The 288,358-nt window shown below is 38.3% G+C and overlaps 9 protein-coding genes and 3 long non-coding RNA genes across 18 annotated transcripts in view; 5 read left to right on the forward strand and 7 right to left on the reverse strand.

Moving 5' to 3' along the window:
• Positions 1 to 8,987: 8,987 nt before the first annotated feature.
• LOC131102802 (protein kinase C beta type) lies at positions 8,988 to 105,339 on the reverse strand. Of its 2 annotated transcripts, none has more exons than XM_058048359.1 (17): positions 104,872 to 105,339; positions 102,546 to 102,577; positions 75,530 to 75,612; positions 67,538 to 67,649; positions 65,934 to 66,062; positions 61,345 to 61,501; positions 59,814 to 59,948; positions 57,582 to 57,678; positions 50,716 to 50,856; positions 43,957 to 44,130; positions 41,911 to 42,002; positions 39,851 to 39,913; positions 39,593 to 39,731; positions 39,427 to 39,507; positions 38,406 to 38,513; positions 30,103 to 30,243; positions 8,988 to 12,678 (listed from the first exon to the last, which is right to left on the reverse strand). In XM_058048359.1, the coding sequence occupies exons 1-17, from the start codon at positions 105,048 to 105,050 to the stop codon at positions 12,523 to 12,525; spliced, it is 2,019 nt and encodes a 672-aa protein (XP_057904342.1). In that variant the 5' UTR covers positions 105,051 to 105,339; the 3' UTR covers positions 8,988 to 12,522. The 2 variants fall into 2 exon arrangements, with proteins under 2 accessions (XP_057904342.1, XP_057904341.1); XM_058048358.1 differs by lacking the exon at positions 8,988 to 12,678 and adding an exon at positions 20,417 to 25,904.
• A 4,336-nt stretch (positions 105,340 to 109,675) lies between these two features.
• On the reverse strand, positions 109,676 to 118,574 carry LOC131103580 (uncharacterized). The gene is made up of 3 exons (XR_009119629.1): positions 118,496 to 118,574; positions 114,249 to 114,358; positions 109,676 to 114,117 (listed from the first exon to the last, which is right to left on the reverse strand). It is a non-coding gene; the product is annotated as an uncharacterized LOC131103580 (long non-coding RNA).
• A 3,997-nt stretch (positions 118,575 to 122,571) lies between these two features.
• On the forward strand, positions 122,572 to 125,893 carry socs1a (suppressor of cytokine signaling 1a). The gene is made up of 2 exons (XM_058049965.1): positions 122,572 to 122,854; positions 124,923 to 125,893. Exon 2 carries the CDS (start codon positions 124,974 to 124,976, stop codon positions 125,589 to 125,591), a length of 618 nt encoding a protein of 205 aa, XP_057905948.1. The 5' UTR covers positions 122,572 to 122,854; positions 124,923 to 124,973; the 3' UTR covers positions 125,592 to 125,893.
• Positions 125,894 to 132,226: 6,333 nt separating this feature from the next.
• On the reverse strand, positions 132,227 to 173,230 carry clec16a (C-type lectin domain containing 16A). Of its 2 annotated transcripts, XM_058048363.1 has the most exons (24): positions 172,501 to 173,230; positions 169,783 to 171,101; positions 169,319 to 169,447; positions 168,981 to 169,114; positions 168,030 to 168,178; positions 167,017 to 167,122; positions 160,872 to 160,995; positions 159,681 to 159,855; positions 159,557 to 159,607; positions 158,627 to 158,743; positions 149,712 to 150,045; positions 147,490 to 147,601; positions 147,308 to 147,408; positions 147,108 to 147,227; positions 145,984 to 146,093; positions 144,413 to 144,457; positions 142,473 to 142,523; positions 142,274 to 142,402; positions 142,055 to 142,175; positions 137,162 to 137,313; positions 134,817 to 135,021; positions 134,497 to 134,667; positions 134,259 to 134,396; positions 132,227 to 132,899 (listed from the first exon to the last, which is right to left on the reverse strand). In XM_058048363.1, exons 2-24 carry the CDS (start codon positions 169,854 to 169,856, stop codon positions 132,409 to 132,411), a joined length of 3,339 nt encoding a protein of 1,112 aa, XP_057904346.1. In that variant the 5' UTR covers positions 169,857 to 171,101; positions 172,501 to 173,230; the 3' UTR covers positions 132,227 to 132,408. The 2 variants fall into 2 exon arrangements, with proteins under 2 accessions (XP_057904346.1, XP_057904347.1); XM_058048364.1 differs by lacking the exons at positions 167,017 to 167,122; positions 168,030 to 168,178; positions 168,981 to 169,114; ... (1 more) ...; positions 169,783 to 171,101; positions 172,501 to 173,230 and adding an exon at positions 165,178 to 166,153 and having other exon boundaries at positions 160,872 to 161,958.
• On the forward strand, positions 170,200 to 173,626 carry dexi (Dexi homolog (mouse)). Its single transcript, XM_058048366.1, has 2 exons — positions 170,200 to 171,080; positions 172,469 to 173,626. The coding sequence occupies exon 1, from the start codon at positions 170,735 to 170,737 to the stop codon at positions 171,002 to 171,004; it is 270 nt and encodes an 89-aa protein (XP_057904349.1). The 5' UTR covers positions 170,200 to 170,734; the 3' UTR covers positions 171,005 to 171,080; positions 172,469 to 173,626.
• On the reverse strand, positions 171,112 to 191,703 carry ciita (class II, major histocompatibility complex, transactivator). The gene is made up of 20 exons (XM_058048362.1): positions 189,800 to 191,703; positions 189,157 to 189,219; positions 187,581 to 187,628; positions 186,943 to 187,005; positions 185,890 to 185,991; positions 185,415 to 185,573; positions 184,026 to 184,076; positions 183,870 to 183,923; positions 183,576 to 183,802; positions 181,222 to 182,462; positions 179,416 to 179,892; positions 179,168 to 179,347; positions 179,018 to 179,089; positions 178,861 to 178,941; positions 178,484 to 178,567; positions 176,601 to 176,684; positions 176,432 to 176,515; positions 176,272 to 176,355; positions 173,299 to 175,361; positions 171,112 to 172,586 (listed from the first exon to the last, which is right to left on the reverse strand). Exons 1-19 carry the CDS (start codon positions 189,909 to 189,911, stop codon positions 175,286 to 175,288), a joined length of 3,342 nt encoding a protein of 1,113 aa, XP_057904345.1. The 5' UTR covers positions 189,912 to 191,703; the 3' UTR covers positions 171,112 to 172,586; positions 173,299 to 175,285.
• A 202-nt stretch (positions 191,704 to 191,905) lies between these two features.
• On the reverse strand, positions 191,906 to 202,133 carry nubp1 (nucleotide binding protein 1 (MinD homolog, E. coli)). Its single transcript, XM_058048365.1, has 11 exons — positions 201,973 to 202,133; positions 198,827 to 198,932; positions 198,065 to 198,169; positions 197,856 to 197,989; positions 197,683 to 197,751; positions 197,513 to 197,545; positions 197,213 to 197,303; positions 196,309 to 196,463; positions 194,133 to 194,243; positions 193,722 to 193,908; positions 191,906 to 192,251 (listed from the first exon to the last, which is right to left on the reverse strand). Exons 2-11 carry the CDS (start codon positions 198,855 to 198,857, stop codon positions 192,199 to 192,201), a joined length of 969 nt encoding a protein of 322 aa, XP_057904348.1. The 5' UTR covers positions 198,858 to 198,932; positions 201,973 to 202,133; the 3' UTR covers positions 191,906 to 192,198.
• A 12,646-nt stretch (positions 202,134 to 214,779) lies between these two features.
• On the forward strand, positions 214,780 to 227,055 carry emp2 (epithelial membrane protein 2). Its single transcript, XM_058049489.1, has 5 exons — positions 214,780 to 214,924; positions 223,077 to 223,261; positions 223,350 to 223,458; positions 223,536 to 223,676; positions 224,781 to 227,055. Exons 2-5 carry the CDS (start codon positions 223,184 to 223,186, stop codon positions 224,948 to 224,950), a joined length of 498 nt encoding a protein of 165 aa, XP_057905472.1. The 5' UTR covers positions 214,780 to 214,924; positions 223,077 to 223,183; the 3' UTR covers positions 224,951 to 227,055.
• On the reverse strand, positions 223,196 to 267,668 carry LOC131103328 (uncharacterized). 2 transcript variants are annotated; one of them, XR_009119591.1, is made up of 4 exons: positions 267,567 to 267,668; positions 230,644 to 230,693; positions 230,355 to 230,564; positions 223,196 to 223,674 (listed from the first exon to the last, which is right to left on the reverse strand). It is a non-coding gene; the product is annotated as an uncharacterized LOC131103328 (long non-coding RNA). The 2 variants fall into 2 exon arrangements; XR_009119590.1 differs by lacking the exon at positions 267,567 to 267,668 and having other exon boundaries at positions 230,644 to 230,920.
• atf7ip2 (activating transcription factor 7 interacting protein 2) lies at positions 227,450 to 231,168 on the forward strand. Its single transcript, XM_058049488.1, has 12 exons — positions 227,450 to 227,566; positions 228,151 to 228,232; positions 228,308 to 228,439; positions 228,594 to 228,659; positions 228,736 to 228,767; positions 228,867 to 228,898; positions 228,977 to 229,023; positions 229,996 to 230,041; positions 230,115 to 230,164; positions 230,241 to 230,306; positions 230,383 to 230,570; positions 230,690 to 231,168. The coding sequence occupies exons 2-12, from the start codon at positions 228,167 to 228,169 to the stop codon at positions 230,898 to 230,900; spliced, it is 936 nt and encodes a 311-aa protein (XP_057905471.1). The 5' UTR covers positions 227,450 to 227,566; positions 228,151 to 228,166; the 3' UTR covers positions 230,901 to 231,168.
• On the forward strand, positions 231,338 to 239,287 carry LOC131103325 (zinc finger protein 664-like). Of its 3 annotated transcripts, XM_058049486.1 has the most exons (4): positions 231,338 to 231,618; positions 231,737 to 231,901; positions 233,067 to 233,375; positions 233,633 to 239,287. In XM_058049486.1, the coding sequence occupies exons 2-4, from the start codon at positions 231,799 to 231,801 to the stop codon at positions 234,595 to 234,597; spliced, it is 1,377 nt and encodes a 458-aa protein (XP_057905469.1). In that variant the 5' UTR covers positions 231,338 to 231,618; positions 231,737 to 231,798; the 3' UTR covers positions 234,598 to 239,287. The 3 variants fall into 3 exon arrangements, with proteins under 3 accessions (XP_057905469.1, XP_057905470.1, XP_057905468.1); XM_058049487.1 differs by lacking the exon at positions 231,737 to 231,901 and having other exon boundaries at positions 231,339 to 231,618; XM_058049485.1 differs by lacking the exon at positions 231,338 to 231,618 and having other exon boundaries at positions 231,759 to 232,113.
• A 15,574-nt stretch (positions 267,669 to 283,242) lies between the features above and the next one.
• LOC131103700 (uncharacterized) overlaps positions 283,243 to 288,358 on the reverse strand; it is an 80,179-nt gene continuing 75,063 nt past the window's right edge. Inside the window, exons 3-4 of one of the 2 annotated variants that reach the window (XR_009119649.1) lie at positions 284,070 to 284,211; positions 283,243 to 283,320 (exon numbers count right to left, since the gene is read on the reverse strand). This is a non-coding gene — a long non-coding RNA (uncharacterized LOC131103700). The remainder of the gene's footprint in view (positions 283,321 to 284,069; positions 284,212 to 288,358) is intronic. The other variant, XR_009119650.1, reaches the window with a different exon arrangement.

Raw genomic sequence — 288,358 nt, forward strand, 5'->3', positions numbered from 1 at the left:
ATATTTAAAAAAATCTTAAATATATACAATATAAATATAAATAAAATATAAAAGAAAATGGCACTGTATAAAGTGCCATTATGCATAACTTTACTTCAGTATAAGTCATTTTTACCTAATTGTCTAAGGCATCATTTCATAACAGCTTTTTGTCTGTACATCTTAATCAATACAAATAATGTAAATGTAAATTTCCTATCAAAACAAATCATTATTACCACGGTATTTATGTTAAAAACTACTAATACGCACTTTGGACACCCCCTGCCTGATCGATATTGGACATGATTGGACGCTGCCGTGAAATACAAACTGAAAAATCGGACGTTTCAACAGGTACCCCTCAAAAGAGTGACCTTGCGGCATCAATACCCACCCGGGACCGCGTCCCCCTTTTTCCCATTACAAACATACAAATATGCTTAGCTGTCAATTTGACTCAGCGTTTCAGAGCTTTGAGTAAGGGACTTCCTGAAACACAGACTTCCAAGACTGCACTGATTGACAGCGGCTGTCACGCGGTGGAGGAAACGGGGGGGGGAATTTAAAGGATCAGAAAACACAGAGGAAGGAGGGAAAGTGAAAAGAGAGGGATTACAGATACATAAATGCAGGAGCAGATCAACAGAGGAGGAGCACTGACAGGTCCTATCACCCTTGTAATGTGTGTGTGTGTGTGTGTGTGTGCATGTGTGTGTGCGTGTGCGTGTTTGAGGTCCTAGCTGCCCGCCTTATCTCACAAGAACACTCATTAACATAGAAATGACTTCAGGAAGAAAAGCATGGCTTCCCACCTCGAGTGAGAGACAGGCGGGTGGGAAGCTGAAGGAGTGACAGTGAAGGTAGAGAGACAGGAAGGAGGATATGAGGAATGGGGGGGGGGGGGGGGGCTTGGGGGGTAACCAAGGAGCTGAAAGACCGGCACCGTGTATTTTCAAGAGCACCTCCAGTCCATTTTATGTGTCCGTCACTTTATCAATAAGGGGACACACCCGACCCTAATCGCATGTAAGACCGTGGGAATGCATTTTATAAAGGGATGAATCAAATATAAGACGACAAAAATGTTTGGAGTCATGCAAATTTGTGCATTTTTTGTAAAAAAAATTATTATTATTTTTTTCCCGCACATCTCATTAACCTGAAGTGGCAAATAATGGCTAAATACAAGCTAATGTAATCCTAATGTAATAATAGCTAAAAACAAGCTAATGCGATAACGGCTAAAAACAAGCTAATGCGATAACGGCTAAAAACAAGCTAATGCGATAACGGCTAAAACAAGCTAATGCGATAAGGGCTAAATACAAGCTAATGCGATAAAGGCTAAAAACAAGCTAATGCGATAACGGCTAAAAACAAGCTAATGCGATAACGGCTAAAAACAAGCTAATGCGATAACGGCTAAAAACAAGCTAATGCGATAACGGCTAAATACAAGCTAATGCGATAACAGCTAAATACAAGCTAATGCGATAACGGCTAAAAACAAGCTAATGCGATAACGGATAAACGCAAGCTAATGCGATAACGGCTAAAAACAAGCTAATGCGATAACGGCTAAAAACAAGCTAATGCGATAACGGATAAACACAAGCTAATGCGATAACGGATAAACACAAGCTAATGCGATAACGGCTAGAAACAAGCTAATGCGATAACGGATAAACACAAGCTAATGTGATAACGGCTAAATACAAGCTAATGCGATAAAGGCTAAATACCAGCTAATGCGATAAAGGCTAAACACAAGCTAATGCGATAACGGATAAACACAAGCTAATGCGATAACGGATAAACACAAGGTAATGCGATAAAGGCTAAATACAAGCTAATGCGATAACTGCTAAATACAAGCTAATGCGATAAAGGCTAAATACAAGCTAATGCGATAAAGGCTAAATACAAGCTAATGTGATAAGGGCTAAATACAAGCTAATGTGATAAAGGCTAAATACAAGCTAATGTGATAAAGGCTAAATACAAGCTAATGTGATAAAGGCTAAATACAAGCTAATGTGATAAGGGCTAAATACAAGCTACTGCAATAATGGTTGAATGCAAGCTAATGCAATAATGGCTAAATGCAAGCTAATGTAATAATGGCTAAATACAAGCTAACATAATAATGGCTAAATACAAGCTAACGCAATAACGGCTAAATACAAGTAACGTAATAATGGCTAAATACAAGCTAATGCAAGAAGGGCTAAATGCAATAACGGCTAAATACAAGCTAATGCAATAACGGCTAACTACAAGCTAATATAATAACGGCTAAATACAAGCTAATGTAATAACGGCTAAATACAAGCTAATGTACAGCATACATGTATGACTGTTTACTATTTTTACATATTCATGTCTTCATGCGTCACTGATTCCTTTTTTTGTCATCAAACATTGAAATTTCCCACTTTGCTCGGCGGTCCTTGAATGCACCATGTATGTCTGTCTGTTCATAATCTTCCATTCATTAGTGTTGAGTACCAACGCGTATGTGAGATGGAGGTTGTGGATCTATCCGAATCTAATCTAATCTAATAATCATAACAGCCACTCTTATTGCAAATGCTGATCCAAAATCGAGGGAGGAGCGAGCCTTGTATGGAAAAACAGACATATTTACGGTCATATCAATGATATGATTACCTTAGCCGCCGTCGATGGAAGCATTACCATCTAAACCAACATTGACACAGCCTCCCTTCCTTCCTTCTTCGTTCTTCCTCGCCTGGTTCTTGAAGAGAGGAGGACTGCAGGCTTGATGCTCAGTGAGCTGGAACCTTCTCACGCCTCGGGCCAGCGCTCTGAGACCATGATGATGAGGAGGAGGAGGAGGAAGAGGAAGAAGAAGAAGTACTGTAGTAAACCACAGAGAGAGCAGACATTGAAAGATAAACTGCTAGCAGGAAGATGACTGACATCACAAATATACGCCAACGACTGATCTACGGGAGGTCAATTGCTTCTGTGCATTGGCGGCGGTGTGATGCATAATGTGTGCGTGTGTGTTAATTGTGTGTGTGTGTATGTGTGTGTGTGTTTTACCAGATGGGTATGACTCCGGGGCAGAGAGAGGACATATGGTGATGTGGCATGATTCTGGCGTGATGCTAATATGTCAAAGCTGTGATTTATGGCTTTCATGGAAAGAGACATGGCCCCCCCGGGGACACAATGTGTACATATTTGTGTGTATAGACCAGGGGTGGGCAAACTACGGCCCGGGGGCCACATCCGGCCCGCCAAGTGCTTGAATACGGCCCCAAAGTATTTCATTTCAACTCAGCATACAACCTGGCATCATGGCTTGAGCCGACATTTTGATGGTTGAAGTAGCTGGTTTAGCAATTTTGTTATTTGATGTGGTCTGTTGTTTACAAAATGCTCCTAAAAAAAGGGACACAAGCACATAATAATAATAATAATAATAAATATAAAAAATATATATTTTCCAATAATATTAAATAAATAATAATTATATTAATAATACAATCAATAAAATATTATTAATTATTAATTATCATTATTAATAATAATTAATATTAAATTAAAAATAATTATTAATATTAATGATATTAATTAATAATAGTACTAAATAAAAATAATTATTAACTAACAATAATAATCATTATTATTATTATTATTATACATTTAATTTCTAACACACTTTATATCAAATAAATAATTTCAAAGTGCACATATAGCAGATTGCATGACACTTTTACATGTAAAACGTGTGTGAAATATACGTGTAAAAATTGACCGTTACGTGGAAAAATTTATAGTCTGCCCCCCCCCGTCAATGTTGTTAAATCAATGCGGCCCACAAGTCAAAAAGTTTGCCCACCCCTGGTATAGACAGTATACTGAGCATTATTACTTTTGTAAGATTTTGATATAGTTTTTGTACTGGAAGTAGTGGTGTGCATAGTAAACATAAAGTATGCTAGCCAGGACTTACTTGTTAGCCAGTATATTCCAAAGATGCATGTCAATAATTGTATGACACAGCAGATTTATATGATTGTATTTATTTTTGGAAGAATGCTATAAAGCAGGGAGGAGTTCTCAGCTGGTCTCAACCTGGGACCCACTTTTATAGTTAAGTTTTTTTTTACACTTTAATTTATTAAGTAATTTCATTGTATTTAATTATAATATTTTTTACACTTAAGTCATTTTATTTATTTTTATTAATTTTACTTTACTTTTATTTAAGTTATTTAATTCTTGTTTTTATTTATTTATTGACTTTGAAGTCATTTTATTTTGACTTGTTTTTTTTAATTAATTTATACACTATTATTTAAGTAATTTTAATTTTTGTTTTCATTGATATTTACATTTTTTTGTCACTTAAAAATGTTTTCAATACTTAGAATTTTGTTATTTGTATTTATTTTTTAATATTTAACACTTTTGTCATTTGGAAAATATAAATATAATTATATTATTAATATGAATCTAATATTAATATTATATTATTAATGCTTGCATTCATGTATTTTTATTATTTCTAGTTATTTTTACATTATTGCTGAATTTTATATTTGTATATTAAATATTTTAATGTCATAGTTAGTTCTTATTTCTTTTATATGGATTTTTTTTGGACACTTTTAAGTCATATTTTAAATAATCTTTTAAAGCATATATATTATTCATGCATTCATATCTGCATTCTGTATGAGTATGTGGGAATAACAATTAAAGAAAAACTGTAAAAATACAGAATGGTAGTGAAGAAATGGTGCGTTCATGGACTATCAAACAAAATGGCACTCACAACAAAAAAACGTAAACATACAAAAACTGTGGGATTTCTATTTTATATTATTTTTGGATAAAATAATGGTCAATTTTCCTCAAATTTATACACAATTCTACGTAGGTTTTTACAAGTTATTAAAAAAATAGTTTTGATATCATAAGTTCAAGGTGCAACAGGTTCGATTTGTTGAATTTTATATTCTTTTTGGATAAAATAATGGCCCATTTTCCTAAAATTTATACACAATTCTATGTATTTTTTAACAATTAATAAAAAAAAATAGTTTTGGATATCATAGCAAGTGGAAGCTGCAACAGGTACGGTTTTGTTGAAGTGCATACGGGCACTAATTAAGACACGGAGGTGACTAATTGAGCATATACTACAGTGGAGGAGATAAAAGATCATGTGACGCGGAAATTAAAAAGTGTGTATAACTGCACGAGTGTGCGATTAGACAAAAGACTGACATATTGATTAAGAGAAGAAGTGGCGAGTGAATTAAGGGTGAAGGCGTTGGTGTGATAGAGTGAAACTGTGTGTGTTTGTGTGTTGCGGCTAATGAAAGTGTCCACTGGGCTCTGTGTGGGTGAGAGAGAGAGAGTCAGAGTGCGAAATAAATCCAATAAGCTTCTCCGTCATGCTCTTGAGCATTTTCTAGATCCGCTGAATGAAATAAATACTGTTTTTTTTTTGTGTTGCTTTTGTCGCTTTCGCTCTTTCTATCTTTCCTCCAGTTTGCTGCAGTGCAACAGTCACTCCCGGAGGTCAGTGAACGCTCCATGACGTCACTATGTGGACATTATTACCTTTTTTTCCCCCCCCGCTCAATACTGCAAAAAATACGGCTTCATTAGGACCCACAAACACGTCACACTCCAAGGATCGATCACGTCGGAAGTGACTGCATAAGTGGACCTGGTGTCCCGATACTTCTGCCCATGTCAGAGTGTGTTTACAGTCGGTAATTGTGTCATGTGACTTACCCGCCATCTTTCACCAACATCTTTCCAATAATAAGTGGGTCCAGCCTTCAAAGCAACAATCCACTCAAGGTCACGTTGCGCTGTTGAGATGATGTTAAAACACAATTTCAACAAATTATGTAAAAATACTTATATATATTTATATACGTAATATACTTTACCTTTGGGCATAATTCATAAAATAAACATAAAGCTCTAAAATAGCTCTATTCATACTTAAATGTTAACATAAGCAAGGGCAGACTCACATGCCCAGACACCATCAGGTGGTGAGCTTGTGGAGGACTTGTTTTTTTTTCCATAATCATGGTATTATCATTATTAATAATCATTTATTTTCTACCGCTTATCCTCACCAAGGTCGTGAAAGGGTGCTGGAGCCTATCCCAGCTGTCTTCAGGCGAGAGGCGGGGTACACCCTGGACTGGTCGCCAGCCAATCACAGAGCACATATATTATTAGACGTAAAATCAAATGTAATTCATTCATTTTCTACCGCTTATCCTCACGAGGGTCGTGAAGGGTGCTGGAGCCTATCCCAGCTGTCTTCAGACGAGAAGCGTTTGTACACCCTGGACTGGTTGCCAGCCAATCACAGAGCACATATATTAATAGTTGTAAAAAGAACAATACAAAGAGTATATAACATGTAATGATAATGAACTATGGGGAAAAGACAGCATAAAGGTTGTTTAGGGACTCCATGAAATGTTCAGAATGCGATCACGTGGGATGTTTAAGATTCTTCCAGTGTGTGCAGTGAAAAGAAGAAAAGGGCAAAAAAGGACAAGAAAGCTTTCATTCATTCATTCATTCATTTTCTACCGCTTTTTCCTCACGAGGGTCGCGGGGGGTGCTGGAGCCTATCCCAGCTGTTTTCAGGCGAGAGGCAAGGGGTACACCCTGGACTGGTTGCCAGCCAATCACAGATCACATATATTAATAGACGTAAAATCTAATGTAATATTGGGCAAAAAAAAATATTTGAGAACAATACAATACTATGGGGAAAAGACAGCATAAAGGTTGTTTAGGGACTCCATGAAATGTTCAGAATGCGATCATGTGGGATCTTTAAGATTCTTCCAGTGTGTGCAGTGAAGAGAAGAAAAGAGGAAAGAAAAGGACAAGAAAGCTTTCATTCATTCATTCATTCATTTTCTACCGCTTTTTCCTCACGAGGGTCGCGGGGGTGCGGGGTACATCCTGGACTGGTCGCCAGCCAATCACAGAGCACATATATTAATAGTCGTAAAATTAAATGTAATAATGGGCACAAAATATTTGAGAACAATACAAAGAGTATAACATGTAATGATAATGAACTATGGGGAAAAGACAGCATAAAGGTTGTTTAGGGACTCCATGAAATGTTCAGAATGCGATCATGTGGGATGTTTAAGATTCTTCCAGTGTGTACAGTGAAGAGAAGAAAAGAGGAAAGAAAAGGACAAGAAAGCTTTCATTCATTCATTCATTTTCTACCGCTTTTTCCTCACGAGGGTAGCGGGGGGTGCTGGAGCCTATCCCAGCTGTCTTCAGGCGAGAGGCAAGGGGTACATCCTGGACTGGTTGCCAGCCAATCACAGATCACATATATTAATAGACGTAAAATCAAATGTAGTATTGGGCAAAAAAAATATTTGAGAACAATACAATACTATGGGGAAAAGACAGCATAAAGGTTGTTTAGGGACTCCATGAAATGTTCAGAATGCGATCATGTGGGATCTTTAAGATTCTTCCAGTGTGTGCAGTGAAAAGAAGAAAGGGGAAAAAAAGAAAAAGAAAGCTTTCATTCATTCATTCATTCATTCATTCATTCATTTTCTACCGCTTTTTCCTCACGAGGGTAGCGGGGGGTGCTGGAGCCTATCCCAGCTGTCTTCAGGCGAGAGGCAAGGGGTACACCCTGGACTGGTCGCCAGCCAATCACAGAGCACATATATTAAAAAATATTTGAGAACAATACAAAGAATATAACATGTAACGATAACCAACAATGGGGAAAAGACAGCATAAAGGTTGTTTAGGGACTCCATGAAATGTTCAGAATGCGATCACGTGGCATGTTTAAGATTCTTCCAGTGTGTGCAGTGAAGAGAAGAAAAGAGGAAAGAAAAGGACAAGAAAGCTTTCAACATAATTTATTATTCTACGATCATAAACATCACGGTACACACGTTCTTATCGGTGAACTATCGCACAAAAAACGCAATCCTACTCTTCTTTTTAAGCAAGAACGCCCGGCCCCAATTTAAACCCCGACATGTGAAAAGATGGCGGTCGTTTGGCGGCGAAAGAACGCAAAGTGGAGAGGAAGAGGCGGAGAACAGGACAACAGGAAGTAGGGGAAGACATTCCAAGATAATCATAGTGGTACTTAATATTTGGAACTAATTATCGTTATAATACATGGACAGCAATATTATATATAGTATTGCAGTGTATTTTACCCCTAAACATACAAAAAAAAACACATGTGTGTAGATTCTCCTATCATAATGGAAGACTCTTACCCTGTAGTACACTATATGTACACACACATATATTGTACTGTATAATATTTATATAGTTATATATATATATATGTACAACATACGCACAACATTGCCCTTTTTGTAATAGTTACTAATGTGTGAACGATTTTTTTTAAATCAATATAAACAGATACTTCATATATAATAAATCAGATCATATAGCACAAAATATGAACAAGAGAAAGTACATGCATGCATAGTATACCTCCTAGATTTAATACTAAAGTGTACTTAGATGCGGAATTATAACGTCTGATGATGTAAAAACACAAAAAAAAACGTGGACGGAACATATTTGTATATATATATATATATATATACACACAATATATATTGTACATTGTTTTGCACGTTTTGTCGGAGAGGTTCCCGCTAAACGGATGTACGCACGTTCTGTGTACTTCACCAGTACTTCACGTGGACCGTCTACAAGACTCAGTGGTGATTGACAGGACATCGTGACTAAGAAAATGAGGCGGCCATAATAGTACTTTTGTACACGGAATACCACTTATGGCTAATTCTTTTTGTGTACTTATCTTCAATGACTTACTATATACTGTATATATATAGTACGTGATGAACTGTACATGTATCTAAAAATATCATATTGACTCGGATATAAGACAACGTTTCCTAAGAAAAATATTTTTGAAGACAAAATGTATGAAAAGAATCTGACTCATTATTATTTAGCGTTAGCGATGGCAATAGAAATTGCGCGTGAATGCTAAAATATCATAAAAATGTATTTGCCAACAAAGGATCGAACCATCGAAACGTCCTGCTAGCCTACACGTCCTAAATAAGCTTTGATTTCGAATGGTTTTAAGTGGTTAGCATAGCAGTTAGCAAACAAAAAAATGGAGGTCACAGGGGGGTGCTGGAGCCTATCCCAGCTGTCTTTTTGTAGTCATAGCATAGAAAAACCTGTTTACAACCTTCTAAATTTGTGTTTTTAATATTGTTAGAGACCTCTATGCATGAAATAACACCCCTATAGTCACCTTTGAACTCCTATTACCCAATTCATTCATTCATTTTCTACCGCTTATATTCACAAAGATCGCAGGGGGTGCTGGAGCCTATCCCAGCTGTAGTTAGTAGTTGTGACCTGAGTTCATTTCTTATGTCTTCTTTATTTTGGGGATAAAATAAAATAAAATAAGCTAAGTCATGGAAAACATGTTCCACCAGTAGGGGGTGCCAAATAAGTTGCCCATTCATTTTCAATGGGAAAAAAATACACAAATGACAGTAAATGTGGGAATTTTGGAAAAGTCCTGGTATACAGTGTCTCCGGGTTATAATGATTAATAGATGTGAAAAGTGTGATTAATCTGATTAAAATTTTTATTAAATATAGAAAAAATATAGACATTTTGGAAAAGTCCTAGTATATAGTGAAGGTATGGTGGTCTCAGTGTCTCCAGGTTATAATGATTAATTAATGTGAAAAGTGTGATTAATCTGATTAAAATTTTTTATAAATATCGAAAAAATATAGAAATTATGGAAAAGTCCTAGTATATAGTGAAGGTATGGTGGTCTCAGTGTCTCCAGGTTATAATGATTAATTAATGTGAAAAGTGTGATTAATCTGATTAAAATTTTTAATAAATATCAAAAAAATATAGAAATTATGGAAAAGTCCTAGTATATAGTGAAGGTATGGTGGTCTCAGTGTCTCCAGGTTATAATGATTAATTAATGTGAAAAGTGTGATTAATCTGATTAAAAAGTTTAATAAATATAGAAGAAATATAGAAATTTTGTAAAAGTCCTAGTATATAGTGAAGGTATGGTGGTCTCAGTGTCTCCAGGTTATAATGATTAATTAATGTGAAAAGTGTGATTAATCCGATTAAAATTTTTAATAAATATAGAAATTTTGGAAAAGTCCTAGTATATAGTGAAGATATGGTGGTCTCAGTGTCTCCAGGTTATAATGATTAATTAATGTGAAAAGTGTGATTAATCTGATTAAAAATTTTAATAAATAGAAAAAAATATAGAAATTTTGGAAAAGTCCGAGTATATAGTGAAGGTGTGGTGGTCTCAGTGTCTCCAGGTTATAATGATGAATTAATGTGAAAAGTGTGATTAATCTGATTAAATTTTTTAATAAATATAGAAAAAATATATAAATTTTGGAAAAGTCCGAGTATATAGTGAAGGTGTGGTGGTATCAGTGTCTCCAGGTTATAATGATGAATTAATGTGAAAAGACACAAACATATTGTGTGTGACACTAATGTACATATTGTTTGAATGCCTCATCAAAAATGACTTATTCCTTTTCCTGTGTGTATATATATATGTATATATATATATATATATATATATATATATGTGTGTGTGTGCGGTACGTGTGAAAGTGTGCGTTGTGTGCCTCCAGGAGATCGCGTTGTCATTGTGCGGCGTGTTACGCTTCACCTAATAATTGCTAGTCTCACTGATGGCTAGTGCGGTATGTACGGCAGTGTATAAACAACAGCAGAGTGGATTGGGGGGGTGGTTGGGGAATGTGGGGGGGTGGGTTGCTGGCATTATAATGTGGTTGGAAGCTGCGGGGGCATATCTGCTGAATTTGAAATAATGCACTTTATCCAAGGCGGGCCTTGATTTGTGCATCTTCCAAACGCCACTTAGTTAGTCGATATGCGCATATGTTTATGTATGCACTTAGAAACGTGTTCAAGGGGGGGTTTGGGGTGGGGGGGTGGGGGGGGGACTCAGCAGCCTTGCTGATGTTATTGCTGTTTGCAAAACGGCTCATTTGGGGGTTGTCAAAGCGTCTCCTCAGCCGCCCAATTGGCGACCGCCGCAACCTTTTGACATCACATCATTTGCGGCTCCCCAGCGGGGCCTCGACGGAGGCGAGGATTACAGAGCAAATGGAAATAATTAAAAGAGGAGGTGATGGGGGGGGGGGGGGGGGGGGGGGGCAGGTTCCATAGAAGTTTGCTCATTAGGCATTTTCCTCAACGACGTGTCAGCACTTCCACGCGGGGCCGTGGATGACTGCTGAGTGGCGAAGGAGCGCAGTCACGGTTCGGAGGGACGGGGAATAGGGCGGCCACTTAAGAGCGGATGACATATGACCGCCATCACCATAACCATAACGCCACCCTTGCTAATTTGCGCTAGCATTCCCACTCTGAAATTGTACCGTTATTATTCCAAAACCGGGCTAATTGGGCTAATACGGTGGAACCTCTGAAGCCGTATCATTTAAAATTAAAGCTACATTTTTGGGGGCTAGCTAGCTAAGAGCAGCTAGCATGTCAGATCGTTACTGTTTCGCTTCTTATTTTGGACATTTTGAGATACTGTTTGAAAAAAGTTCTCGTTAAGACAGTCATCACTCGTTTATCACGCTCAATTGGCAGTGAATTTCTGCAAAATATGAATAGAAAACCTTCAAAATTTGTGTTTTTAACATTATTAGAGACCTCTAGGCATGAAATAACACCCCTATAGTGACCTTTGAACTCCTATTACCCAATTTATTCATTCATTCATTTCCTACCGCTTTTCCTCACGAGAGTCGCAAAGGGTGCTGGAGCCTATCCCAGCTGTCTTCGGGCCAGAGGCGGGGTACATCCTGGACTCGTCACCAGCCAATCACAGGGCACATATAGACAAATTAATGTTGACATGTCACAGTAAAATTGTAATAAGTTGACATTCTAAAAAAAAATGTCTTATGATGGTGACAGTTTGACCCTGGAACGGATGATTCCATTATTTCCTATGGGAGTGTCCGATATGGTGGTGTTTGTTGTGATTGGTTCCACTGTATTTGGTCATATATTTTCATTCATTATACATTAAAAATTATTAATATTGACATGTCACAGTAAATTAACACTAAATGTAAGACGCTATTCAAAGATTGAAATTTGTAGCACAACTACAAAAAAAAAAAAAAAAAAAGCATAGAAGCTGAGCAATGCCATAAACGTCTACTCTTATTATAATAAAGTCAGGATATAAAATTGGGAATCATGAGCCAATTAATCAGTAATAACTTAATTAATTATGACAGTACATTCAATAATTGGACATTTTTGAACACAATACTTTGCAAGTCTTTGGTATCCGATGTATTGTGCAAGTCGTTTTTTTAACGATACCATTTTCTTGTGCTGAATGGACCGGCCTTAACACGAAGCGTCCCCCCACAGTCCGCCTCTGCTGGTCTCTGCTGGTCTCCTCAGTTAGCAGGAGCCACGTATTCAGGATTGGTGTAGGAGAAGCCCAGGAAGTCATCCTGGTCCAGGTTCATGATGACCAGCTTGTCTGTCGGCGTCAGGTCCACCGCCATCTTGGTGAACTCTTTGTCAAAGTTGCACGTGTCCCGACGGCTCTTCTGCACGTGTCGGATGGGGGGGGGGGGGTTGGAGATAATGGGATGGACGGCGTGGTTGAGAACACGATTACAAGCGGAATGGGATGAGTGGGAATGGAGAAGAAGAAGAAGAAGAAGAGAAGGTACCGGGTTTAGACATTGAGCGTGTAAACCAAGGGTCTCAAACATGTGGCCCGCAGGACATCCTCCCTATCCGTGTGGAAGTTTTTTGGGTTTGATATGGATGCTGTATGGTATCATGTACCCAGAAAAAATTATTATTACGTTTGATTAATGTTCCTGTTAAAGGTTAAATAACTGTTAATAGTTATCCTCCCTATCCGTGTGGAAGTGGTAAGTTTTTTGGGTTTGATATGGATGCTGTATGGTATCATGTACCTAGAAAAAAATTATGTTTGATTAATGTTCCTGTTAAAGGTTAAATAACTGTTAATAGTTATCCTCACTATCCGTGTGGAAGTGGTAAGTTTTTGGGTTTGATATGGATGCTGTATGGTATCATGTACCCAGAAAAAAATTATTATGTTTGATTAATGTTCCTGTTAAAGGTTAAATAACTGTTAATAGTTATCCTCACTATCCGTGTGGAAGTGGTAAGTTTTTGGGTTTGATATGGATGCTGTATGGTATCATGTACCCAGAAAAAAATTATTACGTTTGATTAATGTTCATGTTAAAGGTTAAATAACTGTTAATAGTTATCCTCCCTATCCGTGTGGAAGTGGTAAATTTCTGGGTTTGATATGGATGCTGTATGGTATCATGTACCCAGAAAAAATTATTATTACGTTTGATTAATGTTCATGTTAAAAGGTTAAATAACTGTTAATAGTTATCCTCCCTATCCGTGTGGAAGTGGTAAGTTTTTGGGTTTGATATGGATGCTGTATGGTATCATGTACCCAGAAAAAAATTATTATGTTTGATTAATGTTCATGTTAAAGGTTAAATAACTGTTAATAGTTATCCTCCCTATCCGTGTGGAAGTGGTACGTTTTTTGGCTATTTATTTTAAAGGAAATAACTTGAAGGCTACCGTAGAGCTTTTATTGTAGAAAATTGGAACCAAAGCGAAGTTTTTTTTAAAAACTAGCTCCAGTGGGCCCCAAGTAAATTGAGTTTGAGACCCCTTGTGTATACGTACGAGAACATAAAAACACCTCAGACGTGTTCGAGTCCCCGGACAGAAGCACGGACAGAAAAAAAAAAAAAAAAAAAAAAGAGCACATCAATATTCACGGCACAGTGGCCACAAAGGAAGAAGCGACCTGAGAAAATCCACAACCATTAATATTTGATGTCAGAAGACAGCAAAGGAAGCTTGTGATTTAACAAACACCAGCACCAGCAAGTCGAGGGTTCAAACACCATGTACAGATTTGCAACACAAAAAGTCACGGCCGTCAGGAAGGAGAGAAGCAAACAGAGAAATGCAAGAAAAGGAGGAAGTGTCCATTATCCCTCTTCCTCTGCCACCTTCTGTGAACGCTCCGGCGCACCTATTTCGGTTGTCGCTGCTTAGACAGAGCGGGGGGCAAGAGAGCAGAGGAACAGGAGGGGCGGGACAAAAAAAAAAAAAAAAATCACAAGAACATCTCCTACCTGCTATACAGTCATGGTTCAAGAAGACCACCTCGGATCCATCCAGAGGAACACTGGCCTGCACTTTGGGCTAGCACCTCTTTGGGCTAGCTCTCGTTAAGACAGTCATCCCTCGTTTATCACGCTCAATCGCTACCAGACCCGACCGTGATAAGTGAATTCCTGTAAAATCGTCTCGCTTATTCATAAATGGAAAATTTTTGTAGTCATAACATAATAAAACCTGTTTACAACCTTCTAAATTAGTGTTTTTTTAATATTATTAGAGACCTCTAGGCATGAAATAACACCCCTATAGTCACATTTGCACTCCTATTACCCAATTCATTCATTCATTCATTTTCTACCGCTTATCCTCACATAGAAAACCTGTTTACAACCTACTAAATATGTTTTTTAAACATCATTAGAGACCTCTAGGCATTAAATAACACCCCTATAGTCACATTTGCACTCCTATTACCCAATTCATTCATTCATTCATTTTCTACCGCTTATCCTCACATAGAAAACCTGTTTACAACCTTCTAAATATGCTTTTTTTAAACATTATTAGAGACCTCTAGGCATTAAATAACACCCCTATAGTCAGATTTGCACTCCTATTACCCAATTCATTCATTCATTCATTTTCTACCGCTTATCCTCACATAGAAAACCTGTTTACAACCTTCTAAATATATATATATTTTTAACATTATTAGAGACCTCTAGGCATGAAATAACACCCCTATAGTCACCATTACACTCCTATTACCCAATACTGTAGACAAAAATAACAAAATATTAATTCATATTCTACCGCTTATCCTGATGAGGGTCGCTGGAGCCTATCCCAGCTGTCTTGGTGCTCTCGTTAAGACAGTCATCCCTCGTTTATCACGCTCAATCGCTACCAGACCCGACTGTGATAAGTGAATTTCTGCAAAAAAGTGTTTTTTTAACATTATTAGAGACCTCTAGGCATTAAATAACACCCCTATAGTCACATTTGCACTCCTATTACCCAATTCATTCATTCATTTTCTACCGCTTATCTGCACAAGGGTCACGGGGGGTGCTGGAGCCTATCACAGCTGTCTTCTTCGGGGCGAGAGGCGGGGTACACCCTGGACTGGTGGCCAGCCAATCACAGGGCACATATAGACAAACAACCATTCACACTCACATTCATCTAAATGTCTTAGTATTTCTGACCTGAGTTCAATTCTTATGTCTTCTTTATTTTTGGGATACATAAAATATAAAAATAAAAAATAAAATGAAATAAAATGAAATAAAATGAAATAAAATGAAATAAAATAAAATAAAATAAAATAAAATAAAATAAAATAAAATAAAATAAAATAAAATAAAATGAAATAAAATAAAATAAAGCGACCACCGTCTCAAGTGCCAACCTGTCGAATAAGTAGAATTTTATAAACTAAAATAAAATAAACTAAAATAAACTGAACTAAAATAAAGTAAAATAAACTAAACTAAAATAATCTAAAATAAACTAAAGTAAACTAAAATAAAATAAAATAAATACAGGGCTTGGAACTTGCTCCAAATTAAAACATAAAAACGCCACCCCTGGCTAGCATATGTTACCATAAGCATAAAAATAAAAAATAAATAAAATAAAATAAAATAACCCTAACCCTAATAAAATAAAAATAACCCTAATCCTAATAAAATAAAATAAAATAAAATAAAATAACCCTAACCCTAATAAAATAAAAATAACCCTAATCCTAATAAAATAAAATAAAATAAAATAAAATAAAATAAAATAAAATAAAATAAAATAAAATAAAATAAAATAAAATAAAATAAAATAAAATAAAATAAATGCAGTGCTTGCAACTTGCAAGCATTTTTTTTTCAAAGTATACTTTGCATAAAATAAATGCTTTTTTCGCCGAATCAAAACGCAAAGCAATTATAATGGGTGCTATCTGTCTGAAAAGGTAAAAATCTTACATTATATATATACGTATATATTTTTTTTTTACATCATATCCTGCTGGGTTATTGTATATAATGTGCCAGCTCATCAATTTACTGTCATTCAGTTTATAAAAGACTTCACAGTTACACACACACACACGCACGTGCACGCACACACACACACACACAGCTGGCAGCCATGTAGGCCAGCTCCTAATGTGTTCCGTCTCAGCACGCTTCAATTGCGGTTAACGCTGTGAGGCAGAAAGATGGAGATATGAGAGGAAGACGAGAAAGAAGAAGAAGAAGAAGAAGAGGCGAGAGGATAAACATCGCCGGCCTTGGGTGTCCAAGTCCAGATATCGAGCGACGTGGCGTCACCAGCAAAGGTTCGCTTTGACGACATCGGGGAGTCGTGCGTGCGCCTCGCCTACTTCCTGCCACGCACCCTCCCTCAACCCCATCACTTTTCAGGAAGCGGAGGATTAGCGAGAGAGACGAGCGCATGTCAGCTGAGGATGCGGCGTGTGTGTGTGTGTGTGTGTGTGTGTGTGGGAGGGGTGAATGAAAGGCGGGTATCGAATGCTGACCTGTTTTGGGCTGATAAGCGCCGGCTGCTTTGTGCCGAAGCCACTGGCTTTAATTTTTAGGGCCGCAACATTTGGAATTAATTATCACGCGCGTGCCAGCGTTGCATTCGCTCCAATGCAAACTTTACACAGCTTATGTGGCGGGGAACTTCCTGTTCCGCAGTGTTTCTCTTCGGAATCATTTGCATAAAAGCGACGGCCGTAGAAAGAGAATGACGGAGCTTCAAGGTCAAAAGTGCAACATAAAACTGGTTCAAATCATGGCGTCCTTCTTTTACACTCGTATGAAGATACAATGATTGTGTGCACATCGTATTCTAATGAGCGTGTGCAAAAATTCAACAAAAAATCAGACAAAACGGTAAGCAAAATTTAAGAACCTTGGTTAGCATTTTTTTGCTTAACATCCAAAATTTTGCCTTGTGTGTCATTAATCCAAAACTGGATTAAACTGTGTTCTTAATGTATTCTTAAAATACGGTAGGCCACCATACTCTAATGAGCGTGTGCAAAAATTCTACCAAAAATCAGACAAAACGGTAAGCAAAATTTAAGAACCTTGGTTAGCATTTTTTTGCTTAACATCCAAAATTTTGCCTCTTGTGTGTCGTTATTAATCCAAAACTGGATTAAACTGTTTTCTTAAAATACGGTAGGCCACCAGACTCTAATGAGCGCGTGCAAAAATTCTACCAAAAAAATCTGACAAAACAGTAAGCAAAATTAAAGAACCTTGGTTAGCATTTTTTTGCTTGGCATCCAAAATTTTGCCTCTCATTAATCAAAAAGGGATTAAACTGTGTTTTTAATGTGTTCTTAAAATACGGTAGGCCACCAGACTCTAATGAGCGTGTGCAAAAATTCTACCAAAAAAATAAGACAAAACGGTAAGCAAAATTAAAGAACCTTGGTTAGCATTTTTTTTGCTTAACATCCAAAATTTTGCCTCTTGTGTGTCGTTATTAATGCAAAACTGGATTAAACTGTGTTCTTAAAATACGGTAGGCCACCAGACTCTAATGAGCGCGTGCAAAAATTCAACAAAAAATCAGACAAAACGGTAAGCAAAATTAAAGAACCTTGGTTAGCATTTTTTTGTTTAACATCCAAAATTTTGCCTCTTGTGTGTCGTTATTAATCCAAAACTGGATTAAACTGTTTTCTTAAAATACGGTAGGCCACCATACTCTAATGAGCGCGTGCAAAAATTCTACCAAAAAATCAGACAAAACGGTAAGCAAAATTAAAGAACCTTGGTTAGCATTTTTTTGCTTGGCATCCAAAATTTTGCCTCTTGTGTGTCGTTATTAATCCAAAACTGGATTAAACTGTGTTCTTAATGTATTCTTAAAATACGGTAGGCCACCATACTCTAATGAGCGCGTGCAAAAATTCAACCAAAAAGCAAAAAATCTGACAAAACGGTAAGCAAAATTAAAGAACCTTGGTTAGCATTTTTTTGTTTAACATCCAACATTTTGCCTCTTGTGTGTCATTAATCCAAAACGGGATTAAACTGTGTTCTTAATGTATTCTTAAAATACGGTAGGCCACCAGACTCTAATGAGCGCGTGCAAAAATTCTACCAAAAATCAGACAAAATGGTAAGCAAAATTAAAGAACCTTGGTTAGCATTTTTTTGCTTAACATCCAAAATTTTGCCTCGGTTTGCGCCTCTTGTGGCGTTATTAATCCACCACGTGATTCCAACTGTTTTCTTAATGTATTCGTAAAATAAAATGTCCTTGTTAGCAGCCTATTAGCATGCTAAGTCAGCTCGGTCTCCCATCTATGATGTCATCAACGTTCTTTGCTAACTCAAGTAAGAATTACCACTACAAACTGTTAGCATTTTTGAGACTTGCACTGTAACTTCGTTAGCAAAGAACTACAAAGTCAAATGCTGATGACATCATAAACAGACTTCCACTTCCTGTTTCCGCATATTAGCAAGCTGCTAATAAGGATGTTTTGCGATGAAAAACACATTTGGACTCACGCAGTGTATTCATAACACGACAATACGCGCTCCATAATGTTTGTCTTAACCAAAAAACATGCTAACCGAGGCGTACGCTAACCGAGGTTCTACTGTGTAGTCTTGTAATTTATCATTACATTTATAAAATACAACAAAAAATGGGCATATTTCAGACCGGTAATGATTAATTCATGTGAAAAGTGTGATTAATCTGATTAAAAATATTAATAATTTGACAGCGCTATTAAGAAGCAGATCACGGATTTCAGTAAGTATTACTTAAGATAAGCACATTAGTTTGTAGTAAATATCTTCTTAGTATTTGTGACCCGAGTTCGTATTTTATGTCTTCTTCTTAGGTATAAAAAATAAAAAATATTAATAAAAAAAAAAAAAAAAATAAAAAATAAAATAAATAAAAATAAAAAATACATTAAATAAATAAAAAAAAAATAAAAAATAAAAAATAAAAAATAAAAAATAAAAAATAAAAAATAAAAAATAAAAAATAAAAAATAAAAAAATAAAAAAATAAAAAAAAATAAAAAAAAAATAAAAAAATAAAAATAAATAAATACATGGAGGGCTTGCAACTTGCTCCAAATTAAATCTTTTAAACCAGAAAATATTAGAACGCCACCCCTGACGAGCATGTTACCATAAGTGTTTTTTTTTTTTTAAGTATACTTTTCAGTGCATAAAATAAAAGCTTTTTTCCCCCGCCAACAGGAAGGTGATACTATGTTTCATTGTATTCTTACTTTCGCTTAAAAAGCGGGTGACTTCCTGTACCAAAACGGAAATAAGATGGCGGCACAACGATCAAATCATGGTTGGTTTTATGTGACCGACTGACACCGTTTAAAATTTGCTGTGCAGTTCAAAGTCTGCTCTTTTGACCCGAATCGAAACGGAGACGTAGACGGCGGGTGTTCAACAAGTAGAGCTCGAATCCAGAGCGCCTCTGCTGGTTGCAAAAAATATTGCACTACATTTTGTCTCAAGACGTCCTTCTTTACCCACTCCCGTACGTTGTGAGCCTCATGCCCTACGATATACACGACACTCCAAATCGTCCGATGCGGAAAAGACTGGAGAAGGTGAGCGAAACCCGGCATCAAACGTGCGGCTTCGGCGGCTCAGCAGGCCCGCGCGTATGTAGGCCGTGTTGTGCATGTTATTTCCTTGAAGTCATCAAACCTGCGCTTCCCCCCCCCCCCCCCCCATCAAGGAAAGGCTCTTATGATAAGTGGCAGCCATGAAATATGCACAGCCTGTCGTAGCCGCCTGCCTCGCTTGGTTTGGCGCTGCCTCCCCCCCCACCCCCCCCGTGCCCTCCTCGCCTCCTTCATTGTTGGCTTCTTCCTCTCTCCTCTTCGTCTGTTTTCCTTCTCTCTCTCTCTCTCTCTCTCTATCCAATCTAGTGAGAAACCTCCCCATCTGTCAGCCTCCATCACTCTAATCTTCCCTCTCCTCACTGTCCCTCTCCCCCGTTGCAGCAGCTCTCGGGGGTTGCACCACTTTGCTAAATGCACATGCAGCAGCGTGAACGCCGCACCCGCCGTGGTTCGTTTTTTTGGGGCGTTTTGGAAGATAGCGCTGAAATCACCGAGACCAGCAGCCCTGCACACACGTCTAACCTGTTTATTATTTTCAAGCACGGTTTTGTGAAACATAGAAATTTGGCACATGGAACAAAAAAAAACAAAACAAAAAAAAAACATTATAAAAAGCCTTTTCTCACCCCCGCCGCCATGTCCATGTGGCGTTATTTGCACACAAAACAGCAGTTGAGTGACATGTTGGAAGCGTCGCAGACACAAAAACAAACACTCTTATAGGTTAAATGTAAATACTGAAAAGCCTTCATGATAATAACATTTTTCATGCAGAATTATTCTTATTTTGCTTGCACCTCTTCCCCGCTCCTTTACAGTACGGACCGTTTTCACGTATTTATCAACATTACACACACTTTCGCTCTCTCCTAAGTAGCAACAACGGAGGTTGCGTCATCAACTTATCAGCGTTTAGCAACACAATCGCTCAGAAAATTTGTTACAAAGTTTTCCACCACAGACTTATTGAAATGTGAATTAGAATCGAATGAAATGTAATATTAGCTCAGAATATGTTGTTACCGTACACAAACCGGCCACAGCATTGCACAATTCATTTTTTGGTATGGCTCATATTCATATTCATATTCGAAGAAGTGCAGAGTTAAGTCCCTTTTTCTGATAACGCAAGAAAGTGGCTAATGATTAATCAGTTGTATTACAGGCAGGCCCATTCAAAAATGCTTTATTTAACTCTTTTTTTGGTTTTATTTACATTGTGATAACGATTGAATGCTCTTGAATGCAACTTGTATCTTTTGCCTGAGCTCAGCAACAGACAGGCAAGTTCAAAAATGCTTTATTTATCTCTTTTTCTTGGTTTGATTAGTTTTGTTTACATTTTGAAAACGATTGAAAGCTCTTGAATGCAACTTGTATGGTTTGCCTGAGCTAAACAACAGGCAGGTCTATTCAAAAATGCTTTATTTATCTCTTTTTTAAAGTTTGATTTGTTTTGTTTACATTGTGAAAACCGTTGAATGCTCTTGAATGCAACTTGTATCTTTTTCCTGAGCTAAGCAACAGGCAGGCCTATTCAAAAATGCTTTATTTAGCTCTTTTTTGGGGTTTGATTTGTTTACATTGTGAAAACGATTGAATGCTCTTGAATGCAACTTGTATCTTTTACCTGAGCTCAGCAACAGGCAGGCAAGTTCAAAAATGCTTTATTTATCTCTTTTTCTTGGTTTGATTTGTTTTGTTTACATTTTGAAAACGATTGAAAGCTCTTGAATGCAACTTGTATGGTTTGCCTGAGCCAAACAACAGGCAGGTCTAGCCAAAAATGCTTTATTTATCTCTTTTTTTAAAGTTTGATTTGTTTTGTTTACATTGTGATAACGATTGAATGCTCTTGAATGCAACTTGTATCTTTTTCCTGAGCTAAGCAACAGGCAGGTCTATTCAAAAATGCTTTATTTATCTCTTTTTTAAAGTTTGATTTGTTTTGTTTACATTGTGAAAACCATTGAATGCTCTTGAATGCAACTTGTATCTTTTTCCTGAGCTAAGCAACAGGCAGGCCTATTCAAAAATGCTTTATTTAGCTCTTTTTTGGGTTTGATTTGTTTTGTTTACATTATGAAAACGATTTAATGCTCTTGAATGCAACTTGTATCTTTTTCCTGAGCTAAGCAACAGGCAGGCAAGTTCAAAAATGCTTTATTTATCTCTTTTTCTTGGTTTAATTTGTTTTGTTTACATTATGAAAACAATTGAATGCTCTTGAATGCAACTTGTATCTTTTTCCTGAGCTAAGCAACAGGCAGGCAAGTTCAAAAATGCTTTATTTAGCACTTTTTTAAAAAAGTTTGATTTGTTTTGTTTACATTTTGAAAACGATTGAATGCTCTTGAATGCAACTTGTATGGTTTTCCTGAGCCAACCAACAGGCAGGTCTAGTCAAAAATGCTTTATTTATCTCTTTTTTTAAAGTTTGATTTGTTTTGTTTACATTGTGAAAAACGATTGAATGCTCTTGAATGCAACTTGTATCTTTTTCCTGTGCCAAGCAACAGGAAGGCCTATTCAAAAATGCTTTATTTATCTCTTTTTTAAAAGTTTGATTTGTTTTGTTTACATTGTGAAAACCATTGAATGCTCTTGAATGCAACTTGTATCTTTTTCCTGAGCTAAGCAACAGACAGGCCAATTCAAAAATGCTTTATTTATCTCTTTTTTGGGTTTGATTTGTTCTGTTTACATTTTGAAAACGATTGAATGCTCTTGAATGCAACTTGTATCGTTTTCCTGAGCTAAACAACAGGCAAGGCCATTCAAAAATGCTTTATTTATCTCTTTTTTTGGGGTTTGATTTGTTTTATTTACATTGTGAAAACCATTGAATGCTCTTGAATGCAACTTGTATCTTTTGCCTGAACTAAGCAACAGGCAGTCCCATTCAAAAATGCTTTATTTATCTCTTTTTTTTTTGTTTAATTTGTTTTGTTTACATTATGAAAACGATTTAATGCTCTTGAATGCAACTTGTATCATTTGCCTGAGCTATGCAACAGGTAGTCACATTCAAGTTTTTCTAGTTTATAATTAGAATTCTTATTATTTTCACAATTTGATTGTTTTTTTTATTGTGAAAACTATTCATATTCTATTCTATATTCATATTCTATTGACGTTACTGAACACAACTCGCCTCTTTTGTAATTAATCTAGAATTAATCTGGAGAATAGGTGGAAATATATATATATATATATGCATTTCATCGGCTCGTGCATGTGTACCTAATGTTGTGGCCTGTCAGTGTATGGTTATGTAACCTGGCCAATGGTGAATGATGCAGGTATGGACAGCAATCTGCTGTGTGATATGGGTTTTTGCTCATCACCACATTAGCTGCCGGGGGGGTTAAGATGCAGACACAACCTCGGGGGAAGGTCGCCGGTGCCAAAATATGACTTCCTGTCAAAGAAAAGATTATTGCTATCTAAGTCGAAATAAACATAAACAAAAACACAAGAGACGGAGTTTCTTCGTCAGAGTTCAGCGTGGACACTTTCATTGCAACATGCAGAAAGATACTCGACAAAAAAAACATCACGCCTTTTCTCAAGTCAGCATATAGTAGTTGCCCCCGGCAACGCAGCAAAAAAAAAAACCATCACAAAACGTCATCCAAAATTCCTACGAGGAAAAACGGGCAGCGCCGCCTCAGCGCAACCCACGTGCAACATTCGCTTGGGTTTAAAAAGTCAAAGAGCGCTCGCTGTGAAGCAAGACGGAGCCGATGGCCAAACCAAAAAAAAAAACGGACACAAGCACACGGCGGGGCCAGGCAGGCGCAGCGCGGCGCGGCGCGGCGACATCGGGCATGCGCTCAGCGAAGTGCATTTCACCCCATTCACGCACACACATATACATGTATATATTATGTAAACAAACACGCAGGTATCGCAGCCATGCTTTTGTAAAACACACAAAAAGTCTCGTTTGTTGCTTACTAAAAGGATCTAAAATGAGAAGAATCCTTGTCTCTCCAACGGGACTCGTACGTCTTCTGTATTTTACCATCATGACCCCAAACAACACACACAAGCATCCCGCATGACGGTAAAATACAGCGAGTAGTCCATTATCCATATATTACCCATGTAATAAACTCATGCACGAGAATTGTCAGGCATTCCGAGTATACTAGAGAAGAATAAACATACAAAAAAAAAAACACTAAAGGTTACCATCCACGGTTTTAAAAGAGCACACCGGAATTGCAAGCCAAACTCGGAGCGTGCTGGAAGAGCCAAGGAATGGATTGGGAAAAAAAATAAAATAAATTTAAAAAAATAAAAAGGAAAGGGAATGCTGCCTTGTTGTTATTGTCGGATTTTGTTGTGTTTGTGTGTGTGTGGATGTGTGTAGTATTTTTTGCTCACACTGCACAACCAACCTCTTCTGGTTTGAGTCAAAAATGGAAAAATTATGTCAGAAAAATATGGTTTGTTATTGCACTGGTATTACTAGTATTGACTATTATTATTTATCACATGACTACTAATGTTACTTAGAGTTATGCACGAACATATATGTATGTATATATAGTATTTTGTTATGATTATCTCCAAAACAAGTCACCCCCATGCTTATCACCTGATTCCAATCTGGTGTCCGGGCATGTGAGTCTGCCCTTTCAGCACAGGTTGTGTTATATTGGGGGTTTAGAAATGTAAAGGTGCAAACCAACAACTTGAGTTGTAGCTTTTCTTCCCGTCACTCACACATCGACACGTCGAGTGATGCAACCAGGACGTAAAAAATATTTTCAATGCAATCTTCTATTGCTATATGCTAATTTACTGATTAAAACATGATTTAAAAAAGATTGTATTAATTTTTAAATTTTTAAATAATTAAAAAAAATACCATAAAATACAGAAAAAAAAGAATTAATTTTAAACTTTTTTTCTACATTGAATTTAATTGAATGACACTCTTGTGTCTTCCTCACCAGGAAGTATCCTTATATTGGGGATTTAGAAATGTAAAGGTGCAAACCAACAGTTTGAGTTGTAGCTTTTCTTCCCGTCACTCACATATCGACATGTCGAGTGATGCAACTAGGACGTAAAAAATATTTTCAATGGAATCTTCTATTGTTATATGCTAATTTACTGATTAAAACATGATTTCAAAAAGATTGTATTAATTTTTAAATTTTAAAATATATATTTTTTAAAAAATCATAAAAATACAGAAAAAAAGAATTTATTTTTAACTTTTTTTCACATTGAATTTAATTGAATTACACTCTTGTTTTCCTCACCAGGAAGTACCCTTTTATTATGTTGGTGCAAACTAACAACTTGAGTGGTAGCTTTTCTTCCCGTCACTCACACATCGACATGTCGAGCGATGCAACCAGGATGTAGAAAAATATTCTCAATGCAAATTCCCTTTTGCTATTTTACCGATTAAAACATGATTTCAAAAAGATTGTATTAATTTTTAAATTTTAAAATAATTTTTAAAAAATACCATAAAAATACAGAAAAAAACAATTTATTTTAAACTTTTTTTCATATTGAATTTAATTGAATTAGACTCATTTATCTTCCTCACCAGGAAGTACCCTTCTCATTATATGGTTTTATATTTTTGTTAAAGGGCCGGTACTTTATTGAGCATGGTTTTATGTATTTAATATTTAAAATGCTTATTTTTTATGGCATGCAAAAATGCACCAAAGTGAGTATTTCGGACTTGAGAAGAGGCGGGTTGCAGCAGTGTGAACAAGAAACGCTATCGTGAGTGCACGGTTTGATGTTTGAGGTGCGTGTCCGTGTGTCATGTCCGTGCCAGAGCTTCAATCAAGCCTGCTCGGCGGCAGGGGCGGTCGCAGCGCTTCCGGGGAACTCCGGGTTGATAAAAGAGAATCCTTGGAACTCGTCCTGGTCCAGGTTCTGAATCACTTCCTCGTCGGGAGGGGTCAGCACCGGCGGGTGGCGTGTGAAAAAACGATCAAAGTTCTCAGCATCCCGTCCACACTGTTGAGGAGGGTGGGACGAAGGGAGGGCGGATATGGGGGGGGGAGGCAGGGAATGGACAAGAACGGATGGATAAAGGAGAGGGACACAAAAGAAAGGGGAGGAGGGGGGGGGGGGGTGGCGGGTTGAGGCAGGGAGTGAGATGACATCACTTGAACATGGTTTCATATCAGCTCCGTGTTACACTCCCGGCTGTGGATTGGGATCATTCCGTGGATGGCATTCATAAAGTCAGATTCCGAGATCGCTCGGAATAATCCCAGCACACCTGAAGAAGGTGGCTGCATTTTTCCACAAACATCCGAAACATACAAAAACACGACAAGGCCGCAGACCTCAAACACACCGTGGTCGTGCACTTGGAATTTTTTAAAAAAAATTTCCCGTATTTTCCTTATACATCAATTCCCTAAGTGCATGAAACAAGTTATTAACGGAAAAAGGATACTTCTCCGACATGCCCCCCCTCCCCCCCACGGGGGATTTTAAGACAAGCTGTTTCTTGTTTTGCATCTCCATCAGGGCGCTGAGCTTTAATGAAGAAAACAAGAATACGCCATTCTCTGACAACGTCACCCTGAGGAACGCCATAAACTCATTAAATCTGCGTTTCTCTCAAAAAAGCCACTGTTTATAGTTTGGGGAAATATGGGAAATACAACCTGGTCAAAATGTTTTTTCCAGCTAATTGCTGGTCTTTTAACCTCTTTTAGGGAACCCCAATGGGACAATGTTGCCATATTGGGAGAAGCAATAAAGTGTCTTTGTTAAAGGGCCGGTACTTTATTGAGTATGGTTTTACGTATTAAATATTTAAAATGCTTATTTTTTGTGGCATGCAAAAATGCACCAAAATGCAGGATGGATGGAAAATGGCGGACGAAACCGCCATTAAGACACGATCACGGATGTATTTGAAGCATCAAAAAGTGAGCCGGTCACTTCACCAATGCTATTTTACTGATTAAAACATGATTTCAAAATTTTTTATTATTTTTTACATTTTTAAATAATTTTTAAAAAATACCATAAAAATACAGAAAAAATAATTTATTTTAAACTTTTTTTCATATTGAATTTAATTGAATTACTCATTTGTCTTCCTCACCAGGAAGTACCCTTCTAATTCTATGGTTTTATATTTTTGTTAAAGGGCCGGTAACCTTATTGAGTATGGTTTTAAGTATTAAATATTTAAAATGCTTATCTTTTGTGGCATGCAAAAATGCACCAAAATGCAGGATGGATGGAAAATGGCGGGCGAAACCGCCATTAAGACACGATCACGGATGTATTTGAAGCATCGAAAAAGTGAGCCGGTCACTTCACCAATGCTATTTTACTGATTAAAACATGATTTCAATTTTTTTAAATTAATTTTTAAATTTTAAAATAATTTTTAAAAAATACCATAAAAATACAGAAAAAGATCATTTATTTTATACTTTTTTTCGTATTGAATTTAATTGAATTACTCATTTGTCTTCCGCACCAGGAAGTACCCTTCTAATTTTATGGTTTTATATTTTTCTTAAAGGGCCGGTACTTTATTGAGTATGGTTTTAAGTATTAAATATTTAAAATGCTTATCTTTTGTGGCATGCAAAAATGCACCAAAATGCAGGATGGATGGAAAATGGTGGACGAAACCGCCATTAAGACACGATCACGGACGTATTTGAAGCATCAAAAAGTGAGCCGGTCACTTCACCAATGCTATTTTACTGATTAAAACATGATTTCAAAATTTTTTATTATTTTTTACATTTTTAAATAATTTTTAAAAAATACCATAAAAATACAGAAAAAATAATTTATTTTAAACTTTTTTTCATATTGAATTTAATTGAATTACTCATTTGTCTTCCTCACCAGGAAGTACCCTTCTAATTCTATGGTTTTATATTTTTGTTAAAGGGCCGGTAACCTTATTGAGTATGGTTTTAAGTATTAAATATTTAAAATGCTTATCTTTTGTGGCATGCAAAAATGCACCAAAATGCAGGATGGATGGAAAATGGCGGGCGAAACCGCCATTAAGACACGATCACGGATGTATTTGAAGCATCGAAAAAGTGAGCCGGTCACTTCACCAATGCTATTTTACTGATTAAAACATGATTTCAATTTTTTTAAATTAATTTTTAAATTTTAAAATAATTTTTAAAAAATACCATAAAAATACAGAAAAAGATCATTTATTTTATACTTTTTTTCGTATTGAATTTAATTGAATTACTCATTTGTCTTCCGCACCAGGAAGTACCCTTCTAATTTTATGGTTTTATATTTTTCTTAAAGGGCCGGTACTTTATTGAGTATGGTTTTAAGTATTAAATATTTAAAATGCTTATCTTTTGTGGCATGCAAAAATGCACCAAAATGCAGGATGGATGGAAAATGGTGGACGAAACCGCCATTAAGACACGATCACGGACGTATTTGAAGCATCAAAAAGTGAGCCGGTCACTTCACCAATGCTATTTTACTGATTAAAACATGATTTCAAAATTTGTTATTAATTTTTACATTTTTAAATAATTTTTAAAAAATACCATAAAAATACAGAAAAAAGAATCTATTTTAAACTTTTTTTCATATTGAATTTAATTGAATTACTTATTTGTCTTCCTCACCAGGAAGTACCCTTCTAATTCTATGGTTTTATATTTTTCTTAAAGGGCCGGTAACTTTATTGAGTATGGTTTTACGTATTAAATATTAAAAATACGTATCTTTTGTGGTATGCAAAAATGCACCAAAATGCAGGATGGATGGAAAATGGCGGACAAAACCGCCATTAAGACACGATCACGGACGTATTTGAAGCATCAAAAAGTGAGCCGGTCACTTCACCAATGCTATTTTACTGATTAAAACATGATTTCAAAATTTGTTATTAATTTTTAAATTTTTAAATAATTTTTAAAAAATACCATAAAAATACAGAAAAAAGAATCTATTTTAAACTTTTTTTCATATTGAATTTAATTGAATTACTTATTTGTCTTCCTCACCAGGAAGTACCCTTCTAATTCTATGGTTTTATATTTTTCTTAAAGGGCCGGTAACCTTATTGAGCATGGTTTTACGTATTAAATATTAAAAATACTTATCTTTTGTGGCATGCAAAAATGCACCAAAATGCAGGATGGATGGAAAATGGTGGACGAAACCACCATTAAGACACGATCACGGACGTATTTGAAGCATCGAAAAGTGAGCCGGTCACTTCACCAATGCTATTTTACTGATTAAAACATGATTTCAATTTTTTTTAATTAATTTTTAAATTTTAAAATAATTTTTAAAAAATACCATAAAAATACAGAAAAAAATAATTTATTTTAAACTTTTTTTCATATTGAATTTAATTGAATTTATTCATTTGTCTTCCTCACCAGGAAGTACCCTTCTAATTCTATGGTTTTATATTTTTCTTAAAGGGCCGGTAACCTTATTGAGCATGGTTTTACGTATTTAATATTTAAAATTATTTTCTTTTGTGGCATGCAAAAATGCACCAAAATGCATATTTTCGACTTGAGAAAAGGAAGGATGGATGGAACGTGGAGCAGAAAGAACAACAACACATTTCAGGGTGGCTAAGTACGAACAGGAAGTGACAGCCCAATCCAACAATCCAACCGTTGTGGCTGGCAAAAAAACCCCATAAAAAACAAAAAAAATAAACAAAAAAAAGTCAACCAGCCAGTCCGAAACCGCCAATGGAAATAATCCTGTGATGACATCACAATACTTTTTCTTCTCACCCAACTACAACAGTTCGAGTCCGATACACACACACAAACAAAACACAAGGTCGTTTTAGGCGGTTTTGCCCGACTGCTACCCGCTCACCGATTCCCTGGAGGACCAACTCTTAAACTCTCGCCGACCTCAAGCAAACACTAAAAAAAAAAAACTCATTCAGTCCGCACACGTCTCCAAAAACACCAGAAAACCTGCAAGGTCACGACCTTCTCAACATCATAAAACAGCTCATTCCCTTCCATCATCATCATCATCATCATATCCTGACTTACCTGCGATTGTCCCATCCAGGAAAGGAAACGGACAGAAAGTCAGGGACAAAGTCAACAATAACGTATTGAACATTACAAACGACAAGTTCGACCCCAATTGCGCTTTTTTTTTTTTTTTTTTTAAACCGAGGATGCAATGGCGGGAAACTTACAGCTCTGGGTTTGAACGGCGGCTGCACTTCCTTGTTTTCCAGCTTCTCCCAATCCATGTAGCGGAAGAAGCTGTGATCCCGGATGTCTCGCTCCCCTTCCGGACCACAGCCCAGACGCTTAGCCGGGTGTTTGGTCATCAACTGGACAGACGGAGACAAGAAAAGGGGGGATTATTTGATTTTTGGGGAGGCGTCTGGCAACCCGTGAAGGATTTGTTTCTGGTATTATTTGCTGTTACGCTTAACTTTTTTGTTGCTTTCAAGGACCTCTGAGTATTGCAATAATACCGATCCATTAAACTATTCTGTGCTAGCCAAGTACTGCTAACATTTCTGTACTTACTTCAATATGTATACTAATGGGCGGCACGGTGGTCGAGTGGTTAGCGCGCAGATACGTTGATATGTAGTATTCTACACTGACCAGTAGGTGTCGGTAATGTTACTATATTTGGTTATAGGAGTGTAAAGGTGACTATAGGGGTGCTATTTCATGTCAAGAGGGCTCTAATGTTAAAAAGTCTATTTGGAAGGTCATAAACGCGAGGAGACCAGGGTTCAATTCCACCCTCGGCCATCTCTGTGTGGAGTTTGCATGTTCTCCCCGTGTATCCGTGGGTTTTCTCCGGGTACTCCGGTTTCCACTCCCACATTCCAAAAACATGCTAGGTTAATTAGCGACTCCAAATTGTCCATAGGTATGAATGTGAGTGTGAATGGTTGTTTGTCTATATGTGCCCTGTGATTGGCTGGCCACCAGTCCAGGGTGTACCCCGCCTCTCGCCCTAAGAAGACAGCTGGGATAGGCTCCAGCACCCCTCCGCCGTGACCCTCGTGAGGATAAGCGGTAGAAAATGAATGAATGAATGAGTTCGCCTCCTATTTTGTGTGGAAGTGGTTTGTCTATATGTGCCCTGTGATTGGCTGGCCACCAGTCCAGGCGACCTGAAGACAGCTGGGATAGGCTCCAGTATACCCATGAGGATAAGCGGTAGAAAATGAATGAATGTGCACTTGGGTGGGGGAGGGGGGGGGGCGTACAGCAATGAATTTCGCACACAATAAAACTAAAATAAAGTAAAATTATTCTAACAACATGCATGCTAGGTTAATTAGCGACTCCAAATTGTCCATAGGTATGAATGTGAGTGTGAATGGTTGTTTGTCTATATGTGCCCTGTGATTGGCTGGCCACCAGTCCAGGGTGTACCCCGCCTCTCGCCCTAAGAAGACAGCTGGGATAGGCTCCAGCACCCCCCCGTGACCCTTGTGAGGATAAGCGGTAGAAAATGAATGAATGAATGTCTACTATATTGGGTGATAGTAGTGTAAAGATGACTATAGGGGTGTTATGTCATGTCTAGAGGGCTTTAATACTGTTAATACCGTATTTATAAGGTTGCGAGGCCTGGGATGATTTAATGATGAATTAATCACACAATACACAAAAATTAACTCAATGTGTACGCATGTATGTTTTCCTGGTAGAATGAGGGTTCACTCTGTGCATTGTTACAAAGAACAACAGCATGAACAGAGTGAGACTTATGGTCAGTCATACAGTTTTTGGGTGGAGGCGGGGCTGTTAGCAGAAATTAAATCAGAATATTGCAATATTTTTTTGTGTACTTTTCTTAAAAGTAGTGTCATGTGACAGCCCTAATTGTTGCCTTGCATGGCAGGACACACACCGACAGGTATCTTATGGCAAAAACGTTAACGTGCAGTCTTTGACTGGCAGAAACAAGATCATTTATTTTCAATGGAGTCTTTAAATCAGCAAGGATTCACACTCGCGCCTCTTCTGTCGTCTTTCACCACATTTGTATCCCCACAGGCAAAATGAAAGAGCATTTATAATGCCTGTCCACGCAAAAACCTTAAGAAAGGCACCAAGGCCAGTGACGTCAGTGTGTGTGTGTGTGTGTGTGTGTGTGTAGGTGGGGCGTGCCTCCCTCGGGAGCAGCAGTCATAGCTCATTACATTAGAAGTAAAATAACATTTTCCACGGGTCACTCGACTTTATGTGCCGCACACACACACACACACACACACACAGACGGATATGTGAGTGCACGTACACCGACACACGCTCTCCTAGATAAACACAAAAATATAGAAATTGATTTTTTTACTAGTGGTATTACACACTCTGCTTCTCTGGTGCTGCTTTTTAGGCACCTGACAGACAAAATAGTGGGATGCATTTAATACCACACCTGTGCTGGTTGCAACACATTTATCATATTATATATGCTGAACCCATCACATACTGATGCAGTTCCTTAAAAAAAAATATATATATATATATATATATATATACAGTACTACCTTGACAATATTTTTTATAATATAATATAATAGTTTAATAATAATAATATAATAATATAATAATAGTTTGGATGGTCTTGCAACTTATTATTGATAAAAATATGTCATAATGCTGCCTTTAAGTTAAAGTGGGGAGGTCCATGTTTTTTGGCGACACCTAGTGGCCGCAATAACTCATTGTGTTGAGATTGTGACAAAGTTAGGCACACAAATTGAATAATAATAATAAATTTAATTTATAACGAGAATGAGACAAAAGCATACCGGGCTTACAGACTATGTGTCTGTAAGTAATGTGCAAATATAATGACATGATATGATACATGCGGTATTTTAGACAGCAGTCTTGATTAATTAGGACACTAATTAGGACGGATGTCTTAGTGTAGTATTACTCGATTTATAGGAGTCTGATTCACTCATTCACCTTGATTCATTTGTGAATTAAAATTTTTTTGGGATGTTTGTTGCATTTAAATAAAAATAAAAATAAAAATAAAAATAAAAATAAAAATAAAAATAAAAATAAAAATAAAAATAAAAATAAATAAAAAATAAAAATAAAAATAAAAATAAAAATAAAAATAAAAATAAAAATAAAAATAAAAATAAAATAAAAATAAAAAAAAATAAAAAAAAAAATAAAAAAATAAAAAAAAATAATTTTTTTTTTTAGAAATTTCCCCTGCAATTGGCTGGCGCCCAGTACAGGGTGTGACCCGCCTCTCCCCCCAAAGCCAGCTGGGATAAGCTCCACCATAATATTGCATATTCCTATTTTGTGTGGAAGTGGTAACTTTTTGGCTTCTTATTTTTTGGAGTTTGCATGTTCCATGCACGTTCCAAAAACATGCTAGGTTAATTAGCAACTCCAAATTGTCCATAGGTATGAATGTGAGTGTGAATGGTTGTTTGTCTATATGTGCCCTGTGATTGGCTGGCTCAAAGACAGCTGGGATAGGCTCCAGCACACCTCCCACGACCCTTGTTAGGATAAGCGGTAGAAAACGACTGAAATATTGCAGTAAAACGACAAAGTACATTACAAAAAAAGCCGCACTACTGTAGTGTTTTTCCATTAAAAAAAAAAAAACATCAAGTCATCATTTTATTTTGTTACCGTCAGTATCATTTATGACGGGAATAATTCAGTTTAAAACCCTTGATAAAAGCCGTCTATGAAGACTAACCGCAGTCTGCAATTTGAGGCACGCGTCTTGTGCAATTACGCCGTCAAATGGAGTCGACGGCTCGGCGTTGATGGTGAGATAAGCTTTAGAAAATAACATTTTTTTTTTTTTTGCTGGCGTCAGGGCATCAGATCAGAACAAAAAATGATCACTTTCTATTTTCGGTGTAGATAATCCTATCATTTGGCCGATTATATCAACATATTTTGATCTACACGCGCGTTTGTTTCTCACATTTGTGCTGCTCCAATTCATGGAAAGTGGACTTGGGTCTTGTGTTTGTGTGTGTGTGTGTGTGTGTGTGTGTGTGGAGGAACAAATGCCTTCAATTAGTCGTTGCTGTAAAGTCATGTGAAGTTGAAGACCTTGTGTACCTTACAATGTGTCTCTGTAGAATATAGCAGTAGTGTGTGTTAGAATACATTTATGTGTAGCCCATTGCTAGCTATGAAATATAGATGCTGGCTAGGATAGAATCAGGGGAGTGGAAACATCTCTGATCACTCCCTTTACACACACACACACACTGTACTGTACACACACACACACACAGGTTCCATATTTTACCAGGAATTCCATTCAAGAATGAATGTTTTCACCTACAAGCCACCGAGAGGGGAAAACTACAGACACAATCACTAACAATGATACAATCTTTGAAATGATGTCTCACACGGAGCAGAAACCCTCAAAACACCTCAAAAGCGGCGAATTGGTACAAACAAAGTAAAAACATGACAGGCTTTTTTTTTTTGCAAGCAAAAGACCATCGCCATCGCATTCGCACGTTGTCGTCACGTCTGTGGAATACAATTCCACACCCGAGCATTCCCCCCCCGCAAATGGAAATATCATGTCGGGGCTTCGAGTAGTCTCCACGTGCTTTGAGTTAACCCAGGAGGTGCTGGAGGGGGCGCTGTGGGAGCTGTGGGGGGTGGACGGAGGCGGGCTTTCATGCTTCAATGAAGATCCGCTACAACCCAGTAATCATCACTAATACATAACACGGCCTGCATACAGTGTGTGTGTGTGTGTGTGTGTGTGTGTGTCTTCACATCCTAAAGAGGCAACATCTTTGTCATCAATTTGCCAGTGAATGCACGGCGAATGTCTACAACGGCCGTGTGTGGCGGTTCGAGCTATGTGCCGCATGGTCAACTGCCCAGGGCAGCAGTGGTTGTCATCTGGTTCGGCTGCAGGAAATCACACACACAGTATTTATATGACTTAGTTTGTAGTGTTGATATGAGTCAGTTACTTGAATTGAATATATTTTTTCCGCTTTGAGTCTATGCTTTTCTTTTGATCGCGTCAGCAAAGTTACCCAAAACAAAACCAAAGAAAGCTATGAAGAAGGTGAGAAACACAAATTCAAGAAACTCATGGCAAAACAAGAAGGTGGTGTTGATATGAGTTAATTACTTAAATTGAATATTTTTCACTTTGCTGCCGCGATCAAAAGAAAAGCAGAGACTCAAAGTAACCCAAAACAAAACTATAGAAAGCTACAAAGAAGGTGAGAAACACAATCAAATTCAAGAAACTCATGGCAAAACCGGAAGGTGGTGTTGATATGAGTCAGTTACTTGAATTGAATATTTTTTTTCACTTTGAGTCCGTGCTTTTATTTTGATCATGGCAGCAAAGTAACCCAAAACGAAACCAAAGAAAGCTACAAAGAAGGTGAGAAACACAATCAAATTCAAGAAACTCATGGCAAAACCGGAAGGTGGCGATGATATGAATCAGTTACTTGAATTGAATAGTTGTTTGCACCTCGAGTCTCTGCTTTTCTTTTGATCATGGCAGCAAAGTAACCCAAAACGGAACCAAAGAAAACTACCAGTGCCAGCATTTTGACAAAGAAGGGCAGAAACACAAATTGAATAAACTCATGGCAAAACAGGAAGGTGGTGTTGACATGAATCAGTTACTTGAATTGAATATTTGTTTGCACCTCGAGTCTCTGCTTTTATTTTGATCACGACAGCAAAGTAACCCAAAACGGAACCAAAGAAAGGCACACACAATGAAATTCAAGAAACTGATGGCAAAACAGGAAGGTGGTGTAGAAATGAGTCAGTTACTTAAATTGAATATTTTTCACTTTGAGTCTCTGTTTTCATTTTGATCACGACAGCAAGGTAACCCAAAACGGAACCAAAGAAAGGCACACACAATCAAATTCAAGAAACTTATGGCAAAACAGGAAGGCTGCGTAGAAATGAGTCAGTTACTTAAATTGAATATTTTTCACTTCAAGTCTCTGGTTTTATTTTGATCGCGACAGCAAAGTAACCCAAAACGGAACCAAAGAAAGGCACACACAATCAAATTCAAGAAACTCATGGCAAAACAGGAAGGTGGTGTAGATATGAGTCAGTTACTTAAATTGAATATTTTTCACCTCGAGTCTCTGCTTTTCTTTTGATCACAACAGCAAAGTAACCCAAAACGGAACCCAAGAAAGGCACACACAATCAAATTCAAGAAACTCATGGCAAAACAGGAAGGTGGTGTCCGTGTTGATTGCCATATTGTGTCTTTTTCATGTTTTCAATGGAGGTGAAAGTAACCTATCATGTTTATTTATCCCTATTTCTATGCATTTAGAATAGTTTTTATACATATCAAACTATCACGGTTAGAACTTGGGACCGACCTTCAAAAAGTGTCAACAACGTTGATGGACGTATTGATGGAGAAGACCCGCTTCCACACACAATGGAGAAGCAACCCAGCCCAGTTAGGCGGCTTCATTTGAGACTTTTCCAGTCCATTCAGAAGCGTTCCCACAACCAACTGAGCACACGGCTCAGGCTATTTCATTAGTGCAGCGTGTGTGTGTGTGTGTGTGTGTGTGTGTGAGATAGAGGATGTAGAATGAAAGCGGCAAAACAATGAGCAGAGAGAGAGAGAGAGAGAGAGAGAAGGACGGCGAAGGAGAGCGCTTATGACAGCGAGATGGAAGCCGGGCAGATAGCGAGAGCGAACAATGTTGTTTCACTCGGCATAAATGTTCCCTCACAATGGTTTTAATTATGCAGATAATTTTGATGTCCCTCTCGCTCACTCCATCCTCTCCATACGCTCACCTCCTCCCTTCTTTGCTTCCTCCGAACTAATGGCAGTCCTGCATGTGTGTTACTTGTAGTACTGTAGTACTCTAGAGTACACAAAAAACACTCCTTCCTATGTGACATTGCAAAGCAATATTCTTCAATGGTGGACGGCCATGTTTTTTTTCAAACAATTGTACTCGAATTTGACACACATGTACTCGTCAGTCCGCTAATGGTACGTTCCAAATGTAGTGGTGACTCAGCTAAACACTGTAAAAAAGTGACGGTGCGTCTTAAGTACAACTCACTAAGCTGTGTGAGAACTTTTAATAACAGCGCCATCATGTGGTGTGTTTGCCAGATAAACAATAGCACAGGCGACGCAGCAGGAGGGAGGGTGTGTTTTGCCAAATGTTCATCCTTTTGTGTCGCCGATACAAACATACAGCATGCGCATGGGAAGTTTCCACTTCATTCCACAGCAGAAAACTGCAATTTAAAAAAGTTGGAAAAAAAAGTTGAAAAAAAATAAAAACACATTTTTTTTCCAAACATCAACACCTCAAAAAATCATCTTTTTCTGCATTTCTGGGTCCTTTCAAGACCCCCGATGAGGGTGTGGGGGGTTTCCACTTCATTCCACAGCAGAAAACTGCAATTTAAAAAAGTTGAAAAAAAAGTTGAAAAAAAAACAAAAACAATTTTTTTTCAAAAAAATTAACACCTAAAAAAAAATCATCTTTTTCTGCATTTCTGGGTCCTTTCGGGACCCCCGATGAGGGTGTGGGAAGTTTCCACTTCATTCCACAGCAGAAAACTCCAATTTAAAAAAGTTGGAAAAAAAGTTGAAAAAAAACAAAAACGAAGGCTAACCTGTTACCATTTTTTTCCAAAAATCAACACCTCTAAAAATGTGTCTTTTTCTGCATTTCTGGGTCCTTCCAGGACCCCTGATGAGGGTGTGGGAGGTTTCCACTTCATTCCACAGCAAAAAACTGTAATTTAAAAAAAGTTGAAAAAAAACAAAAACAAAAAAAAATTTTTTTTCAAAAAATCAACACCTCAAAAAAAAATTTCTTTTTCTGTATTTATGGGTCCGTCCGGGACCCCCGATGAGGGTGTGGGAGGTTTCCACTTCATTCCACAGCAGAAAACTGCAATTTAAAAAAGTTAAAAAAAAAGTTGGAAAAAAAACCCCGGAAAAAAACCCTTACCATTTTTTCCCAAAAATCAACACCTCAAAAAAATCTTCTTTTTCTGCATTTCTGGGTCCTTGGCCCGGGGACCGTTTATTGGCCTTTGGCACTCATAGCATTCTAAAAACACTGTTAAACAGCAGTAAAATTGAAAGAAAAGACAGTATACATCCACCTTCTGTGCCATTTATCCTCACTAGGGTCACATGGGTATGCTGGAGCTGACCCACATGACTTTGGTCGAGAGGCGGGGTCCACCCTGAACTGGTCGCCAGCCAATCAACAAACAACCAATCACACTCACATTTAGAGTGACCAGTTAACCTAACAAGCACTAACAGGACTACCCGAAGAAAAGCCACGCACAGAGAACCAACTCCACACAGACTTGCCCAACAGAGATTCGAACCCAAGTCTTTCCGATCGCATAACTGTGACAGTAAAGTCATGGTATGAATACAAATAAAACTAATTAGTCGTGTATGTATTAGCGCCCCCATTGGGGTGTTTTGGTGCAAACTCACCCCTTTGCAGATAGCCACAGCCTCTTTAGACATGGACTTAGGATACGAGACATGGTGCTCCATGATGGACTGAAATAACTCATCTTCATCCTCACCGTCAAATGGAGGCTGGGGGGACAAATCGGATGCGGAGTAAATAATAGATATCAATAATAATTATGCAATTTCATATTTAAAATGTCCATTGGGTGTCAAACAACTTTAAACCACAAATGACTGAATGATGTTTTTTGTTCTTTTTTTTTTTTTTGGTCTTTGAATGCATCGTTCCATGATGGATAGAAATAACTCATCCTGGTCCTCACCGTCAAATGGAGGCTGGCGGACAAATCGGATGCAGACTAAATAATAAATAAAAAGATAATAATAAATAATATAATAAATTAAAAAAATGAAAAAATAGATAATAATAAATAGAAATAATGCAATTTCATATTTAAAATGTCCATTGGGTGTCAAACAAACAACTTTTAACCACAAATGACTGATTGAATGATAGATGTTTTTTGTTTACAATGTTTTTGTTTACAATCCATAGTTTCCTGGTCTTTGAATGCATCGTTCCATGATGGATTGAAATAACTCATCCTGGTCCTCACCGTCAAAAGGAGGCTCGGGGACAAATCGCATGCGGACTAAATAATAAATAAAAAGATAAATAATAAAATAAAAATATATAAATAATAAAAAATAAATAATAATAAATACATAGATAATAACACAAGATAATAATAAATAATATAATAAATTAAAAAATAAAAAGATAATAATAAATAATATAATAAATAAAAAAAGAAAATAATAAATAATATATTACATAAAAAAAATAAAAATAGATAATAAAAATTATGCAATTTCATATTTAAAATGTCCATTGGGGGTCAAACAAACAACTTTTAACCACAAATGACTGAATGATAGATGTTTTTGTTTACAATGTTTTTGTTTACAATACATTACATAGTCTTATAAAACAGTTTCCTTGTCATTGAATGCATCATTTCTCATGCCAAACACTCACCTGCCCAGCCAGCATTTCATAGAGCAGTACTCCAAAGGCCCACCAGTCCACGGACTTCCCGTAAGGCTGGTAGGCGATAATCTGAAAAAACGAGTTCCAAGAAATAATACATGGAATGCCTTTATCCGTGACTTCCATGAAATATCCGAAACAGGAAGTACTCTACCTCTGGAGCGATGTAGTCAGGTGTTCCACAGAAGGTCTTGGTGGTGACTCCGTCGTTCATGTTTTCTTTACACATTCCAAAGTCGGCTATCTTAATGTGTCCCTCGCAGTCCAGCATCACGTTGTCCAGCTTAAGGTCTCTATGTTAAAAAAGTAAAAAAAAAAAAAAACTTTATTCGCACAGCTGAGCTTAACAAGGTACTTCATAGCATGTATGGATGGCTGTAAATATTATGGATTTCACGTCTGTGAATGTTACCTGTAAATGATGCCCTTTTGATGCAGGAAGAACAACCCGATGGCGATCTCGGCGGCGTAGAAGCTACACACAAACGCACGGACGAGAGGAAACGGCGTAATTAGAAAGATGCTGACGTCTGGGGAAAGGTCAACGCTGTCTCTTCAAGGCCCCGCTGATAAGATCAACAGTCTGGACACACTGACCACGTATGAGTGGGTAGTATCTCCCAGGCCGTGTTCTCGCTAGTCGGGGAGCCATTTTGAGCGCGTGCAAAGCGGTGACGAATACGCACAGCCTGTTTAGTGCTTAATCTGTGAACAGAATGATGACCGCAGGGCGATGGCTGTCGCACAAAACTAACATGACCTTATCCTTTGGATGAAAACACGCCAGGGTTTAAAAAGGGAGGGTGGCGCCGACGACGCTAACAGCCAAGGCCTTTCCTCGCCGCAAAGAATTCCCAACACGGCACATGAAGGGCAAACTCCGCCGAGGCTCTTCACTTCCCTGACAAGCCGGCTTGTTAAATATGGCCGCCTGTTGGCTGTAACGTGACATCACGGACCGAGCCAGTAACAATAAATTACAAGCTGCCGTTTTTGGAGCTTGTTAGCGTTAGCTACATATCGGCCTCTCTTGGTAAAAGACTCGTTTCACTTGGACTTGGCTTTCCGTATCGCAGCCTTTACACTCAGTATCAACCGGCCCCCACCAGCTAAGACCACTGGGTCACAGTAATTGGCTGACCGCTAACCGCTAACCGCTAACCGCTAACCGCTAACCGCACTGGGAACCTTTACCCCTTTGTGGCGCCAGTATTGTGTTCATGTTGTGTAAAAAAATGTGTTTACTTGTGCAAATGTATAATTTTAATTTATTTTAATCTATTTTTAATCTATTTTTAATCTATTTTAATCTTCTTTTTTTTAAATTGACTTCATTTTTTACTTCATTTTTTACTTCATTTTTTACTTCATTTTATTAATTTTATTAAATTTTTTATTTAATTTTAATGTAGTTTTAATGTACTCCGGTTTCCTCCCACATTCCAAAAACATGCTAGGTTAATTAGCGACTCCAAATTGTCCATATGTATGAATGAGAGTGTGAATGGTTGTTTGTCTATATGTGCCCTGTGATTGGCTGGCCACCAGTCCAGGGTGTACACCCCGCCTCTCGCCCGAAGAAGACAGCTGGGATAGGCTCCAGCACCCCCCGCGACCCTCATGAGGATAAGCGGTAGAAAATGAATGAATGAATGAACCTTCTAAATGTGTTTTTTTAACATTATTAGAGCTCTCTAGACATGAGGTAGCACCCCTATAGTCACTTATACACTCCTATAATTCATTATTTATGACATTACACAACTCTTTTGCTGGAGACATAGGGGTTCAATTCCACCCTCGGCCATCTCTGTGTGGAGTTTGCATGTTCTCCCCGTGCATGCGTGGGTTTTTGTCCGGGTACTCCGGTTTCCTCCCACATTCCAAAAACATGCTAGGTTAATGTTAACCAAATGTGTTTTTGCAACGTTATTAGAGCTCTCTAGACATGAGGTAGCACCCCTATAGTCACTTATACACTCCTATCTCTATGTGGAGTTTGCATGTTCTCCCCGTGCATGCGTGGGTTTTTGTCCAGGTACTCCGGTTTCCTCCCACATTCCAAAAACATGCTAGGTTAATTAGCGACTCCAAATTGTCCATAGGTATGAATGTGAGTGTGAATGGTTGTTTGTCTATATGTGCCCTGTGATTGGCTGGCCACCAGTCCAGGGTGTACCCCGCCTCTCACCCGAAGAAGACAGCTGGGATAGGCTCCAGCACCCCCCGCGACCCTCATGAGGATCAGCGCTAGAAAATGAATGAATGAATGAATGAGCCTTCTAAATGTGTTTTTTTTAACATTATTAGAGCTCTCTGGACATGAGATAGCACCCCTATAGTAAAAATAAATAGTTTTCCAATGTTTTGTGTTTATATTTTTAATGTTTAATGACAGATTGATTGACAAAAGTAATTCCCGACGCTAACCAACCCGGCTCCGACTGTATTTGCATGAACGTGTCTACTCACACTGCATGAGGCTCCTTGAACTTGCCGACCTGCTGGATCTGATACATGAGATCTCCGCCGTTGATGTACTCCATGACGAAATACAAGCGGTCCTGTGGTGACAAACAAAGCAGGGAAGATGCACACAGGAAGGTTAAAAAAAAAAAAAAACAGAAAAAAAAGGTCAATTGTGAACAAAGGGTGAAAATGTGAAAATGGCAGCTATGAGGGGAAAAAAAAAAAAAAAAAAAGATGGACGGATAAACCATGGAGAAAGACTCACTCCACATCAATTTAGGACTCCATACTCCTCCATTATGAACAGAAATTGCCAATAAAGGTTCCGTATGTGTGTGGGGATTTAGTGTGTGTGTGTGTGTGTGTGTTAGTTGTCCAGGCTGCACAATAAATCTCAGAAGCAGTCGTTTGTGTCCTTTTTGTGTGTGTGTGTGTGTAGTGCTAGGATGAATAAAATGTACGACTACACATTACAGTCGACAATAAATATGAATGTGTTAGAAGTGCATAAGTACCATATGTAGGGGAGCAGTGTGCTGGGCGGAGAATTAGTACTGCAGAGGATTAACGCACTCACACACTTCCGTATATGTGTGTGTGTGTGTGTGTGTGTGTCAACTTGATTTGCCTTGAACAACAACCGCAAGTGCACTCACAAGCATATTATTCTCTCTAATCAATAGAAATATGAAAATCTGCGCACATATATTAAACACACGGACTTTTTAGATACAGATACAGGGCACATATAGACAAACAACCATTCACACTCACATTCATACCGATGGACAATTTGGAGTCGCTAATTAACCTAGCATGTTTTTGGAATGTGGGAGGAAACCGGAGTACCCGGAGAAAACCATGCAAACGCCACACAGAGGGTGGAATCGAACTCGGGTCTCCTAGTTGTGAGGCCTAACCACTCGCCCACCGTGCTGCCCGCAATACTTTTATATCCAGTATATTTATTCTAGACCCCGTTCACTGTGCAATATATTAATTTATAAGTGCAATATTCTTAATGCTCATATTTCATATTTAATTCATATATCTATTTTCATATTTCATATCATCTTGTAAACTGTATTGTATATTACTTTTAGGTTGTTTGTATTATTTATTTCTTACATAGGGATGCTATTTCATGTCTAGAGGGCTCTAATGTTAAAAAGTCTATTTAGAAGGTCATAAACGTTAGTGTGCAGACCTCACAGCTAGGAGACCAGGGTTCAATTCCACCCTCGGCCATCTCTGTGTGGAGTTTGCGTGTTCTCCCCGTGCATGCGTGGGTTTTCTCCAGGTACTCCGGTTTCCTCCCACATTCCAAAAACATGCTAGGTTAATTAGCAACTTTGACCAAATTGTCCATAGGTATGAATGTGAGTGTGAATGGTTGTTTGTCTATATGTGCCCTGTGATTGGCTGGCCACCAGTCCAGGGTGTACCCCGCCTCTCGCCCCGAAGAAGACAGCTGGGATAGGCTCCAGCACCCCCGCGACCCTCGTGAGGTTAAGTGGTCAAAAATGAATGAATGAATGAATGAATGAGTTCTCCTATTTTGTGTGGAAGTGGTAACTTTTTGGCTTCTTATTTTGTCTTTCCCCACCCTCGGTCATCTCTGTGTGGAGTTTACACGTTCTCCCTGTGCATGCGTGGGTTTTCTCCGGGTATTCCGGTTTCTTCCCACATTCCAAAAACATGCTAGGTTAATTAGCGACTTTGACCAAATTGTCCATAGGTATGAATGTGAGTGTGAATGGTTGTTTGTCTATATGTGCCCTGTGATTGGCTGACCACCAGTCCAGGGTGTACCCCGCCTCTCGCCCCGAAGAAGACAGCTGGGATAGGCTCCAGCACCCTCGCGACCCTCGTGAGGTTAAGTGGTCGAAAATGAATGAATGAATGAATGAGTTCTCCTATTTTGTGTGGAAGTGGTAACTTCTTATTTTGTCTTTCCCCAGGAAAGGAGGCACCCATGACACCAACAAGAAGAATACAGAAAAATAATGTAACATTTCCACCTAATAATAAATAATAAACTATACTTACCATAGTCTGGAAGGTGGAGTGCAGCTGTGTTAGGAAAGGAGGCTTCCCAGATAGCGCCAACACCCTTTTCTCCACCATGGTGCATTCCACGTCGTCATCCTGGATCACTACATCCTTCTTCAGGATCTTGATGGCGTAGAGGTCATCTGTTCCTTTACGTTCTGCCAGCATCACCTAAAAACAGAAGAGGGTACGGCGATGGGGTGAAACAGGAAGTTCTTCTATCAACCTCTATTAACAAATACCATGATGGATGGATGTTATCTCTGATTAGAGTACACGCTAAACGTGCTAAGAAAAGAAGCTGAAAGAACTCCAATTCTACTTCTACCGATCTTAATAAGAAAAGAAAGAAAGACAATGAGTAGCAAGTAGAAGAGTTAAAACTACATTATCAGCATTTCCAGTGTCTTCCACTAAAACTTCTTCCTCTTATCAAGCAAACCAATACAAGCATGAACGTGTTTTATCTTAAAACAGGCAATAAAAACAAGCATATTTAAGACACTGCTGAGTTTCCATTAACATGGATATCATGGTTGGTGTGTGTGTGTGTGTGTGTGTGTTTTTCCCCAAAAGGCTAATTGAGTTTTGAGACCTCAGTAGGGACTATTTAATTAAATTGTTTTAATTTATATATATATATATATATATATATATATATATATATATATATATTTAAATATAAACCTTTGAATATATTTGTTTAGTATTAAAAGAAAAATGTGCATATTTGCTTAAGTAAAGCAGTAAACCTCAGTTTTTATGACTAAAATATTCCAAAAGGTTGTACAGAAAGCAAAAGCAAAAAGAAAAAGGTGGCTGTGGTAGGCTCCAGCATACCCCCACGACCCTAATGAGGATATGCGGCATAGAAAATGAATGAATCTCTACTACTATATTGAGTAATGCAAGTGTAAAAGTGACTATAGGGGTGTTATTTCAAGTCTACAAGGCTCTAATAATGTTACCAATCGTATTAAGGAGATTGCAAATGGGTTTTTTATGCTCCGAGTGTGGAAATATTGGATTTATAGATAAGGAATTCTACTCACCTACCCACTCACTTGCTAAATGTACTGCAAAAAAAGCCAGTAAGGATAATTCATAATGCCGCCTACAGAGAACAAACAAATACGATGTGCTATACTATATTGACACTTACTATGGTACACATTATGTCATTGTATGGTCACATCACCTCGTCAAAAATTTAAAAAAAAAATTTAAAAAAAATATTTTTTTTAAATTAAGAAAAATTAATAAAATTAAGTAAAATAAAATTAAAATTTAATGAAATTTAAATAAAATTAAAATAAAATTAAAATTATATTAGGAAAGCAGGAAGTGAACAAATGTAACAATTACTGATTGTAAAAGTACCAGATGGAGGGGTAGGATTTAATAAGCTTTGCTTCTTCCTACTCCTTTTGGACATGTGGAACTGGGAACTGATTATGGGATGGCACTCAATTGTAATCTGATGCATGTTCAAATGAAATTAAACCATTACCATTACTTCACAGATTTTCACTGCTGGATCTGATTTTCAACAAAAACCGAATCCTATGAAAAATAAATAGGGGGGTACAAAAAAAAACGATGTTTGACTGTACTTAAGTTTCTTAACTTACTTACTGACCGACTTTACACCCACTCCCACTTCATAATACCTATGAGATCAGAAAATTAGCAAATGTGCTGTTTATGCCTTATAAATATTCAGGTATGATAATATAGAGGGGTTATTAGGTTTGGGATCCAACTGGGAGTGCTGCACAGATGGACACACTTGGAGTGTGTGTGAGTTTCATAGTGTGTGTGTGTGTGTGTGTGTGTGTGGAGGGCAGCCACAGTTCAAGAATATGCAGCATATGATCTTTAGCATTAAAAGTTTAGTTGACTTCGGATGTACGCAGGTGACAAAAGCAAAGTCTGTTGCTGTTGTCAGCGGGACCGTCTTCACCAAAAACGCCATCTGGCCCCGAAGCTCTTTTGATGCCGCCACAAGGACGAGGACGAAATCACGGCAGAAAAAAAAAATGATAAAATAATGTTTCATCAAGTATTACAACGTTGAGGGCGACAATCTGACTTATGCACTTCACCCTAAGACAGGGGTCTCAAACTCAATTTACTTGGGGGGGCCACATCAGGTTTTCCCCCCCAAAAAACAAAAAAAACCACGCATTTATTAAAAACAGAAAAACTGTTCTCAAATATCTTACTTTTTATTTTTTCTACACAAAATAAGATGAAAAATAAATAAACAAATCAAGAATAAAGAAAACATATACAACATATTGCGCAACTGCAGGGTCTTGAGACACATGCTAACTCGCAAACTAGAGCGCTAGTGACCGAAACGGTAGCCTTCGAGTTATTTCCTTTCAACTTAAATAGCCAAAAACTTACCACTTCCACACGGATAGGGAGGATAACTATTAACAGTTATTTAACCTTTAACATGAACATTAATCAAACGTAATATTTTTTTCTGGGTACATGATACCATACAGCATCCATATGAAACCCAGAAACTTACCACTTCCACACGGATAGGGAGGATAACTATTAACAGTTATTTAACCTTTAACATGAACATTAATCAACGTAATAATTTTTTTTCTGGGTACATGATACCATACAGCATCCATATCAAACCCAAAAACTTACCACTTCCACACGGATAGGGAGGATAACTATTAACAGTTATTTAACCTTTAACATGAACATTAATCAAACGTAATAATTTTCTTTCTGGGTACATACTGAGTACATTCTGAGTACATACTAACAAACGTTTCATATCAAGGCGGGGGCCTCAAACTAGTGTCCTGCGGGCAACATTTGGCCCGCGGGCCACGTGTTTGAGACCCCTGGTATAGATAATTGACAACAGAATGCACTCTGTATACACAAAATACTGCTTGAGCGTATGTTAGGATAGATTTGATGACGCGTGATTACTCATTTGGCCCGCGGGCCGCATGTTTGAGACCCCTGCCCTAAGCCGTGGATTGTGCCTGGGAGGGGGGGCTTCGCATTTCATGTCCCGACTGCCGCTTAGCTTCTTAAACCAAGGTCACCCGTGGTTAGCGTATCAATCACAAACCCAACAATGAACGAAGGCGTGTCACGAGCGACAAGCAGCCGTTTTATTCCAGAAAGTTCTTCTGGGTCATTTGACACAAAAGGCGGTCCCCGGGCACGCAAACTGTCATGCGTCGTAAATGATGCCACGGTCGGTGTTCCCTATGCTGACCTTGCAACGGCTGAATCCACCCAGGGAAAAGCACAATCTACTGCGCCACGCGGCGGTGCATGATAGCGCAATATGTTATAACACACATTGCCGTGTTGCATTAGTCCGAACTGTCAGGTCTGATCAAAGCTGCGGAAGCGGTGTGTGCCCGAGTCACACAGGGACCGCCTGATCGCCTGATAGCGGTCTCGTCTTCAAATTATTTCATTACAGCCTTGTCCCATTAATTCATTACACTCCTTCCACTGATTAATACTGAGCTGTATTTCTAAGTGCACTCTTAAAAACATTACTAAGCTAACTTCCTCTTCACGTGCACGGATACACTCGTGCACAGTCTCACAGACCTCACAGCTAGGAGACCAGGGTTCAATTCCACCCTCGGCCATCTCTGTGTGGAGTTTGCATGTTCTCCCTCGTGCATGCGTGGGTTTTCTCCGGGTACTCCGGTTTCCTCCCACATTCCAAAAACATGCTAGGTTAATTAGCGACTCCAAATTGTCCATAGGTATGAATGTGAGTGTGAATGGTTGTTTGTCTATATGTGCCCTGTGATTGGCTGGTCACTAGTCCAGGTATGATGCAGAGAGGTTCTAATTATTATTATTATTGTATGATGCAGAGAGGTTCTAATTATTATTATTGTATGATGCAGAGAGGTTCTAATTATTGTTATTGCATGATGCAGAGAGGTTCTAATTATTATTATAGGATGTAGAGAGGTATTGTATGATGCAGAGAGGTTCTAATTATCATTATTGTATGATGCAGAGAGGTTCTAATTATTATTATTATTGTATGATGCAGAGAGGTTCTAATTATTATTATTATTATTGTATGATGCAGAGAGGTTCTAATTATTATTATTATTATTATTGTATGATGCAGAAAGGTTCTAACTATTATTATTATTACATGATGCAGAGAGGTTCTAATTATTATTATTGCATGATGCAGAAAGGTTCTAATTATTATTGTTATTGTATGATGCAGAGAGGTTCTAATTATTATTGTTATTGTATGATGCAGAGAGGTTCTAATTATTATTATTGTATGATGCAGAGAGGTTCTAATTATTATTATTATTGCATGATGCAGAGAGGTTCTAATTATTATTATTATTGCATGATGCAGAGAGGTTCTAATTATTATTATTATTGCATGATGCAGAGAGGTTCTAATTATTATTATTGCATGATGCAGAGAGGTTCTAATTATTATTATTATTATTATTGTATGATGCAGAGAGGTTCTAATTATTATTATTATTGCATGATGCAGAGAAGTTCTAATTATTATTATTGTATGAAGCAGGGAGGTTCTAATTATTATTATTATTGTATGATGCAGAGAGGTTCTAATTATTATTATTATTGTATGATGCAGAGAGGTTCTAATTATTATTATATGATGCAGAGAGGTTCTAATTATTATTATTATTGTATGATGCAGAGAGGTTCTACACCAACGCCAACTAATAAGCATATTGTTCATCATTTTTGAACATTAATATTTGTATGGGCAGATTCCCGTACCGGTATCATGGAGCAGATGGACCTAAGGCTGCACATTTGATACAAGTTGTGTTTGATTCCCGAATCCGTGTAAGTGTTTGATGCATTCCAGCGATGCTAGACCCTCCACTCGGCTTCCAGCGCCGACACGCCACTTTGGTGCCTGTTGCCATGGAAACAGGCATCCAGCACACCCAAGGTCTAAAACACAGTCAATGGCCGTCCCTCTCCCCCCTGTCATTTAGCCCACGTTTGTTTTCGTTCCCCTCCTCGCTCGTTCCGTGTCTCGGTTTTGCTTTCTTGCCTTGATTGTCATTCCCTCACCCGCCATCTTGCCAATGCGTCCCCTCTGTTTGCTCATTCATGTCAACTTCATTCAGTCTGATGTTTTGTTTTTTTTTCCCCCTCCCACACCCTCCTTTCAATTCATTCACGTCAACCGCTCGCCATTTGTCTTTCCCCTTTCACGGCCCTGCACTTGTCACATCATCCTCTTCGTCTTTTTTCCCTTCATTCATCTTTGTCTACCTGCGCGTCATCTCTTTTGATTCTTTGGATCTCTATCTCAGCCCTTCTGTTCACCTCCTCTTTGCTCTTCGCTTTTAAAAAAAACACCTTGTGTGGCGTGCTTTGATGGTAGACGTCTAACATATGGACAAAATCACAACTTGGTTTCTTAGTGGTCTTCATTCTTTACCCCACCGAGGCGGTTTGGACAAAGATATACGTACTTCCAGAGGGGTCCTGACCTCAAAGCCATCATTTACCTGCTAGATAGAGCCACACCAAGACACAAGAAGAGTCTAGCTTAGACTTTTGTTTTTGATTACTAGCATGTTGGACTGGTCATTTAGCTAATTCAGCCTCCCAGGTATGGGCTTTATGCTATTATGTTGCTTCAAGGGTTCTAAAATGGTGTCAACATGGGACCCATATTTTGTAATATTCATTAAAGGGGACCTATTATGCTCATTTTTGGACCCTTTGTAAAGAGCGTGGTGTCCTGTAGAGCAGCTACCCACAATAACCTGCACATAAAACTTTTAGATTTTCCAGAATCTGCACCTATTCCAGGTGAATTTTCCTTTCCTTCCTGCTAAAACGATCTGTTTTCATTTATTCCACCAACAGCGACTTATTGTATATTCCGGAAAATATATATCACTATATTGACGGTTACTATGGTACCCATTATGTCATTGTATGGTCATATCACCTCGTACTTTGGTACATGACAAAAAAAAGTAAAAAAAAATAATAAAAAAATTAAATAAAATGAAAATAAATTAAAATTGTATTGGCACGGCGGTCGAGTGGGTATGATGTCATGATGTGCTATATATATCGCTATATTGACTGATACTATGGTACCCATTATGTCATTGTATGATCATATCCCCTCATACTTCGGTATGTGTAAATAAAAATAAAAATAAAAATAAAAATAAAAATAAAAATAAAAATAAAAATAAAAATAAAAATAAAAATAAAAATAAAAATAAAAATAAAAATAAAAATAAAAATAAAAATAAAAATAAAAATAAAAATAAAAATAAAAATAAAAATAAAAATAAAAATAAAAATAAAAATAAAAATAAAAATAAATTAAAATACATAATTACAATAAAAAATATATTTGGGCTATATTAGGAAAGCAGGAAGTGAACAAATGTTACTGATTGTAAAAGTACCAGATGGAGGGGTAGGATTTAATAAGCTTTGCTTCTTCCTACTCCTTTTGGACATGTGGAACTGTGAACTGATTATGGGATGCATTCAATTGTAATCTGTTGCATGTTCAAATGAAATTCAACCATTACCATTTGTGTAGAAAATACCCTCTGGGTCTCAATTTGTATTTATTAGCGGGACTAACTTAAGCCAAATGCAACTTGAAGGATTGTGCGTCTGTCCAATGTTCAAGCAGATGAATAAACATATTGTTATGTTAAGACAAATATCAAATATGAACAGTCTGACCTTCCCGAAGCTGCCCTTTCCCAGCACCATCAGGAAGTTGAAGTCCGACAGCTTCATGCGGTCTTGGTTGCCATTGGAGTCGAAGCGGGCGGCGTTGGCCGATTTGCCTTCAGTGTTCTTGCTGGGCCCGATCTTAGCCCGCTGGATCAGGATGAGAGAGACAAATGTGTGAATGTGATTAGCCGGAACGTCCCAACATTTAAATACCCTTGCTTTTTTTTTTTTTATTAAGAGGATAAACATAACTCATTAAAAGATTATTTGGATGGGGCAGTCACTAATGAGAGCTATTTGACAATATTTGCTGGAGGAGAAAATACTTTTCTTTCTGAGTAAAGATGTAATTAATGGAGGACAACTCTTAAAACTCCACTTGCAAAAAAAAGTTGAAATATGAAACATATGTACTGTACAGTATTAGTAAAAATATGCATATTTTACTCATTTGTTTGCCTAAATTGAGCATTTTCAAGCATAAAAAGAGATACATGAATACAAAGCATTCAGAAGATGCATTCAAAGACCTTGTAAGGATATGTAGTAGTATACTACACTGGTCGTCAGGTGTCAGTAAGGTTACTGTATTTTTATTGATGCCACGCTAAAACTCACTTCCTGTCCACATGCCAGTCAGCTCCCAGAGAGAACACATTCATAGCAACGCACACAACATCTTTTGCTTATTATGTTGGGTAAAAGTGACTATAGGGGTGTTATTTCAAATCTGGAGGGCTCTAATAATGTTAAAACCTATACTTAAAGTTGTAAACAAGTTTCCTATGCTCTAAAAACAAAAATATTGTATTTATGAACAACAGGCCTTTATTGAATGCTATGCTAAAACTCACTTCCTGTCCACCTGCCAGTCAGCTCCCCTAGAGAACACATTCATAGCAACACACATAATATATTTTGCTTATTATGTCTTCTATGTTGAGTAAAAGTGACTATAGGGGTGTTATTTCAAATCTGGAGGGCTCTAATAATGTTAAAACCTATACTTATGAAGTTGTAAACAAGTTTTATATGCTATAAAAACAAAAATATTGTATTTATGAACAACAGGCTTTTATTGATTGCTATGCTAAAACTCACTTCCTGTCCACCTGCCAGTCAGCTCCCCTAGAGAACACATTCATAGCAACACACATAATATATTTTGCTTATTATGTCTCCTATGTTGAGTAAAAGTGACTATAGGGGTGTTATTTCAAATCTGGAGGGCTCTAATAATGTTAAAATCTATACTTATAAAGTTGTAAAGAAGTTTTCTATGCTATAAAAACAAAAATATTGTATTTATGAACAACAGGAACAACACAAATGCCACGCTAAAACTCACTTCCTGTCCACATGCCAGTCAGCTCCCCTAGAGAACACATTCATAGCAACACACACAACATCTGTTGCCTCTTATGTCTTCTATGTTGGGTAAAAGTGACTATAGGGGTGTTATTTCAAATCTGGAGGGCTCTAATAATGTTAAAACCTATACTTATAAAGTTGTAAACAGGTTTTATATGCTATAAAAACTAAAATATTGTATTTATGAACAACAGGAACAACATGAATGCCACGCTAAAACTCACTTCCTGTCCACCTGCCAGCCCGCTCCCACACACACAATGTATTTTTTGTTTATGTCTTCCATGTTGGGTAAAAGTGACTATAGGGGTGTTATTTCAAATCTGGAGGGCTCTAATAATGTTAAAACCTATACTTATAAAGTTGTAAACAAGTTTCCTATGCTCTAAAAACTAAAATATTGTATTTATGAACAACAGGAACACCACCAATGCCTCGCTAAAACTCACTTCCTGTCCACATGCCAGTCAGCTCCCCTAGAGAACACATTCATAGCAACACACACACAATATATTTTGCTTATTATGTCTTCAATGTTGGGTAAAAGTGACTATAGGGGTGTTATTTCAAATCTAGAGGGCTCTAATAATGTTAATTCTATTCTCTAACAACAAAAATATTGTATTTATGAGTAAGGAATCCTACTTGGCGTTAATTCACTTATCAGGGTCAGGTCTGGAATTGATTAACCACAATAAACGAGGGATTACTGTAAATGACAAGTTAATATTATTAATATTTGCTCCCACTCTCTTACACTTCCACGCTCCATCCCCTGACAATTCTTCATTTTTATACATTCAGTGTGCATGTTTGACTGCCCACTTCATTACCGCTTTCCTTTTTCGAGCTTTCTCTACCAGCCTTGACCTTGTCACGCTGTCTCATAATGGCTTCAGATATTATTTTGCTTTTTTTTTTTTTTTATAAAACCACGCTTCAATTTTAACAAGGTCTGGGGACTTGAAGAAAAAAAAAAAAAAAACGCCTGCACACACAGAAATAAAAATGCAGGACGAGCACACCTCACCTCTATCTTATCCCAAACTGCTGATACACACTCATTTCCTCACTTCTTCTCACCTGGGCTCTTCACTCTCTTATTTGCTACTCTGTCTGTGACAGCATATGTGTGTGTGTGTGTGTGTGTGTGTGTGTGTGTGTTTCACACTCTTCCCAACTCATCAATGGATAAAAGGCTCTATCAGTCTCCATCTGTTCTGACACACACACACACACACACACACATACACAGGCAGCAGGAGAGAATGTTGAATGGATGACTCCCAAAGCTTTTAGAGATGACTTCCTCTCTCTGTTGTGTCACTTAGTCTACAATGGCGGTGTCAACTATTACTGTTGTCTTTATTACCCGACATCAGAGTTTCCAATGCTTTTTCGCCTCAAGACTCAAATCAGAAATGCTTTTTTTATTTCTGACATACACGTAACAAATGTAAAGGTAGTAGAATGTGATTTTTTTTTTTGTGTATTTCACATGGACAAATGTACATGCTGGAGCCTATCCCAGCTGTCTTCTTCGGGCGAGAGGCGGGGTACACAGTGGACTGGTGGCCAGCCAATCACAGGGCACATATAGACAAACAAGCATTCACACTCACATTTATACCTATGGACAATTTGGAGTCGCTAATTAACCTAGCATGTTTTTGGAATGTGGGAGGAAACCGGAGTACCCGGAGAAAACCCACGCATGCACGGGGAGAACATGCAAACTCCACACAGAGATGACCGAGGGTGGGGAAAGACAAAATAAGAAGCCAAAAAGTTACCACTTCCACACAAAATAGGAGGAGAACTCAATTCATTTTCTACCGCTTTTCCTCACAAGGGTCGCGGGGGTGCTGGAGCCTATCCCAGCTGTCTTCTTCGGGCAAGAGGCGTGGTACACCCTGGACTGGTGGCCAGCCAATCACAGGGCACATATAGACAAACAACCATTCACACTCACATTCATACCTATGGACAATTTGGAGTCGCTAATTAACCTAGCATGTTTTTGGAATGTGGGAGGAAACCGGAGTACCCGGAGAAAACCCACGCATGCACGAGGAGAACATGCAAACTCCACACAGAGATAGCCGAATGTGGAATTGAACTCATGTCTCCTTGCTGTGAGGCCTGCACGCTAACTTTTATGACCTTCCAATTAGACTTTTTAACATTAGAGCCCTCTAGACACGAAATAGCATCCCTATAGTCACCTTTACACGCCTATGAGCAAATATAGTAACCCACCCTGTCTGGTCCACCCTTCAGAGGGACTGTGTGTGTGTGTGTGTGTGTTTGAGATATCCCCCATTCTGGGAATGCCTCTCCTAGAACGTCTGAGGACCATGACCTTCAGGAGACTGAGTGAAAGAGAAGCAGATAAAGAGACAGAGGCTCGCAGGAGGGCAGCAGCGATAAGCAAAAAGAGTGGGAAGGAAAACATAATGAGGAGAGAGAAGAGCAGCACGGACATATTCAGGGGCGATATAGAAGGGGGGGGGGGGGGCAGGAAGCTAGGATATCACACAAGTACAAAAAAAATATATATGATGATTTGCTGTACTTTTGCAGAACAAACACATGCATGGAACATATTATGTATGGACTGTGATCATAACGGACTGTAAACCGATTATGATGGATTATGGTCATATCACCTTGTACTTTGGTATGTGACAAAAATAAAAATAAAAATAAAAATAAAAATAAAAATAAAAATAAAAATAAAAATAAAAATAAAAATAAAAATAAAAATAAAAATAAAAATAAAAATAAAAATAAATTAAATAATTATAAATTAATAAATTAAAATTATATTGGGAAAGCAGGAAGTGAACAAATGTAATAGTTACTGATTGTAAAACTACCAGATGCAGGGGTAGGATTTGATTTAATTTTGCTTCTTCCTACTCCTTTTTGGAGTAAAAATATTTATAGTAAAAATATTTAAAAAAAAAATTAAAAACATAAAAAAAACAAAACTTAAACTATGGAATGGATTGAGTAAGGACCTCAACAATGCAGTTGATGTTTGCTAAATACAAGGATGAAGAGTCTTGAACCAGTCATGATGTGCTATATATATCACTATATTGACATTTACTATAGTACCCATTATGTTATTGTATGGTCATATCACCTCGTACTTTGGTACGTGACAAAAAATAAAAATTAATAAAAATTAAGTAAAAATAACATTTAAAAAAATAAAATTTAATAAAATTTAATAACATTTAATAACATTTAATAACATTTAATAAAATTTAATAAAATTAAAATAAATTACAATTACATTAGGAAAGCAGGAAGTGAACAAATATAACAGTTCCTGATTGTAAAAGTACCAGATGGAGGGGTAGGATTTAATAAGCTTTGCTTCTTCCTACTCCTTTTGGACATGTGGAACTGGGAACTGATTATGGGATGGCACTCAATTGTAATCTGATGCATGTTCAAATGAAATTAAACCATTACCATAAAAAGTCAACCGTAGAGGAGAAAGACTATCCGATCCATAATTAAAGAGGCTGATTGGAGTAGTCTTTAGGGGTTTCCACATACAGCACTGTGGCCCCCCCACTTGGGTGGCCCTCCCTACTTAGACTAAGAATATCCCCTGGTAAATAACATCCAAATGCATCATTTATGATGATTTTAGAGTGGACCACTGTGTGGCATGCAAAGAGCGGGTTCAGTAATGAAGCAGTCAGATAAAGTTATTAGACGAGCTGGCATGCTGGATAATTCTGTAATAACAAGTCAGAGAAAGTGTGTGTGTGTGTGTGTGTGTGTGTGTGTGTGTGTGTGTGTGCAGAAGCACGAGTGAAGAAGACGGGCCAGTGTGGAGCTTAAACCGTTTCACTGGAGATGTTAGAAGTGCCGTAACGTGTTTGGCTAACACAAGATGGCAAGTGAAATTCTAATACACAAGACATTTTGTGTAGCCTTAGGCGCTACACGCACACTACATTACTCAACTTCAAACAACAACAACAACAACAAACACGAGGTACGCTTGGCTATTTCATGGGAACCGCATCAAAAACCATGTGACTACGGATGCATTGAAGTATTATATTCTCTGTCAATTCATCTCTAGTTTGTTGTTTGGGATCATTGAGTAATCTACCCTAGACAAGGGGTGCCCAATGTGTGGTGCTGGAGCCTATCCCAGCTGTCTTCAAGGCGGGGTACACCCTGGACTGGTGGCCAGCCAATCACAGGGCACATATAGACAAACAACCATTCACACTCACATTCATACCTATGGACAATTTGGAGTCGCTAATTAACCTAGCATGCATGTTTTTTGAATAATTTTACTTTATTTTAGTTTTATTGTGTGCGAGATTCATTGTTGTACTTTGTATAGAAAATGTTGGAATAGAATATTCCTGTTTTGTCCCCCCTCCTTTTATCCCATATAATAATAATAATAATAATAATAATGCCGGCTGCACGGTGGTTGAGTGGTTAGCGCGCAGAAATGATGATATGTAGTATTCTACACTGACCAGCAGGTGTGGGTAATGTTACTATATTTGGTCATAGGAGTGTAAAGTTGACTATAGGGATGTTATTTCATGTCTAGAGGGCTCTAATGTTAAAAAGTCTATTTAGAAGGTCATAAACGTTAGCGTGCAGGCCTCACAGCTAGGAGACACAAGTTCAATTCCACATTCGGCTACCTCTGTGTGGAGTTTGCATGTTCTCCCCGTGCATGCGTGGGTTTTCTCCGGGTACTCCGGTTTCCTCCCACATTCCAAAAACATGCTAGGTTAATTAGCGACTCCAAATTGTTCATAGGTATGAATGTGAGTGTGAATGGTTGTTTGTCTATATGTGCCCTGTGATTGGCTGGCGACCAGTCCAGGGTGGACCCCGCCTCTCGCCCCAAGAAGACAGCTGGGATAGGCTCCAGCACCTCCCCCCCTGACCCTTGTGAGGATAAGCGGTAGAAAATGAATGAATGTTCGAGAATATATTCTTCTTTGAAAAAAAACAACAAAAATTAGCTTCCTGTTTACCATGAAAAGGCAGAATTATATTTAAAATACTTTCCCGAAAATTTGTACTGTTTTACGGTAGCTTCAGATTGCGTTCCCCGTGCATACGCCGTATGAAATGAAACTAGTTTATGCGCTCATCTTTTCATTTGTGCAAAACAATAACCGTTGGATGGATGTCAAAAATGCGAGATGGACACACTTCACAGGGATCATGTGACATTTAGCAGTCGGCGTCAGGCAAAGGCAAAGAGGAAGACGAAACAATGGCCGTTTCTGCCAAATGTGTTAATAAGAGGGCCGTGTGATTCCACTCACACACACACACACACACACACACACACACACCCCTGCAGTGTGCCAAGCGGGATGGCAAGTGTATGCCTGCCAACTGCTAACAGCTCTTTGAGAGAGAGTCTCACACACACACACACACCTACACACACACACACACACACACACAGCTCGGGTAAACAAGCCCACCTCAAATTTCTGCCGTAGCTCCTCGTTGCCCTCCTCCCCCTCCGGCGGAACGGGAACATTGAAGTACTCGCCTTCTTCCTGGGAGAGCATCTTAAACCTGAGGACGGAGCATATTCCCACTTAAATCAATTCCCAATTAGTCGATACAATTTAGACATTAAGCGCCGCCATTAAGGCCCGCCGGGCCTGACGACAGTTAGCGCGCCAATTTAAAAGTCTGAAAGAATGATCGGCTCATTATTTAGCAATTCGCTCTCCTTCATGGCGATCCGGACAAAGCCTGACAGACGAGCGGCGGCGATGCTTCGCAATCGATAGGAGACAATTTCACATTTGGCCCATTACCGACTTTCCACGTCGCTTCGAAAAAGACGCAATGATATCGTGGAGGACTTTAAAGCTGTGACCTTAGAATTTTAATGTAGGCTTTGAATTATTTACACACTGTTTTACTTTTCTCCCCCCCCCTTTCATCTTCTGGTAGAATGTGGCGCTTTAAATTCAGTATGGGGGGGGGGGGAAGCAAAACAATGAGCTGAAAGATGATAAAAAGATAGCAAAACTAAAATGATTGACATTTTCAGCCATAAACAGGTCATAGTCACTGGAAAATAGGACTGGAAGAAACGTGAAAACGTGAAATGATTAAGATTAAGAATAAGAATGATTAAGATTAAAAATAAGATTAAGATTAAAAATGAGAATGAGAATGAAAATAAGAATAAGATTAAGAATGAGAATGAGAATGAGAATGAGAATGAGAATGAGAATGAGAATGAGAATGAGAATGAAAATAAGAATGAGAATGAAAATAAGAATAAGAATAAGAATAAGAATAAGAATAAGAATAAGAATAAGAATAAGAATAAGAATAAGAATAAGAATAAGAATAAGAATAAGAATAAGAATAAGAATAAGAATAGAATAGAATAGAATAGAATAGAATAGAATAGAATAGAATAGAATAGAATAGAATAGAATAGAATTAAATAAATAAATAAATAAATAAATAAATAAATAAATAAATAAATAAATAAATAAATAAATATAAAAATAAAAATAAAAATAAAAATAAAAATAAAAATAAAAATAAAAATAAAAATAAAAAATGCTGGTGGAAATTTTTTTTCCATTTTCTACAAGGTGAGGTGGTTGTTTCCCAACCCGGCGGTTGCTGGGAAATTTATTCATTTCCACCTTCAATCTATATTTTTACTTTCCGACATTTCTGCTAAAAGTACTTTCTGAAAAAAAAATCATAATTAAAAAAAATATATACAGTTACTATGGTACCCATTATGTGATTATATGGTCATATCACCTCGTATTTCGGTATGTGACAAAAAATAAAAAAAAACAAATTGAATAAAATTAAGTAAAAAAAAAAAAATAATAATAAAATAAATTAAAATTATATTAGGAAAGCAGGAAGTGACCAAATGTAACAGTTACTAAAAGAAACTAAAAATTTGTTTTTAACTACATTAAAAATTAAATAAAAATTAATAAAATAAAATAAAAATAAGCTTTGCTTCTTCCTACTCCTTTTGGACATGTGGAACTGTGAACTGATTATGGGATGGCACTCAATTGTAATATGATGCATGTTCAAATGAAATTAAACCATTATCATAATGAGATGTATATTCCCGACTATAAGTCAACCACTTCATAGTTTTGGCTGCAGAAGTTTTCCATGTGCGTTATTGTGTGTAGCTGCTCTATAGGAGACCACAACTCAATACAAAGGCTTGAAAATCCTTTCATTTGTCAATATTTGGCCCTTGGACATTCCTACTTTAAGTGATACTAAGGTCTCTTGATAATAATAATAATATTCTACACATAAATAAGAATACTTATAATAATAATAATAAGCTCCTTAACCTGTACTTTCCATTAAGGACAATAACAATAACAGACACGATGCTCATGTCATTGGAAGCTGCCTCCAGCATCTCTCCACCGCCATTTTCCCTCCAATGCTGGCATCTCATTAAAAGCCCTGACAGGAACGTGTCAGCGGAAAGACAGGATGAAAGTCGGATAGAAAGATGCTAAAATAAGTGAGCGTGAAACCGGGAGGAAAACAAGCCGTAGAGGGAAGACGCTCCGACACCACAAGAAGGAGAACCTGAAACCCCAAAGTATTTCTCCACTAATGAACAAGGTCACCTTCACACTCCGACGACCCTCCTCTACTTCCTCTACCTCCTCCCCCTCCGAACTCACCATCCATCCACTCCTTGTTTTTGCAGCTCCGAGATGCCAAAGGACAGCGACCCCATGAAGTCGTTGCGGCTGGTCAGATCCCAGTCCCACGCCTCCACGGAAAGACGGCGGTCCTTATCGCACTCCTTCAGGTGGCTGGAAGAGAAACAATGAGGGAACTTCACACCGGATCAAAGTTCTTTTCCACTCATGAAGTTTGCTTGTGTGGAGACGAGGTTCAAGATCTTAAAGAAGGTGAAGTTGGAGGAGAGGAACATCCACTTTTAGGTTTTTTTTGCAGCAAAAATGTCTTCCACTGTTATTACTGTTTATTAGGGATCGACCGATTTTTCGGGCCGATGCCGTTTTTTTTTTTTTTGCCGATTTTGCTGCTTTTGCTCCCTTAATTTACTATTGCAGGGTGGGAGGAGTACTGCGACTGCGTGTGTTGCAGGGTCTTCCGGCAACACAAAGCTGCCCGGCGCATGCCTGTCTGTAAATCTCAACCGATATTGTTTTTTTCGGGCCGATGCCGATTTTTTTTTTAGCCGATATTTGTGGCCGATACTGCTTTTGCTCCCTTAATTTACTCTTGAAGTGTTATAGGGTCTTCCGGCAACACAAAGCTGCCCGGTGCATGCCTGTCTGTAAATCTCAACTCAAAAAACGACCGATATGGTTTTTTTTCGGGCCGATGCCGATTTTTTTTTTTAGCCGATTTTGCTTGGGCCGATATTGCTTTTGCGCCCTTAATTTACTCTTGCAGTGTGGGAGGGGTACTGCGACTGCGTGTGTTTCAGGGTCTTCCGGCAACACAAAGCTGCCCGGCGCATGCCTGTCTGTAAAACTCAACTAAAAAAATCGACCGATATGGTTTTTTTTGGGCCGATGCCGATTTTTTTTTAGCTGATTTTCCTTGGGCCGATATTTGTGGCCAATACTGCTTTTGCTCTCTTAATTTACTCTTGCAGTGTGGGAGGGGTACTGCGACTGCGTGTGTTGCAGGGTTGCCCGGCGCATGCCTGTCTGTAAATCTCAAATCAAAAATCGACTGATATGTTTTTTTTTCAGGCCGATGCAGATTTTCTTTTAGCCGATTTTGCTTGGGCCGATACTGCTTTTGCTACCTTAATTTACTCTTGCAGTGTTGCAGGGTCTGCAGGGTGAAATCTTTCTTTCTAATTCATACAAAAAAAAAACAACGCCCCAAAATGCATCATAATTCCCGCTTCTTCCAATGCGTGCCGCGATGATGCTTTATTAAGTACGTCACTGGACCCCAGAAGCCAGCTTTTATGAATATAAGACGCCAGATGTTGTTATCTGAGCGCCAGCGGTTACATACACATGGAAAGCGGAGCGTGATGCCATGCTTTTAAAAGCCAGCGAGAAACTAAATGAGGAACACAAGATGAAAGAGGAGGGAACCCATCGTGTTGGGAGAAAGTGATGGAAGCAGATGACAAGAAAGAGAGCTCTAATTAATAGATAAAGTAAGAAATGATCAAAAGTGGGATATTTAAAAAAAAAAATTAAAAAAAAAAAGCCTTACAATTTAAAGGTCTCATTCCAGACCGGGTTGAGACAGCATTTAATGGTCTTGGTCTTCTGTTTGCTTTCGCTGCGAGGATCTGGGATCAGTTTCAGCTTCACATATGGGTCCGACAAACCATTGGGGTCCATTGGGACCAGATTCCTGGCCTCTTTGACTGCAGGGAAAATGGGAAGAGACAATAGTGATGCATAGATAACGAGATAGGAGGATTATGAGATTAAGAGACAGAAATACAGTGGAACCTTGGTTAACATACACCCCGTATTTTATGAGATTAAGAGACAGAAATACAGTGGAACCTTGGTTAACATACACCCTGTATTTTATGAGATTAAGAGACAGAAATACAGTGGAACCTTGGTTAACATACACCCCGTATTTTATGAGATTTACAGACAGAAATACAGTGGAACCTTGGTTAACATACAACCCGTATTTTATGCGATTAAGGGACAGAAATACAGTGGAACCTTGGTTAACATATACCCCGTAATTTTATGAGATTAAGAGACAGAAATATAGTGGAACCTTGGTTAACATACACTCCGTAATTTTATGAGATTTAGAGACAGAAATACAGTGGAACCTTGGTTAACATACACCCTATATTTTATGAGATTAAGACACAGAAATACAGTGGAACCTTGGTTAACATACACCCCGTAATTTATGAGATTAAGAGACAGAAATACAGTGGAACCTTGGTTAACATAAACCCCGTATTTTATGTGATTAAGAGACAGAAATACAGTAGAACCTTGGTTAACATACACCCCGTAATTTTATGAGATTAAGAGACAGAAATACAGTGGAACCTTGGTTAACATACGGCCCGTATTTTTCGGCTTTCATTAAAAAAAATTGTCTCGGTTGGCGTTTCCCGTTTACCATCCAAAATGGTGTTATCGATACACTGAGTGAGTTTTGTCGCTCAACATTGTTGTCTATGCCTCGGTTAACATACAAAGTTGTGCCCCAGTTTGCATACATTGTAGTACATGTCTTGTTACATTCATTTTACATGGATAAAACAGTTCATGACAAATAGAAGAGATAAATAAACATGAAGAATGAACAAAGACACGGTTATCAATGATCAAGACCAATGTGGACACCACCTTCCTGTTTTGCCATGAGTTATTTCTTGAATTCATGAGTGTTTTTCCTCACTATTTTCATCAAAATGCGTTCAATTGTAACTTTTGGTTCCATTTTAGGTTATTTTGCAGCCGTGATCCAAAGAAAAGCAGAAAACTGAGGTGAGCAACAGTATTGAATTCAAAAAATAACTCATGGCAAGACAAGAAGGTGGTGTCCGTATTGATCTTAGGTAAAAGAAACGTTAAATGCTCATCTTTGTAAAACGATAAAAACATGTTTTGTGTTAACAGTTTTGGATTCCCACCGTTTCTTATTCAGTTAGAGTACATTTTGGTTAAAGTCAGACCTTTAGGAATGGATTCATGACGCTAACCAAGGTTCCATTGTATTGTATGTAGTTTCTGTTTGAAAAATGGACTTTGTGAAAGCAGATAAATGAAAAGATTTACACATCGAAGCTTTGGTCACAGTATCCAAACGTAATCGCATGCGACATGAAAGATCTTTAGCAGTCTGCTTTGCGGGGAAAAGCCCCGTACAGTATAGTGGGACTGTTGCCATGGATACTGATGTTGACCTTGGGGAGCAGTCGTTTTTCTTGCCCACTTTCTTTGCCTCATTCCGAGCCATTTATTGCCAAGCGGACCTCAGCTTTTGAGGGCAAAAGTATTAAGACACCCCCTTAATTCAATAGTGAAGCGATTAGGGGGGGGTCGCTAAAGACGCAAGGTCACATTCCGGTTAGCAGAAGCACAGCTGGTAGTGATGGGTCTTTGGCACGACTCAGTTCCAGTACACACACACAATCTCAGTGTGTGTAGTGTTGCCCCATAGGAATATACACTATACATAAAGTACGTATAGTTGTTAACTGGGGGCATTAATGAAGCCATTTCTAGCATTTCGAGCTCCCAAAACGTGACCACATAAAACCAAAACAGGGTTCCATGCGGGCAAAGAAGCATGTTAGACTAAAGTCTGAGAGGTTAACCACAGCCCCGCATGAAACCCTCAGCGGAGCGGGCCAATAAATATTAGATGATGCCTGTTAAAGTGACCAGCAAATGCTAGCTATAAAGAGGGTAGCATGCCAAAGAGTCTCAAAGGACTCTTAAAACTAAATACAACACCGTGTGTGTGTGTGTGTGTGTGTGTGTGTGAATGTGATTATCCATACAGTATAGCGACATAACACGTTTATTTGACTTCTACTGTCTTGCAAATAGAATCCCGGAAGTACAATTCCTTATTTATAAATGGAATACAAAGAAAACCTAATCATTATTAGAGCCCTCAAATAAAAATAACACCCCTATAGTCACCTACAAGCACATATTAGCCAATATAGTTGACCTCATGTGTGTGTTTGTGGTTGTAAATGTGTTCCCGTGCTAAAGGGGCTGAGTGGAGACGCGGACAGGAAGTGACATCAGGTGAGTTTTTGCTAGGCGTGGGTCACAGCCCATAACAGCAATCCGTGTCAGGGATTATCGTGCCTGTAGTGAGATCAATCAAACATAGTCTGGTGCTTGTGTGTCTCAGATACGAATCGCGTTATATTTATATTTGACTTCATTTAGCCATTTTTATGTTTAGAATGTGATTTATTAATTCATATATTTTAGAACAACTGTGACATATGTATATATTTATATTATATTTATATTTTAAAAATTATATTTATGTATTTATATTTTAAATAATTTAGCCATTTTTATGCTTAGAATATGATTCATTAATTCATATATTTTAGAACTGTGACATATATATATATATATTATATTTATATAATTTTTTTATTATATTTATATATATATATATTATATTTATATTTTTTTATCATATTTATATATTTATATTTTCAATAATTTAGCCATTTTTATGCTTAGAATATTATTTATTATTTCATATATTTAGGAACAACTGTGACGGGGTAAAGCTCTGGAGCAAAAATATTTCCTTTAATATGAAAATGTTTATATGAAAATATGTATATCATTTTTTTTAAATATGAGTGAAATCACAAGTAAGTAGAAATAAAGCTAGCATATTTCTCAACTGTCTAATTTGTCCAATCTTTTAGACGCTGTCTCCAGGTCACAGATGTGTGTGAGTGACAGGAAGAAAAGCTCGATTTAATTTTTTAGGAGAGGGGAAAAAAATTGTTTTCCCATAATTTTAGTCCTTACAGTATGTATTATATACTGTAAAAACATCATAGTGACTAATGTATGTGTTTAGTCATCGTGCCATCAAGCTAGTAAGCATCCTCATCTACAGGCGCGTCATGGCCGCCGTACAAAAAAAAAAACGGGCAACATCCAAAGCTCACAAACTTAAGATTTTCCCTCCCGGTGTGTCCTTGAGCCAAACGCCGGACTGCCCTCTGTGGGGCTCCAAACACTCGGCTCTGATCTCCCAGCGAGGCGTAGGAGTGACCTAAAAGTGATCAATAAAGCGGTACTTTGCACCCGTGTCTGCTTGCCTTGATTCGAGCGCCACGGCACGAATGCATTCCCGGCTGTAGCAGCCATCTCCAGCTGAGATGCGGAGCCATTTCCCCCCCCCCCCCCCCACACACACACTTTTAACGGCCCCATTCTCAGCCCCTCTCTACTCTGTCACACTGCAATGAAAAGGTGGGTGGTATAGCGCTGGTGTGGATACACTGACCCCTGTGGACGAATGTAAGTACTGCAGGCAAATACCCCACTCATTTACTGTTACAATCACACACTATTTCATCTCATTTCCTGCGCCGCACCATTTCATATTGCTACATATTGAATGCATTACTTGTCTACCACCAGAGGAGGCGCTGTTGAGTCGGTGTCCAACAGTTGGCAGTCTGAATCCATTGATTCTGGTGTATAGGTATATAATAGGTATATCAGGTATATAATAGAATAATTGTACAAATACTACTATTATTTATTACTACAGAGGGATAAAATCGCTCAAAAAAACACTTTAATCCGTTTTCTGACACTGCTAATAGCTACACATTTCTTTTAGCTGAGCTACGGAACAGAATCAGGCTTTAAACTAACATTTGCTGCCACCTGGCGGTAATAAGAATACACTACAGATTACGTTTCATTTATCTGTTATCAGTTTTTATCTGTTATTTCATTATTTATTTTTCAAATGTTTTGAGCAGAGCTAACATAAAATTACGATGGATGCTAACAGTATACAAGCTAGGTCACACACTTGTGTGTAGCATGTATGTTTGTTGTCAGCAAATGATGCCGATTTAGCTAAATTTAGCTACTAATATAAGCTAGCATTGAATCTATAGCCATGCACGCAAACACCTACACTATTTTCTATTCAATTTATTTAAAATTGTTAAAAAATATATTTGACTTACAGCGGGTTGAATACTGTCCCTTTAAGGACTGTTTAAGGCAGTGTAGTCGTTTCACCGAAAGAGGGCGACAAAGGACGCTTTTGCGCATGTATGGATGTGAAGCAATACTTACTAGTAACAGTGAGCACATTAGTCTTGATCTCAGCAGTGATGTAGATTCGACCTCTCCTCTCAGTGTGGTCTGTCCCGCACAGGCTGGGCACGTTGGCCACACAGCGTTTATGTATGTTCATCATACAGTCTGAAATACACAATGCATATTTTATTAGATATGTAAAAACACATACAAACAATAAAAAATTACAGGTATTTTTTGTATAAGGTAAATGTATGATGAAAATAATAACATGGTATAGATCAGGGGTCTCAAATTTAATTTACTTGGGGGGCCACTGGAGCTCGGGTCTGGGTGAGACTGGGCCGCATCAGGTTTTAAAAAAAAAACAAAAAAAAACGCATTTATTAAAAACAAAAAAAATTAAAAAAAACTATGCTTTGGTTCCAATTTTCTCCAAGAAAAGCTCTGATAAAACATTCCACTGTTCTCAAATATCTTACTTTTTATTTTTCTACACAAAATAAGATGAAAAATAAATCAAGAATAAAGAAAATCAATCAGTAATGAATACATAAATAAATAATAATAATAAAACGGCAAATAATAAAAACTTAAGAAACCACATATAGTTGGTGGGTAGACAAATTATTTTTTTTTCAGATTAAAATGAACAAAGCATTATTAGAGCCCTGTAGACATGACAAAACATGAAACTTTTTTTTTATTTACAACATATTGCGCAACTGCAGGGTCTTGAGACACATGCTAACTCGCAAACTAGAGAGCTAGCGACCTAAACGGTAGCCTTCAAGTTATTTTCTTTCAACTTAAATAGCCAAAAACTTACCACTTCCACACGGATAGGGAGGAACATTAATCAAACGTAATAATTTTTTTCTGGGTACATGATACCATACAGCATCCATATCAAACCCAAAAACTTACCACTTCCACACGGATAGGGAGGATAACTATTAACAGTTATTTAACCTTTTAACATGAACATTAATCAAACGTAATATTTTTTTTCTGGGTACATGATACCATACAGCATCCATATCAAACCCAAAAACGTACCACTTCCACACGGATAGGGAGGATAACTATTAACAGTTATTTAACCTTTAACATGAACATTAATCAAACGTAATAATTTTTTTCTGGGTACATGGTACCATACAGCATCCATATCAAACCCAAAAACTTACCACTTCCACACGAATAGGGAGGATAACTATTAACAGTTATTTAACCTTTAACATGAACATTAATAAAACATAATAATTTTTTCTGGGTACATGATACCATACAGCATCCATATCAAACCCAAAAACTTACCACTTCCACACGGATAGGGAGGATAAGTATTAACAGTTATTTAACCTTTAACATGAACATTAATCAAACGTAATAATTTTTTCTGGGTACATGATACCATACAGCATCCATATATCAAACTTGCTCGGGCCGCACTAACATTAAACTTTCATATCAAGGCGGGGGGCCTCAAACTAGTGTCCTGCGGGCCACATTTGGCCCGCGGGCCACGTGTTTGAGACCCCTGGTATAGATAATTGACAACAGAATGCACTCTGTATACACAAAATACGGATTATTGTTGTATGCTAGGATAGATTTGATGACGCGTGATTACTTACGGTCGCATCTCATGCCCTGGTGTATGAGTCCGTAGAGCAGAGACCCGCAGTGATCACAGAAGGTGGGACTGGAGTAGGTGTGGATCTTGAACTTGTGCTTTGACCTCGGATCCTGAAGATAGAGAGACATTGAAAATTATTCGATGACATTCGATGTCAAATATTCCACTACACTGACACAATAAGACACACGATAAGTAAACTTGGGTATCATTTCCTCTTTTAAAAAGAAGATGTGGAACCAAGGTGGAACCGTGGAGACACCTGCACTCCCCACTGACATCCACACCTGCAGCTAATGTGGCATTCAGGGTCACAGATGAACCCTGGACGTGTTGCTAATGGCAACCGTCCCATGAGTTAATAAACACATATCTGATGATGAATACCATGTGATAGATATACAGTACATCTATATAGTAGATATAGCATCACTGGTAGCTTCCAAGTCCCTCGTTTATCACGGTTAATTGGTTCCGGACTTGACAGTGATAAGTGAATTTCGGATAAGTAAAAATTTCAGATTTCTCTATAAAATATTTTCATAGTTACAGCATTGAAAATATATTTATGACCTTCGAAATGTGATGTTTATCATTATTAGAGCCCTCTAGAGATTAACTAACAACCCTATAGTGTAATATTTTCACTTAATTCTTGTAAAAAAAAAATTCTTGTAATTATGGCTTTATTCCCATAATATTTTTCATATTTTTTTAATTCTTTATTGTTTCTGATATTATTAAAACATCTTTAAAAAACTTTTTTTTCCATCTCTATGGTACAAAATTGACCTTTTTGAGTTTATGGTAATAAAATTGTTAAAACTTTTTTCTCTTAATATTTTGAATTTTTTCTTTTACGATTTCTGCTGTTGTGTTTCTTCAACAAAATGTTAAAAATATTTATTATTATAATTATTTATTATTATTATTACTATAACATTTGTCCCTACCTAATTTCCAAAAATTAAAACTTCATTCTTTGTGTCGTCAATTTCTCATTCCACATTGTCATTAAAAAAAATGTAAAAAAAATTCCATACTAAAACTGACTTTATTTCACTTATATGACTTATAATATTCTTTAATTATGCAGATTTTTCAGTTTTTTGCTTTGGGTTTTCTTGTTAAATTGTGTTTTTAGAATGTGTATAATAATATAATAATAATAATAATAATAATAAAAGCAGCCACGGTTTGGACACCCCTTATATACAAGTTAACACTGTCGCCATTCTTTTTGTACTTCCTGTTCTGTACAGTACTTCCTGTATTGGCTATTGTCTCATCAATGTCACATTACTGACACCTAGTGACCAGTGTATAATACTACATATCATTGCAGTGTCTTTGAATGCCTTATATTGACATTTTACTTCATTTATGCTTGAAAATAATTCATTTAGTTGAAAAGTAGCATGAAAAAGCAATGACTTATCAATTGATATATGATATATATTGATATATTATATAAAAGACGTAAAGTGAAGAATATTTTGGTGTTTGTGGCCTCCTTCTCCTCCACCTGTCCTGGAATAATGTATTTAAATTAGACGGCTGCTGGCTGAATTATGTACAGCCCCCCCCACACGTTTTTGTCCCCAGAAGAAGAAGCGTGTGTGTGTGTGTGTGTGTGTGTGATTCTTGTTAAGGCTAAATGATTGTGCGGGTGCCTGTGATTTCCTCTGCGTGGGCGAACGGGTGACGGCGTGCACATCTGTGCGTATTTTGGTGTCTGTGTTGATTCTCGTCTCCTCTCAAGGACGACGACGACGCCGCCGCCACCTCCTGCTCGTTGTGTGTTCCTCTGCAACGCGGTTGAGAGCTAGCCTTGACGAAGAACCAGCACCAGAGATGAAGTATGACATATCATGACATCCATCATCGACGCCATCGTGTGCGGACGGCCGACACTTCCACTTCCAATGGCGTTGTCCAAATCCACATCTGTGGATTGAATTTAACGTGTGTGCGAATAAAGTTGCGTGTAAGACTGCAACGCGCGGCAAGAGGATGGCGGTAATAAATAAAAATAAAATAAAATAAAATAAAATAAAATAAAATAAAATAAAATAAAATAAAATAAAATAAAATTAAATTAAATAAAATTAAATTAAATTAAATAAAATTAAATTAAATTAAATTAAAAATAAAAATTAAAAATAAATACAAATAAAAAAATAAATGAAACTAAATAAAAAAATAATAAATAAAAATAATTAAATAAATGAATAAATAAATAAATAAAAATAAAAATTAGACTTTATTAGGAAAGCAGGAAGTGAACAAATGTAACAGTTACTGATTGTAAAAGTACCAGATGGAGGGGTAGGATTTAATAAGCTTTGCTTCTTCCTACTCCTTTTGGACGCCATCTCCCAATGTGTGAGTCTATATTGTGTACTGTATTAGGTCATATGAACGTTAACGCTGATTATAGGGGTGTTATTTCATGTCTAGAGGGCTCTAATGATGTTAAAACTAATGTTTTTTTTAAGGTAGTAAACAGGTTTTCTATACTCAAAGTATCCTACTAGCCCCAAATACAGTATATTATTTTTTATTTTTATATTATGTTATATTATCCTTATTTAAATGAGCTACTAGTCCGTGAGAAGCAAAGCTCATAACATGAGCACACAATGCAGCAGTCACTATTCACTAACGAGCGCTACACTACCACCCCCACACGCGCTTGGCTGGGTTCCCATTGTGCACCCTAGCTTTTTATTACTACACTTCCGTCACTCATTACCTCCATCCATCCAATGCTTTGCCGGACATGCTAAAATAATAATAATAATAATAACAGTAATAATAATATTAATAGTAATAATAATATTAACAAAATAGTAATAAGAATAGTAATAATAAAATAATAATCTTGATAGTAATACTAATAATATTAACAATAGTAATATTAATAGTTGTAATAGTAATAATAAAAATATTAAGTAATAATGATGAAATAAAATAGTAATAATAATATTAATAATAGTAATAATAATAATAATAGTACTAATAAAAATAATAATAGTACTAATATTAGTAGTAATAATGGTAATAATAATATTAATAGTAATAATAATAGTCATAATAGTAATAGTAATAATAATAATAATAGTACTAATGAAAATAATAATGTAATAATAGTAATAATAATAGTAGTAATAATGGCAATAATAATATTAATAGTAATAGTAATAATATTAATAACAGTAAAATAATTGTAATAATAATAAGAATAATAGTAATAACAATAATAGTAATAATAATAATAATAATAATAATAATAATAATAATAATAATAATAATAATAATAATAATAATAATAATAATAATAATAATAATAACAACAACAATAATAATAATTACAGATATCCTTAATCACTAAATAATGTCTTATGTATAGAATACTTGCTAAGTCCCTAGCCCATGCAGACACATTTTGCAGGATGGCGGCCATCTTTTTCAACCAATCGCGCTCAAATTTGACACACAAATGTTTATCCATCCCAAAAAGGTGCGTACCAAATTTGGTGTTGATTTGTCTCATTAATACGTGTGAAACTAATGTTTAATAACGATACAACCATGTGTGTATTTGTCCGAATGGGTGCATGTTTGGGCAGATTTTCAACCATTTTATGTGCCATAATTTAGGAATGGAAGTTTTTTTTTCAATATTATGGACCGTGAGGAACGATGTAACTTGGCTGGAAGTAAGATTTTACTTTTATATTACAAAAATAGAGAATAGAGCAGAATTATTTCTTGGCATGTGGTTGTGCATTAGCAATAAAGTTGCTTACAAACCTCTGCCAAGGCAACACAATCCTAATACGGCACTATGATGCATTTAAAAAAAAACGTAATATTGCCTGAATTTTAGCATCATTCTTTGTCATGCACAGAGTCTCCACATCCACATCTTGAGTACCACCATCAGCTGACTTGAGGACCTGGAATGTAGGTTTCATTAGAGCATCTCATCCCTCGACTTCTCCCCAAGGGCGACCATTCTATTAACCCAGATCTATAATTGACTTCTCCTTTTAAACATACATCGTTATCGGGAGACGGAGGAGAGAAACGAGAGGAGGGGAGCGGCTTAGCGGCGTCCAGAGGGTGACAACGTTACTGACGATGCACAATAAATCTTCTCCCCCCCACGGCCGCACCGAGCTATTGTCCTTGACAAACATGCGGCCTCGGCGGTCGTGACCCACATAAACGACCTCGGCGTCATCCGCTCAGAAAAGGGGAGGAGTCATGCACTCCATGGGAGAAGGAAGTAAAGATGTCCATGAGCAGGAGGTGACGTCTTATAGCGTATAAAATCTAAACAAGTCATCATAACATCCATATAATATAACAATATAAGACGTTAGCTTTGCCAACAACATTGCTAGCAACTAGCTTTAAATGACCTCACAACAGCAACATATTAAAATTTTATAATATTAAAATTAAATAATGTAATGTAAACCCATAACAATGTCACTTCCTGTACACTATAATGGGTAATAGTGACTATAGGGCTGTTATACTATGCCTCGAGGGCTCTAATAAAGTTCATTCATTCATTCATTTTCTACCGCTTATCCTCACAAGGGTCGCAAACGGTGCTGGAGCCTATCCCAGCTGTCTTCTTCAGGACGAGAGGCGGGGTACACCCTGGACTGGTGGCCAGCCAATCACAGGGCACATATAGACAAACAACCATTCACACTCACATTTATACCTATGGACAATTTGGAGTCGCTAATTAACCTAGCATGTTTTTTTTGGAATGTGGGAGGAAACCGGAGTACCCGGAGAAAACCCACGCATGCACGGGGAGAACATGCAAACTCCACACAGAGATGACCGAGGGTGGAATTGAACCCTGGTCTCCTAGCTGTGAGGTCTGCGCGCTAACCACACGACCGCCGTGCCACAAATATTAAAATTAAAACCCACGACAAGCTAAAACTCAACTCTGAACCCCTGACACTGTCACTTCCTGTACACTATAATGGGTAATAATGACTATAGGGCTGTTATACTATGCCTAGAGGGCTCTAATAAAGTTCATTCATTCATTCATTTTCTACCGCTTATCCTCACAAGGGTCGCAAAGGGGTGCTGGAGCCTATCCCAGCTGTCTTCTTCAGGACGAGAGGCGGGGTACACCCTGGACTGGTGGCCAGCCAATCACAGGGCACATATAGACAAACAACCATTCACACTCACATTCATACCTATGGACAATTTGGAGTCGCTAATTAACCTAGCATGTTTTTGGAATGTGGGAGGAAACCGGAGTACCCGGAGAAAACCCACGCATGCACGGGGGGAACATGCAAACTCCACACAGAGATGAATCAGGGTGGGGAAAGACAAAATAAGAAGCCAAAAAGTTACCACTTCCACACAAAATAGGAGGAGAACTCATTCATGAATGAATGAACAGCGTTTCTATATGCGAACTATGAAAATACTCCAATGATAAATACAAGGAAATTCACTCGGGTCTGGAACCAACCAACCAACCAACCGCGATAAAGGTTTGATTCCTGTCGTCCCAAATGAAGCCTGACCACCAGCAGGGAAAATATTGCTATGTTCAATGTCATTCAATGTCAAAAAACCAATAAGAAGACTTAAAGCAGCAAGTATTTAACGGAGCTGAGGTCCAGTTATCTCGACCTTGGTGGTCGTTGCAGTCCTGCGCGGTGGCTTGCGTGATGGATGCAGTTTGCATCACCTCTATTAACCCCCTCGTCTTCTACAGCAGTTCATCACCATAAAGAACCTTCTTCGGGATGAAATTTGACAAAGAGCTTTGCGATGGCTTGTCGCTCTACGCCGCTAACATCGACTGTGGTGGTGGCGGCCATCTTGGCTCGTTTCGTTACAAAATGACGCTAATAAACCAAACCGACTGATGAAAGCGTCTCATTGTTTCAACTTGTCCGAGTCTTTGCAGGTGTGCGTGGGCGCCATGGCTTCATCAAGCTGCACAAAATCTGTCAGTCCGGGAAATACAAGAAAGCGTCATATTCCCCACGACTCCATGTGTCCTTAACAGCACCGCCGCTAACACATAAACGTGGTTCTTCTGTTGCGTAATGCTACATTTAAAGGCGCAGGAACTCGGGTCATAAGGCCACAAACTCATTAAGAAAATGACACAGCGGGGGGGGGGGGGGGGGGGTGCTGAGGCCCCGTAATTAAGAGCACCCCCCCACCCCCCCTGGGGTGGAGTGGCATTTAAATAGAGGAGGAAGCGAGGGAATGGAGGAGTGGGTGACAGTAGGGGAGTATAATTCCGAGAGTGCCTGGCGTACGTAGAATACAAAGACGACGTATGAATAAACAGATGATTGACACTTCTATTGCAGGTGAAACACGTATGACGACAGCAAAGGCAAGGAGACGAGCACTTCCTCGAGTGAAGGCGTCCTCAAGAAGCGGCAGAGTCAAAACACGTAGCGTATAAAATCTAAACAAGTCCTCATAACATCCATATAGTAATATAACAATACAAGACGTTAGCGTTGCCAACAACATTGCTAGCAACAAGGTTTAAATTACCTCACAACAGCAATATACTAAAATTTTATAATATTAAAATTAAATAATATAATAACATAATATAATAATATAAAATAATAATATAATAATAATATACAATAATATAACAATAACATAATATAATATAGTAACATAATAATGCCAACAACATTGCTAGCAACAAGGTTTAAATTACCTCACAACAGCAACATACTAAAATTTAATAATATTAAAATTTAATAATATATAATAACAATGATATAATATAATAATAACATATAATATAATATTAAAATAAAATAAAATAAAATAATGCCAACAACATTGCTAGCAACAAAATTACCTCACAACAGCAACATACAATTTTTTTTTCAATATTAAAATTAAATAATATAATATAATAATATAATATAGTAATAATAAAATAAAATATAATATAATATAACATAATTTAATATAACATAATATAACATAATATAATATAATAATGCCAACAACATTGCTAGCAACAAGGTTTAAATGACCTCACAACAGCAACATACTAAAATTTTATAATATTAAAATGTAATAATATATAATAACAATAATATAATAACAATATAATATAATATAATATTAAAATAAAATATAATATAATATTAAAATAAAATAAAATAAAGCCAACAACATTGCTAGCAACAAAATTACCTCACAACAGCAACATACTATTTTTTTTCAATATTAAAATTAAATAATATAATATAATAATAATATAATATAGTAATAATAAAATAAAATATAATTATATAATATAACATAATTTAATATAACATAATATATTATAACATAATATAATATAATAATGCCAACAACATTGCTAGCAACAAGGTTTAAATTACCTCACTACAGCAACATACTAAAATTTTATAATATTAAAATTTAATAATAGAATATAATAATATAATAATATAATATAATATATATAAAATATAATATTAAAATTAAAACCCACAATAAGCTAAAACTCAACTCTGAAACCCTGACACTGTCACTTCCTGTACACTATAATGGGTAATAAGATGACACGATGAAAGGAAGGGGAAGGAAGCTCGAAGACAGCTAGGATAGGCTCCAGCACCCCCGCGACCCTCGTGAGGAAAAGCGGTAGAAAATGAATGAATGAATGAATATATTATTCCTCTGCTTCCTCTTATTATTATTATTATTATTACGCTAACTCCTCCCACATTTAAAGTGGTAGGAATACTAAATTAAATGAAGGAACCTACATCAAAACTTGACTAGTGAGCTGATGAAGGGGTCTGTGTCACTACAGTGTGCATTTAGCACCATCATCACCAGTCATCATGTAGCATTTCCACATCCCCGGGTGTCAACTCTCACGCATGCTAATTTGTACTCTCTGGTACATGAAAGTATGCGTAGTACTCACATCCGAAGCCGGTCCTTTGTCAGCTCCTGGGCAGGAGAAAGTGACAAACTCATGGCAGCGTTTGTGCACCACAAAACAGCACACTGTGGAGGGAAAGGAGGAAGAACGTTAGTCAAATAAATAAGTATAAGACATTTTCAATGGCCACCCTGGAGATCAGTCACAAACAGCATTCCGTGTTTCTAAGGAACCTCGGTTTGCGTACGCTCTGGTTAGCATGTTTTTTTGTTTAATGCAAAAAAAACTTGTCATGTTATTAATACATCGTGTGTACTTTATGTATTTTTTTTTTTAATCACAAACCATATTTGCTAGCAGCATATTAGCTTGGTAACGTCGCCGGTCTGCGACATCATCAGCAGTTGAACGTAGCTTCTTGCTAACTAACACAAATATTGACACAAAAAACTTTTTAAAATAGTTTTACATGCATAAAACATTTCTAAATGTATATCAAATTAACATTTTTTTACGAAGGCCATGGCAGCAAAATCAACACCAACACCACCTTCTTGTTTTGCCATGAGTTTTTTTTTTTTTTTTTTAATTTAATAGTATTTCTCACTTTCTTTATCAAGATGCTGACAGTTGCAACTTCCTTTGACTCCATTTTGTGTTATTTTGCAGCCGCGATCAAAAGAAAAGACTTATGAAGAAATAACTCATGGCAAAACAAGAAGGTGGTGTCGATGTTGATGTTAATGTCCATGCGACATTGTGTCTATTTCACATCTTTAAAGGAAGGTAAAAGTAACCTTAAATGTACTTATATGTATTTATATGCATTTTAAATTGTTCTGCATGCAAAATTAGAATTTTTTTTAGTGTAAACATTTTTGGCTTTCTGGAACGGATGAATTGTATTTACATTATTTCTTATGGGAGAAATTGATTGAATGGTTAGGGTACGTTTCAGGGAAGGATTAATGCAGTTACAATATGTAATGGTAATGGTTTAATTTCATTTGAACATGCATCAGATTACAATTGAGTGCCATCCCATAATCAGTTCACAGTTCCACATGTCCAAAAAGGAGTAGGAAGAAGCAAAGCTTATTAAATCCTACCCCTCCATCTGGTACTTTTACAATCACTAACTGTTACATTTGTTCACTTCCTGTTTTCCTAATATAATTTAAATTTATTTTAATTAATTTTTTTAACTTAATTTTAATTGTTTTTATTTATTTTTTGTTCACTTCCTGCTTTCCTAATATAAATTTAATTTATTTTAATTCTATTTAATTAATACATTTCTTTTTACTGTTTTATTTTAATTTATTTAAATTTTATTGAATTGTAAAATCCTACCCCTCCATCTGGTACTTTTACAATCAGTAACTGTTACATTTGTTCACTTCCTGCTTTCCATAATACAGTTTAAGGTTGTTTTTTTTTTTTAATAATGCACCTCGTACCAAAGTACAAGGTGACCATCCAATGACATAATGGGTACCATAGTAACTGTCAATATAGTGATATATATAGCACATCATATGTGACTTATTTTACACTGAAACAAAAGAAAGAGAAATGCAAAGTATGTTATATAGGGGCGCTCGACAATGGCCGTGTTATTTTTGGGTCTGAAAGCTGTGAAATGTGCGATGTACCTTACAGTGGTAAATGTACAGAGGGTTCTGTCTTATTAACGCCCACACACACACACACACACACACACTCTTATTGTCAGACCTGCACCAGTGAGCCTTTGTCAGCCACTCTGGATAAGTGCTCCTTACACACGGCGGCAACGAAAGGGGGAAAAAAAAGTCACTTCCTTTTATGCTGCAAAATTTCATATTTGGTATTAGTATTAGTAAAAATCTCCATGAGCAATTACTCCAAAATATATTACATATAAAATAATAATTCTTCAAAATGTGTGCCGATGTTGACAACAGTCGGCGGTGCGGAAAGAGGTGAAAGCCTGGATGCACACTCAGCCAGCGTCAGCCATCCCACCCTGATCAATGTCAGTCCTACCGACAGGCATGACGAGTGGAGTTGACTAAAAATAAACCTGACAATCACACGTGCACCCAAACGGTCCTAATGACTGCACCTGAAATAAACTGTCCAAGGTGCTATCCCTAACCCCGCATTAAAAAATAATATCATTATATGTGGTAAAATATGCAGACAAAAATAACAACAGTGTATTCAGTAATGCATTCCGCATTACTGAATAGATCGAGAACTCGGTGAAGCTAAGTGTTACTTTAACAAAGCGGACGCCTATTCAGCGTTGTTGTTCCTATATGTGCTATATTCTCAAGCGTCGAGATTAAATGCCTGTTCTTGGTATTGAATTTGAAATAAATTAATCCAAGAAGCTAAGATTAATCAATTATTTGACAGTGTTTTTGCTATTTGATTTTTTAATGTTTTTATTTCCATAGTCATGCATGAAAGTAGATCGATTTTTAGGCATAACGGGATATTCTCACATATCAGCTAATATGGTGCGGACCATTCCACTAACTGTTTATGTTTGCTACACTGCCCCCCCCCGACTATAAGTCGCTCCGGAGTATAAGTCGCACAAAGCCAAAAATAATAAATATAATAATTAAAAAAATAAGAATAAATAATATAAATAAAAAGAAGAATAAATAATAATAATAAAAAATATAAAAATAATATAAATAATATAAACAATAATAAATAATATTAATACATTATAATAAATAAATAATAAATAATAAAATAATTAGGTAGAAAAAAAAACATACATAAGTTGCATTTTCTGGGTAATTTATTTCACAAACTACTTGACATTACGTCCTCTTGGAAAGCAAGTTTTAACAATAAAAAAATAATTTAGAACATGCTAATAGGTGTAAGATATGCTAACACAATGCTTATTCAGCTACACAAAAAATAAACAAACAGAAAAGGTGTCCAGTGTTTATGTAACATAAATATTTTTTTCCATTTATAAGTCGCTCTGGAGTATAAGTCGCAGGAACGGCCAACCTATGAAAAAAAAGTGTGACTTATAGTCCGGAAAATACAGTACTCGATTAATTGAAACAATTTCAGCACTAAAATAAAAATAAAAATAAAAATAAAAATAAAAATAAAAATAAAAATAAAAATAAAAATAAAAATAAAAATAAAAATAAAAATAAAAATAAAAATAAAAATAAAAATAAAAATAAAAATAAAAATAAAAATAAAAATAAAAATAAAAATAAATGAATACTTAAACTCCGGAGCGACTTGGAAAATATGCTCACTGTGTATCCCAGTTGTTCCATAATAAGACAAAGACTTTCCATTATCGTAATTCCAAAGCACACACACTAATTAGAAGGATGACAATTAATACAAAGTCTTTTTCCTTCATCTCGCGCACGCACATACGCGGTCATGTGCACACCTCAATGGTACTTGACTCCCACGCAATATCCTCCTCTTTGGTCACACCGCCCCCTGACTGATATGATACAACACACGTACAGCCCACCCACTCATCCCAGTCATACCACAGATTGAATACACAAAGCGAGGGTGGAGGGTGGAGGGTGGAGGGAGGCATGGAGGTAGAGATGGAAATGTGTGCACATATTGCTTCAAGGCAACTGCTCTTTTGGAGTATAGCTGCTGCCAAATCCTTTACCAAAACACAAACAGATTGTTTTTGCAAAAATAGACGCGCAAATAGACGCGCGCACCATGCAATCAAATGACCCTTGGGCCAAAACAAACAACATCGCTTGATGTAAATATGCCATAACAGAAATATGATATGTGCTGTTATTGCTTCATCAAAAAACGCCGCAATCGATTTGACGCAGCAAAGGTGAGGCGGTACTGTAGTAGTGCAATGAAAGATGTGTACAATGTACTTCAAATATGCATGAAACTCAATGACTAAAATGGTAATGGTTGAATTTCATTTGAACATGCATCAGATTACAATTGAGTGCCATCCCATAATCAGTTCCCAGTTCCACATGTCCAAAAGGAGTAGGAAGAAGCAAAGCTTATTAAATCCTACCCCTCCATCTGGTACTTTTACAATCAGTAACTGTTACATTTGTTCACTTCCTGCTTTCCTAATATAATTTTAATTTATTTTAATTTTATTTAATTTAAATAAATAAATGATAATTAATGTGGAATATTTTATGTAATTATTAATGGCAATGGTTTAATTTCATTTGAACATGCATCAGATTACAATTGAGTGCCATCCCATAATCAGTTCACAGTTCCACATGTCCAAAAGGAGTAGGAAGAAGCAAAGCTTATTAAATCCTACCCCTCCATCCGGTACTTTTATAATGAGTAACTGTTACATTTGTTCACTTCCTGCTTTCCTAAAATAATTTTCATTTATTTTGGATTAATTTTAATTTTATTTAATTTTTTTTTAACTTCATTTTAATTTCATTAAATTTATTGATTATTTTTACTTCATTTTAATTTTATATTTTTTTAACTTAATTTTAATTTCATTAAATTTATTGATTATTTTTACTTCATTTTAATTTCAATTAATTTTTTAATTATTTTTACTTAATTTTAATTTTATATAATTTTATTTTTTTTTAACTTAATTTTATAAATGTTTATTTATTTATTATTTTTTTAATTAAATTTATTTAATAATTTATTTTATTTATGTATTTATTTATTAAAATTTTAGTACGTACCAAAGTACAAGGTGATATGACCATACAATAACATAATCATAAATCATAAATGACATAAATGCAAATGCAAACATAAATGCAAACATGGCTTCCGAACTTCCGGGTGCCGGAAACATCTGACTCAGTAACATGTAACATTTGTTACATTCAAGCTAATTTCGAGGTTAGCATGGTTTCTCTGTCTTTTTGTAGGAATGGAATATTTTCCAATTGTTTTTTTTTTTTTTTGGGATAAGTACCGCAACTGCATCTTATTTTTACTTCCTGTAGGTGAAGTGACCATGTGGCCCAATACTTTTGTCGATGTGGTGTACCCGCAGCTAGCGCCATCATTGTGGATTGTTTCTCAACCAGCAGGGAAGGCTTCTTGCTTGCTTCTTTTTTCACTTTTAATTGCAGAAAGTGACGCTAGGCGTGACCTATCTTCTTTGTTGTTGTTTGTTGTTGTCGTCTCGTCCCCTCTTCCGGACCCCCAAACAGACAAACATTGTTTTCTTGTTCCTATTCTATCGTCTCCTCACTAGTCCCCGCCTCCCTCGTATATTCTCTTTATGTAATGTTGGCACAACACCAACGTTGCACAGCTTTTTCCACTAATGAGCTGCCAGTGTGTGTGTGTGTGTGTGTGTGTGTGTGTGTGTGTGATGTCCCAGATTTAGATGCTGCCAGATACGGCGGGTGATGTCAATGCAGCACACACTTGCGACCTTTCTGAATCTGCAGCTTCGCTTCGCCAAACAAAACAACCACAGTCGGATTGTCAGTCCAGTGTTACCTCGACATACACTTATTAAGAAGATGTAGCAAGAGGGATCAGTGTCGCTACATTTAGCAAAGCATTGAAAGTGACTCGGTGGAATGGGGTCCATTAAAGCCATAAAACTAGGAAACGTTTAACAATAAATATTACTGTATTGAATAGATTTACAATCTATCTTGGGCTGCACGGCGGTCGAGTGGAGACCCGAGTTCAATTCCACCCTCGGCCATCTCTGTGTGGAATTTGCACGTTCTCCCCGTGCATGCGTGGGTTTTCTCGGTAATGTAAAGGTGTCGGTAATGTTACTATATTTGGTCATAGGAGTGTAAATGTGACTATAGGGATGCTATTTCATGTCTAGAGGGCTCTAATGTTAAAAAGTCTATTTGGAAGGTCATAAACGTTAACGTGCAGGCCTCACAGCTAGGAGACCCGAGTTCAATTCCACCCTCGGCCATCTCTGTGTGGAGTTTGCATGCGTGGGTTTTCTCCGGGTACTCCGGTTTCCTTCCCACATTCCAAAAACATGCTAGGTTAATTAGCAACTCCAAATTGTCCATAGGTATGAATGTGAGTGTGAATGGTTGTTTGTCTATATGTGCCCTGTGATTGGCTGGCCACCAGTCCAGGGTGTACCCTTCCTCTCGGCCGAAGAAGACAGCTGGGATAGGCTCCAGCACCCCCACGACCCTTGTGAGGATAAGCGGTAGAAAATGAATGAATTAATGAGTTCTCCTCCTATTTTGTGTGGAAGTGGTAACTTTTTGGCTTCTTATTTTGTCTTTCCCCACCCTCGGTCATCTCTGTGTGGAGTTTGCATGTTCTCCTTGTGCATGTGTGGGTTTTCTCCGGGTACTCCGGTTTCCTTCCCACATTCCAAAAACATGCTAGGTTAATTAGCGACTCCAAATTGTCCATAGGTATGAATGTGAGTGTGAATGGTTGTTTGTCTATATGTGCCCTGTGATTGGCTGGCCACCAGTCCAGAGTGTACCCCGCCTCTCGCCCAAAGAAGACAGCTGGGATAGGCTCCAGCACCCCCCGCGACCCTTGTGAGGATAAGCAGTAGAAAATGAATGAATGAATGAGTTCTCCTCCTATTTTGTGTGGAAGTGGTAACTTTTTAGCTTCTTATTTTGTCTTTCCCCACCCTCGGTCATGTCTGTGTGGAGTTTGCATGTTCTCCCCGTGCATGCGTGGGTTTTCTCCGGGTACTCCGGTTTCCTTCCCACATTCCAAAAACATGCTAGGTTAATTAGCGACTCCAAATTGTCCATAGGTATGAAGAATGTGAGTGTGAATGGTTGTTTGTCTATATGTGCCCTGTGATTGGCTGGCCACCAGTCCAGGGTGTACCCCGCTTCTCACCCGAAGAAGACAGCTGGGATAGGCTCCAGCACCCCCAACGTGAGGATAAGTGGTAGAAAATGAATGAATTAATGATTTTTAGTGTATATATTTGTGTTTTAGCCCAAAACAAAGATACTGACATAAATATCGGAGGCAATATTTGGCTTCATGCACGCCCTAAACTACTTCCTGTAACCAACTTCCTGAACTTCTGGCTGGCTGGCAGCCGGACTTGGGAGCTTCTCCATGACTACAGCCTCGGCAGAGCTGGCAGCCTGTTGTAAGAACGCGAGCAAAGAGGCGAGACAGACTGCTCTTCTTATTTCATGCTCTTCTGACTGTCTCGCTGAAGTCGAGGAGGGGGGGAGAAGAAGAAGAAGAAAAAAAAAAAATACGAGGAGGTGGGAAGATGCTGATCCAAGAGGACGAGGATCAGGGTGCTAAATAGGTGGTGGAAAGAAGTCAATAGTCCAAAACAAAAGCCGGCGTTCACCCTGGGTCGGTGTAAGGACTTACATAAGGGGGTTGAACATCCTACGCCAATAGTATAAATACCCACAATGCTGCTTGTGAAGACGGGGGGGAGGGGTCAGAGTGAGTCAGTTCGACCCCCTATCGCTCGAATCCATCGCTCCTTCCTCGAAACGCTCGAACACTTTAAAAGCCTCGTCACGGGGAAAATCACAAAGGATTCCGCTTGGCACCGACAACCGCGACCTCGGTTACGGAACGCAAAAATAAGAGTAAACAAAAGCGAAACCGAAAGCACAATTTCAAAAGCGAGAACTGTCACACTTTGACAAAGGCGTTTTTTCGATTGTGTTCGCGTTCGCCATCTGCTCTTTAAGCGGACTTACTGTGTGTGTTTTTTTTTTTTTTTTTTAAATCTGTGAAATTTCCCACAGCACGAAATCGGTTCATTTCTCCGCCTTCTGCAAGTGTTGCTGAGTCATGATGCGTTTACTGTCATCTCGGAAGCGTCTAATTGATGGAGAAACGCATTTCAACTTGGCTTTGTTGACGCAACTTTGACCGAACTTCCGTTGCTCGTATTTCCTGACTGTTAAGGAATCAGACGCTTCCAAGCTGTGAGGCCTTTTATTGGAGCCGAGTGCAAGACAGGAAAGAATGTTGGCACAAGACGGCTCGACGTGGTCCAGCCAACACCTCCACCCTCATCCTCATCCTCCCTCTCATTCACTTCCTCCTCCGTCTTCCTTTCTTATTCTGTAACTTCCATTGACTCTTTCTACTCTTGTCGTCTGGGATGATTTACCTACACAATTCCTACAACGGGAATAAATCCATCCCAAGTGCACATTCATTATTCCATCCATGGAAAAACACTGAAGGAATACATTAACACACACTGTGCTAGCACACTCGTTTATCATATCATCACAATGTCTGTGAATGCATCTTCCTAATGCCTTATATATGCTGGAGCCTATCCCAGCTGTCTGGAGTGGCCAGCCAATCACAGGGCACATATAGACAAACAACCATTCACACTCACATTCATACCTATGGACAATTTGGAGTCGCTAATTAACCTAGCATGTTTTTGGAATGTGGGAGGAAACCGGAGTACCCGGAGAAAACCCACGCATGCACGGGGAGAACATGCAAACTCCACACAGAGATGGCCGAGGGTGGAATCGAACTCCTAGCTCCTAGCTGTGAGGTCTGCGCGCTAACCACTCATCCATTGTGCAGCCGCCTTATATTTTATTTTTTTTATTAAATTTTTGTGCTTAAAATGTTTCATTTAGGCAAAAAAAACTTTAATTTTGCTGAAAAATGTCAATTTTCAAGCATAAATTACAGTATAAGATATAAATATAATATAAGATATAATATAAAAAAATACAAATATAAGGCATTCAGAAGATTAGTGAGTATTTTACACGGGTTACTAGGGGTCTGTAAGACACACAAGCACCAGACTTATTTGCCGGGAGAACAGGCTTGTATTGCAGGTTGGAATGATCTCACAACAAGTATGGTCGAAAAGAAAAGGAAAAAGAAAAGGAAAAGGAAAAATAAAAATAAAATAAAATAAAATAAAAATGGGAGTGTGAATGGTTGTTTGTCTATATGTGCCCTGTGATTGGCTGGCCACCAGTCCAGGGTGTACCCCGCCTCTTGCCCTAAGACAGCTGGGATAGGCTCCAGCACCCCCGCGACCCTCATGAGGACAAGCAGTAGAAAATAAAATAAAATAAAATAAAATAAATGGTTGTTTGTCTATATGTACCCTGTGATTGGCTGGCCACCAATCCAGGGTGTACCCCGCCTCTCGCCCTAAGACAGCAGGGATAGGCTCCAGCACCCCCGCGACCCTCATGAGGACAAGCAGTAGAAAATGAATGAATGAAAATAAAATAAAATAGAATAAAATAGAATAAAATAAAATAAAATAAAATAAAATAAAATAAAATAAAATAAAATAAAATAAAATAAAATAAAATAAAATAAAATAAAATAAAATAAAATAAAATAAAATAAAATAAAATAAAATAAAATACTTCCTGTCCACTCCTCACTCGGGTCAAACTATTCCATGAATAAATTAGGAATCATATTTTGCTGACATTCATCTATCACGGTTGGGTCTGGAATCAACCAACCGTGATAAACGAGGGATTACTGTATTGACCCCCCCCCCACACACACACACATTGCCTTATGCTAACTATTATATAACAATTACAGTGGAAGCATAGCTAAATTAGACACTTCTGTGTAACTGAATTGTATGTAAATGTTCTCACACACACACACACACACACACCTTGAGAGGAGGCCCCCCCATGAAGGCCTGTGCATCAGCACGGCTCTCCTCTCTCCTCTCCTCTCTCCTCGTGTTTGTGCGATTGTGGAGGGCTCTTAGTTTCCTCTTGCAGCAACACTACTCCCGCCTCCACAGTGTGACCTCAACAGGCGGCTACCGAACATGTCCAGCCTGGCCCGCATACACACACACACACACGTGCACACACACACACACACACACACCTCCTGTACTGTATATTAACTCTGGACCACTTGCCTGCCCTCCTCCCTCACACTTGGCCCTTAACTGCCACTTTGTCTTTTCTTTCTCTTGACTCCCCCGCTAAATTCAACCTGTTGTTTTGAGCCGCGAGTCCAAAAAAAAAAAAAAACGAACAAGCGACTTCCTCCAATATGTCTTTGTCATATTGTTTGTTTGTCATTTGCTAAAAGAGAAGCGACATAATCCCCTCTAATGCACTTTTATCTAATTTACCTAAGCCCTCATTAATCCCCACAGTGAAGTGGTATGGAGAGGAATGATGGATGGAGAGAGAGAGAGAGAGAGAGAGAGAGAGAGAGAGAAGGAGTGGGAGGACGAGAGTTTGGCGCTGATGAAACGGGTTCCGATCATGAACCAAATGGCGTTTGCTAAACTGCGAGCATGCGTTCAAAACTCAAAACAACCGAGTCAAAGTTTCAGCCAAGACCTTTCCGGCGTGATCGTATACTCTTTGTATATATACTTTGTACTTGTACTCTCTTATGTTGCAGTATTTCACCATATATGTGTAACAGAAGCAATGATTGGTGTTTCCCAGCATGCTTTGTTGCCATTAAATTCTTGTTACTTTTGGTCTGAATGGAACACCCCGAGTAAGAATGGTTGTGCAATCAGTAGTATATATAATACAGTAGTACACTGCTGTGAATAAGCTAAATAGCTAAGTCATCTCGGTGGTTTTCAATGGGCGACTTGTCACCTAAATAAGGAAGTGATACTGCAATTTGTTGAGGACTTCAATGTTACTTTCACTTTTGATTTAGCCTACCAGGTATGGTCTTTATGCTAGCACTGTTAATGTGCTAAATATTAAAATACCACACACCTAGTCAGCCGGTGTACTATTGTACTTTCTAGATTAAATTCAACATTTTAATTATAATAAATTAATTATAAATTATATTATAAATTATAATATATTAATTAATTATAAATTATAATTAATAATAAATTTAAAAATTCTGGTCTGGAATTTTGTGAACATATTTCTAAATAAATACAACTTATAGTCCAGTATGACTTATTTAGTTGTTGTTTTTTTTCCTTTTCCTGATGTATTTTTGACTCATGAAACTTTGACGGATGATTGATAATGGATGATTAATCGATTAATGTGATTAATCAGTTTGTTTCGTCTTGATTTGGTTCAAACCGATGACTCAATCCGTCGAACCAACAAGCTTCCGATTAATCAAGTAAGAACTGCTACCCTGCTTTGAAGTTAAGAGTATGGATTAATTAATGGATTAATTGATTATTAATCGATTATACAATTAATTAGCTGCTATTTTGGTAATCGCCAAATCTTTTTTCATTCCTTCATTCATTCATTTTCTACCGCTTATCCTCATGAGGGTTGGGAGGGTGGACAATTTGGAGTCGCTAATTAACCTAGCATGTTTTTGGAATGTTTTGAAACCCATGCATGCACGGGGAGAACATGCAAACTCCACACAGAGATGGCCGAGCGTGGAATTGAACTTGGGTCTCCAGCAAAAGAGTTGTGTAATGTCATAAATAATGAATTATAGGAGTGTATAAGTGACTATAGGGGTGCTACTTCATGTCTAGAGAGCTCTAATAATGTAAAAAAAAAACAAATTTAGAAGGTTTATTCATTCATTCATTTTCTATCCGCTTATCCTCACGAGGGTGGCGAGGGGTGCTGGAGCCTATCCCAGCTGTCTTTGGGCGAGAGGCAGGGTACACCCTGGACTGGTGGCCAGCCAATCACAGGGCACATATAGACAAACAACCATTCACACTCACATTCATACCTATGGACAATTTGGAGTCGCTAATTAACCTAGCATGTTTTTGGAATGTGGGAGGAAACCGGAGTACCCGGGGAAATCCCACGCATGCACGGGAGAACGTACAAACTCCACACAGAGATGACCGTGGGTGGGGAAAGACAAAATAAGAAGCCAAAAAGTTACCACTTCCACACAAAATAGGAGGAGAACTCATTTATTCATTCATTCATTTTCTACCGCTTATCCTCACGAGGGTTGCAGGGGGGTGCTGGAGCCTATCCCAGCTGTCTTCTTCGGGCGAGAAGCGGGGTACACCCTGGACTGGTGGCCAGCCAATCACAGGGCACATATAGACAAACAACCATTCACACTCACATTCATACCTATGGACAATTTGGAGTCGCTAATTAACCTAGCATGTTTTTGGAATGTGGGAGGAAACCCGGAGAAAACCGACGCATGCACGGGGAGATCGTGCAAACTCCACACAGAGATGGCCGAGGGTGGAATTGAACCCTAGTCTCCTAGCTGTGAGGTCTGCGCGCTAACCACTTGACCGCCGTGCCGCCCAGGAGACCAATTATCTTAAACAAGTTTGGGAAAACAGCGGTGGACATTTTGCCGTTTGGGTCATACTGATTCGGTCTGTCTGTGTCCTAACCGATGACTTGATTAATCGAAAAAAGAAGCTTCAGATTAATCGACTTAATCTGCAGCCCAACTCCGGAGCAACTGATGTCAAGCGAGAGTGTCTAGCTATGCCAGCTATGCTAACTTTGTCCTAATGCGGCTGTGAATGGGATTTCACAGGTCAAACTAAAGACTCCAAACGGAAAAAAAAAAACTCCGGCGAGTGAGCGCTCCTGTTTTTTTTTTTTTTTTTTGTGTGTCTACTGTATACTGTAAATGCGTGCCGCGGCTTGGCAAAGCAGCTCGTCTACAACAAATCGCTCAATGCTTGGCAACGGACCAATGTGCTGTCTGTGTCTGCATGTTGCCGCTGCACTCTCATAAATGGCACATCATATCGCTGCATGATGTTTGGGGGGGGGGGGGGGGGGGGGGGGTAGCGCTGGAAGTGACAGCCATTGATTCTTACATTCGGTGACATAGAAAAAAAGCAGCGTGCCAAAAACCAGAACGTCGGGTTTTTGAGTTTTCCCACCAAAGTCAGGTCATGACCCAAAAGTCCGCCTAATATATGAATATATTAAAAAAAAAAAAAAAAAAAGGCAGCGAAGGGAAAAAGTGACTACTCTCTGCCCCTTGTTGCTAGGTTACCATCCGTCTACGAAAGGGTTAAAAGCATCTCAGTAGCAACAGTGACATAGTTAGCTGGTCTCCTACAGATAGCACACACACACACACACACAAACAAACACACAAAACTTCTACACACTAATGGCACCGCATCTGAAGTATCACACGGAGAGACGCCTCGGGAACACGAATCCGAGAATTCCGAGAACCCACCAGCGAAAAATCAGGGAAAACACTATTACGCAATTCACGTTAAAAGAAACACACGCTTTATAGGAACCGACAGGATGTCTCGTTTCCTACCAGGAAATTAATTATTTTACCGAATCTCGTTTTAGCTCGTCCTCGGTGTGATGATTCACTAACTTATATAACGCAGCCATACTTTACGACCGGCCTTTTTAATGAAGTGCGATAAAGTGTGTTTGTATAGCGTGATACTCGCTTGACCCCGCACGGCTTGTCTAAGACATCACGGACGGCGATGACTTGTCGCCGTAGCAACCGGTCTACAATTGCCAACAAATGTCAGCAGCAAAGAACGAGTGAGGACAGTCAACTTGTGTCAAACCAGATTCGGGGTAAATAATCGACATAATTCTTATAAGACATCAACACTCCATTTATGTGCATTTTGTAAAGATACACAAACAGATAAAAAAAGACAACTCCAAAAATCTAGTACATTCATGACATGAACATATTCTTATAGTATTTTAGTCCTTGTAAGCATGACAGGTACTTCCTTCCTGTATGTATTGATTTTCACATAGCAACACAAAAACCGACGCCTACACCGAGAGTCAACTTTTCCACACTCGGAAAAATAAAAACACAGCAGCAACGGCGGTGGTGATGGTGGTGGTGATGGTGGCTCCAATATGGAGCTTTCCCCTTCCGTAGCGGCCTGAGGCGTGCTGTGGGCGAGTGTGCGTTGAAGCTAGTAGCTAACCGTTGTGATGTGTCGATATCGGCCAGTCATGTCATTAATCACCATGACGATATTAATGATAATAATGTTGCTGTGGCTTAGTTAATATTCATTCACTCATTTTCTACCGCTTATCCTCACAAGGGTGCTGGAGCCTATCCCAGCTGTCTTCTTTGGGCGAGAGGCGGGGTATATACCCTGGACTGGTGGCCAGCCAATCACAGGGCACATATAGACAAACAACCATTCACACTCACATTCATAGCTATGGACAATTTGGAGTCGCTAATTAACCTAGCATGTTTTTTGGAATGTGGGCGGAAACCCGGAGTACCTGGAGAAAACCCACGCATGCACGGGGAGATCGTGCAAACTCCACACAGAGATGACCGAGGGTGGGAAAAGACAAAATAAGAAGCCAAAAAGTTACCACTTCCACACAATAGGAGGAGAACTCATTCATTCATTTTCTACCGCTTGAGGGTCGCAAGGGGGATACTGGAGCCTATCCCAGCTGTCTTTGGGCAAGAGGCGGGGTATATACCCTGGACTGGTCGCCAGCCAATGACAGGGCACATATAGACAAACAACCATTCACACTCACATTCATACCTATGGACAATTTGGAGTCGCTAATTAACCTAGCATGTTTTTTGGAATGTGGGAGGAAACCCGGAGTACCCGGAGAAAACCCACGCATGCACGGGGAGATCGTGCAAACTCCACACAGAGATGGCCGAGGGTGGAATTGAACCCTGGGGTCTCCGCGCTAACCACTCGCCCGCCGTGCCGCGGTTAATATTTATAAAATATGTTTTTTCCCCGGACGGCTTTATTAGTGGAATAAGTATTTCCCGTGCTTAGCACCATTTTTTTTATACAATATGTGTTTATTCATTCATTCATTTTCTACCACGGGGTTGCTAGAGCCTATCCCAGCTGTGGCCAGCCAATCACAGGGCACATATAGACAACCATTCACACTCACCATTCATACCTATGGACAATTTGGAGTCGCCCCGGAGAAAACCCACGCATGCACGGGGAGAACGTGCAAACTCCACACAGAGATAACCGAGGGTGGAATTGAACCCTGGGGTCTCCGCGCTAACCACTCGCCCGCCGTGCAGCCTATATGTGTTCATGTCTCACATAAAGATTCCAGATGATGGCAAGGTTTGCTTTTAAAGGCTGTGATCTTTATGTGTTCATGTCTTACATAAAGATTCCAGATGATGGGCAAGGTTTGCTTTAAAAGTCTGATGTTAAATCCCCCCAAAAATGTAAATTCTTGCAATTTGCGTGCACTTGTGTGTCAACTAAAAGAGTCGGAAGACAAAACCTTGCAATCCTCCGAGTGTGTGTGCCGAGTGGCGTTCAAGCGCTAATGCCTAGCATACTTCAGCTTGTTAGAGCCACGGTGAGTCAGGCTGTTAATGCACCGCAAGTGACCGCCAGTGTCAGTGCGATGTCCAGGGTAGAAAGCAATTTGCAGATGTGGATTGCAAAGAGCAAAAAAAAAAACAAAAAAACGAAGAAACACTTTGGTCAAACTGTTTCGACGAAGAGAAAGTGCGGCTGCGCGGTTCCAGAATCAAACCCCAGTAGTCATGTCACATGATCATGTATAAATACTGTACATAGTCCAAGTTTTATTTAGGATGTCAGGTCGTTTTGGGTGAAAAGCACCAGAGCAACGATGGAAAAGTCGATGTATTATGATGGCGCCATGTTGGTTGCTATGGATATATTGACCAGGGCTCATGCTCCGCATGCAGGCCGCTATCCCGACATGAACTTGTCAACATGCTAACAATGGACTTCATTATGGATGACGGTGCAATTTTGGGGGCATTTCAGCACTCCCATCAAAAGGGACACCATCATCAGTATGGAGGACATTATGGAGGACATAAGTGGAACGCTGGGGTAGCAACGGAAAATCCAATGAAACGTTCTTCCGGATTGAAAATGAGGTCCAGCTCATAAAATATTCCTTCCTAATATTAGAATAATAAATTATTATTATTATTAGTAGTAGTAGTGGTGGTGATAGTGGTAGCCCTAGCGGTAGTGGTAGCAGTAGTAGTATTAGTAGCAGTAGTACTAGTAGTAGTATTTGTAATAGTAGTAGTAGTAGTAGTAGTAGTGTTAGTAGTAGTAGTAGTAGTGTTAGTAGTAGTAGTAGTAGTGTTAGTAGTAGTAGTAGTAGTGTTAGTAGTAGTAGTAGTAGTAGTAGTGTTATTCGTAGTAGTAGTAGTAGTAGTAGTAGTGTTATTCGTAGTAGTAGTAGTAGTAGTAGTAGTGTTAGTAGTAGTAGTAGTAGTAGTAGTAGTAGTAGTAGTAGTAGTAGTGTTAGTAGTAGTAGTAGTAGTGTTAGTAGTAGTAGTAGTAGTAGTAGTGTTAGTAGTAGTAGTAGTAGTGTTAGTAGTAGTGTTAGTAGTAGTAGTAGTAGTAGTGTTAGTAGTAGTGTTAGTAGTAGTGTTAGTAGTAGTGTTAGTAGTAGTAGTAGTAGTAGTGTTAGTAGTAGTAGTAGTAGTGTTAGTAGTAGTAGTAGTAGTGTTAGTAGTAGTAGTAGTAGTGGTAGTGTTAGTAGTAGTAGTAGTAGTAGTGTTAGTAGTAGTAGTAGTAGTAGTGTTAGTAGTAGTAGTAGTAGTAGTGTTAGTAGTAGTAGTAGTAGTGTTAGTAGTAGTAGTGTTAATAGTAGTAGTAGTATTGTTAATAGTAGTAGTAGTAGTAGTGTTAGTAGTAGTAGTAGTAGCGTTAGTAGTAGTGTTAGTAGTAGTAGTAGTGGAAGTAGTAGTGTTAGTAGTAGTGGAAGTAGTGTAAGTAGTAGTGTAAGTAGTAGTGTAAGTAGTAGTGGAAGTAGTAGTGGAAGTAGTAGTGGAAGTAGTAGTGGAAGTAGTAGTGGAAGTAGTAGTGGAAGTAGTAGTGGAAGTAGTAGTGGAAGTAGTAGTGTTAGTCGTAGTGGAAGTAGTGTTAGCAGTAGTAGTAGTAGTAGTATTTGTATTAGTGTTAGTCATAGTGTTAGTAGTAGTAGTAGTAGTAGGTGTTAGTAGTAGTAGTAGTAGGTGTTAGTAGTAGTAGTAGTAGGTGTTAGTAGTAGTAGTAGTAGGTGTTAGTAGTAGTAGTAGTAGTAGTAGGTGTTAGTAGTAGTAGTAGTAGTAGTAGTAGGTGTTAGTAGTAGTAATAGTAGTAGGTGTAAACTTTTAATCTAATTAATTCTCATACTTTTCATAACTGCATTAAATATTTTTTAATCATGCATTAAATATTTTACAATAAAATAATTTAAAAAATTATATTTGCAAAAATTAATCATATTTTTAATGACCTCTCATGGCCCACCTGCAGTACCACCACGGCCCACGACCCACACTTTGGGAATCACTGGTCACTGGGCTGTAATACCACCCAAACTCGGGTCTCCTAGCTGTGAGGTCTGCGCGCTAACCACTCGATCACCGTGTAGCCCGGCTAACTACCAATTGACCGAAATGAACGAATCTTTTTACTGAACGGTTTTCCCCACCACTAACCCGAGATGCCTTCACAGACATCGGGTCAGAACATCATTTTTACTTTTTTATCCCCAGGCAAAGACCTGCGTTCCACTGAAATTGGTTCTGTAACCCACTTTTGGGTGCCGGTTCACCAGTTGAGAACCAGTGCTCTAAAGCGACATCATGTCCGTGTATGTGTGCTGTGGTTTTGCATGTTACATCACCTTTAGCCTACAGCGGAATGGGATAGCTTTCCCATTGCTGTGAACTGAACGGGATAAACGGCATACGAACGACTCTTTGACTAAGAATCATAACAAAACACTGAGTGAGCAATTTCTGCAGTTTGAGCGAATATGGCGCATGATGCAAGAGAACAATCAAAACCAAACACCCACCTCTTTAATTTGCATGAATTTGGTTATTAAGAATTATGGCCAAAATGTATTAAAATTGGCAATGCTAGAATGCTAATCAGCACCCAAGTATGACAAACCGCTCTCAGTGTGATGCAGTGCAGACTAAGAAAAAAAACAGATCCCTTCACAACTACTACACACCGCTGCACGGTGGTCGAGTGGTTAGCGCGCAGACCTCACAGCTAGGAGACCCGAGTTCAATCCCACCCTTGGCCATCTCTGTGTGGAGTTTGCATGTTCTCTCCGTGCATGCGTGGGTTTTCTCCGGTTGAAGGTGACTATAGGGGTGCTACTTCATGTCTAGAGGGCTCTAATTTTAGGGTCATAAACGTGAATGTGCAGGCCTCACAGCTGGGAGACCCGAGTTCAATTCCACCCTCGGCCATCTCTGGGTGGAGTTTGGTGATAGAAGTGTAAAGGTCACTATAGGGATGCTATTTCATGTCTAGAGGGCTCTAATGTTAAAAAGTCTATTTGGAAGGTCATAAACGTTAACGTGCAGGCCTCACAGCTGGGAGACCCGAGTTCAATTCCACCCTCGGCCATCTCTGTGTGGAGTTTGGTCATAGAAGTGTGAAGATGACTATAGGGATGCTATTTCATGTCTAGAGGGCTCTAATGTTAAAAAGTCTATTTAGAAGGTGCAGGCCTCACAGCTAGGAGACCAGAGTTCAATTCCACCCTCAGCCATCTCTGCGTGGAGTTTGGTCATTGGAGTGTAAAGGTGACTATAGGGATGCTATTTCATGTCTAGAGGGCTCTAATGTTAAAAAGTCTATTTATATAAACGTTAACGTGCAGGACTCACAGCTAGAAGACCCAAGTTCAATTCCACCCTCGACCATCTCTGTGTGGAGTTTGCATGTTCTCCCCGTGCATGCGTGGGTTTTCTCCGGGTAATGTAAACATGTCGGTAATGTTACTATATTTGGTCATAGGAGTGTAAAGGTGACTATAGGGATGCTATTTCATGTCTAGAGGGCTCTAATGTTAAAAAAGTCTATTTGGAAGGTCATAAACGTTAACGTGCAGGCCTCACAGCTGGGAGACCCTAGTTCAATTCCACCTTCCTATTTGGAAGGTCAGTAACGTTAACGTGCAGGCCTCACAGCTAGAAGACCCGAGTTCAATTCCACCCTCTGTCATCTCTGTGTGGAGTTTGGTCATAGGAGTGTGGTTCCCCTCCTCCATCCATCTATCCATCCCATCATCCATCCATCCCATTCGGTGTTGCTCTCAGTGGAACACTTATGCTATTTATAAAAGCATCAAAGCCCACAGCTTCCAACAACATGGCCACCAGAGAGAAGAGCAGGAGATGCAAGCGATGGGAAAAAAAAAAAAAGGAAGAGGGAAGAGCCGTGTTGCTCTTCGGGATCTCATTTTGTTTGTGCGCACGCTGCAGGGATGATGTGCGTGCCGGCGGCGCGTAGGAGGCATGTTTTTAGACCCCGGCGCCCACACGGGTTGGAGCTGCAGGAGCACCTGAGCTGCGTGAGGCACCACCAACAGACACCAACTGTTTGCAAATGTTCACTTAGTCATTTGAACCCGGGCGGGCTCGTCAGGGCATTTTTATTTTTTATTTTTTTGAAGATTCCAGTGTGGGCATCGTACCGGCGGCTCCTGCGTGGTCGCAGAAGAAGAAGAAGAACAGACCCCCACACCCCCAACTGCCGCCCGAATGGGGCGAATAGCTCCAATAAACAACGTGTTCATGGTCTTGTTTTAAGTGCATCTCCAACTCCTACACCGTTTTGGCCTCATTTCTAAGCCACTTCTTGCCTGTCCATTATCTCCTCTGCCAGGAACATCTCATCCACCGACTCTTGCCTCAAGTGTCATTCCAGCATTTACCGTACCTCTCTCTCTCTCTCTCGCTCATTTCCCACCAGCTTGCCTCATCGGACGGGTTTCTATTTTTGCCAATACGCTGTATGGAACGGTCCTCTTCCTGCAGAAACCAATCACGTTATTTACACGCATATACGCAGTCAAAAAGGCTTATTTTTAGCACTCGCTGCTGTATGAAATGGTGGGAAAATATTCATCTTTAGATTGCGAATCGGTCGCCCCGCCTTCCATCCTACGGTATTATTGCATTTGAACATGCATCAGATTACAATTGAGTGCCATCCCATAATTAGTTCACAGTTCCACATGTCCAAAAGGAGTAGGAAGAAGCAAAGCTTATTAAATCCTACCCCTCCATCTGGTACTTTTATAATCAGTAACTGTTACATTTGTTCACTTCCTGCTTTCCTAATATAATTTTTAATTTAAATAAATAAATGATAATGTGGAATATTTTTATGTAATTATTAATGGTAATGGTTTAATTTCATTTGAACATGCATCAGATTACAATTGAGTGCCATCCCATAATCAGTTCACAGTTCCACATGTCCAAAAGGAGTAGGAAGAAGCAAAGCTTATTAAATCCTACCCCTCCATCTGGTACTTTTACAATCAGTAACTGTTACATTTGTTCACTTCCTGCTTTCCTAATATAATTTTAATTTAATTTAATTTAATTTAAACAAATAAATAAATGATAATTAATGTGGAATATTTTTATGTAATTATTAATGGTAATGGTTTAATTTCATTTGAACATGCATCAGATTATTAATTTAATTTAATTTAATTTAATTTAATTTAATTTAATTTAATTTAATTTAATTTAATTTAATTTAATTTAATTTAATTTAATAAATAAATGATAATTAATGTGGAATATTTTTATGTAATTATTAATGGTAATGGTTTAATTTCATTTGAACATGCATCAGATTGCAATTGAGTGCCATCCCATAATCAGTTCACAGTTCCACATGTCCAAAAGGAGTAGGAAGAAGCAAAGCTTATTAAATCCTACCCCTCCATCTGGTACTTTTACAATCAGTAACTGTTACATTTGTTCACTTCCTGCTTTCCTCATGTAATTTTAATTTATTTTAATTTTATTTAATTTAAATAAATAAATGATAATTAATGTGGAATATTTTAATGTAATTATTAACGGTAATGGTTTTATTTCATTTGAACATGCATATAATCTTGTAATATTAGGACTTTATTCAGATATCTAATTTTCTAAAAGTTACAACTTCATTTTGTTGATTTTGTTTCGCCTATTGCGATTCATTGACATTTAACTACTAAAATTACATTATTCGGTTTTTTTTTTGCTGTTTATTTTGTAATTCGGACTTTTTTCTAATAACATAACTTTTTGCATAATTTTCCCTAATTTATTGTTTTGATTTTATAAATATTTTCTTCTAAAATGACTCTCATAATTTTTTATTTTTTTTCCTTGTTAGATTACAATAAAAATGCAATAAAAAATGCTGTTAATATTAACCAATTACCTGATTAATCCAAACAAGCTTCAGATTAATCGACACGTGCATCCAACTTTATAACTCTTGTAGTATTTTTGAGCGCCACTCAATGACCGAGAGCTCAATAACAGCAGCACTGTGACAGCTGTCAGTCATAACCTCAGCGTTTTGGTCAGGAAACTGTTACATTTGTTCATTTCCTGCCTTTGTAATATAATTTAAAAAATATATATTTAATTTAAAAAATTAATTTAATTATTTTTTATTTAATTGTTATTTAGTTTTTTAATTTAATTAAATTTTTATTTTAATTTAATTTTTTATCGTGTATAAAAAATATATATATAGTATAGAGGAGGTGCAGTATAAAAGCCCTGTGGTCTTCCTGCTCTCAAAGGGAACGTGTCTTTTCATCTTCTGGTTTCCTTTTCCACTTCACATGAATGCAAGTCTGCTTCCTACACCTTTTCTTTCCCACCTACATCTTCTCCTTTCACCCTCCCCTTATAATGATTTCCACCATTTTTCTCGCCTTCTACGGTGGAAGCTATGAAGCGGCGGTTCTTAAGTGCCGCATCGCCCCTCGATGGAACCTCAAACTGTGGAGCAACTTTTGGTAGCTGCAACTTCTCAGAGATTTTTAAGTGAATACGGTCTTAAATGTTCAGATGTCCATTCAGTATTTTTGGAATTTTTTCTGCTTATAAAACTGTAATTATTGTCTATAATGTGTGTTTTGTGTTAATATTTTTGGAAGTCTAAAACGGATTAATTAGATTTACATTATTTTCTATGGGAAAATTTGCTTTGGTTACAGTCCGTTTTGGTTTAAGTCGGACCATCTGGTACATTAACCAAGGCACCATTACTTTGACACGTTAATTGTTTTAAATCATAATTTGGGCTGTCAAAAATAACACTAACAGCGGCGACTAATTTCTTACAATTTACAAATTTTTATTTTTTTTTACGTTTTTTTTCCTACCGTAACATATCAACATACATCTATCCCAAACTGGCAAACACGTTGGAGAAATACGTCCTCATTCACCACCACAATACTACGAGGTGCATTCAGGGCAAGCTAAAAGTACGGTATCTCTTCATTTTATGTTTCTTACTGTAACTCCAGTATGTTAAATATATAGAACTGTGTCTTATTATTCATGTTTCAGTTCATAAAATGGAGTGAAAATGGCCATATTTCCTTCAATTATAGTTGGAAACGGTGATTAATCATGATACATTTTTAACTGTGATTAATCCGACTTATTTGCATTATTTGACATCCCCAATAATGATATTACATCTACTTATAAGAAAAACATCTACTTATAAAAACTAAAAATTAAAATAAAGTAAAATAAGGTGAAGTAAAATAAAGTAAAATAAGGTAAAGTAAAATAAAGTAAAATAAGGTAAAGTAAAATAAAGTAAAATAAGGTAAAGTAAAATAAAGTAAAATAAGGTAAAGTAAAATAAGGTAAAATAAGGTAAAGTAAAATAAGGTAAAATAAGGTAAAATAAGGTAAGGTAAAATAAGGTAAAATAAAATAAGGTAAAATAAGGTAAAGTAAAATAAGGTAAAATAAGGTAAAGTAAAATAAGGTAAAATAAGGTAAAGTAAAATAAGGTAAAATAAGGTAAAGTAAAATAAGGTAAAGTAAAATAAGGTAAAGTAAAATAAGGTAAAATAAGGTAAAGTAAAATAAGGTAAAATAAGGTAAAGTAAAGTAAAGTAAAGTAAAGTAAAGTAAAGTAAAGTAAAGTAAAGTAAAGTAAAGTAAAGTAAAGTAAAGTAAAGTAAAGTAAAGTAAAGTAAAGTAAAGTAAAGTAAAGTAAAGTAAAGTAAAGTAAAGTAAAGTAAAGTAAAGTAAAGTAAAGTAAAATAAAAATCAGGAGGTCAGTCACCACCCCGGAGCAAACCGATTTTTCTTTTCATCCCTTTTCACTCTTCTTTCTCTGTTCCCGTACCTTACTGTGCACCCACACCGTACCCCTCCCGACTAAAAAAACAAACCAAACCAAAACAAGAACTCGTCCACCAGTCCCTCTTCTACCCTGGAAAAGGGCACATTTGTCCAGTAATGCGGGGTAGAGGACACTCACCAGCCTTGTTCAACAACACACATAAAAGCAATCAAATCCTGCAGCCACTAAATACGTACTCACCCTTTCAAATGGAAGCTGAAGCACATGCACCCGTGCAGTACGCAAAGTCGCATAAAAGACACACACACACACACACACACACACACACACAAATACAACATTAGATACATAACTCACCGGCCCCAATATTACATACACCTACACAATATTTTTAGACGGGTGTATTTTGGTGAATGAAAGGGGTTATATGATGAGAAACAAGTGTCAGTATTATGCAGTAAGGGTCATAATTACAAACATATATTTCAATAGCGGACAAAGCTACCATTATTAATTCTCATATAGCGCTTCATAAATCAGGGGTGATGTTCTGTAAACTAACACATGTCTTGTATAATATACAAGATATGGTTTTATAAGAAAAATTCCCCATTTATGCTGTCGGCATTTTTTTTTTAATATTTAAAAAAATATTACTTTCTTTGAGCTAAATTTATTCAGGTAATTATGACTTTATTCTGATAATTAAAAAAAAAAATTCTCGTAATATTATGACTTTTTCCCCAAAATTACAACACTATTTGGGTTGGATTTTTTTTTTTGTTTCTCATAATATTATGACATAAAAATGTCCATCCATCTGTTTTCTATGCCACTTATCCTCACAAGGGTCTCAGAGAATGCTGGAGCCTATCCCAGCCAACTGCAGAGCAGACTTAAAAATGTTTTATTTATTAATATTATTTCTTTCTTAATATTACAAGTTGAGTCTTGTAAAATGTGATTTTTCTATGAGAATACAACAGTTTTTCCTCTTAATATTTTCACTTTATTTTCATGAAATTACAGCTTATTTTTCATTTCAGTTTTTTGTTTTTAATGGTAATTTTTCGACTATTTCATATTTCTTGTAAATTTTCCTCTTGTAACTATGACTTTATTCCTGTTATTTTTTATGTTGTACTCGGAAATTAAAGCAGTTTTTTTTTCATTTCTACTGTTGTGTTTCTTTCAGTAAAAAATATTCTCATAATTCTGACTTTATTCCTGTAATATTATAACATTATTGCCAAAAAATATGACATTTTCCCCAAATAAAATTTTCCCAAAATGACAACACTATTATTTGTTTTGCTTCTAATAATATTATGACTTAAAACATATATTTATTAATATCATTTATTTAATATTTTAACTCTACGCTACTAAAACAAATATTTTTTCCTGAATTTATTCTCACAAAACTGTTTATTGTACAATTTTTTTCTGTGAATATTTTGACTTTTTTTTTTATTTCTGCTGGGTTATTTTTTATTATTATATTATTTATTTATTATTTTATTATGATATATTATCCAAATATTTCATCTTGTAATTATGACATTATTCCCATTATATTTTCACTTTACTCCCAAAACATTAACACAATTTTTGCAACCACTATTTTTTTGTTTGTTTGTCATAGTATTAAAACTACAAAAAAAAAAATCTTTTTCCTTTAATATTTCAACATTGCGCTACTAAAATGACATTTTTCATCATAATATATCATACTTGTAGGTGTACCTAATATTGTGGCCACAGTCAGGTCGCCACAGAGGCCCAGACACGGTGGCAAAGGTAATTTGACTTGTGGCTTCCAGTCGTCAATGAATCTATTTCTCAAAGGAGCCTTCGCCATGAGACTTCCTGTTCCGCCAAATAAATAAGCCTCTGTGCAATCAGGTCTTTCCCATTTCGGGCTGTCTCACACCCAAATTGAGAGACGGGGACTATATTGTTACGGCGTGACTCCACACTTTGACCCGAATGTACGCTGCTGGCATTTCAAGCTGGTTGTTTACAGTAGCAACAATACATAGAAAAAGACAGTATAAACAGCACACAACCCCCCCCGCCCCCATGAGCAAACCGAGTTTAATTCCAATCTTACTTGCTTGCAAAAATCCATTCATTTGTGTTAAATTGGTGTTAAAATTACCATATAGTTGGGAGCATATAATTGCCCCAAATAAAGGAACCTTGTTCCACCTTTGGCGGATCAATTAGTTGATTATATAAATGACACCATTCCAAATCCGTCATCCTTCCATGACAGCCCACCCCACCCCCCCACCTACAAAAGCACCCGCCTTCCTCTCCAAGCGCACCGAAGGGGCCCCTGGGGAGCAGCAGGAATGCGTCCCTAAAGGACTCTATTGACGCGGGCGCCATATACAGCCGAGCTAATCACCAGCTATCACGCGGCGGCGGTGCTAAACGGCACCACGGCACCTCTTCCATCTTAAAAAGGCATATAGACAGTTGTGTTCCGCTGTTGCTAGGAGACGAGAAAATCCTTGAATACATTCAGTCGATGATTAAAGAAGAATCAGAGGCGCATTGTCGGCTGCGTCCATATTCATTTCTTCAATATTTGTGAAGGTACGGACCGTGTTAAATCTGATTTACATCTATATTCCGATTATTATTTATGGATCTGGTCTTCCCGTAGAATGGCTACCAAGGAACAAGAAGATTCTGGTCCTCAAAAGTCCAACTAAATTCGACTAAACCTCAGTTATCAAACAAAATAGTCCGTTAGCAATTAGCTCTGTCGTTCCAACAAAACACCCAATTCTTTGTTGCTTTTTCAGTAGCCACGTTTACATGGGCCGAAATATTCCAAATCGGATTCACATGCGTGGAATATTCATTTCTCCAATCCCTGATTGAGGTATCTTGTAACCGCGGTTATTATTATTATTATTATATATATATTATTATTGGCGGTTGGCAAGCAGCTTCCGTGTGCATTAGCGCCATCTGCGGAACAGAATCTAAACAAAGGGTCTCAAACTCGATTTACTTGGGGGGGGCACTGGAGCTAGGGTCTGGGTGAGACTGGGCTGCATCAGGTTTTCCAAAAAAAAAAAAAAAAAAACGCATTTATTAAAAACAAAAATTTTAAAAAAAACTTCGCACATGCTAACTCGCAAACTAGAGAGCTAGCGACCTAAACGGTAGCCTTCAAGTTATTTCCTTTAAACTTAAATAGCCAAAAAAACACCTTACCACTTCCACACGGATAGGGAGGATAACTATTAACAGTTATTTAACCTTTAACATGAACATTAATCAAACGTAATAATTTTTTTCTGGGTACATGATACCATACAGCATCCATATCAAACCCAAAAACTTACCACTTCCACACGGATAGGGAGGATAACTATTAACAGTTATTTAACCTTTAACATGAACATTAATCAAACGTAATAATATTTTTTTCTGGGTACATGATACCATACAGCATCCATATCAAACTTGCGCGGGCCGCAAACTAGTGTCCTGCGGGCCACATTTGGCCCGCGGGCCGCGTGTTTGAGACCCCTGTTGTCTTTTCAGTCACAACCAAACCTTAAGTGGTTAACCCTTCATTTGAGTCACATGTGAGCTGAATTTGGGCACCTGTCAATCATAAACAACCAGTCATTTACTCCCTATGGATTATGGAGTCTCCAATTAACCGATTAACTGACCATTCCCAACCCGGATCTCCCGACTGTCAGGAAGACGTACTAACCGCGACTCGGTTTTATAAACCATGTACTGAAAAGCAAAAAGAACCGGCATCCGGATCCACACGTTCAAATCCATCAGACAAAGCGCCCGTGTTGTCTGGTGGTGAAACGAGCGGCGTATCTGCCGATGCCCTACGCATAATTAAACCTCCACCTACAGTTTGATCCTCTGTATGACTCAATCAACAAGTCCCGCCTCCGCTTCCAGACTTCCAGCATACTGTTTTCCACACACACATCTTTCTACCGGGGTTTCGTGAGAGAACTTTGAAATGTGGAGGTGTCCTCCTACCTTGACACTGGAATCCCTGCTTGCCGAAACCCCTGTGGAGAGAACAAACACAAGGAACAGGTTGGATGTTGTTTGGACGCAGGAAACACACACATAGTCCTGTCAACTGTTCTGTTAGGGTGCGTTCACACAACCGGGGTTTTTTTTTTTAATTCTATCAACTTTCTGAGTCTAACAAATGGAAACCAGTTTCCACCACTGAAAATAAGATTATCCCAATGGCAGGTCGAAATATCGAGATAAAAAGTCGAAATAACGAGATACAAAGTCAAAATTTTGAGATGAGAAAGCCAAAATTATGAGATAGAAAGTGATAGAGATAAACATTTGAAATAACGAGATGAAAAGTCGAACTTATGAGATAGAAAGTCGAAACAAGATTAAGAGTCAAAATTTTGAGATAAGAAAGTCAAAATAACGACACAAGAAAGTCAAAATATGAGATAAAAAAAACAAAAATACAAGATAAAAAAAACTAAAATACAAGATTAAAAAAATTTAAAATATACAAGATAAAAAAACAAAAATACAAGATAAAAAAAATACAAGGTAAAAAATCAAAAATACGAGAATAGTCGAAATTGAGATAGAAAGTCATAGTAACATGATAAAAAGTCAAAATAACAAAATAAAAAGTCAAGATAAATACAAGATAAAAAGGTAATATACAAGATAAAAAGTTGGTATCTCATAATTTCGACTTTTTCATCTCAAAATTTCGACTTTTTTATCTCGAAATTTTTACTTTCTATCTCGTAATTTTGATTTACCATTGGGATGAAAATAAAATTCCAGTGGCGGAAACGGGCTTCCATACAAATAGTAAGTTTAACAATGGATTCTATTTGGAGTCCATGCAAAGCGATGGCAATGCCAGCACTGGAGAGACAGCAGTCAGTCATCAACTGAAGTCAACCCAAGATTAATCTGCACCAAAAATAACAGATACAGGTAGTTTCATATGCTTTATACTAGAGCTGCTACAATTAATCGATGATTATTTGATTATCCAATTAATCAACAACTACTTTGATATTCGATTAATTGTTTTTCTGATAAAAAAAAAAAAGATTGTTCACTTGGAGACTAACCAATTACTCGATGAATCGAAAGAAGCTTCAGATTAATCAACTAAGATTAATCTGCACCAAAAATGACAGATACCGATAGTTTATATGTTTTATACTAGAGCCGCTACAATTAATTGATGATTTGATTATCCAATTAATCAACAACTACTCTGGTATTCGATTAATTGTTTTTCTGATTAAAAAAAAGATTGTTCACTTGGAGACTAACCAATTACTCGATGAATCCGAACAAGCTTCAGATTAATCAACTAAGATTAATCTGCACCAAAAATGACAGATACCGATAGTTTATATGTTTTATACGAGAGCCGCTACAATTAAATTGATGATTATTTGATTATCCAATTAATTAACAACTACTTTGATATTCGATTAATTGTTTTTCGGATTCAAAAAGAAGATTGTTCACTTGGAGACTAACCAATTACTCGATGAATCCCAACAAGCTTCAGATTAATCAACTAAGATTAATCTGCACCAAAAATGACAGATAGCGATAGTTTATATGTTTTATACTAGAGCCGCTACAATTAATCGATGACTATTTGATTATCCAATTAATCAACAACTACTCCGGTATTTGATTAATTGTTTTTCTGATTTAAAAAAAAAAGATTGTTCACATGGAGACTAACCAATTACTTGATGAATCCCAACAAGCTTCAGATTAATCAACTAAAATTAGTCATGGTTAGTTGCTGCAATCATTTCACACAATGACCACAAAAAATGGACGTGCAATCAAATTATTTGGCACTTTCATCAGTGATGGATGGATGGATAGATGGATAGATGGATGGATAGACGGATGTATTTCTTCCGGGTCAAGTCATTTATCAATTAACAAATGAAAACAGGGATTGCATCACCATAGAGTACACAAAAAAACTAAGCTAAAAATAAACGCCGCAAATTAGGACAACCTAGAGACAGAAAGGCGTTAAATTAATTAATTAAAAATTAATAACTGCAACCCGGGATGGCTGAGGACATCTAGAGAGTGGAAGTAGAAAATAAAACCGCCATTTGATTTTTTTCTGGAGATATTATCGAGACAAGGTGCAGCCATTTCTTTGAAGCGTCTGCAGCCCACACACTCGTGGACCTGTGCATCAACAAGTCCACAGCTGACACGCAACCGGCCTTGATTGTGGAGTGGGTGGGTGCAACTAAATGCACGACAATGCACGGACGAAACGTACGAAGTTTACTTTCCACGCGTGGCTTCTGCTTACCAGATGAAGTCGGTGCAATGGCTGCAGAAGGTGGGCTGCTTGAAGAAGCGGGCGATGAATTTGTGGTCCTTGACTTCGTGCACGTTCTTCTGACGGAGGGCTCCTTGGCGTGCGAAGCCCCTCATGGGCTGCCGGGGTCCGTCCTCGCCGTCACTGTTCGTGGCCGCACAGTCAGCCATGCTCCCACGACAACAGCTAGAAAGTACCTGCGCGTCAACTTTACACAGCCGGAGCGAGTTAACGCGGGGGAGGGAGGGGGAAAATAAAAAAAGAAATGGTCACAGGTGTGATTTAAAAGTCCTCCTTTTTTTCCCCCACCCCTCCACGACGATTAAAAAGAATGCTGGGTGGGTTGGTTTGAATGCAGAGTGGAAGGTAAGGAGCGTGGAAGCTGCTGAGAGGCTGCTCGCACACTGCTTCCTCGTTTGGCTCCGTGCGCGTGCATCAACGGCGCGCGCGTGGACGAGTGAGTGAGTGTGAGAGAGAGAGAGCGAGAGCGAGAGCGAGAGGGGGGGGGGGGTGTTTTGACAATTTTCAGAACAATATTTTTATATTGCCTTTCAATTACAAACATTATTCTATGACAGTTTATGTAATACATTGGTGTTCAAAGTGTGGCACGGGGGGCATTTGCGGCCTGCAGCTTGTTTTTGACAATTTTCCAAACAATATTTTTTTTCCATATTGTCTTCCAATTACATTATTAATAACATTATTCTGTGACAGTTTATGTAATACATTGGTGTTCAAAGTGCGGCACGGGGGCATCTGCATCCATCCAAACATTTTCTATAACGTGTATCCTCATCATGGTCACAAGTATGCTGGAGCCTATCCCAGCTGTCTTTGGGTAAGAGGCTGGGTACACCCTGGAATGTTTTTGATGTACATTTTCTACATTAACCAAAAAAAACATGCTAACCAGGGCGGCGTGCATTACCCAAGGTTCCATTGTATTTAAATAATAAGGGAGGGGTGTCCAAATATTTTTCTGACAATTTTCCGAACAATATTTTTATATTGTCTTTCAATTACAAACATTATTCTATGACAGTTTATGTAATACGTTGGTGTTCAAAGTGTGGCACGGGGGGGCATTTGCGGCCTGCAGCTTGTTTTTGAGAATTTTCCAAACAATATTTTTATATTGTCTTCCATATAGTCTTCCAATTACATTATTAATAAGATTATTCTATGACAGTTTATGTAATACATTGGTGTTCAAAGTGCGGCACAGGGGCATCTGCAGCTTGTTTTTGTAATTGGCTCTTAGCATCCATCCATCTATTTTCAATAAGCGTAGCCTCATCATGGTCACGGGTATGCTGGAGCCTATCCCAGCTGTCTTTGTGTGAGAGGCGTGGTACACCCTGGAATGTTTTTGATGTAACAAAAAAAAAAAACATGCTAACCAGGGCGGCGTGCACTAACCAAGGTTCCACTGTATTTAAATAATAAGGGAGGGGTGTCCAAATATTTTTCACCAAGGGCCTTATACTGAACATCAAAGGATGCATATATATTGTCTTTCAATTACAAACATTATTCTATGACAGTTTATGTAATACATTGGTATTCAAAGTGCGGCACGGGGGCATCTGCATCCATCCAACCATTTTCTATGACGCGTATCCTCATCATGGTCACAAGTATGCTGGAGCCTATCCCAGCTGTCTTTGCGTGAGAGGCGGGGTACACCCTGTAATGTTTTTGATGTAACCAAAAAAAACATGCTAACCAGGGCGGCGTGCACTAACCAAGGTTCCACTGTATTTAAATAATAAGGGAGGGGTGTCCAAGGGCCTTATACTGACAATTTTGCGAACAATATTTTATATTGTCTTTCAATTGCAAACATTATTCTATGACGGTTTATGTAATACGTTGGTGTTCAAAGTGCGGAACGGGTTGCATTTGCGGCCTGTGATTGGCTGGCCACCAGTCCAGGGTGTATCCCGCCTCTCGCCCAAAGATAGCTGGGATAGGCTCCAGCACCCCCGCGACCCTCGTGAGGAAAAAAGCGTTAGAAAATGAATGAATGAATGATTCACATAGTGTGAAGTGGTTGGGTGGTCATGTCCCAACCTGAAGCTTGCAGGTTCGATTCTCCATGCTCCTGCGATGATGTCATTGAGGTCGATACTGATTGTCGGTTGCTCCTGACGGTTTGTGTTAGTGTACCGTGATTCTTATTGACTGACTTGCGGCCATCTTTACCATAGTTACTGTATATCAGATCCTCATGAAAAGGAGAACCATGGCTTATGTGCGAAGTGGTGAGTCACTGTGTGACAGTCTATATATATATTTAAAAAATATATATTTATATATATATATATATATATACCGGCCAGGTACTCACAGGGAACGCTTACGTCACCGCCGGAGCCTCTCGATGCTGGAAAAGCGCCTTCAGTGGAGCCGTTCTTATCATTCTACAGTCTGCAGGGGGTCACGTGATTATGTAACACTGCAGGTATTTGGAGCTCTCATTTAAGACGTTGCGTAACCAGAAGGAAATTTAGATTTTAAATGTATCCGCATCGCAACCCCCTTTCTCTCACCCGCCGTCTGTCGTCTGTACCGCTAAATCAATCCCATCTAGGTCATTTGCTGCCAGCCAACTGCAACTATCAGCGTGTGTCACTGCCACAGACTTGCTTTCTAAACAGGTCCACAATCAATGAATCAGTGGATCACACCATGCGGGGTACTTTTTTTTTTTTTCCCGTGAAGCTAATTAACCTAGCATGTTTTTGGAATGTGGGAGGAAACCGGAGTACCCGGAGAAAACCCACGCATGAACATACAAACTCCACATGGAGATGGCCGAGGGTGGGGAAAGACAAAATAAGAAGCCAAAAAGTTACCACTTCCACACAAAATAGGAGGAGAACTCATTCATTCATTTTCTACCGTGTATCCTCACAAGGGTCATGGGGGTGCTGGAGCCTATCCCAGCTGTCTTCTTCGGGCGAGAGGCAGGGGTACACCCTGGACTGGTGGCCAGCCAATCACAGGGCACATATAGACAAACAACCATTCACACTCACATTCATACCTATGGACAATTTGGAGTCGCTAATTAACCTAGCATGTTTTTGGAATGTGGGAGGAAACCGGAGTACCCGGAGAAAACCCACGCATGCACGGGGAGAACATACCAAGGGTGGGGAAAGACTAAATAAGAAGCCGAAAAGTTACCACTTCCACACAAAATAGGAGTAGAACTCATTCATTCATTCATTTTCTACCGTGTATCCTCACAAGGGTCATGGGGGTGCTGGAGCCTATCCCAGCTGTCTTCTTCGGGCGAGAGGCGGGGTACACCCTAGACTGGTGGCCAGCCAATCACAGGGCACATATAGACAAACAACCATTCACACTCACATTCATACCTATGGACAATTTGGAGTCGCTAATTAACCTAGCATGTTTTTGGAATGTGGGAGGAAAAGTACCCGGAGAAAACCCACACATGCACAGGGAGAACATACCAAGGGTGGGGAAAGACAAAATAAGAAGCCACAAAGTTACCACTTCCACACAAAATAAGAGTAGAACTCATTCATTCATTCATTTTCTACCGTGTATCCTCACAAGGGTCATGGGGGTGCTGGAGCCTATCCCAGCTGTCTTCTTCGGGCGAGAGGCGGGGTACACCCTAGACTGGTGGCCAGCCAATCACAGGGCACATATAGACAAACAACCATTCACACTCACATTCATACCTATGGACAATTTGGAGTCGCTAATTAACCTAGCATGTTTTTGGAATGTGGGAGGAAACCGGAGTACCCGGAGAAAACCCACGCATGCACGGGGAGAACATACCAAGGGTGGGGAAAGACAAAATAAGAAGCCAAAAAGTTACCACTTCCACACAAAATAGGAGTAGAACTCATTCATTCATTCATTCATCTTCTACCGCGTATCCTCATAAGGGTCATGGGGGTGCTGGAGCCTATCCCAGCTGTCTTCTTCGGGCGAGAGGCGGGGTACACCCCGGACTGGTGGCCAGCCAATCACAGGGCACATATAGACAAACAACCATTCACACTCACATTCATACCTATGGACAATTTGGAGTCGCTAATTAACCTAGCATGTTTTTGGAATGTGGGAGGAAACCGGAGTACCCGGAGAAAACCCACGCATGCACGGGGAGAACATGCAAACTCCACACGGAGATGGCCGAGGGTGGAATTGAACCCTGGTCTCCTAGCTGTGAGGTCTGCGCGCTAACCACTCGTCCGCCGTGCCGCAATCTGGTCTGTAACCACAATAATAAATAATCTTTTTAAAAAATGGCGGCTCTCATTGAAGTGCCCAGTGAGAGCATGTGCTAAAATATACTTTGCAAACTTTAAAATTGTGATCCATCCAACCCGGCAATCCTCTGAAATCCTTTTGACGGAAGAAAAAGCAAGCAAGCAGCTGTGATTTCTTTCCTTTGACGTCAGCACTCAATCAGACCGTCTGTGTGTTCTTTTGTCACATGATTGTTCGCCTTTTTGGGGGCATATTTTTATTTTTTGTAGCTATCATAGATTCAAATGTGTCATTTTGGCCCTTTTTGTTCCATTTCGACTGCACGGTGGTCGAGTGGTTAGCGCACAGACCTCACAGCTAGGAGACCAGGGTTTCAATTTCACCCTCGGCCATCTCTGTGTGGAGTTGAAATTTCAAAATAAATCTTTACTTTATTTTAGTTTTATTGTGTCCGCATACCTATGGACAATTTGGAGTCGCTAATTAACCTAGCATGTTTTTGGAATGTGGGAGGAAACCGGAGTACCCGGAGAAAACCCACGCATGCACGGGGAGAACATGCAAACTCCACACAGAGATGGCCGAGCGTGGAATCAAACTCGGGTCTCCTAGCTGTGAGGCCTGCATGCTAACGTTTATGACCTTCCAAATACACTTTTTAACATTAGAGCCCTCTAGACATGGAATAGCATCCCTATAGTCACCTTTACACTCCTATGACCAAATATAGTAACATTACCGACACCTTTACATTACCCGGAGAAAACCACGGGGAGAACATGCAAACTCCACACAGAGATGCCAGAGGGTGGAATTGAACTTGGGTATCCTAGCTGTGAGGCCAGTGTCCTAACCACTCCGAACACCGTGCGGTCCAGTACAAGTCTAATTTATGTCTTGAAATATTTTGCCTACTATATTGGGTAATACGAGTGTAAAAAGTGACTATAGGGGTGTTATTTCATGTCGAGAGGTCTCTAATAATGTAATAGAAACCATATTTACAACGTTAAATAAGGAATCCTACTTATGGAAATTAGGGACTGAATGAAGGGTGATCACCTGGACTAGACAAGGTCCAACATTTAGGGTTCACTCCAGAAGTCCACTATCGCTCATGGTTCGAGCGCACACGTACATTAAAACACAGCCTGCATAGATTTACTGTACGCGTTGGATGAGTGGATGAGGTTTACAGTCGCTGTGTACTGTACTGGCGGAGAGAGACTGACTGACCTTGATGCTGTGATATTTACAGCATGGATGGATGTCCTTGTTGTGGCGCTGGAGAATCTGTCCCGGGAGTATCTTGCAGTGTTTGAGTCCCGGCATTGAATGACTTCTTAGATACTGCTCCCGGCGTTGTACTCTATCTGTGGAAGGTACTGCGCAATAACCAGTGATTGGGAGAGTATTGGTAGCTAAAAAGATTATATAATTTTCTCTTAGTATGTCTACTATATTGGGTAATTTGGGTGTAAAAGTGACTATAGGGGTGTTATGTCATGTCTACAGGGCTCTAATAATGTTCATTCATTCATTCATTTTCTACCGCTTTTTCCTCACGAGGGTCGCAGGGGGTGCTGGAGCCTATCCCAGCTGTTTTCTTAGGGCGAGTGGCGGGGTACACCCTGGACTGGTGGCCAGCCAATCACAGGGCACATATAGACAAACAACCATTCACACTCACATTCATACCTATGGACAATTTGGAGTCGCTAATTAACCTAGCATGTTTTTGGAATGTGGGAAGAAACCGGAGTACCCGGAGAAAACCCACACATGCACGGGGAGAACATACCAAGGGTGGGGAAAGACAAAATAAGAAGCCGAAAAGTTACCACTTCCACACAAAATAGGAGGAGAACTCATTCATTCATTCATTTTCTACCGCTTTTTCCTCACGAGGGTCATGGGGGTGCTGGAGCCTATCCCAGCTGTCTTCTTAGGGCGAGAGGCGGGGTACACCCTGGACTGGTGGCCAGCCAATCACAGGGCACATATAGACAAACAACCATTCACACTCACATTCATACCTATGGACAATTTGGAGTCGCTAATTAACCTAGCATGTTTTTGGAATGTGGGAGGAAACCGGAGTACCCGGAGAAAACCCACGCATGCACGGGGAAAACATACCAAGGGTGGGGAAAGACAAAATAAGAAGCCGAAAAGTTACCACTTCCACACAAAATAGGAGGAGAACTCATTCATTCATTCATTTTCTACCGCTTTTTCCTCACGAGGGTCGCGGGGGTGCTGGAGCCTATTCCAGCTGTCTTCTTAGGGTGAGAGGCGGGGTACACCCTGGACTGGTGGCCAGCCAATCACAGGGCACATATAGACAAACAACCATTCACACTCACATTCATACCTAATTAACCTAGCATGTTTTTAGAATGTGGGAAAGAAACCGGAGTACCCGGAGAAAACCCACACATGCACGGGGAGAACATGCAAACTCCACACAAAGATGGCCGAGGGTGGAATTGAACCCTGGTCTCCTAGCTGTGAGGTCTGCGTGCTAACCACTAGACCGCCGTATCGCCGTATTTACCATATTTAGAAGGTGGTAAACATATTTTGGTCAAATATTCCATTTATATATTTGCGGAAATTTACTGATCACAGTCGGTTCTGGAACCGACTAACCGCAACAAACCAGGGATTATTCTAGAACCCAGTTCTATTCACAAAGATGGATCATTTGATTACTATCTACAGTAAATATGGTGACCAGAACATACGGCGAACCAACCATTTGCATCTAATATACATGTTGTGGGACATGGGGGGGGGGAGGAACAGAGTACCTGTATACCTGCACCAGCACAGATGGAACATGTGAAGTACACAGAACTAGGTCAGAACATCCGGGCTCTAACTTGGCTGCTTTAAGAACAATCTTTAGCGTTTAAACAAACAATCCGAGCGTCTTCCTTCTGCAACCCCTGGTTTTCCTCCTCAGAGGCTGGGAGCTGTTACATAAACCTGTTGTTTTCCTTGTCAGCCACTGACTAAAGCACATAACGCACAGTGACGCACTTGGCACCGCGTACACACCACATGCACACCACATACACACCGCATACACACCACATGCACACCACATACACACCACATACACAATGTGGAACCTGGCCCAGCTGCATTATGTATTTTATATACACTTTACAGTAAGGAACACAAAATGGCTGCAGCTCATGGGGGACCAACCTACCTAACCATCACGCATTAGTTCCTCAGTAACTACTCTAAATGGATGTACCTTAGCCATTAGTTCATCAGTAACTACTCTAAATGGATGTGCCTTAGTCATTAGTTCATCAGTAACTACTCTAAATGGATGTGCCTTAGTCATTAGTCCTTCGTGAGTTCCTCAGTAACTACTCTAAATGGATGTACCTTAGTCACTAGTCCTGCATTAGTTCCTCAGTAACTACTCTAAATGGATGTACCTTAGTCACTAGTCCTGCATTAGTTCCTCAGAAACTACTCTAAATGGATGTGCCTTAGTCATGAGTTCCTCAGTAACTACTCTAAATGGATGTGCCTTAGTCACTAGTCCTGCATTAGTTCCTCAGTAACTACTCTAAATGGATGTGCCTTAGTCATTAGTTCCTCAGTAACTACTCTAAATGGATGTGCCTTAGTCATTAGTTCCTCAGTAACTACTCTAAATATATGTGCCTTAGTCATTAGTTCCTCAGTAACTACTCTAAATGGATGTGCCTTAGTCATTAGTTCCTCAGTAACTACTCTAAATGGATGTGCCTTAGTCACTAGTCCTTCATTAGTTCCTCAGTAACTACTCTAAATGGATGTGCCTTAGTCACTAGTCCTTCATGAGTTCCTCAGTAACTACTCTAAATGGATGTACCTTAGTCACTGGTCTAAATGGATGTGCCTTAGTCACTAGTCCTTCATTGGTTCCTCAGGAACTACTCTAAATGGATGTGCCTTAGTCACTAGTCCTTCATGAGTTCCTCAGTAACTACTCCAAATGGATGTGCCTTAGTCATTAGTTCCTCAGTAACTACTCTAAATGGATGTGCCTTAGTCATTAATTCCTCGGTAACTACTCTAAATGTGTGTGCCTTAACATTTGTCCTTCATTAGTTCATCAGTAACTACTCTAAATGTATGTGCCTTCATCATTAGTTCCTCAGTAACTACTCTAAATGGATGTGCCTTAGTCACTAGTCCTTCATTAGTTCATCAGTAACTACTCTGAATGTATGTGCCTTAGTCATTTGTCCTTCATTAGTTCCTCAGTAACTACTCTAAATGTATGCGCCGTAGTCATTAGTTCGATAACTACTCTAAATGGATGTGCCTTAGTCACTAGTCCTTCATTAGTTCCTCAGTAACTACTCTAAATGTATGTGCCTTAGTCACTAGTCCTTCATTAGTTCCTCAGTAACTACTCTAAATGGATGTGCCTTAGTCACTAATCCTTCATTAGTTCCTTAGTAACTACTCTAAATTGATGTACCTTAGTCACTAATCCTTCATTAGTTCCTCAGTAACTACTCTAAATGTATGTGCCTTAGTCATTAAAACTGATGCTGAATGCCAAAGTGTATCCAAGGTTTTCCTAGTAGTGTAAATGCCAACCACTACTGTGCTGTTAGTGTAAGCGTAGAATAAAAAATATACATAACATTGAAATTGGGGAATAATAAATGTGCATAAACAAATGTTGGCACGCTAGCTGAGGCTAAAAGTTGTGTTTTACTGGAAGACTTTATGACTTTTTGCATATTTTCCCTTTTTTTTCTCCCACACTGGAGCAGTCAATTCCCCTGTAAGCTATAGTTGGAGCTGCTATGCTGCTTCTTCCTCCCACTGTTGGCCCGGGGAGGGTGGAAACAACGTGTGTACTGACCTGCTACAGCTGCTTTCTTTTACCTGTGCAGGAGGAACGTGGACCATGGGTGGACACCAACGATAAACGATAAACCATACGGGGATCTGTTGATTGGACGGGATGCATGTCAGGTTGGCAGCTCGAGAACAACACGCATGTATCAACACTTAAGACAATAATACTACTCATACAGTGCTTTGTACACATAAATAAAAAGAAATAAATACTACATTACCGTCAACAGCTGCTAGAGGGCGCTCTGGGTCAATTCAATAGATTCAGTGATGCAGGATGAGATTGGGAGATCGGTGAACTTGCTGAGCGGTGAGTTTCACTTCATATTACCTGTAATAATTACTCTATGGATGGTCATCTTTATGTCAGATACTATCAAAATTAATACAATAATAATAATAATAATAATAATACATAACAGGCATTATCTCTTTATAAAGACAATAATGCTTAATTTAAACTAAGACAATATGGAATATAAGACCTCAGCCAGAAGAACATCCGCCAGCTTAGTGGTCATCTACATCTCTAATCATGAAACAAAGAAGGAAAAAAAACACACACCCACTCAAAAACTTAGTTCATGATTGAATTCTCTCATAAGCGTTTCCTTGAATGCCCTCTAGGAAGACATTATGGTAGAATGGCGCCCTCTAGTGGCCACATTTATTCTACCATAACACAACTGAGTCATGTTATGTGTAGTATCTGTATAAACTGTTTAGTTTTTCTTTTTTTTTTAAATCAAAGATCTTGTTTTTGTGTTTCAATTTTGTGAACTGATATTTTCTTTCATCTAATTTGGCTGCTACTTTTTTTTTTATAAATATTAATAAGCAAAATGGGTGAGTTTGAAAATGCGTTTGTTAAAATAGTGTGTTTTTGAATTCTGTTCACAAAAATTCAACTTAAAAAAATGTAAAAAAATAAATTAAAATACAATTTTCCTTAAAATTTCTCTGAATAAACAATAATTTAATAATAATTTTTACAAAATTCTGTGTAAAAAAAATAATAATGATGAAATGAAAATAAAATTCAGATCACAAAAATTCACAAAAAAAAATCAATGGAATTAAAAAATATGTAAAAAAAAATGCAATAATGATGAAAATTTAACTAAACAAAAATCCATAAACAGAATTAGCATGTTTAAAAATTCAGTTCACAATAGCTCAGTGCAAAAACATTCAATTATCATTAAATAAAAAATGTATAAGCTAAATAAACTTATTTTAATTTTGTAAATTTATTTACAAATTCAGTTTGTTGAAGTATAGATAAAAATTTAGTACACAAAAACACATTTTAGGTTTTTGTAAGACCCGTATCACCTGAGCACATCCTTTTTTTGCACTGAGCTTTTCTAAACTGACACATAAACACCACATTTTAATCAACTGAATTTCAAAAAACATGCCTACACATTTTTCTTTTATCATTTTCAGCATAAAATCATATTTTTCATTTTGTTTTGACTTAAATCCTAAAAAGTTTATTTCAGAAAAGATCCGCTTCCCTCTTTTCGTGACGCCAGACTTCCAAAGAAGCAAATAAAACCACAGCGCTTATGACTTTATCGTAACATTCATAACATAACACATGATGTCACTTTCGTTTTAACGCTGCATGGGAGCTATTTCCATCATAACCAATCATAATCCAAGAAATGAAATCCTTTCATGGAAGCCGTCTCATTGAGGTGACACCTCAGCTGGGATAGACTCCAGCTCAACCGTGACCCTGAAGGGGTTAAATGGTGGGAAAAAAATGGTGGATTGAGTACACAATAATGTCTAATTAGTTTTCTATCATTTCCTTCCAAGAAACGCCCCTCTTGGGTGGCAACGACAACTTGAGGTTGACCTCAGACCCCAAAAGCAATTCCATCCATCTGACACGCATTTACAACGAAACTAAAAGTACTTAGAGAAAAGAGCCTTCCCTCCTTCTCTGCACTAGCAACCGTTCCAGGAAGACGAGCTTTAAACATGCAATCCATGTTATTCCAATCAACCTTGCTTTCACTTTCACTCTGACAAAGGCTCGCCGGAGAGGCTCTCTTATTGGTCTCCAGTGTGGGGCTCCTAGTTGAGCACATATGGAAACTTATGTACAGCTTCAGGAAAATAGACCAGTGAAAATGGGCGAGATTTCATGTTCATTTGTGTTGCTAAACTTTGTGAAGTGTTCGTTTTTATTCGCGTTAATCTGTTAATTCCTTATCATATACTTTATATACTTTATATTCTTTCTATTCGATATTTGCTTCAATAGCATGAAAATTAAATGTATAGAAAGTTCACAAAAATTCTACATAAAAAAAATGTATGTACAAAAAATATATTAAATCAATTAAAATACAATTATCTGAAAAAAAGAAGTATACTTTAAATAAAAAAAAATTTAATTTAAAATCAAACTTGGAATAAAAATCAATGAATACAATTTTACAAAATTCTGTGTAAAACAATAAATTATGATGAAAATGTCAAACAAATGCACAATTAAAAATTATGTTTGTTAAAATAGTTTAAAATTTAGTATAAAATAACATTCAGTATAAAATAATTGCATTATGCTGAAAATGTCATTGAATTAAAAAAAAATCCTAATTAAAATGCTATGTATAAAAATCCAGTTGGTGTTTTAAAATTCAGATCGCAAAAATTCACCCCAAAAAAATCAGTAAAAAAAAAAATGCAAATATGATGAAAATTTAATTAATTAATTATTAATCCATAAGCAAAATTAGCATGTCTAAAAATTCAGTTTGTTGAACTACAGATCTGACACGAAAGTTGCTGAATTTCATTTTTCGGTCAAACATTATAAATCGCAGTCACAGCAGCTTGAGAAAAATAAAGAAAAACACCCTCTTTTTCAAATCTGCTGAACTAACTTCAGTGATGTCAAAATCTATTTATATTTAGTAAGATTTCTTCTTTATAAATTGAATATTTTCATACGTTTATGACCTAAATGTGGTTTATAACATTATTAGAGCCCCCTGAACATAAAATAACACCCCTATAATTACCTTTTTCAAATCTGCTGAGCTAACTTCAGTGATGTCGAAATCCATTTACGTTGAGTAAGATTTCTTCTTTATAAATTGAATATTTTCATACGTTTATAACATTATTAGAGCCCTCTGAACATAAAATAACACCCCTATAGTCACCTTTTTCAAATCTGCTGAACTAATTTCAGTGATGTCCAAATCCATTTACGTTTAGTAAGATTTCTTCTTTATAAATTGAATATTTTCATATGTTTATAACATTATTAGAGCCCTTTGAACATAAAATAACACCCCTATAGTCACCTTTTTCAAATCTGCTGAACTAACTTCAGTGATGTCGAAATCCATTTACGTGTAGTAAGATTTCTTCTTTATAAATTGAATATTTTCATACGTTTATGACCGAAATATGGTTTATAACATTATTAGAGCCCTCTGCACATAAAATAACACCCCTATGGTCACTTTTACACTCCTGGAAAATGCTTAATTTCGGCCAAAAACACAGAATAACGATATGCTGCAGTCAGGCGCAAAACTCCAAAGGAACCATGACGGTCATAAGAGAAAATACATAAGACATAAATAAAAAAAATAATGTTGCTGTAAATGGCAGACAGGAAGTGACGTCGGGGGTTCAGAGTTGAGTTTTAGCTTGTTGCGGTCGCAACAGCAGCCGTGTTAAGGACGATTGTGTTTTTAAGCCTGCAATAAAAGTCTGGTGCTTGTGTGTCTCACCACAACATTACAGTAAAATGACTATTATTACATATTATATTTGTATTTCACTTTATTTAGCCGTTTTTTTTTTGGCCAAAACCATTTGTTATGATGCTCAATTTTCCATAACTTCAACTAAGCTTCAGCAGTTCACAGAAGGAGGACTTTCACATTGTGTGATTGCGCAACAGATGATTATCTGCGATGGCGCCCGGTGACAGAGAAGGTCAAAAATGCCCCAGTAAATTCCTCCGTACTCCTGACAATAATCAGTACTTCTTCAGCAAACGTGTTGCTTCTCTTTTCGTAACGCGGCTCCGCTTCCACTTCTCTAATAAACGTAAAAACCCACATGTTCCCAAACTGGTTTCACAGGTACAATTTGCATTTAAAAAAAAAAAAATGTCTGTGGTTTTCTTCTTGTTTCTATTTAAAAAGGGAAGGCGTGAAATATTTAGCTCGGTGGTCAAGCTGTGGCACGATACACAGACAAAGCACATATCTTAAATTTACGGTCGTCATAAAGCAACAAAACCAAACACCATAAAGTGAAAGTACAGGCTTGCCAAGGCCACACCCCCCGAGTAATAGGTGGGAGGGGCCTATTGTAAAAGAACTCTAACCAAAAGGGGATGCTAAAAAACGGACAAACGCACCACAGTGACGCCGCATTCAAACAGAAGCCCGCAATGAGGATGATGACCGTGCAGAACTTACTGTACCTCCGGACTCGAACTGACGTCAAAACCCCGCCAGGAGGAAGCATCCGTCATTTCCAGTGACGCCACATCGAATTTCAAAGACTTCAAGGAAGAATTTCCATTTCTAAACAAGGAAATGGAAAACAGTTTCAGTTGGGTTTTTACACACGAGAACTGGGGTTTGTTTGTTCCGCTGGTGGTCACATGACAATAAACAGTCTACGAGGGTATCAAACTGGCGGCCACATTTACCAGTGCTCTTTTTTTTTTTTTTTTTAAGCCTTTTGTATTTTTCTTAAGTTTTTTCATTACACTTTTATCAAGTAATATTTATACTCTTATTGCAGTCATTTTAATTAATTGTATTATTCCTTACACTTTTATTTTTACACTTTTTTTTAAGTCATTTTGATTTTGTATTAGATTTTATTATTTTGACACCTTAGTAATGTTCATATTTTTTTTCCACTTTTGTTAAGTAATTTGTATTATTTTGATTTTATTTTTTACACTCAAGTTAAGTAATTTATATTATTTTGATTTAATTTTTTTCCATTTAAGTAATTTGTATTATTTTGATTTTATTTTTTTTTTACACTCAAGTTAAGTAATTTGTATTATTTTGATTTTATTTTTTTTACACGCAAGTTAAGTAATTTGTATTATTTTGATTTCATTTTTTTTACACTCAAGTTAAGTAATTTGTATTATTTTGATTTTATTTTTTCCATTTAAGTAATTTGTGTTATTTTGATTTTATTTTTTTTATACTTAAGTAATTTTTATTACTTGATTGTATTTTTTTTACACTTAAGTTATGTAATTTTCATTATTTGGATTTTATTATTGTTTACACTTTAGTTAAGTAATTTGTGTTTTTGTTATTTTCTACACTTTTTTACATATATATAATTGTATTTTTTATTTATTTGCATTACTTTTTATACTTTTATTTTAAGTCATTTTTTACATTTATTTATTTAATTTATGTAATTTTTATTATTTTGATTTTATTATTGTTTACACTAGTTATTTTTATTACTTGATTGTATTTTTTTTACATTTAAGTTATGTAATTTTTATTATTTTCATTTTCTTATTGTTTACACTTCAGTTAAGTAATTTGTGTTATTATTTTCTACATTTTTTCTATATATTTTCTATATTTTTTTACACATATATAATTGTTTTTTTTATTTATTTGCATTCCTTCTTATACTTTTATTTTCAGTCATTTTTTACATTTATTTATTTATGAATTGGTTTATTTGTTGATAGAATAATATGTGTAATTTACCATATTGACCTAGCCAATGCATTTGTATAATAAAAAGTATAATACACATAATTACATGCCCAAAGAAGAATTAAGGCATTTTGTCAAAGAAATGAGGAAGCATATAAATAACACAAATAATACAATGCAGTCAACTAAATATGATAAAGAGAACAACATCACGTATGGATATCAAGGTTTTTCACATGAAACCCTGATCTGGTTTCGGTTAGAGTGGGACCTTCCAGAACGGATTAATGATACTAATTAAGGTTCTGCTGTATTCCTCCTCTCATTGTAACTTGTGTTTCTGTTTAAGCCCCGCCCTTCCAGCGCCGTCATTGGCTCTTTTGTCACTTCTTCATCAGCCTCATGGAACATTAGTCTATCACCATGACTGAACACAATAAGCCAAGGCCGAGCAATGAAGTATAATTAAGGGCTCATGGGGTGGAAAAAGCTTATTAAATTATTATTATTATTAAATTGTACACGACTATTATGTAGCATGTAAAAGAATGAAAGATAAACGGCAGCCATGTGTGTATTATTGGATTCTATTTAGGATAGCTTTGATGCAGCTAAATTAGCAAACCAACAATATTATTATTACAATATATATTTTTTTTCACCTGTCGTGCCTCTAATATTTACACTCTGCACGCTGCTTACGCCAGCGTCTCATAAATACAACAAGCACACAACGTTTGTGTCCCCGTTTCACAGAAATGAAACCTAAGGAATACACCGTGTCAGACAGCTTCCATGCAAAACACATGCTCAAGGGCACAGGCGGCATGTCAAACATGAAAGTCTGCAACCTTGAAGTGAGCCTAAACCAAAACCATCAACCAAACCATCCATTCAACGCCTTGATGATTTTACATCTACTGTTCCATATGCTGACATAACTAATATTATTCTACATAAATTGAAGTTATATAACAAATATCATGTCATTTCAGCCTGGTGGCCAGCCAATCACAGGGCACATATAGACAAACAACCATTCACACTCACATTCATACCTATGGACAATTTGGAGTCGCTAATTAACCTAGCATGTTTTTTTTGGAATGTGGGAGGAAACCCACGCATGCACGGGGAGAACATGCAAACTCCACACAGAGATGGCCGAGGGTGGGGAAACACAAAATAAGAAGCCAAAAAGTTACCACTTCCACACAAAATAGGAGAACTCATTCATTCGTCTTCTACCGCTTATCCTCGCGGGGGTGCTGGAGCCTATCCCAGCTGTCTTCTTGGGGCGAGAGGCGGGGTACACCCTGGACTGGTGGCCAGCCAATCACAGGGCACATATAGACAAACAACCATTCACATTCAAATTCATACCTATGGACGATTTGGAGTCGCTAATTAACCTAGCATGTTTTTGGAATGTGGGAGGAAACTGGAGTACCCAGAGAAAACCCACGCATGCACGGGGACAACATGCAAACTCCATTTAGAGAAGGCCGAGGGTGGGGAAAGACAAAATAAGAAGCCAAAAAGTTACCACTTCCACACAAAATAGGAGAACTCATTCATTCGTTTTCTACCGCTTATCCTCGCGGGGGTGCTGGAGCCTATCCCAGCTGTCTTCTTGGGGTGAGAGGCGGGGTACACCCTGGATTGGTCGCCAGCCAATCACAGGGCACATACAGACAAACAACCATTCACACTCACATTCATACCTATGGACAATTTGGAGTCGCTAATTAACCTAGCATGTTTTTTTTTGGAATGTGGGAGGAAACCGGAGTACCGGGAGAAAACCCACGCATGCACGGGGAGAACATGCAAACTCCATTTAGAGAAGGCCGAGGGTGGGGAAAGACAAAATAAGAAGCCAAAAAGTTACCACTTCCACACAAAATAGGAGAACTCATTCATTCGTTTTCTACCGCTTATCCTCGCGGGGGTGCTGGAGCCTATCCCAGCTGTCTTCTTGGGGCGAGAGGCGGGGTACACCCTGGACTGGTGGCCAGCCAATCACAGGGCACATATAGACAAACAACCATTCACACTCACATTCATACCTATGGACAATTTGGAGTCGCTAATTAACCTAGCATGTTTTTTTTTGGAATGTGGGAGGAAACCGGAGTACCTGGAGAAAACCCACGCAGAGATGGCCGAGGGTGGAATTGAACGCTGGTATCCTAGCTGTGAGCTGTGATAAAAAAAATATTTTTTTTTCTATATATATAATTATAATGTTATAATTGTTATTAATTAATTAATTAATTTATAATGTAATAATGAAATACAAATTTCCTTTTTTCGGCTGGTCTCCTCGCTGTGAGGTCTGAACGCTAACCACTCGACCGCCGTGCCGCCCCTAAATAAACCATGATTTATATTATTATTTATAGTTAGTTCGTCTGTATTTATTTTTTTAAGCTTACTATTATTATTATTATTATTGGATATAACTAGCTGTGGCGATTGTTAAAAGAAACAACCAAAACACCGACCTAGCAAGTGGTTGTGATCCACCATTGAAGCTTCATGCTATTGCAATACTCCAAAAACACCAGAGGGGGCGCACGTATCACTCAAACTGTTTTTGTAATACATCGATGTACAGTGACCCCCAGATGTTTGACTGCCAGGTGGGCACAATTGACCAAGATGAGGTTATTGCTAATTGATGCTAGCATACAAAAAAGAATAACAAACTTAAAAAAATACCTTATATTTTAATAATTCGTTATAATTTTAACATCTAGGACTTGATCATACAATAAATAATATACGGTAAGACAAAAAGAAAGACGGATTTATCAAAGGCGAATCCGTAATAAGAACACATCACGTGACTAATCAGCGCGCAGCTGTCATGTGTTCCTGCGGTTGAAAGTATTCCTATAACCCAGCCGTTTGATACTAAATGAACACTTTTGGTTTCGTTTCCTCGACACAAGTAGGCGGGGCATAGCCTACTTGCTTTAAAAACACTGTGGTCTGCCCTGCAATGTATTCATCAGAAGGGAAGTGTGTCCACGGCAACACGCAAACACACGCAGAGGCTCACTGACAGCTCACTGTGTTTACTTTCCTGCACTGGACTGCTCCACTGGGATTAAAGTCAAGCAAACACGGTAAGATATGTTTTTATGTTTATATTTGCAATATGTCAGCTAGCTGTTTAGTTTTAGCATTCGTGGGCGCATAAGACGTGCTGTGACGAGCCCGGGACCAGCGATCACATTTTCCACGTATTTTAAAACCCACCCGAGTTCAAAAACTCACCGTCACCTTAGCTCCAATTTCCTGACCAAAACATTGCGGTTATGACTGACAGTTGACTGACAGTTGTCACAGTGCTGCGGTCATTGAGTTGTAAAGTTGGATGTGGGGCTGCACGTGTCGATTAATCTGAAGCTTGTTTGGATTAATCGGGTAATTGGTTAATTTTAAGAGCATTGTTTAATTGCATTTTTATTGTAATCTAACAAGAAAAAAAAACAAAAAAAATTACGAGAAAGTCATTTTAGAAGCAAATATAAAAAAAAACAAAACAATAAATTAGGGAAAATTATGGAAAAAATTATGTTATTAGAAAAAAGTCATAAAAACAGCAAAAATTAAAAAGAAAGTAATTTTATGACAAAAATAATGTTAATTTTTTAATTAACATTATTATTATTAACATTATTATTTTAATAATTTAGTAGTTAAATTATACATCACGTCTTAGTATTGGATTAATCAGATAATTGGTTAATATTAAGAACATTTGTCAAAATGAAGTTGTAACTTTTAGAAATTTTATGATCTGAATAAAGTCCTAATATTACAAGAAGATTATTGAAATATTTGGGGAAAAAACAAGCAAAATGTGGGGGGAAAAAAAAGGCTTTTTTACCTATATCACAAAACGAAGATGCCATTTTTTTTTATTATACATCACTTCTTAGTATTGGATTAATCAGGTAATTGGTTAATATTAAGAGCATTTTTAATTGCATTTTAATTGTAATCTGGGGGGAAAAAAAGGCTTTTACACCTATATCACAAAACGAAGATGCCATTTTTTTTAAAATTATACATCACTTCTTAGTATTGGATTAATCAGGTAATTGGTTAATATTAAGAGCATTTTTAATTGCATTTAAAAAAAATTATGAGAGTCATTTTAGAAGCAAATAAAACAAAACAAAACAATAAATTAGGGAAAATTATGGAAAAAGTTATGTTATTAGAAAAAAGTCATAAAATCAGCAAAAAATTAAAAAAATAATAATTTTATGACAAAAATAATGTAATTTTAGTAGTTAAATGTCAAAATGAAGTTCACTTCTTAGTATTGGATTAATCAGGTAATTGGTTTATATTAAGAGTATTTTTAATTGCATTTTTATTGTAATCTAACAAGACATTTTTTTGAGAAAGTCATTTTAGAAGCAAATATTAAAAAAACAATAAATTAGGTAAAATTATGGAAAAAGTTATGTTATTAGAAAAAACAGCAAAAATTAAAAAAATAATAATTTTCTGACAAAAATAATGTAATTTTCATAGTTAAATGTCAAAATGAAGTTGTAACTTTTAGAAATTTTATGATCTGAATAAAGTCCTAATATTACAAGAAGATTATTGAAATATTTGGGGGAAAAACAAGCAAAATGTGGGGGGAAAAAAAGGCTTTTTCACCTATATCACAAAACGAAGATGCCATTTTTTTTAAAATTATACATCACTTCTTAGTATAGATCAGGGATAAGTGATTTTTTGTGCAACATATGTGCAAAAAAAATTTTTAAATAACGCAAACACACGCAGAGGCTGCGTAAAAAAAAAAAAAATAAAAAAATTAAAATAACAAAAAAAATTAATTCAACTATATTAGGAAAGCAGGAAGTGAACAAATGTAACAGTTACTGATTGTAAAAGTACCAGATGGAGGGGTAGGATTTAATAAGCTTTGCTTCTTCCTACTTCCTTTTGGACATGTGGAACTGTGAACTTATTATGGGATGCATGTTCAAATGAAATTACACCATTACCATTACCAATTACATATCATAAAAGAGCCCAAAATATCCATCACTATTGGAGCACCATTGTAGGATGATGAAGTGTGTAAAAGCTGAACAAGGTGTGATCGTTCCTGGTTTGTGACACTGACCTTTCCTTCCTTCATTCCTTCCTTCCTTCCTTCCTTAGGATGCCAGTGTGGTGGTCAGAAATGGGCCAGGGTTTGGGGCCTCCTATAGGATGGTAGCCAACAGCGCGGTAGAGGACAAGCATCACTTGTCAACATCCTCAGCGTCACCTGATCCGGATCAGCTTCAGCACCGGGACGACGCTCCGAACCCCAAGCAGAAGTCTGCGTCCGTGGCCCCCAAGTACAGCACCCACTTCCCCACGTTCAATTGCAAGGAGGACTGCAGCGTCATCACGGACACTGCGTCCCAGCTGGAGCTCAGCGGTTTCTACTGGGGTCCTCTTGGAGTTGAGGAAGCCCACCGCATGCTTAGGGACGCCCCCCTGGGAAGCTTCCTCATCCGGGACAGCCGACAAAAGGACGTGTTTTTCACGTTGTCCTATCACGCCAAAAGCGGCCCGGTTAGCGTACGCATAGACTACAAACGACATAATTTCTCATTAGCGGGAAACGAGCGAACTTTCTCCACACTCTTCGCCCTCTTGGAGTACTACATCAACTGCCCCAAAAGGAGCTTGAAGACCCCGTACAGGAAATGGAAACCGACGCTACAAGAACTCTGCAGGAGACGCGTCATGGAGATCTGCGACGGAGCGACGCAAGTCTCGGAGTTGCCGCTAACCAAAGTGGTCCAAGATTTCCTTATGGAATTTCCTTACCAGTTATGACTTTGTTCCGCGTCGGAGTGATCCTCTTCTTTCGGACACACCAACGGTCTTCAACCTTCAGGAAACAAGAAGACACAGAATTATTATTAAAGGACATCTTAACAGGTCTCGGAAGAACCATAATAATAATAATAAGTGTGCCTTTTACATGAGTTATTTTTGTAGCCTGTTGCAATACTCTAATTATTTCCATGTTTACATATACATATGAATGTTTTCGTGGTTCACTGTACTGTATCAGAGGTAGTCCCTCTAGTTCAAGCATGTCTGCCAAGCAGATATATTATTTTATAGAAATAAAAAAATAGTGTAACTACTTACTTGCTCTATACTGTTTTTTTTTTGTTGTTGCTTATTTGCACACACGGGTTTGAACATTGAGTCATCTATGAAGAGGTCAAAGTAAAAGGTGGGTGGGGCTGCTTTGGTAGTAAAAGGAGGATTACACACACACACACACGCACACACACGCACGCACACACACGCTCTTACCAGAAATAGGCGGGGGTGACACATTGCGTGTGTGCAACCTGTTTTATGAATGAAATCAGCATTCGAGAAGGAAGAGGGAAATTCTTTTTTTTTGGGGGGGGGGGGCTTATGGACAGGCAACAGACATAATGGACTTTTTCTATGTAGCACACATTTATTGTAAAAACATTTTTTTTTTTAAAAAGGCTGACTTGCATACGACAGATTATTGTGTATATATTAATTGGGTCATATTAATTACTATTCATTTATTTTAAATGGGGGTTTGGCAAGACATTTTTTTTGTCAAAATTGAGAGCAAAATAATTTTTTTATTTTTAAATATACATTTTTTAATTATGTAATATAATCTAAATAAATGAAACAATTTAAGCATTAAAAATGCTAATATATAATTATTTTTTTAAGGTGTGTTTTGACGTGCATTATTTCCAGGCTTCTGACGGCCACATAAAAAAAAAAATTGTCAAAATTGACAGAGCAAAATATTTTTTTTTATTTTTAAATATAAAATTTTAAATTATGTAATATAATCTAAATAAATAAAACAATTTAAGCATTAAAAATGCTAATATATAATTTTTTTTAAAGTGTCTTTTGATGTGCATTATTTCCAGGCTTCTGAGGGCCACATACATTTTTTTTTGTCAAAATTGACAGAGCAAAAGATTTTTTTTTATTTTTAAATATAACATTTTTAATTTTGTAATATAATGTAAAAAATAAAACAATTTAAGCATTAAAAATGCTAATATTATTTTTTTAAGGTGTCTTTTGACGTGCATTATTTCCAGGCTTCTGAGGGCCACAAATTTTTTTGTCAAAATTGACGGAGCAAAATATTTAAAAAAAAATTTAATATGAAATTTTTAATTATTTAATATAATCTAAATTAATAAAACAATTTAAGCATTAAAAAATGCTAATAATATATAATTATTTTTTTAAGGGTCTTTTGACGTGCATTATTTCCAGGCTTCTGAGGGCCACATAAAACCATACGGTGGGTCAAATCTGACCCCTCCCCCCAAGACTGGAATTTTACACCTGTTCCTTAAAGCATAAATACATGTAATAAATACATAATGGAACCTCCAAAGTCGACCATAATCTGTTGGAACTAGAGATGCAACAATTAATCAATGATTAAATCATCCATACTTACATTTTCTTACGTTTATTCGGGTCCAGGTCTGGGTCCGGGTCCTGGTCCAGCAGTCTCCTGGTCCTCTGGCCACACCTTGTAGTTCCACTGGGAGGACAATGAAGCATTCCCAGGGCAGTTGTCGGACATAACCCCTCCAGCGTGTCGTCGGTCTGTACCAGGGTCTACTCGGGAACACCTTACCAGGGACCAGAAGCCTGAGCCACCTCAAACGGCTCCGAGTAGATGGACCTGAAAATTGACCTCTTTGCCTTTTGACTGAGATCTCAGCCGGGTAGAGGGTCCACATAACAGCAGTCAGGTCCTGGGTGATAAAGCCACTCAGATGAGCCTATAAGAAAAGACAAAAAAAGGAGAGACCACACCTGACCTGAACTGAACGTGGGACACTAGGGCCTCACCCTGGAGCCAGGCCATCACCATGGGTGGTACCCAGACAGGGTCCATACCTATTTGTACCCAATTAGATGCTTTTGACTTAGATAGACCAAAAAGGGATATCTTTAAGCATCTATCAGTTTTAGATTCCATAATGTTTGGTCTTCATTTATCACAGTCTGTGATTGGTCTCTGACTCCCGGATTCCTTGAGGAACTCAGAAGCTGAATCACGGAAGCCTCTTCTTAGTCACCATTTATTCTCCAGCAACGTCCAGTAAATGGAATGTCCAGGATGGACAGGAAAGGGAACGTCATTGAGCTCAAATAATTTGCCCAAAAATGGGAAAGACCAAAGAGCTGTACTCCCTATCTAAAAGAGAAACCTCTTTGAGACGTCAAATCGAAAGTAAAAGGTGCAAGGCGAGATCCTGGCTAGCAAACAACTGACAGTTAAAGCCAAACCTCCAAGGTAATAATAAGGAAATCGTGCAACAAAAATCCATGCCAGGATAAAACTGCCACTAATTTCCACAGTACACTTGTCCCTCGTTTATCACTCTTAATTGGATCACGTAGACCCAGCCGGTCCGTGAATTTCCATAAAGTAGGATTTGTTAATCTGTTTACGGCCTTTTTAATATGGTTTTTAACATTAGAGCCCTCTAGACATGAAATAACACCCCTATAGTCATCTTTATACTCATATTATCTAAGACTAATATGTTTTTTATGCTAAAAAAATGCCCAATGTGAGCCCAAAATGTAAAATTTGCTTAAATGTGCATATTCAAGACTAATAATAAGCCACAAAACAGCCAAGAACCGCAATGATTGTCCCTCGTTTATCACTGTTAATCGGGTCACACAGACCCAGCCGCGGTCCGTGAATTTCCATAAAGTAGGATTGGTTAATCTGTTTACGGCCTTTTTAATATGTTTTTTAAGATTAGAGCCCTCTAGACATGAAATAACACCCCTATAGTAACCTTTATAGTCATATTATCTAAGAATAATACGTTTTTATGCTTAAAAATGCCTATTAGCTTAAGCTTATAGGCATTTTTAAGCATAAAAAACGGCCTTTTTAATATGGTTTTTAACATTAGAGCCCTCTAGACATGAAATAACACCCCTATAGTCACCTTTATAGTCATATTTTTATGCTTAAAAATGCCTATTAGCTTAAGCTTATAGTAATAGTAAACAGATTAACAAATCCTACTTTATGGAAATTCACGAACCGCGGCTGGGTCTGTGTGACCCAATTAAGAGTGATAAACGAGGGACAATCATGCCTATTAGCTTAAGCTTATAGGCATTTTTAAGCATAAAAAAAATATTATTCTTAGATAATATGAGTTTTTCCATGCTTAAAAATGCCTAATGTGAGCAGAAAATGTAAACTTAGCTTAAAAACTTAGCTTATTCGAGACTAATAATAAGCCGCAAAACAGCCAGAAACCCAGCCGCGGTCCGTGAATTTCCATAAAGTAGGATTTGTTAATCTGTTTACGGCCTTTTTAATATGGTTTTTAACATTAGAGCCCTCTAGACATGAAATAACACCCCTATATTCATCTTTATACCAATACTATCTAAGAATAATACGTTTTGTATACTAAAAAATGCCTAATGAGCCCAAAATGTGAAATTAGAGAAAACAGTCGCAAAAAAAGCCAAAGAAAAAGCAACGCACACACATACAGAGATGCTCAGCAAGATGATGACATCAAGTCTATTTTCATGCCGAAATTTTGCTCAATTTCCTGTTTGAGATCTTCTGTTATCTCAAAGTGAGTGACGCATCAAAAAGCCTAGGTTACGTGACATAGTTTTTTAGATTATTTAAAAATTAATCTGTGATATTTAAAAAATTAATCTGTGATCTTAACTGTTTGGGAATCTTGTAGTGTTACCACTAGAACTGATACACACACACACACACAGATATGTGTCAGTACAGTATGTGTCACTAGCGTGCCAGGAATAATACCTCTGCACATGCAGACCCAGACTTCCTCGAATACAGGAAGTGCAACAGGATAAAAGATATACGTCACAAAAAAAAATCCCGATGTCCATTCACAAACGCACAGTCATCTCGGTGTTGTTAGGTAGAATAATTTATTGCGGCTCTTTATTGATCTATTTCTCTGTTTCAAAGTCATTAACAATACTTACATGTTTAAAAGCCACAAGCATTTACATCGCGCACACGCTCACACGCGCGCTACAATCAGAGACTAAAATGACAGCAGCTCATCGTGGCGTTTTTGTACGTCGGGACATCTAAACGTGTTTCCAGACCCGTCTAGTTCTAACTCTACCGATGCTCCTCCTGCTAGGTGTATCCAAGCGTATCCAAGCTATCATTCCGGAGTTATTTACAGTAGCCAAATGGGAGTAGAGTATTGCTTTAAATGTCTGTGATGATGATGGCACGGGTCTGTTTTGTGTTTATAAATAAAGTTGTAATTACGGTATAAAGATGTCGTCGGTATGGGTGGAGTGAATCGGGCGAAAAGGCCGCACTCGTGAGCGAGAAGTTGTGTGTTACATTCACATCTGACCTGGTTTGTTAGCACTTGAGTTTATTGCAGTAGTAAAGCTTTACTCGGTAAGGACACAAGCTACGGTGGAACCTTGGTGAGCGCCAAAATTTAGCGTACATTTTTTGGTTAGCACACAATATGTTGTGTTATTAATATACTGCATTTTTTTTTAATCAAGGAAAGAAATACAAGAACATTGAAGATCATTTTTACCTTCCTCGAAGTAGTAATTGTTGCCAAAGACACCATAGAGCCGTGACATCAACTCAGACGCCACCTTCCTGTTTTGCCATGACTTAAATCGGGCTGCCACGCATCATCATTTTCCTAGTTGCTTCTTGTTTTGACGGACCAAATCAATATGAACTGCAACATATCAGAAAAAGCAAACATATCCATCATCATCTTTTTTTTGTGTGAATATTTTATTTTGTCTAACACACAAAGATAATAGGTCGGCTTTCAAGAATGACGAAGAAAATTGTAAAACATTCACGTTTGAGAGGCCGGAAAAAGGAAATTTGTATTTCATTATAACATTAGAAATTATAACAATGATAAAATTATAATTATATATATATATATATATATATATATATATAATTTTAATTTTATTATATATATATTTTTTTAATAATATATATATGTATATATATGCATTATTTTAAAAAATTGTAATTTTATAATATATATATTTAAAAAAAATTAAAATTGTAATTATATATATATATATATATATATATATATATATATATATATATATATATATATATATATAAAATATTTAAATTTAGAATTAGAACATCATTAGAACAAATCCCAAAATGGTTGGCGACTGATTTGATTTGTTGTACCTATGTGCTATTTATTTGATATTCTATTATTATTATTAATATATCTATTTCTTTAGTTCAATAGTATTTCACTTTTTTTTTTTAAATCAAAATGCTGGCACTTGGAACTTTCGTTTGTGTTATTTTGCAGCCATGATCAAAAATAAAAGTAGAGACTTGAGATGAAAAACACTTTTTGAATTCAAGAACTAACTCATGGCAAAACAAGAAGTAGAGACTTGAGATGAAAAACACTTTTTGAATTCGAGAACTAACTCATGGCAAAACAAGAAGTAGAGACTTGAGATGAAAAACACTTTTGAATTCGAGAACTAACTCATGGCAAAACAAGAAGTAGAGACTTGAGATGAAAAACACTTTTGAATTCGAGAACTAACTCATGGCAAAACAAGAAGCAGAGACTTGAGATGAAAAACACTTTTTGAATTCGAGAACTAACTCATGGCAAAACAAGAAGGTGGTGTCCTCGCTGATTGTGTCTTTGTGTCAAAAATCACCGTCTTCAATGAAGGTACAAAGTACTTCGTTCATCATTGATATGCAATTAGAATTGTTTTACTGTTTTTTGTTGGAAAAAAAAAACTGCAAGTCAGGCCTTGTGGACGCTAACCAAGGTTCCATTGTATTTTGTTAAATAATAGCGAGGATTACATCATCGGTGTATTTCCAACTGAGCTTAAGTCAATGTAATTATCTTATAATTGGAAAGATTGGGCAACGTGAATGACTAGCAATGTTCGAATACGTGCTCTTTCACATGACACTAATCACACCGCCGCTACTTGATCTTATCCCCCCCCGCAGGCTTGAGTAGGAAGCACCCGTGAGAGGAAAGAAAAAAACCAAAGATGCTTTGATTACTTTTAACTACTGAGTCATAAGACACTACGCAACTGTCTGTAAACTGCCTGAAAAAAGGTCACGTTCTCCATTTACGGGCGTGTTCACACGAGGGCATACTTTGTATCCAGCAAGGCAAAGTATGACGTATGACGTATGACGTATACATCCTCAATAACCATAACTTTTGAGCCTACACACACACACACACACACACAACTAGTGCATACAAAGGCTTGTGCAGTCTGTGTGTGTGTGTTTAGCATCGTAGTGACTGACAGCACAAGTGGCAATGTGAACTTAAGACATAAAAAATAGAGATTTTTTTTAAAACATCACATCTGCAGTGTGATTAATCACATCGATTAAAAAAAAAAAACGCTGCTGGTTCGACGATCCGAGGAGTGATTAAAAAAATGTTCCTGTATGTGTGACAGATGAATCCAAATGTGCTTTGAGACTTCGTTGAGTTCCACGAGGGAGTGCCGTGTCTCCATGACAACACACTGCATCCGAACTGGATTGGGTGTGTTGTCAGTCTAGTTCAGGGGAATCCGGTGAATCTGACGGTTTCTGCGCATCTTCTGGGTCGTTTACAGCGTCCCCCTGAGGTGAGTTCCTCTCCGCGGAGTCCGGTTCTTCATCAGTCGGTGTCACAAACTCTGTGGTTTCTTCTTGGATTGTTGCATCCTCCACTGGAGAACCGTCTTCATCTCTTTGTTCTACATCACTCTCCTCGTCTAGTCTCTGGAGGAAGGAGAGCGTGGCGGGGAGGTGGCCGGCACATGGGTGGAGGTGCGGGGAGTCGGCAGGGGGGAGCAGCGTTAAGGACTCCACGCTCAGGGTGTCGGCGTTGCTGTCCGTGAGGAGGGAGATGGTGGGTTGGGAAGCCGGGGTGAGGCTAGGAGCCAGGGTCGGTGCTGGGGTTTGGGTGGAGGGGGCGGGGGTTACGTCCCCGACACCTCCCTCCACCACTTCTCCGCATGATGAGGCGGGAGGGGTATGCTCCAAGAATGTGCCATCATCTTTAGAAACAAAATGAGGGAACTTTTCTTTATTATTTCAACTGAATTAACACAAACTTTTAGTTATTTCATGAATTAATTTCAGTTGAAGTTAATACAATACACAATAACAGGCAAAAAAAATTAAAATAAATGCTAGAGTATGTTTAAAAATGCTTTTAAAGACAATTTTTGAAATTTTATTGCACGCGACCAGAGGTGCATATGTATATGTATGTATATATATATATATATATATATATATATATATATATATATACTTTTTTTAAACAAAAAATACTCATGGCATCACATAAATATAAACAGTTATAGTATATATTATTAATATTATTGATTGTTTATACATTCATTTTACATATTAAACAGAATAAAAATAAAAATACATATATTATGTAAATATAATAATAAAAAAATTAATTATTATTATATAATTATATATTTTTAATATACAATAAATAAAAAATAATTACAAAAATACAAATACCCAAGGAATTCATTTAACATATTAAATAGAATGAAAATAAAAATACACATATTATGTAAATATAATAAAAAATCAATTAAATTATTATTATTATTAATATATTATATAATGATATATTTTTAATGTACAATAAATATAACATTTCAATACAAAAATACAAATACCCCAAAAATTCATTTTACATATTAAATAGAATAAAAATAAAAATACACATATTATGTAAATATAATAATAAAAATCAATTAAATTATTATTATTAATATATTATATAATTATATATATTTTAATATACAATAAATACAACATTTCATTACAAAAATACAAATACCCAAGGAATTCATTTTACATATTAAATAGAATAAAAATAAAAATACACATATGTAAATATAACAATAAAAAACAATTAAATTATTATTATTAATATATTATATATATTTTAATATGCAATAAATATAACATTTAATCACATTAATTTTAATTAAATAAATTTAATTCTCATAAATAGAGAAACAATCATAAGTCAATTTTGATTCTTGTTTTTTATAAAATAAAATAAAAAATTTAATTAATGCAAATATCTGTATTTTTGTATTGGTGTAGTTTTAATATTTACATTTCCTTTTTATTTTTGCTGTTATTAATAGACGGTCCATTACATATTTAACAGCCCTGTGTATATATAATTACAGAAAACTGTACAGTATATGAATAAGGTTCTAGTTTTGGGTTTATAAGTTATGATCTATGACTAAAGCTCCATGGGGGAATAATGTGTGAATACTTACGGTAATAAGCTGCTTCCTAGTCAGCCGACATGAGAAGTAGATGCTGTTTGTTCCTGCAAGGAACTGTGTGTGTGTGTATGACTGGCGTACCTGTGGGGCTCTGAGCTGAAATTGAACTTGCGGTAACCGAGTCGCATCTTCCTGTGCTCCCACTTCCACTGGAGGGAGTAGACGGGGAGGACAGAGGCGAGGGACTGTGTTGCGACACGCAATGTGCTACCGCAAAGCCTGGGGGAACGATATATATATATATATATATGCGTATATATATATATATGAACATGAGACATTTTGGGTCATGGGAGGCTGATGAGGACCTAACAATTACCTGGGACTTTATCAACTGAGGCGAAGACGGCTCTGCTGGCCGTGGGGTCATTGGGCGCTCGTCTCGACTGCTCGTAAAAGCGGAAAGGGAGGCCGCTGGGGGAAGCGTTGGCTGTCTGACCAAAACCAAGCACCTCCGTCGTACTGGGCTGAACAGGCAGGTCCAATAAAGCTGAGTAAAGAAGAATAGAAGAATTTTGATGGTAGTTTTTGACTTTTGCTTTTATTTTGAATGGCGAGATTTAGATAAGTGACTAAATGAGCTTTCACTTTCTGTACAGCTCACTCCTGTCAAAAGGTCGACTGCCCGTGTGTCCTCACCTGCAATTCTTTGCATTTTCATGCGTCTGGCTTGGATGCGACCTTTGGCCAGTCTCTGCTTAGCGATAATGCAGCGGATGTGGTCTGCAAAGATGAAGTTGGCCTGCAGGATCGGCAGCGGCTTAGCGTGAGGGTTGGAGCTGGGCTTATGTATGATGATGTTTAAAGCTCTGCTGTCATCTTCAACGCCAGACACTTGCATGTCCTGGAAGCGGGGATTAGGGGGGGTAGTTTATTGTTTAAAATGAAAGGGAAAGAGAAAGCATCAATTGATCCATGTGAAAGAAACCAACCAATCAAGTTACAATTCCTTTTCCTTGAAACTACATGAAGCAATATTAGCAGAAATGACATGTGAATGCGCAAATCTGTTGATCAACCGGGAAGTGAACCAGCAACCGTCATGTTGGGAGACAACCACTCTGCGACCTATGAGTCATCCCACTATGTAATGTTAAATGTAAAATTAATTTCCATTTTGAAATTGCCCATTCATTTACAATAAGAACAAACGTCAACTAAAATATTGCATATATTAAATTAAAAATAAAATAAATTTAAAAATAAATAATTATTTTTCACCACTAAGGGGGCACATTTAATATTTTTCCTTAATTTTTAGCAGACTAAAACTGCCAATTTTAAATGAAATTAGAATGTAAAAATGCAGACCAGATGCTGAAATGTACAAATAAGTTGAATGACTACAGCTACATGAAGCAATATTAGCAGAAATGAAATATGAATGCTCAAATCTGTTGAACTGATTCATCAACCGGGAAGTGAACCAGCAACCGTCATGTTGGGAGACAACCACTCTGCGACCTACGAGTCATCCCACGATGTAATGTTAAATGTAAAATTAATTTCCATTTTGAAATTGCCCATTCATTTACAATAAGAACAAATGTCAACTAAAATATTGCATTATGGAAAATGTGGGATTTTTTTTTTTTTAAGTCTCGAAACACAGCCGACATGTTGTGAATGTTGGACTGCTTTGAAGAGGTTGGAAAATGTGGGAGTAATTAGCGGACACAAAGAAAACTGAGTTTGAAATGTTGGCATGGAAAAAAATAGAGGTATCTAGAATGATCACACAAGGACTGGAGATTGAACCAGCAAGCTAATTATAAATTAAAAATAAAATAAATAAAAAAATAATAATAATAATTTTTCACTATTAAGGGGGCACATTTAATATTTTTCCTTAATTTTTAGCAGACTAAAAATGCCAATTTTAAATGGAATTGGAAAGTAAAAATGGAGACCGGATGCTGAAATGTACAAATAAGTTGAATGACTACAGTAGGAGCGAACCAGCGACCACTAATGGTTTGATCTAATGAGCTAATGATGAAAAATTAAGAAAAATCAGAAGTAGTAGAGGAATAAATGGAAAATTCTGAACTTGGAAAAAAAAAGAAGCGGCATTTTACAATATGGAGTTGAGCAATACTGCAAGTCACAGTAAGGGTGAAATACATTTTAAGTGTAACTGTATTTCCTAAGAATGTTGACTAATGCATTATGTGCGGCCGCAATAACCCCATTCATCAATAAATGTAGATCAGGGGTCTCAAACAAGCGGCCCGCGGGCCAAACGTGGCCCGCAGGACACTAGTTTGAGGCCCCCGTCTTGATATGAAAGTTTAATGTTAGTGCGCAAGTTTGATATGGATGCTGTATGGTATCATGTACCCAGAAAAAATTATTATTACGTTTGATTAATGTTCATGTTAAAGGTTAAATAACTGTTAATAGTTATCCTCCCTATCCGTGTGGAAGTGGTACGTTTTTTTTGGCTATTTAAGTTTAAAGGAAATAACTTGAAGGCTACCGTTTAGGTCGCTAGCTCTCTAGTTTATGCGAGTTAGCATGTGTCTCAAGACCCTGCAGTTGCGCAATATGTTGTAAATAAAAAGAGTATAAATGTGACTATAGTCATGTTTTGTCATGTCTACAGGGCTCTAATAATGCTTTGTTCATTTTAATCGGAATAAAATTATTTGTCTACACCAACTATATGTGGTTTCTTAAGTTTTTATTATTTGCTGTTTTATTATTATTATTATATTTATTTATTTATTACTGATTGATTTTCTTTATTCTTGATTTGTTTATTCATTTTCATCTTATTTTGTGCAGAAAAATAAAAATTAAGATATTTGAGAACAGTGGAATGTTTTAAAATCGGAACCAAAGCACTGAAAAAGTTTGTATATTTTTCTGTTTTTAATAAATGCGTTTTTTTTTGGGGGGGGGGGGGGGGGGGGACCTGATGCGGCCCATTGGGGCATCTTTTCTTCTGATAAATGACACACACGCACACACTTTTCTCTTACCTGCAACAGGCCAGCAAACTTCACAACACCCCATCCGAGGCGTTTGGTTTCTGGTTCAACCAAACTCATCTGGTAGACGTCGACCGCTAGGAACCTTTGAGCCTGGCAGCCATCTTTGCTGACCACCATACACGCTATTAGGTCGCTGTTATCTGAAATCATCATGATGGTCACTCTGGTTAAAGTAAATAAATTCATCACAGCACAGAGACTTGGCATAAATTCATGTGATCCATGACACAATCAATCAAATTGTCATGGATTTCATTTTGTAGACACTTGAAAGCACCATGATACATTGGCAGCCTCTAACATGCACACACGCCCTAAAAAAAAGAACTAACTGTTCGTGCCGCAATTACAATCAATGGGTTCTCCTTTCAACAGCATCACTTCCTGTTGCCAAAAAAAAAAAACGGTCTCAGCTGCAGATGCTGATCCCCTCCCCACTCAGGTTTTGTTTATTGAAGCTCTAAAACAGGGGTCTCAAACATGCGGCCCGCGGGCCAAATGTGGCCCGCAGGACACTAGTTTGAGGCCCCCGGATTGATATGAAAGTTTAATGTTAGTGCGGCCCGCGCAAGTTTGATATCGATGCTGTATGGTATCATGTACCCAGAAAAAAATATTACGTTTGATTAATGTTCATGTTAAAGGTTAAATAACTGTTAATAGTTATCCTCCCTATCCGTGTGGAAGTGGTAAGTTTTTGGGTTTGATATGGATGCTGTATGGTATCATGTACCCAGAAAAAATTATTATTACGTTTGATTAATGTTCATGTTAAAGGTTAAATAACTTAATAGTTATCCTCCCTATCCGTGTGGAAGTGGTAAGTTTTTGGGTTTGATATGGATGCTGTATGGTATCATGTACCCAGAAAAAAATTATTACGTTTGATTAATGTTCATGTTAAAGGTTAAATAACTGTTAATAGTTATCCTCCCTATCCGTGTGGAAGTGGTAAGTTTTTGGGTTTGATATGGATGTTGTATGGTATCATGTACCCAGAAAAAAATTATTACGTTTGATTAATGTTCAATGTTAAATAGCTGTTAATAGTTATCCTCCCTATCCGTGTGGAAGTGGTAAGTTTTTGGCTATTTAAGTTTAAAGGAAATAACTTGAAGGCTACCGTTTAGGTTGCTAGTTTTTATTATTTGCCGTTTTATTATTACTATTATATTTATTTATTACTGATTGATTGATTTTCTTTATTCTTGATTTATTTATTTTTCATCTTTCTTTCTTGTAGAAAATTGGAACCAAATTTTTAATTTTTTTGTTTTTAAATTTTTTTTTTTTTTTTTTTGAAAACCTGATACGGCCCAGTCTCACCCAGACCTGAGCTCCAGTGCCCCCCAAGTAAATTGAGTTTGAGACCTCTGCTCTAAATATAAAAGAGTAACTTCACATTGACGTACAGATTCCCCTTGCAGACTCGCACTTCCTATTAATGTGGTTCCTTTAATTCTGGTACCTTAGTAACTGGAATTTTTCCATTTGTTGGGTGTGTGACTAATGCAGATTTATATTGCGTATTAAACAAGAGGCTACCCTCGGGATAGCTGTTGACGTGAGCGGACCGTAGCTGTAGAGGTGGTGGACATGTCACTATGTCAGAAGTCAGAATAGTCAAAAGGGAGGGAAAGGTTTGGACAAAAGAGGGGAAATAAACCTCCACCCATTCTCAGCTTTACTTAGCTTCCACGGAAGGGCGGAGTGTGGGTTTGGTGTGACGAGCAGATCTTTCGACAATGGATGTGATTTTTGACTGATCACAATCCTACTGAGCAGGGTGTCAACTGGAATTAAATGTCGACAATGGAGGGACTGTATAAAAACTGAAACTGAAAGTAAAGTCAACAGTGGAAGGGCTATGTTTTTATGTCCTAAAATGGGAGAAACAACAACTTATATAGCAGTACATAACAGTATTGCATAAGTAAATCTACTCATTTATTTGTAAAGCAAATATTTTTGTAGTTAGAGCAGAGAAAACTGGCTTACAATCTTCTAAATACAGTTTTAACATTATTAGAGCCTTCCAGACATGAAATAACACCCCTATAGTCACCCTTACACTCATTCATTCATTCATTTTCTACCGCTTTTCCTCACAAGGGTCGCTGGGGGGTGCTGGAGCCTATCCCAGCAGCCGCCAATTAACCTAGCATGTTTCTGGAATGTGGGAGGAAACCGGAGTCCCCGTAGAAAACCCACGCATGCACGGGGAGAACATGCAAACTCCACACAGAGATGGCCGAGGGTGGGGAAAGACAAAATAAGAAGCCAAAAAGTTACCACTTCCACACAAAATAGGAGAACTCATTCATTCATTCATTTTCTACCGCTTATGCTCGCGGGGGTGCTGGAGCCTATCCCAGCTGTCTTTGGGGCGAGAGGCGGGGTACAACCTGGACTGGTGGCCAGCCAATCACAGGGCACATATAGACAAACAACCATTCACACTCACATTCATACCTACGGACAATTTGGAGTCGCCAATTAACCTAACATGCAAACTCCACACAGAGATGGCCGAGGGTGGAATTGAACCCTGGTGCGCTAACCACTCAACCGCCGTGCCGCCCACCCTTACACTCATATTGCCCAATAAAATTGACATAATAAGAGAAAACCTGTGTGTGTTTCTTTAAATGTGTTCTAGTGGCACAGACAGGAAGTGACACCGAGGGTTGGGGGTATGCATATATCTGATTTTTTATAACGGATTTCGCCTATTTCGGACAAAATCTCCAGTCCCGTTCCAATGCATTTCCATTAAATTTCCCTCGCATATATCGGATGGCCGCATCGTGGCGCTCCGATTCGCCGAATCGTGACAGGCCGCTATACGACGTCATTTGCAGCGTTTGCAGCGTTGCCTGCGCGTCCAGGTACATTGGAAACATAGTCAAGGAAGTGCCTTTTTATAACGGATAAAATCCGATTTACGCATATACCGGATATAAATCCCATATATGCGTAAAATGGACATTTTCCGGTATACGCATATAACGGATTTCGCTTATATCGGACAAAACCAGTGGGAACAATTGAATCCGATATATCCGAGGTTTACTGGATATTTAATAGGCAGGTCAATAAAATGAAAATAATGTTGTGATATCTAAAAGTGATATCGGATCATTGAGAGGGTTTCCCTGCAGCCTAACAATGAACATTTCCAAGTTATATATACTATACAGTATGTGCAGGCTATTTCATTAAGTCAGCTATTTAATTTCTTTGACCATAAATGATGCATTTTCGCACCAATGAGCTAAAAAAAAAAAAAATTCCAAGAAGAAATCTGCTGCAAAGTCATCGCAAAAGATGTGATAACTGTTGGTGTCAATGAACCTAAACGTGGCTACACACTGTGCAGTCATCATTGCTGAGTAAACTACTAATGATAATGATGATAAATGATATGACGCTAACATGATAAATAGTGTTTTTTTTCACCATGGTTGCTTCTTGGAAAACAAATTCTAAAACTGAGGGCATTTTATTTAACCTTACTTACAATATGAGGACCAAAAGTCAAACCTGCAGTGGTGCTGAAATGGATAGAGCATTTATGAGGGGTTATTAGAGTTCAATGGTGTCACACTTTGTTATTTTTAGCGCTGGATGTCATGCGGCATAATTTGGGTCTCCATAACAACTTTACGCTTCACTCATTATGGGGTTTAAAAAATATACGAATCCATAAATCATGCCGTTTTGTGGTTGAATACGACCTTTTTGGTTAGAAATATTGATATTTTTGCCTAAATTCAGCATTTTTAACTAAATAACTAATAAATCATTAAACATTAAGATGACAACAAAGATGCTGTGATGGTCATAAGGAAGTCACTAATACTATAATGTTGGGTTAGACACACAAGCACCAGAGTCAACAGGCTTGAATGATCTGGGCCCCAATAATCCCTAACATGGACGACTGTCTGCACGGTGATCGAGTGGTTAGCACGCAGACCTCACAGCTAGGAGACTAGGGTTCAATTCCACCCTCGGCCATCTCTGTGTGGAGTCCGGTTTCCTCATGCTAGGTTAATTAGCGACTCCAAATTGTCCATAGGTATGAATGTGAGTGTGAATGGTTGTTTGTCTATATGTGCCCTGTGATTGGCTGGCCACACCAGTCCAGGGTGTACCCCGCCTCTCGCCCCAAAGACAGCTGGGATAGGCTCCAGCACCCCCGCGAGGATAAGCGGTAGAAAATGAATGAATGAATGAATGAGTTCTCCTATTTTGTGTGGAAGTGGTAACTTTTTGGCTTCTTATTTTGTCTTTCCCCACCCTCTGCCATTTCTGTGTGGAGTTTGCATGTTCTCCCCGTGCATGTGTGGGTTTTCTCCGGGTACTCCGGTTTCCTCCCACATTCCAAAAACATGCTAGGTTAATTAGCGACTCCAAATTGTCCATAGGTATGAATGTGAGTGTGAATGGTTGTTTGTCTATATGTGCACTGTGATTGGCTGGCCACCAGTTTAGGGTGTACCCCGCCTCTCGCCCCAAAGACAGCTGGGATAGGCTCCAGCACCCCCCGCGAAAATGAATGAATGGAGGACTGTCATGGCTGCCGTAACTCCACTGTGAGTAAAATGGTGTAAAAAATGGCTTATTTTCTCATATGATGTCATTTCTATTGGGTAATACAAGTATAAATGTGAATATAGGGTTGTTATTTCATGTCTAGAGCTCTCTAATAATGTTATAAGTAGAAGGGCAAGATATAATAGATTTCAAGGAGCATTATCTTTGTTAAGAATACTTGATCTATGTCATCTTGAATCCGAGTCTGTACCTAATGAAGTGACCCTGGGTCTGCATTAAATCAAGCTCAAATCAATCATGTGGCAGGTTTGTGGATCTTACTGAGGTCTAAGACGTCGTCGGTCTTGATGAGGTCCTCGGGTCTGGTCAGAGGCAGCTGAGTCTCCGGTTCTCCTTGAAGCTGCAGTGATAGCGATCGCAGCATGAAGAACACACGTATGGCCTGGATAAGGATGCGGAGAGGAGAAGATCCACAGCAAAAAAAAATGTGAACACATGAGATCCGAGTTGAGATGAAATCCACTGAGTGATTTAACGCACCCTGCGCGTCTTCTCCACATCGCCGCAAGGCAACCTCTTGACAAAATCGATGCCAGTCAGAGGCGTGCCGGTGGGTGGCAGCAGTATGGAGGCGTCCATCATTAAATACTCCACATTCAGTGGTTTGCTCTGAAATGATCACCGCTTTAATGCCAAACAAATACGTGCCATTTTGTTAGGAATGGAAAGGGCAACTTACTGTCATGCTCCTGTACTCATCTTCAAACATGTCCAGAAAGATCTCCTCACCCTGCAGTGCAAATATGTCTTTTGTATGAATGCAGCTATGTACACAAAGCATGCTATTTGCAATTAGCGTCTAAAGGTCAGTGAGAGTTTTGCATTAAAAAAGAAAGCTTTTTTTATATCAGGTTCTATACCCAATTGCACATGTTGTATGTTGTTATGTATGATATAAATAACATAACAATTATGTTGTTACTGTTAGACTGTACATGTTAGCATATGATGATAATCATCTTTAGTTGCATCTAAACAGGTAATACACTGATTTGTGTATACTTGAAAAATATTGCAATGCTACAGTACTGTTTTTTTTTTTTTTCAGAACAAGAAAAAAAGGACAACTAAGAAGATTTTTTTTATGCAAAAATTTTTTGTTTATGTTCTGATTGAAGGAATTTATACAACACTTATTATTTTGGTATGCAAAAAGACTTTTACTTTAACCCTTAGATGCATAAGTGGGTCAAAAATGACCCGGTTAGGTTGTTTTCTGAAAATTTTTTTATCATTTCATATTCCAGGTATTGCTCAAAAAATATGTTTTTGATATCATGCCATTCACATTTTTAACTTTTAAGAATTTTTTGTTTTTGTGTTACTACCCCAACCTCCCATAAGTGGGTCAAAAATGACCCGGTCAGGTTGTTTCCTTGAAATATCTTTGTAATGAAATTTTTTTTATCATTTCATATTCCAGGTATTCCTCAAAAATAATATTTTTGATATCATGCCATTCACATTTTTAACTTATCTTTTATACATTTTAAGAAATTTTTGTTTTTGTGTTACTACCCCAACCTTCCATAAGTGGGTCAAAAATGACCCGGTCAGGTTGTTTTCTTGAAATATCTTCATAATGAAAGTTTTTTATAATTTCATATTCCAGGTATTCCTCAAAAAACATGTTTTTGATATCATGCCATTCACATTTTTAATACATTTTAAGAATTTTTTGTTTTTGTGTTACTACCCCAACCTTCCATAAGTGGGTCAAAAATGACCCGATCAGGTTGTTTTCTTGAAATATCTTTGTAATGAAAAATTGAAAAATCATATTTTTGATATCATGCCATTCACATTTTTAACTTACCTTTATGCAACACATAATGAATGGGGGGGGGGGGGGACTATATATTTTACACGTAACAGTCCACCTGGTATTATTGTATCTGTAAAATTGTCATGCAATCTGCTATTATTATTTAATATTTTATATTTAAATATTTTTAAAATAATAAAATATTATAATAATTACAATAAAATTAAAAAATAATTATTATATTATTATGTAAAATATGCAAATATAATAATATTATATATAATTAATATAATAATTAGCATTCATATAATAATTATAATAATCATAATAGTTCTAATAATAATTATAATAATCTAATAATCTAATAATAATAATAATAATAATAATAATTATTATTATTATTATTATTATTATTATTATTATTATTATTATGTCCTTGTGTCCCTTTTTTCAGGAGCACTTTGTAAACAACAGACCATGTCAAAAAACGAAATTGATACAACCATCAAAAGGTTGGCTCAGGCCATGATGCCAGGTTGTATGTTGAGTTTAAATGAAATACTTTGGAAAGATTGGGCGGGCCGTATTCAAACACTTGGCGGGCCGGATGTGGCCCCCGGGCCGTAGTTTGCCCACCCCTGCTCTAGTGCATGTAAGGGTTAAACATAATATACATAGTGTATAATACGTTATTCCCTGGTGGGTGGCTTTCTGTTACAATATTATGGGAAGCGTGCCATCCTTTGATTGACTGCTTGCTATTCTAATTCCACTCTTCCCACTTGCGCTCTTTGTGTACATTAGTGGTTTGTGAAAGTACACTGTGTGTACTAGTTGATGGGGGCGACACTCACCTTGTAGAATCGCCGGAGTAAGTGCAGACTTTCTTCTCTCGCTCCCTGTGACAAACAGAGGAAGAGTTTTCACATAGAATCATAGAATCATAACAACAATTAGAACCGGATCCGCTTTGACCGGCTTTAATTCCTGCAAATCTGCAGGGCTTATGAATAGGAATCTGTTTTGGACGTTTTCTGCTACGCCCTTTGCAGGTAATGCATGTTCAAGCGCATCCCATGTAACACAAAACAACTATTGCAGTATAAAGTTTTATTACGAACTGAGGTGCCAAAAGAAACTGAAAAAAAAAACAGTCCAAATGTAATCAATAATTCATTAAAACAATAAAAGGTAACACAAACATGGAAACGCCTTCTTCCTGTAAATCAATGGAGTAGAAGATGAGGTAGACTGCATCAAAATGATACAGGAAGTACTACAAAAAATACATGAGGAAGTAGTTCAGAGTGCCAAGAAGATCAAAGTATGTCGATATCTTCCTGCTTCTCAATACCGATAACGATTTTCATGGAATGTTCCTCTTCCTCTGAAACAGCCCCACACAGAGGACACCATGCTTCTTTACAAGTGAGCTGACAAATGAAGGAGCGCTTGATTTGTGCTGCCTGACTCGCCTCCAGCCCTGAATGGGTAATCTTGCCTCATTCATTCATTCATTTTCTACCGCTTTTTCCTCACGAGGGTCGCGGGGGGTGCTGGAGCCTATCCCAGCTGTCTTCGGGCGTAAGGCGGGGTACACCCTGGACTGGTCGCCAGCCAATCACAGGGCACACATAGACAAACAACCATTCACACTCACATTCATACCTATGGACAATTTGGAGTCGCCAATTAACCTAGCATGTTTTTGGAATGTGGGAGGAAACCGGAGTACCCGGAGAAAACCCACGCATGCACGGGGAGAACATGCAAACTCCACACAGAGATGCCCGAGGGTGGAATTGAACCCTGGTCTCCTAGCTGTGAGGTCTGTGCGCTAACCCCTAGACCACCGTGCCGCCCAATCTTGCCTCAATGGAGCTTTTTTTTTAAAATGTATTTTTAGTGTATTGCGGACACTTTTCTGTTACTAATACTTTCTGTCATGTCTGTAAGTAATGTGCAACTATAATAATATGACTAAGATGTGGTATTTCTGACAGCGGTGTTGTTTATGTAGCACACTCATTATGTCAATGTTGGGTATGGTACAGTAACTGCGTGGTAGATGTGTCGGCCAAAGACCAAATATAGACCAAAGTATGATTTTTCCAGTTTATTTTTGGTCTAATTTTGGTGTTAAAATACAGCTGAGCTGTGTGATGTGTCCAGGCATCATGTCATGGATTAAAGGTGTCTACTTCCTGAACATTTTTTGGTATCCATATACCAAATTATTTTGGCTTTTGTAGTTTTAGCTTGTTGGTGTAAATATTTCTCCTTCCCACTGGGTTTCACAGAGCCATGACATTTGATGTCCTCTGTGAGCTGGAGCCTTCACCAGTGGGCTTTTGGCACGAGTCAGGAAACAGTCATGAGAGAAATATGAGTTATTGTTACACACTGTGTGTTGTGCGTGACATACCTCCAGACAGGCCAGATGAACGTCTTTGATTATACACTGACTTCCAGACAACACTGATTGTTTTAACAAAAGGCAGCTGAGCTCCAGGGTAGCAAGGCGCACCCTGCCATCTAAACACAAGAAAAACACAAAAACATTTAATAATTAATGTATTAATTTATTGTTAATTAATGTATTATTTATTATTATTATTAATAATAATTTATTATTAATAATAGCATTTTTATTAATAATATTTTATTATTAATTTTAATTAATTTATTATTATTTATTATTAATAATAACAATTTATTATTATTAATAGCGGATTTGTATTAATATTTTTATTATTTTTTTTCAGCAAGGCGCACCCTGCCATCTAAACACAAGAAAAACACAAAAACATTTAATAATTAATGTATTAATTTATTGTTAATTAATGTATTATTTATTATTATTAATAATAATTTGTTATTAATAATCACATTTTTATTGATAATATTTTATTATTAATTTTAATTAATGTATTATTATTTATTATTAATAATAACAATTTATTATTATTAATAGCGAATTTGTATTAATATTTTTTATTAATATTTTTTTCAGCAAGGCGCACCCTGCCATCTTAACACAAGAAACACAAAAACAATTAATAATTAATTATTCTCAATTTATTATTAATTAATGTATTATTTATTATTAATAATAATAATTTATTATTAATAATAGCATTTTTTATTAATAATATTTTTACAGCAATGTGCACCCTGCCATCTAAACACAAGAAAAACACATTTTTTAAAAACAATTAATTATTATTAATTTATTATTATTCATTATTAATAATAATCATTTATTATTATCAATAATAGCAATTTTGTATTAATATTTTTTATTAATAATATTTTTACAGCAAGGCACACCCTGCCATCTAAACAGGAAAAACCCAAAACATTTTAATAATTATTAAATTATTAATAATTTATTTGTTATTATTTATTATTAACAATAATTTATTATTAATAATAACATTTTTTATTAATACAAGTATTAATAAAAAATATTATTATTATTAATAATAATGTACTGTATAATTCCAGCAAGGCATGCTTAGGGGTGCAAGTCCACATAGTGTATATCACCTGGCTGTGCTGCCTGGCTCATTACTCTGATGAGCCTCTCTGCAAGCACTAAACTGTAAGAGCTTCGTTCCTGGTCGGGAACCGGCAGCTGCAGCCTCTCTAGAAGATCGCAGTTTATACCTAAAAGAAAGACAAGCAGGATATTCATACAAGTAAAAGAAGCCTTAAATAAAAGTCCAATAAAAGAATAAAAGGCCGACCTTTACTGTGTGAAACCGCATATAACAGGCAGAGTACAAACAGGGCATGGTAGTCATCATCAGTGCAGTCCAGGGCGCTGTACACCATGTCTAAGAACGGCCTGAGGGACGAGGAGAGGATCAAATCAGGTTTTTGGTTTTTTTTTTTTTCTCGTCACCGTTGGGACGTAATTATCATGTACCTGCTTCTTTGCGTGTGTGAGCGGGTGGCTGCTGCGGTCTTCTCTTCATCCGTGATGTTCTGTTCGGTCAGCTCCGTCACTTTACACGTCTCCATCACCACCATCTCGATCTCTATGTGCGCAAACACAGACAAGTTGCATGCATATGTGATATCATGTAAAACTGTTTTTTATATGCATTTAAATCTTATATGAATATGAATTGATGAATATAGTTTTCCACAATAAAAGGAAAACACTACATTTGGTAATTTGTATTATTTGTTGCTGTCAGAAAATATGCATTCAAATACATACATTTCTGTACAGACTCTTAAAAATAAAAAAGCCATCAGTCAAAGTGAAGGAGGACTCAGGCTTGGATGAACAGTGGAATCTCACAAGTCAACACTTTTGGATGCACAAGTATGAATTTTTCAGGAAAAAGATTTTTCCATTTTTATAAGACAGCAGCGTAACCTCACAGTTATGGAAACTATGAAAAGATTACCGCATGGTGTGTGCTTTGAGCAACAGTTATGAAAAGTAAGACCAAGTTAATCACAGCTGCAACAATTTCTCTACAAATCAGTGATTAATCAGTGAACACGACAACTGTTCATGTTTTGATTTAAAATGTAAATATCCGTATTTCAGGATCTGAAATGTGAATATTTTGACATTTTCTTTGTCGTCCTTGAAAAACAGAACTATTTTCTTTGTGTTTTCAGCAGAGCAAAATATTCACACACACACATCAGATTTGACTTTGGCGGACATTTTTTACTCTGTTTGCATTTGCGGAATTTGGTCAATTCAGGCCAGCGTCAGTGTCAAAAATGCAGCAAAATGCAGGTTTTGCAATATATTATGTTCTATGTGAAGTATTTCTATAATGCCTCATATATGGTCATATATCTCATATCGTTTCATATTATCTGCATACTGTATTTGTATATAACTCTGGGTAAAACTGTTGATTTTGTTAATACTTGGGTTGTTTATATTGTTTATTTTACTATATTGTGTATTTTGTACTACTCAACTGATTTTGTACTTTTGCAAATTTCCCCACTGAGGGATGAATAAAGGCATATCTTATGCTTTTTTTTTTTTAATTGACCCGACGCACTTTCTAAAAAAAAAAAAAAAAAATTTTTTAAAGCATTGACAAATCTACCAAAATATTCCAAGAATAAATATTCATTCATTTTGTAACGCTTTTCCTCATGAGGGTCGCGGGGGTGCTGGAGCCTATCCCAGCTGTCTTCAGGGCGAGAGGCGGGGTAAACCCTGGACTGGTGGCCAGCCAATCACAGGGCACATATAGACAAACAACCATTCACACTCACATTCATACCTATGGACAATTTGGAGTCGCTAATTAACCTAGCATGCATCTTGTTGGAATAATTTTACTTTATTTTAGTTTTATTGTGTGCGAGATTCATTGTTTTGTACCCCCCCCCCCCCCCCCAAGTGAGTGCACATTCTACCGCTTATCCTCACGAGGGTCATGGGTATGCTGGAGAGGCGGGGTACACCCTGGACTGGTGGCCAGCCAATCACAGCGCACATATAGACAAACAACCATTCACACTCACATTCATACCTATGGACAATTTGGAGTCGCTAATTAACCTAGCATGTTTTTGGAATGTGGGAGGAAACCGGAGTACCCGGAGAAAACCAAACGCATGCACGGGGAGAACATGCAAACTCCACACAGAGATGGCCGAGGGTGGAATTGAATCCTGGTCTAAGAATAAATATATAATAAAAAATTGGAAATCCATGACTTACTATGGGGTCAATTGTTTTGAAATCCAAACAAATCAAAGGTTGACCTTTAGAGATTCCACTGTGTTTGTCTTCAAAGACCCACACACACACACAGAGCAAGATTAAGAGACAGGCGGACAGGTGAGGAGCACAGGATGGATGTACGTCATTGCGGAAATGGACAGCTGACTTCTAATGGAGGACATGATGTATGATAAGTGGTAGCCATGGGAACCAAATCAAAGTGCCAAATAAGGGAGGCAGGAGGGCCTCATCCCAAAACTGGGCAAAGAGAACGTCTGAATGGAACTGTTCAGTGCTGATGTGCACTAATGTGGCAGAAAGAGCCAACACAAGAGCGCTCGTTTTTGGATAACCGGGGTGGTACCCCATGGCAGACCGCATCAGACTCACGGAGATGAACAAAGACAAAAAAACGATCCTGTTGTCTCGCAACTCACCTTCCGCCGCATCCCCACTCGCTCTGCTTCCCTTAGAACTCCCACCTGCTCCTACAAGATCTGTACCTTTTCCCTTCTCCCTCTCTCGGCCTCCCTCTCCTCCTCTGCTGCTGTTATCGTCCCAGCCCTCCTCTCCGCCTTCCCGACCACCGCCGCCGCCTGCTCCTCCTCCTCCTTGTGCTCCCCCAGCAACCCCGTCATCATCCTCTTCGCCCAGGTTCTTGTAGTTCGGTCTCTTTTGGGTCCTTTTGCGACCACGGTGGCGAGAAAGCTCCAGCGAGCGCTCCAAAGACTCTGGGGGCTTGGTGAAACGCCGTACCCCTCCTGAACTTGCCTGCAAGGAAGGGGAAGATGCATTGGAATTAGTTCATTATCCTGAAATTAAATCATTCGCTACCGGAAAGAGGTGATGATGCAACTCCATAATAGAAAAGAGCATGTTTGGTGCAGTTTTAAGCCGGAAAAAACAAGCCATATAGTGGCAGTAGTGGATTTTATAAGAACTGCAACTTTCCCATAGAAATACATGCTACACAGTGTTGTAGTTCATTCATTTTCTATCGCTTTTTCCTCACGAGGGTCGCGGCGGATGCTGGAGCCTATCCCAGCTGTCTTTGGGCGAGAGGCGGGGTGGCCTCACATTCATACCTATGGACAATTTGGAGTCGCTAATTAACCTAGCATGTTTTTGGAATGTGGGAGGAAACCGGAGTACCCGGAGAAAACCCACGCATGCACGGGGAGAACATGCAAACTCCACACAGAGATGGCTGAGGGTGGAATTGATCCCTGGTCTCCTCGCTGTCTGCACGCTAACCACTCGACCGCCGTCCCGCCCAGTGTTGTAGTGTTAAAAGAAATTATGCATAGAGAGGAAATCATGGTGTTATATTTGTAAATACATTATTTTCATGTAAAATATTTTTTTGTGTTGTTTATGTTTATATTTTGGCTAAATAAATAAATAAATATTAATAATATATAAATTATTATTATATATATAATATAAATAAATAAATAAGTACCCATCCATCTATTTTCTATGCCGCTGATGAGGGTTGCGGGTCATCAGGCAAGAGGCGGGGTACACCCTGGACTGGTGGCCAGCCAATCACAGGGCACATATAGACAAACAACCATTCACACTCACATTCTCAACGTTATTTTTCCCCATAAAATTGCTGTGTTATTCTCATGAAATTTAAACTTTTACTCATTTGATTGCAACTTTTTCTTTTAATATTTTAATTTTTTTTTAAATCTAAAATTACTGCAGATTTTTCTTGTTCAATTATGTATATTTTTAGAATATGCCGATATAAACTTTGTAGTTCAACCATAGTTCTATGGCTTGGCTATTATGCATACGCAAATATGGCAAAACAAACAACCATTCACACTCACATTCATACCTATGGAAAATTTGGAGTCGCCCCGGAGAAAACCCACACACGCACAGGGAGAAGATGCAAACCACTCATCCACCGTGCAGTCGGCTAAATGTAGCGCATATGGCTAAGTTCTTATCAAAGTGAAAGTTGTGCGTCACAAAAAGCTTTTTTGATGAGAACTGATATTTTGCTGAAACTTACCGATGTTCTACTAAAGTACGGTGGTCAAGTGTAGAAACAAACCTTTTTTTTTTGTCATGAAAGTCTAACCTTTCTTCCACAAATGAATGAGTTAAAATAGCTTAGTATACCTGGAACTCGGCGTTCTTACTGTCATGTACCCCAATTAATAAACTGTGATGTAATGTATGCATTAAAGTGCTCGTGAAACCAAAACAGATTAATTTTGCTATTTTTTACATGCAAATGATAATCATAACTTCATTTCAGGTTGTTTACTGGTGGGTGACATCACATTGGCAAAAACCTTTCATGAAGTGAATATTTTTTATTGCTTTATTTTTGTTATTTTTACAGAAGGTGCACTCACAGCCCAGAGACGCTTTTCAAGAAAGCAATATAAATACCACATAACCTTGAAATGGTAGCTATTTACACGCTAGACGCTCTCTTACAGTAAATTGCGACTGATGTGTCAGGTTGTTCACGCTACATCACTGATGCAGAGACACTGACCGGCAAACACGGCACTCAACCACACGCAGACACAAAGGAAACAGCTGGCCTGCATAGATAAGAACTTGGTGAGAGGATATGAAGTGTCTTACAGTAAAACCGAGTAATGCTGATAATAATTATTTGCTTAATTTGCTCAAAGGCGATAGTGAGTATGCATGCGGTGAACCCGTCAGGACTGCAGATAAAGGGAGAAGGGTTTCAGCTTAACCAGGGTTCTCAAACATGCGGCCCCGCGGGCCAAATGTGGCCCGCAGGACACTAGTTTGAGGCCCCCCGCCTTGATATGAAAGTTTAATGTTAGTGCGGCCTGTGCAAGTTTGATATGGATGCTGTATGGTATCATGTACTCAGAAAAAAATATTACGTTTGATTAATGTTCATGTTAAAGGTTAAATAACTGTTAATAGATATCCTCCCTATCCGTGTGGAAGTGGTAAGTTTTTGGGTTTGATATGGATGCTGTATGGTATCATGTACCCAGTAAAAAATTATTACGTTTGATTAATGTTCATGTTAAAGGTTAAATAACTGTTAATAGTTATCCTCCCTATCCGTGTGGAAGTGGTAAGTTTTTGGGTTTGATATGGATGCTGTATGGTATCATGTACCCAAAAAAAAATATTACGTTTGATTAATGTTCATGTTAAAGGTTAAATAACTGTTAATAGTTATCCTCCCTATCCGTGTGGAAATGGTAAGTTTTTGGGTTTGATATGGATGCTGTATGGTATCATGTACCCAGAAATTTTTTTTTACGTTTGATTAATGTTCATGTTAAAGGATAAATAACTGTTAATAGTTATCCTCCCTATCCGTGTGGAAGTGGTAAGTTTTTGGGTTTGATATGGATGCTGTATGGTATCATGTACCCAGAAAAAATTATTACGTTTGATTAATGTTCATGTTAAAGGTTAAATAACTGTTAATAGTTATCCTCCCTATTCGTGTGGAAGTGGTAAGTTTTTGGGTTTGATATGGATGCTGTATGGTATCATGTACCCAGTAAAAAAAATTACGTTTGATTAATGTTCATGTTAAAGGTTAAATAACTGTTAATAGTTATCCTCCCTATCCGTGTGGAAGTGGTAAGTTTTTGGCTATTTAAGTTGAAAGGAAATAACTCGAAGGCTAACGTTTAGGTCGCTCGCTCTCTAGTTTGCGAGTTAGCATGTGTCTCAAGACCCTGCAGTTTCGCAATACGTTGTAAATAAAATAAGTATAAATGTGACTATAGTCGTGTTTTGTCATGTCTACAGGGCTCTAATAATGCTTTGTTCATTTTAATCTGAAAAAAATAATTTGTCTACCCACCAACTATATGTGGTTTCTTAAGTTTTTATTATTATTATTATATTTATTTATTACTGATTGATTGATTTCCTTATTCTTAATTTGTTTATTTATTTTTCATCTTATTTTGTGCAGAAAAATAAAAATTAAGATATTTGAGAACAGTGGAATGTTTTATCAGAGCTTTTATTGTAGAAAATCGGAACCAAAGCACTGAAAAAGTTTGTATATTTTTCTGTTTTTAATAAAGGCGTTTTTTGGAAAACCTGATGCGGCCCAGCCTTGCCCAGACCCTAGCTCCAGTGGCCCCCAGGTAAATTGAGTTTGAGACCCCTGTTTTAGTGTGTTATTCCGGCCTTGTTGATCCAGTTACATTTTGATAAATGTTTTTTGTTAATTAATCATAATTCGGATGATTTGGTCTTCACAGACGTGTGAGTTCTGCGTCAGTGCAGGTGGTCACATTGCACTTCCTGTAACGCGTCAAAAAAGCAGATCAGATGATGACATTAGTATTGCAACATGTGCCTTTTATGGAAATTTCTCATGCATGTGCTTACAACACATACATATACATGTCTGTGGCATGTTCCTCGTTAACCAGAAAGAGATTGGTGTGTTTCTATGTGTCTCTCTTAAGCACCGTGACCTCCATTAATTTCTCAGCATCGGCACAAGAGCGTGAGCGGTTTACCAGAACATAGTCATCTAACACGTGTAGCCCACGCAAAAGATACTAGTCTGTGGTTTGATGTGCACGTTGCAGCCACTATACAGTGCAATCCCACAGGTTTCACGGCTTCCTTTCACTCACTTGCCTCCGGAAGCATTCAGAGTTCGACACTGGCTTCAGTTATCGGCTCTTTGACCTCGGTTTGGAATCACATGCTTTAATTATGTTACATTAAATATGTTATTTATGTCATTTATTGACTTGCAGATTGGCAATTAATGTTTTTTTTCCCACATTGAGCTAATAAGGACAAGCAGTGTAGAAAATGAATGAAAGTCAACATAGACGTCGTATTATGACGCACCGGGTATAAAGAATTAAAGTAATATTTGTCAAAAGTCACATTAAAAAAGGGGTTTGAACACGCAAGTTCTGAGATTGATATGAGATAGTAGTCCGATATCAGAAAAAAAAAACGAGTAATGGATTATTAATGCTAATGCTAATGCTAATTAATGCTAGCTTTTTAATAGTTAAAGCCATGACTGTCTGTTGTGTCCCTGCAGTGATCCCGTAGCCTGCACATTTCAGTTGAACAAATGTGGCGTAAACAAACAGTAATCGCAATGGAGATGTGACTATAGGGGTGTTATTTCGTGCCTGCAGGGCTCTAATAATGCTAAAATATTTGAATACACAAGTTCTGAGATTGATGTGAGATAGCAGTCCGAAATCAGAAAAAAGAAAAAAAAAACGAGTAATGGATTATTAATGCTAATGCTAATGCTAATTAATGCTAGCTTGTTAATAGTTAAAGCCACGACCGTCTGTTGTGTCCCTGCAGTGATCCCGTAGCCTGCACATTTCAGTTGAACAAATGTGGCGTAAACAAACAGTAATCGCAATGGAGATGTGACTATAGGGGTGTTATTTCGTGCCTGCAGGGCTCTAATAATGCTAAAATATTTGAATACACAAGTTCTGAGATTGATGTGAGATAGCAGTCCGAAATCAGAAAAAAAAAAAAAAACGAGTAATGGATTATTAATGCTAATGCTAATGCTAATTAATGCTAGCTTGTTAATAGTTAAAGCCACGACCGTCTGTTGTGTCCCTGCAGTGATCCCGTAGGCCTGCACATTTCAGTTGAACAAATGTGGCGTAAACAAACAGTAATCGCAATGGAGATGTGACTATAGGGGTGTTATTTCGTGCCTGCAGGGCTCTAATAATGCTAAAATATTTGAATACACAAGTTCTGAGATTGATGTGAGATAGCAGTCCGAAATCAGAAAAAAAAAAAAAAACGAGTAATGGATTATTAATGCTAATGCTAATTAATGCTAGCTTGTTAATAGTTAAAGCCACGACCGTCTGTTGTGTCCCTGCAGTGATCCCGTAGCCTGCACATTACAGTTGTGGTGTAAACAAACAGTAATCGCAATGGAGATGTGACTATAGGGGTGTTATTTCGTGCCTGCAGGGCTCTAATAATGCTAAAATATTTTATTTAACTTCACTTATCATGGTCAAGTGTGCAACCAATTCACCATGAGAGATGACTGTACTTGGGTTCCCAGCAGCACTTCGAGCTAATCCTCCGGCTAAATCTACACAAACAAAAACAGTGCGGCCCATACTTTAACATATTCATCTTTTGTCTGAATATATTCGGGAAACTACTGCTTCCGGCACGTGAATGCTGAGAAAGTGTAACACACACACACACACACACACAAAGTGTACATGCATGTGTTTATGTGCCGCATAGTTCCTTGTGTGCTCGGCGGTTTGTGTTCGCTAAAGAGGTAGGGTGAAATAGGGCATCTGAGTTTCAGTTTGAGCTCAAGTATCTTCATGTGTCTCAAAACATGGGAGACATTCTCGTGGTCATTAGAAGGTTAAGATCAGGGGTCTCAAACTCAATTTACCTGGGGGCCACTGGAGCTAGGGTCTGGGCAAGGCTGGGCCGCATCAGGTTTTCCAAAAAAAAAAACAAACAAAAAAACGCATTTATTAAAAACAGAAAAATATACAAAATTTTTCAGTGCTTTGGTTCCGATTTTCTACAATAAAAGCTCTGATAAAACATTCCACTGTTCTCAAATATCTTAATTTTTATTTTTCTGCACAAAATAAGATGAGAAATAAATAAACAAATCAAGAATAAATAAAATCAATCAATCAGTAATAAATAAATATAATAATAATAAAACGGCAAATAATAAAAACTTTAGTTGGTGGGTAGACAAATTATTTTTTCATATTAAAATGAACAAAGCATTATTAGAGCCCTGTAGACATGACAAAACACGACTATAGTCACATTTATACTTTTTTTATTTACAACATATTGCGCAACTGCAGGGTCTTGAGACACATGCTAACTCGCAAACTAGAGAGCTAGCGACCTAAACGGTAGCCTTCGAGTCATTTCCTTTAAACTTCAATAGCCAAAAACTTACCACTTCCACACGGATAGGGAGGATAACTATTAACAGTTATTTAACCTTTAACATGAACATTAATCAAAAGTAATATTTTTTTCTGGGTACATGATACCGTACAGCATCCATATCAAACCCAAAAACTTACCACTTCCACACGGATAGGGAGGATAACTATTAACAGTTATTTAACCTTTAACATGAACATTAATCAAAAGTAATATTTTTTTCTGGGTACATGATACCATACAGCATCCATATCAAATATTAAACTTTTATATCAAGGCGGGGGTCTCAAACTAGTGTCCTGCGGGCCACATTTGACAAATTGACAACAAAAATGGAGGTTCCAATGTACGTATGTGTTAAATTGTCCACACTTTTAAAGCCTGCTGCTTCTGAATACATAAACACAGTAGGTGTCAGACTCGGGTTTGTGTACAGATGCTCCCTCTGTTGTGGTCGACCCGACCAGCACTGTTATAACACTTCAGCGCCTCGCGTTCACTGAAAAGGTAGGCTGCTTCTGAAAAAGCGGCGCTTAGCGGACGCACGCAGTGAGGTGAACAACCGCGAAGGTTCTCAGAAATGCTGTCTGCGTACGAGGCTAACACCCACCCTACTACAAAAACAGATGGTCAAAACCAAAGAAAGCAGAGGTGGAAGGCTTACGGGGGTGGGGGGCTGTCTAAATTTGAAAATGACAGAAGGGGGGGATGAGTTAGGAAAGGTGAGCGTGTGGCAGAGAGAAAGAATCAAGAAGCTATTTTATTTGCATGTTTCTGCACTGATTAGGGACTATGAATTAGGGAATAAAAAGTAGATACGACCCCCACCCACATCTTATAACCAGCTTGTGGGTCTGTGTGTGTTGCATATTAATGATGGGTAACTATGCACACAACAATTTATATAAGTATTTAGCAAATATTGGTTGCTTATTAATCAAGTCTATAATTAGAGTTTCTATTTTGACCACTTAACGCACGGGGCCAAAAACGTACCACTTCCACACGGATAGGGAGGATAACTATTAACAGTTATTTAACCTTTAACATGAACATTAATCAAACGTGATAATTTTTTTCTGGGTACATGATACCATACAGCATCCATATCAAACCCAAAAACTTACCACTTCCACACGGATAGGGAGGATAACTATTAACAGTTATTTAACCTTTAACATGAACATTAATCAAACGTGATCATTTTTTCTGGGTACATGATACCATACAGCATCCATATCAAACCCAAAAACTTACCACTTCCACACGGATAGGGAGGATAACTATTAACAGTTATTTAACCTTTAACATGAACATTAATCAAACGTAATAATTTTTTTTTCTGGGTACATGATACCATACAGCGTCCATATCAAACCCAAAAACTTACCACTTCCACACGGATAGGGAGGATAACTATTAACAGTTATTTAACCTTTAACATGAACATTAATCAAACGTAATAATTTTTTCTGGGTACATGATACCATACAGCATCCATATCAAACCCAAAAACTTACCACTTCCACACGGATAGGGAGGATAACTATTAACAGTTATTTAACCTTTAACATGAACATTAATCAAACGTAGTAATTTTTTTCTGGGTACATGGTACCATACAGCATCCATATCAAACTAAGATTTAAACTTTCATATCAAGGCGGGGGCCACAAACTAGTGTCCTGTGGGCCACATTTGGCCCGCGGGCCGCGTGTTTGAGACCCCAGACTTAACGGGAACCTATTATGCTTATTTTGGGCCCTTTGTATTGAGTTATGGACTCCTATAGAGCAGCGTCACACAATAACTCCCACAGAAATCGTTCGAGATCTTCCAGAATCTGCACCTATTCCAGCTGTATTTCCTTGGATTTCTCCAAAAATGGTCCATTTTAATTTATTACACACACAACCCGCCTCCGGGCACGCCCACTCTGCTGTGATTGGTCGCACTCAGCTTGTAGCCGGGCACGCCCATGTAAGGAAGTCGCCGGCTCCACCCAGCCAAGGCTCAAAAGGGAAGTCACAGGGAGCCCGTGTTAGGACAAAAAACTGAAACTGAGCGTTCAGAGCCAACGGACTCTGGACTGGTGGCCAGCCAATCACAGGGCACATATAGACAAACAACCATTCACACTCACATTCATACCTATGGTCAATTTGGAGTCGCTAATTAACCTAGCATGTTTTTGGAATGTGGGAGGAAACCGGAGTACCCGAAGAAAACCCACGCATGCACGGGGAGAACATGCAAACTCCACACAGAGATGGCCGAGGGTGGGATTGAACTCGGGTCTCCTCGTTGTGAGGTCTGCGTGCTAACCACTCGACCGCCGTGCAGCCCCTGCATTCTAACATGATTTGCTGAGTGTATCGATGTATGGAGAAAAATGCTTACGACCTACCGTGTTCTTGTGTGTGCTATGAAGGTCCATCTGCGGGATGAAGACGGACAGGTCTCCGTTAAGGATCACGTCGGCCAGGGCGTTGACGAGGGGCTGATAGTGGATGATCAGAAACACCTGGAACATGAGTGTAAAATATTGTGTTAGTTCACCAATCTTGTCAATCTTGAAATGGACCAATCAGAATCGTTTATTTAGACCGCGGTCCTAAGTCCACAGTCCGCGTTTTACCCACACCCGTTCTTGTTCGCGATGAACCAATCAGCGATCGTTTTGACTACGAAAACATCTATCATGGCGTCCCTGCCAACATCGTCTAATTCTTCAACGATGACCAAGGTGGAATCTTGTTAATCTTGAAATGGACCAATCAGAATGGTTTATTTAGACCGCGGTCGGTAGTCCACAGTCCACGTTTTACCCACACCCGTTCTTGTTCGCGATGAACCAATCAGCGATCGTTTTGACTACGAAAACATCTAACATGGCGTCCCTGCCAACATCGTCTAATTCTTCAACAATCACCAAGGTGGAATCTTGTCAATCTTGAAATGGACCAATCAGAATTGTTTATTTAGACCGCGGTTCGTAGTCCACAGTCCGCGTTTTACCCACACCCATTCTTGTTCGCGATGAACCAATCAGCGATCGTTTTGACTACGAAAACATCTATCATGGCGTCCCTGCCAACATCGTCTAATTCTTCAACGATGACCAAGGTGGAATCTTGTTAATCTTGAAATGGACCAATCAGAATGGTTTATTTAGACCGCGGTCGGTAGTCCACAGTCCGCGTTTTAACCACACCCGTTCTTGTTTGCGATCAACCAATCAGCGATCGTTTGACTACGATTGTTTGTCAATGTTCTGCAATGGAAAAAACCATTGCAGCCCATAGGGGGCTCCAAAATGTCATTTAAGGTTGCTTACTTGAGAGAGCAGGTAGAGGGACACCTGAGGGTTGATCTTTCGCTCATCAGACTGAAGAAAAAAAATAATAATAATAACTGAAAAGGTCACATTCATAATTTGAGCTATTTGGGAACCGACTTACTGTTTCATGGCTGACCAATGAGTACACATAAAGGGGTAAGAAGAGGCGGTTGAGGAGGTGGTCGGTCAAAACGTCATTGAGGAATTCACAGTTGATGATGAGGATGTCGTTCAGGTAGTGAAGGTGGTCGAGGTGCTCGGCGACCAAGTCGCTTAACTTGCCTCGGTTCTTGTGCCTGAGAAAATAGCAGAGAGGATTTTTTTTTTTTTTTTATCATTTAAAACAGTGGTCTCAAACTCGCGGCCCGCAGGCCAAATGCGGCACGCGAGACGCTAATTTGAGGCCCCCCCACCTTGATAACAAAGTTTAATGTTGAAATGACAGCTTAAAGCTGTGTGCACACCGGACACAATTAACATGATTTTGCCCCGCCCATACTGTTACCATACCCTGTTTTGCTTCGGATTAGCAATGAAGCTAATGGCTTATGTGCTGGGTACAAATAAATACAGGAAATTATTTGGAATAAAAACGGAAAATACACGTCAAGATAAAGCATCTCATCAAACAAAGTTACGACGCTGCTCCCGGATGGAACCGAGTACGATGCTAACTTGCTAATTGTGTAAAATTATTACGTTTCATTAATGTTCATGTTATAAAGTTTAAATAACTGTTAATACTGTACATTTGAATCTGAAAAAAATAATTTCTCTACCAACTGTATGTGGTTTTGTACGTTTTTTCTTATTTGCTGTATTATTATCTTACTTATTTGTTACTGATTGATTGATTTAATGTCTTTATTCTTTATTTATTCATTTTTATCTTATTTTGTGTATAGAAAAATATTATAAATATTATTTATAATTATTATAATATATTTTATAAATAATATAAAAGATATTTGAGAACAGTGGAATGTTTTATCAGATATTTTGGTGTGGAAAACTGGAACCAAAGTACTGAAAAAGTGTAGCGTATAGCAGAAGCAAAAGCATTGAAGATAGTTTTTTTTATTGATTTTTTTTCTAGTTTTTAATAAATGTGGGTTTTTTTTTTAAAACCTCGCTCCGGTGGCCCCCAGGTAAATTGAGTTTGAGACCCCTGATTTAAAATGTCATATTATATGACATGTTCAGGGTCGGACATAACTGTCACTGAGGTGCTTCTAGGTGATTAAAAACAAAGAGCAAGGGTGACCCCTGGAGGCCATCCTTGAAAATACAATAAAAAGTACAGTGTGCTTACTCTTCATCGGTCTGCACGCACTTATCCAGTTCGATGACGTGGCTGCCGATGAACCAGACCAGGTTGCTGAAATACGGCACCGCCGTCTTATCTCGGATGTAGTGCAGCATGTGCTGGTTGTCCACTGAAGAGAACAGGAAGTTAGGGAGACTGCTCGTTAGCACGCATGCACACACTTCCCATATTCACACACACACACACACGCTGTGCGGCAAAAAAAAAAAGGACGACAAACTGACAGTGACAAACATAAAAAGCAAAAAAATCAATTAAAATAAAATAAAACAAAATTAAATAAAAATAAAATTAATCAAAATTAATTAACCGATTAACTACTTTGTCTTGCTAATATGACATTATCTTTCTTCCTAATATTACATGTTTATTTTTATAAAATTGGGGCTTTTGTCTCCACCCATTTTTATTTTTTTTTTTAATTTTCCAAACATTTCAATTAAAGTAATTTTTGTAAATTATCTTCTCATAATATTATGACTTTTTCACTCAACCTATTTTTTTTTAAATGACAACTATGGTGCTAATATGACATTATCTTTCTTCTTAATATTACATATTTATTTTTATAAAATTTTTATAAAATTTTTATACATTTTTTTTTTAATTTTCCAAACATTTCAATTGAAATAATTTTTTCTAAATTATATTCTCATAATATTATTACTTTTTTACCCAACCTATTTCTTTATGACAATTACAGTGCTAATATGACATTATCTTTCTTCCTAATATTACATGTTTATTTTCATAAAATTGGGGCTTTTTTCTCCACCCATTTTTATTTTTTATTTTTATTTTCCAAACATTTCAATTAAAGTAATTTTTGTAAATTATCTTCTCATAATATTATGACTTTTTCGCTCAACCAATGTTTTTTTTAAATGACAACTACGGTGCTAATATGACATTATGTTTCTTCCTAATATTACATGTTTATTTTCATAAAATTGGGACTTTTTTCTCATCATTAGAATATGACATTTTTCACTTAATATTTTGACTTTGTTCGTGTCAAATGACAGCTGTTTTGTTTTCATTTCTGCTCTTGTAATTTTGCTATTTCAACTTTCTTTTAAATTAAATAAAAATAAAATAAAATAAAATAAAATAAAATAAAATAAAATAAAATAAAATAAAATAAAATAAAATAAAATAAAATAAAATAAAATAAAATAAAATTAAATAAAATAAAATTAAATAAAATTAAATAAATCAAAATTAATTAACCGATTAACTATTTTGTCTTGTTATTTAGATGCAGTGATATTATTAATGCCAAATCTATGATTGGAACAAGTCACGCTACAAAGCTAAACAACGGTACAATTGTAATCGGCATCAAACCCGTGATGTAGCGAACTCGTCATCGCGCTGATCAGCTGAGAAGGCTTAACTACACGCTGATTGGACGCACATCAATTTCATGAATGATCGGGATTTAGACAAGACATTTAGCCTGGCTTCCAACCTCGTGGAACAGTTTAGTTCAGGCCCCAGTCTGGCCTAAAAAAGGCATGACTGGATGAATATGAATTTGAAGGGCACAACTTCAGAGAAATTGAATATACACCTAAAAGATGTGAATTGTACTTAAATTACACGGTGTCTTTGAATGCAACCTCTTTGCTCATAATAACAGCATAAAAACAGCAGTGCAATCCCGACATCGAATAAGATAAATAAACGCGTCTATAGTCCGTTCCCTCTGGGACAACACTTCCTCATTCTTGGAGGGTGCATTCAAAGACACTCGGAACATCACGACGTCTTAATTATGCTTATTAATGACGTGTACATAAACAAAAGATGTCTCTAATTGTATTTTCTGTAGGCTTTAATGCCAAGTGTATCGAATATTATTAATGACCTCACCTATTAAATACAGTTGAAATACAGTAAACCTCGGATATATCGGACTCTGATATATCGGAAATTCGCTCACAACGGACAGATAAAAAAGAACCAATTTTTCTGTAATGCATTTCCAATAAAAATTCATTGCATATATCGGATTTTTTTATAACGGATTTCGCCTATTTCGGACAAAAAATCTCCAGTCCCGTTCCAATGCATTTCCATTAAATTTCCCTCGCATATATCGGATGGCCGCATCGTGGCGCTCCGATTCGCCGAATCGTGACAGGCCGCTATACGACGTCATTTGCAGCGTTTGCAGCTGTCCAGGTACATTGGAAACATAGTCAAGGAAGTGCCTTTTTATAACGGATAAAATCCGATTTACGCATATACCGGATATAAATCCGATATATGCGTAAAACGGACATTTTCCGGTATACGCATATAACAGATTTCGCTTATATCGGACAAAACCAGTGGGAACAATTGAATCCGATATATCCGAGAGATTTACTGTACTAGCAAATGATAAAAAAGGCAGGCTTCGCTACACATAAAAAAAAAGACCAGAGCATATAAGGGAGCTATAATTTACGGTATATAATAGCGAATAAGCTAATAGCATGCTGTTGCTGTTTAAAAGGGAGCGTAATTTTAGCACTTTAGCTAAAAATAATTCAAGGTTTTTAAAAAAAGCTTCTCGGTGCCACACAATGTCGGACAAAACAACGTTAGAAGTACTTAAAACTGTCGAAATTCCATTTTTTTTGGATTTCGGGTAGAACACTGAATACACCACTGTGAGTTGAGTAATGATGTAATATGAGACCTTCAGGCAATAATAAAGGGAATAATAAAGGAGAAAAACACTACGAAATTGTCAAACATATCACCAAAATAGGAACCAATATGTGGAGTAACGGGTGGGGGGGGGGGTGCCAGAGGAGCCACTGTTCCACCAACAACTGAAAAACCGTTTAGCAAGGACGGCATGCACGTTTTCCTGTATGAATGTAGGTGGGTGACAACGAATGATTAATCGAAGTAGAGATCGCAAACAAAAACACACACACACACACACACACACACTGAAACACATACGACAGGGCTGGGTATCAGTAAAACTGACATGTGAGAGTTTTTTTTTTTTAATTTTTATTTTTTTATAATTTTTCGGTGGGTCAATTAGTGTGTTTATCGGCCTCACGTCACAGCAAACAAAGCTAGTTTCAGGAATACCCAGCCCGAGAATAAGACTGAATGAATGGAACCAACTTACATGAGACTGGATTAGGCAGATGGGGCGCGCAGAGGGAGGAGGAGGAGGAGGAGGAGGAGGAGAGACAAGGAAAGCAGGAGGTGTGGTTGTTGTGGGGTGGGGAGGGACGGGGAGGGGTAGGGAGGAGGACAAACACAGTGTTAATGTGGATACTGGGGTGGCTGTGGAGGGACAGAGGTTGACAGGAACGCCATTTATTTTTATTTTTTTTAACATATAAAACTGCCAGCAATATCACATCTGGTTATGGCAGCTTTCTATGAATTGATGTCAATATTTGGAGAAGATAAATAAAATGATTTTAGAGGATGTATGCCAAGGAATGTCCAAAATTTTGCCGCCTACGGCCACAAAAATGAAAGGAGCAACTCATGTATAGGTATGCTAGGAAATGATATATTGAACATTGGAAGATAAAACTGTGGAAAAGACTATTATTACCATAAACTATTATTATTATTATTATTATTTCCCCTCATTTTTATTATTTTTTTTAATTTTCCAAACATTTCAATTGAAATAATTTTTGTAAATTATCTTCTCATAATATTATGACTTTTTCGCTCAACCAATGTTTTTTTTTAAATGACAACTACGGTGCTAATATGACATTATCTTTCGTCCTAATATTACATGTTTATTTTCATAAAATTGTTTTTTTTCTCCACCCATTTTTAATTTTTTTTTATTTTCCAAACATTTCAATTGAAATAATTTTTATAAATTATCTTCTCATAATATTATGACTTTTTCGCTCAACCATTTTTTTTTTTTTTAAATGACAACTACGGTGCTAATATGACATTATCTTTCTTCCTAATATTACATGTTTATTTTTTTAAAATTTGGGCTTTTTTCTCCACCCATTTTTTATTATTTTTTTATTTTCCAAACATTTGAAATATTTTTTTTAAATAAACTTCTCATAATATTATGACTTTTTCGCTCAACCTATTTTTTTTAAATGACAATTACAGTGCTAATATGACATTATGTTTCTTCCTAATATTACATGTTTATTTTTATAAAACTGGGGCTTTTTTCTCGTCATTAGAATATGACATTTTTCACTTAATAATATTTTGACTTTATTCGTGTCAAATGACAGCTGTTTTGTTTTCATTTCTGCTGTTGTAATTTTGCTATTTCAACTTTCTTGTAAGTGACTTCATTCATTCCCACAATAATTGATTTTTGAGTGTGCGGCAGGCTGTAAAACGCCACAACTTGGACACCCCTGCATTAAACAGTTACATGTTTAACATTACAATCATGGAGAAAAAAAAGTGTTACAAGTTACAGTTGTTACAAAAGGAGTACATAGCAACAGGGTTGACTTGTTTTCAACCATAAATGACAAACATTGGATAAACCCACAATGCAATAAATGAGCACATTCTTCACTATAGCGTAGTAGGCCTTAGCCATAATGTGTACCTTTACCATTACGACACTGCTGGGGGGCGGGCGATAAATGGAGGTGTAAGCGGCACGGTGCAAAGGGTCACATGCAGGACAAGACAAGACCATTTCAGGGGTTTTCAGCCATTGCTAATATATTGCAGTAATACAGTATATATCGACGCAATGGTATGTTATGCAAAGTGAGAAAACGAGGCCAACTCTCTCGATTCACTGCCCGTCTGAGGCGGTGAACAGGCAGAGAGAGCAGCGATGAGACTGTGAAGCTGACACGGCGGAAAGCGACACTTTCCCGTTGTTGGCGCGCTGGCGACATCACCGCTGTTGCACTCTCGAAATGAGTTTTGTTCGGTAAAACATTGAATAACGTCAATAATAATTGGCTTTATGTTTGCACAACACAACCGCGTCTTAGCATGACAAGTCACATTAACGTGATTCTAAATTTAAGCCTGTGGGAACTAGGCCTGAAACGATAATGAATTAATTCATCACACAATAACTGAACATGAACGCTAATGTTGCTGGCATGTGCAGTCTGAACGGAGTGAGCCCTTTTGTCAGTCCTACAGACTTTGTCTCGGTATAGTCTTGTCTCGTGACACCCCTATTAGTTGGTATAGCAGTTAGTATTATAGCACAGGGGTGGGCAAACTTTTTGACTCGCGGGCCGCATTGATATGACAAAATTTACGGGGGGGGGGGGGGGGGGGGGGGCAGACTATATATTTTACACGTCACAGTCCACCTGGTATTATTGTATCTGTAAAATTGTCATGCAATCTGCTATTATTATTTATTATTTTATATTTATATTTAAATATTTTAAAAATAATAAAATATTATAATAATTACAATAAAATTAAAATAATAATTATTATATTATTATTATGTAAAATATGCAAATATAACAATAATATTATATATAATTAATATAATAATTAGCATTAATATAATAATTATAATAATCATAATAGTTCTAATAATAGTTCTAATAATCAAATAATCTAATTATTGTTATTATTATTATTATTATTAATATTATTATTATTATAATAATTATTATTATTATTATGTGCTTGTGTCTCTTTTTTCAGGAGCACTTTTGATCACAATTGATAAAACCATCAAAAGGTTGGCTCAGGCCATGATGCCAGGTTGTATGTTGAGTTTAAATGAAATACTTTGGAAAGATTGGGCGGGCCGTATTCAAACACTTGGCGGGCCGGATGTGGCCCCCGGGCCGTAGTTTGCCCACCCCTGATATAGCATGACCCATGCAGTGTAAGCCGTAAGCAAAGTGAAATACTTCTACAAAAAAAAAGGTGCAGAGGATCAATCAAAAGTGGCAAAATGTAGCAAAATGGCGTGTGCTGCAACAAGCTTTGACATCCAGCTTTAATCTACCGCACAGATTATTATAAATTTGACATCACACTTCATCTCGATATCATTTTTTGGCAGAGGTTGCATGTGTGGTTACCTGGCAGTCATGCTCATGCATCATAAAAAAACATTGGGAGGATCACGTGAAAAAAAAAAATGTGTGTATTGGCTCTCAAGACTCACCTTTGTAGACGTTGAGCGTGATGGTGCGGACCGCGATGCGGACCATGCTTTCAGGGTGGTTGAAGAACTTAATGGCCTCGGTGTACAGGGCAAAGTCATTAGTGTGCTGCGTGGGGGAGACAGAGAAGAGGCGCCTGTGAGCAAGGCACTCCTCGCACCAGAGAGACACACACACAGGACAGTATATTTGGGCGGCGGGGGTGGGGGGGTCATCGAGGGTCCACCCAGTCACTGTTAAGACATTTGACCCACGTTGCCTTCAGTGCTGTGCACGCTGTATATGAATGCAAATTAATGTTTGGTGGTGGTCGGAGAGGCCATAAATGTAAATTGGCAGCAAAGTATCCATCAGAGAAGCTGTGTCTACAGATATAGCTGCCACCACTAGGGTGTGACTGAAGAATGAATAAATAATGGCTTCACTAAACTTTGGCGTCTTATAAAAAGGCGCTATTTAAAATCAGTCCCTTATTATTATTTATCACAATTTAAATAGTACATAATACAGCAAACCTCGGATATATCGGAAATTCGCTCACAACGGACAGATAAAAAAGAACCAATTTTTCTGTAATGCATTTCCAATAAAAATTCATTGCATATATAGGATTTTTTATAACGGATTTCGCCTATTTCGGACAAAATCTCCAGTCCCGTTCCAATGCATTTCCATTAAATTTCCCTCGCATATATCGCATGGCCGCATCGTGGCGCTCCGATTCGCCGAATCGTGACAGGCCGCTATACGACGTCATTTGCAGCGTTTGCAGCGTTGCCTGCGCGTCCAGGTACATTGGAAACATAGTCAAGGAAGTGCCTTTTTATAATGGATAAAATCCGATTTACGCATATACTGGATATAAATCCGATATATGCGTAAAACGGACATTTTCCGGTATACGCATATAACGGATTTCGCTTATATCGGACAAAACCAGTGGGAACAATTGAATCCGATATATCCGAGGTTTACTGTAGTGTGCCTCAAGCCGCGCCGCGTCGCGTCGCCTCACCTCGTTGTAGAAGAAATGCACGGTGTGATTGTTGAGCTTGAGTGACAGCGTCTTGAGGAAGGAGATGTAGTAGGCCATGATCTCCTCATCGGAAAAGTCAAACTTGTGGACGATGATGGAGTTCACGTGGTTGTTTGATAAGAGGTAATCTGCAGAGAGGAGGAGGAGGAGGAGGAGGGGACACCTTTTCACTTTAAAATGTGACCTAGGTGATGGATTCTTTATTTATAAATCTGATATTTTTATAGTTAGAACATAGCAAGCCTGTTTACAACCTCCAAAATACATTTTTATAGACATTATTAGAGACCTCTACACATAAAATAGCACCCCTATAGTCACTTTTCCCCTCATATTACCCAATATAGTTGACATAGTAAAAGAAAATAAGATGTTGGGGATTCAGAGTTGATTCTTAGCTAGGTGTGGGTTACGGCCGCAAACAGTAGCCTATGCTAGGGATTATTGTGTTATAATAAAAGCCTGTTGTCTGGTGCTTGTGTGTCTGATCCAACTCTACTGATACCTATTGTCCCGGGTAGAATACTACATATCATCTTCGCGTCTTTGAATGTGTCTTCTGAATGCCTTATATTTTGATGCTTAAAAATGCTTCTTTTAGGCAAAAAAAAACAGTAAAATGTGCTTAAAAAAGCATTTTTTTTTACATATTACAGGCTGTTGTCAACCACAAAACAGCATGTTTAGTAATTAACATATTTGAACCAGCAGCAACAGAACCAATGTTGTAATAATTGTACAAAAAAGCTGAGCACTTAGGATACTTCAAATTCAGCTACTGCTATCTTGTGAAATTAATTACAAAAAATAAAATTAAAAAAACACTCGATCCAGAGGTTGCCTACAGCAACAGCTGTCAATGCCAATGTTTTCTACTAATTCAATAAAAAACTGATATATAGTGGATGCATACGTATGTCAAAGACTTACACAGAGACGTCTCATGGCTGATGTTCTCAAAGAGTATATTCAGGGTCTGAAGAAGCTGAACACATACATAGCGACCCGACTTCTGTCGCAGGATGTTCAGGAAGAAGGCAAACATGTTCTTCTCCAGGAAGAAGCTGAACACATGACATTGACAAGTTCACCGTCAATATAAAACAGCTTTTGGAGCTCATATGTTGGAATAATGTGCTTGTCTACCAGTGTTATTTGTCCACAACTACAACAATTGTTATGACAAATAACAGTTAACACAAAGAATACTGGAAAACACTCAAAATAACTCCATAATTTCAGATATCAAGTCAATGATGTTGACTTACTCAAACACAGAGCTGTCATTCTGGTCCCCCCAGATGAGGATCTCTGTGATGGAGCGGATAGTCTCCACCAGGAGGTTCCGGTTGTGGTCTGTCACTGTGGTGTTTTTGGTCAAGACATGATACATGTACCTAGAAGGCGATTTCAAAACAATACATTCAAGTAAGGGCAAACCTTGATGCCTTTAGCAAGGAGGTCAAAGTTCATTTCCAGCTCTGTGACAGCTATCAGGGAACTATGTGAGCAAGTCAGCATTGTAAATAATTATACAAATAATCACGCGTCTACGATGGCAAAAAAGAATACAATCAACTAAAGACATCTATGTGACTTCTAAGTGACAGTTTCTTTTTTTAGATGACGATAAATCAGTAAATAATATCTTTCGCTGGTATGTCAGAAGCGTAATATTACAGTTATCGTGTTAGCTAACGTTAGCATATATATTTTTATGCTAGCTACTCACTTTAAATGGTCCAAGGAATGGATATTTTTCGATTTCCCCTGTCCCCCAACCCAGCTCCGTGACCTGCCAAACATGGCTGCGGTTGCAAGGGCGCTGACGCTTTGGCAGGTCTTTTATTTCGCTGATGTTAGTAGCGTCTGCATCTGTCCATTACACCCACTTTTGGTGGGGTAGCTACTTAGCACACAGACGGCTATAGGCTGCGACGAGATGGAATGAAGAATCGTTACGTAATTGCGGCCGCGCGTGTGTGAGATTTCTGGGAGTTGTAGTTTTTCTATGTGAGCGTGTATGCAAAAGTTAACGTGTAAAAACTACACTACGTCCTCTTGTTGTTGACGTATTTAGCACGTGACAAAGAACCGACTGCAATACTGATTGACATCTTACACAACCAATCAGAATACAAGTTGTTGATCAGCGAACCAATCCGCAATCAAAAGCTACGGGCGTCACTTGCTGCGGTCCGCAATGTTTTGATACAGTTGCTAAAAATGTTGAGAACATATGTGTGGTGGTTAAAGAACGAAGACGTGTATTTTTTCTCTGGGGAATACTATTCAAGGTTCGAATGGACACAATACACATAGAATTTCTGTATGTACTTTGTTAATGTTTTTTATTTTTTAATCGATACTCTTTTTAGCTTCGGTTAGTTGCCATGACTTGAATTCCGCTAATAAGCAATGTGAAGCTAAGGTGATATCAATGTGAAGCTAAGGGTAGCTATAGTGATATCATGATATTGTTTATTGGTAGCTATGATCGTGAAGCTTTTATACGCACACGCGTTTTATTGTCTTTACCCGTCGTAAATGTTCACACATCGTAGTATTTATCACTTTTCCGGTCCGGTCGGGACGGACAAAGATGGCTTTGGCAGATACGTGTGCGGATCAATGACAACAGAAGTTGTGCACCGCAGCGCCTGAATCGTGGCTTTGTTTCTCTTATGACACACGCAATTCATGCACAGTTAGATTCAGTGGAATCGCTTTTGGACGAGCACCCCTATATGTTTTATCTGGGCCTATTCTTTGTGAACGTTCTCATCCTCTACTATGCCTTCCTCATGGAGTACATAGTCCTGAATGTGGGGATAGTATTTCTGCCAGAGGATATGGATCAGGCCCTGGTGGACCTAGGGGTTCTGTCTGACCCGGCATCCCTCCCTTACGACACGGACACGGACCTGGATGTGTTTGAGGGATACCTGGACTGATGAGACTGGTGCTGATGAAGGTGATGAGGATGCAGAGGTCGGGGGCCTGCTTGGACCTCCGTTGGAGAGGCAAAAGGTAATTTTTTTTGCAGTTAAACTGAAATAAAATGCAGAATAATTATGTTTTTAAATATTTTTATGCATAAAATAATTGGCTTGGTTTCTTATTTATGTCAGAAAACAATTGTTGTTTTATGCAATATCCTTTAAAGTGGACAAGTCTTTCCATAAAACTTAGTATACAATTAACACTTTCATTTATCGTGGTTAATTAGTTCCAGACTCACAAAACACAATTTGGAGTCGCTAATTAACCTAGCATGTTTTTGGAATGTGGGAGGAAACCGGAGTACCCGGAGAAAACCCACACATGCACGGGAAGAACATGCAAACTCCACACAGAGATGACCGAGGGTGGGGAAAGACAAAATAAGAAGCCAAAAAGTTACCACTTCCACACAAAATAGGAGGAGAACTCATTCATTCATTCATTCATTTTCTACTGCTTATCCTCATGGGGGGTGCTGGAACCTATCCCAGCTGTCTTCGGGCAAGAGGCGGGGTACACCCTGGACTGGTGGCCAGCCAATCACAGGGCACATATAGGCAAACAACCATTCACACTCACATTCATACCTATGGACAATTTGGAGTCGCTAATTAACCTAGCATGTTTTTGGAATGTGGGAGGAAACCGGAGTACCCGGAGAAAACCCACGCATGCACGGGGAGAACATGCAAACTCCACACAGAGATGGCCGAGGGTGGAATTGAACCCTGGTCTCCTAGCTGTGAGGTCTGCACGCTAACCACTCGACCGCCATGCAGACAGTCGTCCATGAGATGACCGAGGGTGGGGAAAGACAAAATAAGACAAAATAAGAAGCCAAAAAGTTACCACTTCCACACAAAATAGGAGAACTCATTCATTCATTTTCTAACGCTTATCCTCACGAGAGTCGTGGAGGGTGCTGGAGCCTATCCCAGCTGTCTTCTTCGGGCGAGAGTCGGGGTACACCCTGGACTGGTGGCCAGCCAATCACAGGGCACATATAGACAAACAACCATTCACACTCACATTCATACCTATGGACAATTTGGAGTCGCTAATTAACCTAGCATGTTTTTGGAATGTGGGAGGAAACCGGAGTACCCGGAAAAAAACCCACGCATGCACGGGGAGAACATGCAAACGCCACACAGAGATGGCCGGGGGTGGAATTGAACTCGGGTCTCCTAGCTGTGAGGCCTGCACGTTAACGTTTATGACCTTCCAAATAGACTTTTTAACATTAGAGCCCTCTAGACATGAAATAGCATCCCTATAGTCACCTTTACACTCCTCCTGGTCTCCTAGCTGTGAGGTCTGCGTGCTAACCACTCGACCACCGTGCCGCCCACATCAATTATGTATTACATGTAATTATTATCACTAACTTTTTTTTTTTTTTTTTTACATGACAGGTTGTCTCGGTTGAAAACAAACCAAAGAGAACCTGTTGGGCTTCCGTCCCTTGAAGAAGACTCATTCTACCAGCACCGGACGCTGCACCGCTGCTTTATGTCCGTCACCCGAGCCGCACTGTGGATTAAAAGCGATTAATCCGGGAGAAGAGAAGCATGTCCATTGCACCATCAGAGCCTAAAAAGCTGTTGAACAGCATCTACAGCACAGCATGCCAATTCATTAGTTCACGCTTTTAATTGCTTCCAATGGAACTTGATTGAACTGGAATGTGTTGCCGGCGCTCACGCTTGGGTGAGAGGTGTGTTACAGTAAATACCTTGTGAGTTTATTCACTTCATAAAGTCAGACATTTTTGCACCGTGTTAAAGTCTGCAGTGTAGCTAACATAAGCTATTTCTGAAAATACAGTTTTACACACAGGAAAATAAATATTACCTTCAAATGAAGCTGAAAGGAGGTACTTGAGTTATGCATACTTTTTAGTATTTTACACATGGAAGAGACTTGAAAAGGACTCATGTTGGCTGTACATTGTTATGTTTTTGGTTCTATGAATTCATACTTTTGAAGCAATAATGAACTGGATTGAAGAAACTGGCTAATAAACAGTTCTGCTTTGCGGGCGAGTGAAATAAAAGCATCTTTCACCGAGACAAAACTTTGTTTTGTAGCTGCAGTATCAAAGAAAAAGCGTGTGGGACGATGGAATGTGTGGAAAACAAAACAGGGAGCAGCCTCGACTTAACTTCTAACCAGTTCCTTGAAACCACGTGTTGTTCATGTGGGTGTCATGCTACATTGTGACCACAAGGGTGTGCTACTGTACCTTTAAAGCGGGGACATCATGGGGTGTTGCACTGAAGAGTAACAGTTGACGTGGACATAATTTTCATAGGAGCCGCTAAGGAGAAGAGAAACCCGTTGCGGAGGAAGTCACAGGTTTTTAATAGAACAAAAAACAGACGAGATTAGTGAAGTGACATAAATATGTTGACAATATACAAAACTGACACACACATAAAACAATACTGTAATACAGTATTGCAGTATTGTAGTGCTTTCAAGTCATTCCTTTGTTATTTCTTGAGTGTCAAACAAGAATAGTGCAAATACTGTATGTGGCCTGCACATACTGTATATATATATATATATATATATATATATATTAGGGTGTTCAGAAAAATAAAAGTTTGTGATATTCGTTGTGCTGAGTTTTGATTCAGCTCTACTACCCGAGAGTATTGCACCGCAGTTTGCAATTTCTCCCGCGACATCCCTATCCCGTGCCTCACCACATCCCGGATCCTGAGGGTGGGCGAAGCGATCGCTTGGCGATTGTGGTGACAGGAATGGGTCTGGAGAAGATTTTGTCCGTCCCCTCCATCCTGGCAGGGACTGGCGTGGCCATGGGAGGAGCAATCCTGAAGGTTTTGGAAGAATGGCCTCAAGTCAAACCTTGGCTGGCGGGACTCTGCTTCGATACGACAGCTGCCAACACAGGCGTTCACGGTGGCGCTTGTGCTGTAGTGGAGCGAGCTCTTGGATCCCGACTCCTCTTCCTGGCATGCCGTCATCACATGGCAGAGTTGGTAATGTCAGCGGTGTTTGACCACTTCTTCTCCTCGTCTGGACCAGACATTCCCATCTTTGGGAGATTCAAAGACTTCTGGGGCAGGCTAGACCAGTCCTCCTACGATGACTCTAACCAGAGGTCCCATCAATGGATATCGGACAGAGCCAACGAGATCGAGCAGTTTGTCCTCAATCACATGGAGAAGGCCGAAACCAGGGACGACTACCTGGAGCTGCTGAACCTGACACTGGCCTACTTGGGGAAGAAGCCCAAGATGGCATTCCGCCGACCTGGAGCCTACCACCGAGCCCGCTGGATGGCAAAGGGGCTTTACTGTCTGAAGATATGCCTCTTCCGACGGCAGCTGAAGGAAGCAGCGAACTTCGCCATCAGCAAGCACCAGGAACAGGCCATCCAGCGGTTGTGTACCTTCCTGGTCTCTGTCTATGTGTGCCACTGGTTCGAGGCTCCCTACGCCGCGGATGCTCCGATCAACGACCTGCTTCTGGTGAAGGAAATCGAAGCCTATGGTCAACTGGTCGACGCTGACGTGGCGGGGAAGGCGATGCAGAAAGTAAAGGGCCACTTATGGTACCTGAGCGAGGATCTCGTTGGTCTTGCCCTGTTCTCCAAGAAGGTGTCGCCGGACGAGAAGAAGGAGATGCTGGAGAACATGGCATCTGTGCCGCCAACAAAGAAGGACCTCCGTCGGGTGAACCTCAACTTGAAGGCTGGTCCAAAAACAGCTGACTTGAAGTTAAGTCTGTTCGTCACACAACGGTCTCAGAACCTATTCTTGAAGTTGATGGTCGACACGCCGGGTAATGGCATTGGCTGCGTGTAATGGTGTCTACCTATGTGTAATGTGAAAATAAAGGCATCGGCTTCTCGCCCCTGTGGCAGCGGACTATAGGAGCTTTCGCCTAGGGGCAGCAAACTGGACTGGGCTCGGCTGGCAGTGCATGCAACTTCGTCCTTCAGTGGGCACCTGGTACTGGTACAATGTTGTTATCACATACCTGGGTATAGTGAGGCACGGGAATGCGTGTGTGAAAAAAGCTGTTATTTTGCTCAGTTAATGGTTTTACGAAATGGAACCGATTCAGCACTTAGCCGCTTCAAATTTCGAAAGAAAAAAAATCACCATATAAGGGCTGAACACCCTAATATATATATATATATTATGAGAAATGTAAGCATGCATAGAGGGTGGTGCATGGACCTGAGCTTCTATAGCGCTTTAATGCCAAAGTATCCTGGGGTCCTGCTGCTTTAGTCTCTCAAATACTCCGTATGGAATGCACTGGTTCCACATCCTAGGATGGGAGGAAAAAAAAACAGCAAGGTGAGGAGAACGAGTGAAAGTTTCAGAGAAATTTTCTGGAAAAATATGATGAAAACTTTGGAGGATGAATCAGACATGGCCTCCTCCATCATTTAAATACTCTTACAAAATTAATATATCAGTGAACAACTTACAAATAAAATAAATACAAAATAATAATAGAAATTGATAATAAATACAACAATCAATTTAAATAGCCATACAGTTTGTACACAATAACGCTATATAAGCTACCTTTACTGTATACTATGCAATAACTGTATACAAAAACTAAATGAAATACCTATATACAAAATATATTATGTAGAAAAATGATGAGGGGGGGCATTTCTTATTATTTTTAGTCATATAAATTGTGCAATGCTTTACCAAATCATTCATTTTCTATGCCGCTTCTCAAAATTTTAATTTAATATATAATATTTTTAAATAAAAAAACAGCTTGAATATAATTATAATAATTTATATTAAATTCTATGCGACTAAAATTATATAATTTTTCCATTTACCAATATCATTGAATAATACTACAAAAATGAGAATATTTTTCTATATATAATATTACAAGAATATTCTTTTTTCTCTTAATATTTTGACTTTTTTCTTTAAAAATTACAGCTTTATTTGTTGTTTCTGTTGCTAAAATTAAAAAAAAAAATCCACATAATGTTACATTTTTCTTATAAAACTGCAACTTTTTTCTATTTATGTATTTAGAATATATATAAAAAAAAACAGGCCAGTCACACTGACTTGCACGTCTTTTTATGCATTTTCTGTAAAGCCATCACAGAACTTGATAGCAATTAGTTTTAGTTTTAGCCGCTAGACAGTACATTCAAAATGGCCGCATTCCTCCGAAACGTGACGTTTTCCCTCACCTTAAAGTCTTCATTTGTTTACAGCTCCTCAGGCTTGCCGCCAAGCGCTCTGCGCCGACATCTGACAGCTTGTTGTACGTCACGCTGTCAGCAAAACACCATTGACATTTCTCACCTGATGAGTCAATATGACTTATGAAAATATGACCACAAATCTTACTCTAGGTCCGTCAATGAAGTCATGTGAGGTAGGACGAGAGATAAGCTGTAGGCTCCTCTGTCGGAAATCACATTGCTATACAGGCTGCGGAGATAAAAGGCAAAGAAAGGGAATTATGATGACATAATGTGTTTATGTTATGTGTGTGTGTGTGTGTGTAATTCCATACATTAAACAGTGCAATTTAGGTAGATCCTTTAGTGTTGTCACCAGTTTCCTCACCCCCTTGTCTCCTATATCATTCTGCGACAGACTAAAAGCACAAAAACACAAAAACACAGTGAAATGTTTTTAGCCCCAGTAGTTGATTAGCATCATGAATTCATTCCAGCAAGTTCGACTCTAACCAAAACGTACGCTAACCAAATAAAGTTTTGCCAAAGGAAATTGTGAATCCAATGACAGTGGTCCCTAGTTTATAGGTAAAAACATTATTAGAGCCCTATAGACATTAAATAACACCCCTATAGTCACCTCAACATTCAGATTATTCATTGTTTACATCACATTGTGCAACTCTTATGCTGCAGGGACTCGAGACGGCCGCAAGCTAGCAAGCTAACCATCCATCCATTTTCCTCCGCTTATCCGGGTCCGGGTCGCTGGGGCAGCAGTCTTAGTAGGGAAGCCCAGACTTCCCGATCCCCGGCCACCAAGGCGTTCCCAGGCCAGCTGTGAGACATAATTCCCTCCAGCGTGTCCTAGGTCTGCCCCCGGGGGCCTTTTCCCCAGCTGGGCATTTTTCCCGGAACACCTCACCAGGGAGGCGTTCGGGAGGCATCCGGACTAGATGCCCGAGCCACCTCAACTGAAAGCTAACCAGTTAGCCTCAAATTTCTTTTTAGCCCCAGTAGTTGATTAGCATCATGAATTTATTCCAGCAAGTTCGACTCTAACCAAAACGTATGCTAACCAAATCAAGTTTCCCCAAAGGAAATTGTGAATCCAATGAAAGTGTTCCGGTACAGTGGTCCCTCGTTTATAGGTTAAAACACTATTAGAGCTCTTTAGACATTAAATAACACCCCTATAGTCACCTCAACATTCAGATTATTCATTGTTTACATCACATTGTGCAACACTTATGCTGCAGGGACTCGAGACGGCCGCAAGCTAGCAAGCTAACCATCCATCCATTTTCCTCCGCTTATCCGGGTCCGGGTCACGGGGGCAGCAGTCTTAGTAGGGAAGCCCAGACTTCCCGATCCCCGGCCACCAAGGCGTTCCCAGGCCAGCTGTGAGACATAATTCCCTCCAGCGTGTCCTAGGTCTGCCCCCGGGGGCCTTTTCCCCGGCTGGGCATTTTTCCCGGAACACCTCACCAGGGAGGCGTTCGGGAGGCATCCGGACTAGATGCCCGAGCCACCTCAACTGCAAGCTAACCAGTTAGCCTCAAATTTATTTTAGCCCCAGTAGTTGATTAGCATCATGAATTTATTCCAGCAAGTTCGACTCTAACCAAAACGTATGCTAACCAAATCAAGTTTTCCCAAAGGAAATTGTGAATCCAATGAAAGTGTTCCGGTACATTGGTCCCTCGTTTATAGGTTAAAACACTATTAGAGCTCTTTAGACATTAAATAACACCCCTATAGTCACCTCAACATTCAGATTATTCATTGTTTACATCACATTGTGCAACACTTATGCTGCAGGGACTCGAGACGGCCGCAAGCTAGCAAGCTAACCATCCATCCATTTTCCTCCGCTTATCCGGGTCCGGGTCGCGGGGGTAGCAGTCTTAGTAGGGAAGCCCAGACTTCCCGATCCCCGGCCAGCTCCACCGGGAGGACACCAAGGCGTTCCCAGACATAATCCCTCCAGCGTGTCCTAGGTCTGCCCCCGGGGGCATTTTTCCCGGAACACCTCACCAGGGAGGCGTTCGGGAGGCATCCGGACTAGATGCCCGAGCCACCTCAACTGCAAGCTAACCAGTTAGCCTCAAGTTTCTTTCTTCTAAACTGAATATGAACACAATATCATGTCTGATATGCCGTGGTTGACTTCACGGCGCGGTTAGCTAATGTCACGTAAGCGTTGAGGTTAACTCACTTGAGTATCTCGAGAAAGGAGAGGGAGGCAAACGTATCGGCCAGCTGCTCAGCTCCTTGGTCTCCAATCTTGTTGCCCTCCAAACTGAAAGAAAGCGACATCAACGTTCGTTTTTTTGCACTAAGACAAAACCAGACGTGGATTGACAAAGTTGTATGACATCTTCATTAGCGGTGTAGTGTATCAACGGTAACTTACCCACCCCAAAATTTTTCCGTGAGTGGAGTACCAGTGAGGAAAAACATAGTTCCGGTGAGTTGGTGCGGTGACTGAAGTAAAGAGGAACGCGGAACTCCGCTTACGGAACAAAGTAGGTGGGGGTAAGTTACCGTTGATACACTACACCGCTCATACAACAAGTTGAAGCTGAGTATTACTCTAGGTGCTGGAGATCACGTAAATCCGGTAGAAACTCCCAAAGCTTGGGGACCGCCAGGGGCCAAAGTTCTGGACCAAGACTAGAAAAAAATAAGAAGATACCGGTTCAATGTTTACTTGGTAGTTTTCAGGTCCACAGTTGCCAAAACCACTCACTCAAACTCTAGTTTCCGTAGTCCCTTGATGGCTGGAACTCCCTGGTCCAGGATGGGGTCAGAGTCTTTGAGACTAAAAAAGGTAAGAGAATTGTGAATTCCCGGTTCGGGTTCCAGGGTGTACGGAATGGATCCATGTGTGGTCAGTCACCAGTTCGAGAGCCTCCTGTGTAAGTGGATGTTCACAAGTTTTGCCAAGTGGTCTACTTGGCACACTTGCATGACTTTCAGTGGGTGGATCTGGAATTTGGTGACCATGTCTTTCAGGAGCCCCCTTTCGCGGTTCTGCTCTAACTGCTCCCATAGGGCGATGACATCAGCGATGCAGGCCCTAAACAAAAACACACAAGTTTGGATGACTTGGGAATACCAGGAAGAAAGGATCGTACCAACCAATACCTGTATGTGCTGCAGATGCCAAGACTCACTAGAGACCTGAGTCCTGAGATCCGTATCCCAGTGTCCTGCAGATCTAAAGAAAAAGGTCCGGCCTTTTCAAGAATCTTCTGCACAACAAAGACGTCCGGTGGGGTGAGTGGAACGCTGTGAAATGTGAGTTCTTCAGGTTCTTTTACCAATTGTTCACTACTCCTGTTTCCGTGTGTGAATCCAGACTCAAAAAGATAGTGGCACGCCTCCAGGGCCTGTCCTGGGGCCAGGGCGGCAAGAGAAAGCCTCTTGAGATGGTTGGTGACAAAATCCCGCTTTTTGGGTTGGATGTCCAGATGAAGCCGGTGATGCTGCGTTCTGTGAAGGAACATGATGCCGACCACGAATCGTTGAGTTAGCTCTTGCGATTCTATTTGGAGACGCCGACGTCCCTTCGGACTCGTCTGGAAGGGGAGGTTCCGGATGAAGTGATTGAATTCGAAATTTCTGTGGAAAAGAGAAATGTCGGTTCACTCAGAGAAGATAAACCGAGGAGGGAACCGAGATACACGGACTCGGCATGGATTGCAACTCCGGGGCTGGGAGTGAGTTCAAGTATCTTGAGGTCTTAGGTGATGGAAGGTGGTCACCTATGGTCATGATTGAAATAACGGGTCTGCGGATACAGCTAGTATATGTCTTAAGAACAACAACTTGACAAAAAATAAAAATAAATCAATAAATAAAAATTAATAAAATTAAGTATAAAAAAAAATCTAAATTAAATAAAATTAAAATAAATTAAAATTATATTAAGAAAGCAGGAAGTGAAGCAGTTGATGTTTATATATATCACTATATTGACACTTACTATGGTACACATTATGTCATTGTATGGTCATATCACCTTGTACTTTGGGACGTGACAAAAAAAATAAATAAATAAAAATTAATAAAATTAAAAAAAAAAATCAAAATTAAATAAAATTAAAATAAATCAAAATTATATCAAGAAAGCAGGAAATGAAGCAGTTGATGTTTGCTAAATACAAGGATGAAGAGTCTTGAACTATACGTATATCACTATATTGACACATACTATGGTACCCATTATGTCATTGGATGGTCATATCACCTCGTACTTCGGTACGTGACAAAAAAATAAAAAAATATTAAAATTAAGTAAAAAGAAATGTATTTAAAAAAATTAAAATAAATTAAAATTATATTGTGAAAGCAGGATGTGAACAAAAACAAATAAAAAATAAAATAAAATTAAGTTAAAAAATTATTAATTAAATAAAATTAAAATAAATTAAAAATATATTAGGAAAGCAGGAAGTGAACAAATGTAACAGTTACTGATTGTAAAAGTACCAGATGAAGGGGTAGGATTTAATAAGCTTTGCTTCTTCCTACTCCTTTTGGACATGTGGAACTGTGAACTGATTATGGGATGGCACTCAATTGTAATCTGATGCATGTTCAAATGAAATTCAACCATTAAATTAAGTTTAAAAAAATTAAATAAAATTAAAATAAATCAAAATTATATTAGGAAAGCAGGAAGTGAACAAATGTAACAGTTACTGATTGTAAAAGTTCCAGATGGAGGGGTAGGATTTAATAAGCTTTGCTTCTTCCTACTCCTTTTGGACATGTGGAACTGGGAACTGATTATGGGATGGCACTCAATTGTAATCTGATGCATGTTCAAATGAAATTAAACCATTACCATTACCGGTGGAACTGGAATAGGGACCCAGAACCAAGACCTTGCCCCCAGCACCCAGACCTTGATAAGCGTAAGAAAATGCATGGATAAAGAAGTCTTACCTTGAAAGCGACATATGGACTCCTGCTAGGTAACACTGTAGGAAAGGGTTGGCCCAAAACAAGATGTTGTCGTTCGAATCCTTGTTTTCCGTGTCCACACTTTCGGGATTTTTCCTTTGTTTTGCGTCTTCTCCTTCGACGACTCTTCCCGTTTCATGACTTGAGTGGGCTGGTCTTGTTGTCACTTGGTAAGCAAGAAAAAGTCCCCACTTGAGTCCGAAAGTCTTTAGTTGTGAACGTAAATTGACTTCTGTCGGGAGGATTGAAGAGCTGGCCTTGACTCCTTGGTAGGCCAAAAAACTCAACTCCGAAAGCATGTCTCGTTCCTCCAGTCCAACACTTTTCCGCTTCACTGGTTTTTTGCACTGTTTTTTCTTCATTGTTCTTTTTCTTTTTCTCACCTCTGCTCCGTTTGGGACTTGAATCGGGTCTTCGTCTGACGATTGTCTTTGATCGTTGGCTTGGGTACACGAACCCCAGTTGTCGCTTTGAACTTTGATACAAAGCACTTGATGGCAGAGCTCTGTTAAAGTTCTCGGAAGGTCCTCAGAACTGTTTGAGTGTTCCAAAACCAAACACACCAGTCGACAGAGTCCGGGATTCCAACAAAGTTCACGGAGGTAGCTAGAGTCTTCTAAGCACTTGCTAGCATATTTTCGAACATTAGGTGTAGAAAAATACTTGAGGAAATAATCCTGGATGTAATTTACATTGGTGAAGCCGCTAATCTCCAAAAGACTATCCAATCGTTGCACGACTTGCGAGGCGGTGCCTCGTGGTCTGGCACAGAGCAGAAGGGTGCATCCTTTGAGAGCGGTTCTTTGCAGGATCACGGAGAACAGTTGGCTAACCGTGCAGGACACGCCTTTACTTTCTTTCTCCAATACAGCGTAGTCCTTTTCCGGGCCTTGAAAAAGAACATCGTAATCCCGAAGTTCATCGAATCCATCAAAAATGATGAGTACGCGTTTAGGGGATGCGAGGATTTGAGTGTACACTTCCTTAGCCTCGATGCCGGAAGGCACAAAGGAGAAAAGGTTGAGAAGAAGCGTTTGAAGACTGTAGGACGGTTCCGTTAAAGTGGTAGCTTTGCCGTTTAGTAAAAATAGAAAGTCAAATTGCGGTAAGCGGTCCCTCGACCAATCGTGGCATAGCTTTCTGATCAGGGTGGTTTTTCCCATGCCTGCATTGCCGAGCAACAGAATGTATCGCTTGGGTTCTCCATTGGAGTTCTCAAATATCTATTAAGAAGACACAAAAAATATTGCACTTGAAGTATTCTGCTGGCAGGACACAACATAAGTACTTGCCATTCGCAACATTTTTTATTTTATTTTATTGCGTTGTTTCTTGTTTTTAATATTTTAATATCTATTTTACTATTTTATTTCTTAAATGATCTTTTAACATTTAACATAGTTGAACAAAAAAAATCTGCAGTAAAATGAATGAATGAACCTTATAAATGTGTTTTTTTACCATTATTAGAGCTCTCTAGACATGATGTAGCACCCCTATAGTCACTTATGCACTCCTATAATGCATTATTTATGACATTCTCTGGCTTTTAACTCTGAGTGAGTCGTATGGTCCTGTGTCTTTTAGATCTTAGTTTTTATTGTAATTGTTTTTTTTATTTTTTATACTTTCATTGCGTCGCTTCTTGTTTTTAATATTTTAATATCTATTTTAATATTTTATTTCTTAAATGATCTTTTAACATTTAACATAATTGAACAAGAAAAATCTGCAGTAATTTTAGATTGAAAAAAATAAATAAAAATATTAAAAGAAAAAGTTGCAATCAAATGAATAAAAGAATAACACAGCAATTTTATGGAGAAAAATAACGTTGAGAATGTGAGTGTGAATGGTTGTTTGTCTATATGTGCCCTGTGATTGGCTGGCCACCAGTCCAGGGTGTACCCCTCCGTTAGAAAATAAGCGTTAGAAAATGAATGAATGAATGAACCTTCTAAATGTGTTTTTTTAACATTAGAGCTCTCTAGACATGATGTAGCACCCCTATAGTCACTTATACACTCCTATAATTCATTATTTATGACATTCTCTGGCTTTTAACTCTGAGTGAGTCGTATGGTCCTGTGTCTTTTAGATCTTAGTTTTTATTGTAATTGTTTTTTTATTTTTTATACTTTTATTGCGTTGTTTCTTGTTTTTAATATTTTAATATCTAGTTTACTATTTTATTTCTTAAATGATCTTTTAGTTTTGGATTATTACTTTTTAATTTTTACTAGTCTGTGCAGCACTTTGGAAACTCTGTTTATAAAATGTGCTATATAAATAAAGTGGATTGAATTGGATTGTCCTTTAAAGCCGTCAAAAGTTACCTGGTTCAATGTCAGCACTCTGTTTTGCCGATCAATATCTCCCGTGGCATCCATTTGTTTGCTAATGCACGTGCTGCTTTTGTTTTTCCTTTTCTGTGAGTGGAAGATCTCCCGTCGGATCAGTTGAGCGTCCACGTAATGAGACGTCAAACTTAGCCCCGGCTCCATCTCCTCACAGGTTTGATTCACGAGGGCTTTGGCGGACTCAATGTACTTCTTCACGCTCTCTGAGGATGACACGGAAACGCTGATCGGTCTTTGTTTTTCCTCGTGTTTCCGATCATTTGAACTCACGTGGAATGTTTATCATGTTGGGAGACTGTTCAACTCTGTTATTAGGAGCCATCTCTGAAATGTAAGCATAGTGTTTATTATAAGATGTGCATAAAATTGATTCAGTTAGAGTACGTTTTGGTTTTAGTTAACAATGGCGACAGTAATTTTACCCACCTTGGGAGACGGGTGGCTGCTTCTGTTGACATGGCGGTTGTGAAGGAGGCACTGCAGCCGCATGGGATCATAAGATTCATAGGAACAAAGGAAAAAACATAAGAAAACGCGGCTTAGCAGTGAGGTCAGACATGCTAATCACATAAAAAATATGCGATAAAAATTCCCTTTTTAATGCCATATTTGCGTATGCACAATAGCCAAGCCATAGAAATACAAAGTTTATGTCGGCACATTCTAAAAATATACATAATTGAACAAGAAAAATCTGCAGTAATTTTAGATTTTAAAATATATATATATATATATTAAAAAAAAGTTGCAATCAAATGAGTAAAAATTTTAATTTCATGAGATTTTATGGGGAAAAATAACATTGAGAATGTGAGTGTGAATGGTTGTTTGTCTATATCTGCCCTGTGATTGGCTGGCCACCAGTCCAGGGTGTACCCCGCCTCTCGCCCGAAGACAGCTGGGATAGGCTCCAGCACCCCCTGCGACCCTCGTGAGGATAAGCGGTAGAAAATGAATGAATGAATGAACCTTCTAAATGTGTTTTTGTAACATTATTAGAGCTCTCTAGACATGATGTAGCACCTCTATAGTCACTTATACACTCCTATAATTCATTATTTATGACATTACACAACTCTTTTGCTGGAGACCTGAGTTCAATTCCACTCTCGGCCATCTCTGTGTGGAGTTTGCATGTTCTCCCCGTGCATGCGTGGGTTTTCTCCGGGTACTCCGGTTTTCCTCCCACATTCCAAAAACATGCTAGGTTAATTAGCGACTCCAAATTGTCCATAGGTATGAATGTGAGTGTGAATGGTTGTTTGTCTATATGTGCCCTGTGATTGGCTGGCCACCAGTCCAGGGTGTACCCCGCCTCTCGCCCGAAGACTGCTGGGGTAGGCTCCAGCACCCCCGCGACCCTCATGATGATAAGCGCTAGAAAATGAATGAATGAATGAACCTTCTAAATGTGTTTTTTTTAACATTATTAGAGCTCTCTAAACATGATGTAGCACCCCTATAGTCACTTATACACTCCTATAATTCATTATTTATGACATTACACAACTCTTTTGTTGTCTATATGTGCCCTGTGATTGGCTGGCGACCAGTCCAGGGTGTACCCCGCCTCTCGCCCTGAAGAAGACAGCTGGGATAGGCTCCAGCACCCCCCGCAGAAAGCGGGTAGAAAATGAATGAATGAATGAAAATAACGTTGAATAAAGTTGAATTATTTAAACAAGTTGTCATTATTGGAAACTTACGTTGGAGAAAAAGTACTAATACAAGTAATATGATATTATTTATGAAAAATGTTTAAATATTTGGAAAATAAGGACAAAAAACATTGGAAAAAAAGACTCACAAACTCACCTAATATGTACGTGGGAGCAGCAGAGTGGATAAGCTGATAAGCTGTAGTGTTTGGGAATGTGATACATGCGAGCGAGGGATTGAGAGGAAAGATATTCCTTTGAGGCGTGGAAAGAAGTCTTGGGTCTCCCGGACTCTGCACCAATCCCGTGTCAGCGCCTGGAAAAGTCACATGTCATTTTTTATGAACCCTGGGTCGTAACATAAGAGTCTCTAAAAGTGTCCATCGTGTCAGAAACAGAGGGGTCTGAAAACTGGCTAAATAGCTGTTCCCTCTTGGTACATCTTCTTATTCCCTGGCAGAATAAGAAGACGTAGCACATCCATTATGTGTGCTGCTTTTGATGGTGAAATTGGTGAGAAAATAGAAATATTGAATATGGATAATACCAATATCAAGTTGTTAGAACTTGTTAAAAATAGGCATGTCTTTTCCAGACCAGCAGACTCGTTTGTTTAAGGAAGTCGGTGTTACCTCTCTGTCTTTTTTGGCCATTTTTCCTTGCGGTTGGTTTGATTTTTTCCCCCTCATAGTTGCCGTCAGGCTTGGGTAGCTCAGCTGGTATAGGAGTGGCACCTGTACGTAGAAAGAGGGGGGGGGGTGTAAATCAGGGGTGTCAGAGACGCTCAGTTCACGAGACGAGACGATTCCACCCTCGGTCATCTCTGTGTGGAGTTTGCATGTTCTCCCCGTGCATGCGTGGGTTTTCTCCGGGTACTCCGGTTTCCTCCCACATTCCAAAAACATGCTAGGTTAATTAGCGACTCCAAATTGTCCATAGGTATGAATGTGAGTGTGAATGGTTGTTTGTCTATATGTGCCCTGTGATTGGCTGGCCACCAGTCCAGGGTGTACCCCGCCTCTCTCGCCCGAAGAAGACAGCTGGGATAGGCTCCAGCACCCCCGCGACCCTCGTGAGGATAAGTGGTCGAAAATGAATAAATGAATGAATGAATGAACGAGTTCTCCTATTTTGTGTGGAAGTGGTAACTTTTTGGCTTCTTATTTTGTCTTTCCCCACCCTCGGTCATCTCTGTGTGGAGTTTGCATGTTCTCCCCGTGCATGCGTGGGTTTTCTTTGGGTACTCCGGTTTCCTCCCAAATTCCAAAAACATGCTAGGTTAATTAGCGACTCCAAATTGTCCATAGGTATGAATGTGAGTTTGAATGGTTGTTTGTCTATATGTGCCCTGTGATTGGCTGGCATACCAGTCCAGGGTGTACCCCGCCTCTCTCGCCCGAAGAAGACAGCCGGGATAGGCTCCAGCACCCGCTTGTGAGGATAAGCGGTAGAAAATGAATGAATGAATGCTCCGCTACACTCTTCCACACTCTTGTGTGTATGCTAGCGGCCCAGCCTCCACCCACCAAGACAAAGAGACTGTATGACTGAAAAAAAAGGTCTCATCCTATTCATGCCGTTGTTCTATGGAACAAACCTGCCAAGGTGCTGAAACCAATGCACAGAGTGAACTCTCATCCTGACTGTTTGTTACTTTTTTTATATAGTAAAGGGGAGTTACTTACTGAAGTTGTTGACCTCTTCGTCCAAATTCAGCAGGTGATCATCACCAAAGAGGCTGCCTGTGTCTGGTAGAGCATAATAAAGCAGATCACCAGTGTGTTTATGCATCATGTGGCATCTTGGGAAACCTAATAATTTATTCATAATCATCTAAAACCCATCAATACTCGACATGACTATGAAACCAGGTATACTTCAGGTGTTCACTTTACTCGGCCTCTGCCAAGAACTGATGCATTAAAGAGGACTACAATGTACAGAGCAGTAACATAAGATAAAAGTAAAAAGTAAGATTAAAAAATAAATTAAGAGAAGCAGTATTGAAATTCTCAGTGTGTAAATTGAAAGAATTTTTGTTGGTTTCAGTAATTTTAAGAGTTGTATTCCATTACATCTCAGAGCATTTTTGTTTAGATTTAGTTCTATTGAATTGTAATGACTGTTTTTATTGTTATATGTTTGAAGTTTGAAATTTAATTTTTTTGGACCCCAGGAAGAATAGTCTTCACCGCAGTGAGGACTAATGGGGATCTGTAATAAACAATAAACAACAATGGAATATAGCACCTTTTTCTGCTTCTGTTCATGTTTTAATATTCTACGACGTGTGTGTGTGTGTGTGGTGTTGGTAGCAACCTACCGACTGTTGTCTCCAGGTATTTGTCATTCATGTACTCCGACAAATCCTCTGAAATGAGAATCAAGAAAAAAGATTTGGACCTCTGTGGTGGACTATGTAAAACTATAACAACTGATGGGAGGGTCCATGCAGCTGTCAAATGATGATTAATCACACTTTTTGAAGAAAAATATCACGAAAAATGGAGGTTCTAAGTGGAGCTTCAAACTGCGTGTATATATTTCCATGAATTATATGCTAGGACTACGTTAAAAAGCCATAGCATTTCAGTATGTGGAATCAAACTATTGAATGGATTGAGTAAGGACCTCAAACAATGCACAACGATGAGCCAATTCAAGAAACAATACAAGCAGTTGATGTTTGCTAAATACAAGGATGAAGAGTCTTGAACCAGTCATGATGTGCTATATATATCACTATATTGACAATTACTATGGTACACATTATGTCATTGGATGCTCATATCACCTCGTACTTTGGTATGTGACAAAAAAATAAAAAAAAGAATAAAATTAAGTAAAAAGAAATGTATTAAATAAAATTAAAATAAATGAAAATTATATTGGGAAAGTAGGAAGTGAACAAAAAAAATACTAAAATTAAGTAAAAAATATTAATTAAATAAAATTCAAATAAATTAAAATTATATTATTAATATATATTATATTATATTTCCGTTGATGAGACAATAGCCACCGCAGGAAGTACTACACCAAAAAAACAGCAACAATGCTCCATGCTAACATGTGTGAGTCTGTATTATGTACTATATACAGTATGTTACTCTGTTATTACATTTACTATATTGAGTAGTAGGGGCGTAAAATGCGACTATAGGGGTGTTATTTCATGCATAGAGGGCTCTAATAATTATATAAATATTTTATAAAATATATAATAATAATATATTTATTCATTATTTTTTTATGTTTTTATATATTTATAATGTATAATAATATAATAATATATTTATTATTATATAAAATATAATAATTAAAAAAACATATTGAGAAGGTCATAAACAGATTTTTATACACAGGGGTGTCCACATTTTTTCTAGTAAGGACTGCATACTGAAAATAAAAAAATCAATATTTCAGCATATTCTATTTCAGCATTCTATTTCACGAGGTACATGATTTAAAAAAAAACACAAAAAAAAACAAAAAACTGTATTATGGAAAGCAGGAAGTGAACAAATGTAACAGTTACTGATTGTAAAAGTACCAGATGGAGGGCTAGGATTTAATAAGCTTTGCTTCTTCCTATTCCTTTTGGACATGTGGAACTGTGAACTGATTATGGGATGGCACTCAATTGTAATCTGATGCATGTTCAAATGAAATAAAATCATTACCATTACCACTTTAACCTTAAGAGAGATGATACATTTTGTATCTGAGACCCAAAAACGGGTACATACTTGCCCCCCCCGAGTCAGCTGGGATAGTCTCCAGCTGACTCAAGACCCTCATGAAGACAAACCGTAAGGAATACAGTCGGATGAATGTTTTTTATAAATTGAACCTTTGACAGTGAATATGTACACAAATAATGTACGCAAAGTAGAAACCTGGTAAATATCCGTAGTCGTCACCGAAAAAGGGATCCCGATCCGTTTCCTGCATCCTGGAACCTGTCGAGAAAGCATGCGGCTTTAATTTTATTTACTCCAATACTGTCTGATATGCAGTTTGCTTCGTAAGTGCTATGATTTTCCAGAGAAGCTTAACATTTGCAATGTTTTTCAAGTGGCACATTAGTAAAAGAGGCATACATGAATGAAAACTACTTTCACAGTCACAGTTGGAAGAAGAGCTTCTCGGTTCCAGCATGACTTGAATGACTTTGGTGTTGAAGAACGTGAGACCTAGACCTCAACTCCACTAACAAAAGCACAAAATTACATCATTTTTCTTTTTTTTTTCTTTTAGCTCCTGCAAGTTTAATGGCTCGGTTGTATCCATATATTGTATTTTTACATAGTAGTTTTGGCAGCGTCATAATAACTTTTCTTGTCATATATAGAATGAAAAAGGAGCAGTGTGACTTACATTAAATATAGTTAAAGATCCATTCATATTAGCTGATTAAAGAATTTTAAATAAGGGTCACAAGTGCGCTGGAACAGTACTACAGTACAATCCACTTGCACTACTTCGATAGATAAGAACCATCACACGCCCGATCCCAAGCAGCATCAAAACAAAACTTACCGGGCAGGCTCGGTTCTCGGTTCTCCAAACGTACCGTACCGCAATTGCTATTTTTATCTAATGTCTTCCACAAAAAAAAAACAAATTCTCGACAAAGCATGTCCTGCCTCATGTCCTTGCACAACCTGCTTCTATGCCATGAGGCCGGGGACAACAATAACACTTTTACTTTCTGTTTTGGTTTAGAAATGAAAGTAGCTCTGTTTTATTTCTGGACAAAAAAAAAGAAAGAGAGCAACCATTTTAAAGAAATATCTTTTCAAAAAGAACAAAGAATAAAATGAGTGAACCTTGGGACTAGTCTGTGTCCAGCTTGGGGAGCCATTAACAGTCATTGCTATAAACATCTGGCAACACATTCGAGTACAACACACTGTGATCATGTCCAAAGAGGTATCAATGGGGTATGGGATTTAAGCTTTAATTGACAGCTTGTTCCTGATAACCTACTTTATGTCATTTTTTTCTTTTTTGTCTTGTTTACATTAGAAAAAGAAAGCAAGGGAGGAGTTTAGGGAGAGACTACAAATAAATTAACTCGATCTGATGTGTTGGCAGAAACTTCATTTTAAGGTGTGGCGCCTTTGGGGGGGAAACTTGAGGTGGAAAGTACCGACCGATGCACCACCGGTTGAATAAACGCCTACTGACGTTTTTTTTTTTTTCCAACAGAAATTTGCACTGCATGCATGATTAAAATGCAAAAACATTATTCATGTGAATAAGTTCCCTGGTGTAAAGCTCCTCAAAGTTCACTCAAGCATTTAATTTAGCTTATTTTGGGTATTCTCCCCAACAAAACGCTTACCTCTTCAGGGTCACGGGTGCGATGAAGCCGATCCCGGCTGACTTTGGATGAGAGGCGGGCGTGCAACCTGCGCTGGTCGTCGGTCAATGGCAGCATACAAAAAGACAACCAACCATCCACATTCACATCTCCAAACATTACATGCATGCAAACTCCACAAAAGCTGTAGCGATTAATCAGATTAATTAAACACACAGGATTGTGTCCACAAGAACGAGATGGCACTTTTAAAAAAAAGAAAAGTACAATGAAAAAAAATTTAATTTCTACTACAATCAACTGTACTGCACTCTGTGTGTATGCTCGCAGCCCCGCCTCCGCCCATTACGCTGTTCTACGGAACAAATGTGTCAAAGTGCTGAAACCAAATGCACAGAGTGAACTCTCTTCCTGCCTGTTTGGAGGCAAGAGACGAGGAAAACAGACACGCACGCACATGGCTATGCATAAAGGCAGGCTGAATTAATTAATCAATTAATCTACACCTTTCCAAAAGGATGCATGTTAAGATGTTGCAAAGCATTATCTGTTTGGGTTTGGTTCATTTTGATTTGATTCCGTCTAGGCCAGGGGTGGGCAAACTACGGCGTGGGGGCCACATGCGGCCCACCAAGCGTTTGAATCCGGCCCGCTAGTTGCTTTCTAAGTATTTCAACTTTGAACATACAAACTGGCAACCTGACTTGTAAGTCGGATGTCTTATTTAGTAAAAAAAAAAACAAAAAAAAAAAAACAAAAAAAAATGTAAAATTAAATAACATATTTTGATGGGGTCTGGTGTTTAAAGTGCTCCTTTAAATAGCTGATAGAACACTTTTATAGATAAAATTTGACAAAGAAATCAAGGAAAATTATAAGCATAAAATAGAGTGTGTGTGTGTGTGTGTGTTAAATATGGCCCCCCAGGACAATTTTATTAACTCAATGCGGCCCGCGATTCAAAATATTTACCCACCCCGGGTCTCGGGTCTAACGAATAATTCAGTTAATCCATACAACTTTTTGATTAATCCACTAAGAAAATAATCGTACAGCTGTATACTCCATACAGAGAGGTCCAAGGTCGGGATTTGAAGAGGACAATGCGAGCCACATGTTGGGGCGTATTTCAATTAAAAAAGTGTATTGAGTAATTTAACCTAATGTTTTTATGTGTTATAATCGGTCAATTATCATTTTATTTATTTATTCTATAATTGTGTTAAAAATGCTTCCCATCCATTGTCTTATTTGACAATGGTAACAATGGTAATAGTGATTGAAAAGAAGGAACTAAGACAACATATAGAGTAGGTCAAGTCATATTTACACCTGATGTTCAGGGTTGAAAGCAATATTGCTACTTGCGCATATTCTGTAAGTATTGAAAAACCATCACACATGTTCATAAAGGTCAATCTCATGTTGCGTTCTATTCATTGTTCATGTTTTCCTGTATTCCAAAGTGCTGCCGCTACATTCAAATGAATTGTAACATGATCATTAATACGGAAAGTCATATTTTTGAATGTCTTTCCAATGTGCGTAGCTAGTTTTTATGAAATTCTGTGATGTCTTAGCTTTGGTCCAACAGGGTTGCATAACCGCGGCTTCAACCAGTGTTCTCCTCGTCTGTGGTATGTTTGGAACAGTAGTCCTTGACACCTGGTAGAGGGACATAAGATGATTAGATTTAGTGTTGCGTCGTTAAATTAAGCTTTTATTATTGTGTTTTTTTAAATTAATTTTAAAACTAGCCATTAGATGAAGTACTGGAAATTTCAGACACTCATGTTGACATTTTATATAAGTTATAAGTTACAGTTACTATGGTACCCGTTATGTCATTGTATGGCATTATTTAAAAAAACAAAACAAAAAAAAACCTTCAACTGTATTATAGAAAGCAGGAAGTGAACAAATGTAACAGTTACTGATTGTAAAAGTACCAGATGGAGGGGTAGGATTTAATAAGATTTGCTTCTTCCTACTCCTTTTGGACATGTGGAACTGTGAACTGATTATGGGATGGCACTCAATTGTAATCTGATGCATGTTCAAATGAAATTAAACCATTACCATTAATAATTACATAAAAATATTCCACATTAATTATCATTTATTTATTTAAATTAAATAAAATTAAAATAAATTAAAATTATATTCGGAAAGCAGGAAGTGAACAAATGTAACAGTTACAGATTGTAAAAGTACCAGATGGAGGGGTAGGATTTAATAAGCTTTGCTTCTTCCTACTCCTTTTGGACATGTGGAACTGTGAACTGATTATGGGATGCATTCAATTGTAATCTGATGCATGTTCAAATTAAATAAAACCATTACCATTAATAATTACATAAAAAATATTCCACATTGATTATCATGTATTTATTTAAATTAAATAAAATTAAAATAAATTAAAATTATATTCGGAAAGCAGGAAGTGAACAAATGTAACAGTTAGTGATTGTAAAAGTACAAGATGGAGGGGTAGGATTTAATAAGCTTTGCTTCTTCCTACTCCTTTTGGACATGTGGAACTGTGAACTGATTATGGGATGCATTCAATTGTAATCTGATGCATGTTCAAATGAAATTAAACCATTACCATTAATAATTACATAAAAATATTCCACATTAATTATCATTTATTTATTTAAATTAAATTAAATTAAAATAAATACAAATTATAATATGAAAGTAGGAAGTGAACAAATGTAACAGTTACTGATTGTTAAAGTACCAGATGGAGGGGTAGGATTTAATAAGCTCTGCTTCTTCCTATTCCTTTTGGACATGTGGAACTGGGAACTGATTATGGGATGGCACTCAATTGTAATCTGATGCATGTTCAAATGAAATTCAACCATTACCATATAAATTACTAATCTTTGCTGTAAATTTGGCCCTCAGAACAGGCCCTTGAACATCCCTGTCATATAGTAGCATGCAATTACTTTTACTATCTATTACTATAGGTATGACCAGTGATTTCTGATGCAACCATGTTTCTTCTGCTTCCCTTATTTGTTACTTCTTCTTTCACTGTCTGGTTGAAATTGCGGCGTAAAAAAAACGAGACACCGGCATGAGTACGGTATATGCAACTGCAAAGGTAAAACAGCGTAATGTCACCTTGCACAATCCTCTGGTAGACTTCAGCAGCAGGGGAGTCGGGGATTTGGTTTAGGAATGACCTGCCCTCGTCACAGCTTCTTGCTATCCGTGGGTCGAGCGGCACTTTGCCCAGCAGGGGCAGATTCAGGTCTGAACACATTTTCTCAGCGCCTCCGCTGGTGGGAGGGAAGATCTGCGATGTGTTCTAAAAAGGAGATTACAGTTCAATCCTGTGTATAGTCGATAGTAAGGCTTGCATTGCTCTGATTGAGACAGGAAGTACGGTTAAAATATTATTTTTCACAAGTGTAAAAATTATTTTGACAGGTTCCAGTTAAAAGAATAAAATCTGCAGACCTAGCCTGTCGGTGTTTAGTGTGTATACAAATACTATGTTTGTTTGCGGTCTTGTGTGTATCTCTCGGTGACCTTGCATTTGGGACACACAAAGCCGCTCATGTTTTCCACCACTCCGATGATCGGCAGTTTGACCTTCTGACAGAAGCGAATCTCCTTTCGGACATCTTGCAAGGACACTTCCTGGAGAGGAAGAGAGAGAGACAGAACGTGAAGGATCGATGTCACTTAAAAAATGTGTGCAGGAATCAAGAAAGAAGTTTTGCTCGGGTAAGTCTCATTTGTCCTGTGGTTTGATGCTTGCCTGTGGCGGAAGAAACAAATGGGGAAGTGATTCCACCCATGATATGAAATAGTAATAATAATGGCTTTATTTCATTTGAACATGCATCAGATTACAATTGAGTGCCATCCCATAATCAGTTCCCAGTTCCACATGTCCAAAAGGAGTACGGTTATATTTGTTCACTTCCTGCTTTCCTAATGTAATTTTGATTTATTTTAATTTTATTTAATTTAAATAAATACATGATAATTAATGTGGAATATTTTTATGTAATTATTAATGGTAATGGTTTAATTTCATTTGAACATGCATCAGATTACAATTGAGTGCCATCCCATAATCAGTTCCCAGTTCCACATGTCCAAAAGGAGTAGGAAGAAGCAAAGCTTATTAAATCCTACCCCTCCATCTGGTACTTTTACAATCAGTAACTGTTACATTTGTTCACTTCCTGCTTTTGTAATGTAATTTTGATTTATTTTAATTTTATTTAATTTAAATAAATAAATGATAATTAATGTGGGATATTTTTATGTAATTATTAATGGTAATGGTTTAATTTCATTTGAACATGCATCAGATTACAATTGAGTGCCATCCCATAATCAGTTCCCAGTTCCACATGTCCAAAAGGAGTACGGTTATATTTGTTCACTTCCTGCTTTCCTAATGTAATTTTGATTTATTTTAATTTTATTTAATTTAAATAAATACATGATAATTAATGTGGAATATTTTTATGTAATTATTAATGGTAATGGTTTAATTTCATTTGAACATGCATCAGATTACAATTGAGTGCCATCCCATAATCAGTTCCCAGTTCCACATGTCCAAAAGGAGTAGGAAGAAGCAAAGCGTATTAAATCCTACCCCTCCATCTGGTACTTTTACAATCAGTAACTGTTATATTTGTTCACTTCCTGCTTTCCTAATGTAATTTTGATTTATTTTTTATTTAATTTAATTTAAATAAATGATAATTAATGTGGAATATTTTTATGTAATAATTAATGGTAATGGTTTAATTTCATTTGAACATGCATCAGATTACAATTGAGTGCCATCCCATAATCAGTTCCCAGTTCCACATGTCCAAAAGGAGTAGGAAGAAGCAAAGCTTATTAAATCCTACCCCTCCATTTGGTACTTTTACAATCAGTAACGGTTATATTTGTTCACTTCCTGCTTTCCTAATGTAATTTTGATTTATTTTAATTGTATTTAATTTAAATAAATACATGATAATTAATGTGTTTTTATGTAATTCTTAATGGTTTTATTTCATTTGAACATGCATCAGAAGCAAAGCGTATTAAATCCTACCCCTCCATCTGGTACTTTTACAATCAGTAACTGTTACATTTGTTCACTTCCTGCTTTCCATAATACAGTTTAAGTTTTTTTTTTTTTTTTTTAAATAATGTACCTCGTACCGAAGTATGAGGTGATATGACCGTACAATGACATAATAGGTACCATAGTAAGTGTCAATATAGTGATATATATAGCACATCATGACTGGTTCAAGACTCTTCATCCTTGTATTTATCAAGGAGTCTAGTCTAAAATATGGTGGTTTCATTTCATTTCATCATTTGTTTGTTTCTTTTGACTTTTTTTTCTTGATTTCAGAGTCTTTTTGATTCGCACACTGATTTTGTATCAAGTAAAAATACACAAAAATGAAATAACTGCTGTTTATTTGTTGTGTATCGACAAGTACATGACTTGTTTACTTATACTGGCACAACTAACTGGATGCAACATGTACAGATGTTATAGATAAAAGTGCCATTTCATTATGACGCATGGTAAGTGCTCATTGAGGGTTTATGGTGAAATGGCGCCCCCTGCTGGTATGTCCTTTTTCCATGCCTGTTGCATTAAACGGCAAATAATGTTGTCTATTTGTATTGTATTTGTATTATGCTGGGACAACTCATGTGTGTGTGTGTGTACCTGCGGGGTGGTGATGATGACAGCCCCATCAACATGGGTGGAGCTTAGATACTGGACGATTGACAGGTGCTCGTCAGATGTTCCAGGGGGCGTGTCGACTATGAGGTAATCCAAGTCCCCCCAATCCACATCCCTCAGAAACTGCTTGATCATTCCTGAGAGGACAAATACGATCTAAAGCAGGGGTCTCAAACTTGCGGCCCGCGGGCCAAATGCGGCCCGCGAGCCGCTAGTTTGAGGCCCCCACCTTGATACCAAAGTTTAATGTTGAAATGACAGCTTAAAGCTGTGTGCACACCGGACACAATTAACATGATTTTGCCCCGCCCATACTGTTACCCTACCCTGTTTTGCTTTGGATTAGCAATTAAGCTAAAGGCTTATGACGCTGGGTACAAATAAATGCAGGTTTCTTACGTTTTTCTTATTTGCTGTTTTATTATTTTACTTATTTATTACTGATTGATTGATTTATTGTCTTTACTCTTAATTTGTTTATTTTTTTTATCTTATTTTGTGTATAGAAAAATAAAAATTAAGATATTTGAGAACAGTGGAATGTTTTATCAGATATTTTGGTGTGGAAAACCAGAACCAAAGTACTGAAAAAGTGTAGCGTATAGCAGAAGCAAAAGAATTGAAAATAGTTTTTTTATTGATTTTTTTTCAGTTTTTAATAAATGCGTTTTTGTTTTTTTTTAAAACCTGATGCGGCCCGGCTTCACCCAGAACCGAGCTCCGGTGGCCCCCAGGTAAATTGAGTTTGAGACCCCTGATCTAAAGGAAGTCGCCATGCCTGACTTTTCCCTTCTTTTTACCAAGGTCCATTGCTTATTCCCAATTGATTCCGATTCCGAGTGAATCCAAAATACAAATCTGTGCATATTAAGACTGTGTGATGTACCATTTTTCTTGGGGCCTCTCCAGATCACAGCATCATCAGGACTACCCAGCAGGAAGCCAATTGACATGACAGCCAAGTTGTCATCCACATACTGAAAAATCATCACATTACATTTTATTTGTTTAAAACTAAGCACATATATTCTAATAAAATCCAAAAGATAAAACATCAGACACCATCAGAGAGGTAATAATTCACATCTTTTGTATTTATTTCACTCGGCAATGTGTGAAAACCGAGTAAAATAATCGACTATGGGTATTTTACTAATGAAACATAACATCTTTTCAACTGACTCACCACAGGGGACCAGCCTGAGTTGCTCTGATGTACCTGTTGAACAGGGAAATAGATTACTCGCATGTTTCATCAACAGAAATAATAGAATGATTGAAATTAAAATCACAACTGAAACACACAATGGTGTCAAAACAACAAAATATATCTGTGTTCATATCAAATTTCCTTACTTGCTCTCCCTCCAGCCCCATCATTCTCGGAATGGACGGGCCACAAATGTCTATATCCAACAGGGCTACCTAAAATTGAATAAGATAAAAAAAAAGTGGGAATATCAGCAAAATTTTTGAATGCGCACTTTAATTACTATAACATGTTCATAAAAGAAAACCAAAAATATGACCTCATTGGTGACATCGCTTGCCAAAGCGTGAGCCAGGTGAGCACTGAATGTACTCTTCCCCACGCCTCCCTTTCCGGATAGGACAAGGATCTTGTGTTTGACGGTAGACAGCTTTTCTCCGATTTCCTTAATGGCTGCAGACACCACAGGATGTATGAAGACAAGACAGGATGCTTGCGTGTTCATAGAACATTATTGAAGTACTGTACCCGGGTCTGGGGCCTTGGTGGCTCCAGAAGCACATAGTTTTTGGTTGGGGCAGCCTTGGCATGATGAAGACTTTCCTGCCTGTTCGCTCCTTGTACCTGGACAGTCTGAAAGGATGAGACAAGGCGAACCTTCAGCCTTAATAGTGTAGCGGGAAAAGTATAGGGCTAGTAAAGTTGCTCTTTTTGGACAAAAAAAGATGCGTGGGATCCATTTATTAACACGACAAAACTGGCAACAAAAAAAACAACACAAACCTCCCTACTACAGTCGCACTTCCATGACGTCATAAATTAATTTACACCAAATTAAACTGTTACTATATAAATTATTTCATTTCTTAAACAATACATAATTCCAGACAAGAAGGCAATTAATTTAGCTAAATTAAATATTAAATTGAATATTATTTTTACATGGTCACACAGTGGTTCTTATCAAACAACACTAGCTTGAGTTCGAATGCTGCGTCACTTTGGTTCAACTACTTTTCTGTGTTGTATCATTCCATTAAACATAGCCTCACCTACAAAGTTAATATAAAATGAATAGCTGCCTAAATATAGTTAATTAAAAATGTAAGTTCAAATGTTAAAATTGACAGGAAATTATGGGGTAAAACTGTGACGCAGTTGACAAAGAAAACGCGCCATAAGACAGAACTACGCCGTAAATTATTTCGAAACATCAAATACCACACAATAATTTACAATTTGTCTTTTTAACAAATAATTCAGTGTTAATTTAAAAGTTTAAAAACTCACGCTCATTCGCATCTTTTGGTACGTCGTCCATTTTGTGTCCAACTATTAAAGTCGTCCCCTTTTCTCTTCGAAGGTTCCGGGTGTCGTTTCTTCACGTGAGGTTTGCCTTAAGAATATTACATAAGAACATTAATATAATTCACTTTAACTGGGATTATTAATGATTTTTAATGTAGATATATATTTTTGTTGTTGTACTGTCTCTAATATATCAGTAAAATTTAGTAAACATGGAGTGTCACGACATCAGTCGCTGAACAATAATAACCAACGAGAACGCCGTTCCCCTTTTTGTCCAGCAGGGGGTGCTGTTTATACAGTTATGTCGCAAGAAAAGTTATGTCGTTTACTACAATACATATTTTGATTTTAATTAATATATTTTTTTAACTGATGCATCTCAAATACTGCAAGTTCTTACATGTGCATTACATGTGGAAATGCTGACATGTAATACTCATTATTATCGTGTCAGCAATGTGATATTATTAGTAAACAGGTGATGTAATACAAAGTATGTGTAATTTTATACTGTGTTTTGAGATATTTTGCTTGTGTTGGCAATTAAGCACACAAACAAGAAATTATCCTTGCATACATACAATCCAGTCTTTTCATCCTTGCCAGGTTTACGCTCTGGAACTTTGAACACAACCCAATTTGCTCATCCGCAGAACCAGTTAGTCAATTACTCAGCAGTACATACTGTACGCTAGCCAATTTGTTATTGTCTGCTACCAAATTGGGAATTGCACTCTTGCCAGCGGATGCATCCTGCTGGGCCTGTCTTCCCATTATCTAGGTGTTTTTTTTTTATCACCGGCTTGGCTTTATTATTTATTTTATCTGTTTTTTTTAAAAACTGAACTTGACTTTTCTCTGGTGCTCCAGGCTCCTGTTGCATTTGAATGCAACAGCAGCATGAAAGCAGTAAAAATGGACATAAGTTGTGTAAAAGATGTATACACAGCGATGCAGGTAAAGCCAGAGGTGTCATTAGGAGTGTAAGTCATCCCTCCAGGCTACATAGGAATCCAAACAGCAGTGGGACTTTTCTTTTGTGGGGAGGGTATATTTAACAAAAGAGAGAATCTTCTTAATAAAGATAATACTGTACTGCTGTGATACATAACTATAACTATGCAATAATGCAGTGGAATTGAATGCACTTTTTCATGACGTTGCACGAAATGTGACAAACGTACATTAGTGAGGTATAAAATGAAGTCAAATCCCTCGCTAAAGGGCTCCCTTTCGGGTATATTTTACTGGTGCTGTGTTGACACTACAATGCACACACCCTATGGTAGTGTGTATGCTTCAATACTCAGTTACAGTTACATTTTAGACCATATATTGATGTTGTGCATTAGTACAATATGAAGTACAATATATCCAAATTTTATCTAGAATTATTTTTAAGTTCCTATTTAATCATAAATAAAATATAATATGTAAAATATAATATAATATGTAGTACCTACATATCATTTTTGTATATTATATATACATATTTTGTATATTAAAAATATTATATTCCAAAGTATTTTTTAATTATTATTTTGTATTATTGTTATTTATTATTTTAAAAAATAAATACAGTATTTTCTGCACTATAAGTCGCTCCGGAATATAAGTCGCACAAGGCCAAAAATGCATAATTAGGTAATACATAAGTCGCACTGGAGTATAAGTCGCATTTTTTGTGTGTTTATTAATTTATTTTTCAAACTACTTGACCAAAACAGACATTACGTCCTCTTGGAAGGCAAGTTCTAACAATAATAAAATAATATAGAACATGCTAATAGGTGTAAGATATGCTAACATAATTATAGTTATTCAGCTACACAAAAAATAAACGTAAACAGAAAATGTGTGCAGTGTCGCTCTGGAGTATAAGTCCCAGGAACAGCCAACCTATGAAAAAAAAGTGTGACTTATAGTTCGGAAAATACGGTAAATAAAACCAAAAATCAAGCAGTTGATGTGTTCACAAATGCAAATTAAAAAAAAATGTTTTAAAACTCCTAAAATCAAACAGAAATATATTGGAACCTTGGTTAGCATACATTCCGGTTAGTGTGTCTTTTTTGGTTAACATGAAAAATCTTGCCTCAGTTTGCATACATTTTGCGATTAGCATACAATATGATGTCTTTCTGTATTATTAACACACTGCATGAGTCCGACTGTTTTTTTTCATGTAATTAATTAATTAAAATTATGATATGTAGCCCATATATCATATCATATTAGCTCCACAATAATCCCACAATAAAATTTTGTGAGATCACTCAAACTGTCAAATGTGGTGCAAACATTACAGGAACATTACTGACACCTAGTGACCAAGTGTAGAATACCACATACTATAACTACGTCTTTCAATGCATCTTCCGAATGCCTTAGATTTGTATTTTAGTTCAGTGTTTTTATGTTTGGAAATTCTTAACCCAGGCAAAAAAAATTTGAAAACTGTTTAAATATGTGCATGTGTCAAAAACTTGATGTTCAGAGTGACAGGAAGTGATGTTTGTGAGGAAGTGAGCAAAGAAAAATAAGGAATCCTAGCTCCATGTTCTCAGTGCCGACCAATAATCTTTTCCATGTGTGTTTTGTAAGCTTCAAAGTAACCCATCTAAATATCGATGCACCCCCCCAACCCCCCCTTTGACTTATACATACTCTGCTATCATGGCGTTAAATACCGAGTCAATGAAGACACATTCTGTCCATTCAGCAAGAGGACCGCAGTCGCACATCCTATTGGACTCAGGACAGACTTTGGTCACAGGGTTACTCAGCAAAAAAGTTAAGCCTTGGCTTCATGAGCGCATCCAGGCCTTAGCACTCTGTAAGCATTAGCATGGAGACTTTGCGGGTCTATTTTCTTTATGCCTGGCTGGAGATGACACTCAACCAAGGAAAAAAAAAAGAGTAATAAAAGTATTTTTTGGTGCAGGAAAAGGAAGAAAGGACATTTCCTGGTAAACATGCAACAGGGAAGTATGTTTGCCCCACGGTTGGCATTCAATTCAGGGTGTACTCCGTCTCTAATCCAAAAAATTCATGCATATCGATGATGATCGATGTTGAAAATCAAGTACACACGTCATAGTTCAAGCTAGGTACTGAGTACCTACCCCGGAAATCCAGGACTTAAGGGGAGAATCCCAGGGAACTCTTGTTTGGGGATGGCCACCCACTCCTTGGGTCGCCAATGGGGTTCCGTCGTCACTGTTTCCGCTCCTTGGGCTTGGCGTTGGGCTTGGGCCTCGCAACCAAAAATCATGAACCAGTCGTTTGTTATAAAACTCCTAAAATCAAACAGAAATACAATGGAACCTTGGTTAGCATACATCTCGGTGAGTGTGTTTTTTTGGTTAACATGGAAAATCTTGCCTCAGTTTGCGTACATTTTGCGGTCCAACTGTGTTCTTCATGTAATTTAAAGACACAATGTGGCAGCGAGATCAACACGGACACCACCTTCTTGTTTTGCTATGAGTTAGTTCTTGAATTCACGGTAAAACACAAAGGTGGTTTATGTTTTTACTACTATCTTTTAACCGCTACATTGTGTTTCTCCGGCAACAATCATGTCGTCAATGAAGGTAAAAGTTATCTTAAATGTTCATTCATAATTTTTATGCATTTTAAATTGTTAAAACTATAACTACTTGGGCTTGGCATTGCGCAACCAAAATGATTAAGCAGTCATTTGTTATAAAACTCCTAAAATCGAAACAGAAATACAATGGAACCTTGGTTAGCATACATCTCGGTGAGTGTGTTTTTTTTGGTTAACATGGAAAATCTTGCCTCGGTTTGCGTACATTTTGCGGTTAGCATACAATATGGTGTCCTGCCGTATTATTAATACACTGCATGAGTCCAACCGTGTTCTTAATGTAATTTAAAAACATCCTTATTAACAAAAATAACAACTTGCTAATAAGTAGAAACAGGAATCGGAAGTTCTATGCTATAAATAACACAGCACACAAAGCACGTTTCTATAGTTTTACATTCATAAAACAATACTAATTGCATATAAATGATAAATAAATGAACATTTAAGAAATGTTATTATTGCCAAAACCACAATGTGGCAGCGAGATCAACACGGACACCACCTTCTTGTTTTGCCATGAGTTAGTTCTTGAATTCACGGTAAAACACAAAGGTGGTTTATCTTTTTACTACTATTCATTCATTTTCTACCGCTTATCCTCACAAGGGTCGCGGGGGTGCTGGAGCCTATCCCAGCTGTCTGCGGACGAGAGGCGGGGTACACCCTGGACTGGTGGCCAGCCAATCACAGGGCACATATAGACAAACAACCATTCACACTCACATTCATACCTTATGGACAATTTGGAGTCGCTAATTAAACTAGCATGTTTTTTTTGGAATGTGGGAGGAAACCGGAGTACCCGGAGAAAACCCACGCATGCACGGGGAGAACATGCAAACTCCACACAGAGATGGCCGAGGGTGGAATTGAACACTGGTCTCCTCCCTTATTTTTTAATTTAAATTTATTTTAACCACAACATTGTGTTTCTGGCAACAATCACGTCTTCAATGAAAGTAAAAGTTACCATAAATGTTCATTTATTATTTATATGCATTTTGAATTGTTAATATAATTATATTAAAATTATAAATAATTAAATAAATATATAAATATAATAAATAAAATAAAAACATAAATAAATATATATATTATAAATAAATATAAATAAAAAAATATATAATTATAAATTATAACTACTTCTAGACGTACTTGCTATGTCCATCCTTCTCCATCCACCATTCAAAGTCCTCCATCCATTCCTCCTGCTCGTACTATTTCACTCACATGAAATTCCCAGCTGCCCCAGCCATGCGGGGTCGCAGCCTTTGAGATAATTTTAACTATTTTTAACTGCACCTTGTTCCCGGAGTGCAAGCTTTTAAAGGCTGCAAACTGGAGACCATCAAAATGTCCCCATATTGATGTCCACTGAGCGTGAGAATCTCTGGCGGGTTCCTTGAAAACAACATCCAGGTGAATGCGATGTATCTTCAGTGCATTTGAATACCGGACACCATGTGCACCAACACGCGTGTTACCCATGTGGAAAAATACATGGAGATGCTTCTGAGAGTTATTTACGGTCAAGCAGCTGCTAAAGGAATCCTGGACATCAACGTTGTCTTCATGTGTCCTTCAAAGAGCTTCTACTTCGTGTTTTGCAGGATTGTATTTTTCTTTTAGCGTCATGTCACAATTCCCGGTGCTGCTGTAGTCACACAGAATGATCCCGACATTCCTTAATCTAAGAATCAAACAAGAGTTGGACTGGATTCTTTATCTTACCTTGCTTGTCAATCAATGTAGCTGATTGATGGATATTTGTCAGAACCAGGGGCGTCACAGGATAGGTTCTGGAGATACACAGGATATGAATGAATGTAGTAGACATTTTAAAAAATTCCAAAAAACAAATAAGGAACAAAAAACGGGATATAATTTTCCCACTTTTGGACAGATTTAGTAGAAATACTCAATTGTTTTAGGCCACCATTAAATGTACACAAGTACACACAATCTACACTGCAAAATGGCTGCACAAGCTTTGCAACCATTCTGTCCAGTGGACAGTAATCAATTATATAACAATCATTATTAGATTATTAATTAGCCTATTATTATTACTATCATTATTATTATTCTTCTGATTATTACTACTACTAGTAGTAGTAGGCTAGTATTAGCCTGCTTATTGGCTTGCTTATTAGCCTGGTTTTGCCCTATGACATGAAATTTGTCAGAGATTTTTTTTGGTAAAAAAAAAAAAATAATAAAAAAAATAATAAATTTTTGTAAAAAAAAATCTATAAAAAAATCAATTTTAAAAAATAAATAAAAAAATAAATAAAAAATATCAAATTATTTATGTTGAAAAAAAGGACTCGGCTGCACGGCGGTCGAGTGGTTAGCGCGCACACCTCACAGCTAGGAGACCCGAGTTCAATCCCACCCTCGGCCATCTCTGTGTGGAGTTTGCATGTTCTCCCCGTGCATGCGTGGGTTTTCTCCGGGTACTCCGGTTTCCTCCCACATTCCAAAAAAAACATGCTAGGTTAATTAGCGACTCCAAATTGTCCATAGGTATGAATGTGAGTGTGAATGGTTGTTTGTCTATATGTGCCCTGTGATTGGCTGGCCACCAGTCCAGGGTGTACCCCGCCTCTCGCCCCGAAGAAGACAGCTGGAATAGGCTCCAGCACCCCCTGCGACCCTCGTGAGGAAAAGCAGTAGAAAATGAATGAATGAATGATTACTATCATTATTATTATTATTCTGATTATTACTACTACTAGTAGTAGTAGGCTAGTATTAGCCTGCTTATTGGCTTGCTTATTAGCCTGCTTTTGCCCTATTATATGAAATTTGTCAGAGATTTTTTTTTGTAAAAATAAAAAAATAAAAAGAAAATAAAAAAATAATTAAAAAAATAATTAAAAAATAATAATAATAAAAAATAAAATCAATAAAAATCAATAAAAATATTTTCAAAAAATTGTTTTAAATCAATAAAAAATATCAAATTATTTAAAATAGGCATAATGACATAATGACTGGTCAGAACCACAGTATTTATTATTTTAAGATGTGTAGTGAAGCCTGTTTTTTCGCCGCGATGGACCGCTGATGCAGAGTCCTTGCTTGTAATGTAACATGTGAGCGCCTTCTACCGTTTAGGGTTGCGAGCACGATGCCACTTTAAGGTGGTCATAAAGATGGCATCCTGACACGGCGTCGCCATGAACAGCCTGCATGTACTGTACGTGTAAATTCTTATGTGCTGGCTGACGGTGTGTGTGTGTGTGTGTGTGTGTGTGTGCTGTGGCAGTTAGGATGATGATAAAAATGCTCTTAGTTCCAAGGAAGGGAAGCATTTGTCTCCGTCTACTCTGTTTGTGTCAAGGAAGGAAGATTAGCCAGGCTTGCAGACTATTTGTGGTCACACTGCGGCAGTTACAAGTTCACACATCCATACTGTACACACACACACACACACACACACACACACACACACACACGGGTCTGAAGTCAAGGCTTGTTTAAACAACAAAGCGGTCCCCATCATCCGAAGCGCCCGAGGCCACAAAACCCCTCAGCACCGCTCTTACTAACAGGTTCAACCTCTCTGCCGCATATCAGGTGTCACGCTCTATACGTCACTATTGATGCATATCATTTTACTCTTATTGTTGCACATGTTCAGGTGAAAACAACAAGGTGCACACACCCATTCATCTTGAGGTGCTTTGGTTCCTTTTTTAGACTTTTCACCAAATTGGAGTACTCTGCTTTATGAAGCAATTTCAGTAGAAAACGTGTGTGAATGCTGACATGTAGAAATATCAGAGAAATGTGCTGGAGTCTATTCACAGACCGAGGATCGAACCAGCAACCACCACATTGGGACACTCTACAACCTGAGCTATGTCACCGAGTACAAAATAAGCAGAATGTTATATTGATTCATTCATTCATTTTCTACCGCTTATCCTCATGAAGGTCTTCGGGGCGAGAGGCGGGGTACACCCTGGACTGGTGGCCAGCCAATCACAGGGCACATATAGACAAACAACCATTCACACTCACATTCATACCTATGGACAATTTGGAGTCATCAATTAACCAAGCATGCATGTTGTTGAAATAATTTTACTTTATTTTAGTTTTATTGTGTGCGAGATTCATTGTTGTACGCCCCCCCCAAGTGCACATTCATTTTCTACTGCTTATCCTCACAAGGGTCACGGGGGGTGCTGGAGCCAGCCAATCACAGGGCACATATAGACAAACAACCATTCACACTCACATTTATATCTATGGGCAATTTGTTAATTGAATTAATTTCGCTAATTAACCTAGCATGTTTTTGGAATGTGGGAGGAAACCGGAGTACCCAGAGAAAATGCAAACTCCACACAGAGATGGCCGAGAGTGGGATTGAACACCGGTCTCCTAGCTTTGAGGTCTGCGCACTAACCACTCGACCACTGTGCAGCCCTTAATATTGAAATTGTCTATTCATTTTTGATGTCAATGAAAATATTGGATTATGGGAATTATTTTGGGAAAAGGACTGCACGGCGGTCGAGTGGTTAGCGTGCAGATGATTGTAGAAATGTATGAATAAGTTGAAGGATAAATAAAGTAAAATTATTCAAACAATTACTATTATCTTATCTTATATATCATCCATAAATTGATAATCATATTAATAATGGGCTTTTTCAACGAGAAATATATCGAATTTCTCAGCATGTTGCTTTACTAAATATCAAAGTGGACCTTGTGTCCTTTCGTTTTTCAGTATGTGGCCCCTGCTGGAAAAGGTTTGAGCACCCTTGTAGTGGAAGAATAAATATATGAATAAACAAATGATATTTTCCATGTGTATTTAATATAATGAACAAGTAATTTAGCTACGCTATATTGAAAAACGGAATAGGGCACCAGGCAATTACTTTTACAGGAAATGAAAATGCACGAAAATATGAAACAGGTCGTCACAGTTGGCTTTTCCGTGGGAATTTCTTTCCTTTCACACGGAAGAGCATTTGCGAGGTCAGATGTTGAGGTTTGAGATCAAGGTTTTTAATTTATATCCAATACATTTTTGGAGTCTTTTGGAACGAATATACATCCTAATGAATGTTTCAAGCAAGAGTAATTAGTGCCTTCTGTTGCCGCGGCGTTCCTTTCATGTACAGCGAGGGGGGGGGGGGGGGGCTCCTGCACGGCCATTAAACTTCATCTCCAGCAGTTGGAACATCTGGAAACGTGCCACACGAGCACACTATGAAGCAAACACATCTACGGGGCAGACAGGAAGCAGCCCCCCCCCCCCCCCCCCACCTCCTCTGTTCCTGTTTCTCAGCGCGTGCACGTGTGTGTTGGTGTGTGTTTGTGTGCACGTGAGCGACTACTTTCGGCATGGCCGGAAAAACAATACACAAAGAAACTAGTTAGAGGAGAACCGATGCAATATTAGTCAAAAATGACAAAAATATTGATAGTTATGATAAAGACGAGGTCAACTCGACAGAAAATGTGACATTGTGGAACAATGCTGGCAGTCAAACTGTTTCCTAGAACGCTTCCTCTCTCGTTTCCTTCCCTCTCTCCCATGTTGAGGGGGCCACACAGATAAATCTAAAAATACTGCCTGCATTAACAACACGAAAGCACACCTAAAATAGAATAAAAATGTTGAAAAAAAAAAAGACTCGGCTGCACGGTGGTCGAGTGGTTAGCACGCAGACCTCACAGCTTGGAGACCTGAGTTCAATTCCACCCTTGGCCATCTCTGTGTGGAGTTTGCATGTTCTCCCCGTGCATGCGTGGGTTTTCTCCGGGTACTCTGTTTTTTTTTAACATTATTAGAGCTCTCCAGACATGAGGTAGCACCCCTATAGTCACTTATACTACTATAATTCATTATTTATGACATTACACAACGCTTTTGCCTCGGCCCTCGGCCATCCACATGCTGTTTGTCTATATGTGCCCTGTGATTGGCTGGCCACCAGTCCAGAGTGTACCCCGCCTCTCACCTGAAGACAGGCGAGAAAATCCACTCATGCACGGGGAGAACATGCAAACTCCACACAGAGATGGCCGAGCGTGGAATTGAACTTGGGTCTCCAGCAAAAGAGTTGTGTAATGTCATAAATATTGAATTATAGGAGTGTATAAGTGACTATAGGGGTGCTACTTCATGTCTAGAGAGCTCTAATAATGTTAAAAAAACACATTTAGAAGGTTCATTCATTCATTAATTTTATAGCGCTTATCCCTACGAGGGTGGCGGGGGTGCTGGAGCCTATCCCAGCTGTCTTCAGGCGAGAGGCGGGGTACACCCTGGACTGGTGGCCAGCCAATCACAGGGCACATATAGACAAACAACCATTCACACTCACATTCATACCTATGGACAATTTGGAGTCGCTAATTAACCTAGCATGTTTTTGGAATGTGGGAGGAAACCGGAGTACCCGGAGAAAACCCACGCATGCACAGGGAGAACATGCAAACGCCCAAGGGTGGAATCGAACTCGGGTCTCCTAGCTGTGAGGCCTGCACGCTCAGGGTCGCCGACATTTTTAGGTTCACCATTTGACAATTTTGTTCTGTAACCTTCTTTGAATAAATTAAAAATGTCTGTCTTACTGCATCCACCCTCAGCAGCATTGACTGTTGTTTGGGTTTCCCAAGCTGAGGATCGGGACTCTTAACGGGACAATAGAAACGATGAACAAATAGAGAAGCTAAAATATTTTAATGTCTCCATTCAAAACTTGATCAGTCCGTTTAAGATTAAAGAGCATCTGCACATACTACTCATTTCCATGGTGGGATATTTGCATCCACACATTTTCATCCATTTGCCTATGCAAGGCAACAGGAGTAGGAGGAGCTAAAGATACTCGAACCAGAAGTGACCCACACACAGACACACAAGTGCTGCCTTAGAAAATCAACACTCTGATAACAACACACTGATCAATAATCGTCAATAAAGTACAACTGACACAATGACCATCGAGCAACACTTCAGTCAGTTAAAGATTTTAAAAACAGACCCGACCTGCGGCTGGAAACAGGAAATAACCAGCGTTTCCTGTGGCATCCATCACGACCATGTCAATGTTCTCGTAAAATATCACATCATCTTGCTTCTCATCTGCACATTATATACTTTAAAAAAAAAAAACCTTTTGGTCACATGGGCTAGTCATTTTTAAAGTAGGAAACGTGTACATGCACATGTACATACATGTTATTGTGTACATTAAGTACAAAATGTTTCATTCAAATCTTGAATAAAGCAATATTTGCTAATAAAGTTGAAAAAAAAATCAGTTCAAAACATTTGATTTTGTATATTATTCAATTTATGTTATGTTTATGTCAAGTTATGTTTCCATAGTGAGCCTCAATCCAACCTCGGTTAGCATACACCCCAGTTAGCATGTTTTTTTAGTTAACATTACACATTTTGCCTCGGTTTGTGTACATTTCTGGTTAGCATACATTGTTTTGTGGTGTTATCCAACATTGTTGACACATTTTTTAACACTAAACGTTCTTGTTAGCAGCCGATTAGCTTGCTAATACAGTACATGGACTCTGTCCCCTGTCTATGATGTCATCAGCTGTTGACACTGTAGTTATTTTTACTAACACAGTTACGCTGTTACGGTTATAGTTTTTCATTCATTCATTTTCTGCTGCTTTTTCCTCACGAGGGTCGCAGGGGGTGCTGGAGCCTATCCCAGCTGTCTTTTGGGCGAGAGGCGGGGTACACACTGGACTGGTTGCCAGCCAATCACAGGGCACATTTCGACAAACAACCATTCACACTCACATTCATACCTATGGAAAATTTGGAGTCGCCAATTAACCTAGCATGCATGTTGTTGGAATAATTTTTACTTTATTTTAGTTTTATTGTGTGCGAGACTCATTGTTGTACTTTGTGTAGAAAATGTTGAAATAGAATATTCCTGTTTTGTCCCTCCTCCTTTTATCCCAGCTGTCTTCGGACGAGAGGCGGGGTACACCCTGGACTGGTGGCCAGCCAATCACAGGGCACATATAGACAAACAACCATTCACACTCACATTCATACCTATGGAATAATTTGGAGTCGCTAATTAACCTAGCATGTTTTTGGAATGTGGGAGGAAACCGGAGTACCCGGAGAAAACCCACGCATGCACTGGGAGAACATGCAAACTCCACACAGAGATGGCCGAGGGTGGGATTGAACTCGGGTATCCTAGCTGCGCTAACCACTCGTCCACCGTGCAACCCAAGGACACTATATTATAGCTGGATTACACTTGGCTAACAGACCAAATACACTCACACTGAGTCTCCATTATACTTAACTTGCATATTTTTGGACCCTGTGACGATGCTAAGGCAACAGGAGAACGTGCAAACTCCACTCAGGAAAACCCAAGCCAGTTCTGCACCCAGACGGAACAATCCAATTTTTGCCACGTGAGGGTTTCGGACTTAGGAATCTTATTCATGCGTGTGTCTGTGTGTCAATTAGTCAAGACAGTGAACACATTGTGTGACGTTGCAATCACAGACAGACTATTCCTCTCTTGTGTGAATGCCTCACAGTCCATGTATGTATGTATGTATGTATGTACCTAAGTTAGCTAGTTCTTGTCTGCATGCACTGCAACTATACACGTGCAAACATTCCAAATGCAAATTGTGGTCTATGGCAACCTGTTGTTCCGACATAGAAACATGCATTTGTAAAGAATCCAATCAATTGTCAAAGTAGGATTCTTTATTTATACATGGAATATTGTTTGTATTTCCGTACAACCTTAAATAAATACAGTTTTTAATATTATTAGAGCCCTCCAGGTATGCAATAACACCCCCACAGTTGCCTTTACGCTCATGTTACTTCATATAGTAGACATTCATTCATTCATTTTCAACCGTTTCTACCGAGGCGAGGTACACCCTGGACTGGTCGCCATCCAATCACAGGGCACATATAGACAAACAACCATTCACACTCACATTCATACCTATGGACAATTTGGAGTCGCTAATTAACCTAGCATGTTTATGGAATGTGGGAGGAAACCGGAGTACCCGGAGAAAACCCACGCATGCACGGGGAGAACATGCAAACTTCACACAGAGATGGCAGAGGGTGGAATTGAACCCTGGTCTTCTAGCTGTGAGGTCTGCGTGCTAACCACTGGACGCCGTGCCGCTCGTAAATAAGACATTAAAAACATAAACATAAAATTTGAAATACTTTGAAAGCAACTGGCGGGCCGGATTCAAACGCTTGGTGGGCCGCATGTGGCCCCCGGGCCTCACTTTGACCACCCCTGATTTAGCCTTTTTTATGCTGAAAACGGTTTCATTTCGGCAGAAATACGTACAACATTCAAAGCTTGGAGAGTAAAGAATTCAGTGGATTCAGTGATATGGAATGAGATCGAGAGCTCGGTGAACTTCTCTGAAATTTGCTTATGTTAATTTAGCCTTTTTAGTCTCCAAGGCATGTTTTTTATGCTTCCGTGTAGCTGAATAACACATTTTTGGAATGTGGGAAAATCCACGCATGCACGGGGAGCCCACCCTTGGTGGGCTGCATGTGGCCCCCGAGCCGCACTTTGCCCACCCCTGATTTAGCCTTTTTTTTATGCTGAAAAATGCTTCATTTTGGCAGAAATATGTACAATATTCAACCAACCGACAAGCTTGGAAAAGAAAGAATTCAGTGGATTCAGTAACATGGAATGAGATCGAGAGCTCGGTGAATTTCTCTGAAACTTGCTTATGTTATTTAGCCTTTTTAGTCTCCAAGGCATGTTTTTTTATGCTACTGTGTAGCTGAATAACACATTTTTGGAATGTGGGAAAACCCACGCATGCACGGGGAGCCCACCCTTGATGGGCTGCATGTGGCCCCCGGGCCACACTTTGCCCACCCCTGATTTAGCCTTTTTTTATGCTGAAAAATGCTTCATTTTGACAGAAATACGTACAATATTCAACCAGTCGACAAGCTTGGAGAAAAAGAATTCAGTGGATTCAGTAATAGGGAATGAGATCGAGAGCTCGGTGAACTTTCTTTTCTGAAACTTGCTTATGTTATTTAGCCTTTTTAGTCTCCAACGCATGTTTTTTCATGCTACTGTTTAGCTGAATAACTGTTCATGTGTTACGTCAACATACCGGACAGCCATTAAACCTTTTGTTCCGGATTAAATATCTGCTCTTGGTTTTAAGTTTTCTGTATTCCACTTGGACATTTTCCCTAATCAGGTTATCATGCTTATTACATGCGTCTCACTTGTAATTGATGTACTGCTGGCTGAGTCACATTCATTCCCGCAATGCAGTCTCGTGTTGTTGCCCAGAAATGCAAAGAATTATTTGCAGCGTAACAATCCTCAACAATGCCCTCTTCTTCTTCTTCTTCTCCTGGCTAACCATGTCCTTATGACTCCACACATGAACCCCCCCCCCACCCACCCCCAAGGCATCACAATGCATACTTTTAGTCAAGTACACAACTGATCGGGACGCTGTGGATTAATGTTGAGGTTGAATTCCACTGTTGATATTTCCGTTATCGATTATTTGCATATAACAGCTCACAATGGCACAGTGGCTCCACCCCACAGCTGATGTGCCTGGAGAGATGGGTGTGTCATTGAATAAACACCAGCTTTTCAAACCCCCGCAGGTACATGAATACATCAGTTATTCATCCTCAGATGAAATACTTCAATAGTCCACGTGCTCGCATTTATTCATCTCTCATAACATGACTTGTGACAGGTTGAAGTGCGGCCCAAAAGAGGTGTGTTGCAGGAACACCCATATCGTCCTGGAAAAGGGCGCATGAGGAGCACAGGAAAGAAACATAAATAAACTAGCAAGGTTTGAAAAAGTACAAAAAGTACTACTTTGTTTTGCAATGCATTTTCATGCATCACAGACATCATGCTGTTTAATACTTAAATACACTAATACACTAAATAAACCCAAATACAAACATAAGATGCATTCAAAAACATTAAAATACTATGTAGTACTCTACACTGGCCACTAGGTGACAGTAATGCTACTGCAATGCTGCTGTGTGTTGTGAGACACACAAGCACCAGACTTGTTCGCCGCAAAAACAGGCTTTTATGGCAGGTTGCCGTCATCATCCACCCAAGCAAAAACTCAACTCTGAATCCATGACGTCACTTCCTGTCTCACAGGAAACACATTTAAAGCAACATATACTTCGACTATACTGGGAAATAAAATGCAAAGGTGACTAGACGGATCTTATTAAATGTCTAAAGGGCTCTAATATGTTTAAGAAATTAATTTAGAAGGTTGGAGATTTATTTTCTATGATTTTCTGCAATATTATTAAATTTATTAATAAAATGCAGTGTGGAAGGTCATTAACATTACTGATGCTAGTCCATATAAGTTGTCTTTCGATGTTTTTTGACTAATAATATCAGCCACAAAACAGCGGTTATTTATTAATCATTAATTATGGGCTGCATGGTGGATGAGTGGTTAGCGCACAGGCCTCACAACTAGGAGACCCGAGTTCAATTCCACCCTGGGCCATCTCTGTGTGGAGTTTGCATGTTCTCTCTGTGAACTCCGGTTTCCTCCCACATTCCAAAAACATGCTAGGTTAATTAGCGACTCCAACTTGTCCATAGGTACGAATGTGAGTGTGAATGGTTGTTTGTCTATATGTGCCCTGTGATTGGCTGGCCACCAGTCCAGGGTGTACCCCGCCTCTCGCCCGAAGAAGCCAGCTGGGATAGGCTCCAGCACCCCCCGCGACCCTCGTGAGGATAATTTGTAGAAAATGAGTGAATGAATGAGTTCTCCTCATATTTTGTGTGGAAGTGGTAACTTTTTGGCTTCTTATTTTGTCTTTCCCCACCCTCGACCATCTCTGTGTGGAGTTTGCACGTTCTCACTGTGGATGCGTGGGTTTTCTCCGGGTACTCCGGTTTCCTCCCACATTCCAAAAAACATGCTAGGTTAATTAGCGACTCCAAATTGTCCATAGGTATGAATGTGAAGGTAGAAAATGAATGAATGACCATTTGCAAATATATTGTAAAATCACAATGTAACCCATCAACTCCACCCACAAAAATTGACTGACTTTTTAAAGACCCCTTCAGGATCCCTTAATAATTTTTCTATCCACTTCCTGCTTGTCATCACTCTTTTGTCACCCCTTCTCTCTCTCTTTCACACACAAACACACACACGCGCGTGCACACATATTGTCCCAAAGCCACACCCAGGCCCAGCTCGAGCCCTACCCACGCGCGTTCACGCCAGCAGTCGGACCAGTGTGCGAGCAAGAGTGCGTCTGTAACTTTTTGTGTGTGTGTGTTGTGCAGTTCTTGTCATACTTGCTGACTTGAATATTTCCAAGGCTGAGCCGCTCGGTGCTGGGCTGTTTTGTGTGCGTTCCTTTGGGTCCAGGCTCGGTGAGTCAATGTTTACACAATGTTTTTTTCTATATGTTACAATGTTTTATATATGTCACGTTCGTGTGCGTTATTCCTGGAGTAAAATACTAAATCACAGTATTATTAGTTTAACGCGAATCGTGTAAGACTGTGTGGTACTTTGTTTCCAATACATTTTGTGTATTTGTAACGCATAGCAAAGTTTGTGATGAAAGGGGCGTAGTCAGCCACTCGTGCGTGCGCGTGCGCAACCAAATGAATGAATACATTTTTTAAGGTAACAATTTTAAACCCCTAACATGTTTCTTTTCGTTATTCATCTAAAATAATATATATTTAATTAGCATGTTTCATCTGTTGGTAACATTCGAATTCGCTTTTTTGTACGCTTCCATATGGCACAGCTACATTTAAATACAGCACGTGACACTTTGTTAGTTTACTTGTCTGTAATAAAAATACGTCATCGTAATTTCACATTTGTTGTTAGAGTTTTTGTATTGATATTGGATAACGAAAAACTGTTAAAGATCATATTCATAAATCAATTTGTCACACGCCTACGCATATTATGCTTATAAAGAAACCGCGCCCTCTAGTGGTGCTAATAAAAGATGGAGGCCTATAGTGGAGGTGTTCGGTGGATTATCAAATAAAAGTTATTAAAAATAATGTAATTGTAATGTAATATAAAGCTGGTTATTTATGTGCTGTGTATAAAACAAAGACAGGCACAGTAGAGTATCGAACAGAGGGTTTTTGACCGCTGACGTTGTGAAAGTTTGACATGAAGGAAACACGGCTAACCACAAAACACTTCCGGCCTTCACAATAAAAGCACTTCCGCGTTACATCTTCTCTGACTGAAATGCACCAAAGTCCCATAAAAGTTGCTCCCAACAAGTACGAAATGAATAAAAACTACTAGCCTGGCGATTGTTTTCCGAAGATTGTTTATAACATCGTTGTTTGATGTGTGGGTGACAGGCAGTGTGCTAGCATAAATGAACTTGACACCGAATAAATGGGAACCGTAGCAATCAACACTGACATAATAACGTCAACAAACCATTTAAACAAAGTATTAGCACTTGGGAACAATGATGAGGGGAAAGAAACACGGTAAAAATGTGTATTTGTTGCAGTATCACAGAATATTATATGTAACTATTACTCTGTATTGGAGCAACACAGCTATGATGCGTTCAAGGACGGACAAAGAAATTGGTAATCTAAAAAATTGAGACTAAAACAATGTTTGGGACAGAAAAGTAACGTGTTTATATTGTAATATTGGATTTAATTGAAAAACAACTATTATGTTGTTAAATACAAATAATATTCATAATAGAACTATATTTTGAATGTCATTAAATATAAAAAGATGGTGTGTTTTTACACATGTCATATAGTCTTCAGACTCTATATATAATATAATATCCTTAACTGGCCCCCCAAGAAAGCTTCAAAGTAGTCTTCAGTAATATGAGCTCCTATCTGCTTTCCGTCTACCAGCAAGCCAAAACCCCAGTGTTAGTTTTTCCAATATTTTCTGTCATCATGAACGCAGCAGGAGCAGAGGTGGTTGATTATGTGATGAGGTATTTTCAAAGGTGCTGATGGACGAAACAGATGAAAAAAAAAAAACAACATGACGCAGGGATGCTGAAAAAAAAATTGCACATTAGATATTCCCTCATCATTTAGCAGCCATTACTCATTCCTGTCACTTTGGGAATGTGCGTGAAATACACGCGTTGACTCACACTAAAAACATGTCAATGTCCGACATGAAAGAATACCAAAGTCAGAGGGAAGTCTTTCAACCCTGCTGGAAAAACATGCATGTGTTTATGTGGGCATTTGTCCATTTTTTTTTTACAAGATCCTAATTAGTTTTGACTACACACACACATAACACACAACACTTACTACTCCTTGCATTGTGTTTGTCTACTTTGTTGTGTTATTAAGTAATTCAACAGGGTGCTCCAAATGGTCCCAATTTGAAGATAATTTTGTTTTCCAATCACTAGCTTGTCTTAATGTTGTTTCATTGCTGGGATATTTGTATCATTTCCTGTTGCCCAACATGGGGGACTTATGCCTGAAGATATACAACCTGTGTACTGTGTATGCACAAGGTATTGTCTGAATTATACCAGGAATCTCATAGTTGATATGTGCTACTGCACTGGATTTTCCAAATTTCGACTTAAGCCTGGTTTGTACTGAATTACAATGAATTACAATGAAGTACGGTAACCGGACCGGTAAACATTTAACCAAGAAACGCACTAACCAAGGTTGTTTCCAGGGATCCTAAGGGGCTCCTGCTTGGAAATTAATCAGTAGTATTCTCGTTCATCCAGGTCATTGGATTCTCAGGATACTGAATCGATCGCAATTTGACTGTCCGTGTTGTTGTTTCGCTTCTCATCATTCATCATTCATGCTCAAAGACTAGATAGGACAGCTCTAGTCTTTGAGCATGAACCGACGAAGGTTGCTCGGATCAGAGGCGAAACCGAACAGTCCGTTTGCGATCGATTCAGTACCCTAAAAATCAATTTATTGTATTTTGAACGCTCCTAGTATGCCACACAGTGTCGTATTAGTAAATAATCACGTCCACTTTCATTTTGTGACACCAAGGAGGAGGAAGCCAATAGATTCAGTGATGTAAAATGAGATCGGGAGCTCGGTGAACTTGCTTGTTGGACACTGTTCTCAAATATCTTACTTTTGATTTTTCTACACAAAATAGGATGAAAAATAAATAAACAAATCAAGAATAAAGAAAATAAATCAATCAGTAATAAATAAATATAATAATAATAATAAAACGGCAAATAATAAAAACTTAAGAAACCACATATAGTTGGTGGGTAGACAAATTATTTTTTTTTCAGATTAAAATGAACAAAGCAGTATTAGAGCCCTGTAGACATGACAAAACACGACTATAGTCACATTTATACTCTTTGTATTTACAACATATTGCGCAACTGCAGGGTCTTGAGACACATGCTAACTCGCAAACTAGAGAGCTATAGCGACCTAAACGGTAGCCTTCAAGTTATTTCCTTTCAACTTAAATAGCCAAAAACTTACCACTTCCACACGGATAGGGAGGATAACTATTAACAGTTATTTAACCTTTAACATGAACATTAATCAAACGTAATATTTTTTTCTGGGTACATGATACCATACAGCATCCATATCAAACCCAGAAATTTACCACTTCCACACGGATAGGGAGGATAACTATTAACAGTTATTTAACCTTTAACATGAACATTAATCAAACGTAATAATAATTTTGTCTGGGTACATGATACCATACAGCATCCATATCAAACCCAAAAACTTACCACTTCCACACGGATAGGGAGGATAACTATTAACAGTTGTTTAACCTTTAACATGAACATTAATCAAACGTAATAATTTTTTCTGGGTACATGATACCATACAGCATCCATATCAAACCCAAAAATTTACCACTTCCACACGGATAGGGAGGATAACTATTAACAGTTATTTAACCTTTAACATGAACATTAATCAAACGTAATATTTTTTTCTGGGTACATGATACCATACAGCATCCATATCAAACTTGCACGGGCCGCACTAACATTAAACTTTCATATCAAAGCGGGGGCCTCAAACTAGTGTCCTGCGGGCCACATGTTTGAGACCCCTGGTTTAAAAGCTACAAAGAGTTCTAAAAAGAATACATACAGTGTAATATTTTTCCATCACAATAGTTTATAGCTTATCTTAAGAACCTGACTCTATGGAAAGTCAGTCTATAGAAATATTTTTTTCAACTGGTGAATGTAAATGGGTGGAAGGTTGTTTATATAAAGTGTGTGTGTTTGCTCTCCTATAAACAAAACGTGACTCCATGACAGGGAAGATATGGTTTTTGTGTTTTCACTAAAAATAGACCTTGGACTCTGATTGCTGTGTACACACACACACACACATGGACACACACAGACATACATAAATATAATTAAGCAAAAGGGTTAGGGCAGACCCCGCCTCCATCTTTTGGTGCAATTTTATTTCTGCACTCATTACCGAATGACTAGAAGTCCTTCAAAATAAAGTTCAACTACTGCAGCCAAATTGTATCCCAGGGCAAGACACAAAGCACTCCACACTGGTAGTAGATCCTTCCAAGAGGTTTCCGAGGGGGGAAGCTTTAATACGTTTAGTCACATTTTTCATTTGGAGCCAGAGGGCTACACTGCCGTTCTTCTTCTCTATTCATCACTTTTCATTGGTTTTTGCCCAAAAGCCAAGCAAGAGAAGAGCTGAGCAGAGAGTGCGACAGTGAGAGAGACGGGGGAGTGAGTTTCAGAGGCCCAGTTAAGTCTGTGGCTTTGTGTTTTTATGAAAGAAAAGGACATTAAATGTCAGCATTTTCCAACCAGACACACACACACACACACAAGCATAGAGTCCCCCTCGCCTCCTATTATAAGGGTGAGTGGAAAGGAGGAATGGTTGTATTTGGTGGGTACCATCTGATAGGACGCTTTTAATGCTAAAAACGTGAGCGGTTTCACACTTTTTTAGCAACTGGTGGCTGCAGGATTGTGTCTAAATGAGTTAGCCAAGGTGGTTATTTGCTCGTTGATTGACACTGCACAGCTGCTGCTTTGTGAACACACGTCTACTGTGGCGGATAGACCATGAGATTTGGGAAGACAATGTAATGCATGCCAGACCAGCGAGGCCGATGTATATGGCATGTGTGTGTGTGTGTGTGTGTGTGTGTGTGCAGCTGTTGGCCGGTGTCTGAGGTGAGCATTAGTGCAGTCACACTTTAAAATAACTGCTAAGTGATAGTCAAGAAAGAGAGCACTGTTATTAACAAAAATTAAGGCTGTGAAATGATTTTTAAAAATGTTGAAAAAATTTAAATTATTAATTTTTAAATTGTTTTATTTTTTATTTTTATTTTTAAAAATGTTTTAAATTTAAAAAAAATTTTAATAAAAAATTTTTAATTACATTTTTTTTAATTTATTTTTTTTAATTTTTAATCGTGATTAATCGCCATTTAGAGCTGCACGGTGGAGGAGTGGTTTGCGCGCAGATCTCACAGCTCGGAGAGGACGATAAGCGGATAGAAAATGAATGAATGAATGAACCTTCAAAAAAATCTTTTTAACATTATTAGAGCTCTCTAGACATGAAGTAGCACCCCTATAGTCACTTACACACTCCTATAATTCATTATTTATGACATAACACAACTCTTTTGCTGGAGACCCAAGTTCAATTCCACCCTCGGCCATCTCTGTGTGGAGTTTGCATGTTCTCCCCGTGTACTCCGGTTTCCTCCCACATTCCAAAAACATGCTAGGTTAATTGGTCGCCTGAAGACAGCTGGGATAGGCTCCAGCACCCCCCTCGACCCTTGTGAGGATAAGCGGTAGAAAACGAGTTACCATTTGCAACTACGTTAGAAATACAACCCTTTTTACTGTACAGTAGAACCTCGGTTAGCATACGCCCCGTGTTAGCTTGTTTTTCGGTTAAAGGAGAAAATTTACAACCAATTTTTTTGGTTAGCATACCATATGGCGTGCACTTGCAACTCTCTTCGGCGCCGATTTAGGTTATTTTGCAGCCGTGATCAAAATAAAAGCCGAGACTTGAGGTGAGAAACACTATTGAGTTGAAGGAATAACTCATGGCAAAACAGGCAGGTGGTGTCTCAGTCATTTAAATGCATTTAGATTTGCTTTATGCATGTAAAACTATTAAAAAATTAGTTTTTTCTTAACATTTGTGGCTTTCGAAAATGGATGAATGAATGAATGTATTTAATTAATTTGGTTGGAATACGTTTTGGTTAGGGTTGGAGCTTCTAGAACAGATTACTGACACTAACCAAGGTTTTTAATGTATTTGTTTGTATAATAAACCACAATGACATGATAAGAAGTTCATAAATGTCAACACTGAAGTAACAGTTACTAGTAGGTGAATACTCTTGTACCCGGCATATTCTTGTGGCTATTTCAGTTGCTTCTACTAATAGAGGCAAGTAGTTCACATAATGCAGTTGAAATAAAACCTAATTATGTTTCTATATTGTGGCTTTACATAGTTTAAATATTGCATGTGTATGTTTCCCATTGGGGTTCCCTTGCTTTGACTTTAATATTTCATGATGAATACGTTTATTATTGTGGTCGCAGTTTGCAGTAGAGTAGAACTGCACTACGTGGTACTGAGAGGTATGTGGGATATTTTGGTTGGCTAGTGGGTGTTTTATGTCGACTTAGAAGGCGGGAATATACACAACCCAAAGTACATGACGTGTCATTGACGGATTCAAGATGGACGTTCGTGTAATATCGACTACCGGTCAAAAGTTTGGAGACATTTTGTTATGTTATTTAATAAGAAAGTGGTTTCTTTATCACAATTTGTGTTGAAACATGTTTACGTTTAGGTTACGTGATGAGGATTGTTTAGCACAAGTAGTCCAGGTTTACATTCCAGTCTAAACCCTCAGCCCGTACACGCCATCATTTCATGATTTAGCCTCTATTTTCATGTCCTCTCCAGCCGGACTATCTGCTGGTAACACCCCCACAGCCATATGCGCTCACACAAAATTGCCGCCTGCTTCCTGTCGGCGGGAGGAGTCTGTTTTTACTACGACTCCATTTTGGCAGAGAGGGCTAATTCCTTTGCTGTGTGTGTTTATGTGTGTGTGTGTTTATGTGTGTGTATGTGCACTCGCATGTGTTTTTAAACGCCCGCTGAGCTCCTTTTAATGTTCGCTTTGAGTGGCAGTTCCCAAGAATCGGAATCATATAATTACTCTATGGATTATAAACTGTACAAAATGTAAACATGAGTTTTTTCCCCCTCTGAACTTCAATGTAGTACTTTTTACTTGTATTTCTCAAGTATGAAATTACCATAAACAGTAGAGACGTGAATCTGCCTAAACTAACAAAAAGATTAATACTACAATAAACACTCACCACACTCAAAAATATATTCATTAATAAAACATGCTGTTTTGTGGTTGAATACGGCTTAATTTTTAAATACTTTTAGCCAAAATTAAACATTTTCAAGCAGCTCAACAAACAAAAATAATAATATAAGGCATTCATAAGACGTTGCGATGACTTTTAGTATTCTACACTGGTCACAAGGTGTCGGTAATGTTCCGTTGATGAGACAATAGCCACTGCAGGAAGTACTACACCAAAAAAAAAACAGCAACAAGGAACTCTCCCAATGCTAACATGTATGAGTCTATATTATTTACTATATATAGTATGTTATTCTGTTATTACATTTACTATATCGAGTAGTAGGGATGTAAAATGCGACTATAGGGGTGTTATTTCATATATAGAGGGCTCTAATAATTATATAAATATTATATAAAATATAATATATAATAATAATACATTTATAATTTATAATAATAATATATTTATTATTATATAATTAATATAATATAATAATATATTTATTATTATATAAATATATATGTAGTATATATTATTATGTATTCATATATATTATATACATACAATGTATATATAATATATTAATATAATATAAAATATAATTATATAATTAATAATTATTATTATATAATAATACATATATTATTACTATATATGTATTATTATATAAAATATAATAATAAAAAAAACATATTTAGAAGGTCATAAACAGATTTTTATACTCAGGGGTGTCCACATTTTTTCCAGTAAGGACTGCATACTGAAAATAAAAAATTCAATATCAAATTAGTATCAATATTTCAGCATATTCTCTTTATATTTTGCCCTTTTATGTTATTTTTTAACCATTTTTTTAACCATCTGCTGCGGGCCAATAATAAAAAAAAAAACAAGTCTCAGGCCATAAATGGCCCCCAGGGCCATGCTATGGACACCACTGTGCTAAGCTAACACAACAAGCGTTGCCATCACAAGCCTAGAGCGCCCTCTCATGGTTGTCGATGAATTACCACAGTATTTATTTATACATCGCAGGACCAGTTTAACCATAAAGTGGTAACTGATCAGAAACATTGTTGCGTTATTAATATTTCATAGGAAGTCAATAGAAATATCATCTTTACATGTTATTTCTGCTCCAGACAAACAAACTAAGAGGTGAGAAGCACTGAAACAAGGAAACAAGAAGCAACCAGCGACACGGAAGCCCATCTTGGCATTCATCAACCAGTAAAAGAGGGGGGCAGCCATGTTGATCATCTTACTCCTCATCATCCTATTCCACGTGGCTGCGGCCGTCCTGCTCTTTGTTGCAACCATACACAACGTGAGCACCGTCCCGCACGTACAGATCACTGCTTATTGTTTTGACAACACTGGAAACAAACCCTCAAGAGAGAATGTTTGTGCTCCAGGCATGGTGGGTGGTGTCTCCGCCCGGACAGGATGTGATCTACTCGGATTTGTGGTACTCCTGCAATGCCACCTGCTACCCCGTGGAGAAGAGCCATACGCCTGATGCAGGTGAGGAACGGTGTACGGATGTGACGCGGGGATAATAATGTCAAACCGACTCTCGCTCTCTCTCTCTCTCTCTCCAGCCTACCTGCAGACAGTCCAGGCCACCATGATCCTGGCCACCATTTTATGCTGCATCAGCTTCTTCGTCTTCATTCTTCAGCTCTTCAGGCTCAAGCAAGGAGAGAGATTCATCTTCACCGCGATTATTCAGATATTGGCCTGTGAGTGACACACAAACACACACAGTCATCAAGAAATATTCATTCATTTTCCTCACAAGGGTCGCGGAGGTTGCTGGAGCCTATCCCAGATGTCTTCTTGGGGTGAGAGGCGGGGTACAATCTGGACTGGTGGCCAGCCAATCACAGGGCACATATAGACAAACAACCATTCACACTCACATTCACAACTATGGACAATTTGGAGTCGCTAATTAACCTAGCATGTTTTTGGAATGTGGGAGGAAACCGGAGTACCCGGAGAAAACCCAGGCATGCACGGGGAGAACATGCAAACTCCACACAGAGATGGCCGAGGGTGGAATTGAACTTGGGTCTCCAGCAAAAGAGTTGTGTAATGTCATAAATAATGAATTATAGGAGTGTATAAGTGACTATAGGGGTGCTACTTCATGTCTGGAGAGCTCTAATAATGTTAAAAAAAATTTTCAAGGTTCATTCATTGATTCATTTTCTATTCGCTTATCCTCACGAGGGTCGCGAGGGGTGCTGGAGCCTATCCCAGCTGTCTTTGGGCGAGAGGCGGGGTACATCCCGGACTGGTGGCCAGCCAATCACAGGGCACATATAGACAAACAACCATTCACACTCACATTCATACCTATGGACAATTTGGAGTCGCTAATTAACCTAGCATGTTTTTGGAATGTGGGAGGAAACCGGAGTACCCGGAGAAAACATGCAAACTCCACACAGAGATGGCCGGAATCGAACTTGGGTCGCCGTGCAGTCATCAAGAAATATGAAAATATGAAATATGAATATGAGTAGTGAACATCCAGCAATTAGCCACCTCTGCGTGAGCTTGAAAAATATTGGATGAAAAGCAGTCTGCTCCTAACAGATATTACAACATTGGTGACCTTAACGACCCAGATGACCTTACGGGCAAAGCGAGATACAGGCCACTTGATTAGGAACCCCTCCTTTTGGTTCCGTGTGTGTAATCACGGTGATGTAACTGGCTATTACAGTTCGCTATTTTCTCCGAATTTTTGGAGTCATATATGAGTCAAAATGGAAGACAATTCAAAAATCGCCAGCCTTGTCTAATTCCCGCCTTCTTCCTTATGCTCCTCCCTTCAGCTCTGTGCGTGATGATCGCGGCGTCCATTTACACGGCTGAGAACAAGTCCTTCCACGTGACCAGCCTCCACGACGGCTCTTATGGATCCTCTTATATTTTGGCTTGGGTCAGCTTCCCAATGACTCTAATCAGTGGCGTCATGTACCTGGTGCTCAGGAAACGCAAGTAGGCGTCACCGTGTCGACACCCCCCCACCCCCGGGGGCGTACGTACCACTTGGATGTAGGTTATCAAGGAAAAGAATTGTGCAGTATGTTCACGTTGCAGTATCACTACCATAATCTCAAGCATCCTGTGTCACTTTGATGGCCACAGCCTCCATTGCAAAAAAAAAAAGTACAATGAATCTCACTGAGTGGATTTGTAGCTACTAAAACATTGTTCAGGATACATTTTATTGTATGAACTGCTGTGTCAATTTGCAATTCAGGTTTGGCAAGTGTCATCTGATTTCCCCAGCTAGATATATTGCTCCGCCAAAGGCCAATTTGCATAAAATCTAGGTGAACATCCACTCCATGAGCTGCTCTACACGGCTATGAAAAGAGAGCTAACATCAACATGGTGCTAATCTGACTTTTTAGTGTACTAGTTACTACCCACAGCCATATGACCTGCTTCACAATGTACATTTACGGCTCATTGTTTGATCAATTTTTACATTTCTGGAATATATAACATAATATATGATTTGAAATACAGTGGAACCTTGGTTAGCGTCGTTCATCCGGTGTAACTCTAACCAAAGCAGACTCTAACCAAAATTTCCCCACAAGAAATAATGTAAACACAATAAATCTGCTCCAGAAAGCCAAAAATGTTAACACAAAATATGTTTTTATACTTTTACAATGATAGTTTAAAATGCAGAAAGGTTCCACTGCTAACTGCTAACTGCTAACAAGGATGTTTTGTAATAAAAACTTGGTGTATAAACAACACATCAAGACGCAGCGCCATATTGTAAGCTAACCAAAAAAATCTACACAATGAGTCAAAACTTTGGTATAGATTTGCAATTTTGCTAATATTTATCTATACGCTAACCGAGGTTCCATTGCGCTAGCAAGCTAATAGCTTGCTTTTCTGATAAAATACATTGAGAACAGAGTTGGACTCATGCGGTATATTGTAACCGGAAAATGTATGCAAACCAAGGCAAAATTTTGGATGTTAACTGGGAAAAACTGCGCTAACCAGGACGTAGTGATAAAAAGAAATAAAACAAAATTGGACTCATTCAGCGTATTAATATATTAATATCGTCATGTGGTATGCTAACCAAAAAATGTACGCAACTAAAGCGAAATTTTCAATGTTAACCAGGAAAAACATGCTAACCAGGGTGGATGCTAACCATGATTCCATTGTATTACAGTAAACAACAACAACACAACAACAAATTAGTTTTGTCTCACTGGGTCCTCACCTTTTTCCCCAAAAAAGCTATTAACAAATGAATTATTTTGTACATATATATTTGCTGTGTATGTGTCGTATAGTTATTCTAAGACTGAAGTACTAATGTCTTTAGTAACGAGTAGTAAAGTGTATGTTAACCATAGCATAGAGGAAGCGTAGCGATACCATTGGGTAGGATTTGGACAATGTCTGTGATTGCGTCTATTTTAGCGGTGAACACTTAAAGCGATGACGTGCTGTGATATTTGGGATTTAAACATGACAACATGCAAACTTGAACTAGGAATGTGTGCTTATTATTATTATTTTTTGTTATTGTTATATACCATTTTGTCCTCAAATGAGACAAAATCTATTTATTAAAAGAATTGTAGCACATATTAACATGACATTCTATGTGCATTGTGCCTCCCATCAGTACCACCGATTATTTTTAATTCAAGATATTTGCTTACAATATAGCACTAATTTTTTAAATATTTTTTTTGGTGTGGTTTTAACATAGATTTTTTTTTTTTATTTGGAAATAATGTACAGCAATGTAGTAATGTGCCTAGTTCAGCTATATGATCAGTGATGCACTGGCTTGTTTTGTCACGATTCTGTCTCTTTAAAACCTGATAATTACAATAAAGATTCAGGGAAATGGATGGAAGCGGTTGCCTCTGCTACATGCTACATGAGATGAAACATGATCAAAGTACCACCCTGTGTGTGATGTTTTTATTTGTGTACTTTATGAAGCTGATTTAATATTCACTAATAAGCCTCTGTTGTTGTGCTTGTGTTTCCTTATTAACTTACTCACTTCTAATACTGCTTTTAATTAAATGTGTAAATAAATAAAAAAAATAATAAATAATGAGAATACATGAAAACGATTTAAAAAAAATAAAACAATTTAAACATTAAATAATAATTTCTGAAACATGTTTGCATTGTTTGCATTACCTTTTAAATGTAACTTACCAGCTATAACAATTGTTTTTAAAATTATTCCATTGTCATTCAAATTTTTAAAATGCTCATATTTATTTAAAAACATGCATATTATGGTCCAATAAGAATTTTCTTCTGTTGTCTGGCGTTTGTTTTCTTTTTCCCCCTACACACTAGTTTGGTCTACTTTGTCCTCTAGCGACATCAAGTGGACTAGCGGTGAAGTACAACCCTGGGTAGCGCTTGATACAGTATATGTAATTGGGTAGTATAGAATCCTGATTTACTCTCCTCACCGAATGGTGGCGGTATTTCCCGCTGAATGTTGCGTAGCAACAAAACGAGGAAGTAGAAGGAAAACCAACAACAAAGACTACAGCGCTTCCGGAGCCAAAGAAGAGTGTCTTATACGAGAATTTTAGAGGTATTACTCATATGTTTTTATTAAATTTTGTGTAAATCAATTTGCTTATTTGATGTGTTTCAATTTAGCGAACGTTTAAGACATCAAGCTAACTGTAAATCAGACTTTGGCTTCATAGCGAGTTGAATGTTTGAAGTAGTTTTTTTTTTTTGCATTGTGTTCCAACGGTAACCACACATTGTTTCATAGCACGGATAATAATATACAGTAGCTGATACCCCGGTGTTATTTATTATGCGGTGTATTAATATTGTCATATTGTAACCGGAAAATGTCTACAAAACAAGGCAAACTTTTGGACGTTAAGTGGGGAAAAAAGCGCTAACCAGGACCTAGTGATAAAAAAAAACACACAATTGGACTCAGCGTATTAGTATTGTCATGTGGTATGCTAACCAAAAAATGTATGCAAACTAAAGCGAAATTTTCAATATTAATCGGGACAAACACGCTAACCAGGGTGGATGCTAACCATGGTTCTATTGTATTGCAGTAAAAATCAAGTTAGTTTTGTCTCACTGGGTGATTTATTATTGATCTTTTCAGCCATAACTGCGACACATTTTCCTCCATATTTGTCTCAGTTTTTTATTATAAAGAATGAAGCGGTTGCTCCCTGACGCTGAGGATTATGGGAACTGGAAACTAAAGTTATCCCAGTCTGAAGTAAGTGACACCATTTGCAGTCGTTTTGTATGCTTTGGAAAATGCATTTTATGTGTTTTTGGTTGTTTTTTTTAGCTCCAGGCAATGGTCGAGCAGGAAGTGCAGAAGGCAGTCAGAGTGAGGAACTCCAGGCTGCAGTTTTTAACAGAAACCATTCAACAACTTCAACATGACATAGATTATGAGAGCGCCATACAAAAACTCGAGGTTGGGACCACTCGCGGTTATGTCAGCATAAGCAGTGATTTGACTTTAATTTTTCCAGCAGATTTTATTGGCTAAGTTATTGTTTGTTTGAGTTGCGGTTGTTTGAGTTTGTTTGAGTCGTACATCACTACAGATGGTTTTTTTTGGTCCTCAGGCACGTATTGACACTATTACGAAGAGATCAAAAGCAGCACTCGCCGCCAAGAAGTCGTCAAAAAAGGTTCGAAAACTCCTAATTCACACCTCACTGTTGCGTTCATCATTTCTGACAAACCTACAAATCTCCGCACTTTCAGAGTACTTCTTTAAACGAAGGAGAAATTATCAAGTGAGTCCATTTCAACAACGGTCATGATGTCGATTTTGTGTTTAAATGGTTTCAAGTTAACCGTGAAACAATGTCACAATGTCACGCCCTCCACTGCAGCTTAGACTCTGACGATGACAGCATGCCGGAAGGTAAGAGCGTGTTATTATGCTAATAATAGTTATAATTTCTGGATTTGATTTGATAACTATTCATTGAAACGTCAACAGAAATTAAGGAGCAGAAAACAGAGAAAAACTGTCTGATAGAAATCATGGTAAGTCTTGAATATCATGTTGATTTGGTAATGGTAATGGTTTAATTTCATTTGAACATGCATCAGATTACAATTGAGTGCCATCCCATAATCAGTTCACAGTTCCACATGTCCAAAAAGGAGTAGGAAGAAGCAAAGCTTATTAAATCCTACCTCTCCTTCTGGTACTTTTACAATCAGTAACTGTTACATTTGTTCACTTCCTGCTTTCCTAATATAATTTCGATTTATTTTAGTTTTATTAAATTTAAATAAATAAATGATAATGTGGAATATTTTTATGTAATTATTAATGGTAATGGTTTAATTTCATTTGAACATGCATCAGATTACAATTGAGTGCCATCCCATAATCAGTTCACAGTTCCACATGTCCAAAAGGAGTAGGAAGAAGCAAAGCTTATTAAATCCTACCCCTCCATCTGGTACTTTTACAATCAGTAACTGTTACATTTGTTCACTTCCTGCTTTCCGAATATAATTTTGATTTATTTTAGTTTTATTTAATTTTTTAAATAAATTTTTATTTTAATTTTTAACTTCTTGAATTGGCTCATTGTTGTGCATTGTTTGAGTTCCTTACTCAATCCATTCCATAGTTTGATTCCACATACTGAAATGCTATGGCTTTTTAACGTAGTCCTAGCATATAAGTGTTTCAAATGTACTTCTTCCCTGAGATCATATTTCTCGTCTCTTGTAGAGAAGTACTGGATGACATTTGTAGCTAATTGGTTATTTTTAGCATTATGCATTATTTTAGCTGTTTGAAGATGAACTATATCAGCAAGTTGAAGTATTTCTGGAGTTAGTATGTTCTCTGTAGTCGGCATTATGAATTATCCTTACTGGCCTTTTTTGCAGTACATTTAGCAAGTGAAGATTGCTTTTGTAGTTATTTTGAAGAGATTTCTCTCTTGTGTATTGGTACATTTTCCGATGTTATCTCTCTAAACTTGTTTTTGTGTTCAGGAAACCACCAAGTTGTCTTTACAGAGGATGCAAACAGAGAATCAAGGTATGTTTATGGTTGACGAGTCAACGTGAATGTATGCATTTATCTTTTTTGCCCTCTGCTCGTGTCTATCCAGCCATAATGAAAGCCATGGCAGACTTAAGTAAGACGACTCCTGTGAGTCAGGTAGGCTCCTTCACATGCTTGTGGATTACAACCCTGTCTTCCTGCTAACATTCATTCCTGCGTCCCAATGATGAAGCAAACCAAAGCACAATCTGTCTCGTATTCCGAAATAACCAGCGCCCCGCGTGTATTCTCACATCAGGTCAGACTCTAATAATATTGATAATAATAATGATATTTATCATCTTACCCGGCTTGTTTGATTTTCCACGCCGAAGGACGATCCTCCGTATCCGACCCTGCCGTTGAATCCTTTCCCCTCCGTCCTGAACATGGAGGCTGCGTCCTACAACATCCCCGAAAAAGTGAGTGTCCACTTGGCTCTCATCAAGCAGCCTCCCAGCCTGTCGGTGATGTGGAATGGGGATGAGAAGGAAACCTCACTGCCACAGATGGAGAGCTACAGGTACACATATTATTAAAGCCTTATAGACATTAAATAACACCCCTATAGTCACCTTTATCACATCATTACTCACATTTGCTTTGTCTCGTTGTCTCTCTCTCTCTCTCGCCACATTCCAGTATCCTGCTGACGATGGAAAAAGTCAAGGGAAGCAGAGTCTTCCCAGCTTGGAGAACGTTGGGCACGGTGGCTGCGAAACCTCTGCCCATGTGCGTGTCCATCACCAAATACAACGCAGGGCACAAGCTGTGTGTTGCTGTGGTGGGAAAAGACATTTATGGCCGCTACGGACCCTACAGCGATGTGGTATCTGCAGTCACACCTGACTAGGACCAGAACCAGAGAGGTTAAAAACCATATTTATAATGTTGTAAACAGGTTTTTTTTATGTTACAACTATGAATATACTCCATTTATAAATCAGGAATCCTACTTGTTGGAACCAATTAACTGCAATAAATGTACATTAATGTATTTCTGCACTTTGAAATGCCTCTGTGACTATACTACAGTATTTGTATATTATTTTTATTGTGTATGTCTGGTAGACATACAATGTTATTTTCGGATGATTTTTTAACAATAAATGTCATGTACACGTGAATATTGCATTGTTAAAAATGTAATAGGATTTAAATAACATTTAAATAGCAAAATGTCATCCTACAATGACATTAAATATGGTTTTATTTACAATTATTCTTGCCGTTGTCCTCCATTATGGAGTCGCGTGCGGGGCCCAAGTGACCAACCGGCCCCGTCACTATGACGTCATATAGGCATCCGCGGCAGGTGCCTGTCCGTTTTGACGTCACGGTCAAATAGAAAATATTAGCATCGTTAGCCAAGCAACAAGTTATTAGCGCTAACTCGACTAGATGACCTATAAAGGATGCCACGATTTTTAATGTACATTACAAGTTTTTCTCAAGAACCAACTCTGTAATGGCGGTTTTTACCGAGCCGCTAATCACCGTTAAAGAACTAAAGAGGCACATAATGGCCAAAGAGAGGCTACTGCTCATCTCAAACGCCCAGACGAACGAAGGTAATATGACGACTTTAACTGTAAAAGCCCCAAAATATAGTCTCTTTATTTACCATCCACTTTGTTTGCCCCAACAGTATTTGTTTTTAAATATCTAAAACTTTATATTGCCATTAAGCGTCCACAGATGATGACGTCATGAAATGGAATGAAGCGATAAACCTGTTGTAGTTCCCGCTCATGAACAGAGGGTGGCGCTATTTCACCCAACTGTCAACACGACCAGCAGAAGAAGACTATAGCGGAAGTGTGCTCCAAAAAAGAGGCGTTGACGTGAACAGCGGTAATGTGTGTACACATGACTATCATGTTATAAAGCAACAATGTCTTCGTATCAGTACATTAGACATTTTGTCAACGAGCGACTTGCCGCCGCCGCGGAAGAGATTGCGGGGGTCTTTATAAATACTATCGTCGAGTATGAGGAGGAGATCGGTCGCCAACGTCGGCTTTTGGATTCCATTCGCACACCCCGAATAAAGCTGCAGGGATTAGGTTAGTAAATCATGAAAATATGCTGTTTATTCAGGACGAAGTACCGTATTTTCCGCACTATACGGCGCACCGTGTTATAAGGCGCACCTTCAATGAATGATATATTTTAAAACTTTTTCCATACATAAGGCGCACCGCATTATAAGGCGCTACAGTACAGGCTGTAGTTACATTATGCAACCATTAGATGGTGCCGCGCTAAAGGGAATGTCAACAAAACAGTCAGATAGGTCAGTCAAACTTTATTAATAGAGAACAAACAAGCTTTCCACAACTCCATTCACTCCCAAAATGAATAAACAGCTGTTTTATTATTTTCTCTGAGGTAAAGCATTTTCGTGACACATCTTTAACCTTCTTTACTTGGCGCAGCTCATCCTCATGCTTCCTCCACTTCCGCACCATCGATTCATTAATGTTAAACTCTCTTGCTGCTGCTCTATTTCCGTGTTCTACTGCGTGACTGATCGCTTTAAATCGATCGATTTAAACTCTGCGTTGTAAGCGTGTCTCTTAATAGGAGCCATTTCAGGGTCTTTATACAAACGCACAAATGAAAGTGAATCGTCGTTTAATATTTCCCAGTATGCACAGCGCACTTCTTCTTCTACGGGAAAAATTGAGTCGGTGGCCGCTTACCGTAAGTTGCGAGACCTGTCGCGGCTCAATATTGATCCATATATAAGGCGCACCGGATTATAAGGCGCATAGTCAGCTTTTAAAAAAAAAATCTGATTTTAGGTGCGCCTTATAGTGCGGAAAATACGGTATATAATGTCCAGTATACCGAGAATACAAGTGTTGTTTCATTGTACGTGAGGATGCTGTGACGTCACAGCAGTGAATTGGAGCATTGGAGCTCATTTAGATGAAGCTTTTTGTCATTGTTGACATTATTATATTATCTATATCTATCATTGTGTCCTCTAACACATGTTTTTTTGGTCCGTTAGATTCCCAAGAGCAAGACGAGCAACAGGAAGTTCTTCCTGGGTCTTCCTGGTCCAATGTGGACCAAGAAGAACCCCAAATTAAAGAGGAACCCTGCACCAGTCGAGACGGAGAAGTGGAACTGAAGCAGGAGCGAGACACATTCCCACTAATTTGTCAGGCAAGTCGTGACCGAGACAATCCGACTCTGGACCCGAGCCTCGGTGAGAGTCGGAGTCGTGCAGAAGAATCGGAGTGTGACCACGAGCCTCGTTTACGCAGTTCGGATGTTGACGAGGCAAAACTAAACCTGGACAAAAGCAACAATCATGGTAAAATATATCCATATGATCATATCCCATGCCGCTTCATCTTCATTAGGGTATGCTGGAGCCTATCCCAGCCTGGACTGGAGCCACCAATCACAGGGCACATATAGACAACCATCCATGCCATTTATTCCTATGGACTAATTTTTTTTTTAAAACCCCACAACGTCACTTCCTGTCCACGCCCCAATCAGCTCAGCACTCATAAACACATAAAACATCAATAAAGAGTAATACAGTTTTGTTCTTTGTCCCTTAAGACCTCCAAGAGCAAGATATCTCCAAGCCGCAGGAGGTTCTCACTAGGTCCGACTGGTCCATTTTGGAGCCCCCACAGATTAAAGAAGAACACTCCACCAGTCTGGATGGAGAGCAGCAGGAAATGAAGCACAGGACGGAAAATTTGATGTGTTTTCCTGATGGTCTGGAGAGTTCCCACATCGAGGATGTGGTATTGGATAAAACCACAAACGCGGAGAGTAAATTAAAACACGGGCCTTCAAGTCCGTACGCACGTACGAGAATCCGCAAAGAGGAGAAACGGTGCGTTTGTAGCCTCTGCGGGAAAAGGTTTTACAATAAAACAACACTGAGGCTGCATATCATGAGCCACACCGGCGAGAAACCCTTCGCCTGCGACGTCTGCGGGAACAGATTCACCGTAATCGCCACGTTAAACCGTCACATGAAGATCCACACCGGCGAGAAACCGTACCCGTGCGGCCACTGCGAGAAGCGATTCGGCGACAAGACGGCGCTGAGAGTGCACATGCGGACCCACACGGGCGAGAAGCCGTACCCGTGCGACCTGTGCGCGAAAAGACTGAGCAGCGCCACGGCCCTCAAGGTCCACATGCGGACTCACACCGGGGAGAAACCGTTCCGCTGCAACACCTGCGGGGGCGCATTCCGAGCCCAGACGGCGCTGAAGAGCCACATGAGGATCCACACGGGCGATAAGCCGTACACCTGCGACTTCTGCGACAAGAGGCTGAGCAGCACGACGGCGTTGAAGGTTCACCTGAGGACTCACACGGGGGAGAAGCCGTACCCTTGCGGCATGTGTGAGAAGCGACTCAGCAGCACCACCGCCCTCAAGATACACATGAGGACTCACACGGGAGAGAAACCCTTCTCGTGCAACACGTGCGGGAGTCGATTCCGAGCCAAGGCCACGTTAAAGATCCACATGAGGACCCACGCCGGCGAGGCCGTGCCCCTCTGACCTCACCTCTATCCATTTGGAACAATTGGGAATGGTTGTTTGTCTATATGAGCCTTGTGATTGGCTGGCCACCAGTCCAGGGTGTACCCCGCCTCTCGCCCAAAGACAGCTGGGATAGGCTCCAGCACCCCTGTGACCCTCATGAGGATAAGCGCTAGAAAATGAATGAATGAATGATCCTTCTAAATGTTTTTTTTTAACATTAGAGCTCTCTAGACATGAAGTAGCACCCCTATAGTCACTTATACACTCCTATAATTCATTATTTATGACATTACACAACTCTTTTGCTGGAGACCCTCGGCCATCTCCGTGTGGAGTTTGCATGTTCTCCCCGTGCATGCGTGGGTTTTCTCCGAGTACTCCGGTTTCCTCCCCCATTCCATAAACATGCTAGGTTAATTAGCGACTCCAAATTGTCCATAGGTATGAATGTGAGTGTGAATGGTTGTTTGTCTATATGTGCCCTGTGATTGGCTGGCCACCAGTCCAGGGTGTACCCCGCCTCTCGCCCAAAGACAGCTGGGATAGGCTCCAGCACCCCTGTGACCCTCATGAATGAATGAATGAATGAACCTTCTAAATGTGTTTTTTTAAACATTATTAGAGCTCTCTAGACATGAGGTAGCACCCCTATAGTCACTTATACACTCCTATAATTCATTATTTATAACATTACACAACTCTTTTGCTGGAGACCCGAGTTCAATTCCACCCTCGGCCATCTCTGTGTGGAGTTTGCATGTTCTCCCCGTGCATGCGTGGGTTTTCTCCGAGTACTCCGGTTTCTTCCCACATTCCAAAAACATGCTAGGTTAATTAGCGACTCCAAATTGTCCATAGGTATGAATGTGAGTGTGAATGGTTGTTTGTCTATATGTGCCCTCTGATTGGCTGGCCACCAGTCAAGGGTGTATCCTGCCTCTCGCCTGAAGACAGCTGGGATAGGCTCCAGCACCCCCGTGAATAATGAATGAATGAATGAATGTATTCTAAACCTAAGAAGGATTTTAAACGGACTGGGAAGAAGGACAAAGAAGTCAAATACGTCCCACTTCCACACTGAATAGGAGGAAAACTTATTTTCACTCTATCAGGCCGGGCGTGCCATGGTTGATGGTAATGTTAATGGAACATTGCTAACACTAAGCGGCAGGAATACTACAAAAAATTTTTGTCAATATTTTTGGACCAATAATACGCCATTTGTCAACCCTCATTTGCATATGCATCAAATGTAATGAAACCTTGCACAACACAATTATTTTGCCACCTAAATTGCACCGCCATAACATTGTTATTAAGCCAAGCCCTGAAGACAGCTGGGATAGGCTCCAGCACCCACGTGACCCTCGTGAGGATAAGCGGTAGAAAATTAATGAATGAATGAATGTATTCTAAACCTAAGAAAGATTTTAAAGGGACTGGGAAGAAGGACAAAGAAGTCAAATACGTACCACTTCCACACTGAATAGGAGGAAAACTTATTTTCACTCTATCAGGCCGGGCGTGCCATGGTTGATGGTAATTTTAATGGAACATTGCTAACACTAAGCGGCAGGAATACTACCAAAATATTTTTTGACCAATAATACGCCATCGTCACCCATCATATGCATGTTAAATGTAATGAAACATTATAAATAAGCGGTAGAAAATAAAATAAGTCTCCGTTTGCCACTGAGCGGTGATGGCGGCCAGGTTAAATAAGAGACATACTTTCAAGGATTACATACTATCAAGGATAGTACTTCAGGAATAACTGCAATACACCCAAGAAATCAGGATATACTAAACATTGAAATCATACTATTCTACTTTATTCATATGTAAGCGTGTCAAGTGAACCAACAATGGCTGCCTAACCTCAGCATCAGCAATGGCGTGCGCGTCTCCCCATGCAGGACTAGCGGGGCCCGGTGTAATAGCAAACCGTAGAATGATGGGCCCCCGAACACCACTCCATAGCGTCATCCACACTGACACACAAACACACCACGGCCTAATTAGAGCTGAGGGGGCTTATGAGTGAAGAAGATGGGTGCAAAAAAAAAAAAAAAAAAAGTGCAGAGTAGCCAGATAGAAAAAGCAGAGGTGGAGCAGCAAGAGCGATTAGGGAACAAATGTGCTCGCTCTTGAAAGTTTTAAAGTGAAGTGCTGGCAGAATGGCGGCCTGTAAAATGGATGATGTCCAAAGCAATATTAGTACACTTCTCACCAATGTGTGCCTTAAGAGGTTTAAGGCTTGTCAGCTTAATCTTCTCCGTCCTGGTGTTGAACTTTGCACTCTTAAAACTCACAGGACGAATCTGAACCTTTTAAAAAATCCATTAGATAAAAAAAAACCGAGTGTAACTAAAATTAGCTAAATTAGCACAATTCATGAAAGCCGCGCCCATCTGTTATGGCGGTATAGTTTGACGTCACAGTTAGTTAGACAACACTTCCTCATTCTTGGAGGGTGCATTCAAAGACACTCGGAACATCACGACATCTTAATTATGCTTATTAATGACGTGTACATAAACAAAAAGAACAACACAGAACGTGGATGTTTCAATTAGCATTTAAGATGCTCGGAAATCACAGAAAATACACCTAAAAGATGTGAATTGTACTTAAATTACATGGTGTCTTTGAATGCAACCTCTTTGCTCATAATAACAGCATAAAAACAGCAGTGCAATCCCAACATCGAATAAAATAAACTCGTCTATAGTCCGTTCCCTCTGGGACAACACTTCCTCATTCTTGGAGGGTGCATTCAAAGACACTGGGAACATCACAACGTCTTAATTATGCTTGTTAATGACGTGTACATAAACAAAAAGAACAACAACACAGTACGTGGATGTTTCAATTAGCATTTAAGATGCTCGGAAATCACAGAAAATACACCTAAAAGATGTGAATTGTACTTAAATTACATGGTGTCTTTGAATGCAACCTATTTGCTCATAATAACAGCATAAAAACAGCAGTGCAATCACAACATCGAATAAAATAAACACGTCTATAGTCCGTTCCCTCTGGGACAACACTTCCTCATTCTTGGAGGGTGCATTCAAAGACACTCGGAACATCACAATGTCTTAATTATGATTATTAATGACGTGTACATAAACAAAAAGAACAACAACAGAGTACGTGGATGTTTCAATTAGCATTTAAGATGCTCGGAAATCACAGAAAATACACCTAAAAGATGTGAATTGTACTTAAATTACACAGTGTCTTTGAATGCAACCTCTTTGCTCATAATAACAGCATAAAAACAGCAGTGCAATCCCAACATCGAATAAGATAAATAAACACGTCTATAGTCCGTTCCCTCTGGGACAACACTTCCTCATTCTGGGAGGGTGCATTCAAGGACACTCGGAACATCACAATGACATCTTAAATATGGGTGTTTATGACGTGTAAATAAACAAAAAGAACAACAATACAGTACGTGGATGTGTCAATTAACATTTAGAAAATACAGAAAATACACCTAAAAGATGTGAATTGTACTTAAATTACATGGTGTCTTTGAATCCAACTTTATTGCTCATAATAACAGTTAAAGTGTGATTCAAATGCCGTGGTCCGATGAACTTGATTCACATCTCCAATTCATTTGGAGCCGTTAAATGTCCGCCATGTTTCCTCCGCGGGTTATATTTGAAACGGAACATAAAAAAAATCGCCATAAAACCACAAATTGGCAAGCTGCCATTACACCCACTCACCGCTAGAGGACGGTATTTAACAGCGTGTCAACATTGCAGATTGTTTTGCTTCAAATAAACAATTTGAAAGACTTATTTTCCCATCACAAGTGCATTATTCATCAGGGGAAAGCATGTTAAAAAAACACTCTTTCGTGAAATTAAATACCTTGAATGTGAAATTCCCATAAATGACAATATCCTCCTTAATATGTCTGATGTGAAAGGCACCCAACACACACACACACACACACACACACACAGTGAACAAACAGACACACTAAAATGTAGCTAAACATCCTCTTAGAGACGACAGGCTTAAAGCTTTTTTTCCACGCATGAGTCACTTCCTGTTTTGAGTTATGCAAATGACTCCTTCATCGCCACACTTGGCTCACTTTTGCCGACCATATGCTGGAAAGGTCAGAGAGGAGCGACTGTCCACAAGTTTTGGACGTTTCGGGGGATCACCAAAGTCATTGGGATTAATTCCCTTGGGAACACACACACACACACACAGGAAGTGTCACCATCGTAATCCTCATGCAGGTTTTGACTGTAAACATTTGGCCTGCTGTCACCACAGTCGTACGTTTACGTTGACTGCGTCACAGTAGCATCGCGCTCGACTGACATTGACGCTGACATTGCTTCGGTTAGTTTTGTCAGTTAAGAAGCTGACTTGTTTAGTTTTTTTTTTTATTGAAACAGTATATTAGCACTCCATATTAGCAGTGGCTAACTTATTATTACACTTGTATGACAGTGGAGAATGTTATTTAGCTATTAGATGTTCTGGGCCTTTCTCCCTTGATGGGAGTCACAGCGGTTCATGTATGATTACACTTGAGTTCCGAGTGGAATGAACAACATTTGAAATATTTATTTGTTATTATTTATTATTAATAAGTTTTATTTTGGCTATTTTTATACTGAACACATTCAAGTTTAGTTATTTGATTTTTTTTAATAACGTGATATGGCTGTTTTTTTAATTCTTACAATTATTTATATATTTTTATATCTTATTTCTTGCTTATTTTTACACTTGCATGTCAACTAAGAACACTATTTGTAATTTAGTGATTTATTTATTTATTGTTGTTGCCAATGGTTAACTTATTTTATGCACCTGTATAAAGAATTGAAAAAAATATATAGTTATTTATTTGAATATTTGACATTTTTATATCCCATTGCTGCTTATTTTTTAGTTGGATTTTTTTGGTTTTTATATTTTGATATGAGCATTGGTTGACTTTTTTTTTTTGCAGTTGTACGACAATTTTTTAATAAATTTTTAAATAAAAAAATATATTTTTATTTCAATATATATTTGTATTTTTTCTATCTTGGCTTTATATAATTGATATATGATAATGAATACCTTAAAAATGTATAATATATAATATATACCTTGGAAAAAATATATAAAAATATAAAAAATTATATAATAGTTATTTATGAAAATCTATTAGAAAATTCATAATGTAGTTATTTATTATATATATTTTTTGGTTTGTTATATTTCACAATATGACCATTGGTTGACTTATTTTTTTTTCACTTGTATGACAATTAAGAACTTAAAAAAAACATTTATATTATATGAATTTATTTTTTAATTTATTATTTTTTATAAATAATTATTTTAAAATATAATAAAAATAATAAAATAATTTTGAAAAATAATTTATAAATAATTATTTTTACACTTGTAAGACAATAAAGAATGCTATTCATAATTTAATCTATTTAATGTTTTTGGTTTGTTTCTATAGAGGAAGCCAACGATAAGATTTTGTTTTGACAAGGACTAAAAATGTTTGAGAATCAAAATTCAAATACAAAATCAAAATTATAATACCGTCCCATATTCCCCTTATTAAGTTAAATATAAAAAAGTAGAGGCTAGTGTGTATGAGAGTGTTTTAGAGGGGCGGCCAGAGGAGCCCTCCTAGACGAATTAGCATCACATCAATCTTTCATGCCTCCTGTTTTTCCCGTCGCATCCATCTAACTCGCCCTGGTTCCACCATCTGACGCCAGTACGTTTGCCGTGCACGTCCCCCCCCCCCCCCCCCGTAACCCCCCCTAGTCGCCATCACTGACACATACAAGAACCCACTCCCTTCCATATTCTATTTTATCCTCCCGTTGTGGTCTCGTTGCTTCGTTTCATGTCCAACTTACTCGGCGTGGGACTTGAGGAGCAAACGCGAGTAAGTGGAATAACATCATTGCTGTGGATGGAGGATCAAACGGCGGTCGTGGAAGATGAAGGTCAAGTGGCATGGATGAAGTTTCCACGTGTGGGTCTGGGGTGGGGTGGGGGGGCGGGTACTGAACATCTACAGGAGGATTGGATTAAAAAAAACAAATGTGGATAAATATTGATACAATAATCCATTCATTTAGATTACAGCACCGAAACCTAAGACTCTTGACTTAGTGCACAAGTCTGAGTGCACTTAAGGGGGGGGGGACTGAACATCTACAGGAGGATGGGATTAAAAAAAAACAAATGTTGATAAATATTGATACAATAATCCATTCATTTGGATTACAGGGCCGAAACCCAAGACTCTTGACTTAGTGCACAAGTCTGAGTGCACTTAAGGGGGGGGGGGGGGGGGGGGGGGGGGACTGAACATCTACAGGAGGATTGGATTAAAAAAAACAAATGTTGATAAATATTGATACAATAATCCATTCATTTGGATTACAGGGCCAAAACCTAAGACTCTTGACTTAGTGCACAAGTCTGAGTGCACTTAATGAGTGCACTGAGTTGGATCATGGCGCATGTCGCCAACAATATAATGTTACAGAAACATTTAATGCAAGTGTGGTATCATTATTTTTGCTACATTCTGACAATAAAATACACACCAGTACACCAGTACCAGTATTGAGTTCTCCTCCTATTTTGTGTGGAAGTGGTAACTTTTTAGCTTCTTATTTTGTCTTTCCCCATCCTCGGCCATCTCTGTGTAGAGTTTGTACGTTCTCCCCGTGCATGCGTGGGTTTTCTCCGGGTACGCCAGTTTCCTCCCACATTCCAAAAACATGCTAGGTTAATTAGCGACTCCAAAATTGTCCATAGGTATGAATGTGAGTGTGAATGGTTGTTTGTCTATATGTGCCCTGTGATTGGCTGGCAACCAGTCCAGGGTGTACCCCGCCTCTCGCCCGAAGAAGACAGCTGGGATAGGCTCCAGCACCCCCCGCAACCCTCGTGAGGATAAGCGGTAGAAAATGAATTAATGAGTTCTCCTCCTATTTTGTGTGGAAGTGGTAACTTTTTAGCTTCTTATTTTGTCTTTCCCCACCCTCGGCCATCTCTGTGTAGAGTTTGCATGTTCTCCCCGTGCATGCGTGGGTTTTCTCCGGGTACTCCGGTTTCCTCCCACATTCCAAAAACATGCTAGGTTAATTAGCGACTCCAAATTGTCCATAGGTATGAATGTGAGTGTGAATGGTTGTTTGTCTATATGTGCCCTGTGATTGGCTGGCCACCAGTCCAGGGTGTACACCGCCTCTTGCCCTAAGACAGCTGGGATAGGCTCCAGCATACCCATGACCCTCGTTAGGAAAAAGCAGTAGAAAATGAATGAATTAGAATTTTGTTTTTCAGGTGCTAAAAAAAAGGTGGTTAGAATTAAAAATAGATTAACTATTGATATTCCTTAATGAATATTTCACAGGGTATGGAAGTTAAACATGGGAATAAACATCCCAATAGGAATTCCACTTTACATGGATTTGACCATATACGTCCTCATATACGCATTACCAACAGACACCCAAATATTCTATATGTTTCTAGAATGTGTACAGTACAGAGAGTTCAGTGCTGGGAGTCGGCACATTGGAGTTTGATGTTTCCTTTCTTTGCCGTCATGAATATTTGATTGTGCGTACCATCCCCAGAAGGTTCCATCCAAATGAAAGCTAAAATAACAGCATCAACAGCAACTACGAGAACACGCCGCTTCCAACAGAGGTGGTGTGCTCAGCATCGGCCTTGTGTAGACGTCAGATGTTATACGTCTTAAAAAGGCCAATAAGACATTCATATAGTAGATCATACATTAATAGAGACCTCCAGACATGGAATAACACCCCTATAGTCAACCTATTACCTAATTTAGTACACATAATAAAAGTAAACAAGCCATCAAAGACATAAATAAGTGTGTGTGCTGATATAAATGGGTTCCTAAAACGGACAGGAAGTGACATCACAGGTTTAGAGTTGAGTTGAGTTTCAGCCCGGCAGTCGCCCGTGTTTTTTTATTATGGATTTTTGTAAATAATTGGAATCTGCAATAAATTCAGGCAAGCAAGTCTGGTGCTTGTGTGTCCCACTAAATATTACAGTAACATTAACGACACCTAGTGACCAGTGTAGGATACTACATATAGCATCAGTGTCTTTGAATGCGTCTTCTGAATGCCTTTTACAGTGTGCCCTCATTTATTGTGCAATAAATTAAATTAATTTTTCTATAATATTATTATATTATAATATTTTAAAAATATTAAAATACAAAAAATATTAAAATATTAAAATATTAAAATATTAAAATATTAAAATATTAAAATATTAAAATATTAAAATGTCACAATACTAAAATGTCACAATACTAAAATATAAAAATATAAAAATATAAAAATATAAAAATATAAAAATATAAAAATATAAAAATATAAAAATATAAAAATATAAAAATATAAAAAATAAAATGTCAAAATGTCACAATACTAAAATATCAAAATATCAAAATGTCAAAAATATTAAAATATTAAAATATTAAAATATTAAAATATCAAAATATCAAAATATCAAAATATCAAAATGTCAAAATGTCAAAAATATCAAAATATCAAAATATCAAAATGTCAAAAATATCAAAATGTCAAAAATATTAAAATATTAAAATATTAAAATATTAAAATATTAAAATATTAAAATATTAAAATATTAAAATATTAAAATATTAAAATATTAAAATATTAAAATGTCACAATACTAAAATATAAAAATATAAAAATATAAAAATATAAAAATATAAAAATATCAAAATATCAAAATATCAAAATATCAAAAATATTAAAATATTAAAATATCAAAATATCAAAATATCAAAATATCAAAATGTCAAAATGTCAAAATGTCAAAATGTCAAAAATATCAAAATATTAAAATATTAAAATATTAAAATATTAAAATATTAAAATATTAAAATATTAAAATATTAAAATATTAAAATATTTTGTAACATTTCTCCAAACACTCAAATTGTGTTTGAATTGTAATAATCAACCGACTAATTTGGACGCAGCGACTCACTCACTGATTTCACTCCTCTGACCGTGCCTCATTTTGGCGCCGTTCAGCTATGGTGTTTTTGTATCCTTATTAAATCACATTACTCCTGCTGTCCTGTTTTCCACCTCGTCCTACTCCTTGAACAGAAAATGATTGAATTTGGGCAATGTATAACTAGATACAAAATGTTGCGTTCAAATCTTTTCGGTCACCCGAAATTCGTAACGAATGCCAATTAAAGGCTTGGGCGTGAGTCAAAGTGTAGCGTGAAATGCGCGGTTCCACATCGGAGGGGACCGGTCCTGGTTCACATGGTGTGTTTTTTGTTTTTTTTGCAGTATGACTCATTTCTATAAATGAGATATTCACAGTCCCCTTAGGCGCTCGGGTTGGGGGGGCGGTGGCGTTGGGGGGGGGTTTGTATCATGAACCCATAAAAATGAGCATGCAAACTTGAAGGACATTATATTAAAACCGGGGCACTTGAAAATCGATTGTTTTGCGCCTTTGGGGGAAAACGTAACAGCAAACATCAACACGGCATCAAACCACATATCCCGATGATGCGTGTTAGATTAGTCGGGGTGATTTGAATATGCTGAGTCTGTGTGCGTGTGTGTGTGCGTGTGTGTACTTCCTGTATGCTGTCCTAGTTTTGCCTCGCACTGTTTGAGGTCAAATAAGGAGCAAACATTCCGCATCAAGGAAGGAAGAATCGTAGCCACGGGCACGCTAGCCCACTCACACACACACACACACACACACACACACACACACAATTAATTCATGTACTAAAATCAGATTGGCCACGCTGTCAGGACTGGTTTACACGGACGCCATTAAAACAACATCATTGTCCACGCGATCAATGAAGTGACAGGCGGGGCGGGAACGCTTTTTTCCATATAAGGAATATTATTTATCATATCCGGGGAAATACATGGACGTCCACATCGGTGTTGATGTCACTTGAGGAGAAGAACACACAAAGAGGGGGTGTCACATACCGTCACTGTGGACAGGTCAGTGGGATGACACAGCCAAGATGGACACCACTGCCAGCAGGTTCACACACACACACACATATACACACACACACACGGCCAGGGAAAATCAGACATCATGGGACCTGACGTAGGCTGGGGGTTTGGGGTCTGATTGGCTGTCACATGCACTCTGGTTGTCGTGACAACCACTGTCCCTGCGGGACACCGGTGGCCCGAGCGCGGCATGGGACCGAGCTGTGACACTGATGAAGGAGCTGGAAACTTTTAGAAGCGTTGTTATTATATTTTTTTATTTTATTTTATTTTTTATTGGTTTGTGGCAGATTTTAATCGTGTTTTTGGGTAAGACCGTGATCAAGAATGGACGCCCGGCGGGAGTGGGACTCGTTATTTTTTAACGCACAGGAGAGTCCGCCGTGTAAAATGATGCTTTTAGGGACTATTTTGATCATCTAGCAGTGTGATTATATACTACTTATATACAGTATTTGTACAGTCTTTGTATACATTCATAACCCACAGTTATTGCTCATACTGGCAAGAGATTAAAAACAATTGAGAGTTCTGATCTGCAATTAACTGATTAATTAATATCGTCATCACGTCAAAAAATTACATTACGTGGCGGATACAAATATTGCGAATGCGTTTCCTCTCTGCTACTCGCCGTGCCCTCCCAACTACAATCAAACAAGCCCCAACACAATAACAGCCAAAGTCCACTTCAGATAAAAACTTAGAGATTAAAAATTTCATGAATGCAATTTAATACAATATTGCATTAAATATGACGAATTAATTAATCACATACATTTGCCGTGTGTTATTACATCTCATGATGCTTGAGGTAGCTGTTTTCGTATGTCATGTCAGTTCTAGGGCTGTCAAAAGTAATGCATTAATGCAGATTAATCCAACATTTTCATTAATCTGATGCAAAAATCACTCATCTGCCTTGCAGAAATTACATTATGTGGCAGATCCAAATATTGCAACTGCGTTTCCTCTCCGCTACTCGCCGTGCCCTCCCAACTACAATCAAACAAGACTCAACACAATAACAGCCAATCAAAGTCCACTTCAGATAAAAACTTAGAGATTAAAAATTTGATTAATGCAATTTAATACAATATTGCATTAAATATGACGAATTAATTAATCACATACATTTGCCGTGTGTTATCACATCTCATGATGCTTGAGGTAGCTGTTCTCGTATGTCATATCAGTTCTAGGGCTGTCAAAAGTAATGCATTAACGCGGATTAATCTATATTACCTCAAGCACAAGAAGCCCAACGTATATAAAAATTTTGAGATTAAAAATTATTCATTCATTCATTCATTTTCTATCACTTATCCTCACGAGGGTCGCGGGGGGTGCTGGAGCCTATCCCAGCTGTCTTCGGGCGAGAGGCGGGGTACACCCTGGACTGGTCACCAGCCAATCACAGGGCAGAGATTAAAAATGATTCATTTATTCATTCATTTTCTACCGCCTAACTTTTTCCTCACAAGGGTCGCGGGGGGGTGGTGGGGGGTAGCTGCTGGAGCCTATCCCAGCTGTCTTCGGGCGAGAGGCGGGGTACACCCTGGACTGGTCACCAGCCAATCATAGTGCAGAGATTATTATAATTATTAATTCATTCATTCATTTTCTACCGCTTTTTCCTCACAAGGGTCACGGGGGGGGGGGGGGTGCTGGAGCCTATCCCAGCTGTTTTCAGGCGAGAGGCGGGGTACACCCTACCAATCACAGGGCAGAGATTAAAAATTAGATTCATGCAATTTAATAAAATATTGCATTAAATATGAGTAATTAATTAATCACATACATTCGCTGTGTGTTTTCGTGTCTCATGATGCTGTTCTCATATGTCATATCAGTTCTAGGGCTATCAAAAGTAATGCATTAATGCAGATTAATCCATCATCCTCATTAATCTGCCTTGCAGAATGACTCAATTTCCCATAAATGTCTCGTTTTTACTCAAGAAGTGGACAAACTGCTCCTCTCGGATAGCGTGAAGAAGATGGTGTTTTGCATATCGCTCTCCAAAGTCTCAAGTGGTTTACGAAGGAGGTTCTAAAGCTCAGACCCAACAAGCTACCTGGAAGAGTTCTCCAAAAGGAACACGAAGCTTTGTTGCTTCCATCTATGCCATATCCCAACGTGTCAGACCGCCATTGATCCATGCCGCTTCATGAACAAAACCCATTTGCACATCAGCGTGGTGTGACGTTTATTTATTATGACTTTTTCAGCACCGCCATTGGATTTTTATTTTTTATTTTTTTTTAACGACGCCGTGTCCGCTGCCACATGACACAGCGAGGTAAGAAGGATGTAAAGAACATTCAGTATTACTGCTAATTCCAAATGCCCCTATTTCACCTAATGTGTGCCAGTGTTTACATAATGTGTGTACACATTGTCTTCTCTCATTTCTTTCCATTTGCTTGGAAATAGTCCCATTAAAAGGTGATTCTCTTGCCTCACTGTTATTCTCCGCCTTGGATAATGAAGCCGCAGGAGAGGCACATTCCGGCGGAATTAAACTCTCCCTCTCTCTCTCTCTCAGATACAAATACACAAGTTAAATAATTTGACATCTGACCTCACTCGGCAGCAATGAGAACATGCTTATAAATAGCAGCAATTCACAGCAAGAGTGGACGGTGCATCACAAAGATGAATGACTCGACTCCAAAATGCCTTTTACGACTTTTTCTTCCCTCAATCTTTCCCTCTTTCCTTTCTTTTCCTTTCCTTGCGTCCTCGCCGCTTTGTTGTGGCGCTGATTGTCTTTGCAAGTGTTAGATATTATGCAGTGTCATCGCTCAGGCCGATGACTTACACACAGGATACGCACACTCACGCAGCACAATAAGAGTTACGCAACACTTGGATGTGACTCCTAATGATAAACAGTATAAAAACTGTCAGTAATTTTACAAAAATAAATATTATTTAGGCAAAAAGTGAAAAAGTTGTCATAATATTATGAGGGAAAAATCATGTCATTTTGGTAGCATAATTATGAAATATGAAAGAAATAATATTATTTTATAAAAGTCATAATATTATAAGAAACCAAAAATATTGGGAATAAAGTCATGAGAAAAAAAATTGTAAAAAAGTGAAAAAGAAGAGCAGAAAGTTTAAATTATTAAATTATTAAATTATTAAACTATTAAATTATTAAACTATTAAATTATTAAATTATTAAATTATTAAATTATTAAATTATTAAATTATTAAATTATTAAATTATTAAATTATTAAATTATCACATTATTAAATTATTAAATTAAAAAGTCAAACAAGTAAAATAAAAAAATGAAACAAAACAATGGAAAAAAGTTAAAGAGCAGAAAGTTTATATTATTAGATTATTCTTATTCTTATTATAAAATATAAAAATATAAAAATATAAAAATATAAAAATATAAAAATATAAAAATATAAAAATATAAAAATATTAAAATATTAAAATATTAAAATATTAAAATATTAAAATATTAAAATATCAAAATATCAAATTATCCAATTATGCAATTATCAAATTATCAAATTATCAAATTAGCCTGCCCGAGGAGGAGCACTCATTGTCGGACACACTTTGTCAGAGGCGCCGCTTCTAAATGCAGACCCAACCTTGGTTCATCAAGTTCACGTTCACTAAAACAGAGCTTGGGGAAGCAGATTGTGCCTACAGCCACGCTCCTGTGTGACATCACAAAAGAAGAGTTTTGCCACGCCCTCTGAAAGCGAGCATTTTGAGCCATCCCAAACTTCTTTCGGTGCTCAATTCCAAATGTGAAACTGAAACTTTGGCATGGTTTAACACCAGAATACAACATTCCAACTATATTTATAGGTCAGAAAAGTGGAAAAAACATAATGTCACCTTTTATGTCGGACACCCCTGATTGGGACTTTGGGCCACACTACTGTACTCCCGATTGTTCCGTGACTGTCAGTCTTCTACCTCCACCTTCACAAAAAAATCGTACTGAGTGCTGAGTGGACACATTTCTTGGCAATATTTTCATTTGTCTAAAATCCGATTTCTCCCGGCCCAGGATTGCTGAGCGTACAACACCGCACGCACACACACATGGCCTCCAGAGAACACCTCACTCTTCCTAACAAGCACCTCAGCTGGCACCCGGCTTGAAGTTCTTCCTAAGAAAACGACTTCAGAACATGCAAGAGAAGAGCCGCAGATGCTAGCCTCTCACGTTGCGATCAAGCAGGGGCCCGGCCTGGAGGTTATTTACACACATTAATCAGCTGCGGGATTAACTATGCTCCTAATATGACAACAGGAAGTGCGCCAATGCTGAAACGTTTGTCACCTGTGACTAACGAGTCAACGGCTACGACTTGGGATCATAACAGCTTGGAGGAGATAACGTTTCATTCACTTCCTGTTTGTTTGTTTTTTTTTTCTCTGTACTGGAACCTTGGGAGAGAAACATGCAAGGAAATCTTACATAAGCACAACAAATGACAAGCTGATGTAATGAGATGGGACAGAGATATTAGCATCCCAACATGCTAAATGGCATTTTTCATTGCAGATGTCTGGATCAGAGTCACGCTGCACATTTGTTTGACAGCGCCGATTCCCAGCATGCACACGTACAGTAGCACATTTGTTTCCTTTCAATCACACGCAATTTCATTTCACATGTTTCTTGTTGCAATTATAATTAATTATAATAATATAATATAATTATAATATAATATATATTATATTCTTTTTTTATATTATATATTATTTTTGTTGTTGCAATTATAATTAATTATAATAATATAATATAATATAATAATATATATAATATGTATATATTTTTATGTTATTATTATATTATTATTATAATGATATTATTATTATATTATATATATTATATAATAATATAATTAATAAATTTGGGGATTTGAAATTGTCTTGTATTTTGTTATTATGTCTATAATAGTGGGTAATAGCAGTGCAACGTGACTATAGGGGTGTTAGTTCACATCTAGGAGGGCTCTAATAATGTGTCTATTATGCTTTTTTTCTACTTTTATGACCTATAAAGTAGTCGGAATGTTGTATTATTTCATTTCAATTACATGCAATTTCAGTTACAATTTTTCTTGTTGCAATTATAATTATAATAATAATAATAATAATAATATAATTATAAAATAACATAATATAATATATATATATATATTATATTATTCTTTTTTATATTATATATTATTTTTGTTGTTGCAATTATAATTAATTATAATATCATATAATAATATATATAATATGTATATATTTTATATTATATTATTATTATATATATATATTATATAATAATATAATTAATGCATTTGGGGATTTGACAAATTGTCTTGTATTCTGTGATTATGTCTACTATAGCGGGTAATAGCAGTGTAACGGTGACTATAGGGGTGTTAGTTCACATCCAGGAGGGCTCTAATAATGTGTCTATTATGCTTTTTCCACTTTTTATGACCTATAAAGTCGTCAGAATGTTGTATTATTTCATTTCAATCACACACAATTTCAGTTCTAATTTTTGTTGTTGCAATTATAATTAATTATAATGATATAATATAATAATAATAATGATACAATACAATACAATATAGACCAACGGTACCAACGATACAACCAACGGTAGTCGTTTGGGTGGAATCACCCTCATTCTGTTTGAAAGGGGAACGACACCGCCGCAATAGGTTTCAGGCCTATCGATGACCATCGTTAAGTCTGAGGGTTGACATCACCCAAACGACTGCCGTCGGCGGGCAGAACCACACAACAAAAGTCTGTTTAACTTGGGATCCTCCATTGTATGCGGCACCAGCTGAAGTCCTTTCCTATGACTTTTCCAATCGGACACCGACACGGATGCTTCCGGACATTTCCACTTAACCACACTCTCGGGGTCGAGTGTACTCGACTCTTTTGGTCTGTTTGGCAACTTTTCTATCGACCATCAAAGAAATGCAGAAGTGCATTTTTTCCGTCAACTCTTGGTTTTGGTCCCTGAGGTCAAACTTTGCAGATATGGAGCGAGAGCTTGTGCTAAACTTTAGCTAACCGTGTGAAAGTGCTGGACTGGCTTTTCTGTGGAGTGGGTGGGGGGGGATGATGAGTGGATAAATGAGGCAGAGAGCGCAAGAAAGAAGACGGTGAATAATTTCAGAGGTTGTGTCAATTAGAACCGCCTTCTTCTTCCCGCCATGATTATTACTCGGGGTTACTTTGCTGTAACTAAGCGTGGGAGACCGTGTCAAGTATAGCTGACCAATGTCCAGGCTAATCAGAACGCCATCCCCAACAAGGCCACAGCGGTGGAGCAAGAGCGTGTAATTAGTGCAGGGAGCAATAAAGCTCGCGTATACAAAAAAAATGTACGACGCACAAAACAGGCTCTCATCTGAGCCCAGGTAATTACACTCCGATGACAAAAAGAGCCGGTCTAGGCAGAACCCGGAGTTATTACCTGAAACACTTATTTAAATAAGGAGGAGGGCAACGCTGGGATGGGGACGGGGGGGTGGGGGGTGGGGCGGAGAGGGAGATTTGGGGAATGCAATAACATCTTAATGGCGGGGAGAATATTAACAGGGTGTGGAGGCAGCCTCAAGGGCAAATGCAGATTTCATCCAAAATTCAGCCGGAGGCGGAGACATGGACTTGTTTGTGTGTCTTGTGTAACTTTACATAACAAAAGTTCGGCCATTTTGGGTGCCTTGTATTTTTTTTAAATTAAAAAAATATATATATTATTTTCATTTATTTTTATTATTTTTTTATTATTTTTTATTATTTTTTATTATTTTTTATTATTTTTTATTATTTTTATTATTATTATTATTATTATTATTATTATTATTTATATACCTTATTTTCCAGACTAAAAGTCGCACTTTTTTTCATCGGTTGGCTGTTCCTGCAACTTATACTCCAGAGCGACTTATAAATGAAAAAAATATTTATGTTACATAAACACTGGATACCTTTTGTGTTTATGTTTATTTTTTGTGTAGCTGAATAACCATTGTGTTAGCATAGCTTACACCTATTAGCATGTTCTATATTATTTTTTATTATTGTTAGAACTTGCCTTCCAAGAGGACGTAATGTCTGTTTTGGTCAAGTAGTTTGGAAAATAAATTAAAAATTAATTATAATTATAAAATTTATAATAATAATAATAATAATTATTAAGTATTATTATTAATAAGTATAATAATTATTATTAATAATAATTATTATTATTAGTTATTAGTGTTAGTTATAACAATAATAATAATAATAATTAATAATAATGATAATAATAATTATTATTATTAATAATAATTAGTATTAATAATAATTAATAATAATAATTATTATTAATAATTATTATTAATCATTAATAATAATCATTATTATTAATTATTATTAATAACGACCCTCATGAGGAAAAAGCGGTAGAAAATGAATGAATGAATGTCTACTATATCGGGTGATAGGAGTGTAAAGATAACTATAGGGGTGTTATGTCATGTCTAGAGGTCTTTAATAATGTTAAAACTGTATTTATAAGGTTGTAATCGGGTTCTTCTGGAACAAAAAAAAACATGCATGTTCGGTTTATTGTCCATGGTTGTTTGTCTATATGTGCCCTGTGATTGGCTGGCCACCAGTCCAGGGTGTACCCCGCCTCTCGCCCCGAAGAAGACAGCTGGGATAGGCTCCAGCACCCCACCACAACCCTTGTGAGGATAAGCGGTAAAAAATTAATATTGGGTGATAGGAGTGTAAAGATGACTATAGGGGTGTTATGTCATGTCTAGAGATCTTTAATAATGTTAAAACCATATTTATAAGGTTGTAATCGTGTTTTCTACGCTCTATGAAAATATTTAATATATAATAAAGGAATCCTACTTCTGGAACCAATTAACCGCCATAAATGAGGGCAAAAATGTTTTTCTTAACTAACGGACTAGTGGTTAGCATGTAGGCTAACGACTAGGAGTTTCTCCGCTGGGTTAGGCTCCAGCTTCAGTCCCCCTTGCGACCCTTGTGAGGATAAGCGGCAGAAAATGAATGTCTACTATATTGGGTGATAGGAGTGTAAAGATGACTATAGGGGTGTTATGTCATGTCTAGAGGTCTTTAATCATGTTAAAACTGTAGGTGAGTTCAAGAGCAGCAGCCAGGGTGAGAGAAGCTGTAGAAGAGTGTTTAGGAAGTTTATTAAATATTTGGGTGTTTGTTTTGGTGTTTTGTCGCATCTTTGGTGGGATTCAGACCGATAACCGAGTCGATCTACCTTTTCCATCCTTTCATCGTGAGGCGCTTAAACTCCTCCACCCTTTTCTGGGGTACAACCACGGACTCTGAGTCATATACAGTATATAAGATAGCGCCTAGCTAACACTCCATGTGGAATTATTTGTCTTATTTTAGCCGTAGCCGTGTCATAATCTGCTGTGTGTGCATGGATGCCTTTTTTTTTTTTTTTTTTTCCAGGACTACATTGAACATCTTGAGGCTGTTTTACACCACCATTTTTAAACCCACTGTGGCCCACGAGTCAAAAAGTTTGCCCACGCCTGTCATGGAGGTCTGCCTCCAACTTCTTACCCTTCCACATTTAAATTGTGTGTCAGGAAAAAGCAGATACTTATCTGGTTTGGAGTCTAAATGTGTGTGTGTGTGTGTCTAAATGTGTGTGTGTGTGGTGAGATAATAGGACAGAAGTTTTTCATCCACGGGGATTAAACTTTCATTGACCTTGAAATGTGAGCCTCTTGATGAATCAATAAATATTGATGTCCTAATCATTAATCTTTTATTCAATCCTTGAGCAGTGACAGGCAACACAAAAAAAAAAAAACTCCCCGGAGGTGAAAAGATGAATTTCATTCCCCAAACGTGATTGGTCCGTCGGGGGTTCCGTTGAGCGGTATTCACTGTTGACTTCTTCATCACTTTTGGGGAGTGGAAGGCAACGTGTCGTCACGTGTTATTTTTCTGAGTGTTGATTGGACGAGCTTAAATTCAGATTTTGCCCACACACGTCTTTTTTTTGTGCGTTCTAAAGGTACCAAAAGAGATAAAAATCTGTTTTTATATCTTTATAATATATAATATAATAGTATTTATCTCTCTTTCTCTCCATCTATCTGTCTCTCCATCCATCTATCTCGCCATCTCTCTGTCTCTCCATCTATCTATCTCTCCATCCATCCATCCATCCATCCTTCCATCCTTCCATCCATGCATCCATTCATCCATCCATCTTTGTTTTCCTTTTCCTTTCTTTTCCTTTCTTATATTTCTTTCTTTTCTTTTCTCCATCTATCTCTCCATTTATCCATCCATCTACCTTTTTCTTTCTTTTTTCCTTCTTTTTCTTTCTTTTTTTCTTTTTCTTTCTTTTTCCATCCATCCATGCATCCATCCATCCATCCATCCTTCCATCCATCTTTGTTTTCCTTTTCCTTGCTTTTCCCTTTCCTTTCTTTTCTTTTTTATATTTTTTCTTTTCTTTTCTCCATCTATCTCTCCATCTATCTATCTCTCCATCTCTGTCTCTCCATCCAAGCATCATCCATGCATCCATCCTTCCATCCATGCATCCATCCTTCCATCTATGCATCCATCCATCCATCCTTCCATCCATCCTTCCATCCATCCATCCATCTTTCCATCCATCTTTGTTTTCCTTTTCCTTTCTTTTCCTTTCTTATATTTCTTTCTTTTCTTTTCTCCATCTATCTCTCCATCTATCCATCCATCCACCTTTTTCTTTCTTTTTTCCTTCTTTTTCTTTCTTTTTCTTTCTTTTTCCATCCATCCATGCATCCATCCATCCATCCATCCATCCTTCCATCCATCTTTGTTTTCCTTTTCCTTTCTTTTCCCTTTTATATTTTTTCTTTTCTTTTCTCCATCTATCTCTCCATCTATCTATCTCTCCATCTCTGTCTCTCCATCTCTCCATCTATCCATCATCCATCCATCCAAGCATCATCCATGTATCCATCCTTCCATCCATGCATCCATGCATCCATCCATCCATCCATCCATCCATCCATCCATCCTTCCATCCATCTTTCCATCCATCTTTGTTTTCCTTTTCCTTTGTTTTCCTTTTCCTTTTTTATATTTCTTTCTTTTCTCCATCTATCTCTCCATCTCTCCATCTATCCTTCCTTCCTTCCTTCCTCCCTCCCTCCCTCCCTCCCTTCCTTCCTCACAGTAAAGAGGATAAAGATTGTACCTAAGTATTTTAGGTGGTGGACAAAATTCTCCCAAAAGTGCAGCTCATAGTATTTTTCCAATTTCCCACCGTCTCGAAGGCAGCATGAATGTGTTAGCATAGCCTGCGGTAGCGTTGTGGTTTGTGCGTTACTTCTTCACACTTGTCGGCCTGTGGAGTGGAGTGGAGTGGAGTGGAGTGACGGTGGGCTTTAGACGTGAAATGAGTGGACTGTACACGGTGGAGCGTATTACACATAATGTCCGGGTGATAGCGGACCGGGAGTCGGAGGAAAAGAAACCCGGCAGGTGGACTCAATAAGCGCTTTGACGGCGTGATGGTGACACACGGTGCAGCTCCACAAAATGGGAAGTTAATGAAAGCTCTCGCGCTCGCACAAAAGAGCGATCGGCGCAACGCTGATGGATGTGCGGTAATTGTCGGGAAGAGCTCAATTGGCGCACTTTCAAAAATGAGATTTTGACAAAGGCCCCCCCCCCCCCCCCCGGGTGCCGGCGGCCATATTCCACTTGACATGTTATTAACTCCTCTCTGTGGCCGCCGTGTTATCTGTTTATTCTTTCTATCCATCCTTGTCCCTCCCCAGGTGTGGCATTAGGCACTTCTGTACAAAAACATCTGGCAAAGGTTAGCACGTTTAGCTAATGGTAGGATTACAGCAACATGCCAATAATGGGACATGGCGGTCCCCGGATACGTGGAGGTAAAATTAATTATGACAAAGAAAGATCCCTGTGGGGGGGGGGTTTGGCCGAGCCCCAACTTTTCCATCTACTGTGGTACATTGGTTGTCATGGTGATTCATTGACAATGTAAATCCAGAGTGGGCAAATAGGCTGACAAAGGTGAAGTGAGGACTTCCATCCGTCCATCCACAAAGGCATCCATCCATCCATCCACGCGTCCGTCTATCCATCTGTCCATCCATCCATCCAGGCGTCTGTCTATCCATCCATCCATCCATCCATCTGTCCATCCGTCCGTCCATCCATCCATCCATCCATCCATCCGTCCATCCACAAAGGCATCCATCCATCCTTCCAGGCATCCATCCATCCACGCATCCGTCCATCCATCCGTCCATCCATCCATCCAGGCGTCTGTCTGTCTGTCTATCCACCCATCCATCCATCTGTCCGTCCGTCCATCCGTCCATTCATCCATCCATCCGTCCATCCATCCATCCATCATCCAGGCGTCCGTCCATCCATCCATCCATCCATCCATCCGTCTATCCATCCGTCCATCCATCCAGGCGTCTATCCATCCATCCAGGCGTCTGTCCGTCCGTCCGTCCATCCATCCGTCCATTCATTCAGGCATCCGTCCATCCAGGCGTCCATCCATCCATCCGTCCATCCATCCATCATCCAGGCGTCCGTCCTACCGTCCATCTGTCCGTCTGTCCATCCATCCAGGCGTCCGTCCATCCATCTGTCCATCCACAAAGGCATCCATCCATCCTTCCAGGCATCCATCCATCCATCCATCCACGCGTCCGTCTATCCATCCATCCATCCAGGCATCTGTCTATGCATCCGTCCATCCATCTGTCCGTCCGTCCATCCATCTGTCCGTCCGTCCATCCATCCATCCCTCCCTCCATCCTTCCAGGCATCCGTCCATCCATCCATCCACGCGTCCGTCTATCCATCCGTCCATCCATCTGTTCGTCTGTCCATCCATCTGTCCATCCATCCAGGCGTCAATCCATCCATCCATCTGTACATCCGTCCATCCATCCATCCATCCACCCATCCACTTTCTATGCTGCTTGTCCTCTTTATAATATAATATAATATAATATACAATATAATATTTTGGTAAGTGGAGCATAGAAAACCCATTTACAACCTTTTAAATTCAGTTTCCAACATTATTAGAGCTCTCTACAGACGAAATAACACCCCTATAGTCCACCTAATGACGTGGGCAGTGAGTTGATGTGGGAGCGGAGAGCAGAAGGGATCCAACAAAAAAAGTTTTCCATAAAAAAGGAACGATTGGAGGAGGTGGGATGGGGGGGGGGGTGGAAAGTCTAATCTCTTTTTATTCTCTTTCGGGGGTCCTTCCTTCCTTCCTTCCTTCCTTCCTTCCTTCCTTCCTTCCTTCCTTCCTTGGGAAGCACACAGGAGCACATTGAAACACTTTGTATTGTCTAAGCAAATGCATATAAGGGTGATAACTAACGTTATATTTATTCTAATTCTATCTACATTTTATTCGAACAAAAAAAGGAACGATTGGAGGAGGTGGGAAATGGGGGGGGGAAGTCTAATTAAGGCTAAGAGACTCTCACTGTCTCCCTCCGTTCTTTTGTTTGCCTCAGCAACTTTTACAGTACGTCCACCCCCCCCCCTTTCTTTTTTTTTTCCTCATTTACTGCAGTGGCAAGCACATCCCCAACGACACCCCACCCCACCACCCCACCTCAACCCTACCCCACACTCTCACTGCTCAATGCCTGCAGCATGGGAGAGTGCTGTACAGGCTTCTCTGGGGGGGGGGGGGGGGGGGGGGGGGCACACACACACATTTTGGGCTCGAATAAACATGCACATGCTTAATCATGTGTTAACACCAAAAGGCGCATCCGCCCATCCACACTGGCATTGTGGCGCGGAACGCTCCGCTAGGCAACAGCAGGGGGGCAGAGAACTTCAAGATGACGTGATTCCCCTCCCTGATCTCCGCTAATGTGTTTGTTTCCGCTGAGAGATAAGAGAAACGGGAGCAGCAGAGGCATGAAGGAGGGAATTAAGGAAACCGGGAGAAGAGTGAGTGAGTGAATGAGTGAGTGAGGAAGGGAGGAAAAAGGGGGGAGACAAGATGGAGAGATCCCAGAATGCCTGAGCAAGAACGCTATTAGTATTCACATCCCGATACATCTCATTCTCCCATCGCTTCTGCTATCTTGTCCATCAGATCTTATCCGGGATGGGAGCGCACACGCATTTTTAGGAACGACGACTCTCGGCGTTTTCCAGGTTGATTGTTTTGGGATGGCGGCCCGTACACTAAATGTCCTAAAGAGTCATTATTATTATTATTATTTATTATTATTATTATTTATTATTATTATTATTATTATTATTATTATTATTATTATTATTATTATTATTATTATTATTGTTATTATTATTATTATTATTATTATTATTATTATTATTATTATTATTATTATTATTATTATTATTATATATTATAATAATAATAATAATAATTATTATTATTATTATTATTATTATTATTATTATTATTATTATTATCATTATTATTATTATTATTCGTACTTTTCCTCTGGAAAACAATGCACACGCTCAGTAACTCTGTAAAATATGATATTATATTGAATATTACAAATTAATATACGGCTTCATTTTTTATTCTATTTTATTCTATTTTTTATTTTATTTTGTTATATTTTTCATTTTATTATATTTTTTATTTTATTATTTTTTATTTTATTTTATTATATTTTTATCTTATTTTATTATATTCTCTTTTATTATATTTATATAATTTATTATTATTTATTGTTGCATCCATGACATAATATATTATTATGACATAATAGGATGATTTTTGGAAGTTGGAATTAAATTTTTCACCCTTATGCACCCTTTTCCAGAAGATGTACATTTAAAAAAATATTAGATATCCCATTTAGACATCGAATTAATAACAGGTCTCTAATTAATTAATCACCATTTGCAACTATGTTTGAGGTTTTAGTGTATTTTATTGAAAGATAAATAAAAAACAGGATTAGATACGGCGTCCTTGAACACATCCAAATGAACTGGAATATTCATTTCTTTTTGCAATGAGGGTTGCATTCAAAGACACCGTGTAACTTACGTTTTCGTTGTAATTTCCGAGCGTACTTGAATCCAGCAAAAATTGAGAGCTGCAAAGTGAAATATAATATAAAAATATCCACAAATTTCCATGACACCGGGTGGCAGCAATGTTACTGTAAGGTTGGGTGAGACACACAAGCACCAGACTTGATCACAAGAGGCTTTTATTGCAGCTTTGAATGATCAAGGGGCGGTTGAGTGGTTGAAAATGAATGAATGAATGAGTTCTCCTCCTATTTTGTGTGGAAGTGGTAACTTTTTGGCTTCTTATTTTGTCTTTCCCCACCCTCGCCACATCTCTGTGTGGAGTTTGCATGTTCTCTTTAACATTATTAGAGCTCTCTAGACATGACGTAGCATCCCTATAGTCACTTATACACTCCTATAATTCATTATTTATGACATTACACAACTCTTTTGCTGGAGACCCGAGTTCAATTCCACCCTCGGCCATCTCTGTGTGGAGTTTGCATGTTCTCTTTAACATTATTAGAGCTCTCTAGACATGAGGTAGCATCCCTATAGTCACTTATACACTCCTATAATTCATTATTTATGACATTACACAACTCTTTTGCTGGAGACCCGAGTTCAATTCCACCCTCGGCCATCTCTGTGTGGAGTTTGCATGTTCTCCCCGTGCATGCGTGGGTTTTCTCCGGGTACTCCGGTTTCCTCCCACATTCCAAAAACATGCTAGGTTAATTAGCGACTCCAAATTGTCCATAGGTATGAATGTGAGTGTGAATGGTTGTTTGTCTATATGTGCCCTGTGATTGGCTGGCCACCAATCCAGGCACAATAATCCCCCAATATAGCTTAGCCTCCACACCATCACCATCCCATATTCCCACTGAAGAGTCAAACTACATACCCACCCCATTGGTTCCCTGATCCTGGTCTCTTGGTTCTTTAATACGTCCTCCTCCAGCTATCTATACAAACCGTCACCATGGATTTGTATTTATTTTGGCATATGGTGTATGTTTTTGTTTTTTTGCATCAAGCAGCTCAGGCGGAATTGCTTCTGCTGTCTCATGAGGTCTTGTCCTGTCAGCCGAGATGCTGCTCAGAAGCCAGTGTCAGAATCGGGGTAATGTCGCCCTAAATGGACTCACACATAAACTATATTTATATTCTCTTTGGACTTCAATGTGTGCTGTGATTAATAGTCTGTTCACCCCATTGCTAAAACTGGTGGCCAGCCAATCACAGGGCACATATAGACAAACAACCATTCACACTCACATTCATACCTATGGACAATTTGGAGTCGCTAATTAACCTAGCATGTTTTTGGAATGTGGGAGGAAACCGGAGTACCCGGAGAAAAAAAACACGCATGCACAGGGAGAACATGCAAAATCCACACAGAGATGGCCGAGAGTGTTTTTTTTTTTTTTCCAGATTTAACGATGGTCGTGGACAGGCCTGAAACCTAGGCGGCGGTGTCGTTCCCCTTTCAAACAGAATGAGGGTGATTCCACCCAAACGACTGCCGTTGGTTGTCTGAGGTCCCACTTCATTGCACCTTTAACGACTACCGTTGTGGAACGCAAACCGTTCTTGTTTGGGAATGCCTCCCCATTTGGATAAATACTGAATCCTGCACCAACGCCTCGGTCTTTGAGGATGCAGAGTCCAGTCCGTCGTTTCGATGCCTGACCTCCTTCAACCGCCCACAAAAACGACATCAACGTACAAACACCCACACAAATACAATGGAGGATCCCAAGTAAAACAGACTTTTGTTGTGTGGTTCTGCCCGCCGACGGCAGTCGTTTGGGTGATGTCACCCTCAGATTTAACGATGGTCGTGGACAGGCCTGAAACCTAGGCGGCAGTGTCGTTCCCCTTTCAAACAATTGTCTGCTAAAGAGGGTGATTCCACCTAAACGACTGCTGTTGGCTGGCCTTTAACGACTATCGTTTTGGAACGCAAACCGTTCTTGTTTGGGAATGCCTCCCCATTCGGTTAAATACTGAATCCTGCACCAACCCCTCGGTCTTTGAGCATGCAGAGTCCAGTCCATCGATTCGATGCCTGACCTCCTTCAATCCTTCAGACTTTTGTTGTGCGGTTCTGCCAACCGACGGCAGTCGTTTGGGTGATGTCACCCTCAGATTTAACGATGGTCTTGGACAGGCCTGAAACCTAGGCGCCGGTGTCGTTCCCCTTTCAAAAAGAATGAGGGCGACTGAACGACTGCCGTTGGTTGACTGAGGTCCCACTTCATTGCACCTTTAACGACTATCGTTTTGGAATTCAACCGTTCTTGTTTGGGAATGCCTCCCCCTTCGGATAAATACTGAATCCTGCATCAACCCCTCGGTCTTTGAGGATGCAGATCATCTTGAAGAATCCAGTCCATCGATTCGATGTTTGACCTCCTTCAATCCTTCAGACTTTTGTTGTGCGGTTCTGCCAGCCGACGGCAGTCGTTTTGGGTGATGTCACCCTCAGATTTAACGATGGTTGTGGACAGGCCTGAAACCTAGGCGCCGGTGTCGTTCCCCTTTCAAAAAGAATGAGGGCGACTGAACGACTGCCGTTGGTTGACTGAGGTCCCACTTCATTGCACCTTTAACGACTACCGTTGTGGAACGCAAACCGTTCTTGTTTGAGAATGCCTCCCCATTCGGATAAATACTGAATCCTGCACCAACCCCTCGGTCTTTGAGCATGCAGAGTCCAGTCCATCGATTCGATGCCTGACCTCCTTCAATCCTTCAGACTTTTGTTGTGCGGTTCTGCCAACCGACGGCAGTCGTTTGGGTGATGTCACCCTCAGATTTAACGATGGTCTTGGACAGGCCTGAAACCTAGGCGCCGGTGTCGTTCCCCTTTCAAAAAGAATGAGGGCGACTGAACGACTGCCGTTGGTTGACTGAGGTCCCACTTCATTGCACCTTTAACGACTATCGTTTTGGAATTCAACCGTTCTTGTTTGGGAATGCCTCCCCCTTCGGATAAATACTGAATCCTGCATCAACCCCTCGGTCTTTGAGGATGCAGATCATCTTGAAGAATCCAGTCCATCGATTCGATGTTTGACCTCCTTCAATCCTTCAGACTTTTGTTGTGCGGTTCTGCCAGCCGACGGCAGTCGTTTTGGGTGATGTCACCCTCAGATTTAACGATGGTTGTGGACAGGCCTGAAACCTAGGCGCCGGTGTCGTTCCCCTTTCAAAAAGAATGAGGGCGACTGAACGACTGCCGTTGGTTGACTGAGGTCCCACTTCATTGCACCTTTAACGACTACCGTTGTGGAACGCAAACCGTTCTTGTTTGAGAATGCCTCCCCATTCGGATAAATACTGAATCCTGCACCAACCCCTCGGTCTTTGAGCATGCAGAGTCCAGTCCATCGATTCGATGCCTGACCTCCTTCAATCCTTCAGACTTTTGTTGTGCGGTTCTGCCAACCGACGGCAGTCGTTTGGGTGATGTCACCCTCAGATTTAACGATGGTCTTGGACAGGCCTGAAACCTAGGCGCCGGTGTCGTTCCCCTTTCAAAAAGAATGAGGGCGACTGAACGACTGCCGTTGGTTGACTGAGGTCCCACTTCATTGCACCTTTAACGACTATCGTTTTGGAATTCAACCGTTCTTGTTTGGGAATGCCTCCCCCTTCGGATAAATACTGAATCCTGCATCAACCCCTCGGTCTTTGAGGATGCAGATCATCTTGAAGAATCCAGTCCATCGATTCGATGTTTGACCTCCTTCAATCCTTCAGACTTTTGTTGTGCGGTTCTGCCAGCCGACGGCAGTCGTTTTGGGTGATGTCACCCTCAGATTTAACGATGGTTGTGGACAGGCCTGAAACCTAGGCGCCGGTGTCGTTCCCCTTTCAAAAAGAATGAGGGCGACTGAACGACTGCCGTTGGTTGACTGAGGTCCCACTTCATTGCACCTTTAACGACTATCGTTGTGGACTGCAAAGCGTTCTTGTTTGGGAATGCCTCCCCATTCGGATAAATACTGAATCCTGCACCAACGCCTCGGTATTTGAGCATGCAGAGTCCAGTCCATCGATTCGATGCCTGACCTCCTTCAATCCTTCCGACTTTTGTTGTGCGGTTCTGCCAGCCGACGGCAGTCGTTTGGGTGATGTCACCCTCAGATTTAACGATGGTCGTGGACAGGCCTGAAACCTAGGTGGCGGTGTCGTTCCCCTTTCAAACAATTGTCTGCGACTGAACGACTGCCGTTAGCTGACAGACGTCCTACTTGATTGTACCTTTAACGACTATCGTTGTGGACTGCAAAGCGTTCTTGTTTGGGAATGCCTCAGACTTAACGATGGTCGTGGACAGGCCTGAAACCTAGGCGCCGGTGTCGTTCCCCTTTCAAAAAGAATGAGGGCGACTGAACGACTGCCGTTGGTTGACTGAGGTCCCACTTCATTGCACCTTTAACAACTACCGTTGTGGAACGCAAACCGTTCTTGTTTGGGAATGCCTCCCCATTCGGTTAAATACTGAATCCTGCACCAACCCCTCGGTCTTTGAGGATGCAGAGTCCAGTCCGTCGTTTCGATGCCTGATCTCCTTCAACCGCCCACAGAAACGACATCAACATACAAACACCCACACAAATAAAACAGACAAGACTTTGTTCAATGCCCTTCATACATAAAACTGTGCATTTCCCGATCAGACCCGCTTGTTGTTCACCATTTGTGCGCGTCTCCCCCGTCTGCTTGTGTCAGCCTCGCGGGGTGTTGACACCAGATGGGCCGACACAGACTGAGGAATGATGTGATGAAAGTCGGATGTGATGAAAGCTGATTGAGCTCATTTACACGCCACTTAGTGGAGATGGGCCAAGATTTCCTGCTGCCAATATTTGCTTGAATGCGTGTGACATTCGACAATATGCTCCCAAAGTATCCAACGGAATATCAATGTTTCTCAATCCGGATTAGCTTTGTTTGTCACGGCCAAAATAATTATATATCAATTTTTATTGACAAAAAAACAATCGTTCCGATGATAGTCCTGTTAATATTGCTGAGAATACATTATTGATGTCATTTGAGCACATTTGTTTACATTTTACTGCACATGTCCCAAAGTGGCGCATGTAAACCAGATTGGAATATTCCTATCCGTGTATACTATTGTTTTAGGAAATATCATTCAAAAATATTTCATTCAAAAGACGTAAAACACTAGCAACACTAGCATAGCTATGTGAGCTACTGTGCTAGCATGACACATTTTAACAGCAACATCATGCTAGGTTGGTCTACTCGGGGGGGGGGACAAAATGATAAAAACAGCTAGGATTGTTCCAATCTAATATTTGTATTGGATATCAGTCTTTATTATTATTATTATTATTATTATTAATTATTTTAAAAATATTTATTATTATCAATTTTTTTATTATTATCATTATCATTAATTATTTTAAAAATGATTTATTATTAATATTATTAATTATTCATTAATTATTATTTTGTTATTTCCCGCAAATATTAACAAAACAAAATAGAGCGTCCACATTCTTTGCACCGCCCTTGAACCACCCCCAAGGAAGTGACGATGACAACAAACAACAATGCAGTAATCCCTTTTTAATTGTTTATTATTATTATTATTATTATTATTATTATTATTATTATTATCATTATTTATTATTATTATTAATTATTAAAAAATATATTTATTTTGTATTATTAATAATTATTTTAAAATTATTATTAGTTATTATTATTAATTATTTTTTTTAAATATTGAAATTATTATTTGTTGTTATTAATTATTTTAAAAATTATTTATTATTATTAATAATTTTTTAAAATTATTATTTGTTATTATTATTAATGATTTTTTAAATTATTGACAACAAACAACAATGCAGTAATCCCTTTTTAATTGTGTATTATTATTATTATCATTAATTATTTTTTAAATTATGTATTATTATTATTATTTATTAATTAATTAATTATTATTTTTTTATTTTCCGCAAATATTAACAAAACTAAATACAGCGTCCACATTCTTTGCACCGCCCTTGAACCACCCCCAAGGAAGTGACGATGACAACAAACAATGCGGTAATCCCTTTTTAATTGTTTATTATTATTATTTTTATTATTAATTATTTAAAAAATATGTATTTATTATTAATAATTATTTTTAAATTATCATTTGTTATTATTATTACTTATTTTTTAAAATTATTTATTATTAATTATTATTATTAATTATTTTTTAAATTATTGACAAACAACAATGCAGTCATCCCTTTTTAATTGTGTATTATTATTATTATTAATTATTTTTAAATTATGTATTATTATTATTAATTAATTAATTATTATTTTTTTTATTTTCCGCAAATATTAACAAAACTAAATAGAGCGTCCACATTCTTTGCACCGCTCTTGAACCTCCCCCAAGGAAGTGACGATGACAACAACCAACAATGCAGTAATCCCTCGCCACTCGCCAAAATCACGTCATGTTTTGTGTTTGAATATTATTTTGCGTTTGATATCATAAAAAAACAACAAGTATGGGCGCTACATCAGCGAGTATTATACACAGTGCTAGCTCATGTAGACCTCACGTTGACGTAAACATCCATATTTTATTTCCACAACATCATTAAAAAGTAGATGAACCATGTCGTGTTTACAAACTTCCATTGTTTTATTGCCCAGATTGTATTTCTATGGTTATATAGCTAGATTCATGGAAGTCGTACTGACGGTTATGAATCGCCGTGCGTTAATTTAACACTCAGCTTGGTGCTTGGCTGTTGTGCGGATTGTATACGACGGGGGTGGGGGTGGGGGGGGGGGGGGGGGGTGAAATGAAAGTTTAATTGTTCAAACTGCAGGTAATGTTGCCTGCTCCCTGACGTGTGATTCATCGACATATATAAAGCCTTTAAGAGGGATGGGGGGGGCACTTAGCGTTTTGTTATGATTTTATTGCATTATTTATTATTATTTACTTTTTCTTCTAACATCATGAACGCTGTCATGAAGCAAAGTGTTTTTAATAACTGTATAGCTTTTTCTTTAAAGAAAAAATAGTTTTTAATTATGGGGCTTTATTATAATTAATAAATTATAATTATATTATTCCTTATGCCATTATTCCCGGACAATCGGGATTCAGGCCACACCTACTATTTGCACATGTACGCGTTGCACCGCTCTATGATCTGCAGGCGTCCACGTCGTAACATGAAATATTTAATACACAAAAATATATGACACAGAACAACAGTGCGGACGAAAAACAGCCGTATAATTCCTTCATTACACACTTTGTCAGCCTCTTTGTTCTTGAATCACTTTCATCCTGAGGCAAATTAGCAATTTAGCTTGCGGGACAAAAAAATAATGGCTAAAAACAACCAATTACCTAAAAATGTCATCCAATACTTGAAATATGATCTGAGGGAAGAACTAAATATGAAAGACTTATATGCTAGGACTAGAAAATAAAAATGAATAAAATTAAGTAAAAAGAAATTTATTAAATACAATTAAAATAAATTAAAATTATATTGGGAAAGCAGAAAGTGAACAAAAAAATAAATTAAAAAAGTAAAAATTAATAAAATTAAGTAAAAAAAATATAAATTAAAAAAATAAATAAATTAAAATTGTATTGGGAAAGCAGGAAGTGAACAAAAAATAAATAAAAAAAGTAAAAATTAATAAAATTAAGTAAAAAAATATATAAATTAAATAAAATTAAAATAAATTAAAATTATATTAGGAAAGCAGGAAGTGAACAAATGTAACAGTTACTGATTGTAAAAGTACCAGATGGAGGGGTAGGATTTAATAAGCGTTGCTTCTTCCTACTCCTTTTGGACATGTGGAACTGGGAACTGATTATGGGATGGCACTCAATTGTAATCTGATGCATGTTCAAATGAAATTAAACCATTACCATTACAATTTATCCATTGATTAGCTGCAACATTGGTTAAGTTAAAGCGTGAACCTATTTGTCCTATTCATGCCCTTATTAAAAATATTATTAATTATATTATTATTATTATAAAATATTATTAATTGTTATATTAATATTATATAAAATATTATTATTTAAAAATAATATTTAAAATATTAAAAACTGCATTCAATAATATAGCATTGTAATAATATCAACATAAAAAGTGCCTTTATTCCTTTTTTTTGTGGCTAATAAAAGTTTGCGATGGCGTCGAACGTGTTCAGTCAGTCCATATAAAAAATAAATCAAGCGACGGTGTACTGTACTGTTAGACGTATGCATATATACATACATACAGTATCCTGCCTCAGTGCACATCGTCCTTGATTGACAGAATACATGCATTGGCGTTTTAAACAGTTATGCTGGCCCCCACCGAGATGCATTTTTTATTATTATTATCATGTTCACTTCACTTTTTTATGAAAGTATGTGCTGTTTCACTGCAGGGAAAACATTGTTGTGGTACACACACACACATATATATATACACACATATATATATACACACAGTGTGGAAAGGGTAAAGAGTTTCTGCACTAGTGAGTAGAGAAGACATGTTGTGGACTAAGTTTGGGACATTGTGTTAATTTGTGATATGTACAGTATGTGTTTATTCCACAGGGCTATTCTTGTCAGGTCAGGTTTAAAATGTAACACTTTTTTTTTTCGTCCCCCCGACCCACTCTCTCTCTTGTGTGCAGACCTTTACATCACCTCACTCTGTTTTTTTTTTGTGTGTTTGTGTTTTACTGCGTACCTCTGAGGCCTTGCGGATGGCGGAGATGAAGTCCCGTTAATGGCTTCCGAGGACAATCCAGAAGCTGCCGGGCCTCGGTAGTCAGTACTTTGTGGTTTTGTGTCTGGAGGAAGCAGAAACTCACATGTAAATTATTCATTTTTTTTTAGAGTGTCAATATTTCATGTTAGATTAAATTGTAGGTTTTATTATCTAAATGAAGCATCAGACAATTTTATTTGCTTTTATTTTGATCACTTTGGAAATAAAATAAAATTAAAAAAAAAAAAAAAGAGAAGCACACATCCACTCTCGCTCTGCTCTGACATACATGATTATTTTAGCGGTACGAGGTAGCAAACAAATGAGAAAAGCGTGTATTTTCCGGGTCTTGTAATGTTAGCGACGTACACACATAAGCTTTTACTTGACTTGCGGTTGAAAACCTCCCTGGGAAAAGTAGACAAATATATAAAAAGATGTGAGAGAGAAGGGGGGGGGGTGCACCCAAGCGAGCGTAAGGAACTCTTAGACTTTTTCCATTTCACTTCCCAAATTTGACTGATTTGGAAGTTTTTTCCCGGTGCTTGAGTGTGCTGTAAGCCTGTCTGTTGAGGTGATGTGTGTTTTATCAGACAAAGTAGATACGAGGCTCCATGGCCGTGTTTTGTGATACGGTTGACATATGTATACGCATGTATGTTTACATAAAGTTATACAACATATGTAACTGGTTAATAATGAAAAAAACTACATAAAATGATATTAAACTGTAGCTAAGTGAGTGTGAGGTTAGGATATAGCGTTTTTTTTAGCTAACTATTTACAATATTGTGTAAAATTACACAATAAAAAATAAATTCCTCCGTTAATACTGCAGGATAAACATATGCATATGCATTTTCATCAAAATTAACTGTTGAAAACAAACTCAAGTATAGAAAACCTTTTTAATACAGGTTTTTGACATTATTAGAGCCTGCTGGACATGATATAACACCCCTATAGTCACCTTCACACTTGTATTACCCAATATAGTAGCTATAACAACAGAAAATAAATGTTTACATAAAGTTATACAACATATGTAACTGGTTAATAATGGAAAAAAACTACATAAAATGATATTAAACTGTAGCTAAGTGAGTGTGAGGTTAGGATATAGCGTTTTTTGAGCTAACTATTTACAATATTGTGTAAAATTACCTCATTACCCTATTTTGAAGTAAATTCCTCCTATTAATACTGCAGGATAAACATATGCATATGCCTGAATTTTGACATTATATTTATTTTTTTCCATCAAATTTAACTGTTGAAAACAAACTCAAGTACAGAAAACCTTTTTAATACAGGTTTTTGACATTATTAGAGCCTGCTAGACATGATATAACACCCCTATAGTAACCTTCACAATTGCATTACCCAATATAGTTAGCTATAATAACAGAAAATAAGTCTCATGGTTATGTGTGTTGCTACAAATGGGTTTGTTTCCTAGGGGACCTGAGCTGTGGGCGGACAGGAAGTATATATATATATATATATATATATATATATATATATATATCACTATATTGACAGTTACTATGGTACCCATTATGTCATTGTATGGCCATATCACCTCGTACTTCGGTACGTGACAAAAAATAAAAAAATCAATAAAAATAAAAATAAATTAATAAAAATAAATTTAAAAAAATAAATTAATAAAAATCAATTAATACAAATTAATTATTAAAAATAAATAAATAAAAAAAAAAATAATTAATAAAATAAAAAGAACAAAAAAAATAACTATATTAGGAAAGCAGGAAGTGTACAAATGTACCAGTTACTGATTATAAAAGTACCAGATGGAGGGGTAGGATTTAATAAGCTTTGCTTCTTCCTACTCCTTTTTGGACATGTGGAACTGTGAACTGATCATGGGATGCATTCAATTGTAATCTGATGCATGTTCAAATGAAATTCAACCATTAAATTAAGTTTTTTTTAAAAATTGAATACAATTAAAATAAATCAAAATTATATTAGGAAAGCAGGAAGTGAACAAATGTAACAGTTACTGATTGTAAAAGTACCAGATGGAGGGGTAGGATTTAATAAGCTTTGCTTCTTCCTACTCCTTTTTGGACATGTGGAACTGTGAACTGATTATGGGATGCATTCAATTGTAGTCTGATGCATGTTCAAATGAAATTAAACCATTACCATTACCAAAAGTCTGATAGGTGAGGTTTTGTTCATCCCAACATGATTAGCACGACCTAATAGCATGTAGCATTGTGCTGTTGTACATTAGAACCTAATCAATGAGTAATGACCACGACAAAGACGTCACCTGACTTCTCCCACTAATAATATTATGCTGCCGGGACGCGACTAATGGCGACACTTTCAATCGCTTAAACTCATCAGCGGGCTCATGAATTAGAGAAAGGAGTGTGATGGCAGAGTGACTTTGGCAGACGTTTGCCCTCTTGAACCGGCGAAGCTAACTCAATGTCAAAACCGAACAGCCGTTTCTCTCCTCCGTTGCTGCGGGCGACAGTCTATTCGTCTTCATCAGCCGCTTCGGTTTCAAGTTCAGTCAACATCTGCTCTGAAGAAGATGCTGAACCTGGACTAGATTCATGGATGTGCGGGAATGGAACCTCTTCTGACCTTTCGGCGAGGGGGGGGGGGATCGATACGCTTTCATAAAAGTCAAGCCTGTCCATTGCGGGTCGTATATACGTATATCTGCCGTGACCTTTGCCCTGTCAGCCATGATATAAAAAAAAAGATCATACGCTTCCCGGGAACGTTTTAATTCATTCAGGGATTTGGGCCTTCTCTCCACAACTAACCGTGTACTGGCTCGTAATATCTCACCAAGAATATCCTGCAAAAGTCCGTTTCCTCAGGCTAAGAAATCCACAACGCTGCTCTTGCTAATACGCCGCTTATAAATTATGAATATGATATGATGTATCACTAAGCTCATCACTAAGCCATGATCATGTATGCAATCAAAATGATGTGGAAAAGAAAAATAGAAATCCTGTTTATGACCTTCTAAATATGGTTTTAACAATATTAGAGACCTCTAGACATGAAATAACACCCCTATAGTAAATTTTATACTCCAACATCGAATATATAGTAAACAAAAAGATATTTAAATCATAAATAAAGCATTTGCTTGTGTGTGATGCATGTTCAAATTAAATAATTAGAGACCTCTAGACATGAAATAACACCCCTATAGTCAACTTTATACTTCAATATCAAATATATAGTAAACAAAGACATTTAAGTCATAAATAAAGCATTTGCTTGTGTGTGATGCATGTTCAAATGAAATAATTAGAGACCTCTAGACATGAAATAACACCCCTATAGTCAACTTTGTACTCCAATATCAAATATATAGTAAACAAAAAGACATTTAAATCATAAATAAAGCATTTGCTTGTCTGTGATGCATGTTCAAATGAAATAGAGACCTCCAGACATGAAATAACACCCCTATAGTCGATTTTATACTTCAATATCAAATATATAGTAAACAAAAAGACATTTAAGTCATAAATAAGGCATTTGCTTGTGTGTGCTGCATGTTCAAGTGAAATAATTAGAGACCTCTAGACATGAAATAACACCCCTATAGTCGATTTTATACTTCAATATCGAATATATAGTAAACAAAAAGACATTTAAGTCATAAATAAAGCATTTGCTTGTGTGTGATGCATGTTCAAATGAAATAATTAGAGACCTCTAGACATGAAATAACACCCCTATAGTCAACTTTGTACTCCAATATCAAATATATAGTAAACAAAAAGACATTTAAATCATAAATAAAGCATTTGCTTGTGTGTGATGCATGTTCAAATGAAATAATTAGAGACCTCTAGATATGAAATAACACCCCTATAGTCAACTTTATACTTCAATATTGATTATATAGTAAACAAAAATAAATTTAAGTCATAAATAAAGCATTTGCTTGTGTGTGTTGTTGTAAAAATGTTCAGCTGGGAGGGGAGCCGAGTAGGGAGGCGGACAGGAAGTGATGTCACGTGTTTGATTTTTAAAATTTTTGGTTTCTGATTTTTTTTTATCGTGGCATAGGTTAGCCCGTGTTCAGGATTATTGTTCAGTTCAAACCTGCAATAAAAGCCTGTTGTCCAGGCGATCAAGTCTGGTGCTTGTGTGTCTCATACAACACGACGGTCAAAATTACTGAGCGCTGTAGAATACTGCATTCATGTCTTTGAATGCGTCTTCTGAATGCTTTATATTTGTAGAATTTTTTAGGCTTGATATAATGTGCTTAAATATTCAGATTTATTTATTATTTTTTATTTTTTTAAATTAATTTATTATTTTAAATTAATTAATTAATTAATTTTTATTTTTTTATTTTTTTTATTTTTTTATTTTTTTATTTTTTATCTTTATTTATTATATAAATTAGGCAATATTCACCGGCAAAACAGCATCCCAGGTGTGTTGTTTGTGTCGACATGTGTCAATCATCATGGCTTCCACCACCGCCGCCGCATTTGCAGACATCTGATCTGCATCACATTTCCCATCCACACGTGACGGAGGTCTGATTCCCGATCTTAAAATATCCAATTCCATGCACTTTTTATCTACCATGATGCAAATCCACACCGTGGCATGTGATACACGACAAAAAAACGACTTAGTCGATATTATGTCACGTGCATGTAAGTCGGCATTCAACCTTCAACGCATCGACTGAAATGGAGCACAGATGGAAAATTCCGACAAAAAAAAAAAAGAGCTTTGCCTCTAGCAGACCGTGTCAACTTGAACGCCCCCTTTGCACGAAGATAAGAAAGCGTTTTGGGGTCTAACTTCGTGCTTTTAAAGCGTGGAAAGAGTGACAGTTTTCCCAAACAGTGACTTTCGGAAAACAAGTTTGTGCTCCCGCCAACTTCGCCAGCCCCCGGGAACGGCGGCCATGTTGTGGTATTTTTCACCTCTGCTGCCGAGGCCATCCAGCGTGTCGCTAAAAAAGATAGAACTGAGAAGTCTGACCTTGCCGACATCTGGGACCGCTTCCCTCAGGCCGTGTGAGGTTTAGGGTTTTTAGGAAAAGGTAACGTCGGATATAGTGAGTCTTCTTAGACTGAAACCTGATTTTCCCAAAGTTGACACTCTCTTTGTTTCAGATATTACAATATTACAACTTCAAGAAATCTGTATGATTTAATAGTTCATATTTTCCTCAAAATATGTACTTTGTTCTTGTAAAATTCTTAGTATTATAATATAATATTATATATAGTATAGTATATATATATATATATATATAATTGACAAACCATTGCTGTTTCATGCCGGAATATGGCCTATTATTAGTAAAAAAAAGTATCTTCTAAATGCAGTAAAATACAAATATAAAGCATTCAGAAGATGCATTCAAAGACACAATGATATGTGTAGTATTCTACACCGGTCACTAAGTGTCAGTAATGTTACATTAATGGGTCAATTTTCTCTTATTATGTCTACTATATCGGTAATAAAAGTATAAAGGTGACTATAGGGGTGTTATTTCATGTCTAGAGGGCTCTAACAACCATTCACACTCACATTCATACCTATGGACAATTTGGAGTGGCTAATTAACCTAGCATGTTTTTGGAATGTGGGAGGAAACCGGAGTACCCGGAGACAAGAGTACAGAGATGGCCGAGGGTGGAATTGAACTCGGGTCTCTGAGCTGCGAGGCCTGCACGTTAACGTGTATGACCTTCCAAATAGACTTTTTAACATTAGAGCCCTCTACACATGAAATAGCATCCCTATAGTCACCTTTACACTCCTATGACCAAATGTACCAAATGAGAACGTGCAAACTCTACACAGAGATGGCCGCGGGTGAGATCGAACGCGGGTCTCTGAGCTGCGAGGCCTGTGCGCTAACCACTCATCCACCGTGCAGCCTGTAATTGTGGAGTTACGTTGGGTTTAAAAAAAAAATAGTACAAATATGTCTCCTCCATATGCTTATCACCTGATTCAAATAGAACTGGGCGTTTGGGCATGTGAGTCTGCTCATCTTCGTATCACATTCCGGATATAGTTTTCCTAAATTGTACCTCCCATTATTGTGTAAAATTAGAACATATGACAGATCACGGATACTTGAATTGTACACTTTTGTGACACACGACCAGAAAAGATGATAATTCATATTCTCGCTCCTCCTCCTCCGAACGTCCATCCATTCTCATCCGTCTCTCCATCGCTCTCTCCCTTCTGTCTTTGTCATGATTTCATGCTCACCGGTTGGAAAATATTCCAATCATTATTACTGTAAGAAATGAAGACAGCACCCCCCCCCCCTCCCCCTCCTTCGCCCCTTCTCGTTAGCGGTTGGCGGCCCGAAATTAATTCTACGCACCAAAGATAGTGATTCATTAGCAGTTAAAGATATATTTCATATAAATTGCTCAGCCGGGTTTAAATGAAGGTAAATGATAATTCCAATTTAATACTAAACCTCGACAAATGTACTGTACTTTATACCCCTGGGGTCACAAATGACTATTCATTGGGAAAAAAAAAAAACAGGCTCCTTTACTCCTTTACTCCTCGTCCTCTCATTTTATTTCCCACTCCATCAACCAGAGGGTCACTTTTCCAGTTGGTTAGTCCAAGTCAGATTTCCATCAGGTAGTAGACAGTGATACAAGACCATCCAGACACCTGCATATTCGTGTGTGTGTGTGTGTGTGTGTGTGTGTGTGTTCGACAGACCCATTTGTCAGCTTTACTCCTGTCTTCTTCTCTGGTGCCATCTTTGCCGTGACCCGAGACGACACTGACTGAAGAATAATATTTAAGATTCTTTTTTTTTTCTGTCTCCATCAGAGACACACACACAAGCACCAGAGATGGGTCATTTGTGAACAAATCGGCTCTTAGAGCTGGTTCAAAACAGGAGGAGGAGGGTGGGGTGACACACGCACGCAAGCACGCTGGAAAAGGTGAGTAAATATGAGCAGCAGGAAACAAAAGCTGAGCTACTTTGGGTTTCTGGGTACCCAAATCTGACAGAAACATACTCTAACCAATTCAATATACAGTGGAACCTTGGTTAGTGTCATTACTCCTTTTCATAAGGTCCGACTTTGACCAAAACGTACTCTAACCAAATCCATATACAGTGGAACCTTGGTTAGTGTCATTACTCCTTTCCAGAAGGTCCGACTCTGACCGAAACATACTCTAACTAAATCAACATACAGTGGAACCTTGGTTAGTGTCATTACTCCTTTCAAAAAGGTCCGACTCCTGACCAAAACGTACTCTAACCAAATCAATATACAGTGGAACCTTGGTTAGTGTCATTACTCCTTTCCAGAAGGTCCGACTCTGACCGAAACGTACTGTAACCGAATCTATATACAGTGGAACCTTGGTTAGTGTCATTTCAATATACAGTGGAACCTTGGTTAGTGTCATTACTCCTTTCCAGAAGGTCCGACTCCTGACCGAAACGTCCTCTAACCAAATCAATATACAGTGGAACCTTGGTTAGTGTAATTACTCCTTTCCAGAAGGTCCGACTCTGACCAAAACGTACTCTAACTGAATCTATAGACAGTGAAACCTTGGTTAGTGTCATTTCAATACACAGTGGAACCTTGGTTAATGTCATGACTCCTTTGCAGAAGGTCCGATTATGACCAAAACGTACTCTAACCGAATCAATATACATTGGAACCTTGGCATAATTACTCCTTTCCAGAAGGTTCGAATCTGACTGAAACCTCCTCTAACCGAATCAATATACAGTGGAACCTTGGTTAGTGTCATTACTCCTTTCCAGAAGGTCCGACTCTGACCGAAACGTACTCTAACCAAATCAATATAGAGTGGAACCTTGGTTAGTGTCATTACTCCTTTCCAGAAGGTCCGACTCTGACCGAAACGTACTCTAACCGAATCTATATACAGTGGAACCTTGGTTAGTGTCATTTCAATATACAGTGGAACCTTGGTTAGTGTAATTACTCCTTTACAGGAGGTCCGATTCTGACCAAAACGTACTCTAACCAATTCAATATACAGTGGAACCTTGGTTAGTCTTATTAATCCTTTTCAGAAGGTCCGACTCTGACCAAAATGTACTCTAACCAAATCTATATACAGTGGAACCTTGGTTAGTGTCATTTCAGTATACAGCGGAACCTTGGTTAGTGTCATTACTCCTTTCCAGAAGGTCCGACTCTGACCGAAACGTACTCTAACCAAATCTATATACAGTGGAACATTGGTTAGTGTCATTACTCTTTTCCAGAAGGTCCAACTCTGACCGAAACGAACTCTAACCAAATCAACGCACAGTGGAACCTTGGTTAGTGTCATTACTCTTTTCCAGAAGGTCAGACTCTGACCAAAACGTACTCTAACCAAATCCATATACAGTGGAACCTTGGTTAGTATCATTACTCCGGTCCAGAAGGTCCAACTCTGACCAAAAGGTACTCTAACCAAATCCATATACAGTGGAACCTTGGTTAGTGTCATTACTCCTTTCCAGAAGGTCCGACTCTGACCAAAACATACTCTAACCAATTCAGTATACAGTGGAACCTTGGTTAGTGTCATTACTAGTTAGCTTGGTGGCTTGCTATAGGCTACAAGCGGCGGCCCATCGCATTGCCCATCGTAAACAAAGACCAATATGAGTGTAAAGGTGACTATAGGGGTGTTATTTGAAGTCTACAGGGCTCTAATATTGGTAAACATAAACAGGTTTTATATGAGCAAACGGGTTTGAACAATTACCATCATGACAGAGGAGCAATGAGGGTACGTCCATTATCAGGCAGAAATGCCAATCAAACGTTGACTTCCTGCCGGGCTATACCATTTATCGGTATGGGGACGAGCAACGCCATCAAAACAAACTGATCACTGTTGTTTTGTTTGAATAAATCAGCGATGACAGCCTGGGGTAATAAATGTGATGATTGATTCGAGGTATGATTCCACCAAATTTGATTGATAACATCCATCGGGTAGATAAATGAGCTATTAAACTATGAATTATTTATGATTATATTATATGTCAAATATCCATGCAGTGCTCTGAAAAGAAGGTTCATTCATTCATTCATTTTCTACCGCTTTTTCCTCATGAGGGTCGCGGGGTGGCCAGCCAATCACAGGGCACATATAGACAAACAACCATTCACACTCACATTCATTGCTAATTAACCTAGCATGTTTTTTTGGAATGTGGGAGGAAACCGGAGTACCCGGCGAACATTCAAACTCCACACAGAGATGCCCGAGGGTGGAATTGAACTCGGGTCTCCAGCAAAAGAGTTGTGTAATGTCATAAATAATGAATTATAGGAGTGTATAAGTGACTATAGGGGTGCTACATCATGTCTAGAGAGCTCTAATAATGTTAAAAAAAACACATTTAGAAGGTTCATTCATTCATTCATTCATTTTCTAGCGCTTTTTCCTCATGAGGGTCGCGGGGGGTGCTGGAGCCTATCCCAGCTGTCTTCTTTGGGCGAGAGGCGGGGTACACCCTGGACTGGTGGCCAGCCAATCACAGGGCACATATAGACAAACAACCATTCACACTCAAATTCATACCTATGGACAATTTGGAGTCACTAATTAACCTAGCATGTTTTTAGCATGAATGTGGGAGGAAAACGGAGTACCCGGAGAACATGCAATTGAATGTGGAACATGGTATCAAACTCGGGTCTCCTAGCTGTGAGGCATGCACGCTAACCACTCGACCACCGTGCAGCCTAGGTCCATAATTAATGTGACTATTTTTCCAGATGAACATAATATATTGAAAGGCAAAATAATCAATGTAATAATTCCCGTGTGTGTCCCTGCCGAGGCCACGCCATTGTTTGTGTGCCACTAAATAATGACTCCGTCTGAGCTGCATGCCTTCTGGGCTCTCCTGTTTGCCCGCACGCACACACACACACACACACACACACACACACACACACACACACACACACAAATGCATACTCTGGCTGGGCATGGCTGACTGATTCTTAAATGTCAAATGACTTCACTCCTGGAACAATATTTGTTGACTCCGGTTTATTTTTCCCTTTCTTGTTGTTGCTAAAGGAACCCGCATGACTCACATGCATCAAAGTGTCCTCCATTGTCCATGGATGAGTGTGTTTAAATGATATGATGTCATTAATGGGCTGCACGGTGGACTAGTGGTTAGCGTGCAGACCTCACAGCTAGGAGACCGGAGTTGCATGTTCTCCCGTGGGTTTTCTCCGGGTACTCTGGTTTCCTCCCACATTCCAAAAACATGCTAGGTTAATTAGCGACTCCAAATTGTCCATAGGTATGAATGTGAGTGTGAATGGTTGTTTGTCAGCTGGGATAGGCTCAAGCATACCCATGACCCTTGTGAGGTTGAAAAGCGGTAGAAAATGAATGAATGAATGAATGAATGTGCACGGGGGGGGGGGGGCATATTAATTAATCGAACGATTAATCTTGCACACAATAAAACTAAAATAAAGTAAAATTATTCCAACAACATGCATGCTAGGTTAATTGACGACTCCAAATTGTCCATAGGTATGAATGTGAGTGTGAATGGTTGTTTGTCTATATGTGCCCTGTGATTGGCTGGCCACCAGTCCAGGGTGTACCTCGCCTCTCGCCCGAAGAAGACAGCTGGGATAGGCTCCAGCACCCCCGCGACCGTCATGAGGATAAGCACTAGAAACTGAATGAATGAATGAACCTTCTAAATGTGTTTTTTTTTTTTTACATTATTAGAGCTCTCCAGACATGAGGTAGCACCCCTATGGTCACTTATACACTTATACAAATGAATGAATGAATGTCATTAATGGAAGCGTTTTTAAAGCGATTTCTCTTTACTGTTTCTCTCCTCTCGCCGCTACATTCATCGCTTTCACAAGCCCTCGACACACGAAACATGGCAGCACATTCACCATCCGCCACCCCTCCGTCCCTCAGATACGATTATGGACGCTGGATGACTTTCTTTATAGAGCCTCTCTGCTCCTGCTGCGCCTCCTGCTCAGATAATAACTCCTGATAACTTTCATATTAAAACTGCACTGGACACATATTAGTGTAGTCTAAATTGGGCGTGCCGTCCCAGCTCGCCGCTTATGATTTATATGAAAGGACGCAGAAGGGGCCGAGAATGACAAGTAATATCGCGGCCGGTGGCTTTTACTGCCCTGTGTAACCTCTTCAATGATATATTCATGTATAAATACACACTCAAAAGTAGTACTTTACACCATCACATTAAACAGTTTCACATGACATGATTTCTAGCATATGTTCCTTCTTGGCACGGCGGACGAGTGGTTAGCTCGCAGACCTCACAGCTAGGAGACCAGGGTTCAATTCCACCCTCGGTCATCTCTGTGTGGAGTTTGCATGTTCTCCCCGTGCATGCGTGGGTTTTCTCCGGGTACTCCGGTTTCCTCCCACATTCCAAAAACATGCTAGGTTAATTAGCGGACTCCAAATTGTCCATAGGTATGAATGTGAGTGTGAATGGTTGTTTGTCTATATGTGCACTGTGATTGGCTGGCCACCAGTCCAGGGTGTACCCCGCCTCTCGCCCGAAGAAGACAGCTGGGATAGGCTCCAGCACCCCCGCGACCCTCATGAGGATAAGCGCTAGAAAATGAATGAATGAATGAACCTTCTAAATGTGTTTTTTTTAACATTATTAGAGCTCTCTAGACATGAGATAGCACCCCTATAGTCACTCATACACTCCTATAATTCACTATGTATGACATTACACAACTCTTTTGCTGGAGACTCGAGTTCGATTCCACTCTTGGGCATCTCTGTGTGGAGTTTGCATGTTCTCCGGGTACTCCAGTTTTGTCCCACATTCCAAAAACATGCTAGGTTAATTAGCGACTCCAAATTGTCCATAGGTATGAATGTGAGTGTGAATGGTTGTTTGTCTATATGTGCCCTGTGATTGGCTGGCCACCAGTCCAGGGTGTACTGTTGCTAAACGTGCTTTAAGTGTTGGCTAAATTAAATAAAATAAAACAAACGATGCATTCAAAGACATATGATGATATGTAGTTTTCTACACTGACCAATAGGTGTCAGTAATGTTACTATATTTGGTCATAGGAGTGTAAAGGTGACTATAGGGATGCTATTTCATGTCTAGAGGGCTCTAATGTTAAAAAGTCTATTTGGAAGGTCATAAACGTTAGCGTGCAGACCTCACAGCTAGGAAACCCGAGTTCGATTCCACCCTCGGGCCATCTCTGTGTGGACTTTGCATGTTCTCCTGGTACTCCGGTTTCCTCCCACATTCCAAAAACATGCTAGGTTAATTAGCGACTCCAAATTGTCCATAGGTATGAATGTGAGTGTGAATGGTTGTTTGTCTATATGTGCCCTGTGATTGGCTGGCCACCAGTCCAGGGTGTACCCCGCCTCTCGCCCCAAGAAAACAGCTGGGATAGGCTCCAGCACCCCCCGCGACCCTCCTGAGGATAAGCGGTAGAAAATGAATGAATGAGTTCTCCTATTTTGTGTGGAAGTGGTAACTTTTTGGCTTCTTATTTTGTCTTTCCCCACCCTCGGCCATCTCTAAGTGGAGTTTGCATGTTCTCCCCGTGCATGAGTGGTTTTTTTCCGGGTACTCCGGTTTCCTCCCATATTCCAAAAACATGCTAGGTTAATTAGCGACTCCAAATTGTACATAGGTATGAATGTGAGTGTGAATGGTTGTTTGTCTATATGTGCCCTGTGATTGGCTGGCCACCAGTCCAGGGTGTACCCCACCTCTCGCCCCAAGAAAACAGCTGGGATAGGCTCCAGCACCCCCGCGACCCTTGTGAGGAAAAAGCGGTAGAAAATGAATGAATGTTATTTTAATCAAATATGATTATTTATATTTTATATTATTACATACATTGTATGTATTAATAAGCAACTGATGCTAAAGTATTTTCATTGCATATGTATACTGCTTGTTATTGTATTTGATGTATCGGCAGTCACTATTGAATTCATTTTGTATTGTAAAGACTCATTTGTACGAGAGTAGACAAAGCATTCAAACGCATCGGAGTGGAAAAGAATAGCGATAGTGAGCAGCCGCTGTTGACACTAAATTGATTTTTATTGTGCGAGTGCACGACACACAAATGAAGTGTCCGGTGTCGAGATGAGTGTATTGTGTATCTTTTCATTCAACCCCCCCCCCCCCGCCCATACCAACACAAGTCAATGACGCAATTTGCCTCCGATCCCCAGCTTCCATACTTTACAAGACGTACAACAATTGCAATTGCTGATCTACAAGCGCTTTAATTGCACTATTTGTTTTATCTCACCTTTTTGGAAGCGACAGAACGAGGAGCGAAGGAAGAAGGAACGCTGGCGTCAGACAAATGAACACGCCCGCTGATGGCTTTTAATTGCTCCGCTTAACAACGTCCATCAAGGACACTTTGTTGTCCTCCATCTGGAGGACGTGTCTGCTGCTCTGATGGGTATGAAATTGTAAATAAAGTTATCTCGTAATTAAAATGTAGGATTATGAGGACGCAGTATTATAAGCTAGAAAAAAACATACCTCAATGGAATCCTACTTCCTGGAAATCACTGCGTTAAATGAGGGATTACAGTATAGACAAATTTCAAATATTTTGAAATATTTTTACTATACATCATACATTTAAAATAAATTCCTTATATACATATTCATTCATTTTTTACCGCTTATCCTCACAAGGGTGCCTGGCTGGAGCCTATCCCAGCTGTCTTCTTCGGGCGAGAGGCGGGGTACACCCTGGACTGGTGGCCAGCCAATCACAGTGCACATATACACAAACAACCATTCACACTCACATTCATACCTATGGACAATTTGGAGTCGCTAATTAACCTAGCATGTTTTTGGAATGTGGGAGGAAACCGGAATACCCGGAAAAAAACCCACGCATGCACGGGGAGAACATGTAAACTCCACACAGAGATGCCCGAGGGCGGAATTGAACTCGGGTCTCCTAGTTTTGAGGCCTGCACGCTAACGTTTATGACCTTCCAAATAGACTTTTTAACATTAGAGCCCTCCAGACATGAAATAACACCCCTATAGTCGCGTTTACACTCCAATTATCTAACATTGTGGACATAGTAACACAAAATGAGATATTTAAGACATATATGAGACTTTTTTTGTGTGTGTGTTGATATAAATATGTTTCGTTGAATGTGGAATTGAGTGGGCAAATGGACAGGAAGTGACCTTGGGGGTTCAGAGTCGGGTTTTAGCTTGGTGTGGGTTACGGCTGCCTAACAGTGCCTGATTCAATCCTGGAATAAAACCCTTTTGTTTTTAAAAAATAAAATAAAAATAAAAAAATTAGAGCCCTTTAGACATAAAATAACACCCCTATAGTCACTTTCACACTCACATTTGCACATTTTTGGAATAAAACCCATTTGTTCCAGTATTCAAGTCTGGTGCTTGTGTGTCTCAGCCAACATTACAGTAAGACCTTGTGGCCAGTGTGGAATACTACTACATCGCAAGGTCTTTGAATGCGTCTTCTGAATGCGTTATATTTGTATTTTAGTTCAGTTAGCCAATTGCTAGTCCCCCCCCCCCCACCACCCCCCCGCCCTCCGAATCCAAACCCTTCTCGGTTTAAAAGGTGCAATCAAAATAAAATAAAATAAAATAAAATAACATTAAAATAAAATAAAATAATAAAAAAATAAAAAAAAACATTACAATAAAATAAAATAAAAAAAATAAAAAAATAAAAATAAAAATTAAATAAATAAATAAATAAATATATTTAATTTAATTTAATTTAATTTAATTTAATTTAATTTAATTTAATTTAATTTAATTTAATTTAATTTAATTTAATTTAAAATAAAATAAAATAAAATAAAATAAAATAAAATAAAATAAAATAAAATATCCCGGTGCAATGTATTTGCGTTTGAACCCATTAAATAGCCATATCCAAACCATGATTATATGACCTGACCGTGAGAGGATCTGGCAAATAAACACACACACAAACAAACAAGTGCTAATAAACCAAAAGGGCCGATCTCCATGGAGTCAGCGAGGCTAAAATTACAGCCTTGTCACATTCAGTCAGCGCTGATGAGCGCGTGAGCGTTTGCAAGCTCATATGCGAACGCAAACGGAAAGTGTTGTGTTTGGCATTGCCCCGAGACATTGGCAGAAAAGTAAACAAAACAAACACGTTACACACACACACACACACACACACACACACATGCATACTGTACACACATGCTTGGCTAATGATGCTTTACAGTCAGTGGAGCTCATGTGATGATGATGATGAGGAGGAGGAGGAGCAGAATGGAGTTTGATGATAACCGTTTCTCCTCCGATATGCGCGAACAACAGCTTCACTAAAAATAGTTTAGTGTCTAACTCAGCTGAGTCAGGGAATTAAACATTTACGAGACACTCCTGTCAGCCGTGCTTTTAACACAAGTGATGAAGAATGAACTTAAAATGGCGGAATAAACTAACGCTTATTTGACAGCTAAAGTACAGTAGAATTTTTTCAGTCTTGTCGTGTTCTGAATATACTACACGAGTCCAATAAAAAATACTTCTTACCTCCTATTAAGCCACCCAGCACCCGGCTGTGTCGTCCCCAGTCTATGATGTCATCAGCAGTTGACTTTGTAGTTCTTTCTGTAAAAAAAAACAATTAGGTTTTAGACCACTTTTGGAATTGATTAGTAACCAAAACTGAGGTACTGTTGTACAATGGAAGCATGGCTGGGTCCGACTTTAACCAAAACGTACTTAAACTGAATCAACTTTTCAGGAAGCTAAAACATTAACATCCTTTTAGAGTTGTACATGAAAAACATTCTAAATGTAGTGTGAATGGTTGTTTGTCTATATGTGCCCTCGCTAGCTTGCTATGTATATAGCGGCCGTTTCGAGTGTAGAGTTCGATTCCACCTTCGGCCATCTCTGTGTGCAGTTTGCATGCATGGGTACTCCGGTTTCCTCCCCCATTCCAAAAAACATGCTAGGTTAATTAGCGACTCCAAATTGTCCATAGGTATGAATGTGAGTGTGAATGGTTGTTTGTCTATATGTGCCCTGTGATTGGCTGGCCACCAGTCCAGGGTGTACTGTTGCTAAACGTGCCTTAAGTGTTGGCTAAATGAAATAAAATACAAACGATGCATTCAAAGACATGCGATAATATGTATTATTCTACACTGACCAATAGGTGTCGGTAATGTTACTATATTTGGTCATAGGAGTGTAAAGGTGACTATAGGGATGCTATTTCATGTTGAGAGGGCTCTAATGTGTACCCCGCCTCCCGTCCTGAAGACAGCTGGGATGGGCTCCAGCACCCCCTGCGACACTCGTGAGGATAAGCGGTAAAAAATGAATGAATGAATGAATAAATATAAATGTACCTTTTATATTCATTGAAGGCGTGATTGTTTACCACCTTCTTGTTTTGCCGTGAATTATTTCTTGAATACTTTTTAGCTTCTTTATCAAATTGCTGGCACTTGCAACTTCCTGTGGCTCCATTTTGGCTTATGTGTCGTCGCACTAAAAAGACAGAAGAGACTTGTGGTGAGAAACACGACTAAATTCAAGAAATAACTCATGGCAAAACAGGAAGGTGGCGTCCGCTACCACATTCAAGTTTTCATTTAAGGTGAAAGTAACCTTCATCAACAAAAACAGATTAAAAAGTGTATTAATAAACGCCAAGACAAGCACCATATTGTAGTTTAACTGAAAAATGTACACAAACCGAGACCAGATTATTGTAGTAAAGTTGAAAACAAGCTAAGCAGGGCATACACTAACTGAGGTACTACTGTGTACTGTATCTCTTTTTATCACTTAATGGACTTTCCACTTTGCACACTCCCAGTGGCTCATCACACATAACACTTTAATTCAATCAACAAATACACTAAGAGTACAGTATAAGTAGTGTTGGCTACTGGCTATCTGCGCCATCTGCGGGCTGCAATTAATTACCTCGTTTGGCCTGAGAGTAAAACGAGCTGGGTGCTTGTAATGTTGGCAAATGTGTGTTTATGAGAACGTATGCGGTGTCGTCTGTACTGAACGTGTGCGTCTGCAAATGTTGACATTGATAAATGAGCTCTACATCAAAGCAATCTTCCATCACGGATCCATGAAATAAGCACCAATCACTGCGGGAAACATGTTTTGGAGTGGGGGGGGGGGGGGGTAATATTTCACGTGACAACTTCTGTGCATGAATCAGTGAAGATCAGTGGTGTGTGTGTGCTTAATTCTGATTGGATGCTGGGATTCTTTTATTCAGCAAGATATGGCATGAATTCATTATGATTCATGATTCATGTATTATTGCCAAAAGTGAAATGAAACATTTGCTCTGTTCCAGCGCTACTGATAAAATGCCAGACATCAATAATTTAAGTCATTTAACCACATTTTAATATCATTTTCTTACTTTACAGTAGTTATTACATAGTAGTATTCCTTATTTGTAATGGGACATTATCATAGAGAACAAAAAGCCCTGTTTAGGACTGTTTTATCACATTAGAGGCCTCTAACATGACATAACACCCCTACAGCCAACCTTACTCTTATATTACCCAATATAATAAACATGATAAAAAAATTAAACCTATAGATAACCTACATAAGACATAGTATATTACTCCCACGTTAGCGATGGAGAGTTCGATGCTGTGTAATTCCTCGTTTTGTTCACTTTTGCGACTCCAAATTCTATTCATTAATAAATCAATGCTGTTTCAAGGTTCAATTTGGCTTGTAAACAGTAAAAAAAATTAAGTTAGTTAAAAGTAAAAAAAAAAAAATCACGTCTACGAAGCTCTAAAGGTGACTATAGGGATGCTATTTCACGTCTACGAAGCTCTCAAGGTGACTATAGGGATGCTATTTCACATCTACAATGCTCTAAAAGCGACTATAGGGGTGCTATTTCACGTCTACAAAGCTCTAAAAGTGACAATAGGGGTGCTATTTCACGTCTACAAAGCTCTAAAGGTGACGATAGGGATGTTATTTCACGTCTACAAAGCTCCAAAGGTGACTATAGGGCTGTTATTTCATGTCTACAAAGCTCTAAAGGTGACTATAGGGGTGCTATTTCACGTCTACAAAGCTCTAAAGGTGACTATAGGGATGCTGTTTCACGTCTACAAAGCTCTAAAGGTGACTATAGGGGTGCTGTTTCACGTCTACAAAGCTCTAAAGGTGACTATAAGGGTGCTTTTTCACGTCTACAAAGCTCTAAAGGTGACTATAGGGGTGCTATTTCACGTCTACAAAGCTCTAAAGGTGACTATAGGGGTGCTATTTCACGTCTACAAAGCTCTAAAGGTGACTATAGGGATGCTATTTCCCGTCTACAAAGCTCTAAAGGTGACTATAGGGGTGCTATTTCACGTCTACAAAGCTCTAAAGGTGACTATCGGGGTGCTATTTCATGTCTACAAAGCTCTAAAGGTGACTATAGGGCTGCTATTTCATGTCTACCAAGCTCTAAAGGTGACTATAGGGCTGTTATTTCATGTCTACAAAGCTCTAAAGGTGACTATAGGGGTGCTGTTTCATGTCTACAAAGCTCTAAAGGTGACTATAGGGATGCTATTTCATGTCTACAAAGCTCTAAAGGTGACTATAGGGCTGTTATTTCATGTCTACAAAGCTCAAAAGGTGACTATAGGGCTGTTATTTCATGTCTACAAAGCTCTAAAGGTGACTATAGTTACTATAGGGGTGTTATATCATGTCTACAGGGCTTTAATGATGTTAAAAACTTATTTAGAAGGCTCCAACCATGAAAATATTCCATTAGAGTCGTAGTAAGGAATCCTACTTGGTGGAAATTCACTGGGTGGTATGTGTGTGTGTGTGTGTGTGTGAGAGAGAGAGATAAATAGGGTCCACTTTGACAGTTGCCTTGACTGTGTGCTGAAGGGCAAGTGCCGTGTCGCCAGGCCCCACGGGAGCTCCTTCTGTTCTAAGCCTGCACACGTGACGGGACAATGTTCCGGGTTCTTCACTTTCCGTCCCATTTTTAGTCCAACTCTTCTGCTCAGTTCACCTCCTGTTCTCTCCCTAAATTTGCGACGGTCCATCCCATCTCTATCACACACACACACACACACACACACACACACAACACCTGTACTTCCTACTCCCCCCCCCCACTTTCATCAAACCCTAATGGGAAAAGCTTGCAGATGTCAGCACGAGTTAATTACCATTCCCCTTCCTCTTTGCTTTGCCTGTCTCTTTCCATCTCGCTCACAAACACACGCTGATGATTTCATCGCCAGAGTGAGCAGCGAGAAAACCATCTAATGTCTCATTTATGTGACCTGAAGGATGGAGGCGATCATGGAGCGCCGCGGAATCTTCAGGTCAGTGATTGGAAGAAGTCGGCGTTAAACTGGGAAGACAACTTGATTTGGTGCTTTTAGGGCCAATAACCTCACTCGGCCTTTCCTGATGAGGGGGTGAATCAAGAAAAAAAAACAAGATAAGAGACACAGCTGAGGTAATTGTTGGATGCAGAAAGATATAAAAGATACAATCATCTCACTGAGACGTGATGCAAAGTCAAAATATCTCCATTTTTACTATAATTTCACATTTTCAGTGAAAATTTTATCATTGAAAATGAATGGGAAGTTTAGTTGGTGCACCCTACTGGTGAAAAAACATTGGTCGAGTGGTTAGCACACAGGCCACACACCTCAGAGACCCGAGTTCGATTCCACCCTCGGCCATCTCGGTGTGGACTTTGCACGTTTTCTCCGGGTACTCCGGTTTCCTCCCACATTCCAAAAACATGCTAGGTTAATTAGCGACTCCAAATTGTCCATAGGTATGAATGTGAGTGTGAATGGTTGTTTGTCTATATGTGCCCTGTGATTGGCTGGCCACCAGTCCAGGGTGTACCCCACCTCTCTCCCAAAGAAGACAGCTGGGATAGGCTCCAGCACCCATGTGACCCTTGTGAGGATAAGTGGTAGAAAATGAATGAATGAATTCATTCATGAATGGGCAGTTTAGTTGGCGCACTCTACTGGTGGAACAGGCCACACAACTCGGAGACCCGAGTTCGATTCCACCCTCGGTAATCTCTGTGTGGAGTTTGCACGTTCTCCCCGTGCATGGGTGGGTTTTCTCCGGGGACTCCGGTTTCCTCCCACATTCCAAAAATCCAGGGTGTACCCCGCCTCTTGTTTGAAGAGAGCTGGGATAGGCTCCAGCACCCATGCGACCCTTGTGAGTATAAGCGGTAGAAAATGAATGAATGGGATATTTTGCCTATTTTCAACCTGATGGTTGCTGGTTCGATCCACTGATTAATTTCATATTAGCATTTAAATTTATCTAGTTTCTCTTTTTGGTCTGATGGCCTCATAAATATGTAAATTTCGCAAGTTTTACAACCGTCAGTTTTGTGTTTGTCTCTGTCGGACACCCGAAAAAACGTCTTATGAGACGTTTATGTTTACGTATTCATTCATTGTACCTACTTGACACATAAAGTACTAAAATGAAAATGTTTACGTTGTTAAAAAAAACAAAAAACCTGGAAGTGCACGATGATGTAAATGATTTATTTACACGCTTTCCACTCTACTTTTACAAGCGTGCTACCACTTCCACTAAGACGTTATTGATTTACACGCCTCAGACATGCTGT

Source organism: Doryrhamphus excisus, chromosome 15 (assembly GCF_030265055.1).
Source record: "Doryrhamphus excisus isolate RoL2022-K1 chromosome 15, RoL_Dexc_1.0, whole genome shotgun sequence".
NCBI lineage: Eukaryota > Metazoa > Chordata > Actinopteri > Syngnathiformes > Syngnathidae > Doryrhamphus > Doryrhamphus excisus.

What these genes read in the sequence shown, in the direction of transcription:
- LOC131102802 (XM_058048358.1), bottom strand. Translation starts at nt 105,050, where the DNA reads ATGGCTGACTGTGCGGCCACGAACAGTGACGGCGAGGACGGACCCCGG. An exon ending in ACAAAGGACCGGCTTCGGAT is followed by an intron (nt 67,650 to 75,529) that starts GTGAGTACTACG and finishes CTCTATCTTCAG; the next exon opens with GATCCGAGGTCAAAGCACAA. An exon ending in CCAGGGCATGAGATGCGACC is followed by an intron (nt 66,063 to 67,537) that starts GTAAGTAATCAC and finishes TGTGTATTTCAG; the next exon opens with ACTGTATGATGAACATACAT.
- socs1a (XM_058049965.1), top strand. Translation starts at nt 124,974, where the DNA reads ATGGTAGCCAACAGCGCGGTAGAGGACAAGCATCACTTGTCAACATCC.
- clec16a (XM_058048363.1), bottom strand. Translation starts at nt 169,856, where the DNA reads ATGTTTGGCAGGTCACGGAGCTGGGTTGGGGGACAGGGGAAATCGAAA. An exon ending in GAGTGGGGATGCGGCGGAAG is followed by an intron (nt 147,602 to 149,711) that starts GTGAGTTGCGAG and finishes TTGCGCACATAG; the next exon opens with AGATCGAGATGGTGGTGATG. An exon ending in CTCAGTTGATAAAGTCCCAG is followed by an intron (nt 134,397 to 134,496) that starts GTAATTGTTAGG and finishes TCGTTCCCCCAG; the next exon opens with GCTTTGCGGTAGCACATTGC.
- dexi (XM_058048366.1), top strand. Translation starts at nt 170,735, where the DNA reads ATGACACACGCAATTCATGCACAGTTAGATTCAGTGGAATCGCTTTTG.
- ciita (XM_058048362.1), bottom strand. Translation starts at nt 189,911, where the DNA reads ATGAGGCAGGACATGCTTTGTCGAGAATTTGTTTTTTTTTTGTGGAAG. An exon ending in GAGTGCTGACATTGAACCAG is followed by an intron (nt 182,463 to 183,575) that starts GTAACTTTTGAC and finishes TCTTCTTAATAG; the next exon opens with ATATTTGAGAACTCCAATGG. An exon ending in ACTTCATTGACGGACCTAGA is followed by an intron (nt 176,356 to 176,431) that starts GTAAGATTTGTG and finishes TTTTGCTGACAG; the next exon opens with CGTGACGTACAACAAGCTGT.
- nubp1 (XM_058048365.1), bottom strand. Translation starts at nt 198,857, where the DNA reads ATGGACGACGTACCAAAAGATGCGAATGAGC. An exon ending in ACCAAAAGATGCGAATGAGC is followed by an intron (nt 198,170 to 198,826) that starts GTGAGTTTTTAA and finishes TCATCCTTTCAG; the next exon opens with ACTGTCCAGGTACAAGGAGC. An exon ending in TGGGGCTGGAGGGAGAGCAA is followed by an intron (nt 197,546 to 197,682) that starts GTAAGGAAATTT and finishes CCTGTTCAACAG; the next exon opens with GTACATCAGAGCAACTCAGG.
- emp2 (XM_058049489.1), top strand. Translation starts at nt 223,184, where the DNA reads ATGTTGATCATCTTACTCCTCATCATCCTATTCCACGTGGCTGCGGCC. An exon ending in TTGTTGCAACCATACACAAC is followed by an intron (nt 223,262 to 223,349) that starts GTGAGCACCGTC and finishes TTTGTGCTCCAG; the next exon opens with GCATGGTGGGTGGTGTCTCC. An exon ending in GATTATTCAGATATTGGCCT is followed by an intron (nt 223,677 to 224,780) that starts GTGAGTGACACA and finishes TCCTCCCTTCAG; the next exon opens with CTCTGTGCGTGATGATCGCG.
- atf7ip2 (XM_058049488.1), top strand. Translation starts at nt 228,167, where the DNA reads ATGAAGCGGTTGCTCCCTGACGCTGAGGATTATGGGAACTGGAAACTA. An exon ending in CCAAGAAGTCGTCAAAAAAG is followed by an intron (nt 228,660 to 228,735) that starts GTTCGAAAACTC and finishes CCGCACTTTCAG; the next exon opens with AGTACTTCTTTAAACGAAGG. An exon ending in GATGCAAACAGAGAATCAAG is followed by an intron (nt 230,042 to 230,114) that starts GTATGTTTATGG and finishes GTGTCTATCCAG; the next exon opens with CCATAATGAAAGCCATGGCA.
- LOC131103325 (XM_058049485.1), top strand. Translation starts at nt 231,942, where the DNA reads ATGTCTTCGTATCAGTACATTAGACATTTTGTCAACGAGCGACTTGCC. An exon ending in AATAAAGCTGCAGGGATTAG is followed by an intron (nt 232,114 to 233,066) that starts GTTAGTAAATCA and finishes TTGGTCCGTTAG; the next exon opens with ATTCCCAAGAGCAAGACGAG. An exon ending in GGACAAAAGCAACAATCATG is followed by an intron (nt 233,376 to 233,632) that starts GTAAAATATATC and finishes TTGTCCCTTAAG; the next exon opens with ACCTCCAAGAGCAAGATATC.